The 223,058-nt window shown below is 43.7% G+C and overlaps 3 protein-coding genes and 2 long non-coding RNA genes across 8 annotated transcripts; 2 read left to right on the top strand and 3 right to left on the bottom strand.

Annotated features, from left to right (window-relative positions):
• The first annotated feature begins 5,994 nt into the window (after positions 1-5,994).
• TMEM211 (transmembrane protein 211) lies at positions 5,995-9,543 on the top strand. Its single transcript, XM_037816871.1, has 3 exons — positions 5,995-6,195; positions 7,117-7,255; positions 9,281-9,543. Exons 1-3 carry the CDS (start codon positions 5,995-5,997, stop codon positions 9,541-9,543), a joined length of 603 nt encoding a protein of 200 aa, XP_037672799.1.
• A 2,025-nt stretch (positions 9,544-11,568) lies between these two features.
• SGSM1 (small G protein signaling modulator 1) lies at positions 11,569-107,290 on the bottom strand. 4 transcript variants are annotated; one of them, XM_037817089.1, is made up of 27 exons: positions 107,193-107,218; positions 107,055-107,098; positions 88,130-88,261; positions 77,569-77,644; positions 74,844-75,006; positions 72,587-72,739; positions 68,932-68,999; positions 68,511-68,656; positions 68,259-68,390; positions 64,598-64,722; positions 58,944-59,011; positions 57,166-57,329; positions 56,873-57,005; positions 52,234-52,356; positions 50,246-50,384; positions 47,888-47,952; positions 45,317-45,462; positions 40,646-40,774; positions 37,490-37,672; positions 36,173-36,241; positions 34,140-34,727; positions 31,567-31,691; positions 29,475-29,557; positions 24,962-25,071; positions 17,327-17,423; positions 16,077-16,244; positions 13,809-13,897 (listed from the first exon to the last, which is right to left on the bottom strand). In XM_037817089.1, the coding sequence occupies exons 4-27, from the start codon at positions 77,630-77,632 to the stop codon at positions 13,809-13,811; spliced, it is 3,330 nt and encodes a 1,109-aa protein (XP_037673017.1). In that variant the 5' UTR covers positions 77,633-77,644; positions 88,130-88,261; positions 107,055-107,098; positions 107,193-107,218. The 4 variants fall into 4 exon arrangements, 3 of the variants coding, with proteins under 3 accessions (XP_037673016.1, XP_037673017.1, XP_037673018.1); XM_037817088.1 differs by lacking the exon at positions 88,130-88,261 and having other exon boundaries at positions 11,569-13,897; positions 107,193-107,289; XM_037817090.1 differs by lacking the exons at positions 52,234-52,356; positions 88,130-88,261 and having other exon boundaries at positions 107,193-107,289.
• Positions 107,291-111,628: 4,338 nt separating this feature from the next.
• On the top strand, positions 111,629-150,117 carry LOC119519530. Its single transcript, XR_005214039.1, has 3 exons — positions 111,629-111,753; positions 112,355-112,420; positions 150,039-150,117. It is a non-coding gene; the product is annotated as an uncharacterized LOC119519530 (long non-coding RNA).
• On the bottom strand, positions 132,443-132,700 carry LOC119519528 (COMM domain-containing protein 6-like). The gene has a single exon (XM_037817218.1). It carries the CDS (start codon positions 132,698-132,700, stop codon positions 132,443-132,445), a length of 258 nt encoding a protein of 85 aa, XP_037673146.1.
• A 4,906-nt stretch (positions 150,118-155,023) lies between the features above and the next one.
• Positions 155,024-159,340, bottom strand: LOC119519529. The gene is made up of 2 exons (XR_005214038.1): positions 159,022-159,340; positions 155,024-155,227 (listed from the first exon to the last, which is right to left on the bottom strand). It is a non-coding gene; the product is annotated as an uncharacterized LOC119519529 (long non-coding RNA).
• Between the last annotated feature and the right edge of the window lie 63,718 nt (positions 159,341-223,058).

Genomic DNA, 223,058 nt, shown 5'->3' with positions numbered 1-223,058 from the left:
GCTCAATAAGAGTTCATCACAAGACTTGCTGGAACTATGGAGAAAGAGGAGCTTTCTCTTCTCTAGGGTTGCTAAGCCTTAGGATGTCAGCTTGGAGCCACCAGGGGCAACATCATTAGAGATAATCTGCTTGAGAGTGAAGCCAACACAGCAGAAAATAGAACTGAGAGAGAGAGAGAGAGAGAGAGAGATCCTAAAGACATTGCTTTTGAACCTGGATCCAGCCGTGCCTGAAGCTGTGACCTGTGAAATGGATTTTCAGTTATGTGAGCCAATACAGCCCTCATTTCTACCTTAGCCAGTTTGAGTTGAGCGTCTATCACTTACAGCAAAAGACAATACAAGCACCTACTTTGTGCTAAGCCTCATGCTGGATGCTGGGGATAAAGACATTTAAGATACAAGGCCTGCCTTTGGGAAGTTCACAGATCTTCAGGCCCCAGAGAAATATATAACCCTGTTGCTTGGACTAGAACTACAAAGGCAGAAAGGTAGAGAGCACTGTGGCAAGAGTTCCAATACTTGGTGTTTAATAGCAGATAATTAATCCCTATTTGTGCCGTGCCCTAGCTAGGAAACACAATACCCTCACCCCATTGTGATCTGGGCTGGCTTTTCCCTCTCTGCCCAGCCCACCGAGCAGCCCAGAGTGAAAGGCTGTTGATTTAAGGAAGTAAGAAGAAAAAAACACCCACACTCACACACACACAACTCTCAGCCCAGCTTATCACACAAACCAGTTTTGTTCGCCAACCCGAATGTTTCCTTTAAAGAGAAGGAGAACTTCTGCAAGGTCACAAACTTACGTCCAAAGCTGGAGCCTGAGTACAGGAAGCCACATTGGAAGGGCTTGCCCTGAAGTGTGGTGAGTCTGGAGGGAAGAGTGATCTGAGCTAAGAAGGGTGGGTGGGAAGAAATTAGGGCATCCTCAAGCTTCGTCCAGAGACCACAATGTGCTTCTGGGGCTCCTTGAGCCCCCGAAACTATAAACAATATTGTGTGTGTTTGTGTGTGTGCCTGTGAACCCAAATGTTTCTGGGGAGAGTGCATCCATTATTTTTAATTATATTCTCAAAGGAATCCATCACCCTCAAAAGGTTAAATCCCGTGGGTGTAGGACATGGCCTTCCTCTTATAGATGGGTAGCTCTGAGGCTCAGAGCCTTTACATAATTTGCCCCAAGTCTCACAGCCAACTTGTAACAGAGCCTAGAACAGAATCCGAAATTCCACTTATCTGACCATGTGGCTGGAAGAATTAGACCAGGGATGCAAGTAAAATTCCTACCCTGTCCCGACTGGCTCATCTTCAGATCTCAGTCTGGACATCACTTCCTCCAGGGACACTTCTGTATACCCCCAGGCTGGATCAGGGGCCCCTCTTCTGTGCACCCCATCCCTCAGCATCACCTTGAGCTTTCCCCTGGCATGGCACTCTGCCCAGTACATGGAGGACACCACCTACGTATTTATTAATGGATGGGCTGGTGTCAATACACATCCCAAAGTTCACTTGTCCAACATTGCATTCAGCCACTGTTCCCTCCCCAACAAACCTGTTGCCCCTACAGCTTTTCCCATCGCAGACAAAGGCAGCTCCACCCTCCCAGGTGCCCAGGTCAAAAGCCCTGGAGGCATCCTTGACTGCTGTCTTTCTCTCCTACCCCAAGTCCAAATCATCAACTAGATTGTCAAAGAGATCCACAACCCAACCTCTTCCTGCCCCTCCACTGCTCACCAGGTCCAAGCCGCTGTCATCTCTCACCTGGATGACAGCCCACCCCCTTCATCCTCATCTCCACCCAGCAGCCAGTGTGACCTTTTCCAAATGTAGGACAGGTCACATCCATCCTCTGCTAAAGACCATCCACAGACTCCCCATCCCATTCAGAATTTCAAAACCAAAGATACTATCATTGTCTACAGGGCCTATTGCTCTCCTCCTTCTCCACTCCTCTCCAGTCACTCATTGCTTCCTCAGATGTGCCAGGCATACTGCCACCGTGACCTTTACTGCTGCCTTCTGTCTGCCTAAAATGTTCCTCCATGTATCCACATGGCTTCTGCCTCACCAACCAGTGTCTTTGTTCAAACATCACATCCTCATGAGGCCATTCCTGATCACCCCCCACTCACACAGTCTCCCTTCCCTGGTTCATTTTTCTCCACGGCATTTATTAACATCTGGCATGTTGTATATTGACTTGTTAATTTCACGACTGTCTCCTCCACTAGTTCCATGAGGATGGGGATGACTTTGTTTACCTTAATGCTAAATCCCTATCACCTAGAGCAGTTTCTGACACCTAGTAAGTGCTCAGTAAATATCTATTGGATGGATGGATGGATGGATGGGTGGATGGGTGGGTGGACCATATTGTTACCTGTTTGTCTGTCTGCCCACAAAACACTAAGATCCTTGAAGTTAGGGACTAGGTTCCCGTCACCACTGTATCACCAGGAGCAGGCACATAAAAGCTGAATGGATGCTCAACCCCTTCCAATTACAGATGAGGACATGAAAGATGAGGGAAAGGGAGAACTTGACTATGGGGCCACAGCAAGTTTCTAGGACCCAGGTCTAAACTCCTATATCCTAGTTCTCCTCCTGAGACTCTGCCGTGGCTGACTATGCCTTACCCCTGGGTAGCCCTGGGAAGTCGCTGGGGTATTTCACTTTTTTACTAAACCCTAATATCACTTTGGGCTTAGGGTCCGAAGTTGGGAGTCTGATTCCCTGAATGTGAGTTCCAGCTCTGCTGCACACTTCCTGGACCTCAGTTTTGCCACCTATAGAATGGGAATGAGGATAGCTGAGCCTGCCTCGTCAGGTGGCCATGAGAGTTACATGCAATGATGAGGCCCTGGAAGCATGTAGAAGGGGGCTTGAGCACTTAGAGCTCGAGAATGGTTGGCGCCATTGAAAGTTAAGTGGCCAGTGAGCAGAAGGAGAAAATACTCATTCCCTTTCAAGCTTCCCTTCGGTGGATTCCAGCTAGCTGGAGCCCGGCTGGATGTGGTTTCGGGTTCTAATGCCTCATTTAGGCTTCTGGGCACCTGGACTGTCGGCATGATTTTCCCAGGTGACACAGAGAGTATTATCTGTAGAACAAAATGCCTTTCAAGGTCAGAAAAGCCCGGAAAGCCTCCAGTGCGGCCAGGGAGAGGCAAAAAAACATGGGCCTCAGCTCTCTGCAGCTTCCTGGCTGGAATTACACCGCTCCAGCTCCTGCCAACCTTACCTGAAGGCTGATTTTGATGTGGGGGTGGTGGGGTGGTGGAGCAGATCTCCCTCCCCCAGGGGGCCCATGTCCCGTGTCTCGCTTGCTGGCCAGCAGCCTGCAGGGTTTTCCAGTCCTGGGAGTAAAAAGTCCAGGCAGTGTGACCCTGACCTACCTGTCCCAGCTTATCGCTGCCCCTCCCCCTGCAACACACACACAAGCATTTTATACCCTTGAACCTTCACATCATCCCCTCCTCCCCAGCACCCCAGGGCCTCTGGAATAGCTACTCTGGAGTTTATCAGATGAGGACTGTGGGATGCCCTCCTGCCTCAGACGGTCCCTGGAGGATATTCAGAGGGTACCTGGACAGGAGTCTTGAAATCACTGAATCATAGAGTGATAGGGTGATTTACTTTTCAGTTATCTTTCAGTCTTCTTTACATCAAAGAAAAAATCTTATTGGAGCTAACAGGTCCTAAAGACCTCTCAAGCACCTGTCAATCTCCCCTTTAAAAAAATACTGGAGCCCTGTACAGACAATAGTCGAATGAGAATTCTCGGATGTGGTTTGCTTTTTCTTGCCTTTGTTTTTGTGGTTTTGTTCTATTTTTGGGGCTAATGACCTAACGTCACATCTTACCTAAATAATAATAGAAGTGGTTGGTTGATGCGGGGGAGGCCGGAAGATGTTTGCTAATGACCTCACCCAGAGGTGAGGCCCAGCAGGGCAGAGCCTGCCCAAGGGCAGCCAGTGTCAGGAGTGGTTCTGGTGTCGGGAGTGGCTGTGCTGCCAACCAAGCCAAGGGCACATACACTGAGACCCAGGGCCGCTGCATTTCAACACTGGGTTTCATTTTGGGGATCTAAGCTCAGCTAACACTTAAACGTGGCAGGAATCCTGGGCTCGGAGGCAGCCCAGTCACTCTACCATTTGCAAGCGTGATCTGGGGCAAGTCACCCCATCTCTCTGGGCCTCAGTTTCTCCATCTGTAAAGAAGATTACAAATCCCATGGAGCAGGTTGTATTGGGTTCAGTAACTGAGCAGGGTGATGTAGAAACATCATCCTAGGCTTCCTCTCTGGTTATGTGACCTGGGGCAAGTCCCCTCATCTCTCTGGAAAATGCAGGGTGGAGGATGATGTGAAGGTACATGGGCTCCCTACCTTTAAGGACCCCAAAGATGGGCTCATTCCAGTCCTCCAGGCTTACAGTTGAAAAGTCGCTAAGTGTATTAATTGTGCAATGTGTATTAATTGCCCAGCCTAGGACATGTGTGTGGACAGCAGCGGCTGTTACTATTAGAACTCCTTCTATACTCCCCTGCATTGGCTTACTGGGTCACTTCAGGGCATTCTGAGACCCTCTCTGGGCCCCAGTCTTCCCATCTGGAAAGTGGGAGGAGGTTGAGATTAAGAGTCTAACGTTTGGACCTGTGGGTCCACAGGAACCTGCACACACTGTGAAGACTGTGGACTGAATGTTACAACCTTCCCCAAGAGGAGCTGGCATTTCTCACTCGCTCTGACCCAGCAAGCACATTCCAATGTCTATTTCCCAAATAAATTCTTGCATGGGTCCAGGCCCAGAGCTACTGGTGGTGGAGGGAAGAGAAGGCCCCCTGAATTTAAGATGTAAAATGTGGATGGTGCATTCCAGAGAGCACTTAGCAACAGTTAGGAGCAATGGAGTGGCAGATTCTGTCCCTGTCCTGCTCATTATCCCCTCGTCCTTCTCATGTCACCGCACGCCACTGGATCTCCACCCGCCAGCACCTGCATTTTGATTGCCTGTGGGTTTTCTCTTCTTTTTGGAGCCTGTGTTACATCCACATGTTGTGACCAACCAAGGGCAGGCAGGAATTGGGGTGTAAATACCCCAGCTCCCTCACACCTCAGGTAGAATTACTCGGAGGTGATGTTTTAGATTATCGTTCAGAGGTCCCTGGTGTGATAAAGGCCCAGTTGCCCCCGCTAGAGCCGGCTTCCTGACACACTCTTTGCCTTCTCTTCCCACCTCATTCCTCCTCTATCGGATCACCCGCCAAATAAATGACACCCTCGAATCCTCATTTAGGGAATCCAAACTAAGACAAACAGATTAGGTGTGCACAGAGCAACACAGATGGATCAGATCCTAAAAACATGATGCATAAGGTCCTGAGTAGGAGGCGGAACCCAATATATAAAATAATACCATTTATGTAAATGAAAAGTACACAAAATAGCAAGCAATAATGATTTTGCAAAAATATCCCCAAACAAAAAGATATACATTAATCAGTTAAAATGGTTACTGGTTTAGAGGAGTTAGATAATGTCAGGGTGGCTGCTAGAAACACAGCATCTGTAAGAATTAGAATAAGGTGCCCCTCTGGGTAGAAGCAGCCCCTTTTGGACTGCACATGGCTTGATGAGCTGAGAGAATGAATGAATGAACGAATGAAAGAACAAATAAAACATAAGAGGAGACTTGCATGGATTATGATCTGCCATGTGGAGGGTGGGGTAGGGAGTATTCTAAAATCTCTCCAAGTATCAACATTTGTTCGAAGCTTTGAGGATCTACTTCCAGAACTTGGAAGGCAAAGACCCCCTTCCCCAGTTATAAGCACCTCCCATTGCCTCCCCCAGTAACTGATGCCTCAGGCTCATCCTGGCTGAAGGGGAGCTGATAACATGGGGTCTGAACGCACCAGCCTGTTTCTCCACCTGCCCCAGCAGACTCCATCACTTATCTTGGTCATTGGCTCCTAGGTGACCGACATGCCCTGATGGTGGGCAGCGTGTGGGCAGCTCTCGGGCTCTCCCTTACCTGCATCTCAGCCCTCAGCCTCATCTCCCCTGCCTGGTTCCTGACTCCCATCTTCTCCTTTGGCATCCTCACCTATTGCTCCTGGCCTCAGGGCAACAGCTGGAACCAGAGTTGTGTGATCTTCAGGTCCCTGGATACTATTCCCGACTTTGCTTGGAAGGTGAGACCTGGGCTCCTCAATTCCTGGGCCCTTGGGGACATGGCCAAACCCACAAGGGCAGAGTTGCCAGCCCCTGTGAAGCGAGGTTCATAGTCTCACTGCCTGGTGTCTGCGTGCCTGTGAATCCACAGAGGTTCTTAAACCTGACAGCCCTTCAGAATCACCTGCGCAACTCTGCAAAAATGCTAAGTTCTGGGCCCTACCCCAAGCCTCTGACTCTGATGGAGTGGGGATGGGCCTGGCTATCTATCTTTCAGCAAAGGCCCAGGATGATTCTGAAGGCAGCTGCCAGCCCTTACAGCACCCTTTGTGCAAATTAGGAAAAGACGCTCCTTCTTCAGGACACTATACTGCCATCTGCTGGAAGAGTGTTACAATCAATATACAAATCTATGATGGCTACAAAATAAATGGCCGCCGTTAACATTATACAGTATACAACCTGCACACCCCTACTTGGCTGCCTCTAAGCAGAGCTTAGGTAAAAACCACAGCTAAGGTGTTGAAGCACTGTTATGGTGCATGTTACCAAAATCAACAACAGGGGAGCGGGTAAGGACTCCCAGTCGAGTCCTAAAGATTTCACAGCTATCAAAACTGATAATTACAATGGTGATGTAATAGCACCCACCAGGTATCCCTCCTGGTGAACTTGGCATCTGTGTAGCTGGTACTCAATAAAAGTAGGACATGGTGCTAGACCTGATCTTAATTCTGGCTCTACCACTTTGTGAGCTGTGCACCCTGAGGCAAATGACTCCAACTCCCTGGACCTCAGTGTCTTTATATGTAAAATGGGGATTATAACAGCAAAGACCTCATGGGGCTGACGTGAGGATCCAGTGGCTGATCAATAAGCAGAGGGAGCATTTGCCTGCCCCCTCCCTAGCCAGCACCCTCCCTTCTCTTTCTTCCTGGCAGGTCTCAGCGGCAATGCTCCTCGGAGGCTGGCTCCTGCAGGCCTTCAATGCAATTCTCCTCCTATCCTGGACCCTGTCCCCCAAAAGGCTTTGCTCAAGGAGGGGCAGTGGCCCAGCACCAGGGTTGCAGGCAGCAGCAGGTAAATCCACTGGCACATAGTGAGCACTGTGGACATATTTGTGGAATGAATGGATGAATGAATGAGTCTATGAGCAGGGCTTGGGTTTCTTGGTTAGAGCTCAGAGATGAAGCCTAGGATGATTAACTATTCTGGGTCTGGGGCAAGCCAGACATTGGGGAGAGGGCTGGTGGCATCTTTTAATGTCATCCTCTCTTGCTCTTAGCCCACCAAGTTCCAGCAATCTGTCCCCCTTTGTTTTACTCTCATTCATCCATTTTTGATCACCTTCACTGGGGCCACCAAGCACAGGTGGAAGGTGTGCACTGCAAAAGGATGCCCAGCTGAGAGATGAGAAGTTGCTGAAATCTAGTGCACGCTTTATGTAAGCTGAGAACCTGCAGGGCTGCATCTGCCCAGAAGGGGTGCCTTTCTTGAATTCATGCAAAGGCTCTAGATGGGGTGGCCCACCCTTGATTGCAGCCCTTGTGCAATTAATTCTCCATTATCCCTCATCTGGATTATAGCATTTAGCACCTCACACATCTGCCTGCTGCCACCTTTGCCCTAGAGTCTGTTCACCACACAGTGACCAAATGGGCCCTGTTAACATTGAAATCAGATCATGTCCCTCAGTTTCCCACGGTTTCCTATCACACAGTAAAATCCAAACTCCTTGCGGTGACCTATGAGGGCCCATCTGACCCAACCCATGTTCCCCCACCGACCGCAGCCCTTACCCCTCTCTGTGAGCCTCACTGTGCTCCAGTCATCCTGGCTTGCTTTCTGTTGCTCATATTCACCAAATTTGTCCCCTTTGCCTGGAATTCTCTTTCCCTAGATCTTCACAAGTCTTCCCCTGACCTCATTCAGGCCTCTGCTCAAATCTCACTGCCTCAGTGAGGCTTCCCATGACCTGGAGCAAAGAGAGCATCCCTCTCCTTGGATTTTCCACCACGTACCTTACTTTGTATTTTTTCATAGCACTTTCTTACTTACCTGAAATGGCTACCTCCTTACTTGATTACTGCCCATCTCTCTCCACTAGAATGTCCGTTCCATGAGGGCAAGGACATGTCTGTCTTGGTCACCACTGTGTCACCAGCTTAGCACAGTGCCTGTCACATAATAGATGTTTAATAAGTATTGCATCCATGGATGAAGAGATAGTCCTAGGTTTTCTGAGGGCCCAGGGGCAGGGAGAGTGTCATTCAGTTACAACTTAATGACACATCTGACTCAATGGGGATAAGTACAGGACTCTAGGAGAGAAAAATTCAGAAGTGCCTGACCCAGTGTGTGCAGGGTATTAAGGAAGGCTTCCTGGAAGAGGTATCACTTGAGGTGAGTCTTGAAGGATGAGTAGGAGTTAGTCAAGTATAGAAGGGCATTTCAGTGATGGGAACAGCAGGGGTAAAGGCACAGAGACAGAAAAGCAAAGCATGTGCAAACTGTAAGCAGACCAGTTTGAAGGGCAGCAAGTGAGGCTGGGGCCACCTGATTCCCCTGCACCTGGAGCACCTTAAGGGTGAGGAGGAGCCCTGTTCATCCCTGTATCATCAGTGCCCACCTCAGCAACTCTAACAATTTTGATGAGTGAATGAGTGGCTGGCTGGATAGTGGATAGATAAACTGATGGATGGATTAAAGGATATGTTGGTTGATGGATAGATGGACAGATGAGTGAATTGGTGGATGGATAGGGATATAGGGAAAATAGGTAGATTAGAATATGGTGAGGTGGATGAAGGGTGGGGTGGGTGGGTGGGTGTGGATAGGTAGCTAAGTGGATGGATGAAAAGATGGATGAGTGAATGGATAGGTGGGTGGAGGGATAGAAAGAATGGGTGGGTTGGAACATAGATGAAGCTGAGAAATGGATGCATAGATGGACAGAGGGGGAAAGGGTGGATGAGGGGGTGGGTGGACTGAAAGAGATGAACAGATGGATGGATGGAATGGAGGGTCAATGAGTGAATCCTCGGATGGAAGGTTAGTCCAGGGTCCCTTGGCTGACACACTGGATTTTTTTCCTGCTGTTTCCAGCCACTGCCAGTATTATGGGCCTGCTGGTTTTCCCGATCAGCCTGGCCTCCCCCTTTGCCAAGAAAGCCTGTGGAGATGCCTCTATGTACTACAGTGGGCAGTGCCAACTGGGCTGGGGCTACGTGACCGCCATCTTCAATGCAGTCCTGGCCAGCCTCCTGCTCATCATTGGATGGCCCCACACAACCAAGATCCAGGGGAAGACCATTCTCTTCTTCAGTAATACTGAGAGAATCATCCTTGTGCCAGAAATAAGGCCATAAATCTGCTCCCACCCCAGGAGGAAGCAAAAAGAGCCCACTCTAGAGTTGTCTGAAATCATCACGTACCCAGGTTCATATTCCACCTCAGCTGTTTCCTTGCTGTGTGACCTCAGGCAAGTCACTTCACCTTACTGGGCCTCAGTTTTCTCTTCTGTAAAATGGGGGTTGGAATAACACCTATATAAAGTTGTCATGAGAATTAACTTCATACTCTATGTAAATAAAACACTCAACATGGGTCTGGCACATAGTAGTACTCAGTAAATGTTAGATACTATTACAATAATCTCTACCTCACAGAACTATGTAAGAATTACATGTATTGATGAAAAGTACCTTCAAAAAGGATAAAATTGTGCTCCTCTGGAGTCTATCTGGATTCAATCTCTCTCAATCTGCTCAATGGCTTAAAAGCCAGAAGGACAGAGAACTGAGAGCCCTTTCCTGACTCAGCAGAATCAGAAGCAAACTGCAGAGTCAGCCTAGATGTTGCTCCTGCCAAGAACCGATGGCCCCTACTCCAGTTTTCCTCTGTCACACAGCCCAAGAGGGCTTGGAACTCACCCCTTCTTGAGGTCTCCCCCAGGTCGACACTGTCTAAAGCCATGTTCTTTTAGGTTCCAAAGACTCAGCAGAGAGTCTGAGCAAGACATCAGCAAGGTATCAGCAAGGCATCTGAGGAAGGTAGATGATGGGAACTAAGGGAATCTGGATTCCCAACTAGGAAATCATCCCCACTGACACTGAGGGGTCCCAGTGAAAGAGGGGGACCCAGGACTGAATCCAGATCCAAGGGAGGCATTATTATACCCATTTCACAGAAGTGAAAACTGAGGCTCAGAGAAATAAACCCATCTGCCCAAGGCCACACAGCCAGTAAGAGGCAGACCTGGGATCCTAACTCAGTGCTCCCCAAACATGTGGAGAGAAACATATGACATGATTTTAGTTGGTGTAGTGGAGAAGTCATTCCCCTCTCAATTCTCCTTTAAGCCTTCAAGAAAGTCTCATCTGGTGTAGCATGCCTTTAACGCTTCTCAAACTCTTGCTACATGGCTTTTAAACAGAGAGAAGGGCCTCAGGCTTAAAGCCTTTGGTAGGAGATAGTGTTTTTCTAAAATGTTTATATTTATTTTGAGAATTATTTTACAAATGATACTAGTTTCCATAAGTTTAAAATTTAAAAAGTGAATTGATTTAAAGAAAACTATTAAAGAAATAATAGAACAGGTGGTATGCAGAAATGGCCCAAATCATAGAGTTTGAGAGGTGCTGTCATAAAAGTTGGGGAGAAAACTCATGGCTTGATGGATCTAATGAGGAAAAGAAATATAAACTGTTTCCACCAACCGCCCCTGACCAGACCTCACCTCCCTTCCTTCTTAGCTCCTGGGAGAGAAGGGGAAGAGAACAAAGGGAGATGAAATAAGATGGCATAAAATGGTTGCTAACCATTCCAAAATGGGAAGGTTAGAACTTCCCAAACTCTTTACATGAGAAGTGTTTCTCAATTGCCCCATGGCCTCTCCCACAAGCCTCTTCTTGTAGCAAAGAACATTTAGACAAGGTGTGGGCCCACACTTTCTACCTGAATTATGCTGTTCTTATTCGGACTAAAGTGTGAAGGCCACCTGGCTGCTCCTGCCTCTCTCTTCTACGCACGTCCCATTTCCTTTTTACCTAGTTTTCCCCTTGACCAGAAGAGCCTCCCAGCTGAACCCAGCCCAAATTGACAACCCACAGAATTGTAGCTAAATGGATGGCTGTTTTAAGCCACGAAGTTTTGGGATGGTTTGTTATGCAGCATTATTTGTGGCAACAGCTAACTAATGCAGGGGGTTAAGAAGTGATTGACCCATCTTGAACTTTCATGGGCAAAGCCAGATATCTGTCACGAGAATCTGACTCTATTTGGGTATGAGTCACCAGGGCTAGGGGGAGGACACAATCTTTAGACGTAAACACTTCTTTCTTTCAAATAAAAGAAAAAAGATCTCCAAACAAAAAAGAACTCGGATTCACATATTTCTCTGTTTATATATATATTTTCTATATATGGTCACAACTCTTCATAAACATTTACAAGACATGTTTGGCAGCACTGGAAAAAGAGGGTACTCTGTAGACAGAACGACTCCCACGCATTAAAATTCCAAAATATACAAAGACACACACAATGTACAGAGACCTGAAGAAGCACAGTAAACTGAATAAATATTAGTTATTCCAAATCACAACCACAGATGCACTCTGGAACACCGAGAAAGAAGGCTGAGAAGATTTCTTGTGCTGTACTTTCTGACTAACTCTGTCAAAAAAATAAATAAGAATCAGAAGTCTAGGACCTGGGTCCTGCTAAAATAGTATCCTCTGTAGTGAACAGCTGAATGGCAAAATAAACTTTTATCTGGAGGGGACTTCTGCACATTTTCCCCCTGCTCTTGGGAAGCTGGGTGAAGAAATGCAACCCCTAACCCCTAGCACTGCTCTTTCTCCATCCTTCTTTGGAGGGGTGGGATAAGAGCTGGACGTTGGATGAGCAAAGGCTATCGAACCTTCAAGTCTCCCCTCAAGTGCTCTCTGTGAAGCCAAGACAGCCCAGGCCTCCTCCACCCTGCCCAACAGGCCCCTCTTGGGCAGAGGTCGGCAATTAAGATTCAGATGAAGGCCCTGTGGCCGAGGAAGGGAACCTTCTCTCCCTGTCCTGGCTTGCTCAGGGCGGGAGGACAACGAAACCCTTCTGCAAAATCTCCCAAGTGCTGTGTCAATCTCCTCCCAGCTCCCAAATCCTAAGTGTCATTCTCTGACTGCCCTAGCAGTGGCAGGATTCCTGGGAAGAGAATTCCCCTACGTCTCCCTGTATCCTGGATTCTGGTGCATTCTCAAAGATGGCTCAAGTGGAAGGACAGGTAGGCGAGGATAACTAGCTAATTTAGGGTCTGTTTGTGGATCAGCGATCTTGGTATGAAAATGCAAGTGGGTGGGGGTGGGGGTGGGGGGGCTGTTCCCAGACCTGGCCATGGCCCTGGCCCCAGCCAGCTTCATCAGCAGCTCTTTTTGAAGGAAAACACACGCCACACTCTACCCTGGCCGCCCTCCATCTTCTTTTCCCTTCTTTGTCCTGAGTGAGCAAGGGCACTTAGAAAACAGCCTGCCTCTCTGACCACAGGCCTTTCACCAACAGACACCTTGTAAGCCTCTGGGGTACAAGACCCAAAGTGTGGGATGGGGGACAAGGTCTTCCCTCCAGAAGAGGGGAGGGAGATGGGACTCTGCCCTGCCGGGGGTGGGGTGGGGGTGGTTCCAGGCAGAACCCAGAGTTGCTGGGGATGATCTCACGCCTACAGATACTTCTCGAGTTCTATCACCTTTGCAGGAAGATGACTTTCTTGAAAAGAAGAAAAGAAGTATCTCTTGGTGTCAGGGAGAAGAGAAAAAACTAGAGAATATAACAAAGGAATCTCAGACTCCAAGAAAAATTTGTGAAGGACGCCCATGTACACCTCTTCTAAATGGGGTGGGTGGGCACGGCTCGGACATAGGGTGGCTTAGGGATAAAGAAAGTGAAAGTGGAGAGGGACAGATATTTGTGGCCCCTCCTAGAGGCCAACAGTTCTCAACAGGGGTGATTTTGCCTCCCAGGGGACATGTGGTCGTCACAGCTCAGGAGCACGGTGGGAGAGGAGGGGTTGCTACTGGCATCTAGCAGGTGGAGCCCAGGGACGCTGCTCCACCACCTGCCGTACACAGGACAGCCCCCTACCACAAAGAATCATCCAGTGCCAAGGGTGGGAAATCCTGCTCTAAATCACCTTCCCGCATGCTCCGGAACATCTCCAAAGGCCCCATCCAGAGTAGGGAAGTGGCTCCCTGGACCTCTCCTACTCCAATTTTCCAAAAATACCCTCCCTAAGGCTCATCTGACAGTATGAAGGGATGGAGGAGAGAAGAGGAGGAGACCGTTCTGTAGACCACGAAGGAAGATGTTTCTTCCATCCACCAACAATCCCCACCGCCCGCCAGGGAGGAATCACAGACCCGGGCGATCTTTGGTCAAACAAGGAAACGTAAGGCTGAACTGAAGGGGCAACCCCTCGCCCCCACCTGCCCAGCGGCCCAAGTCGGGGTAGTCTCTCTTTGCACAGAAGTCCGAGCCCACGAGCAGACACCTGGACCTGGCTCCCGGGGAGGCCCTCCGGCCGGGAGGTGAGCAGGCGGAGGGCGGGCAGGTGGGGCCTTGGCCAACGCTACCCGGTGAGGCCCCGTCACTTGTTCTCAATCAGTGTCTGCACCTTGTACACGAGGTCCCGGGCCAGCTTCAGGACTTGCTTGGTGTTGTGTCGCTCGGCCATTTCTGAAAGAAGAAGGTGAAAACCTCCTGAGCCTCTTTCTGTGCCTGGCCTCAGGCACACCTCCAGCTCCGCCTGGGGCAGCTCCATGGTGGACTGGCTCTGGAAGCAGGCAGATGTGGGCGTGGTAGCCGGCTGCACTTGGGGAAGGCCTGCACCTCCAGACCGCAGCTTCCTCATCTGTAAAATGGGGATCCTAACACCACCGACCTCACAAGGTTACCATGAATATCAAATGAGATGCTGTTGGCACCCGGCGTGTGCTTTAAACATGTTAGTGCCTCCCACCCCTCTCCTACAAACAGGATGACGGGCAGCCTTTTAAGAAACCATAACCTGGTATACAGTTGATGCTTAAAGATATGAAAGGAAGGAAAGAGTAGAAGGAGGGAAAGGAGGAAGGAGGGAGGGAGGAGAAGGAAAGAAAGCAAAAATGATCATTTATATCAAGAGCTACCCAAAAATGATCAGACCTTTCAACATGAACAATCCTAAACATAGACATTTAGTTGAAGGAAAAGACACCGAGACCACGGTTCCCCAATTGTGTGCCGAGGTACCGCAGAGTGCTACAGGGAGCTCACACAAGTCCTGTGGGGTAATTATAATTTTTGAGGGGAACACGGTGATATTCCACATCCGTTAAATACCATGTAAACTGCTGACTCGAGTGAGTTCACAGTTTCAACCTTAAATCGCACTACATTCCTCTCAGCGGCATTCTATCCCTGCAAAGCTAGGTTTTCAGCAGTTGCTGTGATTAAAAGCAAGCACCATGTAAAACCACCATGGAAAAGGAAATGAGCATGATGGTGTGTGATTCCAAGGTTGGAGTAGTTCTGCAAGACCAACAGATGCACCCATCTCACTGGTGACCAACTATAGGTATTTAAGAATGAAATAAAAATACAATTTTCTTTAGATTTCTTTGTGTATTTTTTTTTTTCTTCTACAAATGGTCACTAAGTTGTTAGGGCATAAATACCTATTAAGTGGCTTCACCTAACTAATTAATAAACAGAACTTTTAACCTGGGGTGTCGTGAAAAAAATTAGAGACCCTAGGGGTGCTGTGAACTGAGAAAGTTTGGGACCTTCTGCACTAAGATATGAATTGTTTTGGACCCTGGATCACACCCACAAATTGGAAACAACCTAGTTAACAACAATAAAGGATTGTTCAGTAAATTTGGGACAGTCACTTGAGCTAAATTTTGCAGCTTTAAAAAACAGTCATACCTGAGATAGTTTCTGAAATATTAAGTGAAAAAAAAAAGATACAACTGGATACTGTGATGGTAACAGCATAAGAATACACATGAATGTGGAAAAGACTGGAAGGAAATAATTAAAAAAAAATGATCCCACTAAATGCAATGTAGTTTGGTGGATTAGAAACTGGAACAGAAAAAGGACATTAGTGAAAAAACAGGTGATAATCTGAATCAAGTCTGCAATTTTGTTAATTGTGATGTACCAATGTTAATTTCTTAGTTTTGACAAATGTGCCAGGATCGTGTGAAATGTCAACATTAGAGGGAGCTGAGTGAAAGGTTCGGGGAATTGTTTTTGCAACTTCTCGGCAGATCTTAAAGTCTTTCAAAATAAAAGCCTATTTTTTTAAAAAAAGCAAACTAATTATGTTTCAAGAGCAGCTTTTTTCTTCTATTTCCACCCCCCCAAACCTTCTTTACTTCTTTATTTTTAAATAGTGGTAAAAGTAGCAATAGCTTCTATTTATTGGGCCTCTCATGTTGGAGATTTAACCATGTTGTCTCATTTCATCATCAGACTTCCTATCTATTTTGTCCCTGAGAAAAATGAGGCCCAGAGACATGAAGGCACTTGCCCAAGGTCACACAGCTCCCCAGTTGCAGAGCTGAGATTAAAATCCACATTTGTCTGATCTCAAAGACCGTGCCTTTTTCATGTACTTCAACTACTCTCCTGCACCTGCTTTTCCTACCTACCTTGAACCTCTGAAGCAGACAGTTACCCCATTTCCCAGTGAGGAAACGGAAGTTTAGAGAGAGGACGGGATACACAGCTGGTCAGTGCCAGAGCCAGGGTTGGCTCCAAGCTGATTTCAACACCCATGGAGTGAGTCTCCATTCCTCCCTGAACCCCGAGAAGGGGCCTTCTGGAAGCCCACAACCCTTGGACAAGACCCCAGTTGTGTGGGTACCGTTAAAGAATTTGATAATGTCTGTGAAATCCATGTTGTTCTCCAAGATGATGTCGCGGTAGGCCTCCACGAGAGCCAGCGCGATGAACAGGACATAGTGGGAGGACGAGACGTGCTTGGCTGCCCAGATGGTCTCCCAGACCGAGAAGACGTCATCGTAGATGAGTTCTGCCAAGACACCAACAGGCACACGCACAGGGAGGGGGTCAGCGACAGAGCTCTCAACACTGCCATCCTCTGGGAAAATACCTGCCATGATCCCTGCCTCAGCTCCAGTGCAGCGGACAGAGCTCAGGTCAGAAGGCAGGAGACCTGGACTCGGTCACGTGACTATCAGAAGCCTCAGTTTTCCCCATCTGCAAAATGGGCTATACAAACCAGATGGCTTTTAAGTTCTTCCCAGCTCTGACGTTCTGAGCATAAGCAGGCTTGATTTACATGACCTCGTCTTGCCCTGCCCCTTAACCGTGCCCCCAGCCCTCCTGTCCCCTCCATCTCCATTAGCATCCATGGGGGTATCTCCCCTTCCCCTTTCTCCTGCACACAGGCAGCACCAGCTGTTGCCTAAAAAAGAGGCAGAAGAGGGCAGTGGTTAAGAGCAAGGCTTCTGGTGTCCAATAAACTTGGTTTGAATCCTGGCTCCATCACTTACTAGCACAGTGATCTTGGGCTAGTTACTTTCCCTCCATGAGCCTCTCTTTCCTCACCTCTAAGTGAGCTGATGCCAGTAGTAGTAAAACATGAAAGAGAGAATACACAGAAATGGCTCAGCACGGTGCCTGGCACTTAGTAAACACCTCCATACATGCTAGATGACGACGACGATGATGATGATGTTGATGATGATGAGCTGTGTTATACATCATTTCTGAGTCAGGTGTGAAACATGCACTAAATAACCTCTGCTCAGGGTTTGTAGCCCTTGGTCTTTGACAAAATGCATGACAGAGTGCAAGGGAAGTGGGGTTGGAGGAGACAGAGGAGGACTCAGATCCTGCTTTACCATTCCTAGCTTTGAATTCAAGTCTTCTGAATGTCAGTTTTCTCAACCATAAAATGGGGATTGTAACAACATGCACTGCATGGTGTCAGCACAAGATGAGGTAAGTGAGCTGACAGTTGGTACTCAAAAATTGGGCATTCCTCTGTCTTTGCTCCAACACCTCCCCAGCCTCATCTCGATGATATCTATTCCCAAGAGGCTTTGCTGCAAAGAATCCGGGAATAAGGCCCTATTTTGAAGTCTGTACCTCGTTTGAAATCCAGCAGGAACCAGCGGTAGCAGAAGTAGAAGTGAGTGTAGTCCCCATTCTGATGCATCAGCTCAAAGAGTTCTGAGTCCAGGATCTGTCAGAGGAAGGAAAGGTGGACATGACCTCTTGGGAAAAGGTCAGACCAGAGGGTCTGGCTGAGTAAATGATGGTATATCCCCAAACCAGTGCACCATGCAACCCTTAGCAGCCAGACGGAGTTCCAAGATGGAAAAGGACTTCAAGAGACATTTCTCCAAAGAAGATAAGCAAATGGCTAATAAGCACATGAAAAGATGCTCAACATCCTTCGCCATTACGGAAATGTAAATCAAACCAGGAGATACTACTTCACACACACACTGAGATTACTACTATTAAAAAAACAAAAAAAGGAAAATAACAAGTGTTGGTGAGGATGTGGACACACTGGAACCCTCCTGCACTGCTGGTGGGAATGTAAACAGGGCAGCCTCTGTGGAAAACTGGCGCTTCCTCAAAAAGTTTAACATAGAATTATCATATGGCTCAGAAAAATTCTCCTCCCAGGTATATACCCCAAAGAGTGGAAAACAGGTGTTCAAACAAAATGTATCTATGAATGTTCACAGCAGCTTTATTCTCAATAGCCAAAAGACAGAGACAACTCACGTTTTCATAAACAGATAAATGGATAAACAAAATGTGGTATGGACTTTTTTTAATTGAGATTGTTCACATACCATACAATTATCCAAAGATCCAAAGTGTACAATCAATTGCCTATGGTACCATCATACACATCCATCACCACAATTAATTTTTTTTCAATTTTTAGAACATTTTTATTACTCCAGAAAAGAAATAAAGACAAAAAAAAGGGAACTCAAATCCTCCCATATCCTTGACTACCCCCCCCCCATTACTGATTCACAGTTTTGGTATAGTAAATTTGTTACTGTTAATGAAAGAATGTTAAAATACTACTAACTGTAGTATATAGTTTGCAATAGGTACATATATTTTTTCCTATATACTCCTCTATTATTAACATCTAGTTACAGTGTCATACATTTATTTGTTCTAGTTCATAAGAGAGATTTCTAGTATTTGTACAGTTAATCATGGACATTATCCACAAGAGTCACAGTTTTACACATTCCCATCTTTTAACCTCCAACTTTCCTTCTGCTGATATACATGACTCTGAGCTTACCCTTTCCACCACCTTCACACACTTTTCAGCACTGTTAACTATTCTCACAACGTGCTACCATCGCCTCAGTCCGTTTCCAAATGTTTAAGTTCACCCTAGTTGACATTCTGCTCATAATAAGCAACCACTCCCCATTCTTTAGCCTCGTTCTATATCCTGGTAACTTATATTTCATGTCTATGAGTTTACATATTATAATTAGTTCATATCAGTGAGTCCCTGAAATATTTGTCCTCTTAGGTATCTGTCTTATTTTACTGAATATGGTGCCCTCAAGGTTTCTTCATCAACCCATTTTTTTTAAGATGGTTTTGTTCATACACCATACGTTCTGCCCTAAATAAACAATTGTTGGTTCCCTGTATAGTCACGTATTTATGTATTCAGCACCACTGCCACTATCCATATAAGGACATCTCCATTTCTTCCACAAAGAGAAAGAAGAGTCAAAGAAGGTAGAGGGACAAAAGAAAAAGAAAAAAGAAAGAGAGAGAGAAAAAAAGCATGACAGCTAGAAAGCAACAAGAGGAAAGATAGCATTAAATTAAAGTAGAATAAAGAGTCAGACAACATCACCAATGCCTGGAGTCCCAAACCCTTCCCCTATTCACCACTCCCCCTATATGCATTTAGCTTTGGTATATTGCCTTTGTTATATTAAAGGAAGCATAATACAATGTTTTTGTTAATTATAGTCTCTAGTTTGCATTGATTGTATTTCCCCCCCAATCCCACCCTATTTTTAACACCTTGCAATACTGACATTCATTTTTTCTACCTTATGCAAAAACATATTTGTACCTTTTATTACAATCGTTGAGCATCCTAGGTTTCATTGAATTATACAGTCCCAGTCTTTATCTTTTCGTCTTTCGTTCTGGTGTCCCACATGGTCCTAACCTTCCTCTTTCAACCATGTTCACAGTCATCTTTGTTCAGTGTACGTACACTGCTGTGCTAATATCTCCCAAAATTGTTTTCCAAACCTCTCAGTCCTGTCTTGTCTTTTCTGTCTGCAGTGCTTCCTTTAGTGTTTCCTGTAGAGCAGGTATCTTGTTCACAAACTGTCATTGTCTGCTTGTCAGAGAATATATTAAGCTCTCCCTCATACTTGAAGGACAGTTTTGCCGGATACAGGATTCTTGGTTGGTGGTTTTTCTCTTTCAGTATCTTAAATATATCACCCCACTTCCTTCTTGCCTCCATGGTTTCTATTAAGAAATCTGCACATAGTCTTATCAAGCTTCCTTTGTATGTGATGGATCACTTTTCTCTTGCTGCTTTCAGGATTGTCTCTTTATCTTTGACATTTGATAATCTGAATATTAAGTTGTGCAGTTTGAATGTATTATGTCCCCCAAAACGCCATTATCTTTGATATAATCTTGTGTGGGCAGACATATCAGTGTTCATTAGATTGTAATTCTTTGAGTGTTTCCATGGAGATGCGCCCCACCCAACTGTGGGAGATGACTCTGATTGGATAGTTTCCATGGAGGTGTGGTCCTGCCCATTCAGCATGGGCCTTGATGAGTTTACTGGAGCACTATATTAGCTCAGACAGAAGGAGTGAGCTGGCTACAGCCAAGGAGGACACTTTGAATAATGCACAGGAGCTCAAAGAGTAGCTGCAGATGAGAGAAAGTTTGAAGATGGCTGTTGAAAGCAGACTCTTGCTCTGGAGAAGTTAAGAGATGACAAACACCCCAAGAGCAACTAAGAGTGACATTTTTGAGGAACTGCAGCCTAGAGAGGGACATCCTAGGAGAAAGCCATTTTGAAACCAGAACTTTGGAGCAGACGCCAGCCATGTGCCTTCCCAGCTAACAGAGGTTTTCCGGACACCATTGGCCATCCTCCAGTGAAGGTACCCAATTGTTGATGTGTTACCCTGGACACTTTATGGCCTTAAGACTGCAACTGTGTAACCAAATAAATGCCCTTTTATAAAAGCCAATCCATCTCTGGTGTTTTGCATTCTGGCAGCATTAGCAAACTACATAAGTACCTTGGCGTAGGCCTATTCAGATCTGTTCTGTTTGGGGTACACTGTGCTTCCTGGATCCATAATTTTATGTCTTTCTTAAGAGATTGGAAATTTTCATTGATTATTTCCTCTACTATTGCTTCTGCCCCTTTTCCCTTCTCTTCTCCTTCTGGGACACAAATGATATGTACATTCCTGCATTTTGTTTTGTCCTTAAGTTCCTGGAGACGTTGCTCATGTTTTTCTATTCTTTTCTCTTTCTGTTCTTTCGTGTGTAGGCTTTCAGGTGCCTTGTTCTCCAGTTTCTGAGTGTTTTCTTCTGTCTCTTGAGACCTGCTGTTATATGTTTCCACTGTGTCTTTCATTTCTTGTGTTGTGCCTTTCATTTCCATAGATTCTGCCAGTTGTTTTTCTGAACTTTAGATTTCTACCTTATATACGCCCAGTGTTTTCATTATATGCTTCATCTCTTTTGCCATATCTTCCCTAAACTTTTTGAATTGGTTTAGTATTAGTTGTTTAAATTCCTGTATCTCAGTTGAAGTGTAAGTTTGTTCCTCTGACCATAACTTGGGCCATAACTTGGTTTTTCTTAGTGTAGTTGTAGTTTTCTGTTGTCTAGGCATCTGGTTTCCTTGGTTACCCCAATCAGGTTTTCCCAGACCAGAACAGGTTCAGGTCTTGGAAGGAGGGAATAGTATTCGGTTTCCCTGAGGGTGTCTTAGAAGATTGGTACATTCTGTGAGGACTCAAGTCACTGTGCTTTCCGCCCAGTAGGTGGCGCCAGTTAGCCTGTAGCTCCAGACTGGTGCATGGAGGTGTGGCCCATGGCTGTTCTCCCCCAGGCTCTGGGGTCTGGTTCTGAATGGAAAGTGGGTAGTAGAGCTGGGCCCCACCTCTTTCCTCTTAGAGAAGATACAACCTTTAAGGAGAGGTCATTAGCATTTGAATAGTATCTCTGCCTGTACTATCTCTACCCTTGTCTGGGTCAGAGCACTGGGAACTGAAAATGGCTGAGGCTTTCTCCATTGAGCTGAAAAAGGGACAGAAAGCCCCCTTCAGGGCCAGTTCACGGCCACCCTCCCGCTCTCCAACATCAGTTGTCACCAAAAGCCTCTGTCTGTTTGTTGGGGATACGTAGCTTGCATCAAGCAGTCCCCACTTGTTAATTAAAACCCCAGCTGGAGCTCAGCTGAGCTGTATTTACTTGCTCGGAGAAAGCTGCTCTCCAGCACTGTGAGGCTTTGCAGTTCTGGCCATGGGGAGAGGGGGCTCCCAGCTTGGATTTGCAGTTTTTACTTAGAAATTTTATGCTGCGATCTTGGGCATTCCTCCCAGTTCAGGTTGGTGTATGATAAGTGGATGGTCATGTTTGTCCCCCTGCAGTTATTCCAGATTATTTCCTAGTTGTTCCTGGTTGTTTATTAGTTGTTCCAGGGGGACTGACTAGCTTCCACTGCTCTCTATGCTGTCATCTTCTTCCACCCTGCTATATACTTTTGATGAAATATTATCAGGCTATAAAATAGAATGAAGTACTGATACATGGTACAATGTGGATGAGCCGTGCACACCTTACGCTAAGTGAATTAAGCCAGACATGAAAGAACAAACATTGTATGATTCCACTTATATGAAATATTTAGAATAAGGAAATTCATAGAGACAGAATATAGATGAGAGGTCTCTAGGCACTGGGGAGGGAGAATGGGGGAGTTATTGCTTAATGGGTACAGATTTTCGGTTTGAGGTGATGAAAAATGGTGGTGGTGGTAATGGATGGTGGTAATAGTAGCACAACATCAAAAATTTAATTAATGCAACCGAATTATACAGTTAAAAGAGTTAAATGACAATTTTTATGGTGTATACACACATATATATAACAACAATAAAAATAAATTTTAAAAAGTCAAATTTTATGATATGCACATTATTATCTCAATAGAGCTGTTATTTAAAAATAAACAGGTGGTGGAAGAATATCTACAGCTATTGGATATAAAAAGAAGGTTCAAAATAGTATGTAGAAAAAGCAGGAGGGAAAGGGTGTTCCTATGCCAGATAAGCCCTGAAATCCAGAAGAAACAGTCTCTCCCAGAACATCAACTGGTTGCACCCTCCTACCCCATAATGTCGACACCCCTTTTCAACATGAAGAAATTAGAATGGTCATTGCCCAAAGGTCCCTGAAGACTGAGAAAATGCTCAAATGAGAGGGAGGAGCTGTAACTGAGAAGTTAGGATTTAACAAATGATTATGGCTACTGAATCATCATATAGATATTTCTTTTTAGTTTCTAATGTGTATTAGAACAGCCAGAAAATACCTGAAATTGTGGAACTGTAACCCTTACCATACTTTGAAATTTGCTCTATAACTACCTGTATTTTGAAATTTATCACTTTTCTGTATATGTTATATTTAACAATAAAAAATGTTTAAAAAAGAGACAGTTGAACAAATTCAGCAAAAAAAAAGTGCTATTACCAAGAGCACTTCCCCAATAAATGACTTGTATGCAAAAAAAAAAAGGACGGAAAATATTATGTACAGTATGATCCTAATTAAGAAAAACTATATATACAGTGGGCGAAATATACAAACAAGCAATTCATGGAAGGAGTAATCCAAATGAACAAAAAAGAAGAGAAAAAAAAAAAAAGAAAGAAAAGATGTTCCATCTCACTGTTTGTCAAGTTAGGCAAAAGCCGTCTTTCACCAATCCTCTGGGTGCAGACATGGAGATGTGACTCACCCAATTGTGGGTGAGAACTTTGATCAGATTTTTCCCATGGAGATGTGACCCCACCCATTCAAGGTGGGTCTTAATTAGTTTACTGGCATCCTCTATGAGAGGATAAAAAAGGCAGAGACATTCTGAAGAGAGAGCAGAGATACTTACAGATAAAACACTCAGAGCCTACACAAATCCAGACATTTGGAGATGCTAAGCTAAGAGATGAAGCCCAGAGTTTGCCCAGGAGAAGCTAAGTGAGAACCCACAGATGCTTACGGAGAAAGCCACCGGAATCAGAAGCTGAAAACAACATAACCCAAGAGCAAAGGACCAGGAGATGCCAGCCACGTCCTTTCCAGTTGACAGAGTGTTCTGGACGGCCTTTTCCTCAGAGAAAGTATCTACCACTTGATGCCATAATTTGGACATTTGCATGGCCTTAGAACTGTAAATTTGTGAACTAATAAATCCCCATTATAAAAGCCAAAAAAAAAAAAAAGCTATCTTTCGTCAAGTGCTAAACACAATGGAGACTGAAAACATCCCTATCATTTTCATGGATTAATACATTTCTATCCTTGCACTTTACGGGGCAGGGGCCCTCATCTTTCTGGGGAGCAGAAATGCCAACCACCGTGGATGCTAAAGAGCCAGCCTTTATTAGGGCACTTTGCAAACTTGAATGTGTATCAGAATCACCTGGAAAGCTCCAAGACACAGTATTCCTGGGTCCAACCCCCAGAGATTCTGCTTCCTTGGGAACAGTGCTTGGTAATTTGCATTTCTAACAAGTTCCCAGGTGATGCCCTAGCTGATGCTGGTGATTCACTGACTACACTCTGAACAGCACTGGCAGGCACTGTGCTAAGCCCACCACGTGCATTAGTGTACTTCATCTCTACAATAACCTATGTGCTATTTTTACCCCATTTTCCAGATGATGAAGCTGAGGCTCAGAGAGATGAAGGCCTTTGTCTGGGTGTGCCAGTTTGGATGTATTATGTACCCCAAAATGTAATGTTCTTTAATGAAATCTTGTGGGGGCAGATGTATTAATGTTGATTAGGTTGGAATCTATTGATTGAGAGTTTCCATGGAGAATGACTCAAACTGTGGCCAAGACCTTTGATTAGATAATTTTCATGGAGGTGTTACCCCACCCATTCAGGGTGGGTCTTAACTTTAAGTCACTGGAGCCATACAAAAGAGCTGACAAACAGAAGGAACAGGGAGCAGCTGAGAGTGACATTTTGGGCTGCAGCTAAGAAGGGACAAAATGCCCCAGAGCAACATTTTGAAGAATGCACAGGAGCTGAGAGAAGAGCTGGAATACAACCCAGGATCAGCAGCCATGCACCTTTCCAGACAACAGAGGTTTTCCAGACACCATTGACCTTCCTTCAGTGAAGGTGTACTTGTTGACGCCTTAGCTTGGACACTTTTATGGCTTTAAGATTGCAATTTTTGTAATAAAATAAACCCCCTTTATGAAAGTCAATCAATTTCTGGTATTTTGCATAATGGGCAGCATTAGCAAACCGGAAAAGATTTGGGCAGCATTAGCAAACTGGAACACCGGAGTTACACAGCTAGTAAGCAGCAGAAAGACGTTCAAACCCAGACTGGCTCCAAATCACACGATTTTAAGCCAGTTAAGTGATACTTACTGTCTCCCAAAAAAGTCCAAAGCAGGACTAGACACTGGGCCATACCTGGATCAGCGACCTCATGTTGGCAAAGTGCGTGTCCATGGCGCCTCCGTGGGGAAAGTTCTGGTTCATTCTCTTCATGAGCTCTGTGAAGCAGCTGAAGGCAAGGGCCTCTAGGGGCAGAGCACAGGAGAGATGGTCAGCTTGCCACTGCCCAAGAAGCGGGCAGCTCCCAAAGTGATGGTCTAAGGCCCAGCTTGGTTCACTAAGTCCACATCGAATGAGAAAAATATGAACAATGGAGTGCCAAGTGTATTCCATTTCAAGGGACACTTTCCAAACTAATTATGTACTTCCTACCTTAGAAGCTGTTGAACCATCATTTCTTTTAGGGAACAATTGGTGATAGTCTCGTTTTTAAAGATCCCTACTTGGTACTATAAAAAGTTGACAGTTTCGTTGGTTCCAAACTTTTTTTTTTTTTTTTTTTAATTCTAACTGGTTCATAAAATTTTCAAGTTTGGGAACTTCTGTATTTGAGTAGCAACTGGCAAAGGTGGGAGGGTGTTTTCAGGCAACATACAAAGAAAGGGTCTAATAACTTGGGAAATGCTGCTTAGAATATCTGCTGCTTAAAAAGTCAATGCCTAAGGGCTCCCCTGGGGAGCTGGGGGAAAATGCTGAAGTGTCCACGACTTCCTCACCTGGATTGCTGCTGATGTTCTCACAAATATTGAAGGCTGACAGCTTGGTATGCCAAGCCCTCTATCCTGGGGCTTGCCCTCATGAAGCTTATTAATGCACAGGAAAGGCTAAACCTGCTTATAACTGTACCTATGAGTCTCCTCCTGAGTGCCTCTTTTTTGCTCAGATGTGGCCCTCTCTCTCTCTCTAGCTAGGCCAGCTCGGCAGGTGATCTCACTGCCCTCCCCTCTACGTGGGACCTGACTCCCAGGGGTGTAAATCTCCCTGGCAGCGCAGGATATGACTCCTGGGGATGAATCTGGACCCTGCATCGTGGGATTGAGAACATCTTCTTGATCAAAAGGGGGATGCAAAATGAAACAAAATCATGTTTCACTGGCTGAGAGATTTCAAATGGAGTCAAGAGGTCACTCTGGTGGACATTCTTACGCACTATATAGATAACACTTTTTAGGTTTTAATGCACTGGAATAGCTAGAAGTAAATACCTGAAACTATCAAACTCCAACCCAGTAGCCTTGACTCTTGAAGATGATGTGTAACAATGTAGCTTACAAGAGGTGACAGTGTGATTGTGAAAACCCTGTGGATCACACTCCCTTTATCCAGTGTATGGATGGATGAGTAGAAGAATGGGGACAAAAACTAAATGAAAAAATAGAGATGGGGGAATGATTTGGGAGTTCTTTACTTTTATTGTTTATTCTTATTCTTATCCTTTTTTATTCTTATTCTTATTCTTTCTGGTGTAAGGAAAATGTTCAAAAATAGACTGGGGTGATGAATGCACAATTACATGAAGATACTGTGAACACAGTTGATTGTACACCATGGATGATTGTATGGTATGTGACTGTATCTCAGTAAAACTGAATTTAAAAAAATAAAAAATTAAATGTTTAAAAAAAGGGAAAAAAAGTCAATGCATATACTATGAAAGTAAAGGTTCTGGGAAGTCCTGCAATAAAGAAACCTTTTTCATATTGTTTAATCCAGTGTTTCCAAGATTTACTTGCAAAAGGTACCTTTTTTCTCTTCACATCTATAAACTTTTGGGAGAGCTTTCCCAAGGCACAGTAGGATCCCATTTACTTCTTTAAAAAGTTGAGATACAATTCACATACCATAAAATTCATCCTTTTAAATTGTACAATTCAATGGTTTTATTATATTCACAGAGCTGTGCAAACATCACCACTATCTGATTCAGAACATTTTTATCAGCCCAAAAAGAAACTACAGAACTCCGTTCCTTTTTTATGGCCGAATAATATTCCACTGAATGTTTATACTACGTTTTGTTTGTCCATTCATCTGTTGATGGACACTTGGGTTACGACCATCTCTCGACAATTCTGATACATGTGACAATGTGGGTGAACCTTGAAGACATCATGATGAGTGAATTAAGCCAGACACAAAGGGACAAATATTAGATAATCTCACCGATATGAAATAATTAGAATAAGCAAATTCTTGGAGCCAGAAACTAGAATACAGGTTACCAGGAGCTGGGGTGGAGGTAGGGAATGGGGTGTTAATGCTTAATTGGTATAGAATTTCTCTTTGGGGTGAAGGAAAAATTTTGGTAATGGATGGTGGTGGTAGTAGCACAACATTATGAATGTAATTAACACCACTAAATTATATATTTGAATGTGATTAAAAGGGAAAATTTTAGGTTGTATATATGTTACTAGAATAAAAAGTTAAAAAAAAGCAGGACTATACAACACAATCTATAATGTAAACTACAGACTATAGTTAATAGTACAATTACAATAATATTCTCTCATCAATTGTAACAAAGGAACCACAATAAAGCAAGGTGTTAATAATAAGGGAGTATATGGGAGCTTTGTACTTTATTTAAAATTAAATTCAGTTTTATTAAAATATATTCACATACCATACAATAATCTGTTGGTGTACAATCAACTGTTCACAGTACCATCATATAGTTATGCATTCATCACCCAAATCCATTTTTGAACATTTTCCTTACATCAGAAGAATCAGAAAAAAAGAATAAAAAATAAAAGTAAAAAAGAACATCTAAATCATCCCCCCATCCCACCCTATTTTTCATTTAGTTTTTGACCCCATTCTTCCACTCATCCATCCACACACTGGATAAAAGGAGTGTGATCCACAAAGTTTTCACAATCACACTGTCACCCCTTGTAATCCACACTGTTATACAACCATCTTCAGGAGTCCAGACTACTGAGCTGCTGTTTGATAGTTTCAGGTATTTACTTCTAGCTATTCCAATACATTAAAACTTAAGAGGTGTTATTTGTATAGTACATAAGAATGTCCACCAGAGTGACCTTTTGACTCCTTTTGAAATCTCTCAGCCACTGAAACTATTTTGTTTCATTTCGCATTCCCCTTTTGGTCAAGAAGATGTTCTCAATCCCACGATGTGGGGTCCAGATTCATCCCTGGGAGTCATATCCCACATTGCCAGGGAGATTTACTCCCCTGGGAGTTGGATCCCACGTGAGGGGAGGGCAGTGAGTTCACCTGCTGAGGTGGCTTAGTTAGAGAGAGAGAGAGAGGGTCACATCTGAGCAACAAAGAGGAACTCAAGGGGAGACTCTTAGGCACAATTATATGCAAGTTTAGCTTCTCCTTTGCAGTAACGAGCTTCATGAGGGCAAGTCCCATGATAGGGGGCTCAGCATATCAAATTGCCAGTCCTAATGTTTGTGACAACATCAGCATCAGTCCAGGCAAGGAAGTCCAACACTTCTGCATTTTCCCCCAGGAGCTCTGTACTTTATGCATGATATTTCTATAAACTTATACTTCTCTAATTTAAAAACATACATAAAAAGAGAGAGAGAAAACTACATGCCCAATATTAATCGCTCCCCCTTCAACCCTCCTTTTAGCCTCTGGAAACTACTAGCCTACCTTCTGTCTCTATGGATTTGCCTTTTCTGGACATTTCACATTAATAGAATCATACACTACATAGTTGTAGTGTCTGGCTTCTTCCACTTAGCAGCTTTATATGGCTTAGTCATGCTGTAGAATGTATCAGTATTTCATTCCTTTTTATTGTCCAATAATATTCCATTGTATGCATATACCTCATTTTGTTTATCCATTCATCAGCTGATGGACATTTGGGTTGTTTTCAGATTGGGCTATTATAAATAACGCTTTTTTGAATATTCATGTACAAGTTTTGTGTGAATATATATATATATATAAATAATCATATATTTTTATTGTGGAATATAACATATATACATAGAAGTGATAACTTGCCAAGTGCAATTTAACAAGTAGAGAAAGAGCAAATTTCAAAGAATGTTATGGGTTACAGTTCCAGTTTCAATTATTTCCTTATTGTGAAATATAACATATATGCAAAAAGGCATATATGTTTTTATTTCTCTTGGGTATACACCTAGGAGTGGAAATGCTGGGAGATGCGGTAATTCTGTTTAACATTCTGAGGAACTGCCAGATTGTTTTACTAAGTGGCTATACCATTTTACAATCCCTCCAGCAATGCAGAAGGGTTCTACTTTCTTCACATCCTCTCCAACACTTGTTGTCTATCTTTTTAATTTCCGCCATCCTAGTGGGGGTGAAGTGGTCTCTCACTGTTGTTTTGATTTGCATTTTCCTAATGACTCATGATACTGAGCATCATTTCATGTGCTTATTGGTCATTTACTAATCTTCTATTCTGTTGAGAAATGTCTGTTCAAATTTTTTGCTTATTTTTAAATTGGGTTATTTATCTTCTTACGGTTGGGTTGTAAGAGTGCATTATAAATTTTGGATACAAGTCCTTTATCAGGTATACAATTTGCAAATATTTTCCCTAAGCCAGGGAGGGCACACTCACCGTCATCCAGGATGACCAACAGTGGGGCCAGGAGGTCACACATGCCTTGAACGTATCCGATCTCAATGTGCTGCCAGACGTAGCTACGAGAGACACGGGTGCCCAGTGATGTCCCCACAGCCTGCCTCTCCAACCCGCTTCTTTCCCTCTGCCCTGGCTTGGTCTCCTGACCCCTCACCTGGACCACTCCCTCATCCTCGTGCCTGCCTGCCCTTCCCCAGTCTCACACTTTTCAAACATTCTACATGCAGCCACCAGGAGGACCTTCCTAAAGTCCAACTCAAGGAGGACACCTGCCTGCCTGAACACCTTCCCCAGTTCCCCTCTGATAGGATGATGTCCAAACTCCTTTACTGGGGGTGCAGGCCATTCAGTTTCCTCCCAATCCATCTTTACAGCTTCACCCATTACTTCCTGCACCTTACCTGCTGCAGCCAAATAAATGTTTCTTTGCACCTCTGTGCTTTTGTCCTAGAAGTTCCCTCTGTCTGAAACTCCCATTGGCCTCTTAATAATAGCTAATATTTGCTAAGCATTTACTGTATACTTGACCACTATACATGCATTGCATCATTTAATTTTCAAAATAATCATAGGAAAGAGTTACTGTTATTGTCCCATTTCACAGATGAGGAGATGGAGGCACAGAGAGGCAAGCGGCATGCCCAAAGTCACACACCTAATAATAAATGGCAGCTGCAGGCTTTAAACCCAGAGGTCTCACTCCAGGGCATATGCTCTTAATCCCTATGCTACATGGTTTCTTCAGCTTTTCTAAATTTTGTCAAAGTCCATTGAGAAGGTCACCACCTCTGTGAGGCCTTCTGTGATTCCTACCTTTGCCATAATCAGGCAAAAGCTAGTCCATCTTTCCTTCTCCCCCAGTATTTTTTTACTCTACTAGGACATATTTTATATTACAGTTAATTATATTTGTATCTCCTAGACTAGATTTTTTGAGTGGCAGTGTGATTGCTTGAGAGACAGAATGGTTAAGAGCTTGAGCTTATTAAAAAGAATGAGTTAGAACAGGGGTTGGCAAACTTGTGCTGTAAAGATCCAGATAATAAATATTTTCATCTTTGTGGGCCATATGTTCTTTGTCATAACTACTCAACTCTGCAAAAGCAATCATAGCCAATATGCAAACAAATGGGCATGGCTGTGTTCTAATAAAACTTTATTTACAAAAATAGGCAGTGAGCTAGATTTGGCTCATGGGCCATAGTTTGTTGACTCATGAATTAGAGTGATATATCTTGGCATGGAAAGAAATCCAGGATATATTACTGAGTGAAAAAAGCAAGTTGCAGGAAAAGTTTACATATAATCCCACTTAAGTAAAAATTTTAGAAAATGTGTGCATTCATGCTATTAGATCACACAATATATTACATAATACACAGTCTATTAGATATTATATTATATATCATATATACATCTTTAGAAGATATACACCAAATTGTTATCAGTAGTTATTTCTCTGGGTTAGTGGAAATGATGGACAGAGATGAAAGGAGAAATTTCTCTTTATACCTTAAGAACTTCTGATTTCCTTCACTGATTTATGTTTTTCTCAAGAATGGGTTACTTTCGTATTTCAAGTAATGCCAAAAATATTTTAAAAATAAAAAATAAAAAATAGATCCAGATCTTGGCTTCAAGGAAAAAAAATACAGTTTTTAGAATCAGACAGTCATGGGTTTGAATTCCCATTCAGCCACTGCTCAGGCTGATGGACTTTGAATAATAAGCTACCTCTTTGAGTCTCCATTTCCTAATTTATAAAAGGGGATAATAACACTACTGACCTCACAGGGTTGCTGTGAGGATTAAGTGAGGTGATGATAGTAAAGGACTCAGGACAGGTATACAGTAAGTGCTTAATAAATGTTTTCTATTATTACTATCATTGTGGCTGTTATTTTATTGTCAGTGTGGGCTGGAATAAGATTCCAGGTGGGCCTGGTGCCATCTGCAGAGGCTGCATTTGTAGCTAGGTCTCCTAAAGCCCCCTCTCTGCCACCCCCACCCTCCCCCCATAGACCCCTCTCTGCTATCCCTGCCTCTCCACCCCCCCACCCCCAGCCACCAGCACATGATGTTGCGCAGCTTCTCCAGGTTGGCGGGCGTGAAGTACCAGTAGTTGCGGTCACACCTCTGCACGTCCTTCTCGATGCGGTGTAGGTTGACCGTGTAGAGGTCCAGCAGCTCTGGCTGTAGGCCCGCAGGAGGCCAGGAAAAGAACAATTACACCCCAACTTCCCAAAGAGGCTGTCTTCCAGAAATCCTCTCTCCTCCTCCTCCTCCTAACCCTCTCCTGTTCTCCCTGAAAAGAACGGCCTAAACCTAGCCCAGTTGGGCATGTGATTTTTTTTTTCTGGGAAAGCCTCTTTTACTTTGTATGGTAAAATTAGTCTTTTTTTTTTTCTTTCTCAGTTTTAAAAAACCAATCCTGTTAGGTAAGTATAATTATTATCCCCATTTTATAGATGAAGAAACAGACTCAAAGAGTTATAATTGAAGCTGCAAAGATTCTCTGCTGAAAAGTGAACAAGGAGAATATCCAATTCTGGCAATAAGTTGGATTTGATGCCCTGACCAACCAACCTGATGAAAGGGTTCAATGATCTAGCAAGAAAATCAGGAGCATTCAGAGGCCAAAAACTAGCCTAGAGAGGTGAGAAAATACCAAAACCAGATTTTGCCTTGATGGCAGCCATTAAATTGGGAAAATTTAAGCTTTGATTTAATGTTTTTTTGCTCCCCTTAAGTTGAGGAGTCTAACAAGAGACCTTTCCACATAAAGGTAGGACCCCAAAGAGCCAACCCTCAGTAAGGGAAAACTAGAAAAAAACCCACTGACATCCCAGGGTCTCAAAGACAATCGCTGGTGTTGAACAAATGTGCCAAATTAAGTAGAAAAGATATCTCCCTGGACTCATGCAGGTTTATAACCTGAATTCCCACTACCCGGGTGGCCTAAAAGATCAGACGATTCAGTTTAAAGTGATCTCAGATTGGTTACGCTCCAGGGTACTAGAGAGAAGCAAAATAAAATTCTCTCTAGCTTTCAGCGAGGCCTCAAAGTATCCAGCAGATAAAGTTTCAAGAAAGATGAGCTCATGTTCAAAAATCACAAAACACACTGAGAGAAAAAAGCACCAAGTGATAGCATAATCACCAGACAGCAGAAACGGACCTATGAGGGCTTTGGTTTCTAGAATTATCAGGAACAGAATACAAAATAAGTATGCTGAATTTTTTTAAGAAATAAAAGAAGAGAATTAAAAACAAGAGCCCGAGAGACACTCAAAGGATCAAGCAAATCATTTTATAGCAAATGTGATGAGAAACCAAATAAAACTTTAGAAAAGATACTGAAAATTTACAGACCTGAGATAGAAGAAGGAATGAAAAAGTTAAAAAAAAGTAGAAATTACTGAAGCATGTGTTCCACCTAAACAAGGGAATAAACCAAGAATGAGCAAGACATGGGATATAGAAAATAGGAGAGAAGCAAAAGGAGCCTCAAGATGACAGTGGGGGAAATCCCAGGATAACAGTTGTGAATTAGGTGCAATGGACTGGAGAAGGTCAGAAGTACTTGGAGAGAATTATTTAGAAAAACAACATGGGTAGAAAACCTGATGTGTCAATGTTTGAGAGGAGATTTAGAAAACTGGTGAAGAGTCTGAGGGGTGAACAAGTGATAAATATGTAAACTAAGAAAAAAAAAAAAGGCAAGAAAATAAAACCAAAAATCTAGGAAAAAAAAAATTTGTATAGGGAAGAAAAAGTGAACACAACTTACTCCATGGTTCATGTTATATCATCACAACAATGTAAACACTGACTAGCCATTTAACTAAAATTATTGTATACCTATGTTGGAAGGATGGGGTTGGGAAGGTTTCACTTGTGCAGTGAGGGCTTGGGGAGCAAGAGGGCTAAATCTCCACTTCCACAGTGGGGAGTCAATAGACAATGTCCAAAACTGAAAGAAATAAAAAGATAAAGAAGTAGCAATACAAGTTGGTTATTTAGAGATATAGAGGTAAACATCCAAGAATTCAAGCAGAATAGATATGATTGCCTCTGGGGAGGGTTAAATGGGGGGAAGTGAGGGGGAGAACGTCTGGTTTTCATAGCCAGCTTTGACTCTTTAAACTATGGACATGCACATCTTTCATAGAAATAAGTTCTTAAAAGCAAGTGCGTGTACAGTGGAGGCACAGAAAAGCCCTTCCCTTGGCTTGGATTTTTTGGCAAGAGAGCAAACTCAAATATTTAAATAATGTGGATCATCAAAGTTGCTACTGATTGAGTGTTCACTATGAGACTTTAACTCATTGAATTCTGAGAACAACTCAGGAAGGTAAGCACTAGATAGATGGGGGAACTGAGACTCAGAAATATTAACGAATTTGCCCATGCTAGGACTTGAACCCTGGACTGTCTGACTGCAAAGCCTATGTGCTTTATCTACGATATTTATTATCTGCTCTCCCAAATGAGTTTCTACAGTGAATTCTCCATGATGGGGAAATTCAATCTGAGGTCTTACCCCTGGGTGGTTCTGGATACCTTAGGTCTCTAGCCTGTCCCCATTCCCCCATAGCTGCAGGTAAGAAAAGCGAGTGGAGGAGAATCCTGGTGACTTACAGAATAGGTGACACCGCTGGAAGACACAGGGGAGGTCTCACTGTTGGCCGACGTGGTCACAGCAAGAGAAGCCAGGGCAGGGAAGAGACTTTCCATCTCGGGCTCCTCCGAGAGGTTGTCCTCACTGTCCACCTGGCTGCATTTCTCCACCTCACTGGCCCCCCAGCCCTCTAGCGCAGCAGCCTCTTTTTCGGGCAGGGCCACGTCCATGCTGCCAGGGATGGACATGAACTCGTCCATGCTCTCGTTGGCAAGATCGCTCTCCAGGCTATCCTGCACAGCCAGCTCCTCACGGGGAGCCTCGTCCCGGGAAGTGGTGGCCTCGCTGCTCTGCCCATCGTCCACACTGCTGTCCCTGGGTCGCAGCGCTGGCGGGGCGTTCCGCTGGGCGTCCATGACACTGTCTTCCGTGCTCAGGCTGGGCTCCGAGTGCTCCGAGAGGCCCGAGGAGAAGTTGTGGGAAGAAGGGTGGCCAGAGTCTGGGGAACAAGTACCGTTCACTAGGTTCCCATTGGGAATCTTGGGTTGTTTCCCCTCCAATCTGCCTTCAGTCTCCACTGGCTCCACCTCGTCCACAGACTCAAACACCTGAAGATAAGGTGCATAAAGACAGATGGACTAGGATGTCCATGGCAGCACTGCTTATTGCAGCAACCTAAATATCCATCAACAGGGGATTGGTTTAAATATGGACCATGCATGCAGTGGAACACAATACAATAAAAGAGTGAGGCAGGACAAAGTGTCATATCCACTTCATTTGTGAAAAGGATAAAAGTGATCTATATGTGGATTGTATACCATGGAAGATTGTATGGTGTGTGAATGTACTTCAATAAAACTGAATTAAAAAAAAAAAGTGATCTATATGCTTGTATATGTGATAGAATAATCCAGAAAGAAACAAGAACTTGCATCATGGTTCACTCTGAGGAGGAGGGACTAGGGAATTGGAAAGAGGGAAGAATAAACTTTTCATCACACAGGCTCTGAGCATGTGCAGTTATATTTTTTCAAGTAAAAATTGTGTTAATTAAGGAATCAGTTAAAATACACATATTATATCACACTATTGACTATCATGGAGCCATTTTCAAAAGTAGATTTGATATGAAATACTATGGAAAAATCTCCAGGATACATTTTAAAGATTTATTTATGGTCCTGTTTGTCCTGAGGCTATATCCCAACAAAAATAGACAACAAAAGACCATGCTTCAACATCACTTGAAATATTTCTTCTCTGTGTGGTTATGTCATGAACTCGATTTACTATTAGTTTCAGTGTGTTTCTGGTTTTTTAAAAATTTCTTTTTTGATTTAATTGCTTTAGATGATGTAAAAAAATTTACACAACCTAAAGGTCAAAACTAGAAAGCAAGATATATTCAGGGAAATGTAGATTTTTCCCTGCCCCTTTCCCCATAGGTAACATTTTAATTAGTTTTTGGTTTATCCTTCCATTGTTTTTTAAAATAGATGCAAATATATGCATATATTCATAGTTCTGCTTTTTACACAAAAGGTGACATACTATGCACAATTTTCTGCATTTTTTTTAAACATTGAGTGAAACTGAGTTAACATATCCATTCTTCCCATTGAATAAAAATGGAAAGTTGAACAATATATGTAGTGGCATTCATGCAGAAATTTTTACACTACCAAACATTGCTAAATATTTATTGTCTACATGTTACTTACATATCTCTGTGTATGTAAAGGCATACAGAAAGATCTGGAAGGATACACAGCAAACTAATAGCGGTGTCATTTCGAGGGAGGGCAGGCAGGGATCAGGCGTGATCAAAGCAGACTTTAGCTTTCTCTGCAATGCTTTCATTTTTTACAAGAAGAATAGATTCACATATTATTTGTGTAACTCAAAGATCTATTTTTAAAGCTAGACTGCTAAAACAAATAAACCAAAACATCACCTGCAGAAGGTGGCCCTCCAGTGCCTCATCCCAGGTAGGAGGGAGGGGGTGGAGGTAGAGGTGGGTAGGGAGGGGCGGGGCCTCTGGGAGTGTCACCTGGGTGCTGTTGCTGGAGTCGCTCTGCAGACGGATGTTCTGGCGTCCTGAACTGCAGCTCTGGGAGGACTGGGAGAAAAATGAGCAGGAGGATGAGTGGGTGAGGCTGCGTCGGCTCAGGGTCCCTGCCCTTAGCTCAGGATGGCCCGCTGGGCTGAGAGTCAGGAAGTCTGGTGATATCTTTGTCCTTGACTTGGGCAAATCCCCTCTCTGGGCCTCTGCTTCCTCTCTGGAACATGAAAGGATGGGAGCCTTTCATTGCTTCCTAGGATCTCCCCAAAAGCCACTGGGACCCCACCTCCCACCCCTGCAACTAGAGTACCCCACTTTTAACATCTGTGTACTGGAGACTTCCAGCTAGTAGTTCAGTTCAAATAAGAGTAACTAGGTAATTTAGAGGCCCAATGCTCCAGACCCTCCCTGTACACATGTTTTTGCTCTACAGCTTGGTAGTTCCTGCACTTGCTGACACTTGGCTTGGTCACATGACTTGGTTTGGCCAATGGGATACTAGCAAACTTGCCACAAGCAGAGGCTTGAAAAATGCTTGTTTGTTTCTGTTTTCTCTCTTTATCATCTGCCTTTACCATGAGAACATGCCCAGGTTAGCCTGCTGGAGGATGACACATGTAGAGTAGAGTTGAGCCAGTCACCCCAGACATGTGAGAGTCCAACCAAGATAAACAAACCACTTAGTTGATATGCTACTGCAGCAATCCAAGAGTGAGCCCCACTCAGCTGAGCTGACCCAGAGACTTGTGAGAAAACAATAATGTTTATTGTTGGCAGCCACTGACTTTTGGTAGTTGTTTGTTACGCAGTAATGCTGCGGCATTTCGTGACTGATATATCACTAGTGAAGAGAATTAACTTTGTTTCTGAACTCCTCCTTTGGCTGCTAAACTGGAGGCTCTGTGAGGGCAGACACATCTGCTTTGGTCATTGGAGCATGCCTGACACAGAGCACATTGTAGGAATCCAATAAACATTTGTGGAATAAACAGAAATCAGGCACTGTACTGTTGCATTTGATCTGAACACAAATCTCCTCCATATACATGATTATTCTGATTTTATAGATGAGGAAACTGAAGCCCAGAAGTAAAGTGCTGGCCCAAAGCCCCAGAGTTAGGAAACAGTGGAGCTGGAGTTTGAACCCGGGTCTGTCTGATCTAAAGTTACCTCCCACCCAAAGCTAGGGGTGCGACTCTGTCCCGTGGCCCCAGTCACCCAGCGCTCACCACTCCTACAATAGCCTGATGGGGCAGATCCCGGCCTTTGCTGCCCCCTTGCTCCCAGAGGCGAGCTGCCCATCACCTCATTGCTGATGGTGGAGTCACGGTGCATCATCCGGTGCAGGTGGCTGTCCAGGCTGGCCCCCGACGAGCACTTGGCCAGGGCGGCTGCGTGGGACTCCCGCTCCCTCTGCCGCACGATCGCCTCACAGCCCAACCACTCGGCCATGGTCTGCGCGTAGCAGGCGTGAATCTGCTCGTCCACCTGCCAGGGCAGATGCAAAGTCCTCTGGGGTTGACCAGACTCAGCCCAACCTGGAAGAAGGTGGCTGGGACCCAGTGCTCTGAACCCTGGCAATTCCCATCCAACATTCATGCAGTTAACGTCCAACATACATCAACTGAGCACCTATTGTGTGCCAGGCAGTAGCTACGGCTCTAGGCTCATAGTGAGAAAGGCTGCTTCTTTCTTTCCTTTTCCCCTTTCTTCCTACCTTCTTTTATGCAATCATTCATTCATACATTCATTCAACTATTTGTAGGCCAGTGCCCAGCACATGGTGATGCTCATTTACTGTTTGCCCAAGAACCCTCCAGCCACAGGGTCAAGTGCACCGGCCTCTGAGCTGGTACCGAGATGGCTTTACACAGCTCAAGGACACAGCTTCTCATGCCACTGAGCCACAGGGTGAGAAAGCTTCCGTTTTCAATTCTCTTTCAGCTTTTTCTGATTATACCAGGGATTAGGGCCAGTCTGGTGTTTCTGTGTCTTGAACACCTTAAGACTTTCTAATCTTCCTTTTAACAAAGACAGAGAGGGCCTCAGGCTCAGGGCATAGACAGGCCACAGTCTCTAGGTACAAGTGAATGACATCATTTTGTTTTATTCTATTTATTTTTTATAGTTTCCTTCTATTTATGGCAAGTCTGATTTTATATTTATGATAGGGATATAAAATATTTTAAAAAAATAAGTTATATAAATTTTAAAGTGAGTTCATTTAAAGGCAAATGCTGAATAAATAATTGTACAGGTGGTATATGGATATAGAGTGTAAATACCATCAGATTTGGAAAATAGTACAAATAAAAAATAAAAAATATCGCATTAATAATTTTTATATTTACTACATGTTGAAATGATATTTTTGATATATTGGGTTAAATTAAATATATTATTAAATCAATTTCACCTTGATGAAATGTCATAGAACTATACAAACATACAGATAAAAAAAATGAGTGTATACAGAAACTGGTGCAATCCAAGTGAGTCTGTGGTCTAGGTAGTTGTATTGTACCAATGTCAATTTCCTGGTATTGATAATGTACCAATGGTTAAAGATGTTACCACTGGGGAAAGCTAAGAAATGGGTATACAGGACCTCTTTGTACTATCTTTGCAACTTACTGTGCATCAATAATTATTTCAAAATAAAAAGTTTAAAACTACTTTTGCATCTGCTTTCTTTTAGTTTTTAAAATGTGAACTACTGAACCATTTAAAATTATACATATGCTATAATAATTAAGACAGTGTGGTATTGGCAGAAGGACAGATACAGAGACCAATGGTACAGAGTGGAGAACACAGAAACAGGCTCACACAATAGGCCCAACTGATTTTTGACAAAAGTACAAATGTAATTCAATGAAGGAAAGACAGTCTTTTCAATGAATGGTGCTGAAGTAACTGGACAACCATAGGTAAAAAAATGAATCTCAAGCTAAACTACACACCATATACAAAAATGAACTCAAAATGAACCACAGACTTAAATGTAAAATATAAAACTTTTGTAAACCTTAGAAGAAAATCATCAGGACTAGGCATACAGCTCTTAGACTTAACGTCAAAAACATGATCCATAAAAGGAAAAAAATGATAAATTGAAACTCATCAAAAGTATAACATTTTGCAAAAGATCCTGTTGAGAAGATGAAAAGACAAGCTACAGCCTGGGAGAAAATATTTGAAAATCATGTATCTGACAAAGGATCGGTATCTAGAATATATGAAGATTTCTCAAACTCAGTAGCAAAAGAAACCCAAACAACCCAATTAGAAAATGGACAAAAGACATGAACTGATATTTCACCAAAGAAGATACACAGATGACAAATAAGCACATGAAAAGACATTCAACATCATTAGCCATTAGGGAAATGCAAATTAAAACTACAATTAAATATCATTGATACCTATCAGAGCACTTATAAAAAAAACAGTGACAACACCAAATACTGATGAGGATGTAAAGAAACTGAATCACTCACACATTACTGGTGGGAATGGAAGGTGGTACAGCCACACACAAGTTTGGCAGTTTCATATAAAATTAAACATGCAACTGCCATACACCCCAGAAACTGCACTCTTGAGAAATGGAAACTTATGCTCATACAAAAACCCCTACATGATTGTTCATAGCAACTTTATTCATAATAACCAAAAACCTGGAAAACTGGTGAATGGTTAAACTAACTGGTACACCCATACCATGCAACACTATGCAGCCATCAAAAGGAATAAACTTGATACACAAAACTCAGAGAAATCTCCAAAGAATGATGCTCAGTGAAGAAAAGCAAATCTGGAAAAGGAATATACTGTATGATTCCATTTATATAACACTCTTGAAATGATAAAATTATAGAAATGGAGAACAGGTTAGTGGTTGCCAGGGGTTAGGATCAGTGTGAGGAGTGGGAGGGAGGGGGAGTGGTTATGAAAGGGAAACAGGAGGGTCCCTTTCGTGTTGCAAATGTTCTGTATCTTGACTGTGGTGATGGATACATGAACCTCCACATGTGATAAAACTGCACAGAACTAAATGCACACACAGGTGCGGCACACACACAAACAAGTACAAGTGAAACCAGGGCGTATATTATACCAATGTCAATATCCTGCTTGCGGCACTGTACTATAGTTTTGCAAGAACTTACTGTTGGAGGCAACTGGATAAAGGATATACAAGGTCTCACTGCATTATTTCTTACAACTGCATGTGAATCTACAATGATCTCAAAGTAAAAAGTTTAATTAAAAATATTATACATATATTACATATGCAGCTTGCATTGTATTTCTATTGGCCAGAGCTACCCTTGAGTTTACTGGTCCCCATATCCCCCTGCCCCACCTTGGTCCATCATGGGAACAGAGCGCCCCCAGCCCCATAGTGCCCGGCTCCTTTTGTTGCCAAAGACCCTTTTGCCAACAGGGTTAACCAACCTCCTTCCTGTCTGCTTCCGTCATCCCGAACTGGTAGTGGCCAAGAAGGAAGGGCCACACGGCCTTGCGGATCTCCGGCTGGATGCCCCCGTAGTAGATGAGGCGCAGCAGCTCCTGCTCCTCATAACTCTGCGGCAGAAGAGGGGAAATAAAGGGTTGGTCAACAGAAAACCAGTAGTCCCACTTTTTGGACTTAATCTTCAGAAATCCTGGCATGAATGAGCAAAGACATATGCACCCAAATATCCATAACAGCATCATGCCTAGGAGCAAAACTCGGCAACTGCCCACCTGTCCACTGATGGGGGAACGGGGCACCCCTAAATGGTACACCACACAGAGATTAAAAAGGATGGGAGGCGCATCTATCAAGACCAACACAAAAAGATGTTCAATGTATATTGTTAAGTGAATAAAGCAAAATGCAGAACATGGTGGTGACTTCTCAGAAAGCTAAATGTAGAATTACCAGATGACCTGGCAATTCCACTCCTAGGTATATGCCGAAAGAACAGAATGAATAGATACCTGAACACTAACTTTCATAGCAGCATTCACTATTCACAACAGCAAAAATCTGGGGACAACCAGATGTCCACTGACAGACGGACAAAATGAGGAACAAGTGGTATAAATATGTAACGGAATACTATTCAGCCACAGAAAGGAATGAAGGTCTAGATGCATGCTACCTCATGGAGGAACCTAGAACACATTATGCTAAGTGAAATACACCAGGCACAAAGGTATATTTGAGGTTACAAGGGCCCGGGGAGAAGGGAAAATGATGAGTTATTCTTAATGGGTACAGAGTTTCTGTTTGGGGTAATGAAAATATTTTGAAAATGGATGGTGGGGATGCCACAGCATTGTAAATGTTATTAATTATACAACTGAATTGTACAATTAAAAATGAATTATACACTCAAAAGTGGCTAAAACAGCAAAATTTGTTATACTGCTACTAACATAAAAATTTTTAAAAGGATGCAGAACATGTCCGCACTTTAGTAAAAAAAAAAAAAAAAGACAAAAGGCTAGCATACAATGAATTAAAATTTCTAAGGAATGTTCTGTAAATTTTGCATACTATGCTTATTTGGAAATATTATCTTGAAGTTATTCATCTTGTTACTGTGCTAAGAAAATTGTTCTAAAGCATATTGGCCCAAAATGAACATTTCCAGCTGTTACTTCATATATGAATAATCTGCACACACTAGGACGACTTTGGCAACTTTTTTACTGTATTGAAGAGTACATTTTCTCCACCTTCTTTTTTAAAGTTCATTTTCAGGCAAAGAGTTTGCAGTTGCAATTAGTCAAGCTGAGGAAACAGCATGTCCTAACTGTGTACGTGTTTTATGGGTTGAGAAACAGTACTGACAAATGCTGGAAGGCTACTCTGAAGGGATGTGGAGACCCGTTTCTTCTCACCTCTTTACTTCACATTCCAATATTAATCTCATATTTCAAATTTTTATGCTAATAATCGTAGGCATGTCCAACCACAATGGCAAATGAGCCATTCTTGCATCTCTGTTAGGAATACTGATTTGTATTATGTAGACAGCCTTGTCAAAGCTGTTTAAAAATCAGAGAATTATTTGTGGCAGAGATGTGAACTTTTCATCAAAAATCCATGTCCTCCTTCTCCACCTGGATTGTTGCTGATGTTCTCACAAATATTGAGGGCTGATGGTTTGGTATGCCGAGCCCTCTATCTTGGGGCTTGCCCTTAGGAAGCTTGTTACTGCAGAGGAGAGGCTAAGCCTGCTTGTGATTGTGCCTAAGAGTCTCCCCCAGAGTACCTCTTTGTTGCTCAGATGTGGCCCTCTCTCTCTAGCTAAGCCAACTTGGCAGTGAGCTCACTGCCCTCCCCTCTATGTGGGACCTGACTCCCAGTGGTGTAAATCTCCCTGGCAATGCAGGATATGACTCCTGGGGATAAGCCCAGACTCCTCATCATAGGATTGAGAACATCTTCTTGACCAAAAGGAAGAAGTGAAATGAAATAAAGTTTCACTGGCTGAGAGATTTCTAATGGAGTTGAGAGGTCACTCTGTGGGCATTCTTATGCACTATATAGATATCCCTTTTCAGGTTTTAGTGTATTGGAATAGCTAGAAGTAAATACCTGAGACTATCAAATGAAATGATTATATAACTATGTAGCTTACATGGGGTGACAGAGTGATTGTGAAAACCTTGCGGCTCATACTCCCATTATCCAGTGTATGGACTGACGAGTAGAAAAAGGGGGACAAAAACTAAATGAAAAATATGGTGGGATGGGGGGGATGATTTGGGTGTTCTTTTTTACTTTTATATTTTATTCCTATTTTTATGCTTTCTGGTATAAGGAAAATATTCAATAAGATTGGGGTGATGAATGCGCAACTACATGACGGTACTATGAACAGTTGATTTTACAGCAGGGATGACTGCATGGTATGTGAATATCTCAGTAAAACTGACTTTTAAAAAAATCCACGTCCTCTTCTCCCTGAGCCCACAGCTGGACTCCATTTCCCAGCCTGCCTTGCAGTTCAGCATGACCATGTGACTGAGTTCTGGCCAATGGGATGTGAGAAGGAGTGATGTGCACCTCTCTCTGTCTTCTGACTGGGGATAGCTGACCATAAGACCCCCAAGGATGGTAGGACCACAACACTGAATGAGCCTGGGCCCCTGAATCGCTGTGGGGAGCAGAGATACCCACTCACCAGGAACACCCACCCAAGACTGTTAAGTGAGCAAGAAATAAACCCTCATGGTGTCAAGCAACTGAACTCAATCCACCTTAATACAGCACTGCAACTAAGAAGGGTGAGACATGGCCAAACAAGTTGAGAAAGGGTTACAAAAGCATAGTATAAAAAATAGTCATTTTGACCAATTTATTGTTTCAACCAATTTGTCCTTAGATAGTGCCTCCTAATTGGAGAGAACATCAGAGTCACTGGAAGAGCTGTCTCAAAATTCAGATACTTGGATATCGCTCCCACAGATGTTAAATCAGTAAAGCTGGAATGGAAACTAGAAATATATAAATCTTTTAAATTCCTCTGGAAATGTGCACTCTCATCAACTGCAGGGGTTTATGAATGCTATGAGCTTTTGAGAAAGTAAGCTGGCAAATCTGTTAATTAAATGCACAGCAGTTAATTTTATTTCTAGGAATCTACCCTAGTAATGAAAGCATTAGTACAGAAAGGTATGCGCTATAAAGATGCTGACTATGGCATTGTCAGAAATAATTAAAGAAAAAAAAAAAAAACCTAGATGCAGATCAACAGGGTAAGATCTGAATCAATTATGGACCATCCATATCGGAGGTGCTGAGGTTCTAACATTCAATATCTCACCTAGAGACTTGAAAGTCCTTGAAATCTTAAGTGACAAAAGCAAGTCAGCCTCTTAAAATACCGATACAATATGACCTCATTAAAAAATAATCCCCATGTAGATATGTCTATGGATGGATTAGCATAGGAAGTGCATGGAAAGGTCCATACCAAAGTGATAATATTCATTAATTCAGAGGATTAGAACTAGAGGGGTGAAGCAGAGAGATGATAAATTTTAAACATTTTTATGTCATATACTTCTGCATTCTTTGAACGGTTACAATAGTTGGCCTTACTTCTGGAATTTAGAAAAACTATTTTTGGCAAGAAGAAAAACCATCCTTCTGCTTGTCCTGGCATGGGAATCAACTTGTATTTCCACCAAGTCCTCTGGGGTCCCCAGAATAACACAGGAATAGCACCTTCCTATCCATGAGTGGAAGCCAGCCCAGCCCTCCCCAGGGCCCCTGTGGAAAGGACCACAATAGACTGAGCCAATAGATTCCTCCAGTGTGGAGGAAACAGGCACCAACTCCTAATGCCCACTCTTGGCAGCATTTAAATCAGTGTTTCCCAAAGTGAATCCCGCTTTCCACCAGCCATGGAAGGTGGTCTTCCAACAGAGGTTTCTGAGGCCAAATAAATTTCAAGGAATGTCCCATATGTTCTCCTATGCTACCCCAATTTCTTGAGAGTGAAAAGCATATTGGCACAGCTAAGGTTCTGAGAAGGCCTGCAGAGCACAGAAAGCTGTTCCATCTTAAATTTCCCAAACTATTTGACCATCAACCTTTTTTCCAAAATAAACATTTACCTCCCAAGGACATTTGCATTCTAATAAGAAAATCTTAGAATGCACTCAAGGAATGACTATCTCCAGGTAAAATAGCTAATGGTAGAAACTCAGGTCCTGAGACAGAGAAGGGAGAAAGATATTTGAAGGGTGTCGGGGTTGGCTTGCTCCAATAGCCTCTGTCTTATTTAGCTGCTCTCACCATTCTAGGGTAGTTTCAATGGGCTGTAAATTCCTTCTGGCTTAGACTATTTCACAGCACCTTGTGCACGACTGAGCATTCAGCCGAAGCTTAATAAATGCTTACTGACTGATTTATCCTTTACTTCCTCCAGGCAAGCATATCTGTTTTCCACCCACTCCCGATCCCCACCCCAAGGAGCAGAAGAGAGCTATGGGTCTTGGAATTCTCAAGAAGAGGTGGGGGTCTTCAGTTTGTATATGCAGAACCCAAGAAGGCCACCTTGAGTCCCTACGAGCAGCCCCTGCCCCCAGCAGACCAAGCTAGCCCTCCCAGAGCAGACTTACCGTGCTGTCCTGAAGGTACTGCTCCCAGATCCTGGCCGTCAGCCCCTGGCCAGCATCGCAGGGTGAGTCTGGAGACACAATCATGTGATTGACCAGAGCTGACAAGTGTGTCCTCACAGTGGACAGGTGACGGCAGTAGGCAAGCCCTGCCAGAGGAGGGAGGGGAAGGGTCAGCAGCCACCATCCGACACCTCTCTGCTTGTCTCGTGGAGTGTCTAAGGTGTTCTGTCTTACTGCCCCACCCCACTCCAGTGGATACTGAGCACCCTCCTTTTCCAGACGAGGCAGCTGAGGCCAGAGAGGTGATGTCACTTGCTGCCTTGACCCTGGGGATGTAACAGCACCTTTTGCAGCCTCTCGGGGCACCTCCACCCTCCTCTGCTGGAAGACAAAATATTTAATTCATAGGCTGGAGGCAGAAAGGGGCAGGCAGGAGGGGAGCCAGAGACCCTGAAGGCTCACCGTGCCTCATACTACCCTCTGACCCCGAGAGGCCCTCGAATCCAAACAGAAAGAGTATAAGAGGTGGACGGTCCTCGTTAAAACTGCAGCTGGAAAAGGGAGTCAGTGGCCAGGGGAGATGCTGAGGGTGCCCAGTTTGCTTTCCAAGATGGCCCTGTACCCTTAAAGGAATGCCTGCCAGCCTCCACCCTTCACCTGCTTCACCCTGGGCACCTGGAGGGTGTCTGGCACAGGAAGCATGTAGCAAATGCCAGCTTGGGTTCTGTTTGCTCTGACCATGCCCTTTTCTTCAGGCACTCCCCACCATCTCATCCCCAACTCCTAGAAAGGACCTGGACCTTCTGGAGTCTTTTACTCCTACCAACAATGGGAGAATAGTAATAATAAGAAAAATAATAATAGCTGACACTTAAATAGTACATACTATGTGCCCGAGAGCTGTTCCCAGAGCTTATTAACTTAGCTCATTTAATTCTCACCACAATTCTACAAAGCAATTACTACTATTATCCCCATCTACAAGATGAGGAAACTGAGGCACAGACTAGTTATGTCACTTGCTTGAGTCATATCACTAGGAAGTGTGGGGGTGGATTTGAACCCAGGCCACCAGGCCCCAGAACCTGGGCTCTCAGCCACCATGTGCACAGCCTCAGGATTGAGTCACATTGTGCAATGACATCGTTTCAGACCCATCTTGACCAACTGCCCTTCTCCCAGGAAGACCTTCCATTTGGATTTAATCAATGCTTTCCAGATGTCTGCTCCATGCCAGGCCCTGCAATAGACTGTGGGGATGGGTGGTAATAGAACAGGCAAAATCCTTGCCCTGGTGGAGCTTATGCCTCTCTGCTTCTCCAGGCACTCGGGGATATGACTTGCAGGCCTTATCAGGACTTTTTTGGAATCCCTGAAAATGCACGTGTTTTGTCTCTCCCATCTAGGTTGTGAGATTGGTGAAATAAAAACTGCTAAAAATAAGTTTGGTAGAGTGGAAAAAAACAGAGCTTCTTCAGAATCTCAGCTCTGCCACTTAATAACTGTGTGGCCTTGAGCAAGTCACTGGACCTCTCTGTGTGAAGTTTCCTCATTTTAAAGGGGGATAATCAGAGTATCTGTATTATGAATTTAGTTTAGTTTAGTTCCTGGGGAGGGCTCAGGCCACCTTACTCTTCTGCTTTTGCCCACAGGAGAAGAGAACTGACATTAATTGAGCACCTACAACATGCAACACCAGTTTATATATGCTTCTCATATATAAATCCAGAAAATGATCCCTCCTGGGTGTGTGCAATGATGCTTAAACCAAGTCCCTTGCCCCCTGTGCCAGTTTGGATATATTATGTTCCCTAAGAAAAAGCCACCATCTTTTAATCCAGTCTTGTGGGATATTGGGATTAGGTTGTTTCCATGGAGATGTGACCCACCCAACTGTGAGTGGACACCTTTGGTTAGGGTGTGACCTCTGATTGAATGTTTCAATCAGGTGTGGCCCCACCCATTCAGCATGGGCCTTGATTGGTTCACTGGAGTCTTATAAAAGCTCACAAATAGAAGGACCTCAGAGCTGCAGCTAAGACAGACATTTTGGAAGATGGCCATTTGGAAAACTGACATTTTGGAGAACACCATTTTGAAACACAACCTGGCAGCAAGCAGACGCCAGCCATGTGCCTTCCCAGCTAATAGAGGTTTTCCAGATGCCAATGGCCTTTTTCCAGTGAAGGTACCCTATTGTTGATGCCTTACTTTGGACACTTTTATGGCCTTAAGACTGTAACTGTGTAACCAAATAAACCCCCTTTGTAAAAGCCAATCTAATTCTGTGTTTTGCATAACGGCAGCATTAGCAAACCGGAACACCCCCAAAGAATCTCACTGTTCACTGCCCTCTCTGGGAACTCAGGGATAAAATTTATCCCCAATATATAGATGAGGACATTGAGACTCAGAGAAGTTAACGTAACTTCACGGAAGCCAGGCATCTAGGAAGTAAAAGAGAAGTTTTAAAGTCCAGAGCTAGGCTCCTTCTTCTGAAGTTGCTGGCATCCAGTAAGCACTCAATAACCCTCCCCTGAGACCCTCATGGCAAAGAAGGCCAGTACATACATCCATAGAAGGCTCTGGAGAGGATCTGGTACTTCATGTTGTCACAGAGAAGCTTCAGAGGAGCTCTGGAGGTGGAGGCAGAGGGAAAAGGTTAGAATAGATTCCCACAGAGCCCAAATTTCATGGACAAGAACAAAACTCATCCCTAGAGGGCAAGTTAGAACCAGTCAGAGGGACTGACAAGGACTGTTAACTGTGTAGACATAATTTATCACTGCCCCTTCTACTATTGGCTCCTCAATATTTCTTTGGGGAATCACACCCTCCCCAGTTCTCTGTCCTTATTGTTTGGATAAGACTGACTCTACCCAGTTAGTGTATGACCTGCATTGGAGTAATGGTAACTGGGTCACAGATGGTCATGTGACCCAACCTGGGCCAATGAGAATCAGCCCTGGGAGGGAACTATTAGGAAACAGACACTCCTTTTTTTTTTTTTTTTTTCCCTTAAGTTTCTGAGGGGATGTAGAGCAGTGGATGCTAGGGGCCATTTTTGCAACTGCATGAGAAGAGCCTGCCTGAGGATGAAGCCACCCTAGAAGCAAGCAGAGCCAAGAGCCAGAGAGATGGAGATATTCTTGTTCTGAGCCTCTGGGTCCAGCCGTACCTGAAGCTACCATGCTGTGGATTCTCAGTTAGGTCAACAAATTTCCTTTTTTTTTTACTTAAACCAGTTTGAACTGGGCTGCTGTCACTTGCAGAAAGATCTCTATAGTGACCCAGCTGAGCCTAACTGAGCTAGACTGAGATTCAGAGTCTGCTGCTTGCCAAGTGGGTGACAACTCAAGAGCTTTCCCTTGTGTGGGGATCTTTGGGGCTTCTGTGGTTGTAAGAGGAGAGATGAGTTAAGGCCCGAGTGTGGCTGAAGGACACAAAGACCACTGAAGGGAACGCTGTGCATCCTCAAACAGAACAGAATGAAAGGGTCACATATTTAATCCCAGGGCATCCCAGTGGACACCCAGAAAAACTCAGAGATACTGTGGGAAGGATGACCCCCTCTGTGCCCCCAGGTTGTACTCAGATTACATAAGAGGAGCACCACATAGACAGCTGCCCCACAGTGGACCTGGCTCTCTGCAAGGTGGTGAGCTCCCTGTCACTACAGGCATGTATGCAGATGCTATGAGAGGGTTACTGGGTTAGAGCAGCCTTTATTTATGGTCCATGGACTCTAAGCACAAAAGTCACTTGGAGTTTCTCCAACACGTGGATTTCTGGGTCCCAAGTAGACTTACTCAGTCAGGACCTCTAGGGGAGGGGTTCAGTGATCAGTATGTTTTCTACCTCCCCCAGTTGATTCTGATGCACATGGAAGTTTGAGTATCTCTGGTTAGATCAGTGCTTCTCAAACTTCAGTGTACATGTATGATCTTGGGATCTGGTTAAATATAGATTCTGACTCACTAGGTCTGGGAGGAGTGACTGAGAATTTGCCCAGTTGATGCTGCTGATGCTGCTGGTAAGCCACACATTGAGGAGCCAGGGGTTAAATGACTTAAAAAAATCTGATTCCAGTCCCCACCTCCTACTTTTCTATGGCTGAAGCCTGGAACACCCACCAGGACAGAGACCCAGCAAGGAAGGAGGGAATCCATTCTCTCAGGCTGGGCCAGTGGGAAACAAGTCCACACTCATGAATTGGCTCACTGGTTCCAAAGAGACTAAAAGCTCTTGGCAAGGAGGGAGATGAGCCAGGGATCTAACTTTGAGTATTACCATGTGGCAGGTACCATGCGCTGGTCACTTTCTACTATTATTTGATTTGTTCCTTCCAATAGCCATATAAGTAGGAACACAATTCACCTATTCTGAAGCATGTGTGGTTGTCATTAAGAAATATTTCTGGTTTCTGTCTTCCATACACAAGGAAGGACAACATTTCCTGGCCCCTTGTGGGTGGGGTCAATGAATCATGAGTGGAATTGACATGTGTGTCTTTTGGGCAGGTGTATTTAATTATTGGTACAAGTCCCTCCAGAGCTACCTTCTCCTCTATCAACATAGCTGTCAACATTCAAGATGGTGGCTGCTCCAACAACCAGGCCCTTGAATGTTGAGAGAGCAGAGCCCCAGCTGATCCGTGGTAGACACACGCATACACAATAAATCAGTGTACTAAGCCACTGAGATTTTTAGGACTGTTTTTTACTGCAACATAACCTTGTTGATACTGACTGATACATGTAAGGAAGATACAACAGCTAGGACTGTACCAGGCCAGGATTTAATGTAAATCTAGATGATTCCATAGCCTATGTTCACTCCTCTGAATTCAGTGCAGAGCAAGAAACAGGCAGCCACAAAACTTTGCTAAATCTTCTGGTTTCTTCTATCCCCACCTCAAGCCCCTCATACCTCTCATGGTTGCAGCCACTGGTTGAGCCACCATCAGCTGAGCCACTTTGCGAGCAGGATGAGCAGGAGGATTTCCGGGGTCCGGGTTGCCACAGGGATGGCAGGTTGCTCACAGAGACATCCATCAGGTCCTGGGGGACTGTGGTGGGTAGAAAAAGGGACCAAGAAAGAGCCCTGGTTACAGCTGTGGTGGCCTCAGAAACCTCACCCCAAAGCAAGCAGCTGATCTCCAGGCGAGCACAGGAAAAGGCAAACACTGGGCATGTGACAGTAGGAAATAGTGACCCCAATCATTATCTGACCCAGGACCTTGAGCCCAACTGATCCAGTGAAAACCACCACCAAGATTTGATTTGGGGAGCTCAGAAGATGGGCAGAGCCAGTGACAGCTGACAAGCAAGATATGAAACGGAGAGAGACCAGAGCCAAGAAACAGGCCCAATCCCAGATCAGGAGGCTGAGCCTTGCCATGTTGTCATTTACTTGTTCTTGTAGGATACTGATGGGGGCTTCTGGGGGAAAGCTGAGGGTCTCAAGTCCCCAGAGACAGACCTCATGAGGAGCTCCTGGTGGTGAGATGGAAGGGAAGCTGTAGGGGTAGGACATACCAGGGCAATACACAGTGGAATCCCTGCTGATGAAAGAGGAGGGCACTTATGCTACCCATGGTCCAAACCATACAGCTGCTCCACAGGGGGGTCTCCAACAGGTTGGCAATGCCCCAGAATCATGTGCTATGGAGGGGCTTGTTAAAATGCCACATGCCCATTCCTCACCCCGGACCTGCTTAATGAAAACCTCCTGGAGATAGGACCCTTGAATCTGTATTTTAAAAACAATTTTGATATAGCGGTATGGTTGAGAACCAACGGGACACAACTGCTCTCCTAAGTCTTGGAGACTGCTGACTCCTGATCAAATGTTCTTGGGAAACAGTTTCTCTCATTCATTTATATTTTCCAGCTTCATGCAAACCTCAGTGTCCACAAAGCCACAGAGCAAATATACTGGGGACAAATGTATTGCAATTTCTACAGATAACTTCCTGACTTCTTGGCATTTCCAGAGCAGTGCAAAAATTTTAATTTCTCTAGGACACAGGTTGGCAAGCTTTTTCTGTATGGGGTCAAATAAATATTTTAAGCTTTGTAGGCCATTCAGTCTTTATCATAACTACTCAACTCTGCTATTGTAGTGCGAAAGTAGCCACAGACAAAACAAGCAAATGAGTATGGCTGTGTTCCAATAAAACTTTATTTATGGACACTGAAACATGAATTTTTTTATAATTTCCATGTCATGAAATATTACTCTTCCTTAATTTTTTTTCAATCACTTAAAAGTGGGAAAAGCATTCTTGGCTCGTGGGCTATACAGAAGGAGGCTGGATCAGACCCATGGGCCACAGCTCGCCAACCCATGCTCTAGGAAATCACTGCCATGCCTCTGCAAGGATAACTGGCCATAACCTGCATCGCCTCTCAGGCTCCACGGGGAGGGTGGGCTGTGGACTTGGCCCACTGGCTAACAGAGCTCAGTAGCTGACCTGCCTCGCCTCTATTCACTGATGGAGGGGGAAGCAGCCTACAGAGTGGGGTTCTTGGAGCCACCACAAGTGGCTTGTTTTAACACTCATCCCCAGGCAGACTCACCAATGAGCTCAACAAGAAAGACCAGTGGGCCCCTGTAAAACACGTTAGAGAAACATCCCTAAATGTTAGCAAATCTCAGGGAAGCACTGATGAGCTTAGCCCAGGGTAGCAAACATACCTTGACCTTAGCCACTCACACCCAGGCAGACATCATCAGTGGATCCCTGTGCTACTGAATTGACATAAAACTCCCAGCTGCCTCCTGCAGGGTAGAGGCTGGACAGCATTCGGGCATCAATTTGTCTCCTGCAAACATCTCCCTCGGGACCAAGACTCAAATGACAACATGGCGGAGGTGGCCGGCACCCAGCCCACAGTGGGGAGTCTGGACATTACTGGGGGGCTGCTGCTGCAAGCCTGGAGTGGCGAGAGTGGCGTCCCATCTGGCTCGTGCCCACCGACTCCCCCTGGCCACCACCAGCATGGACTGGCCTGCAGGAACCACCATCCAGGCCGGGCCTATGGAGACAGGGGGAGGGCTGCCCAAGGGGGTTGGAAACAATTTGAGACATAAAACAAAAAGAAAAGGTGAAATGGAAGGTCTCAGGTGGGCAAGACTCCAAGACAGCCCGGAGAGTCAATTCCTCGAGGTTTGAACACTTTCCCTGCCTGCTCCACTTGACTTCCAAGTGTGGTGTCTGATTAAAAGTATGAAGAATGCTGACGCATAAAGGGCCTACTCTGTGCTGGGTGCCGTGCTGGGCAGGGCATTGCCTTATTGTGCTAAACGACCCTGTAAGGGATGCATTTCTTTTCCCATTTTGTTAAAGAGGAAACTGAGGCTCAGAACAATGACACAACTTAATCACCCAAAGCTCCACCAGGTAGCCTATTTGACCAGAAGTTCCCCCTTTCATTCCACTAATAACAGCTCTCACTTACCGGGCACCTACATTATCACCTTTTATAGATTAGGAAACTGAGGCACAGAGATTTCAGAAATAAGCCAAAGGTCACCAAGCTAATAAGTGGTAGAGCTGGGATTCTAACCCAAAGGATCAGTTTCCTGAAATCCCACTCAACTTCTCCTGCTGTTTTCCCATTGACTGCTGCCCCTTCCCACCATCCTCTCTGGAGACCAGGGGTTCTCAGCCAGGTCAGTTTATGCCCCCAGGGGAAAGCTGGCAGTGTCTGGAGACACTTCTGGTTGCCACAACTGGGGGTGTTAGCAGGATGCTACTGGCGTCTAGTGGTAGAGGCCAAGGATGCTGTTCATTATCCTACAATGCACAGGATGGCTCCCCACACAAAGAATTATTCAGCCCCAAGTGTCAGTAGTGCCGAGGTTGGGAAACCCTGCAGTAGACCAGTGCTGTCCAATAGCGTGCCAGCGTAAGCCAGGCCTGGGGCTTAAAATTTTCTAGTAGCCATGTTAAGAAAGTAAAAAGAAAAAGTGAAATCAATATTAATAATATATTCTCTTTGACCCATGTATCCAAAATATTTTCAATTTAATATATGATCAATAAAAATTATCAATAGAATATTTCACATTCTGGGTTGTGTTTTTTTTTTTTTTTTCTATAAAAGTCATCAAAATCCAGTGTGTATTTGACACTTACAATGCAGTTCAACTTGGACTCACTACATTTCAAGTGCTCAATAGCCATGTGTGGCCTGTGGCTAATATTCTGGACAGCATAGATACAGACAGGCTCAGAGACAAAGGGAGCTGAAAAAGCGATTATCTGACTGTGAACCTGACTGTTTTAGAATTTGTCTTACCTTCCTCTTGTGCACAAGTGATAGGCAAAGGAGCAGCTGGTGACTGTGGGGGTTATAAAATACTGAAAAGGGACTGTAGAACCATCTGTGGTCACATCTTCCCTGCCACTTAAGGCAGGCCTCGGGAAACTTTTTATGTAAAGGGTCAGAGAGTAATTATTTTGGACTTTGCAGGCCATAGGTTCTCAGCTCTGCTGTTGTAGCACAAAAGCAGCCACGGATAATACACAAATGAATAAGCATGACTATGTTCCAATAAAACTTTATTTACAAAGCCAGGTAGGGGGCCACATTTGGCCCATAGTGTGTGGTTTGCCGACTTTCTGATTTAGGCAATACTCCGGAAAAGACTTCATGCCTAGATGAACACCATGACTGTTTTGGTTAACCCTGCAAAGCTCCAGCCCCTGAGAAAATCAGTCAAGCACAGGGCCACCATTTCCATGTGGGCTACATCTGACCTTGAGGATGAAGGGGGTGAAATCACAACGTCCAGCCTCCCAGTCAAAGTAATCTGCATGGAGTGGTGGATAGAGGCACAGGCTCCAGGGCCAGACTGCCTGTGTTCAAATCCCAGCCCTGCCAAGGAATTAGCCGTGTAACCCTGAACCAGTCACTTAGCCTTCCTGTGGCTCAGTTTCCTCCTCTGCAAAATGAGAGTAGTGATGACGATGACACCTACCTGGGGAGGATTTAATGAATGGAGACATGGGCAGCATGAAAAAGTGGGCCTGGAACCCAGCAGGTGCTCAGAATACAATACCTACCACGGCTCCCCAGGCATCTGCTGAGCATCAGAACCCACACTGGGTCCACACATCCTCACACTGAATGCTCAGCATATGATCCTGGCAGGGGGGTAATTTTATCCCCATTTTCCAGACAAGAAAAGGAGGCCCCGAGAGACGGAGACACTTGCCCATATTGCAAGTGGCAGAGCTGGGAATCTGAGGCTACAGTGGCTGTGCTCTTTCCTCTAACCTGGTGGTTTTCAACTGGACGGCAATTTTGCACACTTGGGGATATATGGAGCCATTTTTAGTTTTCATGACTGGAGGATGGGGGTGCCACTGGCATCAGTCGGTAGAGGCCAGGGGTGCTGCTCAACGTTCTACAATGCACCGGAGAGCCCCCAACCACAAAGAATTAATCTGTCTAAAATATCAATAGTGCCAGAGTTGAGAAATCCTACTGTAAATAAGCTGATTTAGTTGTGGTTTCCTCAAAGGCAGAGCCTGAGACAAGGATTCAAACATAAGTAGTTTATTTGGGACATGCTCCCAGGAATCAGCGGTATGGGGTTGAGGAAGTGAGACAGGGAAGGGAGTTAGTCACCAAGCAAGTTACCACTGTGGGCAATTGGGGCTCAATTCCCCTGGGGACCTCTGGGAGACTATGGAGAACACAGATTTCAGAGTTTTCCCACCAGAGGGGGCAAGGAGCTGGGCTATTTACACACCAACTCCCATCACTCATTGGCTGAGCAAGGCACTAATTCCCTGAGACTTCCAATCTCCCCATCCATAGGCAGAGAAACCTCTCAGGCAGAGATGCAGGGGTTGAGAGCTGGCAGTCGAAGGCCATGCACAGAATGAGAAATACTGAGGGCTGGGGGTGGGCACTGCTAGGATCTGCTCCACCAGCCCATTCTGCGCTACAGCAAGAGAACACGGATATTCCCCAAGTAAGAAAAACATCCAGCACCGAGCCTGGCTCCCAGCAGAAGTGTACAATTTATTCATTGGGTAAGAACCTGTGGAGCTTCCCGGGAAGGCAGTCACAGGGGATCTGGCCCTGTCTGATTAATCAGCTCTCGGAATGGGTGTCTTAATTAACATCAGTCTTCGTGGGCAGTGGGGAAGCCCAGGTCCCTTGGAAACTGAAAAGAAGCTGGCCCAGCATCCTGGGGGATTTCACAGTCATGAGCTGAGCCTCTTCAGCACTGAGGCCAGGAAAAGCCTTGGCATTGGACCAGGGCTGTGTGAGCCATGCCATCCCAGAGGGGCACGGGAGGGCTCCAGCCACAGACTCTGGGTGGAAACGGGCATGATGATGAGTCCTGCAAGACGCTTAAGTGATGCAGGAACATGAGGCTTTGCAATGAACTGGCCATGGAGGGATATCGTGGGTGCAAACACTGGCTAATCCAAGCAACATGAGAACTTAACACTGAGCCTGCCAGGACCCCAGACCCAATTCAGTGATGGATGGGAGCCAGGGGCCTTGGCAAAAAGTGCCTTTAAATGACCTGGCACAATCAGTCCAACCTTGCCTGGGAGGACGTCTGCTTTCAAAGGAGCCTCTCAGTGCCCAGAACGCTGCCCCTGAAGCAAAGGGAGGCTCAGAGCCAGTATCTGAGACGGTTTCTGAAGCGTCCATAAAATAAGTTTAATAGAAGCAAAGGGAGGCTCAGAGCCAATATCTGAGACGGCTTCTGAGGCGTCCATAAAATGAGTTTAATAGAAAGAACCTACAACTCAATATTGATTTAACAGACATCCATATGGTGCTTAATAAATGCCAAGCCCCCTTCCAAGCACTTTTCAAATATTAATTCATTTAATCCTCACGACAGCTCCACGATAATGATGCTCTTAATAGAAAGAGTTTCCATTTATTAAGCATCTGTTTCACGGAGGTTGCCATGTACACTGTTTGACATAGATTATCATCTCGTGTGTTGGTGCTTTGTTTCCCCTCCACTATTCTGGCTACCATGAATTGAGGGCCGGCTCTGTGTGAGGCTTTATTCTATGGGCTTTACATTTGATCATCCCTCCGTCTCACTGAATTCCTGAAACATTTTGTAATAACAAAAGCAGCTAGCAACTGAGTGTTCTAGATGCCTTATCTTATCTAATCCTCATGACACCCCCTTGAAGTACATGCTATGAACACCCCCATTTTAAAGATGAGGAAATCGACGTGCAGAGAGTGAAATGACTTGCCCAAGTTCCACCAGGATTCAGAACGGATTCCAGAACCCATGCCATTGCCACTACCCCATGCTATCTCTCACCCAGCAGTGTCTTTATTAGCTAAGTCGAGAGGGTTTATTTGTTCCCATCTTGTGTTCATGTGGGAAGGGGGTGGGAGCTGAAGTCACCAAGATCCTAACTTCCTGATTCCAGGTCTCCCTGCTGGCCCCAGAATCTAGACCTCTTGCCTTCTGCTTCCAAATGCTTGGAGTCATTGTCAAGATTAGCTGACAGGTGGGTGTCCCTGGGATCCAGGGAATAGGGCAGCTTACCAAATTCGGACTGCATGCCAGGGTAGATGATCCTGAACACGTAATCCGTGGCCTCGTCGTCTTCCTTGTCTGAAGACGTGGACTCGGCGGAACCCTGAGGGCTTCGCTTGCGTAGTTTGGGAAATACCTTGCCCTGAAAGAACGTGACCCAATGCACAGCCCCTGGGACACACCTGTCCCCCCAGCCTGCCCAGCGTGAGAGTCTGGGTGGGTATATGTAAGCCCACAGAGTTGTGTAGGTGTCCACTCCCCAGGGTGGAAACCCCCCACCCAGGCCCCCTGCAATCACCCACCTTCCCCCGCTGGGACCAGAGTGGTGGGTCCAGCTGGCCGTGAGGAAGCAGCCCGTTCTCCAGGCACGAGAGGAACTGCAGGAGGTGCCCGCCCTTGGGGAAGCGGAAGGGAGGCCTCTGGATCCCGTCCTGGCTGACCAACACCACCGTCCCGCCGCTGTCCACTGCCGCCGCGACCCGACCAGAGAAGACACAGTGGGAAGTCACTATAAGGCATGGGGATGCGACCCTCCCAGCAAACACTTCCCCCCACCCCCACCCAGGGATGCCAAACCAGACCCAGGGGTCCTGCTCCAAAGTTCTGGGAAAGGCCTGGGCAGATGGCCAGGGGCAGTTTTAAAAAATAAAATCAGTTTTATTGAGATATAGTCACATACTATACAATCATCCATGTTGTACAATCAACTGTTCATAGTACCATCATATAGCTGTGCATTCATCACCCCAATCTATTTTTGAACATTTTCCTTGCACCAGAAAGAATAAGAATAAAAAATAAAAGTAAAAAAGAACACCCAAATCACCCCCCCAATCCCACCCTATTTTTCATTTAGTTTTTGTCCCCATTTTTCTACTCATCCATCCATAAGCTAGATAAAGGGAGTGTGATCCACAAGGTTTTCACAATCACAGTAACCCCCTGAAATCTACATTGTTATATAATCATCTTCAGGAGTCCAAGCTACTGGGCTGGAGTTTGATAGTTTCAGGTCTTTACTTCTAGCTATTTCGATACATTAAAACCTAAGAGGTGTTATCTATATAGTGCATAAGAATGTCCACCAGAGTGACCTCTCGACTCCATTTGAAATCTCTCAGTCACTGAAACTTTATTTCATCTCATTTTGCATCCTCCTTTTGGTCAAGAAGATTCTGGACCCAGGGTCCACGATTCCGGGTCCAGATTCATCCAGGGGCAGTTTTAACCTCCCCAAAACCCTTTCTTCCCAACCAAGTTCCGTCTCTGACTGGGGAACTAAAGGACAAGGTCATAAGGAGTTTGGCTGGCTCCCTAAAGTCACCTGCAAAAAGATTCCCCAAACACCTTGTGCCCTTAAAGGACCCTCTGTGACCCTGTCATCCACAAACCGACCTCACGAGTTTTTGCATGGACGCTTTCAGTCCTACTTGTCTCACGGGAAGAAGTGATTCTAGCCAGCAAGTGTGGAACACTTGCCACAAATAAGATTTTTTAATTTTGCTTTCTAAAGCAGCGTGGCCCTCTGCTTGTGTTGAATGTACCTTCTCCGGACTTCAAAGGAGGACTCTAGCTATTGGTCCTGGATCTGCAAAGCCCTGGCTTTGGAATCACAAGAACTGGGTTCAAGTCCAGGCTTGATGCTTACAGACTGTGTGACTTGGCAGCAAACTGCTTCCTCTTCACCTCTAAACTGGAAAAGACCGTGTCCCTGTCCCTGGATTGTTGTGACAATTGTATAACTAGCATGTGAATTCTTAGAACTGTGCTGGGCAGATCGCAAGTGCTCAGTGATGTCAGCAAACTACTGCCATGGGTTTGATGCTGATGCTGAGCCCTTAACATACATCCTTTGATCCTTACACCAACCCCAGGTGTAGCAGGCTGTTATGATCCCCCATTTCACAGACGGGGAAACCAAGGCTCAGAAAGGTGAAGTCACTTGCCCGAGATCACACAGTAATATGGGATGCCCACCACAATGCCTCACAAGGTTAACGTAATGAATGGGTAGGGGTGGTGGGCAACCTGGGGCTCTGGCAGGAGCAGCTCAGGCCCCTGCACCCCTGGCAGAACCTACCTTGCTGGTGGCAATGCAGGTAAACAATCTCCTCCAGGCGGATGGTCATGGCGTAGTCCCAGTAGACACTGGAAAGGGAGGGATGGTTAGGTATGTAGGACGCAGCTCTCTGGACACCTAAGCCTGCCCACCTCACCATGGGGAAGGACCCAGGAGGCCAGCAGACAAAACCCATGGCCTCACCAGGGCCCACTTGTTCCCGATATAGTGACCCAGCCTGCCCAGTTCCTCTTCTTCTGGTCCCAGCACTGCAGTTTTCCTAGGGGATCCCCCGCTTCAACTCTCAGTCCTCGCAGCTGAGGTCAGACTGACCCTAGCCATATTCCATCCCAGGGTAGCAGGAGTGACCACCTGACCCAGGCCTGGCCAATCAGCACATTCTACTGCCCAGCCACAATGATTGGCTCAGGGATGGTCCCATGACCCAAGCAGAACCAATGAGATCCCATTATTGGGTTTATGTTAGAAAAGACTGGGAAAGAGATGCATCTTTCTGCTAGGATAGTAGTGGTGAGGATGACAGCAATCTGGAGATACAGGGGACCATGCAAGGGAAAGCCTGCCTGAGAATGGAATCAACACACAGGAAAGCAGAGCCAAGATATGGAAAGAGTTCAGTCCTTGTGACATCATTCAAGTCTGCAGATCCAGCCATGCCTGAAGCCAGTAAGTACTCCCAAAATTTTCAGTCAATATGAGCCAATGCTTAAGACAGCCTGAATTTGATTTTCTGTCATTGGCATCTAAGAGCATGACAAACTCAGACCCTAACCCATGTGTCCACGGGAAGGAGTCAGAATAGCCATTCAAGAGCCTTGACTCAAAGGTCCCAGCAGTGTGACTTGGAGGCTTCTCTAAAACTCAGTTTCCTTACCTGTAACATGGAGGTGATAATAACACCCACTTCACAGAGTTGTTGTGAGGATTAAATGGAAGCACATACAAGAAGAGCTCAGCTCAGAGCTGAGATGCAAAAAAGTACTTGGTAACTGGACCCTATGATTATTTACTTAAATATTTCCAGCTCTAGCTCAAAGCCCACCATGATCTTGAAACAAATGGTTTTTCCCATCAGGACATAAAAAGAGTTGGAGATCACAGTAACTTGGGCTTTGGGGCAGTCACAGGAATGAGCTGTACAGATCCCTTTTAGGAGATCTTGCTCCAAGGAGCCGAGTTTGCTGCAGGTGCCCCACCACTGTTAGTGCTGAGAACACACTTCCCTTGGGCTGCCCCCAGCCTTGGACGGAGCACATGGGGTGCTATCATGGGCCCATTCCTGTGGGACAAGGGACTCCTCTAATGGACAACTTTAGCTTGGTGCAGTGGGTTGAATAGTGGCCCCCCAAAAAGATATGTCCAAGTCCTAACCCCCAGAACCCACGAACATGACCTTACTTGGAAAAAGTCTTTGCAGATTTAATTAAGTTAAGGACCGAAATCCAGTAACTGGTGTCCTTATAAGAGAAAGGGAGGGGGAGATCCGAGACCCAAAGCACAGGGGGAGAAGGGCCTGTGAAGTCAGAGGCAGGGATTGGAGTGGTGCAGCCGCAAGCCAAGGAGCCTGGAGCCAGCTGGAAGAGGCAGGGAAGGATCCTCCCTTAGAGCCTTCAGAGGGGGCGCACCCCTGCCTACACCTTGATTTCGGACTCCTGGCCCCAGAAGTGTGAAAAGATAAATTTCTGTTGTTTTAAGGTGCCAAGTTCATGGTCATTTGTTACAGCAATCCTAGGAGACTCCCAATCGACCCAGCTAAAATGTTCTTAGACCTGTCCTGTATCCGAGACTCTTCCTGCCCAACCCTCCTTCCTTCACAGGTGTCAGACCCACGTCCCAGTCTGAAAGCTCTCCTGCCTACTCCTGCCCTTGCTTTTGTCCTTCACAGGTGCTTCCCTAACCAATCCCTTGCACGTCTGATCCTGCCTTGGCGTCTGCTTCTAGGAGGACCCAAACTGACACAGGCTTCAAGGTCAGACAGGGTTCAAATTACACTTCTGCCACCTACCGTGGACCAGCCCCCACCCCTCTCTGGGCCTTCGTTTCCCCAGCTGTGAAATGGGGCAGTTGGTACAGATATCCTCTAAGGGTTCTTCCTGCCAGGTCCAGAATCAGCCTCGCCAGGCTCCTTGGATGGTGAAAGCAAACAGGTGTTTTTGAACTAGCAGCCTTCTCCGAGCCCCTCATATTCTGAGTCTTGGCCAGGGGGACCCTACCTGGGCTCCTGCAGCTCCAGGTACCCATTACATTGTTTTTTCATCTCCTGTTTATTCCTTGGTCTCTTCAAGGGGTGCTGGCCACCTGGGGAAGGGGTTGTGTTTTGCTTACTGCTGTATGGTGCTCAGTGCTGTTCAGAGTGAATGGTCAATACCAGGCCCTGGGGAGCCCATGTACAAAAAACTGCATCCCCAGCCCCACCAGACACCAGCATGGAGGAAAGCTGTGGCTGGGGTCCTTTTGGATCCATGAAAATAACACCAAAAGCCCCCACAACTGAGTCCTCTCCACATGGTGTACTCCCTGCTGAAGGCTTTCCATGCATCTTCTCTTTAAATCCTCCCAGCATGCCTATTTGGAGATTCCATTACCAGACCCCCCATTTTACAGATGAAGAAATTGGGGCTCAGAGAGGTAAAGTCACTGGTTCAAGGTCACCCAGGTGGAAAATAGCAAGGGCTGAGATTTTGCTTTAGTGTCACATGTTCTGACAGCTTAATTGAAGTATAAATTACATACCATGAAATTCACCCATTGTGACCACACAATTTAATGAGTAAATTTAATTTAGTAACTTTATAGGCTTCTGCAACCCTCGTCACAACCCAGTTCTCGAAAATTTGTCACCCCCAAAAGATCTCTTGTGCCTGTGTACAGTCAACACTCTCTTCCCACTCTAACCCCTAGCAACCACTCGTCTGTTTTCTGATGTTATAGATTTGTCTATTGTGGATATTTCATTTAAACAGAATCATACAATACGTGGTCTTTTGAGTCTGGCTTCTTCCACTTAGCATAAGGTTCTCAAGGTGCATCCATGTAGTAGCATGTATCAGGACTTCACTCCTTTTTATGGCTGAATGGATTATTCCATTGTATGGCTAGAACACATTTTGATTCTCCCTTCATCAGTTCATGGACATTTAGGTGGTTTCAGTTTTTGACTATTATGAATAACGCTGCCATGAACAAGTTTTTGTGTGGACATGTTTTCATTTCTCTTGGGTAGATTCCTAGGAGAGGAATTTGGGTCATATGGCAAAGCTGCGCTATAAGACTCTGCCAGACTGGTTTGCAAAGTGGCTCTACCACCAGCAGTGTAAAGCTGCTCCACCTGGCAGTGCTGAGACTGGAACCAAGTCTAGCCTGATTTCAGAGCTCAAATTCTCACTGCTTTGGTGGTAATTCCTCTCTAATCCCTAGGAAACCCAACTAGGGATTCAGGATCATGGTGTGCAAGTGGGAGGGGTGGCTGGGAAAAGAACCTCTCTCCTCAGATAAGGACCTCCCCATTTCTATCTATGCTGCCTCAGTCCCCAAAGGGATGCTGGAGGCCCAGGGAACCCCGCACTCTGACCCCATATTTGGAACCTCTGCCTGTTTCTCTCCTGAGCTCTAAGTTCCAGGCAAGAATAGATGAGGGTTCAGAGCCCAGGACTGGGGAAGCCCCCAACCCCAGAAGCAGTGACCTTGGAGGTTCAGATACAGCTGGAACAAAATATTGAGGCACCTACTATGTGCCGATTCACAGAGGAAGAAATGACTCAGTGATTTTAGCTGGGGTGCAGGGTGAGGGGTGGGATGGTTGGCTTGGCAAAAAAGGTCCAGAGCCTTTCCCAAAACATTAGCATCAAAAGCATCCCCCACGCCCCCCTCACAACCCATCCCCCCAACCCTCTCCCACACAATCCTGGCCTTAAGCTCAAGCAATAAAAAAACAGGCTCCTTACACTGCTTAAAGCTTTGATGTTTGATGGAAGACACTTCAATGTTTGAATGTTGAAGGGTCCCTTGCAGACCCTCTGAGAACTCCTTCAGTTCTGGAGAGATCTGGTCCTCTTTACAAGGGGGAACTGAGGCCCAGATAAAGGGAATGATGTACCCCAGTCACCCAGCGAGGTGAGGGTAGAACAAGGACTGGACTCCATTTCAGAGATGTGTCTGTTACTTGCTCATTCATTGTCTCTTCCATTATAACGTAAGCTCCGAGAAGGGTTTTCCTCTCCTTTTATTCAACCACTATATCCCTATCATCTAGAAGAGTGCCTGACATATAGTAGGTGCTCAGTAAATATTTGCTGGTTGAATGAATGAATCCAGGTTCCCTGATATCCCTGCGTCATTTCACAAAGATTCACTGTGCACCTACTATGTGCAATGGCCTGTGGCAGGTGCCAAGGGTAAGACATGAGCAAGGCAGGATCCTACCTTCACAGAACCACGGTGAGTAAGCAAGCCTGCTGGTGTATAAGCAGGTGCAGGTTTATTACATGACTACAGTTTTGTAAGAGCTACAAAGGGGATTTGGGACTTGGGGTGATTTAACCCCAAATGGAAGTCAGGGGAGGCCTGACACCAAGCTTTAAGATGAATCAATGGAGGTGAGGCTCTAGGCCAAGAGTGTCTCCCCCGTGAGGGTCTCTGGTGCAGAAACTCCCGAGTTGGGCCAGAGGTGAACTATCTGACCCAGCCTGGGACTGACTGGACCTCCCCCTGACCCTCTAGGAGGACAGATGGCAACCTCCAAACAGGAAGTGACCAGTTCAGGGAACGAAATGAACCACACTGAGGCCTGTGTTCATTACATGGAGACTTTGAATGAAAACAGAACATGATAATGGTACCCTGCTTATGTATCTTGAAAAAGGTGCTTATTTTTTAAGGATACAAATTTAAAATATTTACAGATGAACTATTTGATGTTTGTATTGGTCTTCCAAATACCATGAGGCAAGAGAAGGGAGCTGCACTGATGGCTGTTAGGGCTGGGCAATGGGTACCCGAGTTCTATTTTCATTTTGAAAATTCTTTGTAATACTTTTTTTTAAAAAAGCAAAAAAGTGTAAAAGAAAAATAGAATGAGACAGATTCAGAGCAACAGAGACCACTGTTTCTCCTCCCGCCAGCTGCCAAGACCCTCCAGGTGAAGTCACTGGGATGGCCCCATCTCTGCAGTGGTTTCCCTCGGTTCTCCCTAAAGCAGAAGAACACTACTATCTGTTACTGTGTGACACGGAATCCCTTGTCCCACTGATCAGTAATGCACAGGGGGCCTATGTCTTCTGAGCACAACTCCAAAACCTTTCTGAGGGGTTTTTATAAATTACAGGATGCCCAGGAGCAGATGCCTCTCCTGCCTCCCTTTTTCACAGGGTGATGGGAAACGGCAGCAGTAGACTGGGGAGTATCTCTCTTTCTGGGTGGCATTTTGACCAGGGTGTTACCTAACTTCCACGCCCCAAGATTCTCCCAGCGGGTTTCTGGCTCCTCCTGAGTGCCTGAGCTACCCAGATGCAGGAAGGCTGGGCCAGGGGCCTTGGCAACCAGCTATAGTAGTAGGCAGGGGCAGGGCACAGGCCTGCTCTGCCCAAAGGGAACTGCCCCTGTGCCAAGGGCAGTGGAGGGACCCAGGGGACACCCGCTGGGGACACGCGTCCTACCTCTTCTCATAGTCCAGGTCTCCCACAGACCCGTTCATCAGCTGGTTGGGTGTCCACTTTAAGGTCATGACGTCAGCTGTCTGGTGCAGGGACAGGTACCCCGGCACAGCCTCCATGTCATCCCTCTGCAGAGAGAGAAGGGAACTCAAGGCTGACCACAGTGCCAGAGTCACAGTGGATGTGGGCCCTGAGCCACCTGGTTCAAGCATGTGTAACCAGAACCAGGAGGCTGGGCTATTCCTTTCAAGCCATGGCCACTTTCAACTTGGGAGACCTCCAAACCTCCTTCCAGGTAGCTACGTTGAGTAAAGCTATTTGGTGCCAACAGTCCAGGATGAGTTCCCCAGAGCCCAGCCAGGAAGACCATCCTGCCTCCAATGTTTCACACTCATCCCCCTCTCCTGGGGCTGAGGGGCCCTGCCATGGGGTGGGGGTGGGAGGCATTCTTCAGAACCGGGAAGGGAGCTCTGCCCACCTCAACTTCACCCTTCATCTGGCATCAGGTTGGCCAGTCTTAAGGGAGAAAGATTTGGCAGCTGAGTTCTGTGTCCCATGCCACAGACATTGCTCAGACACCTACTCCCCAAGTACCCCCACCCATACTCTCCACTCAGCAGCCTGGCTCTTCGCCTTCTAAGAATTTGCCTACAGGACTTCTCACTGACTTTATTTTATTTCAAGGGGAGGTGGCAGTGGTGGTATCACCAATCCTCCAAGACTTACAAATAGAAGAGGTACAAACTGGGGCAGCCTCTCCACCAAATCATCTCAACAGCAAGAGCAGACAGGCAACTAGCATTTATTGAGCACCTAGTGTATACCCTCACACACAATCTCAATTAAACCACACATGCTTATGACCCATGAGGAAGCACTATTGCACTGCAGTATCTCCCTGACTCTAAAATGGCCATTCTTTCCATATTTTAGTGTCTCTGAAATGGGGATGTGCCTTACAATCAGTGGCATCTGACAGCTGTGACACAGTTGTCATTGCCTGATCTTTTGCAAACTCGGTCAGAACTGCTCATACAGACGTCACTTCAATTGAGTTTTGTCTTTGGCGGTTCCTTCCCATGTGGAGTTTAAGTGCTACCTAAAATGTCTTCAAAAGATTAGGCTGTGATTCAGCTTTGGATTGGAAAGCTATTGCGAATGCAGAAAGGATGGGTAATCGGGGCAGTGGGGCGCAGATGTGATACTGGTGAAACAGACACATGATCACTGCAGGGATGCCCACAATCCCATGTTTTCTTGCAAAGCAACAACCAAGTGCTTTATGGGTCTTAAGAAGTTCCTAGAGATGAGTGGACACGGGCAAGAAGTGCTGCATCTCCTGTAGTCCTGACAGGGGCTGCCAAACTTTTTCTGTAAAAGACCAGATAGGGAATATTTTTGAGTTTGCGAGCCAGGCGGTCTCAGGAGCAGCTACTCAATTCTATCATTGCAGTGCAAAAGCAGCCGTAGACAATATATAAAAAAAGGAGCGTGACTGTGTTCCAATTACACTTTGTTTACAAAAACAGGTGGTAGCCCCCCAGGGGCCACAGTTGGCTGACCCCTTCTCTTGATCGAAAAGAAAGTGACAATGGGTAGAAAAATAAGGACATTGACGACTCTAAGTCAAAAAGTGATAGGGAAGAGTTGGACTCTGAAATGTGAAGAAGTTTTAGAAATATCGAATGCATTTCAGTTATATTTTCCCTTGTGTGAACTTATAAAAATGATGCATGATTAAAAACAAAACAAAACCAAAATTATGTCCAAATAAGTCTCTTTCCAAAAGTGTAAAATAAAAATGCCAAGGGTCAATAGAACATATATATAATTTAAGTAGCATGTTTTATTTCTTGATGGTTATGTTAAAAAATGGTGCATCCTCGGGACTTGCCTTTATGAAGCTCATTACCACAAAGGAGAGTCTAAAGTTGTATGTAATGGTGCCTAAGAGTCTCCCCCTGAGTACCTCTTTGTTGCTCAGATGTGGCCCTCTCTCTCTCTAACTGAGCCATCTCGACAGGTGAACTCGCTGCCCTCCCCCCTACGTGGGACCCGACTCCCAGGGGTGTAAATCTCCCTGGCAACGCAGAGTATGACTCCCGGGGATGAATGTGGACCTGGCATCGTGGGACTGAGAGTATCTTCTTGACCAAAAGGGGGATGCAAAATGAGACGAAATAGTTTCAGTGGCTGAGAGATTCCAAATGGAGTCGAGAGGTCACTCTGGTGGACATTCTTATGCACTATATAGATAACACCTCTTAGGTTTTAATGTATTGGAATAGCTAGAAGTAAATACCTGAAACTACCAAACTCCAACCCAGCAGTCTGGACTCCTGAAGACAATTATATAATAATGTAGATTACAAGGGGTGACAGTGTGATTGTGAAGACCTTGTGGATCACACCCCCTTTATCTAGTGTATGGATGAGTGGAGGAATGGGGATAAAAACTAAAGGACAAATGGGGTGGGATGGGGGGATGATTTGGGTGTTCTTTTTTCACTTTTATTTTTTATTCTTGTTCTGGCTCTTTCTGATGTAAGGAAAATGTTCAGAGATAGATTGTGATGAACGCATAACTATGTTATCATACTGTGGACAGTGGATTGTATATCATGGATGATTGTATGGTGTGTGAATGTATTTCAATAAAACTGAATTTAATAAAAAAAAAATGGTGCATCCTAAATTCAGCACATCTTACATTGGAGGAAACAGGGTTGTGTCCCCACTTAAATGAAGATCCTAAGGCTCAGAGAGGAGAAATGACTTGCTCAATGATCTCAACAGTGACCACAGAGCTGGAGTGGACAATGGCTCTCCCTTTGCTCCCTCCCAGCTAAGCCCAAACACCACACTGCCCTGACAGCAAGGGAGACTGCGCAGGAGGGAGGGGCTGCATGGGTTTCCATCACCACCCTTCCCCGGGGCCTGGTCTGAGTCATATAAGGTGATTAAATGGCACAGATGCCGATGTCACCTGCCTGAATTCAAATCCTAACTCTGCTGCTGACCTCACCTCTTAGGGCCTCTCTGTTATCTATAATAACAGTACTTACCCAAAAGGGCAGCTGTGAGGTTTAAATGAGTTAGTATAGGTAAAAGCACCTAGCACAGTGCCTGACAAATAGGAAATGCTCAATAAATGCTAGTCATAATGGTTTTCTTGACATCCCAACTATCTAACATATAGCAGGTACAATGTAAATGTTTGCTGAATGAGTGAGATCAAGAGTGGATGGATAGATAGATGGTTGGGTGAGCAGGTGGGTGGACAGATGGCCTGGCAAATAAATGGACAGATGTATGGATGTATGGAAAGATGGACAGATGGAGGAATGGATATGGGAGGCAGATGATGGATGGATGGATAGATAGATGGATGAATGGATGGATATAAATATAGGTAGGTGGATGGATGGATGATGAATAGATGGTTAGATATACAGATTGGAAGAGGGTTGATTGGTTGCCTGGCTGGAGATAGTGGCATATGTATGAATGAATGGATGGATGGATGGATGGGTGGATGGATGGGTAGATAGATAGATGGATGGATGGATGGATGAGCAATATGAGCCAGAGGGAACGCCTTCTCTATAACCTGCAGCCAGACCCCCAGTGGAAGATCCTGTCTGGGCCCAAGATCAACTCTCACCGGCTGAACCAAAACGTTGTTCTTGCCATAGAGCAGTGTGGCACGGGAGTTCTGGTGCAGAGATTCCACATAGTCACGGGCGGAGAGGGACGGCCGGTCGTCCATGCTGCCACTTGAATGCCTCTTCTGGATCTGGTAGTATGGGGGAGGGGGGTAGGAACAGAAGGCCTGGAGTGACCTTCAGGGCCCCTACCCCAAGTTCTGGGTCTTGGCCCCACCCCCTCCCAAGGTCCCACCATCCACCCTACTCACGCAGAGGGCCGGCCGCTTGGTGGGCGAGTCCTGCCGCAGGTGCGAGCTATGGATGCGATGCCTCTGGACAAGCTCATCAGCTGAGGGGTCAGTCCAGAAGTGATCTGCAGTCTTCATCTTGGTATATTCCAGGGCACAGGGCCCCACTGCGGAGCATATGGGGGCTGGGAATCAGGGGTCCTGAAAGTGCTGCCCTCCCATCTGCCACCTGAGGAGCTACCCATTTCACTTCCCATCTCCCTCCAGCCAGCTAGGACACCCCAGCTAGGAGAGACAGGAACAAGGTCCTGAGAACAAGAGGCAGTGAGCAGGTAAGTTTTGATGAGTGAGGCTGTACTGAAATGAGAGATGCCCCCAAGAGGTATGCCTGGGAGTTGAAAACAGAGACTCCAGATGAAGCTCAGCACACCGGACCACTTACCCAACAAAGATGCAAGGATGGGGCCATCCACAGGGTCCATGAGGAGAGCCTCCTTCTCATAGTATTTACTAGCGAGAGAGGAAAGAACATGCAGGTTTGGATGGCGGCCAGCAGAGGGCGCACAATGGGTTATGCCTAGTGGTTAAGGGCAGATGAAGTGGATCCAGTTCCCTGTCTTGGTCTCTGAGACTCAGCTGCCCCATCTGTAAAATGGGGATAGTAATAATATATCTCATAGAGCCGATGAAAGGACTTTTAAGAGATAGACAGACACACACTAGATAGAACGCAACTTAGCGTGGTGCCTGGCACCATTAATACATGGTCAAGACATAGCTCTAATGAGAAAACAGGAATAACACTTAGGAGGCTGCCTGGGCACAGCTGATTCTATCTACTTCGACTGCATTTCCATTTCAGATGTGAATTCACTTAGAGGCTCAGATGATGTCTGCCTTCCTAATATTACTGACGCAATAAAAAGCCGTTCAGCTGCACTGTGTACTGAAAGGCTGCGTTAATAGCCTTTCCTGCCTTGACATCTAATGTTGATGCTCAAAAATATCCCCTGACCTCCAGCTCTTCAAAATAACATTTGATGCCAACAACCCAATGTTCGCAATCAGTGTTTTTGTTCTGGTTTGGTCTGAGTTGTGGTGTACTGGATTCTAATTCCTTAAAAACTCATGTAATCTAGAAACTAACAGAATTTCGGGGGTGGAAAGGATCTTGTTCCTACCTCTCAGGGGACCTCAGGACCAGAGAGGGTAAGTGACTTGCTGGAGGCTACACAGCCGGCGTGTGCTGGGGCTGTACCGAGCTTGCTCAACTCTTCCCTTCGTACAGCAGATGGTGAAGGGCCCAGAATTTGGAGCCAGACAAGCCTCGGTGGGAGCCCAGCTTGGCCACTTCCTCCCTTGCTGAGTGTACCTGGGCAGGTGACTCCCTCTCTGGGCTTCAGTGTCCTCAGTTGTAAACTGGGGAGGTTGACCTGCCAGGTTGCTGGGAGGATTAAATGATGACATGCCAGTATAACAACAGCCCAGGGCCTGGAGAGGAAGGTGTGCCAGTTTGAAGCTGTTAAGGACCTCAGAAGAGCCACGATCTTTTAATCCAATATTGTGGGGTGGGACCTTTTAATTGAATAATTCCATGGAGATGTGACCCCCCCCCATTCAGCATAGGTCTTGATTAGTCCTTTAAGAGAGCTTACAGAGAGAAGGAGCTCAGAGAAGCTGAGAGAGACATCTGGAGACAAGCTAAGATATGTAATCCAGAGTTTGCCCCCAGGAGAAGCTAAGAGCCAACACAGACCCAAAAGCTTGGAGATGCAGACAGAAAGATGTTTGCAAAGCTAAGAGATGAAGCCCAGAGTTTGCCCTGGAGAAGCTAAGAGGGGACTCCCAGATGATTAGAGAGAGAAATGCCCTGGGAGAACAAGCAAGGATCACAGGAGCTGCGAGAGAGAAGCTAAGAGAGACAGAAGCCCAGAGACATTTTGGAGAAAGCTATTTTGAAACCAGAACTGGGAGCAAAGGACCAGCAAACGCCAGCCATGTGCCCTTCCAGCTGACAGAGGTGTTCCAGATGCCATCGGCCTTTCTTCAGTGAAGGTATCCTCTTGTTGATGCCTTAGTTTGGACAGTATTATGGCCTTAGAACTGTAAATTTGTCATTTAATAAATCCCCTTTATAAAAGCCAATCTGTTTCTGGTATTTTGTATAATGGTAGCTTTAGCAAACTGGAACAGAAGGACTCACTAAAGGGAGGCACTATCATTACAATTTTACCCGAAAGAAATCTATCAACTAGAGTGTTGGATAAGACAGAAATGACATGCCTTGGACATGCTCAGTATCAAGTCTATACATTTTGGCATCAACTCTGAAGATAATACTTTGAAACACCTTCCACTCAGCCCCACAGTTCCCATCCCCAAATCAACAGTGTTACATGATAACAAGCCTTGGGAATGCTGCCTTGAAGAAAAGCAGGTAGAGTTGGGAGGACAATGGAACTAGAAGGGGAGCACAAAGAAGTTTCTGTTGGATGATGAGTTTCTTTGGAACAGTTCTGCATCCTGATGGTGGAGTTGGTTATACAAAACTATACATGTGTTAAAATTCCCCAGAACTGTCTACCAAAAAAAAAGACAAAAAAAAAAAAAAAAAAAAAACCCACAAAAGATCACTTATAAAAATGGGTGAAATCCAAATAAAGTTTGCAGTTAAATTAATAGTACTGTACCAAAGTCAGCGTCCTGGCTTTGATCATTGTACAATCGTTACATCAGATGTTATCATTGAGAGAAGCTAGGGATACATGAAAACTCTCTGTACCAATTTTGCAACTTCTATGTGAGTCGAAAATTCAAAGAAAAGTTTTCTAAAAAAATAGCACTGCTGCTCAAATAAAAGAGTATTTCCTTTCTGACCAACTTATTTAGCAGGAAAACACAAGGTCACATGCTGAAGGCTACATAAGGGGAAAGAGGACAGAGGCACATTATAATTACTAGAAGATGAACAGGCACACCGGAGCCAGGATTTCTTGCAGTTCCTCAAACATGCCTTCTTGCCTTCCAGGCCTTTCACCTGCTGTTCTCTCCACCTGGAACACTCTTCTCCCCATCCCCTTCACCTGCACAATACCAAAAACCCTTCAAATTGAAGCTTCAAACACTCACATCTTCCAGGACACTTTCCCTCACCGCCAGGAGGGAATTAAACGGCACATACCCTTTGGAACACTTATCAAAAATATGGTATTTGCCTGTTTTCCCTGCCAGAATGTGAGTTAAGTGAGGGGGGGGATTTTGCTCTGTAATTTCATGCATATTTTCCTAGCAAATGGGTCAAAAATGAAAAGATAATAATAATACCCAGTGTGTGTGAAGATGTGAAACAGCCACTTTCCTACACTGAAACATGGAGAGACCATCTGCTGTTTCTTTCTTTCTCTTTCTCTCTCTCCCACCCATCTATCTCACCCCCCGCCCTTTCTTTTTGCCCTCTCCAAGGGCTGGGAAGGAGTTCTGGTTCTGAGGAATCTCAGATTCTAGGACCATCAGTGGCTACCCACTCTCTATGGGAAAATGTCTAAGCTCTTCAGCATGACAGACCAAACCACTGTATCCCCAGCATTTAGATTATTGCCTGGCACATAGTAGGTGCTCATTAAACATTTGTTGGATTAATGAATGGATTCCCAGGAGAATTCATGCTATAAAACCTATACTCCAGGCTTATCTGAGTTAGGGATAAAAATATAAAGTCTCACTACATATTTCCAGAATGTTGTGCCACTACCAAATCCCCTTCTCACCTCGTCTCTGGAGTGGCAGTAATCCCTATCCCATTTTCCAAAAGAGGCAAGAAACACTAACAGACTCTTAATTCACAGAAGAGGAAAAAACCCCAAGGCTCCCTATATGCCATCCTAAAAGACACTGCATTGATTTTAAACACCTGTCTCTTCCCCAGGTGCTAAGTTAGGCTAGTTCCAATGGACTTCATTTAATCACTTTCAAATGAAGTACAAATCACAAGGAGGAAGAAAACAAAAAACCAGAAAGCCGCTTTGGGCAAGAGGGTGCAATTCCCACAGCGGCCAGCAGGTGGAGGCAGAGCACACCCAGGTGTCCTTTCTTCCTACCTGCTGTTTTCCACAAGGTAATGAACAATTTTATCCAGGACTTTCTCAAACAAGGCTGTGCGGATCCACAGGTGCTTGATGGCAAGTGGGGACAGGTTAGGTAGCTTTGGCAGCTTCCGCACATTCTCCTGGAGGCCCTGGATTTGGTTCCGCCTTCAAGACAAGAAAAGTAGAGCAGAGAATTCACAAAAGAGGAAAACCAAAGGACCAATGTACAAATGGGAAAATGCTCAATCTCCCTAAGAAACAAAGGAATGGCAAATAAAATAATAATGAGAGCTCACATTGCTCCTAGCAAATGGGTAAGGTGATGACAAATAGTAATACCCAATGTGCATGGAGATGTGGCTACCAGATACTTATACGCTGCTGATAGACAAGCCAGATTCTCAGATCTCATTATAGTCCTCTCCCTTACCCTCTTCCTCCTACCCTCCCTCTGTCCCTTCCTCTCCCTCTCCCTTTCCATCTCTGTTGGCAAGGATTGCTGGCCAAAAGGAGTCTGAGATTATAGATCCTTCAGTGGCTCCCCACTGCCCTTGGGATAAAGTCCAAGCTCTTTAACATGACAGGCCAGGCACTCCAAGAGCTTGCCCTGTTCACCCCTGCTACTGCTCCCCTTACCACTACCCCCTTCTCCTACCACAATCCAGCCAGATGGAGACAGCTACAGCCCTGAGGCTGCCAGCATCTCATCTGAGCCTTTCTTCCTGCAGCATCTTCCTGGTTTCTCTCACTGCCCCACTTCCAGGCCAGTCCCTTCTCACTCCTTAGGCATCAGGGTGGACATCTCCTCCTACAGGAGGCCCCCTCAGCCTCCTGACTTCCTGCTCATGGTTCTGTATTCCCCTTCACACTGTGATCTCGAGGGCCTGGGACTAAGCAACTCACATACGTATTTAAAATAAAATATTTACTGAGTGTCTATCACATGGCAAGCATGGGTCCTCCTCATGGCTGTGTCCTCAGAGCCTAGCACAGTGCCTGTGCAATATGTTTATGAATGAGTGATTGTATGCATGAATGTTTGGCTCTCCCTTACCACCTGGCATGGGAGTCTCTAATTTCTTCAGTATGGGAGGCCCTTGAAAGTCCAGCCCTTTCAGACATTATCAGTAAACCCCTGGGAATTTAGCAGACAGATGGATCAGCAGGTGCCCTGAGGACCAGGTGGCTGGAGAGTCAGATTCCAAATGGGAGCTAACAGAGCCAAGCCCAGAGCTATGCCCACCATGCATTTTGGCCAGCAGGCCTGAGCAGACAGGGCCTGAAGGGCAAAAATAGGAGCTGCTTCTTTTCCAGTGAAGCTGGGTGATCACCCAGGGCAGAGATGGCAAACACATGGCACACTAGTCTTTCTCTCCCTTCCTCTGCCCACGACAGACATGGCTAATCAATCTGTGCACTCTTTCTCATGAAGCTGAATTGCAAATTCAGAACCCTTCACAACCCATTCCTCTGGGAAGCTGCTACCATCAACTGGAGGTAAAACCTATTAGCCAACCTGGAACAGGCTCCAGGATGGGGGGCTAGCTGTGCAGTTGGGACTCCAAAGGGGTGGCTGTGATGCAAGTTCTCATATGTGTTCTTACTCACCCATTGAACTTCCCCTAACATACCCAACCAGCCACCAAGATGAGCAAGTGAAGCTACCTCCCCCTTCAATGGTTGCATTCAGGGTGAGGTTAACCAGAGAGCTTAGTATCTGGTTCATGCAGACAGAAACCAAACTAGTTTTATGCGATTTTGGTCACATTCCATTCAGAACAGGGATTGGTAAACAATAAGAACTTATTCATTGAACCACTGCTTTTTGGGTATTTACCAGGTGCTAAAGCATGGCCCCAGACTCTGGGGACATAATGGAGAATAACACAGATGTAGCCTCTGCTCTCACGGAGTTCAGGGTCAAGTAGAGGAGAGAGATGACAATCAAGTAAACAATAAAAAAAAAAATGAATGAATAGATAATTACAGATGGTGACAACACGTAGGCAGGGAGCTGTACCCTACTTATCTAGGGGAAGGTCTATAGGACAAGGAGCCAGCTACAAAAGATCAGAGGAAGGGTGAGTTGGGCCTTGGGCAAAGGGGACAGCAGGTGCGAAGGCCCTAGGTGGGGAACAGCCTGGCCGGCTTGAGGGACAGACAGACCAGTGTAGCTTCAGCTTAGAGCCAGGGCCACCTGGAGCCTGGGGAGGAGTGTGGACGCCCTCGGGGGTTCTGCCCCAGCCCATGCCCTGGGCCCTGCACTCACGTGCTCTCAATCAGCTGCTCCAAGTCCTGGACCTTGCGGCTCAGCTCCTCGGCTGGTGGGAAACTCTTGCCCACCTTCATGAAGAGAGCCGCAATCTTGTTGCTGCGCAGAAATCCAGCCGCCCGTCGCCGCAGCCCATGCAGGATGCACGCCTCCACGGCCGCTGCAGGGACACAGTGGTCAGCAGGCCCTGGCCTGGCCACACTCCCCAGCACCCAGCCCGGCTTGGAGCTTCAGGTAGACAGAGGCGCCTCAGAGAGCTGGCGCCCCAGAATCATGAAAGTTATGATGGCAGCAGCACAGCAGAAAGTGCACAGCCTTTCCCCCCTCCACATCTTCCAAAGGGGACAGGAGAGCTCAGTGGTTAATCCATACACATTGCTCAAGGACACGCCATCTCCGTTCACTGTGGGCAATTATCTGCTCCCCACCAAGCCTCAGTTTCACAATAAATGGATGGAAAATACTTAGCACAGATCCTGGCCCATTCCAAGTGCTTTATGAATGTTAGCTCTTATCCCTGTCTAAGGGCAGGGAGAATGGACCATGAGACTGCCGGGTTTTATCTGGGTTAAAGAATCATCATCATTGTGGTGATTAGAGCAACAGGTGACATAGACTGATCTCATACAATCCTCACCACAGTCAGAGAAAAAAGGAAAACCATTCACATGGGCCAGGTGTGGACACTGAGGCTCAGACAGGTGAACTGACTTTCCCAGGGACACACGGCAAATAAGTGAGGAAGCCTGGGTTGAAACCCAGGTCTGAGCCCAAGGTATGCTCATAACACTTCTGCTTCCATGAAGTGCCTTTGTAGGGAATACTATGTCCTAACTTCCCCATTTCTGTGCTTTTCCTGGAGGTCCTGCCCAGCCCTGCTCAGAGCAAGAACCTGGGTTGTAGTCCAGGCTCTACCACTAACTTGCTGTGTGACCTCAGATAAATTGATTCCCCTCTCTGGGCCTCAGTGTTCCCTTCTGGGAAATGGCCCCATGCAGGCCATTTTGACTGCCCCCATCTTATTTCTAGTACTTTTAGCCTTCTACTAAGTATCTTCTTACCTTCTGTCTCACAGAGCAGACTGGGAGCATATGGTGGTACACAACAGATGCATAATCAATATTTATTGCTAATGTGAGTATATAAGAGCCCTTCTTTACTGGGCATCTGCTGGATGTCAATGGGAAGGTTTACCTTACCTAATCTTTGCAACAAAACTCATGAAGTGAGCTATCTAGTCTTCACCATTTCACAGATATGGAAATTGGCACTCCGAGGGTTAAAATCTTGACCAAGGGTGTCTTATGTGTAAGGAGAAATATGGTCACTTTACTGATAGCAGGTGAGAAGTTTGGGTTTAATTGTTTTTCTTTATCGTTTTTCTGTTTTGTTTGGTTTATTTATAGCAATTACCTGCCTTTGAATGAATGCCCACATATTGCCTGATCTACCCACAGATTTAAAATATGCTGGGTGAGGCTCTTAAGCATCTTAATTTCAACTTACATACATACTTTTCATCTGTCTATATTAAAATAAGTTAATTATTTATTCAGATTTTGTAAATATTGTTCCATTCTTTCTGATAATGGTTTATCAAAAACAATGGATAAAAGGAACCTCAAGGAGATTCTTGGGGCCTCATTTACTGTCAACAAATATCTTCCAGACACTTTGATCAGAGTTTGAGAATAATTATCACTTTCATCACTTGCCATTTCTCTGAGTTTTTATTTGGTAGGTATAATTAGCTAGTTCTGAAATGGACACACATATTATTTTATTTGCAAATAAAAATGTCCTGGAGAAAAGAAAAAGCTAGAAATAAAAAAATAAATAGACACACACAAATACATACATATAAGTAATATATAGGTGTGTGTATACATGTATACATACGTATATCTGATTTAAGTAAACATGTCCACCATGTTGGGGGAAAAAAAGATCTTGCCCAAGGTCCCCCAACGAGGAAGTGGCAGAGATGAGCATGACCGCAAGTCTATCTGCAAAGGGGTGAAGTTCCCTCAGTGGCCTCAATCAGACCACGAGAAGGGAATGTGCCCTTAGTTATGAGACATCCCAAATGTTAAATGAAAAGCTTTTCAGAGAGAAAGACTGAAACACTCCCACTTATGTGTACACAATGATTATGAGCTGAATCCTGACTTTAGGGACACACAAAACACGCGTCTCTAGCCATTGCGAAAGTACAGTGAGAACCTGACAATGAGGTTATTTCTGGAATCTTGTGAGCGTAACTGGTTCAAGGAGATGAGGTCTGAGTCATACTCTGAGCCTCAGGCCTGCCTTCCTTGCTGAGCCAGCTGGACATGATCCCTATTTTTAAATAAAGTCCCCAGTCGATCCTCCCCCTTTACCCTGACAACTATCTCAGGTAGAGAGGGTAAAGGACACTGACCCCAGTCCCCAGATGCACAGTCACTTGCAGCAGGCAGTGTGGGTCAGTATTAATTGAACTCACAGGGCAGGGGAGATGAAACCTCCAGCGTTAACCACAGTTACTGCTTCACAGGGGTGCAGAAGTCATTTTTAATTTCTCCTTGATACTTTTCTGGATTTTCAGATTCTCCAAAGGGAATCTGAAAATAACTACAGAGTTACAAAGAAAAAGCTAGGCAAGAAACACTGCTCAAAGGTGCCACTTCCCCAAGACAGCCCACAAAGAGGCCCCGTAATAAGACCACAGGCCACGACTCACCACAGAAGGAGAAGATGTGGCTGCTGTCTTCGTGGACAAACTTGCGTGTGACGGCCTCCTCCATGATCTGCTTCACCTGGAAGACAGAAGCAGCTGGAGAGGGAGAAGCAAAAGCCCCAGCCGGTTAGCTCCCCACAGCCTGTTCAGGTTGTTTGTGATGTTTCGGTGACTGATTTCCTTCCTCTCATGTCTTTTGTAGGTCTGAGGTCTGTGACAGCCACAAGCTTTCCATTTTAATTATTGTTTCAGGCTATTTGCATGGCTGGCTGCACACAGGTGCGGCACCTGGCACCACCTCCTTCCCTCTCCCAACTCCATCCTGTCCTCTACTGTAATTCCTTCAGGGCATGGGCCACTATCCCTGTTCTGTTTATTCATCTGTTGAAAGTCTGCCTCCCTCTTCTAGAGCGTAAGTTCCATGAGAGCAGGGATCTTGTCCGTCTAGTTCCCGGCTGTATCCGCGGAGCCTAGAACAGCACCGGCTGCAAAGCTGGTGTTCAGTAATGTGTTTTCTAAATGAAGGGATGAATGAATGGGTTAAACAGTGTGTCACAGAAGCAGGAGGATGCAGTATGAGAAATCGGCCTGGAGACCTGGGTTCAAATCCCTGCTCAGGCACTTAACAGATGTGTTTGTGATCTCATTTTGGGAAACTGAGGCTCAGTGAGGTGAAGCAACCCTCCCAGGGAGGTAGACTGGTCCAAATTGGAGCCAGAATTCCAGCCTGGGTCTGGGTGTTCTTTCCATCACACTTACTCGCTCAATAAATATTCCCTGAGGACAGGGGACACTGCCCTGACAGTTCAGCAAGTCTCTGCCTCCCGGAGTTGACCCTGGGTAACCTGAACACTCCCTGATCACCCTGGCTTCTGGCCCCTGCTCTTCCTAGAGTCACGGTGGGACTCTGGCAAAGCCCCATCCCTCTCCAGGCCTCAGCATCCCCAACTTGAGAGTGAGGAGGTCAGCAGAGATGATGCTATAGTCCGTTCCAGCTCTATATCAGCAGGACTCTAACATGGGGGTAAAGGGAGCTGGGTGCTGGAATCACCCCCAACCAGCCTCCTGCTCCCTTCCCCAATCCCGTTTGAAGATGGCCCCAGGAGCTCACGGTCCCTCTCCCTCTTCCTTCTGGTTGCCTCCAGGAGAGGAAGACAGAACCCAGAACATCCCTGGCCACATTCTCCGGAAAAAACACAGCAGTGCCTGCCCCAGAGCTGGCAAGCTGCCCCTGCCACACACAGCCAAGTCAGCACCCTGCCCGTGAACAGCTCCCAACCTCCCAGCAAGCCTCAAGCTGGGCTTTGCCAGTGGCATTTCTAAGCCTCAAAACGATCTGGTGAGGACAGTGGAACTTGTCCCTCTTCCTAGACGTGGAAATGGAGGCTTAGGGAGGCAAAATAGCCCACCCAAAGCTAGGAAGCAGCAGGATTCAGATTCGAATTTACAGCATCTTTTCCACTCTGACTCTCCAGCTGCCTTATTATCCCAGACCCTCTACCTACTAGCTGTGTTTCCTCAGGCAAATCACATCACCTCTCTGAGCTTGGTTTTCTTTTCAGTTAAAAGTAGTTGTAGGAATAGGACCTGCCTCAAAGGATTATGGTAGCACTGAACCAGGTAATGCACTTCACATGCTGAGCACAGGGTGTGACATACAGTGTGCCTCCAATAATGTTAGCTGCATGCAGTTTATCCACTCTACCTTAAAACTCACCTGGCCTCCTTCTGCTATTCTGGTTTTGGCTGAAATATCACCTGTTCAGCCAATTAACCACCACCCCCTGCCCCCCACCCCCAGGTTTCCATAGCAGCAGCTTTTGTAACACCCATTAGGCTTGTAATGATTTGGTTAGCACCTGTCTTCCCCGCCAGGCAAGCACTCTGGGCACCCCTAGCTATGGCCCCATCACATAGTAGGTGCTAGACAGGTTACTCAAGGAGTGAATGGCTTGAAGAGTCATGATCGACTTCAGCCTTTGGGAGAATATTTTGACTGCAAAACTGCTTTCTTGTCACCATAGTTGAGGGGTCACAGAACAGAGACATAATTACCCTATTAGCCCTGACTGTCAAGGAAGGAAACAGATTCATAGTCACAGAAAGTAGATTACAGGCTACCAGGGGCTGGAGTGGAGGGAGTGATTGAGGAGTTACTGCTTAATAGGACAGAGTTTCTGTTTGGGATGATGAAAGGTTTTGGTTATGGACGGTGAATGTAATCAATACCACTGAATTGTACATTTAAAAATGGTTAAGATGGCAAATTTTATGTTATATATATGTTAACACAATAAGAAAGAAGAAAAAAAGAACTAGCCCGATTAAGCTTGAAGGGGAAGCCCCACCAATGGCAGCCTGTAGAGGGTACAGCTTTGCCTGGAAGATGAGTTTGTAAGAAGGCTGAACACAGAAAACAACAACTGACAGTTGTATGGGGTGACTGTGTCACAGTTCGCAAAACTCTCCTGCCTCTCTTGTCTCAGGGAATCTTCTCAACAACTTCAGGATTACACTCTCCCTATAAGGAGAGGAAACTGAGACTCTGAAGGAGGACTGTTCGACAAGATGGCACAACTGGAAAGTTCCACTGGCAGGCCTGGCACCTAGGACTTCACACAGACCCCTTCAAAAGAGCAGGGGTCAGCAAACATTTTCTGCAAAGATCCAGAGAAGAAATATTTTGGGCTTTGAGAGTGGTCTCTGTTGCAACTACTCCACTCTGCCACGGTAGTGCAAAATCAGCCATAGGTGAGATGTAAGTGAATGGCTATGTGTTCCAATAAAACTTTATTTACAAAAACAAGCAGGGGGCCACATTTGTTCTGTGGGCTGTGGTTTGCTGACCCCTGAGCAAGAATGTTCAGCTCCTCCATGCTGGTCTAGTTCACAGTTCTGGCAGAGGAAGCTGTTCCTCCCTATCCCCTGAGCCATGGCCTGGGTTGGCTGCCGGGGTGGTCTACAGCTGAGTCCAGCTAGCAGGATCAGTGCTAATGTCGCTGAGCACCCCACGCACACAGCAGGCCTCAGCTCCTCCCAGCAGCTGGCCCCTTCTTAAGCAGGCTGCAGCCCTCCTGCCAACGCCCTCCTGTTCCTTGGTGGTGGCCATCTGCCTGTCGCTCTCCAGAAGCATCTGCCCACATCCTCCCCTGCAGTGAGCACAGTGGCCACTAGGTCACATCTGTTCTACCACAAAGGCAAGCTGTGAACTTCCTCAGGACATGTGTTACCCTCCCCCCCACAGCCCCCACACTCCTCCTCTTTCCGCCTTTCTCTCAGGGAAGAGGGCAGGGGAGCTGAGCCTTGGGAAGTTCTGACTGCTACCAATTAGAAGATGCAGTCAGGTGGCCCCTCCCTTTGAGGGTCTCAGTTTACCCTTCTTGTCTCAAAGACCAGCCAACTCCCACTTTCTAGGATGCCCTAACTGCCTCCCATTCCTTTCCTTTGCAGTTTCATCTTCTGCCCTTGGGAATCTGATCCTGCAAACTGTCACCTCCTCCAGCATCCTCCTCCTCCTCCTCCCCATTATCTTCACTCTCTGCCAGGAGCAGGTGAATGAATGAACTCATCCTAAGCTGTACCTGTCTTCACTCACCATACCCCTTGACTGCCTTGTGAGAGTAGGCTCTGTTTTATACCTACTTCTCAGGAGATCAGACTGAGAAACAGAGAGATTAAGTAACATGCACAAGGTTACATAGCTAGTGGGGGCAGAACGGGAATCTAAACCCATGCTCTTAACTGCTACACCTAAAGCATCAACCAATGGTTGTCTCTGTAAATAATAATAATACTCCTTATTTCTTATGTGCCAGGCACTGTCCTAAGCCAACATAACATGCCCTATGTAATCCTCCTAATATCCTTTCCAGGTAGCCACTGTCATCCACTTTACAGTCAAGAAAATTGCAAAGCTCAGAGTTGTCAGTTACAAGGTCACCGGTCTAAGGTTTACTCCAAGGGGAGCCTCTTTCCACTGCACCCTGCCTGATATCTAGGTCAGATGTGCTAACTCATCAAGCTCCAAACCCTTGAACCATCTTAAGACAGCTGAAGGCCTAGCCACAGGCAGGGCCCTCAAGCAGGGACTCCAGGAGTTCTCCCTCGTAAGGGCACCTACACTGATTTCAGGGTGAGGCGAATGATGTAATTAGTAGTTCTGCCCTTACCACTTTATCTGGAGGGTAAAAACATTGATACATTTATTCTTCATCTCAGTGTAAACAAGGATGGGGCCAGGGCTCTAGTTTCTATGTGTGCAGGAGAACCTAGCCAAGCAAAATTAAAATTCAGAGGTCAACTGATAGCAAAACGGTGGCCAGATGAATGTTCAGGGTCTGTGTGCTGATAACAAGAGGCCTTCTGGGTTTGGGGGGGTAGGGAAAGTTTTAGGGTACAGGGGCCATGAGACCTAGAGACGGGAAGGAGAGGGCACTGGGGGACATGAGAACATCTCTGATCCCTGCCTGGCTCTTTGGGCAGGTTCTGGTGATGTGGGAGACACTGCAATGTGCCGCCCAAACCCCCATTAGGACCAGAGGCTGCCCACTGCTGGGAAAGCTGCTGGAAGGTTCTCAGCTGTCAGTCCCTTAGGGGGCATGGGATTTCCTCAGCTGCCCAGAGCACCTCACCAAGCTCTCCCCCTTCCCAGGTGGCTCACATTCAGTGACTGATGCATGTGGGGCATAAAGGCCACTCACTGCAACTCAGGCAAGCTCTGAAGGGCCATCCCAGCTCCCCATGGAACTCCCCGCAGGGCTGGCTGAGGCTTCCACTGAGACCACATCACGGCCCAGTTTCTCCCTTGGCCCACTCCTGCCGGCTTCACTTTGCTTCCATGGGTGTTGATCTCAAGAGCAGCCCTAACAAACCTCCTGCCTGCTGACCTCTGTCTCAGAGTCTGCCCCCTACCAGGGACTGCTCAGCTGCAGAGCGGACGTGTCTAGGTAGCAGTCAACAAGGACAGGTGCCAACACCAGTGGCTCCAAGCTGGGCAGTGAGGTGGGAGGCCAGCCCCTATCATCCTGAATCCCCCACGCCCTCAGTCAGTCCCCAGGCACTGAGGGAGCAGCCACAGAGTGCACGGTGTGGACAGGGGTGGAGGCAGACAGCTCTGCCCTTGAGCAGCTTCTATCCAATGAGCCACAGGGTAGGATGAGATAAGAGAGGTACAGGGAAACTGCCAGGCAGTAGAGCAGGCTGCTCAAAGCCAGCTCCCCAGAACAGCAGCATCAGCCTCTCCTGGAAGCTGTTTAGAAATGCAAGTTCTCAGGCCCCATCCCGGATCAGAAATTCTGGGGACTTAACAAGCTGGCCCAGGTTACTCTGATGCACGCTCAAGTATGCGAACCATTGCAGTAGAGAATTTGGGGGCAAGGGAAGGAGAGGAGGGAGAGTGGAGGAGGAGAGGGAAGGGGGATTGGCAGGATATGAGACAAGGAGCTGTCCTGAAGTTCCTTGGGAAGGAAAGCACTTGGTGGCTGCAGCTCCTGTTCCGGGACCCTTGCCACGGAGCTGCCACCTCTTTTGGTCCTGGTAATCTCACTTCCTACCCCTTCCAGGCTGGGGGTGGTACGGCTCCTGGTTCCCCAGTGCTACCAGCCATGGGGTGCTGCACCCTCCCTGTGGTATCCGTGTATCTTGCCCCCCTGCCCTCATCAATAGCCCCTTTATTAAACTTGCCTTGATTTACTGAGTTTAGGGGAGCCACCTGATTCCCGCTGGTGTCCTGACTACACATACCTCATACATTGTCTCAAGTCCAAACTCTATAGAATAGAGAAGGTTCTCTGTTTACAGATGTGGATCCTGAAATTCAGGAAGGTTCAAGCCCTCTCCCCAGGTCACATACCTCAGAAGCTGCTGCAGATATCAACCCACAGCCTTCTGATTCCAAACCTCTTACCCTAAGAATGGGTAGACTAGCCCCACCCTTTCACAAATAGCATCTCATTTAATCCTCACCATGGCCTTGCAGGGTGATAGGTCCCCACTTTACAGAAGAGGAAACTGTGGCCCCGGGTGGGACATGAACTGGCCAAACTCACTCAGGAGGTGAGTGGCCACGCTGGGCTTTGAACTTTGAACACAGGTCTTTGTGGCTCTAAATTCACACCACAGCCATCGCCTCCATGCTATTCAAACCAGCTGTGATTCCTGGGCCACAGCTTAGAAGATCACACAGGCTGCAGTGAGCCAGAATGCCTTGCAGCTGCTGCCCCAGACACCTCCACCCAGGGTTCCCTGGGCTCTGCTGGCTTTCAGTGTGGATCAAGTCCAAGGCCGGGTCTGGGGACTTGAGATGTGGAGGGTGCCTGACCTGATTTTCCAAGTTTCCTTCTGGGCCTGCCTTGCCCTCTTCCCTTCCTGCCCACAGAGGGGATGGGTCTCTCTGGTGGCAGGAGCTGGTGGCCACCTCTTTCTCCCTGCAGGGCAACAAGGCCTCTTCTGCTAGGCTCTTGCTAATCACCAGTCTTTTTAATTTCCTCTCCTGGCCTCTCCTGTCAGCCTGTTATTAATTTCTGGGGAGGTGTTCTGGCTGATAGCTAGGACCTAGCAGAGGTGGGGAGGGGTCCTCCCTTGCTAGAGCCCCATCCCCAGGCTGAGAACTCTACCCTGGCTGCTGCATCCCCAACTCCAACACCCTGTCCACCCCAGAACCATTCTCAGTAGGTTGTTTCACACAGAAACTGGAGTCCAATTTGAACCAAATGGTTTCGTTATTACCCAGCCCAGAGTAAGAGTGAATATTTGAGCGCCTACTATGTGCAGGTGCTTTAAACAGATTACCTCATTTAATCCTCAAAAGAACATTATCCTCTCCATTTTAAAGATGAGTAAACTGAGGCTCAGAGAGTATATGCAATTTTCTCGTGGTCATACAGCCAGAAGGAGGCACAGCCAGGACTTGAAGCCTAGTCTGTCTGAGGGCCTGACCCAGAGTTCTGCCTCCAGCTCCACCCAGTATTGGGTCAGGCCGTCTGAAAAATGAGGGTGCTGAGAAACTGGTGAGAAGCAATTCCTCAGTTCCTTCCCACTTGGGGACCAAAGGGAATGCTGAACTGGGAGTCAGGAGACCTGCACTGCCTGGACCTGCTCTGCCAACCACACCCTGTGGGGACCTTTCGGGGGAGGGAGGACATCACAGTCAAAGCGGTACTCCCTCTCCAGCATCCATCTGCTGCACACTTCCAATATCTGCTTGCACACCTCCAGTGACAGGGAACTCATTCCTTTTGGAACCAGCATATTAGAAAGACAATAAGTCAGGAGGCAGCTGAGAGAGGCTAAAGAGCCTGGAATTTGGAGTCACTGACCTGGGGTCAAATCCCTGGACACTTGTTATACACAAGTGTCTTTGGACACGTTTTGCCATCTGTAAAATGAGGTTGATGATGGTAAGCGGCTCTGTCTCATCAAGGTAATATGAGTCCTGAAAGAGATTGTGGAGACAGTGCCCGCCACATAGTAGGGATTCTACAAGTGTGATGACACTGATGGTCCTCTTCACTGCCTGACACACAGTAGGTACTCATTAAATGTCAGTTAGGTGAATGGACAAATGCTAAGGAGCCTTTCAGCTCCATTCTACCCACCCTGAGCTTCCCACCCCATAGCCCAGGGCCTAGCAGGCCTCTGGGGTTGTCACCAGTCCTGCCCTCACCCCACCTCTGGCCCCACCCTGCAACCATTCAGAAACCAGCCTGCCCTCTCACCAGCCACCACTCCCTCCACCTGCAAATATTTAAACAGCATAAAAGGAGGATTGATCTCAGGAGGGAGTCAGGGCAGGCCAGGCACTAGTTCAAGGCACATAGGCAGGGAAATCCAGGCCACTCTGCAAAGCCGGAAGGGGAGCTTCTCAGGGCTCTCAGGCCTGCCCTTCCCTCTCCCCTCCTTGCACACGCCCATACCCAGGTACTCTCATGCAACCCACCTTGAGCCCCACCTTGCTCCCAGTCAACTCCCCACTCTTCCCTGCCTCCCCACTCAAATTTCCTGGGTCCACCTCTCTAAGCTACAGATGGCAATAACACCCCCCACTGTGCAGGGCGGTAGAAAAATAATGGAAAATATAGTCAGAGGGCTCCAAACAGGATGCAGCACAGTTGGTGCCAAACAAAAGCACTTTCTCAACGTGAATGAGAACAAGAGCTTGGAATCCACTAGGCCAAGCCCAGGTTCAAACTCCAGCTCTGCCCTGAGATGGGCAACCTTGGGCCTCAGTTTCCTCGTCTGTGAAACGGGGGTGCTGCCCACCTCCAAGGACTGTTGTGTGACGACTCCATGAGTGAAACACTCGTGATCCTCAAACCAGGGCTGGGCCCGCTGTGAGAGTGCTGGGTGAGCGGCCGCCCCAGACAGCCACACCTGCCCCCAATGCATACAGGAGTTGGTTCAAACGTGGCCTCCTGGGAGGGGCTCCCTCATACATGCCCCTCTTTACCCTTTACCCTGCTTTACAGTTTTCTTTAGGACTTACCACATCTGTGAGTTCATACCTTTAGTGTCTCTCTCTCCCAAGTAGACCACAAACCTGGGCACACAGCAGGAGTTCAATATATGCTTGGTGATTATATTAAAGTTACTAATAGCAGCAGCCAATACTGAGTGAGCCCTATTTCAGACAGTGCCCTAAGCCCCTTCTTGACTGACTTCCTTTGATTTGGGTTTAAGGCTGGGGTTGGCAATCTTTTTCTACAAGCAATCGGAGAGCAAATGTTTCAGGCTTCAGAGTAGGGTTGCCAGATAAAATCCGGGATACCCAGTTAATTCTGAACTTCAGATAAACAAAGAGTACTTTTTTTTTTAGTATAAATATGTCCCAAATATTGCAAAGGGCATACTTTTATAAAACTTTACTTGCTGTTTCTCTGGAATTCAAATTCAACTGGGTCTCCTGGATTGTTATTTGCAAAATCTGACAGCCCCACTTGCAAGGTCACAGACAGTCTCTGTTGCATGGCTTTTCTTTCCTTTTCATGTAGGACCCTTAAAATCTGTAAAAAGAATCCTTAGCTCAAGTGCCTTACAAAAAACAGGTTGGATTTGGCCCCCAGGCTGTGGTTTGCTGAGCCCTGGTTAAAGCACCTGCTCTCTGTCTTGACTCAGAGTGGCCTGTCCCCCCACTTCGGGTGGCTGACACCCAGCAGGAAGAGGGGTAGCGCAGGTGAGGTGAGTAACACTGCACCAGCACCCTGCTTAGGAGTGACGGAGGCTCCCAGGCACCCTGACTCTTACCTCTATTCGCGTGGAGAGGATGGTTAAATTAGAATGCCCATGCCCAAAGGGCCTGCAGGGTAGCTTTAAAAATAACCCTCGGCATGTGGGGCAAGTGAGGAAAAGAGGGGGTGACTCAAAGGCTCCTCAACTCCCACTGGGGAGAGGAGGGTGAGCAGAGGACAGCTTGGGCCTCCCTCACAGATGCCTCAGACCATCAGGACAAAATGCTGACACTTGAGCGACCCAGCCATCTGAAGCCCTGCCTTGGGGCGCTGGCCCTTGGACCCCAGGTAACCAAAGGCACTGTGTGCTCACCTCTTGTGCCTCTGCTCTCATGGTGCCTTCCACCAGCTGCCCCTCCCTGCATGCTCCAGCTGGCCAGCTGCCACTCAGGCTTCAGGCCTCTGCCAAGGACACGCCTCCTCCTGGGAGCCTCCCTGGGTTCTCCAGACCCCACCCTCCACCCGGGAGAAGTGTGCTGCTTCCAAGGTCTCTAACACCTGCCGTCCCAGCACTCAGCACATGAACCCTAGCCATTCATTCCCTCAGTATTTCTTCAGCATCTCCTGCATGTCAGGCACCAGGGAGAAAACACACATAGTCCCTGTCCTTACAGAGGTGATGTTCAGAAAGATGAAAAGACATGAACTAAATCACACAAATGAGCAAATAATTACCAAGTGAAGCCAGTTCAAAGAACATGGTTCCAGGAGAACAGATAGCAAAGAAACCTGAACTAACAGGGAGGGGGGTGGTGGTGGTCAGGGAGGGCTTCCCAGAGGAGGTGATGCCCCAGAGCTGAAATACAAGTAGAAACCAATGCTCTGGGCCTCGGCTTCTCCAAATCTGAAGCAGAGGGAAAAAGGTCTCCCCTGCCACTGCCCCCACAGAGCTGCCTTGGAGCGCAAAGGAATGAACAGATGTCTGGACAATGTGGCAGGGAAAAGCACTGTCTGGAAATAGCTGGCAACGTTGTATTTTTTTTTTTTTAAGTTGTTATGGGTGAGGCACGCAGGAGGTGAGAGTCGGGAGGGGCTGGAGCGGGGCTGGTGGGAGAACAACAGGAATATTTTGGGAAGCTCCAAAGCACAGATGCAAACAAACCCTGGTGGTGGGGCAAGGCAGGGGGGTGGGGGTGGGGGGAGATGACTTTGCCCAGCAGTGGTGAAAGTTTCCATCCTGTGGCCCAACCTCTCTTTCCTGCCAAATCCGACCCCTGCCCCTTCCTGCACCCCCAGCTCTGGTCACACATGCTATTCCTTCTCTGTGTCCCACGTGATTCCTGCTGCCTAGCCTTTGCTCATGACATCCCCTCCATCTGATGTCCCTGCCCATTCCTTACCTCCGTCTCCAGCTCTGGAAAAATCTCCCAATCCTCTAGGGCCAGTTCATTTGTCCTTCTCCTCAATCCCTCCTGAGCTCCCCACTGAGTTGATGTGGCTCCTCCTCTTCCAAGCTCCTAGAGTAAAGCCCACTGCAAAGGTCATAAGCATTGGGCTCCGAAAGCAGACTTCAGAATTCAAATTCCAGCTCCTCCATGCACTAACTGCATGCTCTTGAGCAAATCATATCCCTTCCCAGAGCCTCAGCTTTCCCATCAATATAATGGGTGGCAATAGCTTCTGCCTCAGGGGCATAAGATAACACATTTAAAACATTTTAAACACAATAGCTGCCACATAGTAATTGCTCTGTACATTGGTTTTAAGTCCTCAAAACCAGCACTTATTTATGAAGTGTTCACCGTGTGCTTGGCACAGTTCTTAGGGACATTATCTCATCTGGTCCTCATGGTAACTTGGTAAGGTGGGTACAATCACCCTCCCCATTTTACAGATGAGGAAACTGAGTCCCAGTGATGTCAAAGAACTTGCACAAGAGCACACTTGCCAATGGCAGGGTAGAGATTAAAACCCAAGACTGTCTGCTTTTTGCAGACCTGGCATACAGGAGGTTCATTCATTCATGCATTCAACAGAAGCCTAAGGGTGTTTCCCACATGCCAGACACTTCACACACCTGAGCCCAAAGATTCACAACAACCGTGCAATCTAGGTGTCACTGTTACTATTCCCATTTTCCCAACCAGGCAGCTGACCTGGGAGGGGCATAGATTACCCAGCCTGGGATGCAAATCCAGGTCTCCTTATGGGAGCCTCGGGTGGCCCTAGATAGGGACTTGAGAAGCTGGCTGTCCAGTGGCCAACGCTCCTGCTTATTCAGTTCACTGCAGCCAAGCGTCATAGTTGCAGCCGACTCTGCTCCCAGAGCCCTGTTCCAGCTGCTCCTGCCAGCTCCACCCCCACCCCTGGCCTCCTTCTTTCACGGCCCACCACTCCTGGCTCCCTCTCCCTGCACATGGTGATTCCCTAACTATGGTAACAAAAAGAAATGCCCTTTCCTCAATCCGCTGCTAATGGTGGATGCTGGCAGGGAGGGGGACCTTTCAGCAAGCATGTTAAGCACCTCCTTCTAAACCAGCTCCTCCCACCCTAACCTCCGATGGGCTCCGGGATCTTTGTAAAGCCATCCCTGCCACCTCCACCATCGGACTCTTGGGGTTCCAGGAGATGGGCACCCTCAGGCACACATAATCCCCCCCCCCCACGCCACCTTATCTGAAATGTCACTGGGTGGGACGTTCAAGTATCTGCCTTGGGAGCACCCAAAGGCCTCCTGCACCAGAGATGGGCTCTGGGGACCCACTGGGGGTCCCATGCACAGGGAGGGTCCACCCCCTCTGCAGAGGCCCTGGTGTAAAAACATGTTCCACATCCTTACATAAGTTTCCCTGGAGACCTCTGAGCGCTCTTGCAAAGCCAGTCTCACTCACCCCCATCTCTGTGTTAATCTGCTTCCCTGTCTGTCTTCGTGTCTTTGCATGCACATATCTTGTTCTTTCCATGTCTCTGTGTTTCTTTATCGCTCTCTCTCTCTGATATGCACATGCGCACACCCACACAGACACACACAGAGACACATTTCTACTGGCTCCCCACGGCTCTCAGAATAACATCGAACCTCTCTCCTCCCAGTCTACAAGGCCCAACACACCTACCCTGCCCACCCCACCCCACCCCCATCCACTGACCCATCTCCCTCTCTTCTCTTCTCTGCTCTCTACTCCCTTAGCTTTACACAGACTCTCCAAGCTCCTTCCTGCCTTAGCACCTTTGCTCCTGCTTTCCCTCTGCCATCTTCCATATCTTTGTCATTCAGCACCCAGCTCAAATGTCACCTCCTCAGGGAAGCCCACCCTGACTGCCCCAAGTAAACTGCCTCCACCCCACCCACCCCAGACTCTATCACTATTGTTTTCTTATCATTTGCTGATTCTTCCAATTTATGCATCTGCTTGCTTGTTTACTGCCTGTCTCTTTCCTTGAGACAGTCAGCTCCAGGAGGGCAGGGACCTCACCTGACTGGCTCACGGCTGCCACTTCAGCACCCAACACAGAGCCTGGCACACATCAGGAGCTCAGCAAATACTGGTCAACAGTTAAAAGCTTCCTTTCCTGGAATCTCCCTCTCACTGGCAGTTCCAGGACAGACTTGCCCCACCCCTCACACCCACACACTTCCACCCTGCCTGAGGCATCCACACAGCATGGATAATGACAGAAAACCCACAGAAGCCTGTCCTTCTACAGTTCCATGGGACGGCAGGTGGAGCACGGGTAGGGGACCTAAAATGATAAAGCCACAGCATGTCAGTCTTCACAACATTAGTCAAATCCTCTCTCCAGTTCCTCCACAACCAGCCCTAAATGAGGCTGCTCGGGCTTGCAGGAGAAGCAGATGCCTCCAACTTGGTGGCTGGTGGCCCGATACCAGCCAGCCTGGCCCCGGTTAATCATTTACTGAATTACTATAAATAGGCATCAGGCACTGTTCCCAAACAGTTTGAAAACCATTCAAGCTGCCTCCACCTGACAGGAGGGGTGTTCTGGGGCCGAGAGTGGGATTCCTACAAACAGGCCTCCCCTTGCAGCCCTGCACAGGTGCCTCAAACACCCCTAAGAAAAAGGCATCCCCGGGTCCTCATTCTGGAACATCCACCTGGGGGCATATCGGACAACACCCCATGTACAGCTGGTGGAGCTCTTAGCTGCCCCCCTCTCCCCAACCCTCGCAACCAGCCACCCTCCATCCTCCATTCCCAGACAAAAGGCCCACGTGTTTCACACTCACAGCCCACACCCTGGAGACCATCGGCTTTCTTCCAGGTGCTCTGCCTGCTGCTGTGTGGGTCTGGGCTCACCCAGAAATACACCCCATCTCTGCAGACCCACAGGCTTCCTGGATGAGGAGGATGCACAGGCTCTTGAGCAGGCCAATGGGGTTCGCAGCTGGTTGCTTAAAAACACACACAGAGTGAACCGAAGAATGGACTTAACCACTCCTTCCCTACCTTCCAAGAAGAGCAGTGGAATGTTGGGTCTAAGGGCTGCGTTCAAATCCCACCGCCCTTTCTGTGTGACCTTGGACAAGTCACTTTACTTTTCTATGCCTCAATTTGCTCATCTTTAAAATGGGTATAATAAATTGAACCTACCCCCTTCCCCCACCAGGTGGTTTTTGTTCTTTTGTGTGTGTTTGCAGGGGGCGGGGGGTGTTGTTTGGCTGTTTTAAAGATTAAGTATGCTAATGCATGTAAAGCATTTAGCACAATCCCTAGAACACAACAGAACTGTCTGGAAATGCTCTATACCTGTGGCGTCCAATACGGTATCACCAACCGCATGTGCTATTGAGCACTTGAAACATGGCTAGGAAAACTGAGGAACTGAATTTTTAATTTAATTTAATTTAATTTAATGTAAATAGACATAGGTGTCTGGTGGCTACTATATTGGACAGTGCAAATCTGGAACACAGCAGGTGCTCCTTTTATGCTAATCATGATTATTATTAAGCTTGTTGTTGTTGCTGTTGCTGTTGTTATTACTATCAAAAAACTCACTGGTTTAGAAATTAGCAGGCGCCAGTTCATTCCTGAGCATGCTGAGGACAGGAGATGATCATATTCATTTCTGTTTCTAGTATCTTGCAGGGTGATTCTGAACCACCTGGGCTATGGACTCCTTAAAGTTGCTGGTGAAAGCTGGGGATCTTCTCTCCCTAGAGCAAACACTCAGTGTTTATTCGATTTCAAGGGTTTGCATGCCCTATAGTAGGAATCTCTGAGCCAGCAACACTGGGCACACAGTAGGTCCTCAGGCAGCACTTGCTAAAATGGGATCATAGTCTGGCATGGAACTCAAGAGTGGACACTTTCACTGTTAGGGGCTGAGCTCCAAATGTAGGTGCCATCACCCCTAGCTTAAGCAAGTTTTATTAGGGTTTATCCAACTAGAAACGGATAGAGCTGGCTAACCTACCCTGTTCTTCTGCTTCTCAGCTGTGTGACCCTGGTCCAGTTTCTTAACCTCTCTGAGCTTCAACTTCCCATCAGTAAAGAAGGGTTTATATTTGTACCTACTACATAACATTGCTTTATGGATTGAATGAAATAAAGCAAAGCACTTAGAGCAGTGATTGATAAAGAGCAGCTGCTATAATCCTAATTTATTAACCAAGCATAATTTAATAAATATCAATAATTAAGGAGAAATTCATTCAATGCTCCAAGTATCACCAAGTCTCTTGAACTGGGTCTCAGTGTCTCATCTGATTTTTAAATGGGGACTTTACTCAGATGCACCTGTTGCCACAATTTGAATTGCTTCAAAATTTTGCAGGGAAAAAAAGCACAAAAATCCATTCATCTCTCATCTTCTTGTACCACTAAAAGAAAGATGAGTATCTTGCCTCCCACCCGAGTTTAGCTCTCTTAGCCACCTTGCTCAGGGGCACACGGCAGATAGGTAGCAGGGTCAGGAGGCCCCCGAGGGTCTCTGACCCTCCTTAGGCTGGGGATTATCTCAAGGGGGCCACTAGGCTCCCAGACCCAGACAAAGGACCCAGCTGCCCACCCAGGCTGGTATCGCAGCCAACTAAGGTTCAACCCTCCTGCCCAACTTCCACTTGAAGGCTCATTCCTTTGAAACCCCAGAAATATACCTTCTCATTTTATAGCACTGCCTGCCAGGAGGAGAGACTCCCAGGGCTGCACACTCCCAGCCCAGGACTTACCCAAGGAGGACAGGATCCCATACTGAGAGCATCTGCAATTTCAGATGGGACCAGAAAGGGCAGCAACATCTCCTTCAGCAACGGAGTCTATCTCCCAAGTGGGTGAGCCTGGCACCTCCATAAATACAGCTGAATGCCTGATGGTGATACAGTAACAGCACTGCTGCCCAGCAGGCGAAGCCCTCACTGTATGACACTGCAGGAAACTGAGGCCAGAGAGGTTCACGCAGACACAAAACGGCAGGACCACAAATGGGACCCAGGGTTGCTCAGTGCCAAAGTCTGGCCCTTTCCACCATTCCATACTCTCAGCATAGCTCAGAATCCCATGTGGGTTTTTGGTTTTTCACTCCAGAGTAATGCAGATCAAGGTCCTGGAGCCAGACCCCTGGGCTGTCCCACTTACCAGTTACTTGCCATCTCTGTGCCTTAATTCCTCATTTATCTACTTATTTCCTTTTTTATCTACTTCTTGGGGTATTGGGATAAGTGAATGAGGTCATCCATATAAAATGCTCAGTAAATGCTGTTTTAAAAAATCTTTATCCCATTAAAATAACTTTAGTTCAGCCCTTGTGTTCTTGAAGTCCTCCCCAAAGGACTTATCGATCAGCTCCTGGGTTTTAATACATCTTAAATACAGACTTGGCAAACTCAGAGTAAAGATGGGAGATTTGGCTCTTAGAAAGTAAGAGTTAGATCTAGCCAAGTCAAATGAGTTGAGGTGCTTAGAATCCTGCAGTCGCCCTACCTCTACTGAGAAAGCAGGAGAAGGAACTTGCCAGGGCCACACGGATTGTGAGGGGCAGAACTGAGTCTCCTTCGGTCTCCTTGCTTCCATCCTGATAGAAACGCCTTTTCCTACCTGCCAACCAGCAGCAAATGCGACCCCAGCTCCCTGAACACCTCATCAGGTTGCTGCAGGGGCAGACCCAGCCCAAATGCACAGGGACACAACTAAGCAAGAGAGCCAGGGTCCCTCTGCCACCTGTCAGAGAAGCCCATCAACATCAAAAGCTCCTGGAAGTTTCCAGGAGCTTCTAGCCAACACTCCCATTGTGGGTCCTTAGCCCTGTGCAGAGTAACCCCTATGCACATACTGAGGTACCTGTATACTGACCCAATCTAAAGGCAATCAGCTGGGTAATTATAAATGCAGGTACTATTGTAATGTATTCTTTGGTATGTAGTGCCATTTTTTTTTTTTAACTTCTTACAGGTTCTAAAATGCAAAGCATAAAAAGTAATGATAAATCTATGGTTTTGAATATATAATGTATAAAGATAAAATCTGTGACAAGTACAACGAAAAGGTGAGGGGACAGAGGGGTATGGGAACAGTGTATGAGTAGGATATCGAAGTTAAGTTGGTATCAAATCAAACACGATTGTTACATATTTTTGGTAACCACAAAAAAAGATATGAAAAATATATACCAAAATAAGTAATAAGGCATTCAAAATGCTACAATGCAAAAAATAAAATAAATATGAAAGTATTCATTAGCAGAAGAATTGAGGGGCAAAGAGGTATAAGACTTACAAAGATCAAATAGCAAAATGGAAGAATAAAGTCCTGCATTATCAGGAGTTACTTTAAATGCAAATGGATTAAATTCTCTAGTCAAAAGACACAGACTGGAAGAATGGATGATTTAAAAAAAGCATGACTGAACTATATGCTGTTTAAAAGAGACTCACTTTAAATTCAAAGATACAAGTAGGCTGAAAGTGAAAGGATGGGAAAAAAAATACATTATGCATATAGTAACCAAAAGAGAGCTGGGGTATCTATGCAAACATAGATAAAATAGACTTTAAGTCAAAAACTGTTACAAGGGACAAAGAAGGTCACTATATTCTGATAAAGGGATAAATTTAACAAGGATACAAAACAATTATAAATATATATGCACCTAACAGCAGAGATCACAAATATATGAAGCAAATATTGACATAATTGAAGGGAGAATAGATTGTTCTACATTAGTAGTGGGAGACTTCAATATATCACTTTCAATAACGGATAGGACATCTAGACAGAAGATCAATAAGGAAATGGAAGACTTTAATGATACTCAAACCAACTAGACTTAACAAACATAGATAGAACACTTCACCCAGCAGCAGCAGAATACACTTTCTTTTCTAGTGCACATGGATCATTCCCTGGGATAGACCTTATTTCAGGTCACAAAACAAATCTCGAAATTTCAAAAATATTGAAATCATACAATGTATACTTTTTGACTATGATGGAATGAAGCTAGAAATCAATAACACAGGGAGAACTGGAAAATTCACAAATAATGTGGAAAGTAAACAACACATTCTTAAACCACCGATGGTCAATGAAAAAATCACAAGAGAAATTAGGAAATACCTTGAGGTAAATAAAAATGAAAACACATTCCATTGCTGGGTATATACTCAGAGGAACTGAAACTTAAGACACAAACAGACATTTGTAAACCAATGTTTATTGCAGCATTATTCACAACTGCCAAGAGATGGAAATAGCCCAAATGTCCATCAAAGGACGAGTGGATAAACAAACTGTGGTATATACACATGATGGAATATTATGCAGCTGTAAGACAGAACAAAGACATGGATCATGTAATAATGTGGATGAACCTTGAGGACATTATGTTGAGTGAAGTTAGCCAGAAACAAAAGGACAGATTCTGTATGGTCTCACTAATATGAACAGACATTAATGAACAAACTTTGGGAGGTAAAAGCTGACAACACAGGTGACCAGGAGATAGAAAGAGGGCAGAGATCAGCCATTTGATGCTGAAGGACTACAGAATGTTTAGGATTGATTGCATAGATCCAGAAATAGATAGCATAATACTGTGTGATGGTAGCACGGTATTGTAAGTACACTGAACAAAGATGTCTGTGAGTAAAGCTGAAAGAGGTGGGATAGGAGAATGTATGACACCAGAGGTAAAGATAGATGATAAACACTGGGACTGTATAACGTGGCAAAAACTGGAGTGGCCAATGACTGTTACTAAATATACAAATATAAAAATGTTTTTGCATGTGGGAAAGCAAATGAATGTCAACCATGTAGAAATTTGAAAAAGGGATGGTATTCAGGAAAAAACATAATCAAAGCAAACTGGAGTTTATGGTCAACAGTAACATTGTAATATACCTCCATTAAATGTAACAAAGGCAATACGCCAATCCTAAATGTATATAAGAAGGGGATATAGGGGAGTAATATGGGATTCTTGGTAGTGGTGTTATTTGCTGTCCTTAGCAGTATATTGTATTGTATGACATGTTATTTTTCTTTTTATCATTTTTTCTTATTGCCAAAAAAAAAAAAAAAAAAAAAATTTTTCTTGTAGTAATCAGTATGTTCAAACGCTGATTGTGGTGATAAATGTACAACTTTATGATGATACCATGAACAACTGATTGTACACTGTGGATAAATGTATGGTATGTGAATATAACTCTATAAAATTGTAGGAAAATATATATATAGGAGTAAAAGTGTTGGAGAAAACATGGTGAGAGGGATGATGCCTCACCAATATGGACTAACTACAATGTGTAAACTCAGAATTGAATCTTAGAAGATAGCCTAACGTGGACACAATAATTGTAATAGTCCCTAGATTGTAAGCTCTTACAGCAGTTAACTCTATCCCTGAATTGTAAGGCCTGTCTCTAAACTTTGAGATGCTGATCCCCTAGCGTATGTTGTCACAAACATTGGGACTGGTGGTTTGATGTGCTCAGCCCTCGAGCATGGGACTTGCCCTTATGAAGCTCATTACCACAAAGGAGAGTCTAAACTTGTATGTAATGGTGCCTAAGAGTCTCCCCTTGAGTACCTCTTTGTTGCTCAGATGTGGTCCTCTCTCTCTCTAACTGAGCCATCTCGACAGGTGAACTCGCTGCCCTCCCCCCTACGTGGGACCCGACTCCCAGGGGTGTAAATCTCCCTGGCAATGCAGAGTATGACTCCCGGGGATGAATGTGGACCCAGCATCGTGGGACTGAGAGTATCTTCTTGACCAAAAGGGGGATGGAAAATGAGACGAAATGGTTTCAGTGGCTGAGAGATTCCAAATGGAGTCGAGAGGTCACTCTGGTGGACATTCTTATGCACTATATAGATAACACCTCTTAGGCTTTAATGTATTGCAATAGCTAGAAGTAAATACCTGAAACTACCAAACTCCAACCCAGCAGTCTGGACTCCTGAAGACAATTATATAATCATGTAGATTACAAGGGGTGACAGTGTGATTGTGAAGACCTTGTGGATCACACCCCGTTTATCTAGTATATGGATGAGTGGAGGAATGGGGATAAAAACTAAAGGACAAATGGGGTGGGATGGGGGGATGATGTGGGTTTTTTTTTTTCACTTTTATTTTTTATTCTTGTTCTGGTTCTTTCTGATGTAAGGAAAATGTTCAGAGATAGATTGTGGTGATGAATGCATAACTATGTTATCATACTGTGGACAGTGGATTGTATATCATGGATGATTGTATGGTGTGTGAATGTATTTCAACAAAACTGAATTTAATTAAAAAAAAAAATGAAAACACAACACACCAAAACAAAACTTATGGGATGCAGCAAAGGCAGTGCTGAGGGGGAAATTCATAGCCCTAAATGTTTACATTAAAAAAAGAAAGACCTCAAATCAGATACCTAACTTCACAAGTGGAGAATCTAGAAAAAGAAGATCAAACTAAACCCGAAGCAAGCAGAAGGAAGGAAATAGAGTAGAGCAGAGATAAATGAAATTGAGAATAAAAAACAATAGAGAGAATCAACAAAACCAAGAGTTGGTTCTTTGAAAATATAAAAAAATCACCAAACCTTTAACTAGAATGACAAAGAAAAAAAAGAGAGTACACAAATAACTAAAATCAGAAAGGAAAGAAGGGTCATTACTACCTATCTTACAGAAATAACAAGGATTATAAGAAGATATTATGAACAACTGTATGCCAACAAATTAGATAACCTTGAGGAAATGGATAAATTCCTAGAAACACACAAACTATGAACAGAAGAAACAGAAGAGCTCCATAAACCAGTATCAAGGAAAGACATTGAATCAGTAATCAAAAAACAGTCCAGCAAAGAAAAGCCCAGTACTGGATGGCTACACTGGTGAATTTTACCAAATATTCCAACAAGAATTAACACCAATCCCGCTCAAAATCTTCCAAAAAATCAAAGAGGAGGGAATACTTCCTAACTCTTTCTATGAGGCCAACATCACCCTAATATCAAAGCTAGATAAAGATACAATGAGAAAAGAAAATTACAGATCAAAATCCTTTATGAATACAGATGCAATAATCCTCCACAAAATATTAGCAAACCGAATCCAATAGCACGTTCAAAGAATTATATACCATGATCAAGTGGATTTATCCCAGGTATGCAAGGGTGAGTCAACCCAAGAAAATCAATTAATGTAATGCACCACATTAATAGATCAAAGGCAAAAAACCCCACACAATTATCTCAATCAACGCAGAAAAGGCATTTGACAAAATCCAGCACCACTTCTTGATAAAAATACTTAGAAAACGAGGAATAGAAGGAAACTTCCTCAACATGATGTAGGGCATATATGAAGTCCACAGCTAACATTATATTCAAAGGTGAAAGACCGAAAGCTTTTTCTCTAAAAACAGGAAGAAGACAAGGATGCCACTGTCACCACTGGTATTCGAAATAGTACTGGAAGTTCTAGCCAGAGCAATTAGGCAAGAAATAGAAATAAAAGACATCCAAATTGGAAGGGAATAAGTAAAACTTTCCCTATTCGCAGGTGACATGATCCTATGTTTATAAAATCCTGAAAAAAAAAATCCACAACAAAGGTACTAGAGCTAATAAACGAGTTCAGAAACGTGGTGGGGTACAAATCTGTAATGTTTCTATGCTCTAGTGATGAACAATCTGAAGAGGAAATCAAGGAAAAAATTCATTTACAATAGCAACTATAAGAATCAATTATCTAGGAATAAATTTAACCAAGGATGTAAAGGACTCATATACAGAAAACTACAAAACATTGCTAAAAGAAATACAAGAAGACCTAAATAAATAGAAGGCATTGCAAGTTCATGGACGAAAGACTAAATATTGTCAAGATTACAAATCTACTGAAAGTGGCTTACAGATTCAATACAATCCCAATCAAAATTTCAACAGCTTTCTTGGCAGAAATAGAAAAGCCAATTAACACATTTATATGGAAGGGGAAGGGGTCCTGAACAGCCAAAAAACATCTTGAAAAAGAACAAAGGTGGAGGACTCACACTTCCTGATCTTAAAACTTATTACAAAGCTAAGTAATCAGAAACAGCATAGTACTGGCGCAAGGACAGAAATATAGACCAATGGAATTTAACTGAGAGTTCAGAAATAAACACTCATATCTATGGCCAACTGAATTTTGACTATGGAGCCAAGTGAACTCATTGGGGAATGAAAAGTCTCTTGGGGAACTCATTGGGGAATGAATCGTCTTCAACACATAGTGCTGGGAAAATTCGATATTCATACACAAAAGAATGAAAGTGGACCCCTGCTTCACACTATATAAACTCAAAACTAAAATTAATTCAAAATATATCAAATAACTAAATATAAAAACCAGCATCATAAAAATCCTAGAAGTAAACATAAGGAAGTACCTTGAAGATCTTGTATTAGGCAACAGTTTCTTAAAAGAAACAACAGATAAACAGGACTCCATCAAAATGAAAAACTTTTGTGCATCAAAGGACTTCATCATGAAAGTAAAGAGACAATTTACAAAATGGGAGTAAATCTTTGTAAACCACATATTCGTAAGGATTTAATATCCTGAACATATAAAGAAATCCTACAACAAAACATTAAAAAAGAAAAACAACCCAATTCAAAAAATGGGTAAAGGACTTGAATAGACATATTTCTAAAGAAGAAATACAAATGGCCAAAAGGCAAATGCAAGAAATACAAATGGCTCAACATCACTAACCATCAGGGAAAAGCAAATCAAAACCACAGTGAGATGGCATTTCATACTCACCAGCATGGCTACTATTAAAATAAAAAGAGAAAAGAAGTCTTGGTAAAGACAAGGAGAAATAGGAACACTCATTCATTGTTGGCGGGAATGTAAATGGTGCAGCCGCTGTGAAAAACAGTTTGGCAGCTCTTCATAAATTTAAGTGTAGAATTACCGTATGACCCAGCAATCCCACTTCTAGGTATATACCCAAAAGAATTGAAAGCAGAGACTCGAACAGACATTTGCACACCAAATAATAATGGAATGTTATTCAGCCATAAGAAGCAATGAAGTTCTGATCATGCTGCAACATGGATGAAACCTGACAAATATTGTATGATCTTCCTGATATGAAATAATTGGTATAAGTAAATTACAGAGTTAGAAACTAGAATACAGGTTACTAGGGGCCAGGGTGGGGATAGGGCATGGGGAGTTAATGCTTAATTGGGACAGAGTTTCTGTTTGGGGTGATGGAAAAGTTTTGGCTAGCAGATGGTGGTGGTGGTAGCACAACACTGGAATGTAATCAACACCACTGAATCGTATGCTTGAATGTGGTTAAAAGGGGAAATTTTAGGTTGTTATATATATATATTACCAGAAAACATTTTTTAAAAAACCATAGGACTGTACAGCACAAACAGTAAACCCTAATGGAAACTATGGACTGTAGTTAATGGTATATTTATAATAAAAATGTTTCATCAATTGTAACAAAGTTACCAAATTAATGCAAATTGTTAATAATAGGGAAACTCCATGTATGAGGAGGGGTATATGAAGCTCTGCATTTTCTGCATGATTTTTCTGTAAACCTACAATTTCTCAAAAAATAAAAAAATAAAAAAAATAAATAAAGCTCCTGGAAGCCATGGTGCCAGAGGCCTGCAAGAAGCATTGAAACATATCGTGCAGATATGGCTGCATTATACATGAAGATTTCTGACGTCTCAAGCCTGCAAACATGACACATGCAAACCAATTTAAGTCTATCCTGGAAGCATCACAGAGCTCCAAAATAGACCCCCTTGGCATTCCTACACTTATTCAGTTGGCAAGCATATTTGGAACCCCTACTCGGCACAGGGGGTTGTGATTTCCGGCCCAAGAATCAAAAGCCCAGCAATGAGCAAGTAGAGGTTTACTCTCCTCCTTGATGATCTGGTGTCCTTACTTACCCTGTTTGGTCCCCTACAATTTATTGCTCAACCTGCAACCTGAACAGTCCTATTGCAACAGTAGTGAGTTCACCTTCCTCTGCTGCTCAGAACCTTCCATAGCTCCCATCTTACTCTGAGTACAAGCCAAATCCTTCCATGACCACAAGGGCCTGCCTGATCGGCCTCCTGTTCTTTCTGTGACCTCATCTTCTCCTCCTGTCTCCCTTTCCCTCTGCTCCAGCGTCACTGGCCTCCCTGCTGTTCCTTGTTCCTGACTCAAGGCATTTGCATATGCTGTTCCCGCTGCCAGCAACACCCTTCCCCCAGATGCCTCCCTCCCTTCCTTCAAGGCTCTGCTCAAATACAACCTCATCAGAGGACCCTGACTACCAGTCTGGCAGAACATCCCTTCTCAACCCTCTCTACCTTCTTTCCAGCTTTATTTTCCTCATAGCAACTTGTCACCTCTAACATACATTTATCGTTCATGTATCTGTCCCCTCATGGGACTGTACACTCTGTGAAAGCATGTGAGCAGGGATACTCCTTTACTCACTTCTCAATCTGCAGCTCCTAGAACAGAATCTGGCACATAGTAGATGCCCAATAAACATTTGTGGGAGGAAGTAGGGAGGAAAGGAAGGCAGGCGGGAAAGAAGTTTCTTTCTTTCAGAGAAGGGTCCTCCTGATGTACAGTTCCAGGCAAGGCCTTCCTCAGCTCATAAACCTTCTATAGCTCCCTGCTATCTGGTAGAGCAAGTCCAAATGCAGCAGCCTGGCATGTACAGCCCTGCACAAGCTGGGACGAATGGATCTCTCCTGCCTCATCCTCTTCCCTCCACATACCTGGCCCCAAGCTGTGTTTCCAGGAATTCAGGTAAAGCTCACAGCTCCCTACCACTGCCTACTGCTAGCCAGGATCACAAGCACACCCTTCACATACTGACAGAGTGGAGTTTGAATCCTGGCTTCTCCACGGACAGGCTGTATGAACTTAGGGCAGGTTGTTGCTTAACTACCCTGTTCCTTATCTACGAAGTGAAGGTGATAAATAATTCTACCTGAGGGCTATCATGAGGAGTGAAGGAGGTAATGCATGGGAAACACTCTGCACAGTGTCCAACATAGAGTCAACCTTCTTTAAATGGGGGGAATTACCAATATTATTATATGGTCCAATCTCTTTCCTCCTGCCCAAGCCCATTTCACAGATGAGTACTGGAGGTATTCTATGGAAGTCTGCACTAAATGACGTGGCTAAGGAGCCAAGACTTCATTCCACCATCCAACACTGTCCCTCTTAACAAAATCGTTAAAGAGAAGAGAGGGATAAATTGTTCAAGAACACAGGGTTCCCATCAGACTTGCCTAGAAAAGTGAAGGGCAGGGTAGGGGGCAGGGTCTGTAGTATCATATTAGAGCAGGCATTGCTCTGACAATATTGACATTCTGGACCAGAGATACCTTTGTTGAGGACACTATCCTGGACACTGTAGGATGCCTAACAGCATTCCTGACCTTTACCCACTGGACACCAGTAGCAAACCACCCCCACCCCCGGAGCCGGGGTAAGGTTGCCAGATTTAGCAACACATACTTATACTAAAAAATGATTTATTGTGTACCTGAAATTCAAAGTTAACTAGACAATCTGTATGTTATCTGACAGTCCTACCTGGGGGAGGGAGGGTGGACAAAAGAAACCCCCCCAACTCCCCCCCAGCCTTCTTAGCGTGCCCCATCGCCCTTTCCCACCCCGTTAACCCCCACCCAGAGGCTCTGTGCTCCCCCCACCCCAGCCTCTCCACCCAGCTCAGCAGCTGAGACCATTACACCACAATTACAGCCTTTACACCCCCTCCAGTTCAAAGAGCTAAATGCAGCTTCCTCTCCCGGCCCTGCCTCCTCTCCCTGCCCTTTCGGGGGGTCTCCTTCAGCCCACAAGCGCCGCTGCCTTCTCCCCTCCAATTAAGAGGCCTCCCAGGCACAGCCCAGAGGCAGGAAAACAAGGCGGTTAGTCACTTTGCTTCCATTATCAACTGGCATCACGTGGCCAGGTCCTTTAATGGCAGTCGTCATGGCAACAGGAAGCCAGTCCCTCCTTGCTGGCAGAACCAAAACAAAATTAAGGGGTGGCGGGCTGAAAAGGAAGGGGAGGGTGAAGAGAGCAAGGATGAAGCCAGGATGGAGCTGGCTGGATTTAACTGGAGGAAATCATGCTGAGGACACCCTGTCTCCAGCGTTCTCTTGGTGGCACTGGGGAGACAGAAAAAATAAGGTAAGATCCCCGACCTGGAGAAACTCATGCTAATGTGACAGACACTTTCACGTGTATTATCCTGCCAGGTGAATAATTTTTATCCCCAGTATGAATAAACTGAAACCCAGACACTTGTGAAGGTAAAGACATTTATCAAAGACGGTGCAAATTACTAAGCTCCATGTACTTCCTACCATATGTCCTCCTTGTTCGCTTTCCCTTGCATCAAGCATGGTCCTCCTCTCTCTCAGTGCCCCAGTCACTTCCACAGTCCCTCAAATCCTCCAATTCAGGGTGCTCCCTCTAGCCACAAAGCCTTTGCATATGTGGTTCCCTCTGCCAGGAATGGTTTTCCCGCCCTCTCCCTCGACCCCACGTGTTCATCTAAAAGATCTATTCATCCTTCGACATCTCCTTAAACATCACTTCCCCAAGAAGCTTTCCACGGTGCCGAGAGCCTCCCCTCAGGCCACTCCACACAGTCTGTAACTATACTTTTACCTCTCAGGGCAGCTGTCAGGGTCTGTCTTCCCCCAACAGAATGTCAGCTCCCGGAGGGCAGGAATGGAGCCTGACTTGTTCACTGCTGTATCCACACGACCCATCCGAGGGTCTGACCCCCAGATGACCCTCAGCAAGTAAGTGCATTGGGATTTGAACCCAGCTCCGGCCGAGCCCAAAGTCCCTTCTCAACCCTGCCTCAATGGTGTTGGGTCATCCTTGCTCCTCGAGTCAGCACTGGACATGGCCTCCAGCTCTACAGCCACCACTGCCCCCTTTGTGGCTGCGGTGACTTGGACTGAAGCTTCCAGAGCTACCTGGCTAATCTAGAGATGCTGACTGTTGAGGAGCCCCTTCCAGAAAGAAGGGAGGGAGGCGCCTGGGGGCCAGACAGGGACGCAGCTCCCTCACTGAACCCAGAGGGTGGGGAGGAGGAAGAGCTGACTGTAGGTTCTTATGCCAAGAGCTGCCCTTTGCCATTCCACTGGAAACCAGCTCTCTGACACCCCGGGAGATGCCCCCCTAAAGAGATGGGCAAAGGAAGGAAAGGAAGGGGAGGCCCACTTCTGGGAGCAAGGACTTGTTGCCACACCCTCAAGAGCACGATGCCAAGCAGGGGCTCAGAGATCTGCTCTCCTCTGCTGGCTTGAAACATCCCCTCCTCTCTCTGGGCTGCAGTTTTCTCATCTATACAATGGGAATTATACCATGCATACATCCAGGGTTGAGGTACTACTGCATAGATGTGGATGTCCCACTGGGTGTTTTGTGGTGTGGCGGGGGTGGGGGTGGGGGTGGGTGAGAGCTTGGCTCTGATGTCAGGCCGACCTGGGGGTGAGGTAAGTCCCAGCCTTGCCCCTTATTGGCTGTGTTCTGGGCAAGCTGCTTCCCCTCGGTGTCCCTGTCTGTAACCCCACCTGCCTCATAAGGTTCCCTGTGTGTACAGGGCATGGCACATAATATGATTTGCCCCCAAGAAATGTAGAATTTAGAAATAGCCTCAAATTGAGACTACGAATCCTGCTTCTGATTGTGGGTCCAGGTTTAAATAAGGGCTCAAGGCTGCTTGACCAATCATGCAGGGTTCTATCCCTGCTCTCTCAGGCATCAAACAGGAAGCCAACAGGTCCCCCTAACCTGGAACTGGCCTCAGCCCTGAGCCAGACAGAAAACTCAGTGGCCCAAGACTGGCCACTCCCAGGAGAGGGGAGGCAGGCCCAGCCCCTGGCCATGGAGACATGTCCCTCACAGCCTGCTCAGTAACTTAAACCAGACTAATTCGGATAGGACATCGAACGACATCTGAACCAATGCTTCTGTCTACAGATGAGAAACCGAGTCCTAGAGAGGAGGAGGAACTCGTTCAAGGCACTGAGGGAGCTGGGGGCAGAGCTGACCTGAGCAGGTACCAGGCTGACCCTCCCTTCTCCCTGCAGGTCCCTCCCCAACTGATCCCATAATTTCCTTACAAACAAAGGCACCCCAGGTGAAAACATCTGGGGAGCACATATTACATCTAGGTTTGGATGGAAGAAGAACGAAAAAAAGGTTCTTAACCTGAATGCTTTTGGGGGTCTATAACCCCCCCACCCCCCAAATAGTCATCCTAATGTTGTGGGTCAGTGGATTTTGTTGAAAAGACAGTCTAGACAGAACTTTCTTCAGGTCCCTGCAGGGGAGTCTACATGGGCCTAGGCTGAGAATTTCTGGGCCTTTCTGAGGGATCCAATGCATCCTGCACATCTCCTTATTCAGAGAGCTGATTCTTTAGACAAAATGGAATTCACTGCCCACAGAGATACAGGGGCAGCAACAGGTTCCAGCCTGGCAGCCACCTTGCAAGGGCCGAGGAATGAAGTGGCTGCCTGCTGCTGCGGGGCCAGGGCCTCCTTGGTGCTCAGGACTGCCCCTGGATGCCAACACCCGAACATATGCACCTGCATGTGCACATAAACACATGCTCACAAATGCACACATGCACAGCCTCACACACATACATATGCAAGCATGTACACACACACAAACACACATGTGCATGCACAGAGCCAGTCACCGGGACCAGGCCAGTCCCCAGGGTTCACAGGAGGCCTCTGTCTGAGGACTTACAAGGTATAGAGGTGATGTAGGTGTAGCAGCTATGGGGTCTCAGCCTCAGGGGTGTGGGATGACATGAAAGAGCGACACACACGTGAACACACATACATTCACATACTGGTGACAGCCTCCCTCATTCACAGACTCACATCACACAGATTTCATACTCACAAAAACACAGATCTTCACACAGGCACACACACACACACAAACAGATACACACACACAATACATAGAAATACACTTAGCTTCAGACATACAGACGTTTCCAGATACCAGATATGCATACTTACATCCACGTGTCCCCACCCACACAGGTGTGTGCGTGTGTGTATACACACACACACTCCAGACATCTAAACGTTTCCCCAGGCCCCCACCATCACAGATTCTTCCCCATGGAGGGTGGAGGGGCAGAGGGGCAGCTGAATCTGGTCTGATTCCTGTTGCCCTGCGTGGGGGGTGGGGGGAACCTGCCTGTCAGGGGAGCCCTAGCACATGCCCACAAGGGGAGCAGCCTGATGACCGGGGACACTCAGGGTGGGAGTCCCCTGGCTTCTGGGGTGGCTTCAAGGACTGAGAATTTGGGGGCTGGGGTAGGAAGAATTTATTTTCCTAAAGCAAACCTCTTCTTTCCTGAAGCCTGGCCCCTCTTTCACAGCCTCATCTAGCTCCCCGCCTCTGTACACTGCCCCACCCCTGGCAGCCCCCAGGGGACTTGTCATTTTGAAGACCCCTCCCCCACCGAGACCCACCCACCTTGTGGAAGGGTCCTACCCAGAGACACCCAGGTTCGCCCCACACCTGGAGGCCCTCACGCTGCCTCTGCCCCTGCACACAGCGTAAGAAACTACCCAAGGCCCCCACCCCAAACTTCACCTGCCTCCAGCCCCGCGTGAGGTAAATATCCACCCAGGTGAGCCCCACACCTGAGGCGGCCGCCCCCCTTCGCCGATGGACACCCCTCCCGCGGAGCCCCTTTTCCCCGCGTAGCTGCGACTGCCCGCTTCCCACTGGGGGACTCGACCTCCGCGCCCGCCCCGGCACCTACCTCCTTCTTGACGGTGCGTAGCAGCCTCTGCCGGGTCTCCAGCTCTGTGGGGCGACACGGGAGGGCGGCCGGTCAGCCGAGGGTGGCGGCCGGGCCCGGGGCTCCCCTCCCGCCGCCCCCACGCCGCGCGCCCCTTACCCGCGGGGGCCGAGGCCATGGCTCCGCGCGCTGCGTTCCGAGTCCCGGGCGGCGGCGGCGGCGGCGGCGGCTCCTCGCGCGGCTGCTGCAGCCGCGGCGGGGCGGGGCCGAGCGCCGAGTGACGGCCAAGGGCGCCAGACGTCAGGCCCCGCGGGCGGCCACCCACCCCCGCCCCCTCCGGCACGCGGCCGCGGGAGGCTTCTCCCCGCCCAGCAGGCTCCCAGACCCGCGCCCTCCACCCAAACCCCCACGTCCCACCCTGTCTACATCTTACCGGGAAGGAAAGCAGCATCTGTTGAACGCCTGCCATGGGCCAGGCTTTGGAAGAAACCTAGGGCCAGGGTGGGGGTCCTACTGACCCTCCCCCAGCTTCAGTTTTCTCATCTTTGAAATGGGTATATGTTTCCGTCATAGGTGTCATCTGAAACTTAAATGTGATATTGGACGTAAAGCCCTTAACACAGACCCAGGGCAAAAAAGAGAGCTGCAATCATAAATGATAGCTGCTGCAGCTATTATTATTATTATTATTATTATTATTATTATTATTATTAATGAAAGTCTTCCAAGGTATATTGGGTCTCCAGCCAGGAGGGGCCATGACTTAAGAGGCTCCCTCCCCCACATGCAGGTTATTTTTTTGGGGAAGGGGTCCTCCCAGGAGCCTGCTCACCCTCCCCCCAAAGAAGTCACCTGTCAGCCAGGGCAGTTGTGGACTGTATGGGGACCAAGGGTTGTTCCTTTAATAGATCTCCTCCCCACCCCCAAGTTCCTGACTGTTTACCCAGAATGCAACTCAGGTCAACAAATATTACAGAGCACCTACCACGCACCAGGTCACTCTGCTGGAGATACTGAAATGAGCAGGACAGACAAAAATCCCTGCCCTCATGGAGCTTAGGAGGTAGACAACATAATAAAGAGGCAAATGATATGGTATGTTGGAAGTTCTGGAAAAAAAATAAACCAGGCAAGGGTAAAGTGGAGGGCCTGAAAGGATGGGGTTTGTATTTTTGAAATAGGATGGTTGAAGGAGGGTCCACTAAGGAGTCATCATTTGAGCAAAGAACAAAAGGAGTGAGCCCTCGGAATTTCTAGGGGAAAAGCATCCCAGGCAACGGGTACAGTACATGCAAAGGCCCTGAGGTGGGAGGATGCCCACTGAGTGTGACAAACAGCAAGGAGGCCAGTGGGGCCAGAGTAGCGTGAGCTATGGCTACAATGGTGGGAGGTGGACCAGAGAGGAGGTGGGCCAAGGACCCATAAGGTCTAGAAGGCCACTGTTAGGATTTGCATCCTCCTTTCTAGAGTCTCCCCAGAATTCAACAACTCTTCAGAAGGACAGGAGGATAGCTCAGAGTATGCCCTTTCCTTGTAGCAGTGGATCCAGGGTCCACTCCTTCCCCTTGTCAGTGTCAGGGGTCTTTGGTCACAAACCACAGAAGCTGACTTTGGCTAACTTAGACAAATAAACTGAATAAACTGAAAGGAGACTGCACATTTCCAGAATCCATGGGAGGGTGAAAAACTGGGAAATGGGATGAAACCAAGGCAGCTCTGGAAGGCAAGAAGGGGGAGTGATAAGAAGACTCACCCGGCAAAGCCAGTGTGGTTACCACCGCTCTGGTGGAAGGAGCTCCCATCCAGATCCATCTGTTTAAGGTTCCAGTTTCAGGAAGGGAGCAACCCATTGGCCTGGCTTGGGACAAATGACTGTCCCTTGGCTGGGGGAGAGGAACCTCAATCACAGTCCCTCTACCCCATTATCTCCAGTGTGATAATTCTCCTGGGAGCCCAGAAATTGGGAAATGGTTGCTGTGCCAGTTTGAATATATTGTGTCCCCCAAATGCCATTATCTTTGATGTAATCTTGTGTGGGGAGACATTGTCAGTGTTGATTAGATTGTAATTCTTTGAGTGTTTCTTTGGAATGTGCCCCACCCAGCTGTGGGTGATGACTCTGACTGGATAATTTCCATGGAGGTGTTGCTCCGCCCATTTGGGGTGGATCTAAGTTGATCAGTGGAGCCATATAAATGAGCTGACATAACAGAAGAAACTCAGTGAAGCTGAGCGTGAACTTTTGAAGAGGAGCTACAGCCAAGAGAGACACTTTGAAGAAAGCACAGGAGCTGCAGATGAGAGACATTTTGAAGACAGCTGTTGAAAGCAGACTCTTGCTCCAGAGAAGCTAAGAGAGGACAAATACCCCAAGTGCAGCTGTGAGTGACATTTTTGAGGAACTGCAGCCTAGACAGGAACATCCTGGGAGAAAGCCATTTTGAAACCAGAACTTTGGAGCAGACCCCAGCCACGTGCCTTCCCAGCTAACAGAGGTTTTCCAGACACCATTGGCCATCCTCCAGTGAAGGTACCCAATTGTTGATGTGTCACCTTGGACACTTAATGGCCTTAAGACTGCAAGTGTGTAGCCAAATAAACCCTCCTTTATAAAAGCCAATCCATCTCTGGTGTTTTGCATTCCGGCACCATTAGCAAACTAGAACAGTTGTTTGGCAGCAAAATAATGTAATAATAATGATAACAATAACAACCATATATTGAGGACATACGATGTGCCAGGCACTATACTAAAGGCTTTGCTTCCATCACGTTATAGACTGCCCCCTACCCCCACCCCTGTGATTCCCATATCATAGACAAGGAAAGCTAAGCCCAGAGAGCGGAAGCGCCTTGCCCAAGTTCACAAAGCAAGTGAGCAGTAACCAGAAATATGACCCCAGGGTCCAAGTGATGGATCCAGTGGTTCTCTACTTTGAATGCACCCATGAGTTGACTGGGGTACTTTGGAAAAATAGAGTGCCTAGGCCTCACTTTAAGGAATCATTTGTCAAAACCCATGTTTTTTCTTTCTCTGCCAAGCACCAAGACTGACAAGCTGACCTGTGCTGGTCCTTTCCAGAAAACCTGGAGCTTTTCCCCCAAGATAAAGGACTTGAAGGTGTTCGACTCAACAGCAACAGGAAGGTGGGGCAGGGCTGGGATGGGTCCAGGGATTGTTCCCCTTGGGGGCCTGGCTCCCTCCAGCTGCATTTGGGCCACTGCTTTCCGGGGACACCATCACTCAGGGCAGTGAGGGAGGATGTGGACCCTTCCCTGGGGACAGAGCAGTAAAAGTTCCCTGGGCCCCAAATCTTTCCCCAGGGTCTGAGAATATCATGATCTGACTGCAAGGCTGACTGGCAGTGCAGCAGATGGAACTGGTGAGAGAAGCAGCTTCCTCCTGCAATGTCCCTTCAGCGCCCTCTAATGAGAAAGCTCAAAATCGTGCTCAGCGTAAAGGAGAAATGTTTTAAATTCCAGTCTAGACAAATATTGTATGATTCCATAAATGTATAACATATATATATAATAGGCAAAGTCACAAGGCAAAAAGTAGGTTAGAAGTTTCCAGGGAGTGGGGGGAGTGTGCTGGGGAGGGGGCAGGGGCTAGTGGAGAGTTACTGCTTACCATTTGGAGTTTCTGTTTGGGATGATGAAAATGTTTTGGAAATCAATAGTGGTGATGGTTGTACAACGTTGTGAACGTAATTAACAATACTGAATTGTACACTTACATGGTTAAAATGGAAAATTTCATGTTATAGATACTTTACCATAATAAAAAACAAGTTTAGTCTATTATGAAGGAGCAAGTGTTGAAGAAGGGATTTGGAGCTGAGAAGCATTACATTGAAAACTGGCACAATGCAAAACCTCACAATTCATTAATATAATCATGAAGATAATAATAATGGCAAAAATGTACTGAGCACTTAGCAATGTATGTGGCACTGTGGTAAGAACTTCCCACATATTAACTCACTTAATCCACCAAAGGAACCAACGAGGTCGTTTCCTCCTCTTACCTGCATTTTATAGTGGAGGCCGGGAGAACTTAAACAGCTACACCAAGGACATGGAGCTAGAAGGTAAGCAGAGGCTGGATTCAATCCGACGCACTCGTAACAAGCTTGCTATACCGAGATGCCCCGTCAGCAATGTGTCGTGGACCCTGTGCAGCAGATGCAGTTTGTTGCTTCCCAACTCCCATGGCCCACCCTGTCTCTCTAATAAAACTATGAATTTGTCTAGGTTACCCCCTCCTCACCTTGGCCGTGGCTGTAGCGGGGAGGAGCTTCCTTTGCATCCAGAGGGGTGGATCCTGATTGGTCTAAGCCAATCACGGCGGCGCTTTTCCCTTGCCAGTGCTTGGTTTAGACGTGAGCATGTGACCCAGTTCTGGCCAATGAAGCTGGAGTAGAAGTTCGTGGAGGTTTCTGGGAAAGGTCTTCTTACACCTACAGGGAGACCCGCGAGAGATACGTCGTCTTTTATTTTTCTGGTTATTGGCTCTTCCGGATGTGGTGCCATCGGCTGACCAGGAGGGAGGAGAGCCCGAGAGCTTGGCCAACACAGGAAGGAGGATAGAGCCATGAGTACCACAGAGTAGTGGAGCCAGAGCCAAGAGTCTCCCCACCTCCAGATTTCTTATTGTGGGAGATACGTTTCTTCAATGCAAAGTCAGTTGAGTAAGAGTTTTGTCTCTTATGCAGTTGTTGTAAGTAATAGTTTTATCTGTTTCCATGCACATGAATAGAGAAAAAAATTGACATCTTTCTCTCTTAAAAAATGAACATCTCTCTATGTCTGTATAAGTCTAGATTATTATTTTTCATATCTACAAAAGGATTTTATAAGTATGGTTGCTCCCTAACTTATACTGTCTTCTTTTATTGAATATTTGGATTGATTGGATTTTTTGTGAACATGAATAATTTTGTTCTTGGAGAACACCTTTAATTATTCCCTTATGATATAATACCCCAGGTTGTTACCAGGTTTGAAATTGTAGCAGGTTAAATTAGAGTAAATGGTGCTGCAGTAAAGCACTTTGTTGGCTAGTTTGGGGTTCAGGCACTGCTAATATAAAGACTCCCAATCCCCAAACTACACACCACGATCCAGTTACATCCATGGACATGCCAGGGGAGGATGGAGGTGTTTGGGAGGTGAGGGTCTGAAAGGGGTGGAGTAAAGAGGATGAAATGGCCAGTGACCGCTCCGTCCCTGGTAGAGTCTTTGGATTGGGTTTGAGTCCCAGTGGGTTTAAAGCAATGATAGAGCTGACAAAAGTCTTTATACCACTCTGTCCCAAATAGATTGCTGCTGGACCTGGGTAACAGAATGTCACAGAACTGGGGAGGATGTTCTTCTCACTGCATCAGGTAGGAATGCATTGGGTGCAAATAGTAGAAACCTGTCTAACAAATAAGAGTTTGTTGTAACCATCTAACAAGACAATGGTGGTATCAGAGGGCCATATTTGACTTTAGTGAGCCCCAACACCTTTGTTTTCAGTGGATGTTTCTTCCATAAATAAAATGAAAAATTATATTTATGATTGTATTGGCATAGATGAGTATATAACAATATGCATTAGTATTGTATTGTATATTGAAACATTTTATTTGACCTAAAAGTTCATTTTTTCTTATGATTTTTAAACAAATTAAAATATTTTCATGGGTGCCTGAAAGTGTTTCAAGCCACAAGCCTCCCCAGGCATTGATACATTGGCTAGCAGAGACCATTGGAGACCCAGGCCATCATCCTTGGTTTGTGGCTTAATGTCTCATGGCCTCAAGATGGCTGCCATAAATCCAGGCATTGCATCCAGTATCAGCACAGGAGAATAAGGATTCTGTCAGCTGCATCTGTTTATTTGATCCAAAAGGCAAAGACACTCCCAGAGGCCTCCTAATAGATTTCCCTTTAAATTTCATTAACCTTAACCTTAACGGATGCAGTTATACAGTTCATTTTAGCTGCAGAGGACACTGGGCAATTGAGTATCTGGCAAAGGGGAACAAGATCATCCTGAATACGTTTCCTCAATCAAGGTTCAGCAGCTGGATCTGAGCCACCTCTACATACAACCCAGGAGTGGGAATTTGGGGAGCAACCAGAGACCTCATGCCAGACCAGTATGAAATCCATTCATAGTGGTTTGGTGGGACTTTCCCTAGTGGAGACATCACTGGAGTCCCCAGGGGGAGTCAGAGCAGGGGAAAAGTCCACAGGGCAGACTCTGAGTGGTGAGTGTAGCCCAGAGATTGGTTTGTGAGCACACAAGAATCTCCTTTTCAGGGACTCCCAGGTATTAGGGCAGGGAGCTTTTCACAGGATGGAATGGAGACGCTATATGAGCAGGTGAAGAAAAGAACATCAGTGCTGGGTGAATGTTGTGCATGTAATTTCACAGGCTAGTGAGACCTGGTAATATCTACATCATGCTCACAGGACTTGTGGGCCCCAAGGTTGTGAAGCTGTGGGGCCCAGGAATGAAGGTAGAAGGCTTCAGGTAAGTTATAAGAAGAAAACTGATAGTGCCCTTTGATGGACAGCCCTAGTTGGAAGCAGGGAATCAGATGACCTGACCTTACCATAATGAATTTCCACCTGTGTAACTGAGGCCAAAAATTAAAATCTTGTCCCTTCCCATCAAAGTACAATAGCTGCTAAGTTCTACCTTGATCTACTTTATCTTCATTTAAACAAGGCTGGGTTTTGTTCTGACGTCTTCCAGATGCATTTCATTCATTCATTCATGCATTCATTCATTCAACAGGTCTTTAGTGGGTACCCACAATTTGCCTGACCTGGAGCATCTGATGTGGACATGTCATGTGAAGTTATTTTGCCCCTGGATCTCACATTTTAGCCAGGGGAGACATACAACAAACAAGTGATCCAATCAGCAAAATATCAGATTGTGATCAATGCTATGGATTATCTGAGCTGGGAGGCACGATAGTGGGTGACTATCGGGTGGGTCCTCTATGGATGTAACATTAGACCCGATAACTCCACAGATGATGAGTCATCCTCATGTCAGAGTTGTGGAAGAGTATTTGAAGTAACAGCAAAGCTGAGACATGAACGGTGCAAAGGAGGCAGACAGGCCAGGACTTGGAGGAAGAGAATTCCAGGCACATGGAAGAGCAGGTGCAAAGGCCCTGAGGTGGAGATGTGTATGGTTTAGATAACAAGAGAAAGGATGTGGTTGAGGATGAAGCACAGAGAGTGCTTAAGGCCCCCCCAGTCAATAACCTTCCAAAGGTAAATGGAAGAGAGTATTCATTTCCCTCTTTCCCTCTCATTCTATATTCTATTTCTCAGGAAGCCTTTTTTATTATTATGGTAATATTCGCATATCATAAAATTAAACATTTAAGCAATTAAAAGAGTACAGATCAGTGGCATTTAGATAATTCACAGTGCTATACAACCGTCACCACTATTAGTCCCATATCATTTTCATTGGCCCAATAAGGAACCCCATACTTGTTAAGCAGTACTTCCCAGTTCCCCCTCCCTGCAGCTCCTGGAAACCACTAATCTGTTTTCTGTCTCTATGAATTTGCCTGTTGTGCCAGTTTGGATGTATTATGTCCCCTAAAAAGCTATGTTCTTTAATGCAGTCTTGTGGGGGCAGATTTATTAGTCTTTCGATTAGGGTAGAAGGTTTTGATTGTTTCCATGGAGATGTGACTCACCCAACTATGGGTGATACTTTTGATTAGATTATTTCCATGGAGATGTGGCCCTGCCCCTTCAGAGTGAGTCTCAGGGTGGCCGACACAGCCCCAGATGCTTGTTGACCCTTGGAGATGCTTGGAGATGCAGACAGAAGGATGTTTGGAGATGCTAAGCTAAGAGATGAAGTCCAGAGTTTGTTCCAGAGAAGCTAAGAGAGGACCCCCAGAAGCTTAGAGAGAAATGCCCTGAGAGAAAGAAGCAAGGATGCACAGGAGTTGAGAGAGAGGAGCAAAGACAGAAGCCCAGAGACATTTTGGAGAAAGCCATTTTGAAACACAACCCAGGAGCAAAGGACCAGCAGATACCAGCCACATGCCTTTCCAGCTGACAGAGGTGTTGCGAACGCCATCAGTCTTCCTTCGGTGAAGGCACCCTTTTGTTGATGCCATAGCTTGGACAGTTTTATGGCCTTAGAACTGTAAATTTGTAACTTAATAAATCCTCTTTATAAAAGCCAATCCATTTCTGGTATTTTGCATAATGGCACCATTAGCAAATTGTAACAGATTTTGGTACCAGAAAAGTGGGGTGCTGCTGAGTTTGCAAATACCAACCATATTGAAATGGCTTTTGAAATGAATAAGGGGAAGATTCTGGAAAAATTGTGAGGACCTTGATAGAAAAGGTCTAGAATGCTTTGAAGAGACTGTTGGTACAAATATGGACTCTAAAGATACATCTCATGAGGCCTTACACAAAAATGATGAATGTGTCATTGCTAACTAGAAAGAAGGCAATCCTTGCTTTAAAATGGTGAGCATTTGGCAAAATTGAGTCCTGGGGTCGGATAGAAGGCAGAATTTGAAAGCAATGAGCTAGGTTACTTACCTGAAGAGATTTGATGGTTTTTTGATGAAGTTTGTCTTTTTGTTGTTTGGTTGTAAGATTTCTTTATATGTTCTGAATACCAGACTATCAGATATATGGCTTGCATACATTTTCTCCCACTCTGTAGACTGTCTTTTCACTTGTGTCCTTTCATGCACAAAAGTTTTTAATTTTGATGATGTCTGTTTATTTTTTATTTTATTTTTTATTTTGGTCTAGTATCCAAGAAATCATTGCCAAACCCAAGATTATGAAGAAAAACTCTTGTTTTCTTGTGAGAGTTTTATAGATTTAGCTTTTATATTAAGTTTTTGTTCATTTTGTGTTGAGTTTTCTATGTGATGTGAGTAGGGGTCCAACTTCATTCTTTTGTATGTGGATATCCAGTTGTCTCAGAACCATTTGTTGAAAAGACCATTCTTTCCCCATTGACTGGTGTTGGTGCCCTTGTCAAAATCATAGACGTAAGGGTTTATTTCCGGACTCTCCATTTCATTACCTTGGTCTATATATTCATCATTATGCCAGCACCACACTGTTTTGATTACTGTAGCTTTGAGGTAAGTTTTGAAATTGGAGAGTTGAGTTCTCCAACTTTGTTCCTTTTCAAGATTGTTTTGGCTGTTTGGGGTTTCTTGCAGTTTCATATGAATTTTAGACTATTAGTCAGAATCCTCCAGAGAAACAGAACTGACAGTATTATGAGATTTATTATAGGAATTGGCGCATGAGACTGTGGGGATTGGCAAGTCTGAGTTCTGTAGGGCAGGCCGCAAGTTGGGAACTCTGATGAAGATTTGATGAATTCTCCAGGAAAAGCTGGCTGGCTGAAGTAGAGATAGGAATTCTTTATTCCAATTGCTGAGATCAGCAGCTAGCTCTCCCTTTAAGGCCTTCTGATTGGATAAGAACTCTCTCGTTGCTGAAGAGCATCTCCTTTATTGATTGTAGATGTAATCAGCCATAGATATCATCAGCCTATAATCAGCCATAGATATAGTCAAATGAATAATGATTTAAACCCATGTAACCCTTCACAGTAATGTTCAGGCCAATGCTTGCTTGACTGTACAACTGAACACCATAACCTGGCCAAGTTGACACATGAACTCAACCATCACATAGCGTCAGACTTTACCACTGCTGCATAAAAAGGCCATTGGTATTTTGATAGAGTGCATTGAATCTGTAGATTGCTTTGGGAAGTACTGTGTTGCCATCTTAACAATATTAAGCCTCCAATCCATGAACATGTCCCAAAATTAAGAGGGTAGAAATGTTTGGGGCACTACCTGCTAGCAGTTCTGTATAGAGTGGAGCATTTGAGTATAGAAAATTGGGATTGGGGAGGGAAAGCTGAGACCCACCAAGGGAGGCAGAATCACAAGTGATTAAGAGCAAGTCTCTAGTCAGACACACACAAGCTTGAATTTCAGCTTTGTTGCTTACTAGCTGCCTGACCTTGGTCATTATCCTTGACCTACGTGAACTTCAGTTTCTTCATCTGTAAAATGGAGGTAGTGGTTATCAATTTAAACTTTTTGTGAGGATAAAATGGATCCAAGTGCTCTGTGCTGTGCCTGTGTGCCAGTTTAAATGTATTGTGTCCCCCAAATGCCATTATCTTTGTAGTTTTGTGGGGCAGAAGTTTTGGTGCTGGTTAGATTTGCTTGGAATGTGCCCCACCCAGCTGTGGGAGATGATTCTGATGAGATGTTCCCATGGAGGCATGGCCCCGCCCATTCAGGGTGGGCCTTGATCAGTGGAGCTATATAAATGAGCTGACTCAAAGAGAGGGAACTAACTGAGTGCAGCTGGGAGTGATGTTTTGAAGAGGAGCAAGCTTACTAGAGAGGAACATCCTGGGAGAAAGCTGTTTTGAGGCCGGAGCTTTGGAGCAGACACCAGCTGCCTTCCTAGCTAAACAGAGGTTTTCCGGACGTCATTGGCCATCCTCCGGTGAAGGTGCCCGGTTGCTGGTGTGTTACCTTGGACGTTTTGTGGCCTTAAGACTGTAACTGTGTAGCGAAATAAACCCCCATTTTATAAAAGCCTATCCGTCTCTGGTGTTTTGCATTCTGCAGCATTAGCAGACTAGAACAGATTTTGGTACAGAGAGAAATGGGGTGCTTTTGCTGCTGAGTTTGCAAATACCAAACATGTTGGAACGGCTTTTTAAATGGATAAGGGGAATATTCTGGAAGAATTGTGAGGAGCTTGATAGAAAAGGCCTAAACTGCTTTGAAGAGACTGTTTGTGGAAATATGGACTCTAAAGATACTTCTGATGAGGTCTTGAACAGAAACGATGAACATGTTGTGAACCGGAAGAAAGGTGATCCTTGTTTTAAAGTGGCAGAGAATTTGGCAAAATTGAGTCCTGGTGTCAGATGGAAGGAAGAATTTGAAAGCGACAACCTGGAATACTTAGCTGAGGAGATCTCCAGACTACGTGTGGAGGACATACCCTGGCTTCTCCTTGCAGCTTATAGTAAAATGCGAGCGGAGAGAGATAAACTTAGAACTGAATTCTTGGGTTCAAAGAAACCAGAAGCTGATGGCTTGGAAAATTACAGGCTTCCAGGGAGTGGAATCCCAGAAGCTACAGCCCAATGTGAGGATGTGACCAAACGTGGAGCCCAGCCTCCGTTTCAGTGCAAGCCAAGATTGGAGATGGAATTATCCAGAAGGGATTTGTGGAAAGTCCTATTGTCTGATGGTTTTGACCCCTGTGTGCTTCATGCAAAGCCAACAGAATTTTTGCGAGGTCTTTATAGACAGAGCCATTGCCAGTCTGGACTGGAGGAGACAGACAAGGAAAAAATTAAAGGAAAAATCTCTTCAAAGACAGAGCCATGGAGGTTGAGGTCTGGAGTCAGGAGGTCTTGGGCTGGGAGAGCAGAGCAGCCCACATGCATGGAAAGGGTGAGTTTGCCCTGGAGGTCGAGGGCGGGCTTTCCGCCTCAATGCTCTGAAAGAGTTTTGCCATCTGAGGTCCCAAAGAGGGTGGGGCACATTCCCAGGGAATTGGGGAGAGCCTGGCTGCCACCACACTGTTCTGAAGGGGTTGAGCGTGTGCCCTGGAGGTGGAAGGGAATCTGGGAGCTGCCCCGATGTTTGAGGAGGGTAGGGCCGAGAAGGTGGTCTCCCCAATGTCTGGATATGTTGGAGCACTCACCTAAAAGGAAAGGGCTGCTGAAAAGGCGCTTAAGAAGGGTTAGGCTCCCGCTCTCTCAAGCCCCACAGATGCAACATTGTTCTGTTAATGACTCTCAGACTTTGAAATCTAATGGAGTTTGTCCTGCAGGTTTTAGGACAAACTAAAACTGTTTTGCTCCTGTTAACCCTGTTTTCCTTACTGTTTCTCCTTATGGCAGTGGAAATGTTTATCCTATGAATGTCTTTCCTTTGTATATTGGGAGCACATGACTTGTTCTAAGTTCACAGATCCGCAGCTAAGGAAAAATTATGCCTTAGGACTGGCCGTGCCTATCATTGATTTTGATGGGATCTTGTACTTAACTTTTGTTACTGAAATGATTTAAGTTTTTGTGATATTGTGATGGAATGAATGCATTCTGTATTTGGAAAGATAATGTCATTTTGGGGTCCAGGGGGTGGAATGTGCCGGTTTAAATGTATTGTGTCCCCCAAATGCCATTATCTTTGTAGTTTTGTGGGGCAGAAGTTTTGGTGCTGGTTAGATTTGCTTGGAATGTGCCCCACCCAGCTGTGGGAGATGATTCTGATGAGATGTTCCCATGGAGGCATGGCCCCGCCCATTCAGGGTGGGCCTTGATCAGTGGAGCTGTATAAATGAGCTGACTCAAAGAGAGGGAACTAACTGAGTGCAGCTGGGAGTGATGTTTTGAAGAGGAGCAAGCTTGCTAGAGAGGAACGTCCTGGGAGAAAGCCGTTTTGAGGCCTGAGCTTTGGAGCAGACACCAGCTGCCTTCCTAGCTAAACAGAGGTTTTCCGGACGTCATTGGCCATCCTCCGGTGAAGGTGCCCGGTTGCTGGTGTGTTACCTTGGACGTTTTGTGGCCTTAAGACTGTAACTGTGTAGCGAAATAAACCCCTATTTTATAAAAGCCTATCCATCTCTGGTGTTTTGCATTCTGCAGCATTAGCAGACTAGAACAGCCTGGCACATAAAAATCCTCAAGAACTGATAATCCCCAATCTCCTAAAGTCAAAATCTGATTGGCTTAGCACAGTCAATGAGATGATTCTATCTTGGGTCAGCTGGCCATCCCTGGTCCAATCAGCTGCAGCTAGAGAGGTGAAGTTATTTTGGGTGGATGAGACCATAGAAAGGCTTGGAGAAGGCTAGCAGGATGATGAGATATATCTAAGGGAGAGGCTCAGAGAAGGTGAGAGAGAAAAGTGTTCCTTTCAGATGATGTATGAGAACTCCAGATGTCCCTGCTGAGGTTCTCCTGGTTCCTCTTCCACAACCGTTTGTTTCTGAAAATCAGTCCCTATCCTCTAATCTCAGTTTTCTCATCTATGAAATGGGGAAGGAGGTTAATTCTATTAGTCTGTTTATTTTTCAGGGATGCTGTGAGAATGAGAATTAAACGACATTGTGTTTTTGAAGACTCTTGGTGTAAATACCATATAAATGCATAGGATTATTGAGTTACTGAGGAATAGATAAAAACAATTTTTTTGAGCCACTGAGGGAGACCTTAGTCAAATCCCTTGGGTTTCAGTGAGTGGTGGGTCATTCAATTTAGGTTGACGTTTCGAGTACTCATTTAACAGTATCAGTTCACTGAAGCCCGGCCCAGTCTCCAGGACTCAGAATATGATTGGCTAAATCCAACCAATGGATGGAGTCTCTGTGGGTCAGGTGATCACCTTTGGTCCAATATTCTGTGGCCAGAAGGGAGATGTTCCCCTCCACCCACCCACCTAAAGGTCACACACCCTCTTGATCTCCATTTTCAGCTTCCACATGGGGCTGTAGGGTTCATTAAGAGTGTCCAGGCTTACTCCCAGGTCTGTGTCACTTTCAATTGGATGTCCAGGTAGTGGGTGGTTAGTGAAGGTATCTGGGTAGTCATGGCTGTTTGTTGTCATCAGAGCCTCCTGTTCTGACACTAACTAGAAAATTATTGCCCTATTGAGAATTTTAAAAATAAATGGTGGGAAAGGAAACTAAGATGGCAGCTAGCTGAGACAGGACGAAAAAACGCCTCCATGAAAAACACTAGCTAAAAACCCAGAAAGTGACCCAGAATACTGGTTACAGCGATGCGCCAGCTGGATGAGGTCTCCTAGCTCCAGAGGGGCCGTATACTTGGTGAAACCGGGAGTCTGCATTCTGAAACGAGTGAGTAAGCTGGCTGGAAGACCCGCAGCCATGCGGCAGTCTGGGGAAGCCAGGGTTCAGCGTTTGGAGACTGGCTGGCTCTTTAAAAAAAAAAAAAAAAAAAAAGGGAAAAACCCAGGAGTGGCTGCAGCAGCAATAGTGGGAACCACACAGTAAAACACAGCAAGAGGGGACTGGGCCAGCCTCTCGGTGTCTGGCAGGGAAGATAGCCCGCTACAGATACCTTGGGTCCAGGGGAACAGAGGGGAGAGCCAGAAGCATAAAGAAACCCCACGGCTAGCAGCTGGCCCCCTGGAGGGCTGGATAAACTCCTGCCTGGGGCCATGCCCACAGCCCAGAGCCCCGCCAGTTGTCCCGGAGCTGGGAAGGAGGAACTGTGCGAGGAGGAGGGGGTTACAATGCCCCGTTCGGCCATTTTTGCTCCAGGCTGAGAGTGCGCCGCTGCACGGCCCAGCGGCCCAGGGCTTCCCTTGAGGGATGGCGCGCACTGGTGATGTAGCACGGCATTCCCTCAGCTAAGCTCCTGGAGGATCGCGGCTGGGAGGGGAAACCCGCTCAGAGAACCCAGGGACGCTACCCCAAGTCTGGTGGTTTGTGGATCAGCGAGAGAGAGAGTCTGGCGCTGAACTGAAATGAAGGCTTAGACTCTTGTGGCGGCTTTGAATCTCCTGGAACCTGGGGGATTTGAACATTAAAACTGCCCTTCCTCCCTGGCCACCCGTACACATGCCCCACATTCAGGGCAGACGGCTCCAGCAACACACTCAAACTGAGTTCTCCAACTGAACCCGCAAGAATCATTTCCCCACACACTGCGGGAAGAAGGTTGAGAACTGACTTGAGGGATATAGGTGACTCACAGGCACCATCTGCTGGTTAGTTAGAGAAAGTGTATGTCACTAAATTGTGTTTCTGAAAAATTAGATCGACATCCTTTTTTTTTTTCACAACTTGAAAGAACCCTATCAAGCAAAACAAATGTCAAGAGGCCAAATACAGCAGAAAATCTTAATGCATATGATAAAACCAGACGATATGGAGAATGCAACTCCAAACACGCAAATCAAGATATTGGAAGAAACACAGTACCTTGCAAAATTAATCAAAGAACTACAATCGAGGAACAAAAACATGGCGAAGGATTTAAAGGACATCAAGAAGACCATGGCCCAGGATATAAGTGACATAAAAAAGACCCTAGAAGAGCATAAAGAAGACATTGCAAGAGTAAATAAAAAAATAGAAGATCTTATGGAAATAAAAGAAACTTGGCCAAATTAAAAAGACTATGGATATTCACAATACAAGACTAGAGGAAGCTGAACAACATCTCAGTGTCCTAGAAGTCCACAGAACAGAAAATGAAAGAACAAAAGAAAGAATGGAGAAAAAAGTCGAAAAAATCAAAATGGATCTCAGGGATACGATAGATGAAATAAAACATCCAAACGTAAGACTCATTGGTGTCCCAGAAAGGGAAGAGAAGGGTAAAGGTCTAGAAAGAGTATTCAAAGAAATTGTTGGGGAAAACTTCCCAAACCTTCTACACAATATAAATACACAAAGCATAAATGCCCAGCAAACTCCAAATAGAATAAATCCAAATAAACTCACTCTGAGACATATTCTGATCAGACTGTCAAATACGGAAGAGAAGGAGCAAGTTCTGAAAGCAGCAAGAGAAAAGCAATTCACCACATACAAAGGAAACAACATAAGTCTAGGTAGTGACTACTCAGCGGCCACCATGGAGGTGAGAAGGCAGTGGCATAACATATTTAAAATTCTGAGAGAGAAAAATTTCCAACCAAGAATACGTTATCCAGCAAAACTCTCCTTCAAATTTGAGGGAGAGCTTAAATTTTTCACAGACAAACAAATGCTGAGAGACTTTGCCAATAAAAGATCTGCCCTACTTCAGATTCTAAAGGGAGCCCTACCAACAGAGAGGCAAAGAAAGGAGAAAGAGATATAGAGAATTTTAATAGACATATATAGTACCTTACATCCCAAATCACCAGGACACTCATTTTTCTCTAGTGATCACAGATCTTTCTCCAGAAGGGATCATAAGCTGGGACATAAAACAAACCTCAAGAAATTAAAAAAAAAAAATTTGAATATACTCAAAGCACATTCTCCAACCACAATGGAATACAAATAGAAGTCGATAATTTTTGAACTGTAATTCCACTATTTACTTCCTACATGTATAAAATACACAAACTCTAAGGACAAATCAGTGGTTTTGAACTCAATGTAAAATATGTAACTTTAGACAACTTTATAAAGGTGGGGGAATGGAGGAGTATAGGAACATAGTTTATGTGTCCTATTGAAGTGAAGGTGGTATCAAAGAAAAACAAGATTGATATGGATTTAAGAGGTTAATTTTAAGCCCCACAGTAAACACAAAGGAATTATCAGAGAATGTAACCATAGAGATGAAAAGTAGAGTTTGGGTTAAGAGAAATGGGGAAAGGGGAAATGGGGAGTTAAGAAATGAGTGTAGGGTTGCTGTTTGAGGTGAAGAGAAATTTCTAGTAATGGATGGTGGGGAAGAGCATTACAACATTCTAAATGTGATTAATCCCACTAATGGAAGTCTAGGGAGGGAGTAGAATGGGAAGATTTAGGCTGTATATGTTTCCACAATGGAAAAAAAAAAAAAAAAAGACAGTCTAACTAGATGACAATTGAATGCTAAGGATGAACTTGGATGGGATTGGAGGATAGAGGACAGGTGGCTCAAAGGGACACAGTTGAGACATAAGGAAAAGGAAATATAGAATGTAAGCTTTGTATCATTGTTGACTCTCTTGTACTTCTTAGCTGACTAATAATATAATAATAATGGAATTGCATAAAAGAATGTTCTTGTTCATGGGAAGTGTATACGTGAATTATAGTGTATGTTCAAGGATGTGTGCAGCTAACTCTCATGTTCAGAAGACAGAGCAATAGATGATGGATGATAGGGAGGGAGGGAAAGAAATAGCGATGTGACAGCATGTTAAAGTTGGTGGATTGAGCTATCGGGGGAGGGGGGTCAGAGTATGATGGAATTCTGTGTATGGGGCTAGTATTGTTTTTGCAACTGTTCCTATAACTTTGAATTTATTTCAAAATAAAAAAAAATAAATGGTGGAATTAGCAGTAATTATCTGAGACAACGGAAATAGCCAAGACTGTCCTGGGCAGAGTGGGATATTTGGTCATTTTAGATGTACAGGGCCATGGAGTCATCCTCTGTCCTCCAGCTCACCCCAACCTCAGTAACAATGGGCCACACCTCTCCAAATAACCAGCCCTTGTATTTGAAACTATTCAGAGTCCTCACCTTTCACATGGGAAGAATATTAGTACCTAGTACAGGGGTACATCTTAGGGCTGTGATGAGATTAAATGATTTAACATACGTCAGGTCCCAGGAACAGTTTGCAAAGACACAGTTCAAGGATATTCATTGCAATAGCAAAATTCTGGAAGCACCCTAAATATCTGACAATGAGGCACTGGTTTTAGAAAGCAAGGAACTGCCGTGCATTGGATTATTTTACATCTCTTAAAATGATTGAGTAGATCTGGGATAACTGTATGTTCTAGGATATAACCATTTGTCTTGGATGCTCCTGGTTTATGTTTGTTGTCTTGGCTTAAGAAATATCACACAGGTTTTTTTGTTTGTTTGGTTGGTTGGTTTTTACAGTGAGGGTTTAATAGTTCACATATTTACAGTTCTAAGGCTGTGAAAATGTCCAAATGAAGGCAGCAAGACGTAGATACCTTTTGTGAGGAAAAGGCCGACAGCTTCCGGAACATCTGTTAGCTGGGAAGGCACGTGGCTGGTGTCTGCTGGTCCTTTTCTCTGAGGTTGCATTGCTTTCAGCTTCTGATTACACCAGCTTTCTCCTTACACATCTGTGGGTTCTCACTTAACCCCTCTGGGGCAAACTAAGCTTCATCTCTTAGCTTACCATCTCCAAACATCTGGGACTGTGTAGACTCTGGGCCTTTTCTAAGCATCTCTGAGCTCTCTTCAAAATCTCTCTGCCTTTTATCCTCTCATAGAGGATGCCAGTAAACTAATTAAGACCCACCTTAAATGGGCAGGGTCACTTCTTCCATGGATATAATCTAATCAAAAGTTCCCACCCACAATAAGTCTGCCCCCACAAAATTGGATTAAATGAACATGGTTTTTTCTAGGGTACACAATAGATTCAAACCAGCACATACATCAATCTAGTATTTGTCTTTGTTTATGGCCCATTTTTCCCCACATATAATTTTTCTTTTATTTTTCAATACATTGATGTTTTGTATTATAGTTTATGGGGTTACTGTCTGTGTTTAGAGGGTCTTCCCAAGCCTTAGATTACATAAATATTCCTTTAAAACTTCTAACGTTATTTTGTTTTTTGTGTTTAAGTCATTAATCCATCTGGAATTTACTTTAGAGTATATTTTGATTGCTAGTATTATTTATTAAATTTAACTTAAATTTAAATTTTCCCTCCCAACTGTAGTATCATCCTTGTCCCAAACATTACAACCTATTTCCAGGCCACTTATTCTATCCCCGTGACCTATTTGTTGATTCCTATGCCAATGCCATACAGTATTGATTGTTGTGGCTTTACAAAATATTTTAACAACTGGCTTATAAACTTAAATCAGTGGAGATCACCTAACACAATAACCTGTGTTACCAGGCTAACCCAGTTGTATATAGAACTTGGAATAAAACTTATCTTGCCATCTGTGCATGTATTTGAACTTTCTACAAATATTAATAGCAGAAACCACTTGAATATTAGGGTAATATAAGGCAGAAATGGTCAAACATAATCTGACTCCAAATGTCTGAAAGAAGCAGCCTCACTCTTCTTTCTGATTGTCTTTAAAAATAAATGAGGGCTGTTGGAAGCTGATGCAGACATTTTGGAGAGCGCCATTTTGAAATACAACCTGGGAGCAAGGAGACACCAGCCATGTGCATTCCCAGCTAACAGAGGTTTTCTGGACACCACTGGCCATCCTCCAGTGAAGAGTCAACTTCAGTGGCAGCAGTTCCCACAGTAATATCTGCCCTACAAAGAAGAGCAACCACAGAGCTCTTCAGAGTTACTCCTCCAGGAAAGTAGGCAGAAAGCCAGGAACTGCGTGGACTGGACACCACAGAGCAATCTGACTTTGGCCATACTTCATACAACACTCATGAAAACGTCGAACTGCTGAGATCAGCGAAATCTCCCAATACAGAAAGCTTCAAAGACTTGCAATTTGGGCAGGTCAACTCAAGTGCAGAACTAAGAGAGCTCTGAGACAAAAGGCAATAATCCAGTGGCTGAGAAAATTCAATAAACAACACAACTTCCCAAGAAAAGGGGGGTGTCCGCTCACAGCCATCATCCTGGTGGACAGGAAACACTCCTGCCCGTCACCAGCCCCATAGCCCAGAGCTGCCCCAGACAACCCAGGGTGATGGTAGTGCTTCAAATAACAGGCACACACCACAAAACTGGGTGTGGACATTAGCCTTCCCTGCAACCTCAGCTGATTGTCCCAGAGTTGGGAAGGTGGAGCAGTGTGAATTAACAAAGCCCCATTCAGCCATCATTTCAGCAGACTGGGAGCCTCCCTACACAGACCAGCAGCCCAGAACTGCCCTGGGGGGACGGCACTCACCTGCGACATAGCACAGTCATCCCTCAACAGAGGACCCGGGGTGCACAGGCTGGAAGAGGGGCCCACTTGCAAGTCTCAGGAGCCATACGCCAATACCAAGGACTTGTGGGTCATTGGCAGAGACAAACTGTGGCAGTACTGAACTGAAGGATTAGACTATTGCAGCAGCTTTAAAACTCTAGGATCACGATTGTTAGGGCCACCCCCCCTCCCTGACTGCCCAGAAACACGCCCCATATACAGGGCAGACAACACCAACTACACACGCAAGCTTGGTACACCAATTGGACCCCACAAGACTCACTCCCCCACTCACCAAAAAGGCTGAGCAGGGGAGAACTGGCTTGTGGAGAACAGGTGGCTCGTGGACGCCACCTGCTGGTTAGTCAGAGAAAGTGTACTCCACGAAGCTGTATATCTGATAAATTAGAGATAAGGACTTCAGTTGGTCTACAAATCCTAAAAGAACCCTATCAAGTTCAGCAAATGCCAAGAGGCCAAAAACAACAGAAAATTATAAAGCATATGAAAAAACTAGATGATATGGATAACCCAAGCCCAAGCACCCAAATCAAAAGATCCGAAGAGACACAGCACCTAGAGCAGCTACTCAAAGAACTAAAGATGAACAATGAGACCATAGTACGGGAGACAAAGGAAATCAAGAAGACCCTAGAAGAGCATAAAGAAGACATTGCAAGACTAAATAAAAAAAATGGATGATCTTATGGAAATTAAAGAAACTGTTGACCAAATTAAAAAGATTCTGGACACTCATAGTACAAGACTAGAGGAAGTTGAACAACGAATCAGTGACCTGGAAGATGACAGAATAGAAAATGAAAGCATAAAAGAAAGAATGGGGAAAAAAATTGAAAAAATCGAAATGGACCTCAGGGATATGATAGATAATATGAAACGTCCGAATATAAGACTCATTGGTGTCCCAGAAGGGGAAGAAAAGGGTAAAGGTCTAGGAAGAGTATTCAAAGAAATGGTTGCGGAAAACTTCCCAAATCTTCTAAACAACATAAATACACAAATCATAAATGCTCAGCGAACTCCAAATAGAATAAATCCAAATAAACCCACTCCAAGACATATACTGATCACACTGTCAAACACAGAAGAGAAGGAGCAAGTTCTGAAAGCAGCAAGAGAAAAGCAATTCACCACATACAAAGGAAACAGCATAAGACTAAGTAGTGACTACTCAGCAGCCACCATGGAGGCAAGAAGGCAGTGGCACGATATATTTAAAATTCTGAGTGAGAAAAATTTCCAGCCAAGAATACGTTATCCAGCAAAGCTCTCCTTCAAATTTGAGGGATAGAGAGGATAAATATCACCAAAAGTTGGTTCTTTGAGAAGATCAACAAGATTGACAAGCCCCTAGCTAGACTGACAAAATCAAAAAGAGAGAAGACCCATATAAACAAAATAATGAATGAAAAAGGTGACATAACTGCAGATCCTGAAAAAATTAAAAAAATTATAAGAGGATATTATGAACAACTGTATGGCAACAAACTGGATAATGTAGAAGAAATGGACAATTTCCTGGAAACATATGAACAACCTAGACTGACCAGAGAAGAAATAGAAGACCTCAACCAACCCATCACAAGCAAAGAGATCCAATCAGTCATCAAAAATCTTCCCACAAATAAATGCCCAGGGCCAGATGGCTTCACAGGGGAATTCTACCAAACTTTCCAGAAAGAACTGACACCAATCTTACTCAAACTCTTTCAAAACATTGAAGAAAATGGAACACTACCTAACTCATTTTATGAAGCTAACATCAATCTAATACCAAAACCAGGCAAAGATGCTACAAAAAAGGAAAACTACCGGCCAATCTCCCTAATGAATATAGATGCAAAAATCCTCAACAAAATACTTGCAAATCGAATCCAAAGACACATTAAAAAAATCATACACCATGACCAAGTGGGGTTCGTTCCAGGCCTGCAAGGATGGTTCAACATAAGAAAATCAATCAATGTATTACAACACATTAACAAGTCAAAAGGGAAAAATCAATTGATCATCTCAATAGATGCTGAAAAAGCATTTGACAAAATCCAACATCCGTTTTTGATAAAAACACTTCAAAAGGTAGGAATTGAAGGAAACTACCTCAACATGATAAAGAGCATATATGAAAAACTCACAGCCAGCATAGTACTCAATGGTGAGAGACTGAAAGCCTTCCCTCTAAGATCAGGAACAAGACAAGGATGCCCGCTGTCACCACTGTTATTCAACATTGTGCTGGAAGTGCTAGCCAGGGCAATCCGGCAAGACAAAGAAATAAAAGGCATCCAAATTGGAAAAGAAGAAGTAAAACTGTCATTGTTTGCAGATGATATGATCTTATATCTAGAAAACCCTGAGAAATCGACGATACAGCTACTAGAGCTAATAAACAAATTTAGCAAAGTAGCGGGATACAAGATTAATGCACATAAGTCAGTAATGTTTCTATATGCTAGAAATGAACAAACTGAAGAGACACTCAAGAAAAAGATACCATTTTCAATAGCAACTAAAAACATCAAGTACCTAGGAATCAACTTAACCAAAGATGTAAAAGACCTATACAAAGAAAACTACATAACTCTACTAAAAGAAATAGAAGGGGACCTTAAAAGATGGAAAAATAGTCCATGTTCATGGATGGGAAGGCTAAATGTCATTAAGATGTCAATTCTACCCAAACTCATCTACAGATTCAATGCAATCCCAATCAAAATTCCAACAACCTACTTTGCAGACTTGGAAAAGCTAGTTATCAAATTTATTTGGAAAGGGAAGATGCCTCGAATTGCTAAAGACACTCTAAGAAAGAAAAACGAAGTGAATGGACTTACACTCCCTGACTTTGAAGCTTATTATAAAGCTACAGTTGCCAAAACAGCATGGTACTGGCACAAAGATAGACATATAGATCAATGGAATCGAATTGAGAATTCAGAGATAGACCCTCAGATCTATGGCCGACTGATCTTTGATAAGGCCCCCAAAGTCACTGAACTGAGTCATAATGGTCTTTTCAACAAATGGGGCTGGGAGAGTTGGATATCCATATCCAAAAGAATGAAAGAGGACCCCTACCTCACCCCCTACACAAAAATTAACTCAAAATGGACCAAAGATCTCAATATAAAAGAAAGTACCATAAAACTCCTAGAAGATAATGTAGGAAAACATCTTCAAGACCTTGTATTAGGCGGCCACTTCCTAGACTTTACACCCAAAGCACAAGCAACAAAAGAGAAAATAGATAAATGGGAACTCCTCAAGCTTAGAAGTTTCTGCACCTCAAAGGAATTTCTCAAAAAAGGTAAAGAGGCAGCCAACTCAATGGGAAAAAATTTTTGGAAACCATGTATCTGACAAAAGACTGATATCTTGCATATACAAAGAAATCCGACAACTCAATGACAATAGTACAGACAGCCCAATTATAAAATGGGCAAAAGATATGAAAAGACAGTTCTCTGAAGAGGACATACAAATGGCCAAGAAACACATGAAAAAATGTTCAGCTTCACAAGCTATTAGAGAGATGCAAATTAAGACCACAATGAGATACCATCTAACACCGGTTAGAATGGCTGCCATTAAACAAACAGGAAACTACAAATGCTGGAGGGGATGTGGAGAAATTGGAACTCTTATTCATTGTTGGTGGGACTGTATAATGGTTCAGCCACTCTGGAAGTCAGTCTGGCAGTTCCTTAGAAAACTAGATATAGAGTTACCATTCGATCCAGCGATTGCACTTCTCGGTATATACCTGGAAGATCGGAAAGCAGTGACACGAACAGATATCTGCACGCCAATGTTCATAGCAGCATTATTCACAATTGCCAAGAGATGGAAACAACCCAAATGTCCTTCAACAGATGAGTGGATAAATAAAATGTGGTATATATACACGATGGAATACTATGCGGCAGTAAGAAGGAACGATGTCGTGAAACATATGACAACATGGATGAACCTTGAAGACATAATGCTGAGCGAAATAAGCCAGGCACAAAAAGAGAAATATTATATGCTACCACTGATGTGAACTTTGAAAAATGTAAAACAAACGGTTTATAATGTAGAATGTAGGGGAACTAGCAAGAGAGAGCAATTAAGGAAGGGGGAACAATAATCCAAGAAGAACAGATAAGCTATTTAACATTCTGGGGATGCCCAGCAATGACTATGTTCTGTTAATTTCTGATGGATATAGTAGGAACAAGTTCACAGAAATGTTGCTATATTATGTAACTTTCTTGGGGTAAAGTAGGAACATGTTGGAAGTAAAGCAGTTATCTTAGATTAGTTGTCTTTTTCTTACTCCCTTGTTATGGTCTCTTTGAAATGTTCTTTTATTGTATGTTTGTTTTCTTTTTAACTTTTTTTTCATACAGTTGATTTAAAAAAGAAGGGAAAGTTAAAAAAAAAAAAAAAAAGAAAAACAAGGAAAAAAAAAGATGTAGTGCCCCCTTGAGGAGTCTGTGGAGAATGCAAGGGTATTCGCCTACCCCACCTCCATGGTTGCTAACATGACCACAGACATAGGGGACTGGTAGTTTGATGGGTTGAGCCCTCTACCATAAGTTTTACCCTTGGGAAGACGGTTGCTGTAAAGGAGAGGCTAGGCCTCCCTATGGTTGTGCCTAAGAGCCTCCTCCCGAATGCCTCTTTGTTTCTCAGATGTGGCCCCCTCTCTCTGGCTAAGCCAACTTGAAAGGTGAAATCACTGCCCTCCCCCCTACGTGGGATCAGACACCCAGGGGAGTGAATCTCCCTGGCAACGTGGAATATGACTCCCGGGGAGGAATGTAGACCCGGCATTGTGGGACGGAGAACATCTTCTTGACCAAAAGGGGGATGTGAAAGGAAATGAAATAAGCTTCAGTGGCAGAGAGATTCCAAAAGGAGCCGAGAGGTCACTCTGGTGGGCACTCTTATGCACACTTTAGACAACCCTTTTCAGGTTCTAAAGAATTGGGGTAGCTGGTGGTGGATACCTGAAACTATCAAACTACAACCCAGAACCCATGAATCTCGAAGACAGTTGTATAAAAATGTAGCTTATTAGGGGTGACAATGGGATTGGGAAAGCCATAAGAACCACACTCCACTTTGTCTAGTTTATGGATGAATGAGTAGAAAAACAGGGGAAGGAAACAAACAGACGAAGGTACCCAGTGTTCTTTTTTACTTCAATTGCTCTTTTTCACTCTAATTATTATTCTTGTTATTTTTGTGTGTGTGCTAATGAAGGTGTCAGGGATTGATTTAGGTGATGAATGTACAACTATGTAATGGTATTGTAAACAATCAAAAGTACGATTTGTTTTGTATGACTGCGTGGTATGTGAATATATCTCAATAAAATGAAGATTAAAAAAAAATAAAAAAAGTAAATGAATGTTATAAAATTGAATTTGTAAAGCAAAGTTATCCAAATCAAATACTACTTCTTTCACTTATATATATGTTATGTATTGGAGTTTATATAAGATTTTGTTTATAAAATTGGTTCTATTACCAGTAAGTTTTTAAACTATTACTCCGATATATAATTTTAGCATATTCACAAATAGTATTATTAATTACCACTAATTCCTGTTTATCTGATTTATTGTTTTTTTTAAATGGAAAAACAAAAGTGCAAAATTCACTCAATAAATATCATTTGATAATTAGGCAGTTTTGCAGCAAAAAGTGAAGTCCACGATTTTAGAATGATTTTAGCAATTTATCAACAAAGCAATCAGTTTTTACACAGTTTCAATAATTGCTGCAATTTCCTTGAACTGTCTATAGAAACTCTGAAACTGTCGAATTGTCATTTCAAAGGACTTGTTCTTTGCTTGGCCTGAATGATCTGCCACTTTTAGCATGGCTGCAACATAAGGATATTTAAGAGATCTGCAACTGTCAGAACTCACAGCCATACCCAGTTTCCATTGAAATTCTATGAGCTGGTTGGTGACCTGAGACTCAGCATCTAGCAGCGGCTTGCTAGGCCCCTCCATGGGGGCCCAAGTCTCAGACAGCAGATTCAGACTGACCTATAACACAGTTTTAATCTCAAAAATATCCTGGTTTGGACTTGAGGCTATATTGTTATGCCTATTAGGTCTATATGTGTGGATATGGAATTGTCTCTAAGATAATTTAATTTAGTAATTGGATAACAATAACTTAAGAAAAGTATAAATGCCCCCAAATAGGATGTACGATCAGGCACTGGCAAATCCTTGTTTGTGAATGGCCTATCCTTGAAAGAAGGTGCAAGAAATTGATAAGTGGGTGTCTGGGAGAGGGTAAACTGAGGGACCAGCGGTTGGGATGGGTGGGAGACTAACTTTTAATTGTGAACCCTTTTCAACAGTGTGAATTATTTTTAACTGCTATGAATATGCATTACATTTTCACAAAATACAAAATAATGATAGTGATGATTATGATGATGATAATATTTAGTGATAAAAAGAAGTGAGCTATACAGCCACAAAAGGACATAGATGAATCTTAAATGCATATCACTAAGTTGAAGAAACCAGTCTGAAAAGGATGCATACTGTATGATTACAATTTTATGACATTATGGGAAAAGAAAAATATAGAGACAGATGAAGATTAGTGGTTGCCAGGTTTTCAGTGCAGGGTGATGGCACTATTCTGTATTATAGAGTAATTATGCATCAATGATGCTAAACATTTGTTAAAACCCACGAACTCTACACATGTTAAACCTTAATATGTGCAAATTAAAAAAAAAAGTCATTTAGGAGGTCAAGGAAATCCAAGGATGAAATGCAGAATGTGACAAAGTTGATGAAGTTGTTTCCCACAGGCGTATGGCTCAGCAGTTCTGGTGCTGCTGTACTTCTATATTGGAACTGAACAATGAAGACAATGTATGATAGATGGCAGAGCCAGTTTTCCCTGTTGTATTGAGTTATAAATAAGCAAGAGGGGAAGGATAGGATAATCCATGTGATAATGGACTAGAGTTGGAGACATCTGTATGAACTCATATTTAGCTTGATAAAGATACAGGTGGTTACATATGCAAATATTTATAGATAAGTTTATATATACAGATGAGTATACTCAAATATATTTCCTTGTACTGTCAGGTGAGAGGGCTTACAAGCAACAACATGCCAGTAGTAACAATCATACCTGCTGGACAGATATTAGTTTCCTATAATGCTTTCCAATAAAATGAACTGAAGAGATCTAGAGAACTGGCTGACACTTGAACTGAGGCAGAAAATATGCCAGATGAGCCTGGAGCATTTTGTAGTGCCAAAAAGAAAGAAAGTGCTCAAAGAAAAAAATAAAACCTCCACAATGATGGAAGGAAGACAGGGACGGACACAGGCACCAACTGAAAGAGCAGCCAAAGAGGGAACAATTTGAGCAATAAATAAAGTAGTATTTGATAATAAACCAATGTATAAAATAAATATCCATGAGTCCACACTGATATAAATAAATTATTGAATATATTAATAAGTCAGTGAGAAGAGACAAATCTCTCATGTAGAATTCCAAATAATTTATGTATATACGCCACCCTCAATGAGGTAGAGAGTAACTTCCCACTCCTTAAGCATGAGCTACTCATGGAGACTTTCTTGAAAAGAGTACAATATGGCAAGGAGGTGGAAAAGAGAAATTTTACAGTGAAGAAACCTGAGAAACATTACCCCAGCCAGGTTATCAAGGTCAACATCAACAGTGATAAGTCATGCATGGACCCTTGGTATTATGTGATAAAAGTGGCACTTTCCTTTGTGGTTTTCCTTCCCCAAACCCAAAATGTCAGTCTATTTCTGAGAAAAACATCAGACAAATTGTAGTAAGGGAACATTCTACAAAGCACCTGAGCAGTAACCCTCAAAACTATCAAGATCATCAAAAACAAGTAAAGTCTGAGTCACTGTCACAGTCAAAAGGAGTCTAAGGATCCATTCCTGTGTCCCCCAAAATTGAAAACAGGGACTCAGATACAATGTTCATATCATTATTCCAAATAGCCAAAAGATGGAAAGAACCCCAAAGATGAATGGATAAACAAAGTATGGTATATACATACAATGGAATATTGTTCAGCCATTAAAAGGAATGAAGTTCTGATACATGTGACAAAATGGATCAGCCCTGAAGATACCATGTTGAGTGAAATAAGCCAGACACAAAGGGACAGATCTTATATGAGCCCACTTACATGAAGTTTCTAAAATATGCAAACTTAAAAAGGACAGAAAGTAGATTACAGATTACCAGAGTGTAGGAATGGGGAAAAATGGGTCGTTATTGCTCAGCGTGTACAGAATTTCTGTTTAGGGTAATGAAAGATGTTGTGGTAATGGATGATGGTGATGGTAGCACAACTTTGTGAATGTAAATAATAGCACTGAATTGTACATTTGTAAGAGGTTTTATTTTTTAATTTTAAATAAAATTTAGTTTTAATTTTAATTTTAAATTTAATTTTTATTGGAAATTTTGAGTTTTGTATATGTTACCACAATATGTTTTTTTAAGGCATAAAATTATTAGGCTTAAAAAAAAGAAAAATTAATTTGGCCTCTACACTTGGGTGTAGATGAGACACGCATCGGCTTTTAAGCCTGTCCAACTTGGGTGGAATTGTAATTCTCACGGTGTCATATTTGCAGTGATTTAAACTAAAATCAGATTCCCTTATACCTAGATCCAGACATGTGCTTGTTGGGTGACTTCAGGTAAATTACTTGAGACCATTGTGTCTATCCTTCATCTGTAAAAGTGAGAATAATAGAAAGTACCTACATCATAATGCAGTTGTGAAAATTTCAGTCTTTTTTTATAGTTAAAATCAAATTTTAGCTCACCACTCCCACCCCACCCAATAATCCGCTTCCATCCCTATTCCTGAAAAGGGAACTGTGATGTACTCAGGAGGTTCTTCTGCTTTTTTAAAAGCAGGATGACAAGAACTCCTCTGGGATAGATCATCGTCCTAGACTTAATATGTTTCATTGACTACAGGGCAGAGGTGAGGTCCTGGGGTCTTGATGCCAGGTCCATATTCTCTAGGGACCCGTGATGCCTCAAAGCCTTAATAAAAAGCAAAAAGTTCAAAAAAGAAATTGCCACATTAAAAAGACTAAATGTCAATTGAGTTTTATTTGTGTGCACTAGGGATGATCCAGCCCATTTCATGACCAGCCCAACAGTCCAGATAGATAGTTTTTCATCTATCCTCCCCTTCCCTGGTCCAGTTCATCTCAGGTTCCCCTTCATCTGTCCCCTCCTACCTCTCTTTATCCTTGGCTCCTCCCCATCAATCTCTTCTATCCCCTAGGCCCACTTTATCATGGTATCACATCCCTTAAAATTATAACACATTTTTAAGATTTAGGAGTTGGCCTTCATACTCATCGATTGTGCTACACCCCCACCCACCCCATTAGCTGGGCCTTGGGAAGCTTTCCACAGTTAAGTCTCACTTTACCTGTCTCCACTTATATGAGTCAGTACTTTCCCTACACGTGATATACAGAGCACAGATACATGAGAAAATTATGTAAAATCGAAAGCAAGATTTTATTCATAAAATTTGTGAAAGAGACAAGGAATTCTGGAGGAAAATGGGGACGGGCAGGAGACACCCCTGGGCTGCCTTGGGCTCTTGCTGGCTCCATGTCTGGAGGGGACGGGCCAAGGCCTCCCTCTTCTATTGGAGTAATCTGAGTGCTGGGATCTGACAAGATGACAGCCTCAGAGCCCCAGCTTCGGGAACAAAACTGCAGGGAAGGCGGTGGAAATGGAAGCTTGTATCTCTGGGCCTCCAGCTGGCTCCAGGAGGGCAGAGATCAGGGGTTGATTTGCATTAACACCTTTAAACCAGGCAACCTAAGATCTAGCCTGGGGGAAAGTAGACATGTCGCCTTCTCCAGGGTGCAGCAACCTCAGGCCAGTATTCACCTCTTAAACCCTGAGATGGTGGAGACTGACTGGAGGGAAATGAACTGGCTGATGGCCCCACAGTACCATCTCCTGCAAAGCCCAGGGCTGGTGATGACAGAGCCTTAAAGGCAAGCCTGCTCCTTGCTGTGCCCCTGCCCAAGGCGAGATTGGTAGGAATAAAGGCTGGGATGGACGTGTGTGTAAATCCAGCATGGCTCTGAGTGGTGCTGGGCTCTCTGTGTGAAGTAAGGGAATCCTTTCCAGGGTGGGCCCCTGGGGCTCTGACTGCAGGTGGGGGCATTAGTGCCTCCAAACACAGGGTTACCCATAGGGGTGCTGGGTCCCATGATGGCCATAGGGTGCTCTGGCTGTCAGGGCCCTAGAGCTTCAGGCCCAAACTTCTCCCATAGCAGTTTGTGGTTCTGGGTGCCTCACTCCTTTCTGCTGTTACACTGAGTGCTTCAATGCTGGAGCTCAGATATGGGACTCATCTCTGCTCCCAAAGCTCCTACGTGCTGCTGAAACCCCTTACCTGGAGGGGGCTGTGATTGTGCTGCCAAATGTTGGGCAGTGCTGCCTCATGTTGGGAGTGACATTAGTCACAGTGCCAGCCAGCAGGTGGCAGCTGCAAAGCCAGAGGCAATGGATATGCCCGAGGAGAAAACAGCTGGAGTGGACCCAAAGGCAGGCTGCGGGCTGGCATGGGTGCCCATGATGGAAGTTTTGGGTAACAAACCCCCCAAAGCTGACTGTGTGGTGCTGCCCAGGGCTGGCTGGCCTGGAGTAGAGGTTGAGGTGGGAGCTGCTGGGTTTGCAAACTGGAAAGAGTGGTCAGAGCTGGTGGCTCCATGAGGTTGCCCATCAGGGGCCCCAAATAGGGGCTGGGAGATGGCTCCAGGGTTAAAGAGGAGTTTATAGGTCAGGGTGGGGCCGCAGAATCTGAGTGCAGGCAGGCCTGGGGTGCCTGTGGCTGAGGCAGTGCTGCCGCTAGGGAATGTCTGAAGGGTCTGGTCAGATGGGAAGAACTTGCCACGGAGCCAGTGGGAGGCCCCAAAAGCATATGGGTGAAATGGGGCATGGTGTTTATCAGGGTGTGCCAGTTTGGATGTGTCGTGTCCCCCAGAAAAAGCCATGTTCTTTGGTGCAATCTTGTGGGGACAGACATATTAGTCTTGATTAGGTTGGAACCTTTTGATTGAGTATTTCCACTCTGATTGAATTATTTCCTTGGAGGTGTGGTCCTGTCCATTCAGCGTGGATCTTGATTACTTGGGTTGTCCAGTTTACTGGAGTCCTTTAAAGAGCCACACAGGCCCAGATGCTTGCTGACGCTGGCACTTGGAGATGCTTGGAGATGCAGACAGAAGCATGTTAGCTAAGAGATGAAGCCCAGAGTTTGCTCTGGGATATGCTAAGACAAGACCCCCAGGCACTTAGAGAGAAACATCCTGGAAGAAAGAACCAAGAACGCACAGGAGTCGAGAGAGGAGCTAGAACGCAAGCTGGGATCAACAGATGCCAGCCACGTGCCTTCCCAGCTGACAGAGTTTTCGGGATACCATCAGCCTTTCTCCAGTGAAGGCATCCTCTTGTTGGTACCTTAGTTTGGACACTTTTATGGCCTTTGAGCTATAAATTTGTACTTTAATAAATCCCCTTTATAAAAGCCAATCCATTTCTGGTATTTTGCAAAATGGCAGCATTAGAAAATCAGAACAAAGGGTGACCCCACAGTCAGAAGCACATGTGCTGGTGGAGGGGCTGAAACTGGTGGCAGAATCAACCATTGGCAGGCCTGTGGAGGAGGGGCCTCAGGCTCAGTGGTGGGAGGGGGTCTGTAGAGAAGGAGATGGGGAGTCCACAGGCCTCGGCTTCGGTGACTGTGTTCCGTATGCGATGGGATACCGGGGGAGGGTGGAGGTACTGGGAGCAGTGGGGCAGACAGAACTGGCATCATCGGCTACAGCTGAACTGAGAGTCTGGATGCAGAGGTCCTCCCTCCCCATTCAGGGGGCTCCCTGAAATGGGCTTGAAAATGAAGGAGCGGGAAACCCTCAGCAGCAGTCGCAGGAGTGGACTCAGGGTTTGTCCTTTCACAGTCCACACTTGGAGTGCAGCCGGGAGCAGCAGTAGAAGGGTTCAGGGCCCGAGTACACCGGTCAGTCTGTTTGGTGTCTGATAATGGGGTGGCAGCAGGGCTCAGCAAGGTGAAAGGGGCTGAGGGCAGAGAGTGAGCAGAGGAGCCTGGAAGGGGCTGGGACAGTGAGGGGAGGACGGGGCCCACTGAGCAGCGTTTCTTCCAAGGCAAAGGACCCACAGAGGTAGCCACTGCAGCAGATCCCAGGACGGCCCTGGGCCTCGGGAGTTCTTCTTCCCACAGCTCCTCAGCTGTGGAGTAATGTTGGGGGCTGCAGGGGCAGCTGGCAGAGCAGCAGTCCCTGCAGCAGGCAGGGGGAAAGGACCCGGAGGCTGTGAGGTGTTGCAGTCTGGGGTGGCTTCAGTCTTATCCCCAAGTGCACTGTCGATGGTCCAGAGCGCTATTTCATTTTCTGCGACTAGACCTTCAGCAGTGACTCAATAACCTAGCTGGGGGGATGGGGGGGGTGGCATCAGAGGGTCCCCTCACCCATGTGGCAGCAGAAGAGCCTTGTGTTTAGGAGGCCCGGTACTGTCAAATGCGGGTGAACAATTCCTTGACTTCTGTTTCTGTCGTGAGGTCACATGGGAAGCCTTTTCCCTCCGGTTCTTCCTCTGGGCTACCATGGAGGCTGAAGTGTTATACAGATGGCCGTCCTCGTGCACCTTCTTTGTTGATCTCTGGGGCAGCCAGGAGAGAAATAGAGTTGGACCTACTCCCTCTGCAGCAGTGGAAAACCTCGAGTGGAACTATAAGAGCTCATGATGGCATTTCTTTTAGCACTATGAGCTCATATGAGAGGTCTGGGAGTTCTGGATGGAGGTGCTTTCTGAGCTTTTGCAGTGGAGGTTTGTCTTCAGAGGCCCAGGCCTGGGCAGGAGGGAGGAGAGGTCTCCATTGAACCCCAAGGAGCCTAAATGCAGGCTCTGCACTCCCAGTGCTATCAGGTACCCGTCTCTGATTGGCCTGCCTCTCCACGACTATGGGGTCCTCCTCCTGCAGAGCCGTCTCTTTTCTACCCTCTCCCATGGCCCTGAACACAATCCTGTCTGCACCCTGTCCTGGACCCACCTGGATACTGCTGGCTGCAGAAAGGTGGCTCCTCTCACCTGTATCCAACAGAGGGTCGGTTTGCCCACCACATCTGCTGAGGTGCGGTACACCTTGGAGTTATGAGCAGACAGAGCCAGCTTCTTCTGATTGAGAGGACTGCACACTGAGGAAAAGACCCCCATAAAGGAACACAGGGTCTGCAGGATGATGGGGTATCATCTCGGAGAGGCTCTGACAAACCGCTGGTGGAAAGTCATGGCAGAAGCACCTGGGTGGCCCTGGCCAGCCAAAGGAACAGGGAGAGTGTCGTGAGTGGGTGGGAGGTAGCGATGTCCTCCTAGCAGGTCCTCACCCGCTAGTGCGAGGGACAGTGCTAAGGGGCAAAGCTTTCCCAGGTAACTGCCCATAGGAGCAGATGCATAAGGCCAGGTCCTTGGATCAGACAGATGAGTGCTGAGCGTTCTCCTTTGTAAGCCGTCATTTGCAAGTGAATGGAGCATTGCTTGGCCGGTTGCTGGGAGCATCTGTGGAACACGTGAGCAAAGGATGGGCATGCGTGCGCGGAACTCAGGAGTTCTGGCGCGCGTGCGCAAGGAAGCACGGGGAAAGGAGCGGGCGCCGAGGAACCTTGAGTAAGTGCGTGAGCAAAGGCCTGGTCCTCTGGTGCTTCCGAATATCCTGCAGAGGGTCGAAGGTGTTTGGCATGAGGGAGATGAGTTTATTGGCAGGGAAGGGGCCTCCTTTCCCCCTGCCGGACCCCAGAGCCATCGGGGGAGTAGATGGGCGGGAGTCCCACCTGCTCGCAGGCCGGTTCCTGCCGAGGTGCAGGGCTCCGGGCTCCTGCCTGAGGCGATAGTTTTGCTGTCAGGCCTGGGAGGGCACTTGGCTGTTCCCCCAGATCCTGGAGTGGGGAGCGCCTCAGAACAGAAATGCTGTGCCCCCCCAGGTCCTGCCGTCGGGGTGGCGGCCGCGGGGCCGGGCCCGGCGGGCTGGGGGAGACGGACGGCCCGCGTGACGCAGCTGTCGCCTCCTAGGCCGCCAGCCAAGAGGAACCAGAAACTGGTACCTGAATGTTCTCAGCTGCTTTATTCACGTCTCCTAGTTACAGTACGATGGGGACTGTCCAATTTTTCTTGAGTTTAGAAATTTTAATTTTCCCTTTAGGAAATAAGACTATGCTAACCATTTCGCATTCGAGTAGAGCCAATGTTTTACCAATTCAAGTAAACTGTAGACGCCTTAGAGCCATGTGAATCATTCCACCCCAGTCCTTCTTCGAGTGACCTTCTGCCTTCCCTCCACAGGTATGTGTCCGCCTGCCCCGACTAGGGTATAACTTTTGCAAAAATTTTATAATTTTAAAAATATATTAAGCATTTTAATAGTTTAAAAATAAGTTCTTTCTTTATCCAGATAGTCACCATTTCAGGTCAGCGTCCTTTAGTCCCGAAGCTCAAAGCTTCCCTCCTGTATCATTTCCATTCAGCCTGAAGAAGGTCATTCAACAGCTTTAAAGAGCAGGTCGTCTGGTGATGAGTTCTCGTGTTTTTCTGCCCTCTCCTTCTGTCTTTGTTTTACCTTCAAACCTTAAGCAACTTTTGTTGCCTATAGTGTTCTCGGTGGATGGTTCTTTTCTTTCAGCACTTAAAAAATGCTGTTTCACTTTCTTCCTGTCTCTTTTTTTTTTTCCTCCGAGGAGAAATCACAGGCCTTGAAACTGTTATCCTCCCATTTTTCTCTGACTTTTCATGATTTTGTCTTCCTCTTCGTTTTTCAGTTGTTTAGCTTCGGTCATGGTGAGATTTTCTGGGCTTTGTGGATATGTGTTTCCAAATTTGGGTGGTGTTCAGTCACTGTTAACTCATGTTTATTCTGCACCAACCTCTTTCTACCCCCTTCAGTCTTCAGAATGAATGTTAAAGCTTTCAATATTCTGTCACAGATCAGTGAGACTGTTAGTTTGGACCAGTCTTTTTTTCTTCTGTCTGTGTGACTCTGAGTGTATTTTTTCTACTCATCTAACTTCCAGGTCACCAATTCTTTTCCTTAGTTGCCTCTGTTCTATTACTGAGTTATTTATTTTCTATATATTTCATGTTTAGATACAAAATTCCCATTTATATCTTTTAATTGCTGAGAAACAGAAACAATTAAAAGATATAAAGATATAAATGTTTCTCTTAGCTTTCTGTTTATTTCAAGAGGATGTACTTTTACCCCTTGAGAATAATTAGAATAATTGCTTGGTCTGATAATTTCTTCTGTGGTCAGTTTAGGACTATGTCTGTTGTTGATTGTGTTTCTCCTTGAGAAGAGGTCAGATTTTCCTTGTTCTTTGTATGTTATCTTGTGTAATTTTGAATGATATCCTGGTTAGTGTGCCTGTTATGTGGCAAAACTTATTCAAGATTGTTTTGGGTAGTCAGAGTCCTTTGTGTTTCCATATGAATCGGAGCATCCGCATTTCCATTTCTGCCAAAAAGGCTGCTGGGATTTTGATAGGTATTACATTGAAGTGGCTTTGGGTAATATTGACATATTAACAGTATTAAGTCTTCTTATCCATTAATAGTGGAAATCTTGCTGTTTATTTAGGTCTTCTTTAATTTGTTTCAGCAGTATTTTGTAATTTTCAGTGTACAGGTCCCTCTCTTTTTTGATTAAATTTATTCTGAGGTATTTTATTCTTTAAGATGCCATCATGAATTGAATTTTTTTTTAAATTTACATTTTGGACTCTGCTCACTGGTATATAGAAACACAACTGATTTTTGCATGTTTTTCTTGTATCCTTCAACTTTGCTGAGTTTGTTTATTAGCAATAGTAGTTTTTTTGGTGGGGGGTATTCTTTTGGGATTTTCAGTATGAAGACTATGTCATCTGTGAGTAAAGATAGATATACTTCTTCCTTTGCAATTTGTATGTCTTTTGTTTCTTTTCCTTGCCTACTTGCTCTGGCTGGAACTTCTGGTACAATTTTGAACAGCAGTGGTGTCATTGGGCATCCTTGTCATTCAGTCTTTCACCTTTGAGTGTAATGTTAGCTGTGGGTTTTTTGTATATGCGATTTATAGTGTTGTAGAAAGTACTTGTTATTTCTATTTTTCAAACTATTTTAATCAAGAAAATATTAGATTTAATACTAGTGTCAGATTTTGTAAAACGCCTTTTCTGTGTCATTTGAAATGATCGTGTGTTTTTTTTTTCAGTCTGTTAATGTGGTTTATCACATTGCTTGATACTTTTATGTTGAAGCACACTTACATTCCTGAGACAAATCACTGTTGATCCTGGTGAATAATCCTTTTATTATGCTGTTGGTTTCTGTTTCCTTGTGTTTCAGTGTAGATTTTTGCCTATCTATATTCATAAGGGTTATTAGTCTGTAGTTTTCTTTTCTTGTGATTTATCTAGCTTTGCTATCAGAGTAATTCTAACCTCATAGGATGATTTAGGAACAGTTCTTTCCTGTTTAATTTTCTGGAAGAGTTTGAGAAGGATTGGTGTTAATTCTTCCTTGAATGTTTGGTAGCATTCTCCATGAAGCTGTCTGGTCGTGGACCTTTCTTTGTTGGGAGGTTTTTGATTGCTGATTCAATCTGTTTGCTTTCAGTAAGTCTGTCAAAAGCTTCTATTCTTTTTGTAAAAATTCAATTTTATTGAAATATATACACACACCCTACAATCATCCAAAGTATACAGTCAGTTGTTCACAGTGTCACATATAGTTGTGCATTCATCACCACAATCAATTTTTGAACATTTTGTTTACTCCAAAAAAATAAAAATAAGAATAAAAATTAAAGTAATAAGGAACACCCAAAACATCCCATTCCCCCTTCCCCCCCATTACTCATTTTATTTTTGTCCCCAGTTTTCTACTCATCTGTCCATACACTGGATAAAGGGAGTGTGAGCCATAAGGTTTTCACAATCACAGAGTCATACCATGTAAGCTGTTTGGTTAGGCAATCATCATTGAGAATCAAGGCTATTGGGTTGTGGTTCAACAGTTTCAGGTTTTCCTTCTAGCTATTCCAATACACTAAAAACTAAAAAGGGATATCTACATTATGCATAAGATAACCTCCAGAATGACCTCTTGACTCCATTTGAAATTTCTCAGCCACTGAAACTTGATTTTTGTTTCATTTCTCTTCCCCCTTTCGATCAAGAAAGCTTTCTCAATCCCATGATGCCGGGTCCTGGCTCATCCCCAAGGGTCACGTCCTGCATTGCCAGGGAGATTTACATCCCTGGGCCTATTTCTTCTTGAATAGGTTTAGGTAAATAGTGTGTTTCTGGGTGTCATAACTGTCAAAACTTCTGTGTACTGCCTCAGCATCCATCTCACTTTTGCTAAGCCCTTTTGCCTCAACACTGAACCTGGGTCCAGTTAATGAAAGTCTTCCTAGCCTTGGGTCATAAATTACCCCACAGATCAAACCCACATACAAGGCCGCCACCCATACCACCATACCTCACTGAAAATCCGCAATGGGTTACATGTGATAAGCTAACCACCCTCACTGCACTTGGTACCCCCAGTCCCTTTACCTTTCCACACATATGCTTTAAACTAACCAGTCTTTGCCTCCTGCTGGGAATCTGCCAACCTCCACCCTTGGACCGAATGAGGATAAAAACCCCACAGGTACTTCTCATTCTGCTTGTGTATGCCCCATCCACTGGTTGAGCCACCCCAGCTCATCATGCTTCAAGTCCAACTTCATGGCACCCCTCCCTCCCTCATGCATTATGTTCTTGGTTTCTCATTTTGTTGCACTTGACCTCCACCCAGACTCAAATTTAAATGTCATCTTAACTAATTTCAAATAAGTGGTGCAGTGAGAAGAGTGCATTGGTCACAACCAGGGGAGTTAGGTGTAATGCCTTTTGGCTGCTCTTAGTTTATTGACTGGGTCTCTCAGGTCTGGGAAGTGTCCATGGCTTGGTGGACAAATGTTTGTGCTGCTTTGGACCACTGTCTGTTGCTCATGTCGGATGTTGTCAAAATTCCCTCTCCTAAACAGTGGCTCTCGCAAATCTAAGTGCTCCTTGGGACCTGCAGACTGCTAGCCCTAGTAAATCAAGAGGGGAAATCTTGGTTTCCAGTGCTTTCCAGAATGGGCACAAGTCAAATTGGCTAATATCCAAAGATCCCATTTGCTCCACAGATTTGGTGTATGGACAGGAGACAGGCAATCCCTACCTTGGTGCTGGGGCTGCAGGGGTAAAGGGCACATGGCAGTTAAGAGGCCTGGCCCTATAGTAATTGGGAGACTGCCGGGGAACAACCACTGTCTGTGTACCATGCACCTGAGGCCATTTATACCTACATGGGTTCCACTGTGCAAGAGGGGCACCTCTTTAGAGTATAACATGGCACCCCACAGGCAATGGTGTCCCTAGAGCCTGTGGTCCCTTTATGGCTGTTGCTCTCTCTGCTATGTGGCTCTTTTACCCCCGGCTCCATGGATTATTGTGGGACCAATCCCTGGCATGGTGACTAAAGGCTTATGGGCAAGCCAGACGGCCAAAGTATGGTGCTGGCTCCCCACTAAGACTACAGGTTATGTCTCAAAATTACCAAAGAAAAAAAAGTAAAATATCCATACAGTGTGCTCAGGCTTTGTTAAGCCCTGCTGCCTGTTAGCACATCAAGACCCTAATATTACACTCTGCCACCATCATGCTTGTGGAAAGAGACCCCAACCCAGATGAAGTCTATTGGGACACCCTAGAGAGGGGTGATTGCCTGATTCTGGTATGCACAGGGTTCCAAGGGGGAACCCAAGTTGAAAACCAAAATTCAAAATTATACTTGATTGGAGATTCAAACTATACTTGAAGATTTTGTTCAGGAGGGACAAGGAGAAAGGGGAAGATTGGTAAGTGAAAGTCTTAATATGGGGCCTGAATTGCCAGTCTCATCCCAGAAAATGAGGCAATTGCCTGGAATCACTAAAGACAACATGCCCCTCCCCTATTCACTTGGATATTTGTTTCATTAAAAAGAGAGAGAGAGAGAGAGAGACACCTGCCCATGGCTGGTGTTATTGCCCAGGCAGATGCCCACTGGCAAACAATTGATGAGGCCTGATTGTTACTTAGAAAGATTGGGATGATGCAGTGGGCATAGCATTTCTTTGAGCATCCAGACAAATGGACCCAGAGCCATCTCCAACCCTTAGGAGGCCCCTGTGCTGATTTGAATGTATTATGTCCCCCTAATCGCCATTATCTTTGATGTAATCTTGTGTGGGCAGACCTGTCAGTGTTAATTAGATTGTAATTCTCTGAGTGTTTCCATGGAGATGTGCCCCACCCAACTGTGGGTGATGACTCTGATGAGATAATTTCCATGGAGGCGGCCCCACCCATTCAGGGTGGGCCTTGATTACTGGAGCAGTATATAAATAAGCTCAGACAGAAGCTTGCTACAGCCAAGAGGGACACTTGGAAGAAAGCACAGGAGCTGCAGATGGGAGACAGTTGGAAGATGGCCATTGAAAGCAGACTCTTGCTTTGGAGAATCTAAGAGAAGACAAATACCCCAAGTGCAAGTAAGAGTGACATTTTTGAGGAACTGCAGCTTAGAGAGGAATGTCCTGGGAGAAAGCCGTTTTGAACCCAGAACTTTGGAGCAGATGCCAGCCACGTGCCTTCCCAGCTAACAGAGGTTTTCCGACACTATTGGCCATCCTCCAGTGAAGGTATCTGTGCCAGTTTGAATGTATTGTGTCCCCCAAACGCCATTATCTTTGATGTAGTCTTGTGGGGCAGACGTTTTGGTGCTGATTAGATTTGCTTGGAATGTGCCCCACCCAGCTGTGGGTGATGACTCTGATGAGATATTCCCATGGAGGCATGGCCCCACCTATTCAGGGTAGGCCTTGATCAGTGGAGCCATATAAATGAGCTGACTCAAAGAGAAGGAACTCATTGCAGCTGTGAGTGACGTTTTGAAGAGGAGCAAGCTTGCTAGAGAGGAAAGTCCTGGGAGAAAGCCATTTTGAAACCAGAACTTTGGAACAGATGCTAGCCATGTGCCTTCCCAGCTAACAGAAGTTTTCTGGGTGCCATTGACCATTCTCCAGTGAAGGTACCCGATTACTGACACTTTATGGCCTTAAGACTGTAACTGTGTAGCCAAATAAACCCCCTTTTTATAAAAGCCAATCCATCTCTGGTGTTTTGCATTCTGCAGCATTAGCAAACTACAACAGTATCCGATTGCTGATATGTTACCTTGGACACTTTATGGCCTTAAGACTGTAACTGTGTAACTAAACAAACCTCCTTTTATAAAAGCCAATCTATCTCTGGTGTTTTGCATTCTGGCAGCATTAGCAAACTAGGACAGATTTTGGTATCAGAGAAGTGGGGTCCTTTTGCTGCTGAGTTTGCAAATACCAAACATGTTGGAACGGTTTTTTAAATGGATAAGGAGAAGATTCTAGAAGAATTGTGAGGAGCTTCATGGAAAGGGGCTAAACTGCTTTGAAGAGACTGTTTGTGGAAATATGGACTCTAAAGACACTTCTGATGAGGCCTTGAAAAGCAGTGATGAATGTGTTGTTGTGAACTGGAAGAAAGGTGATCCTTGTTTTAAAGTGGCAGTGAATTTGGCAAAATTGACTCCTGGCGTTAGATGGAAGGCAGAATTTGAAAGTGACGATCTGGAATATTTAGCTAATGAGATCTCCAAGCAAAATATAGAAGTAGCCTGGCTTCTACTCACAGCTTATAGGAAAATGCGACAGGACAGAGATAAACTTAGAACTGAACTCTTGGATTCAAAGAAACCAGAAACTGATGGTTTGGAAAATTCCAGGCTTCCAGGGGGTGGATCCCCAGAAGCTATAGCCCAACATGAGGATTTAACCAAACAGGGAACTCAGCTGCCATTTCAGTACAAGCCAGGATTGGAGATGGAGTTATCCAGAAAGTATTTGTGGAAAGTCCTTTTGTCTGATGGCTTTGACCCTATGTGCTTCATGCGAAGCCAACAGAATTTTTGCGAGCTCTTTACAGACAGAGCCACTGCCACTTAGGACTGGAGGAGACAGACAAGGAACAAATTGAAGGAAAAATTTCTTCAAAGACAGAGCCATGGGGGTTGAGGTCTGGAGTCAAGAGATCTCAGGCTGGGAGAGTGGAGTGGCCCACACACATGGAAAGGGTGAGTTTGCCCCGGAGGTCAAGGATGGGTCTTCTGCCTGGATGCTCTGGAAGAGTTTTGCCACTCAGGACCCAAAGAGGGTGGAGCACATTCCCAGGGGAATGGGGAGAGCCTGGCTACCACCCCACTGTTCTGAAGGGGTTGAGCGTGTGCCCCGGAGATGGAAGGGAATCCGGGTGCTGCCCCGATGTTTGAGAAGGGTGGGGCCAAGAAGGTGGTCTCCCCAGTGTGTGGATATGTCGGAGAACTCACCCCAGCGTTTGGAGAGGAAAGGGCTGCCGAAAAGGTCCTTAGACTCCTGCTCTCTCAAGCCCCAAGGATGCAATGTCATTCTATAAATGACTCTCAGACTTTGAAATCTAATGGAGTTTGTCCTGCAGGTTTTAGGAGCCATTTTGGTCCTGTTAACCCTGTTTTCCTTTCAGTTTCTCCTTATGGCAGTGGGAATGTTTACCCTATGACTGTCCGTCCTTTGTATATTGGAAGTACATAACTTGTTCTAAATTTCACAGGTCCATGGCTAGAGGGGAATTACGCTTTTGGACAGACCATGCCTGTAACTGATTTTGATGGAATCTTGTACTTAACTGTTGTTACTAAAATGATTTGGTTCTGTGATATTGTTGTGGGATGAATGTATTTTGTATATGGAAAGATAATGTCATTTTGGGGTCCAGGGAGTGGAATGTGCTGGTTTGAATGTACTATGTCCCCCTAAATGCCATTATCTTTGATGTAATCTTGTGTGGGCAGACCTATCAGTGTTAATTAGATTGTAATTCTTTGAGTGTTTCCATGGAGATGTGCCCCACCCAACTGTGGGTGATGACTCTGATGAGATAATTTCCATGGAGGTGTGGCCCCACCCATTCAGGGTCGGCCTTGATTACTGGAGCAGTATATAAGCTCATACAGAAGGTTGCTACAGCCAAGAGGGACACTTGGAAGAAAGCACAGGAGCTGCAGATGGGAGACAGTTTGAAGACGGCCATTGAAAGCAGACTCTTGCTTTGGAGAATCTAAGAGAGGACAAATACCCCAAGTGCAAGTAAGAGTGACATTTTTGAGGAATTGCAGCCTAGAGAGGAACGTCCTGGGAGAAAGCCGTTTTGAACCCAGAACTTTGGAGCAGATGCCAGCCACGTGCCTTCCCAGCTAACAGAGGTTTTCCGGACACCATTGGCCATCCTCCAGTGAAGGTATCCGATTACTGATATGTTACCTTGGACACTTTATGGCCTTAAGACTGTAACTGTGTAACCAAATAAACCCCCGTTTATAAAAGCCAATCCATCTCTGGTGTTTTGCATTCTGGCAGTAATTAGCAAACTAGAACAGCCCCCTTTGACAATGAGTCATGGAAAGTTTTCTTACAGGGATCCTGTCCCTTCCCAAATTACTGGGGCAGCATTGCTCAACCATTGTAGCATGGCTCATCCTATCTGTGAGGCTGTGGACAGGGAGAAGTTATTGGTAGGATATGAAGGAGACTTACATCAGAATCACAGATCTGGCTTATCAGGCCTAGGTGGCCACCCTGTAGAGAGCCACAGGCTCCTCCTTCTGCATGTGAAGGGTCTAGTCCCCAGTCCCCATGGGATTGTGACTGTTGGGACAATTCTTATTAAACAGTTAATCCTACTGGGTGCGCCTTTTGGTCTTACTTTCCCACCACATGTATCTTTTGCAAAGACTATAGGTTTGCATTTTTTTTTTTTTAAATAATACAACATGGTTGTAACTGTATACAGGCAACTTTGTAATTTGTTTTTTTCATTCAATGTTAGATTACAAATATTTTCTTGTGCTAGTTTACAGCCTTGATAATTACCATTTTGAATAATTAAGTGGTACTTCATCTTTTTGGGGAATCAGGATTTACTAAATCACTTCCCAATTGTTTAGCATTGAAGTAGTTTATATTTTTTACTCTTTTGTATAATACTGAAATAAATACCTTTATGCATGTAGTGTTTTTCTTCTTTTGAATCCTTTTTTAAGGCATCATGTTTTTTGTTTAAATGACAGGTGAAAGAACTGAATTTGCTGGTATCTGAAAAGAAGTCAGCTCTAGCTCCAGTTATAAAATAACTTGACAACTGTGTCAGAAATGTCAAGTAAGTGATTTTGATTCTTGATACTTTTAGTATCCTATCTTGTTGCTCAGATGCAGTAGTTAGAATCCTGAATATTTTACTTGGAAAATTTATAGAAAAATTATTGTTGTATTGATGTGATTCTGCAAAAGAGTAAAAATGTGACCTGTCAAAGTTTTTGTTTAATTTATGCTACTTATTTAGTCATATTGCTGGGGGAGGGGAGGAGAAGACAGAGTTTAAGTTGAAATCTGCTGGTGCAGCCAGATGAGATTTTTGCTTTAAATAATATGCATGTCAGAGCTATAAATATGAAGTTGCATTCTTCTGTGGTTGGGTAAAAGCCAAGAGTTGGCCAATGTGTGGTGAAAAGTTAACTTTAGACTTATGAATTTGCTGGGGGGCTGACCAGAGGCAAACTATGGTAACTTATGATAAATGATAAAATACTATTACTTGGAAGCTAATTCTAACCACTGCTTTCAAGATAAACTATCAGAAAGTAAATATCCTCCAAAATTCCAGATCAGGTGGCCTTGGCCACTTGACATTAGTAGGTGTTATTTCATCACTCTCCGTGTAGTAATTTTAGTTTTGAATATGAGCTGTACCTTATGTGCCTGAGGATATAACTATAAAGCTTTCCATGAATTCCATCTGAGTCAGAGAAGCAAAGTGAAAAATCCCATGGGCTTTGAAATGAGATAGAAATCATCTCCTTTTTGTAGGAATGTTATGGGTCTGAGACAGGTATAGTGACTTAGCACATGGACAAGTAGGGTGTGAGAGAGTTGGGACTTGACTCTCCAGTATCTGTATCATCTTATTCCGTATCTCCTGCTTGTTACGTTACCCACCACTGCCATCATAACAGAAATGGAGGAGACAAGTCCCTGTTCCCTGGAGTTTACTCTCTGATAAGTGAGATGGGACAAACAGGTAAAGAAATTCAAGAAAAACAAGATAACCCAACTTAAGATCAAATATGGAAAAAAGATAATAAAAATTGTGTGTATAACAGATAAGGAAGGAGGAAGCAAATCAAGTGGTTGTCATGGAAAAATCTGTTTCAGAAAGGATGAGATTTTTGAGCTGAGTTTCCAGACTCAGGGCATTAAGAGTTGTTTTCACAGATGTATCTAATTCACTGGTTTTCTTCATGATTTTCATGAGTAAGCTAACTGCAGACAAAAAGGACCTGGATGTGTATTTCTAGTGATGATAAAATTTCTTCCTGTTTTTAAGCTGATAAAATCTGTTCTTGTAAATAGATTTTTTTATTAAATACACTTACATTTTAAGTGTTTTCAGTAATGAAAAAAATAGTATAGCATTAAAGACTTTGAAAAAGCCCACCTATAAAAAAATCCAGCCGTAAGTTTTTTGAGTATTTGGGTTGCAAGGAAGAGAGACTCACTCAGGCTGACTGAAATGAGGGTTTTTTTGAAAGGATTTTTAGGGCAGTAAAGGAAATGTACTACATGAAAACTCAAGGATCGTATAACCCAAGCTATAGTTTATCTGGGACAGGTACAGGTGCTCAAACCAGAGAGCATTTTGGTCCAGGGAAGCTTCAGGGGCCTCAGCTGCAGGAAGTGTGGATAATGATGAATATAATAGCAATAACATTTATTAAGTGCTTTCCATGTGCCAGGCACTACTGCATATAGTAATGCATCTGGGCCTCACCACAGCCCAATAAGGTAATTCGGTACAAGAGCCAGTTAGTGTGCGTGACTGTGCAGTGCCATCTGTCAATATTAGGGCCAATAAAGGGATTACGTGGCATAGATTTAGGAAAAGCATTACAACATGCCATGATTGGAAAGCACTTCAGCAGGGGAGAGTGACGGCAGGGAGACAGTCCGAGTAGAACAATGACAAAAATGGGCTGTGCAGCAGGCAGACCCTCAATGATCTTTGGCAAGTGATTTAATCTCCATGAGCCTCAGTTTCCTCATCTGTGAAACAGCCCCTTCTTCACTGGGTGGTTTTAGATTCTAAATGAAATAATACATAATTAGGCACTTTACAAGGGTGCATAATACATGGGGCTAAAAAATCAAAGCATTTATAATTATTTAAAGTAGTTTTAAATGAAATGATATTCTTGCCTTTCAACCAAATTGTTTTCTGTGTAAAACCTTACACCAGGTCTTAAATTCTACAAAGTCATTTATTGCAATAATGTTACTGAAACCAGAAATTCCTTTACATTTGATTTAATTAGATTTCTGTTTATGTGATGCGTGGCCTACTTCTCCCATTACAAAGAGGTAGAACTATCTTCCCACCATTCCAAAACAATGCAGCTCTTCAAACCTTTCCACGCTCATCATGTCAGAGGGGTGACTAAGCCATCTAAGTATTTTCATCTGTCTTCCGTCGTGTTGAAGATTCCACTGCCTCATTAACTTTAAGCTGTTTACAAATACAAACTGAAATTCTTATTTACTCTCTATTTCTTATGCTATTTGTTTTTAACTTGCTTAACACTTGAAACTACTTAGATACATTATCATATGGCTAAAGGGCAGGAATACTTAAAAATATGCTTCTTGACTTAATGGGCAACCCTCACATATTTAGAAAGTTTTATAGTAAAATGTTAATACACTTCCTTTCTATTGTATCTCCATGTTGTTATAAATTAGAATATTAACACACTGCTTGAAAATTTGAGCATAGAAACTCAAGATGTATAATGTATTTATCTTAATCTTTTATAATCCTCTAGAATTAGAATATCATCTTTAATGTTTTATGTGTTTTCTTAGATGTAGTTCCTTAGGTTTTATGTAATTAAAATTTTAAGAAGCTGAAATATTCATATATTAGAGAAGTTAGTTTCACTAAAATATTTGTCTTTCGATTAATTCAACTGTACAGAATTGTTTGTAGAAATTCTTTTCCTCTCTGCTCTCCTCACCCCTGCCACACACTCCCCCAAAGCAATCACTGTTAACAATTCCTTACATATTTTCCAGAAATTTTCTTTGGATTAATGACTTAAGAATTGTTTATTGAGTACCTGAAAATGGTTCTACACATCTTTATTTTACTCTCTCTCTTTAAAAATTCAACCCTAACTGATGTGCATGTGAAAACAACTGCTTCTTTTTGTTTGCATTTGCCTACCATGCTTTCTGCCCATCTTTTACTTTCGACCTTTGAAAAATTAAATGTGTCTCTTAAATAGATTTTGAATTGGATTTTGCTATGTGATACAAGCTGAAAGGTTTATTTAGCCCTTTTATATTTATTAATATGGAGACATATTTGGTCTTAGTGTTATCATTTTGTTTTGCTTTCTGAGTTTAGAGCCTACAAGAAATGTGCACTATGAGGTCTGTTTTCTGTGTTTGTGTATATGTTCTCTGGTTTATGACTTTGTTCTAGTGGTTATATTTTTAACTTTACTCCTAATCATCCATTTCTTTAGTGAGTATTAATCCCTACTGTGAGCAGTGATGAAATTAGTTTATTTCTTCTTCCTTCTCATTCCCCTCCCTTGCCTCTAGCACTTGATTTTAATTGATTGTATTTTCTTTTTGAATACTTTAAATATGCTTATAATGATGCTTATCTTGAGATGTTGGCAATGGCTCCTTCATTGTCTCCTCTTCTGACCAAGTGGGGAGTCCCTTGAGACAAACATCAGACATGGAAGGACAGTAAGTCTACCACACCGATGGCAACACCTGAGTGAATGATAGGCAGGTAGAACCTCACCTACCTGACCCCTCTCCCCTCACAAACACCACCTAATTCCTTGGCTCAATCTCCCTGCTCAGAACAGGTCTCTAAAGTATTCTTTTGCTCCTCAGATAAGTCAAGAATTTGATATCCTTGTCTCTGGCTCTGCATTTCTTGGAGTGATCTAAGCCTTGTGCCCCAATTGGAAAGCAAGTGCAGAACAAGGGCTTAGCTTAATTTTCTTAATTTTCATTACCCATAAATTGATGTAGGCCAAGGGTTCTGCTAGTGAGCTCTGTTTCATCCCAGAAATGAAATTTCTGCTCACACTCTCCCTTGGAGCTGAGGCCAAGCTGGACTAGAAGCCTAGCTCTTGGCTAGTGGTCTTCTCCCATGTAACACTCTCTACCATTCATAAAATCAGCCAAACTTTATTGGAATATTCTGGGAGAAATCACATTTACAGAGATGGGGAGGTCAGATGCATGAAGGGGTCTTGTATGACGTGGCTCTCGCCTTTTGTTAAGGAGAGATGCAGCTGTGAACAGGGTTCAGTGATCTTCACAAAGGACAGTCCATTCAGAGAGCAGCAGAATGTCCTCAGGGTACAGGAAGCCTGGAGTGCATTTTTCGTATACTAGAATGTTAGCCCATTTGTAGGAGACCAACATTTTAATGGTTGGAATCCACATAAATCTTAATAATGTACACGTTTTCACAATACTCAGTAATAGAATCATGGTATAATGTAGCTGGCAGGATGTTATGTGTACATAAATTTTTTAAAATCAGTAAACAAATCAGTTCATGCTTTCTCGAGGTAATTTCTAAAATCATGCTTGAAATGAAGTATGGACAACAGGTAATGATGATCCTTTGGACTGTGTGATAAACAGAAGTTACTTTGGGGGATTCCTGGTGTATATGCCTGATAATAGGAAAGCCATTTGATGGTCAAATTGTAGGTTCAGTTAAAACCCAATATTAAATATAAAACTTATTTCTAAAACTAAGACAAATTTATACAAAAACTAAAACATATTAAATTTATTCAAAAACTAAACATATTAAATTGGTTGATTGAGGAATGGGATATTAGCGGTTGGGCATGAGATGGCTCTGTATAGGAAAGCCATTTGATGGTCAAATTGTAGGTTCAGTTAAAACCCAATATTAAATATAAAACTTATTTCTAAAACTAAGACAAATTTATACAAAAACTAAGACATATTAAATTTATTCAAAAACTAAACATATTAAATTGGTTGATTGAGGAATGGGATATTAGCGGTTGGGCATGAGATGGCTCTGTTTCTTTCAGATTGTGTCTGATTTAGTCCTCCAACCACGATATGATCTCCAGATCCTTTGAGGCTCAGGCTGATGCCTTCAGGTTGCCATTTTTGCAGTTTTCAATGATAGGATCTGCAAGACAAACACAAGTTCTGGAATCACTAGGGAGGCACAGAGATGGTTGGAGGAGGAATCTCACTGGGGTGGGTTGCAGGACCCAGTAGGCACCTTGGACTCTGGAGAGGTGACCTTGGGCCCCTAACACACCCAAGAGTCAGATCCACACAGCCTTGAGGGCCCTTTGCTGCTCTCTGCTGAGGGGGTTGTCTTTTGACATAGACTGGCTGTAAATGCTGCTTGGCTGGGCTGCCTTGAGGTAACTTTCCCCTGAAGAGTGAAACTGATGCAGAGGAAAGGGGAGGGCTCTAGGAATCTGGGATGAAAGGCAGAATACCACATACTTGGGCTGTGTGATGAGCAGGAATTATGAAAGAACAGGGGTGGGAGTGGTGACCCTGCCCCTCCACCCCTACCTTCAGCACAGTCCACTCATAACACGTCCACATTAAAAATGGACAGCTTCCTGGGTCTCTTCCCTTTTCCTCTCTGATAATCATTTTTCTTTCTAAACCTACTATCAAATTTTTCCTGAGCCTTTAAATTTAAAAAATCATTAAGCTTGATAATAGAAAACAAATATATTCTTTACTATATTCAGAGGTATAAAGGTTGCAAAAGACGTCTCTTCCAAAAATATAATAAGAACAGTCATATTGATTTTAATTAATTTTGAAAGTAGGAAATCAATAAAAGGAACATAAGTAACTAATTATCCTACCCCCTTTTACTCATCCCCAGTGATGACTGCATTAAAATTTCCTTCAGGTCTTGTGTGTGTTTGCATTTTACATACAGATAGAAAGCTGGGCCAGGAGAGCTACCCTGGATAACTCAGAGAACACCCTGGAGTGCCTCTGTTCTTATTATGCATTAAATCATGTCCCTCACAAATATGTGTTCAAGTCCTAACTTCCAGTCCTATGGCTGTGAACTCATTTATAAATACAATTATCAAAGATCGTATTAATGAAGGTGAGGAAATTTGGACACAGGAGTAGGAGACAGAAGGAGATAGATGACCAGGTGACAGAGATGAAGATTGAGTTATGGATTGTTGGCAAGCTGCCAGCAGAGAAAGCATGATCCTGTCAGCACCTTGATTTTGGACTTATAGCCTCCCAAAGTGAGAGACAACTGAGTTGTTAATGCAACGAGTCAATAAATTTGTTAGAGCAGCCCTGGCAAGCTAAGATAGCCTTAACTTACCCTTTGCTCAGGAGAATCTAATTTGAGGCAGTCAGGGCCACTCCACACCCTTCATTTCTCTCAGTACTTGACTGATGAAACTCCCTGTTGATCTTAAGGGGATTGGGGGCAAGATTCAGGCATGCAGGACCGAGATATGGAAGAAATCCAAGGACACTCTTCACAAAGAATGCAATGTGAATGGCACTTGGTAGCCATAGAAACACTAGGGCCCTTTCCTCCAAAGTAAGGAGCCATTGCAGGGCATGGCCGCGCACGCTTAGGAGCTAATATGAAATGGGTTTCTGCTCCCTGGAGAGAGGATCTCAGGACGTCCTTCATGTGCCTGCTCTTGCTTTCACCATCCATTTCTTGTCCCTGCCTCCATGTTTATGCTCTTTTATGGCCACCCCAGTGAGCTCTTCAATAACACTGATTTTCCTAAAGTGCCAAAAAGAAAGTCAGGAATCAATGGAGTGCTTGTGAACTTGTGTCCCTTCCTATCTTCATGCTACCCACTCCACTCACATTTCTTCTTCCTCATTCGCCTTTATGTTAATGTATCTTTTCTTCCTAGTAAAATATTATATATACAAGGAGACACCTCCTCTTGAAACACTGTAGAGAGCTATAGAAAAGTGAACACATTTGCATGTTCAGAGCCACCATGTGTAGGAACACACCTGTGAGGGGGGATCCCAGCCCAGAAACCAACTACACAGGTGTCCCCTCTGCAGGGGTAGCCCAAGGTATTGGACTTCCAGCCCAGCATCCTGCCTGATCCATTCAGGGTTACACGAGAATATTCATTGGGTTCAGTAGATTTGGAAATCAGGATAATGCTAGAAAATAGGTGAGGAGGGTGGAGAAAGTTTTATAAATATTGTCAGTCACAATACCTCAACTTCCTTGATGAGACCATGACCTTCAGGGGACAAACATATAAAGAAGGAAAGATGAAATAGGGAAGAGGTACCAAGAGAAGCTTATAGATAAGAAACAGTGATTAAAAAGGATACAGATAAAAGAAATGCATTACATGGAAATTGTCATTCTCTGTATCGGAGTCTTCCGAATCCGTGAAGAAAGCCTCAGAGTGGACTAGGGCAATAACCGTGATGGGGTAACCTTGCAAAAGGAAGGAGGATAGTTATAGTTGAGGGGTGAACTCAAGCCCCTGTTGTTCATGTCAGGGTGTGATCTGATCCCAGGACACAATTCTGTCCTCAAAACTATACACCTTTCCCAGGGTCTTGATGACTTCACCTCTGCCCTGAGGAATCGAGGATCTCCAGGGTCCGTTTTTCAGCCCTCAGGTATCATTACTGTGACCAGGGAGAAATACCCACATCCTCCTTTACCTGGAAGATGGTAGACTGTTTCCATATTGTTCTGTGTGTGATGGAGCCTGTCTTCCCTCTTCCCTCCCTCAATACACCCTGCCCTATCTTTCCATCCTAAGTACTTCCCATTTCCTTTCTGCTTTTCCACCTCTACCATTCATTGTTCTCCAATATGAGATCATTAGAGGAACAATCAAGAGTATATTGCCTCCCTCTCCAACTAATTGATTGATCAATTGTCCAATCCATCCTTTCACAGGGAGCAACTGTCAGAGGCCTGGAGTTGAATCAGGTCTGTGTAGAATAGAGTGACCACCAACCCCTCAAATCAAGTGATAGTCCTGTGCTGGGTATGACCTTAGGTTCATGGAAGACACTTCGTCTTCACAACATCCCTGTAGATTTCCTAGTCATTTAAAGAGCATGAAAGTGAGGTTAGAGATAAGTAACTTGTCCAGATTCCTTTAATCTGCAAGTCAGACAATAAGTGTTTTAGAGGAGGTGTGACCACTTAAGTCAATGGAATCCTCTAGTGTTTTACTAAGCCTTGGAAGGACCTGGAGTGAAAAGCACCTGGACAGGACTGAGGAAAGAAAACAAGAAGAAGCATAGCTGGAGTTTTGGGACATGGACGAGCTTTCTGGCTGGAGCTGTGGGTTCTGAGATGAGAAGTGTCACCCTGGCCCTGCTTCCCAAAGGCTTTGTCCTGGGCATGGTCAGTTCCAGGAGGCCAGCACTGTGGAACTGTGAGCCAGTGTGTGAAGAGAGCTAGCAGCTCCTTCATACAGTTCCTCCAGAATCCCTGCCAGGCCGTGGAAGACAGCAAGAGATCAGTAGACACAAACGTCTGTCAAATGGAAGAAAATTCTAGTTGTATTCTTAATCTCAGGATTGGTATTTGAGTGATAAGTGGAGACTATTAGTTTGTTTGAGTATATGCTTCCCACCAGGAAAAGGAACATGTGCAGTAAGCCTAGAAAACCAAAGGTTTGAGCTTTGGTGGTGGTAGAGGCCTGAAAAGAGCAGAGCTTGTGGGAAAGATTATCTTAAATAGCAAAGGAAGAAAAGATTATTGCAAACACAAAATGCTCAAAACCCATGGTCCTAGTACCTCTATTATATAATTAGAATATGAAAAGAATAAAGCAGAGTTACAAATGTATTTCCTCTACTCTCTGATTTCTTACCCTTTTGCTCACTCTACAAGGGACCAGGTGTAGTACAATTGCTGCTGGCACCTCTTTCCCATTGGATCCGTCCTTGAGTACTGTCACCTACCTGGATTGTCTTCTTCTTCACTGCTTGAGTTGTATCGCTGATCTGCAAGCGAATCTTTAGGAACAGAGACATCCTCAAGAAAATTATTCCACGGAGTGGCACAGCCATCCCTCCCCTCCCCAGTCGAGGTTGCTGGCCACCCAAGATCGCTACACTCTTCCCAGGATTTCAGACCTTCCCTGAGCTCTGTGTAGTCAGAGGCTTTCAATAAGACATAGTAAACAGTTTTCAAATGAGAGCAGGTGAAGGAATCCCCTCTCAACTTCTCACTTCCCCATTTAGTTGGACCATCAAAGCACCTGCCTCCTTTCTTATCACTCTGAAATTCTGACTGTTGTGGGCATGCTCTGTGTTAGGTGAGTTCAGTGAACAGACCTAGTGCCACACCCTGAACAGCTGCCCAGGAGAGCATTTTGTGATGATGAAAATATTCTCTCTGTACTTTTCTGTACCCAAGCTACTAGCACAAAAGGCTATTGAGCTTTTGAAACTTGATACCACCAGAATGTGCTGCAGATGCCCTGGCTGTATAGTACTCAGTAATAAGGATTTAAATCACAGTATTTTCCAAACATTCAAACACATACACACTGAGAATAACATCACATACAATCACATATACACACTCCTTTCACATGTTCGTAAACCCACACCACCTAAACAGAACCCCACTACTCAAGAAGCATAACTCTCATTCTTACCTGGAATGTTGGTTTCCTTTACCACATCCCAATCTTCATTTGCACCTGGAAGCTGGAATTGGAGTGTGTGTGTGTGTGTGGAGGAGCCTCCCTAAACTAAAGCCACCAAGGAAGACCCACGTTTCTTATTTAGATTTTTCCTCAGTGAGTTGTTATCTTGAATACCTACCATTCTTGTTTATTCTTGGGGCCATCTGTAGTTACAGAAAAGAAAACACTGTAAGGGCCGGTGCTTGCTGTGTTAGCACCTGCAGATGGCTTTTGTCCTTTTGTTGATTTTAGAAAACCATTTGAGAATGAGGGTTGAAGTCAAGGAAATGCAAAGCAGATGAGGTGGCATCTGAGGAAAAGACATGAGCTTTTCCTGGATGATTTATCTCTTAACTTCAAGGGGAAAATATTGCTCCTAAGGAAAATGCCCCATATCATATAACTGATGCTGCCATTTGTAATTCCCTCTTTAATCACAGATCAATTAGTAACAGAATCCCATGGAACACTGTCCCCAACAAGGAAATTTTATATATCTTATAAAATGTACATGGTCAGATTTCCATATCTGAATTCTATTGAAAAGAAGTAAACCAAGAAAGCAACAGTTCTATCTCAGATAAAGAAAGGCAACCTTACCTTGGAATTTTCCGGGCCTCCTCTACTTCTTTGGAATGCAGTAGGTCCTCCAGCAGACCCTCATGAGGAGCTAGGAAGACACAGAGGAACAGTCAGTATATTGGGGGTGTTGCTCCTGGGTAACTCAGGGTGCTTTGCTTGATTTGGACAAGGTCAGAGTCATATGGAGATGGGTGGTTAAGAAACATAGAATGAACTGCTGCAGGATGGAAGGAGGATGGAAAAGTGGAGGAGCAGGAACAAATAGGGGGCAGTCCTTGGTGTTGTAGCTACAAACATCCCACAGCAACGTGAATTAGTCAGTCTAAGAACTCTAAGAAAATACATGCTATTTTTCAATGACAGATTATCACTCTTCCTGCCCATTTTGAAGCCCAACAAAAATGCCACTATCACCGTCACATGTTCTAAGGCCATCTTAGCCTCCATGTCTCTCCATATAGTGACACTGCATTTGTCATATGTTACATAGGATGTTGCCTTTGCTTGTACTTAGCATTTTATTTTCTTTCCCAAGTTTAATAAGGTAATTGTTTTAAAGACATATTTGTTAATAATCTTTTATTGTGGGGCTAAATTCAATTCTAGGTTAAACATTCTATTGTTTTTATTCACTAATCCTTTTTCATGAATATAATCAATTTTAGAAGATTTGAAGATACTGAAATAGTACCATTTAAAAATCGACCACTCTAAATCATGTAATATTTTTCTTTACGGTCTTCCTTTTCTATACTGTCTGGGTCTGTTCATTTAATGCATTGGTTGTCCATGTTTGTACTCTGCAGTCCACAGAGGGGAGCTCATTACTGAGGGGACATATGGGTGAAACTTGAAACAAGGTCAATGTGCATCAGGCCAATAACTTGAATGCTTATGGTCACTAGCCCTTGACTGTTGAGGTAGCAGGATTTGAAAATTTCTAGGGCTCATGGTGATGACATTATCAAATATTCTAAAATACCTCTCCATGCTTATCTATTTTTAGCCAAGAGTGGAAGACTTACTAAGGTAAACCTGGTTGTGCTACACGATACCTCACAATTCTCAGAATCTATGAGCTGACCACAAGAACATGGCTTTCTCTGTGCATTTAATACTATGTCAAGGCCACTGTCTGTGCTCTAGGAATATGTAACCCTCCTTCCATCATGAGCCCTCTGAGGCTACTTATAATAAAGATCAGGGATTGGGGTCTCTGCAGTTTGGATCCTTGCAGGAATGCAAACGAATTACCTGTCTCAATGATCCTGTGGCTAAGTGAGGAGTGTAGATAGTGGCTCAGGCTAGCAGCAGTGTAGCCACATTCATGGTTTCACAAATAGGCTCCTATACTTAGGAGTTTGAAATATTAGGCTAATCATCCCTGCACCCTAGTTTGTCCATCAAAGGTGTGGGGATAGTAAACACAACCCTTGGTATGGTAATATTGAATGATGAACAAGTACATATATGTAAAATATCTAGTGGTGATGGAATAATTTTTGAGAAGTTGACACTGGCAGTTGTGCTGTGAAGGTGGGAAATAGCTTCTGGGGAAACACACATACAGCCCTATACCCACCTTCACAGTCATACCATGTAGACTCACACATAGACACCTCCCAATCCCTTTACACACAATTTCTCACCACCTAAGAGAAACACAGCTACTTACAAGGACTGTAGGACATGGCCATTTTTCTTTTTACCGAGAACATAATCACATCCCCCTTCCTCATTCCTACCTGCAAGCTGGAATCAGGGTGCCTCTTCAGCCTTTGGCAAGTGCAAAGTCCCTGGTTTTTCAGTCATCTAGATTTTTTTCTCAACAAATGAGTGAGTCCGTAATACATACCTTTTCTCTTGCTTCTGACTCCACCTGCAATTAGAGAAAATACAACACCCTGAATGTCATACCATGTAGTGTTTGTGGAAGTCTTTTTGTTCTCGTGGTACCTTTAGAAAAGCAGATGGGAAACAGTGGTTGAGTTTATGGCCCCATAAATAATTGTAGCAGACACGTGAGAAGGCAGAAGGTTTTCCTGGATGATGCATCTATTTTGGTTGGAAATTAAAAACATTCTGAATCCAAGGAGAAAAACCTCCTGGTGAGGGGAAGGACCCATATCATACAATTGGCTCCCTGCTGCAGAGATCTGTTAGTAGTAGGGTCCCAATGAACACTCTCCCAAACAAGGAGATCATTGATATTGTCCGTAATTACATGGTCTGATTTTTATATCTGAAATCAATTGAAGAAAGAAAGAAAAACTATTCTTTTCTCCAAAAAAGGAGACCTTACCTTGGAATTAGAAGGGAATTCCTCATCTTCCCTGACCCTTGAGGGCTCCTCAGACAGGTCCTCATGTTTTCCTGGGAGGGCACCGAGTAGCTGAGTATATGGGGGTGCCACTCATTGGTTATTTAAGGAGCTTCACATGACTTTGGAAGGGGAAGAGAATAGGAGGCAGATGGATAATAAGCCTGGCATCATCTTTTGCTGGTCCGTCCTCCTTGGTGGAAAAGGATGGCGAAGGAGAGGAGCAGGCACCAAATGAGAAATAAGATTCTTTGGCTGTGTAGCTAAAAGCATCCGAATGCAAAGTGAAATACTAAATAAATGGTACTAAAATCAATGCTGTGATTCACTGACAGGGTCCCATCACTCCTCCCACCTGAAAAGAAGCTAGCTAATTTTCAGTGTCCTATTGAAATTTCCAAGATCATTTCAAACTCCAGGGAACGAAAGTGCTGCTATGTAGTGATTTTCCCTTTTATTGTAAGTAACCTTTCACTGGTAGATTGGATTTAATTCTAGGCAATTTATTCTTTTGTATTGAATTACTAAGATTTGTAATAAAAATGATAATATAGAAGTTTTCCTAATACTGATGCATTATAATTTAAATAACTGTGTTCACTGTATAATATTTTTCCTTATCTTCTTTTTCATTACCACATGTGTATTCATTGAGTGATATCACTATCCATGCTCACACTAACCAAAGTGGAACAGTTAAGTAGGATGGGGGCATGGATTGAGCATTGAGGCTGCTCAATCAAGAGGGATGCATGAGGGTGAACATTAGACTGATGACCAGGAGTGAATTTGAGAACTTACCGGTTACTGTCCCTTGATTGTGTAGATCAGATTTGACCATTTGTAAGGCTTGAACTGATAAAGTTATCATATAATTTAAAATGTATCCCTTATTCTTGTCTGCTTGGGCCATGTGCTTCGCTGTGACCAGAACGAGCAGAGGTTGACCAGCTTATCCTACTGATGTCTCACAATTCTCAGAACCTCTCCAGAAACAAGTGGGGATTTCTATGTGCTATTCATACTCATAAATATGTCTCTATATCTGGTAAATACACCTAATGCTGATTTGAGTTATGTGACTCCTGGGGGTACCAAGTATAGAAGAGCAGTGTTTAGGATCCCTGTAAGTTTGGGTTGTTCCTGGCACATTCATGGATAATGGAATTCCCTTGCATGGTCTCTGATGACCCATGGCTATGAAATAAGTGCAGTTCAGTAGTTCAGAGCATCAGCGCAGGGCCACATGCCTGGGTTCACATGTTGGATCTGCTACACAGGGTTGTGAAATCTTGGGTCACTAATCTGCAAACCTCTGAATCTCCATTTAAAGGATGGGGAGAGTAAACATAATCCCAAGATTGAGTGTGCCGAGAATTTTATGAGTTAATATATGCAATGAGTTCGGTGCTCATTGGATTATTTTTGATTAAGTCCACAATGGCAGTTGTTCAATCTAAGTTGAACAAACTTCTTGGGGGAAGTACACACAAACTCCCTTCTCCCCCCACTGTATTCACAATCACAGAACATAGACATACACAGAAAAGCCCCCTAACCCCTCTGCCGACAAATCCATGCCACCTGAAGGGAACAGAGCTCCTTTCAGGACTGTAGATCATGCCAATAGTCCTTACCCTGGAAAATCCCTTTCATGAACCACAACCCAAACCTCATTCCCACCAGGAGCTGAAGCAGGTGGCTCTTCAGGCAAATTTACTAACAATACCCTGGTTTTCGTTTCATCCAGATTTTCCCACACGTCAGTAATTCTAGATACATACCATTTTCATTTGTTCCTGATGCAAGCTAAAATCAGAGAAAACCCTGTGAGGATCAGATCATGCTGTGTCCTGTTTGAACAGGAATTTTCCTTGTTTGGCATGGTTAGAAAACAGATGGAAACAGTGGTGAAGTCAAATACCCTATAAGTAAGTGCAGCAGAGAAGTCTGGAAGTCTCAAGCTTTTCCTAGACATGTACCTCTAATCCCATTTTGTTTGATGAATATAAAATTCCTTATTCCAAGGGAAAAATTGCAGCTGAGGGAAGGACTCCCTACCATATAGTTTATAACCTGCTGCTATCATTTGTAGATGCCCTCTTGAATTGTAAATCAGTTGGAAAAAGTTCCCATTCAACACTTCTTGACCCAAGGAAAGTGTATGTATTATCTGTAATGTATATGAGTAGACATACTTACCTGAAATTGATTAAAAAACAAGGAAACCAAAATGCAACCTCTCAACCTTAGAGGAAATGCAGTCTCTCACCTTGTCTTTAAGTGGGGTCTCCTCATCCTCTTGGTCTCTTGGAAGTGCCACCATCAGCTGCTCCTGGGGAGCTAGGAGACACAAAGGAACTCTCAGCATGTTGGTGTGTTAGTTGTGAATTAGTCAGGGAATATTTTGACCTTGGACAGTATGCTAGAATGCATAGTGTTGGTGGTTTAACAAGCATAGTGTGAGCTGCTGCGTGACCGTGTTCCATGATGAAAAGAGGATGGCAAACAGTAGCAGAAAGAAATAAGAATCATAGACTTAGATTTGTAGCTAATAGTAACCTAATGCACCCAGTTATAGTCAGTCTATGAATGCTATTTAAGTACATTTTGATTCAGTGACAGGTCCCGTCACACCTCCTGCTTATTCAGCAGCTCACCTAAATTGCCAATATTTTCTTGACATCTTCCAGACCAATTCAACCTCCACTGATCCACATTTACTGACACTACATTTATCATATATTCTATAGCAATTTCCAGTTGATTAGAAGCAACCTTGTTGGTGGATTGGTTTCAATTGTAGGCAATACATTTTTGGCATTTATTCACTAATACTTTGTTGTAAAGATGATCAATCATAGAAGATTTGAAAACACAGAAATCTTACCACTTATAAATTATCACTTATTAATCATATATTTTCCTTCTAGTCTTCCTTTTCTATACCATGTGTGTGCATTCATTCAATTTTTGGTTGTCCTCATTGGCCCTCCACATTGGGACAATCATTCTGGAGGGATGCATAGGTTGAGTGCTGATGCTGTCTAACTCAGGTGTCTATGAGTGATTCAACAAGGGTGTTGGAAACCTGGTTAAAAACCAAGTGTTCTCTGAGTTATTTTCATTGATTCTGGAATGTGTCACTCAGAATCAGAGGAACTCTAGAGTTGATAGCGATGATGTTATCAAATGCCCTCTTTCCTGGTTGTTGACTAGGTTGTCCTACATGATGCCTCATGTTTCAGAATTTTGATCTGACTGGAAATATGTGTATGTCTATTTGCTTTTTACACTAATAAGTATGTCAAAGGGTGCATAATCACAAAGCTATCTAGCCTAGGAGTGAGATTACTGAAGCTACCTTATGATGATTGGCAGTTTTAGTCTCTGTAGGCATAGGTAATGCCTGGCACATACACAGATGCTGGAACTCCCTTGCACGGGGTCTAGTGATCACGTGGCTGAGTGATTAGGCATTGGCATTGTGGCTACAAGCCTGGGTTCATATTTAAGACCTTCCCCTTGGGAACAGGAGAGCTTGGGCCATTCAACTCTGCACCTCAGTATCTCCATTTGTATCATGGGGATAGTAAGCAAACTGTGATACAGCTGTGGTGAGGCTAGACCAACCTAAAGTACCTGAAATGTGCAGTGGCAATGGGGGTATATTTGAGAAAGTTGTCACTGGCAATTATTCAGTGTAAGTGGGACATATCTTCTGTGGAAATGCTCATGATCACCTCCACAAGCTCACGTACAAACTCACAGTCACACAAAAGAGACTCCCATGTAGACACCACTAACCCCCATGCACTGAAACCTGCACCACCTAGAAGAAACACAGCTGCTACCAAGGATTGTAGTAAGAATTACAGGATTCTTTAACTGAAAATTTTTCTTATGACCCCAGTCTTCATTCCCCCTGAAGCTGGAATTCGGCTGGCTCTCCAGGCTGAAGCTGGTAGTATGCCCCCTATTTTGTCTTGACTGTTTTTCCCACAGCAGTTGGATAAGCCCAGAATACCTACTGTTGTCTCTTGCTGTCAAGGTCACTGTCAATTGCAGAGAAGAAACCACAGTGACAATAAGTGCATGAAATAAGTGTTTGTCACGAAGTTTCAACTCTCTTGACCCTAACTCCCTGATCCCACATGACTGCTGTTCTTATGGAAAGAGAAGGGACACAGACACAGTCACAAAGGGTAAGGCCACGTGAAGGTAGAGGCAGAAACTGGTCTAATGTAGCCACGAGCCATGGGTCACCAAAGAGTGCAATCCTACCCCAGAAGCTAGGGAAAGTCAAAGGAGACGCTTCCCCTAGAGCCTTCGGAGAGTGCATGGACTTGTGACAACTTGATTTCAGTCCTCTACACTCCAGAACTGTAAGAAAATAAATTTTTTTTTCTCAGCCACCAAGATATTAGTCCTCTTTATGGCAGCTCTAGAATACCGATACCATGAAGGGCACTTTTGTTACAGTACAAATGTCCATCGCTGCTGATTCGCACAGATTTTTCAACGAATACATCAGTTATGTTGTTGATGCAGTTTGAAATTGATTATAAATGGTATGATATTACCTCCACTGCTTACCTAAGTGAAGGGAGTGTTTGAGCAGGTGTGGGAGGGAGCAGTTAATATTGTAATGCCCTAAACGGCCCCCAACTTGTTAGAAAAATATAGATCGAGAACAACATCAAAAAGTAGAAACCAGGTTCATGCTTCTGAATGCCATTTGACAAGTATATTTTTGCATTAGGATTAGGAAGCATGTTAAGAAAGTTGTTACCTAAGAGTCTCCCCCTGAGTACCTCTTTGTTGCTCAGATGTGGCCCTCTCTCTTTCTAACTGAGCCATCTCGACAGGTGAACTCGCTGCCCTCCCCCCTACGTGGGACCCGACTCCCAGGGGTGTAAATCTCCCTGGCAATGCAGAGTATGACTCCCGGGGATGAATGTGGACCCAGCATCGTGGGACTGAGAGTATCTTCTTGACCAAAAGGGGGATGCAAAATGAGACGGAATAGTTTCAGTGGCTGAGAGATTCCAAATGGAGTCGAGAGGTCACTCTGGTGGACATTCTTATGCACTATATAGATAACACCTCTTAGGCTTTGATGTATTGGAATATCTAGAAGTAAATACCTGAAACTACCAAACTCCAACCCAGCAGTCTGGACTCCTGAAGACAATTATATAATCATGTAGATTACAAGGGGTGACAGTGTGATTGTGAAGACCTTGTGGATCACACCCCCTTTAGCTAGTGTATGGATGAGTGGAGGAATGGGGATAAAAACTAAAGGACAAATGGGGTGGGATGGGGGGATGATTTGGGTGTTCTTTTTTCACTTTTATTTTTTATTCTTGTTCTGGTTCTTTCTGATGTAAGGAAAATGTTCAGAGATAGATTGTGGTGATGAACGCATAACTATGTTATACTGTGGACAGTGGATTGTATATCATGGATGATTGTATGGTGTGTGAATGTATTTCAATAAAACTGAATTTAATAAAAAAAAAAAAAGAAAAGAAAATTGTTACCATCCAATTGGAGAAGCAGCATTCTCAAAACTGTGTTATGATTACAGTGCACACTTCCCATTTTTGGAGAACTTTTGAAATGAACTAGAGAATAATCCTCCCTGCTGCCTTCTGTTTAGTTATGTAAGTGAAAACTACATGAGGAAATATGGGTAAAGCCCTTAGAAAAATGGTAGTGCAATGTCCTAAGTGAGCATTCAATTACTAATTCTGGAAGGATATGCCAAGACTTAGCAGTTGTTCTTTGAAAGGCAGAAACTGGAGGGCTGCAGAGAAGGGAAGGAAGATAAATCAGATTTCAATATACATTCTAGTGTACATTTTTCCATTTTCTGTAAGTGTGTTATTCTTTCTGCTATTATTATGCAAGAAAACTTATCTCCAAATTAGTGGCATACAACAGCCTATTGACTTTGCTCTTGTTTTCTGGGATTAGGCATCCAAATGTGGCAGAGTGGGGACAGTCATTACTTTTTGATGTTTAGGGTCTCGATGGAAAGATTCACTGGCTGGAGGTGACTTGACAGCCAGGAGTTGGAAACATCTGGGCTCACTTCACCCATGTCTGTGGATTGAAGCTGGATTTCAGCTGGAAGAACTACATGAGACCTCCCCATTTATTTGAAACATCAGTACCCCATTTATCGGTATCAAAGTCTATATTGGTTTCCAGTGGTTGCCATAATAAATTCCCACAAATTGGATGGCTTAAAATAATAGAAACTTACTCTGTCACCATTTTAGAGATGAGAAGTCCAAAAACCAATTGTTGGCAGCACCATGGTCTCTCTGAAGACTTCAGCTAGGAATCTTTCCTTAACTCTTTCAGTTACTGGTGGCTCCAGGAGCCCTGGGCTTGTGGCAGCACAACTGTAACCTCTACTTCCTTATCCCTGCTTCCTTCTTCACATGGCCATCTTCTCCCTACCTGCTTCCATCTTCACTCAGCCTTCTGCTCTCTGTATCTTTATCTCTTCTCTTCTTATGAGGCCAACAGTCGTGGTGGAATAGGACCCACCCTATTTCAGTATGAAGTCATGCTGTTCACATCTTCAAAGGCCCTATTTCCACATAACAGTCATTTTTGTAGATACCAAGCAGTATATCTTTTGGGGGTATACAATACAAATCTTGACATACTGTCATGGTGGGTACATGACAACATGCATTTGTCAAAACCCACAGAGCTGTGCATCACAAGGAGTGAGCCCTCATAAAAATTGATCAATACTGGCCCTTTAATTGTACACACATACCACACTAATGTGAGGGTTTAATAACTGAGAAAACAGTTCTGGGGAGGGAAGAGAAGGGCGGCAGGGGAACATAAGAGAATTTTCTACTATCTGTTCAATTTTTATATGAATCTAAAATTGCTCTACAATTAAAGTCTATTAATTTTCTTCAAAATCTGGCAGAACTCTTCGGGGATTTATCTATTTCAGTTAATGTTCAGCAATAGACTAATATCCAAACCTTAGGTTGAAATGTCTGTCATTAAATGTGAACCAAACTCGAGTTATAGATGTATCTTTAATTCTGTGGTTGTGGCACTGTTGATTAACTTAGTGAATTAAAATTTTCACACATGAGAAACAAAAGAATATGGCTTAGTCTTTTTAGGGATTTTCCTAATATGGGACACTGGTTAACTATAGTCGTTATTTTTGAAATGACATGATTGCATTTCCAACATACCTTCTGTGGAACAGTTGCCTCGGTTTTTTTGACGGTGCTCCCTCTTCCTTGGCCAGTTGGCAATTTCAATGTTATTGATTGACTAGGGGTGGCAGCCATGAGATTTTTTTGACAGAGGAACAATTTTTTTTATACTTGATGCAAGAACCTGGGAAAATCATTCACAAGAGAGAGCTCTTGTCTTATTTCTGGCAGATCGTAGAAATATTATTAATAATGTTTCCCAGTTGGAGCTTTGATCCCCTTATTTGCTAGCTGCCTGAGGAACCCACCTGAATCAAAGTCAGGCACCATGAAGAGTTTGTAGTTTTGTATTCACATAAAGCACTCAACACGCCTATGTGAGGGCAAATACCGTTATGTATATGGCATGATAGAGGAAGGCAGCACAGTACAGCGACTGAGAGCATGGGTGCTGGGGCCTGATGGACTGGGTTCAGAGCCCATCTAGAGGCCACATGAAGGTAATATCCTTCTGTCCTCAGTTTTCTGATCTGTCATATTAAAATTCTAATAAGGCCTATTTTAGTATTATGTTATGACACTAAAAATGATTAAATGAAGGTAAAGCCTTAAGAAAAATGGTTGAGTCATCTTAAGCACCCTATAATAGTTAATTATTAAAGGTCTTGAAAAGTAAGGAAGGAACTCTGTAGTGGTCGCCCCCTGAGAGTGTTCTTCATGGTCCAGACAGGGGAGGATGGACACTGACTTTCAGTCTCTATATGGATGTGATGCGTTAAAGCTCATGGAGAATATGCACGTGCTGTGACCTCACATCAGCCCTGTATGGTCACAACAGTGATGAGTGTGTGATATGGGGCAGGAAATGTAGCTGATTCCCTGGGTACAGAGACTGCTGCATACCTGAGACCTCTAGATCACTCCCTGGATCCCCGAACCAATATCTCCCCTCATTGCATTTCTGAAACCCTCCTGCCCCAAGGTTGCTGGAGGGAGAGTTGATGCCCTGTAGGAGGTGCCTAAGCCAAGATGTAAGGAATTACTGTCCAACTACAAAGTCAGAGGGAACAATCCCCATAAGGCTTTCTACAATTTAGATACCAGCCACAACATCAGGGGTCCCCACGACTACCTCAGTCTTGGTAATTTGCTAGAACAACTCACAGAATTCAGGGAAGCTCTATACTAATAATTACTGTTTTATTATAGCAAAAATACATAAATTAGAGCCAACAAAGCTGCACATAGAGTGGAGACTGGAAGGCTTCCAAACATGAAGCTCCCATCATCCCAGGTGTGTGTCTCCTTCCCAGCATTGAAGTAAAACTATATTCCAGGAGTATTGCTGACAGGGAAAGCTCCTCCCAGCTTGCTTTTATTGAGGCTTCATTACATAGGTATGATTGAATCATTGGCTGCATGCTTATATTTTCAAATCCTCTCCCTTTTACAGAGATGACCTCAAAAACTCAACCTCCAATCACATTTCCTGTAGGGCCATCACTGTTCATGAGGCAAGTCATTAGCATAATGATATAGGGACCTACCATGATTCTCCTCCTTAGTATCAATGACCAAATGTGGTCTTAAGACCCCGTCATAAATAGGAAAGACACACCTATCACTCAGGAAAGTCCAAGGATTTTCAAGTTACCTCCCAGGAACTGTGGACAAGAGGAAGCCAATTACTTTATTACAGGGAAGAGAAGGACTCAAATCCTCACCCAGTTTCTTCCTACCTGAAAGTTTATTCCCAGAGTAATTGTGGACATCCTTCTCAACAATTTCATACTCAGCTGCCTTGTTTGAGCCTTCCTGTGGTACAGTTAACCAACCCAAGTGACCAGTAGTCTGCTTGGCTCTCAGGCTGGCTCAGAATCTATTCCTAAACAACTGCCACATGAGGTCTCTGCAAAGAATGAGCATCACAGTCAGCTGATCAACCCTGGATGAGCAGTTAATGATCATCAACTGGTTAGTGGCCTACTGGGAAGGTGTTTCATGGTTTAAGGAATTAGGCTGCAATTTTTTCTGTGTCACTGATGGTCTGAAAAACTGATTCAGCAGCCTAGACTAAGGCTGGGCTGAGCGTGGGCAGTGGCTGGCCTGGCATTGAGAATGTCCTTTCTGCTCAAGTCTTTTCTACCCCAAATTCAGTCTCTGCTGTTCAACCTCCTCCTCCCTTGTTATGCCCTGCCATGGCAGGGGAGAGAATCTCTCCAAAGCCATGGCCTGGAGATGCAGCCCAGAATATCCTGAGCTCTCTCCATGCCCTCCATCCCGTTGGCACCAGTTGCTTATCCACTAAGGCTCTTTCCATCTAAATACTGTTCCAGGCTACACTCACTAGTCAGGGTCATCTCCTAAAATCCCACTTAAATCCCACCTTGACATTACCAGTTTCCTTCCTTTCTAAATCTCTTGATCCAGATTGCAAATGTTTTCTGTGTATTTCAGCATCTATGTCCAGAAGAATTTGGCCTGTAATTCTCTCCTGTCATGTCCTTTGCTGGGTTTTTTAAATCAAGATTCCTCTGATGTGATGAAAGTGGGTTCCCTCTATCTATCCCTGGAAATGTGTGTACAAGGTTTGCATTATTTCTGTCTAAAATAATAGGTAGAAATCAGAGGAAACCACTAGGGTTTGCATTTTCTTTTTTTGGGCAAATTTCATTTTTGTTTTTCTTGTGTTTAAATTGATGCCCACTTTACAGAGCTTGATGATTCCTTATAAATATAAACAAGTGTGTTGCTGACACCTGGATCAACATACAGAAAGTGTCCAGCCCCTGGCTGCCTCTTGTTTGTTGCTTTCCGTCAGGATCCCCCAGTACTTACCCTTAGTCTGACTGTTGTAAGAACCATAATTTAGATTTCTCTGATTTTTACATAATTTCAATGTAAGCAAACAGTATGGGCTTTTTTTGACTTTGGCTAGATATTATGTGTCCGGCGCTGCCCCGCTCGGTCCCCGGTTCCCGGCCGGCGAGGGGAAACAGGGAAGGAGAGAGAGAGATGCAGACTGCGCGAACTAACCTGGTCATGAATCACGACTCGAACCACACGGCAGTTGTGAAAGCAAGCCCTTTACTACAGCTAGATGAACATTCTGTGTTACTGGTTCCCACACGGGGCACGGCGCCTCGTGGGAGAGCAGCCTCGATGTGGCCGTCAGGCACGGCTCCTTGTGGGCTGTCTCACCCTACCCCGTCCGGGTAAGACCTTTTATACACAATTAACAACCAATAAGCTTCTAGGCTAGTATCGCGTATACAGGATTTCGATTGGTAGGAGCGGGTGGCGGATACATGCGTCACTATGCGGAAACAGGATGCAGGCGCCATCTTGGCTCACTCGATGGGCGGGGGTAACTCTAGAGCAGGCTGCAGCGCATACGCTAGGCCCGATTCGGGAGGCGGCTTTCCACAATTATGTCTGAATATTAATGAGGGTATCATCAATGTTAACATATGAATTGAAAGTTTAATTTGCATTGCCATGGGATTACCTAACATTGTAAGACTACAGCAAAATAAGTTTATCCCTTCTTTACTTTTGTATACTATATTGTTTCCAGGAGGGCTACGCAGAATGATGCTGCTGTGAATGAGTTTGCAGAAGACTTTTGGGGGACATAAGCATTTATGTCTTATTCAGGTCTCCTGGATACATGTGGGCAGGAGTGAGATTTCCAGGTCACAGGTACACGTAACTGTAATCGACACCGGAAAACTGTTTCCCAAAGTGGCTGAAACAGTGTCCACCCCATAGCATCATGGGAGAGTTCCCAAATTCATCCACATTCACACCCATCCCTGGTGTTGTGCATCCCTATAACCACGTCATTCAGTTAGGTGTAGGAGGTACCCACATCATACAAGAGTCACACATCATGTCACTAAATCTTTTGCAACCAACATTTTGTACAGGTGACACCATGTACAGTGGAACCTGTAGCATGGACGCATTCAGAAAGAGACACAAATCCTGTCTTTTAAGTCCTCTCTTTTATAGTCTTTGTATGAACTTTGTAGGTCATACCAAATTCAGAGAATGAGACTTTTAAAGCTAATGCATTAATTGCATTTGTAGGCTGGCAATATCAGAGATGAAAACAATGATCTGTTCTATGCATAAATTTTGCCATGGAACAATCTTGTGTTTAACACTACTAACAAACCACCACCAACAAAGAATAATCCTGATAAGCACTTCAAAATCTGATGAGGAACTTGCATGGATTTTTAGGTGAATATAGAGGATCCGTTAATGAGAAAAACTGAGAAAAAGAACCCTTCCATTTAAGATCAGTGTTTTATTTTACTCTTGGTGTCATGTTGCTTAACCAATTAAACACTTTAAAAGTCTGCTGTGTTACTATGGATAACACGTAAAGAAAATTTAAACAAATTTGCAATGAAAAACACAAAGAAAAAAGTGGATCATTATTGACAAATTTGATAATCAGAAAGATAGAGAGGCAAAGGAGAGGATCAAGAAAGAAATGAGAACAGATTCCTTGGCTTTCACATCCTGGCAACCTAGAGCGACATGAAATAGTCAGTCTACAAATTGGTACATACTAAAATGCTCACTATGATACAAGGACTGAATGTCTTCATTCCTTCTCCCCGTTTTGAAGCCCAGCCTAAGTGCCTGTATCTTCTTTACAGTTTCCTTGGCCATTTCACACTCCATGGATCCACATATTCTGCCTCTACTGTGGCGGCTGTGGGAGACCTCTAACCCAAGTACACAGAGGGTCACAGCCCCACACTGAACCAGGTATTGGTCAATGAAATGAAAGCACAGAAACTCCACAGTTTCAGTCCCGCCTGGTCAGATGCTTCTGGCTCCATGAGTTAAAGAGGTCGAATAAGTAACTGAAGAGACCATCTGCTGGGCAGGATGGAAAGTGCAGGGACAAAAATCAGGGCTTGTGAGAGCCTCTCCAAATGCTATCCCAGGTCTGCCAGAGCTGGTCTACCTCCCCTGCATAGGTACTCAGCCCCATTTTGGCTGGGAAATACTGATGATCCCACTGTCAAATGACTACCCTAATACAAACACAGAGAACAACTAAATCCTAGACAAGAGAGAGAAACCAACCTTCAAAATAGACCCATGAAGATAATCAGATGACCGGATACCAGCAAAAAATCTTAAGGCGTATTGAAACATGGGAAGATATGGTGCAAAGAAACAAATTAAAGGGTGGAGAAGATGCAGAATTTGGAACAACTAATCAAAGATGTTCAAACAAATCTTCCAAATCTGTTCAAAGTGAAAATAGAAAATATGCATAAGGAGATAAAGGATATTAAGACACTAGAAGAGCATAAAGAAGAATTTGAAAGAATACATTGAAAAATAAGAGACATTATGGAAATGAAAGATGCCGTAGATGAAATTAGGTATATGCTAGAGAACACACTACAGCAGATTTGAAGAGGCGGAAGCATCAGTTTGACAGCTAGAAGACAGAGTATTTGAATTTGAAAAGAAAAAGAAACAAATGGAGAATAATTTGAAAAGTTTGAACAGGGTCTCAGGGAAATGGTTGACAACACAAAGAGCATGAACGTATACATCTTGGGTGCCCCAAAAGGAGAAGAGAAGGGCAAAGGGCCAGGAAGAATAATGAAGAAAATAAGGCTGAAAATTTCCCAACTTTTATAAAAGAAATAAAAATGCAAATTCAACAAGTCAAACATATTCCAAACAGAATAAATCTGAATAGTCCAACTCTAAGACACATAGTAATCAGACTGTCGCATGTCAAAGAGAAGGACAGATTTCTGAAAGCCGGAAAGGAAAAGTGATTCACCACAAAGACAGACAAATAAGACTAAATGCTGATTTCTCATCAGACACCATGGAGGCGATAAGTCAGTGGTCTGATATATTTAAGATACTGAAAGAGAAAAATTACCAGAATACTTGATCCAGCAAAGCTGTCCTTCAAAAATGAGGGAGAATTTAAAATATTCACAGAAAACAGAAGCTGAGAGACTTTCTGAATAAGAGATCTGTCCTATAAGAAATACTAAAGGGAGTTCTGCCAGCTGAAAAGTGAAAAGGTGAGAGTGGCCTGGAAGAGGGTACAGAATTGAAGAGTATTAGTATGGGTAACAAAAAGGATAAAAAGAGGGGAAAAAATAGATTTGACAAAAGTGAAAGGATAAAATGATTGAAGAAAGTACTGCTTTTACAGTAATAATATTGAATATTAATGGGTTAAACTCCTCAATCCAAAGACACAGTTTGGCAGAATGGATTAAAAAAAATATGATCCATCTATATGCTGTTTACAAGAGACTCATCTTACACCCAAAGATACAAATAAGTTGAAAGGGAAAGGATAAAAAAGATATTCCATGCAAGCAGTGAATAAAATACATCTGCGATAGCTGTACTAACATCAGGCAAAGTAGACTTCAAATTCAAAAATGTCATAACAGACAAAAAAGGGACATTATATATTAATAAAAGGGGCAATTCACTAAGAAGAGATAACAATCATAAATATTTCTGCAACAAATCAAGGTTCCCCAAAGTAAATTAAGGAAACCCTGGCAAAACTGAAGGGTGTAATGGATGTCTCTACAATAATGGTGGGAGACTTCAACACACAACTCACTTCAATAGATAGAACATCTAAATAGAGGATCAATAAGAAAACAGAGAACTTAAATAATATGATGAAATGAACTACACCTAACAGACATATATAGAGCATTGCACCTGAAAATAGCTGATATATATTATTTTCAAGTGTTCATGAAACGTTCTCCAGGATAGACCATATGCTGGGGCACAAAACAGGTCTTAATAAATTTGAAAACATTGAAATTATACAAAGCATTTTCTCTGATCATAATGGAATGAAGCTGGAAATCAAGAACAACCAAAGAGCATTAATTTCACAAATATCTGAAGGTTAAACAGAACACTCTTAAAAAATCAGTGGGTCCAAGAAGAAATTGCAAGAAAACTCAATAAATATTTCGAGATGAATGAGAATGAGAATGAGAACACAGCAGATCAAAACTTATGGAATGTGACAAAGGCAGTGCTGTGAGGGAAGTTTATATCCCTAAACACCTCATTAAAAGGAAGAAAGAGCTAAAACCAAAGATCTAACTGAGCAATTGGAGAAACTAGTGAAAGAACAGCAAACTAATCCCAACGCAAACAGAAGGAAAGAAGTAACAAAGATTGGAGTGAAAATAAATGAAACGGAGAATAAAAATACATCTGAGAGTACTGATAAAACCGGAAGTTGTTTCATTGAGAATATCAATAGAATTGACAAACCTCTTAGCTAGACTGACAGAGAAGAAAAGAGAATATCAAATAAATAAAATCAGAAATGAGACGGGCGTCATTACCATGGACCCTGAAGAAACAAAAAAGATCATAAGAGGATACAATGAACAACTGTATGCCAACAAACTAGATAACATAGATGAAATGGACAACTTCCTAGAAACACACAAACAACCTTACACTTACTTGAGAAGAAATAGAAGATCTGAAGAAACAAATTACAAGTAAAGAGAGTGAATAAGTCATCAAAGACCTCCCAGGAAAGAAAAGCCCAGGAACAGGTGGCTTCAGAGGTGACTGTTAGAGAGCATTCTAAGAAAATTTAATACCATTCCTGCTCAAAACTCTTCCCAATAAATTGAACACTAGGTAGTGTTCAATTAGGTAACTCATTCTGTAACTCATTCTGTGAGGTCAAAATCACCCTAGAAAGGTACTATAAGAAAAGAAAGCTACAGACCAATCTCTCTATTGAATATAGAGGCAAAAATCCTCAACAGAATACTTGCAAATCGAATCCTACAGCACATTAAAAGAATTATACACCACGACCATGTGGGTTTTCTTCCAGGTACGAAAGGTGATTCAACAAAAGAAAATCAATCAATGTCATACCCCCAATAACAAATTTAAAGGGAAAAACCACATGACCATCTTGATTGACACTGAAAAGGCATTTGACCAAATCCAGCATCCTTTCTTGATAAACACACTTCAAAAGGTATGAATTGAAGGAAACTTCCTCAACATGATAAAGGACATATAGGAAAACCCCACAGCTAACATCATACTCAGTGGTGAGAGACTGAAAGCTTCCTCTCTATGATTGGGAACAACACAAGGATGCCCACTGTCGCCACTGTTATTCAACGTTGTGCTAGAAGTTCTAGGTAGAGCAGTTAGGCAAGAAAAAGAAATAAAGGGCATCCAGATCAGACAGGAAGAAGTAAAACTTTCAATATTTGCAGACAACATGATCCTATATTTAGAAAATCCCTCCCCCCAAAATTCACAACAAAGCTACTTGAGCTAATAAACCAGTTCAGCAAAGTGGTGGAATACAAGCTCAACAGGCAAAAATCAGTAGTGTTTCTAATGAGCTATTGGAGGAGTCAGTCAAGGAAAAATTCCGTTTACAATAGCACTTAAAAGAACAAAATATGTAGAGATAAATTTAACCAAGAAAAGCTCCTGTACTTTGAAAACTACAAAACATTGCTAAGAGAAATCAAAGACCTAAATAAATGGAAAGGCACTCCATGTTCATGGATTGGAAGGCGAAATGTCATTAAAATGTCAATTCGACCAAAATTGATCTACAGAGTCAATGCAGTACCAAACAAAATTCCAATAGACAACTTTGCAGAAAAGGAAAAGCTAAATATCAATTTTATTTGGAAGGGTAAGGGTCCCCGAATAGCCAAAAATTTCTTCAATAAGAAGAAGTTCGTAGGAAGGCACATGCTTCCTGACTTTAAGGCATATTATAAAGCCATAGTGGTTAAAACAGGATGGTATTGGCATAAAGACAGATATATTGATAAATGGAATCAAATTGAGAGGTCAGAAATAGACCCTCAGGTCTGTGGTCAGTTGATTTTTTTTTAATTTTTTAATTTTATTTTGACACAAATTCAAAGTTACAGGAACAGTTGCAAAAACAATACAAACCACATACATAGAACTCCAGAATACCATGACCACCCTCCCAATACCCTGATCCACCAACTTTAACATGCTGTCACACCGTCATTTCTTTCTTTCCCTCCTATCTATCATCCATCATCTATTGCTCTGTCTTCTGAACATATGAGAGCAAGCTGCACCCATCCTTGAACAAACACTATAATTCACATATCCAATTCCCATGAACAAGAACATTCTTTTATGCAATCCCATTAAGCGCAGCTAAGAAGTTCAAGAAATTCAATGTTGATACAAAGCTTACATTCTGTATTTCCTTTTTTTTTTTCTTATGTCCCAACTGTGTCCCTTTGAGCCTCCTGTCCTCCATCCTCAGATGCCATCCAGGATCATCCTTGGCATTCAATTGTCATCTATTTAGACTGTCTTTTTTTTTTTTTTTTTCAATTGTGGAAATATACATACAGCCTAAATCTTCGCATTCCACCCCCTCCCTAGCATTCCATTAGTGGGATTAATCACATTTAGAATGTTGTAATGCCATCACCTTCCCACCATCCATTACTAGAAATTTCCCTTCACCTCAAACAGCAACCCTACACTCGTTTCTTAACTCCCCATTGCCCCTCCCCCCACTTCTCATAACCCATACTCTACTTTTCATCTCTATGGTCATATTCTCTGATAATTTCTCTGAGTTTACTATGGAGCTTAAATTTAACCTCTTAAATCCATAACAATCTTGTTTTTCTGTGATACCAACTTAACTTCAATAGGACACGTAAACTATGTTCCTGTACTCCTCCATTCCCCCACCTTTATATAGTTCTTGTCAAAAATTACATATTTTACATTGAGTCCAAAACCGCTCATTTGTCATTAGAGTTTACGAATTTTATATCATGTAGAAAGTAAATAGTGGAGTTACAAATCAAAAATAATTGACTTCTATTTGTATTCCATTGTGATCAGAGAATGTGCTTTGAATATATTCAATTGTTTTTTTTTTCTTTTACATTTGTTGAGGTTTGTTTTATGCCTCAGCATATGCTCTATTCTGGAGAAAGATCTGTGATCACTAGAGAAAAATGTGTGTCCTGGTGATATGGGATGTAAGGTTCTATATATGTCTGTTAAAATTCTCTATATCTCTCTTTCCTTTCTTTGTTTCTCTGTTGGTAGGGCTCCCTTTAGTCTCTGAAGTAGGGCAGGTCTTTTATTGGCAAAATCTCTCAGCATTTGTTTGTCTGTGAAAAATTTAAGCTCTCCCTCAAATTTGAAGGAGAGTTTTGCTGGATAAAGTATTCTTGGTTGGAAATTTTTCTCTCTCAGAATTTTAAATACATCATGCTGTTGCCCTCTTGCCTCCATGGTGGCCACTGAGTAGTCACTACTTAGTCTTATGTTGTTTCCTTAGTATGTGGTGAATTGCTTTTCTCTTGCTGCTTTCAGAACTTGCTCGTTCTCTTCTGTATTTGGCAGTCTGATCAGAATATGTCTTGGAGTGGGTTTATTTGGATTTATTCTATTTGGAGTTCGCTGGACATTTATGCTTTGTGTATTTATATTGTGTTTCTATATTGTGAATTTTTCCCCAGCAATTTCTTTGAATACTCTTTCTAGACCTTTACCCTTCTCTTCCCCTTCTGGGACACCAGTGAGTCTTAAATTTGGATGTTTTATTTTATCTATCATATACCTGAGATCCATTTCGATTTTTTTCTCCATTCTTTATTTTTTTCTTTCATTTTCTGTTCTCTGGTCCTCTAGGACACTGAGTCTTTGTTCAGCTTCCTCTAATCTTGTATTATGAGTATCCATAGTCTTTTTAAGTTGGCCAACAGTTTCTTTAATTTCCATAAGATCTTCTATTTTTTTATTTACTCTTGCAATTTCTTCTTTATGCTCTTCTAGGGTCTTTTTTATGTCCTTTATATCCTGTGCCATGTTCTTCTTCATGTCCTTTATATCCTGTGCCATGCTCTCATTCTTTGAGTGTAGTTCTTTGATTAATTGCGCCAAGTACTGCGTCTCTTCTGATCGTTTGATTTGGGTGTTTGGGGTTTGGTTCTCCATATCATCTGGTTTTATCATATGCTTTAAGATTTTCTGTTGTTTTTGGCCTCTTGGCATTTGCTTTGATTGAGAGGGTTCTTTCAAGTTACGAAAAATACCAATCTAATTTTTCAAATCTACAACTTGGTGGCGTTCACTTTCTCTAACTAACCAGCAGATGGCATCTGTGAGTCACCTATTCCCTTCAAGTCAGTTCTCCTCAACTTTGTCTATGTGGTGTGTGGGGAAATGATTCTTGTGGGGTACAGTTGGTGCACTCAGTTTGGGTGTGTTGTTGGTGCTGTCCGCCCTGATTGTGGGGCGTGTGTCTGTGTGGTTCGGGAGGCAGGGGAGCTTTAATATTGAAACCTCCCAGGTGTTCCCGGAGATTCAAGGCTGTTGCAAGAGTCTAAGCCTTCATTTCAGTCTTGCCACATGTTTTCTCTGCCGCTGACCCACAAGTCCCCGGCATTGACGTAGGGTCCCTGGGTTTTCCAAGCGGGCCCCCCTTCTCAGTTGTAATCTTCCAGGATCTCTGCTGAGGGAAGGCTGTGCTACATGACAAGTGTGCGCCATCCCTCAAGGGAAGCCCTGGGCCACCAGGCCATGCAGGGGCGCTCTCAGCCTGATGCAAAAATGGCTGAATGGGGCGTCTCAACCCCCCCCTTTTCGCACAGCTCCGCGTTCCCAGCTCCAGGACAACTAGCTGTGGGTGCACCCAAGGCCACTGTCCGTGGCCGATATTGTGGCGTGTGCACAGTGCCGTGGGATAGACTCCCCATCAGACTGGGTTTCCTGGTGCAGCTCTGGGCTGTGGGTCCAACCCCGGGCAGGAGTGTCTCCAGCATGCCGAGGAGCTGGCTGCAAGGAATGCGTTTTTTTTCTCCTTTTGGCTCCCCTCTGCTCCCCTGGCCTTGAGGCAGTCAGCAGTGGGCTATCCTCCATGCCAGACACTGAGAGGTTGGCACAGCCCACTCCGGCCATGCTTTGCTGTTTTTTTGTTTGTTTGTTTGTTTTTTTAAAGAGCTAGTCCGTGTCCAAATGCCAACCCCCAGTTTCCCCACACTGCAGCGCGGCCGCGAGAATTTCAGCTGGCTTACTCACTCGTTTCAGAATGCAGACTCCTGGTTTCACCAAGTGCACAGTCCTTGTGGTTTTAACAGACCTTGTCCAGCTGGTGCTTTGCTGGAAGTGGTGTTATGGGTCACTTTCTGGTTTTTATCCAGTATTTTTCACGGAGGTGCTTTTTTGCCCTGTCTCACCTAGCTGCCATCTTAGGTTCTCTGGTCAATTGATTTTTTTTTTAATTTAATAAATTTTATTTTGAAATAAATTCAGTCTTACAGGAACAGTTGCAAAAACAGTACAAACCCCATACATAGAACTCCATCATACCCCAACCCCGATACCCTGGTCCATGACCTTTAAGATCCTGTCACATCACTGTCTCTTTATTTCCCTCCCTCCCTCCCTCCCTCCCTAACACCCATCATCTATTGCTCTGTCTTCTGAACATATGAGAGCAAGCTGCACATATCTTTGAACAAACACTATAATTCACATATACCTTTCCCATGGACAAGAACATTCTTAACATTCTTATATGCAATCTCATAAGCGCAGCTAAGAAGTTCAAGAAATTCAACATTGATATAAAGCTTGCATTCTATATTTCCTTTTTTTTTTTCTTGTGTCCCATCTGTGTCCCTTTGAGCCTCCTCTCCTCCATCCTCAGATCCCATCCAGGATCATCCTTGTCATTTAATTGTCATCTATTTAGATTGTCATTTTTTTTTCTTTTCCGATTGAGGAAACATATATAGCCTAAATCTTCGCATTCCACCCCCTCCCTAGCATTCCATTAGTGGGATTAATCACATTTAGAATGTTGCAATGCTATCACCTTCCCACCATCCATTTCTAGAAGTTTCCCTTGACCCCACTCTCATTTCTTAACTCCCCATTGCCCCTTCCCCCACTTCTCAGAACCCCTACTCTACTTTTCATCTTTATGGTCATATTCTGTGATACTTTCTTTGTGTTTACTGTGGGGCTTAAATTTAACATCTTAAATCTGTAACAATCTTGTTTTTCTGTGATACCAACTTAACTTCCATATGACACATAAACTATGTTCCTATACTTCATCATTCCCCCACCTTTATGTAGTTCTTGTCAAAAATTACATATTTTATATTGAGTCCAAAACCACTGATTTATCATTACAGTTCATGTATTTTAGATCCTGTAGGAAGTAAATCATGGAGTTATAAATCTACAGTACAGTAGTATTGGTATTTATACTTACCATGTGATCTTTACTGGAAATCTTTATTTCTTCACGTAGTTTCAGTCAATTGTTTAGTGTCCCTTCCTTTCAGCTTGCTCAACTCCCTTTAGCATTTCTTATAGGACTGATTACTGGTGATGAAGTCCCTCAGCTTTTGATTATCCAGGAATGTTTTCATCTCCCCCTCATTTTTATCCTCCAGGTGTTTGTGAATTCTCCAAGTCTCTGATGGTTATTGACTTCTATTTGTATTCCATTGTGGTCAGAGAAGGTGCTTTGAACAAATTCATTTTTTTTAAATTTTATTTTATTGAGGCTTGTTTTTATGTCCCAGCATACGGTCCATTCTGGAGAAAGATCCGTGATCACTAGAGAAGAATGTGTGTCCCGGTGACCTGGGATGTAATAGTCTATATGTGTCTGTTAAAATTCTCTCTCTCTCTCTCTCTCTCTCTCCTTTCTTTGTTTCTCTGTTGGTAGGGCTCCCTTTAGTCTCTGAAGTAGGGCAGGTCTTTTATTAGCAAACTCTCTCAGCATTTGTTTGTCTGTGAAAAATTTAAGCTCTCCCTCAAATTTGAAGGAGAGTTTTGCTGGATTAAAGTATTCTTGGTTGGAAATTTTTCTCTCTCAGAATTTTAAATATGTCATGCCTCTGCCTTCTCACCTCCATGGTGGCCACGAGTAGTCACTACTAAGTCTTATGTTGTTTCCTTTGTATGTGGTGAATTGCTTTTCTCTTGCTGCATTCAGAACTTGCTCCTTTTCTTCAGTATTTGACAGTCTGATCAGAATATGTCTTGGATTGGGTTTATTTAGATTTATTCTATTTGGAGTTTGCTGGGCATTTGTGCTTTGTGTATTTATATTGTGTAGAAGGTTTGGGAAGTTTTCCCCAACAATTTCTTTGAATACTCTTTCTAGACCTTTACCCTTCTCTTCCCCTTCTGGGACATCAATGAGTTTTAAATTTAGATGTTTTATTTTATCCATCATATCCCTTGGATCCATTTCGAGTTTTTCAATTTTTTCCCCATTCTTTCTTTTGTTCTTTCAGGAGGCTGAGTTGTTGTTCAACTTCCTCTAATCTTGTATTATGAGTATCCAGAGTCTTTTTAATTTGGCCTACAGTTTCTTTAATTTCCATAAGATCTTCTGTTTTTTTCTTTACTCTTGCAGTGTCTTCTTTATGCTCTTCTAGGGTCTTCTTTATGTCTTTTATATCCTGTGCCATGCTCTTTTTCATGTCCTTTATATCCCGTGCCAGGCTCTCATTGCCTGTCTGTAGGTCTTTGATTAATTGCACCAAGTACTGTGTGTCTTCTGATCGTTTGATTTAGGTTTTTGGGTTCAGGTTCTCCATATCGTCTGGTTTTATCATATGCTTTAAGATTTTCTGTTGTTTTTGGCCTCTTGGCATTTGCTTTACTTGATCTTTAATTTGTCAGAATTGCAGCTTGGTGGCGTGCACTTTCTCTAACCAGCAGATGGTGTCCATGAGTCACCTATTCCCCTCAAGTCAGTTCTCCCCAACTTCGTGGTGTGTGTGGATCTGATTCTTGTGGGGTCCAATTGGTACACTTAATTTGGGTGTGCTGTCGCTGCTGCCCGCCCTGAATGAGGGGCGTGTGTCTGAGCGGTTAGGGAGGAAGGGTAGCTCTAATAATCAAACCTCCCCGGTGTTCCCGGAGATTTAAGGCTGTTCTCTGCCGCTGACCCAAAAGTCCTTGGTATTGGCATAGGTTCCCTGGGATTTCTAAATGGTTCCCCCTTCCCTGCTGTGCTCTTCCAGGACCTCTGCTGAGGGAGGGAGCGCTGTGCCACGTCACAAGTGGGCACCGGCCTCCAAGGAAGCCCTGGGCCACCGGGCCTTGCAGGGGCATTCCCAGCCCGCTTCAAAGACGGTTGAATGGGACGCGTTAACTTCTACCTTTCAACACAGCTCTACCCTCCTAGCTCCGGGACAATCAGCCGTGGGTGTATTAAAGGCCACTGTCCACGGCTGATATTGTGGCATGTTGTGAGCTGTGCTGTGGGAAAGACTGCCTGTCACACTGGGTTTCTTGGCGCAGCTCTGTGCTGTGGGTTCGGCCCCGGGCAGGAGTGCCCCTGCCCACTGGGGAAATGGCTGCAAGTTGTGCGTTTTTTTTCTCCTTTTGGCTCCCCTTTGCTCCCTTGGGCCCGAGACAATCAGCAGTGGGTGTGGGAAGGGGTATCCTTCACGCCAGACACCGAGGCGTTAGCCCAGCCCACTCCCGTCGTATCTGCAGCTGCTCCTGGGCTTTTTTTTTTTTTTTAAAGAACTAGTCCATCTCCAAATGCCAACCCACCATTTCCCCACACCGCAGCATGGCCGAGGGACTTTCAGCCAACTCACTCACTCGTTTCAGAATGCAGACTCCTGGTTTCACCAAATGCACACTCCCTGTGGATTTAGCAGACCTTGTCTGGCTGGTGCCACTCTGGAAGTGGTGTTCTGGGTCACTTTCTGGTTTTTATGTAGTATTTTTCATGGAGGTGTTTCTTTGCCCTGTCTTACCTAGCTGCCATCTTAGGTTCTCTGGTCAATTGATTTTTGACAAGGCTCCCAAGCCCACTCAACTGGGACAGAATAGTCCCTTCAATAGATGGTATTGGGAGAACTAAATATCCATATGCAAAATATGAAAAAGTATCCCTGTCTCACACTCTATACAAAAATTCACTCAAAATGCATAAAAGACCTATATATAAGAACAGGTGCAATGAAACTCCTAGAAGATATTGTAGGGAAACATCTTCAAGATCTAGTGATAGGCAGTAGTTTCCTATACTGAAAGCACAAGCACTGAAAGAAAAAGTAGATAAATGGGACCCCCCTCAAAATTGAATAGTTCTGTGCTTCAAATGACTTGGTCAAAAGGGTGACTATACATGAATATATTACATTTTGCTTATGTAGGTATGTATCAGTTCATGAACATTTGGTTTTTTCTTCTCTTTGGCTCTTATGGATAACTCTCCTGTGACTATCCATGAACAAGGTTTTGCATGAACATTTATCTTGGGTAATGAGCAGGAATTGCTATCTCACATTACTGAGATGGTAACATGGTATACACTGTTGTGACTCTCTCTTTGCTTATACTTAGCAAAATATCTTGGTGTGGGCTCCATTATCAATACATGAAGGTCTGTCTCTTTCTTATTAATGTCTGTTTAGTATTCCATTTCTTACATGCATCATGATTAGTTTACAGTTGATTTCTGGAGGGTTCCCACCATTCCCTGATCAGAGTGGCTCCCTGTGCCTAAACTATTTGTGCAAACACTAAGGTTTATGATGAACAACTTATTTTGTTCTGGGAATTTAGAATTTATGTTCATGCTTGGCCAAGGGTGTCTGTATGAGCAGCTGCCTATAAAAACCCTGGGCAGTCAGTCTCTAATTTAAAGCTTCTTTGGTGGACAACATTTGAAACATCACATCTGCTTGCTTGGGGAATTTAGGGAACCTGTGTGACTCCGCTGGGGGTGGCCTCTTGGAAGCTCAGGACTGGTTTCCTCTGCCCTTCGCCCCATGTGTATTTTCCCTTTGTGGATTGTGCCTAGTTTCCTGTCACTGTAGCAAATAATAACTAGGAATAGGACTATATACAGAGTCCAGTGAATACTCCTAGAGGATCACAGAACCTTAAGACTGTTCTTGGGTTCCCCTGTCACAGACTAATACATAAGCAAAAAAAATCACTACAAACTGTCCGTGAATAAGTCCAGATATGGGAATTACACCTTAAGAAACTAAATAATGAAGATCATAATAAACCCAAAGAAAGCAAAACAAAGGAATTAAGGATTAGAGAGGAGATAAATAAAATAGAGAATATAAACACAATACAGAAAATGAATGACCAAAAGTTCTTTCTTTGAAAAGATCAACAAAGGTGATGAAATTTTAGCTATACTGACAGACAAAAAGAACAATAACTCAAATTACTAATCTCAAGAGTGAAAGAAAGGATATTAATACCAACTCTACCTACATAAAAAGGACAATATGGTATTGTTTGAACAGTTTTATGTCAACAAATTATGCTACATAGATGAAATGAGCAGACACAGCTTACCAAAAATGGCTCAAAAAGATGGAAAATATTAATAAGCCAATAACATGTAAGGAGACTGAAATAGCTAAAAACAACAACAGAAGTTTCCTGTATAGAAAGGCTTAGAACCAGACTGATTCTGATTCACTGGTAAATTCTGAGAAATATAGAATTAAAACCAAACTTTTTACAAATGCTTCTAAAACATGGAAAAGGGAAACATAGAGTGGAGCTCTATGAACTCGTTCCGGCTTAGAGGCATAGAGGAGTTCTGGATGGAGCAGCTTTCTGAGCTTTTGGAATGGAGGTTTCTCTTTAGAGGCCCAGGCCAGTACAGGAGGAGGAATAGGCCTCCACTGACCCCCAGGAACCTAAATACAGACTGTCCATACCCAGTGCCAGCAGAGCCATTCTCTTGTTGAGCTTACAGGTCCTCACGCTTCTGTGTCGGCTGGTGGGAGGGACAAATCTTGCCCAGGTAATTGCCCATGAGAAGCAGTTGTGTAGGACAGGTCTATGAAATACAAAGCCAGGTTTCAGGACAGTTGGGCCAAAGGCAAATCCCACACTGTTCGACATGTGCCTAAGATGCATCTTGGGAAAGTGTGAGCAGAGAATGTGTGGTAGGAACAGCATGCGCAAACACCTGCACGATGCAGGCATGTCAAATACTGCTGTTTACACCCTCGAACCCCCTGAGCTTCTGGACTTTTTAATGCTGGAAGAAGGTATTTGGCATGAGGAAGAGAGGGTCTTATTGGAGAAGCAGCCGCCGTTCCTCTGCTCTGGCCCCAGTGCCATAGGGGTCCACATGAGTCGGGTCCCCTGGGCAGGCAGGATGCAAGGTCATGAGGTAGGCGCTCAGGCTTCCCAGCTCTTACCCAAAGTAACAGCTGTGGGCTTAGTAACTGTGAGGCCCCCTGCCCTTTACCCTCAGGGATTGGGGAGAACCAAATAGATCTAAAGAGAAGGGGCCACTCAGATCCTGTGGTGGTGGGGGTGTGGGGGGCGGTGCGCAGGCTGGGAGAGATGACCCAGCAAGCCTACTCCTAAGTATTTAGCTGAAAGAAGTGAATATTTGGTTCCCACAAAACCCTGTATTGTTTTAGCTCTTATTCATATCTCCTACATGTAGGTTCCCACAAAACCCAGTGTTTTAGCTCTTATTCATATCTCCTACATATAGGATGATCCAGGTTATCCAGTTCTTAACTTTGTTTGGAATTATTTCTAATAGTTGCTGTGGGGATAATACATGCATACCAAACTTTTGAGACTCACTGGAGTTAATGTTTTACCGATTCAAATAAAATGTAGATGCCATATGGATCACTTAACCTTGCACATTTGGCTGTAGTTGTCATTTGTATTCTGTGTACTTGCGGAGTGCCTATCCGCCCAGACCATGGTATAACTTCTGCAAAACTTTTATAATTTTATAATTGTGCAAAATTCATTTATACACACAAATGTTTCACTATTGAGTAGGATTTTAGCTGTCAGTTTCTCATAAATGCCATTTATCATGTTGAGGATGTTTCCTTCTGTTTTTAATTTTTGAAGTATTTTTATCAGTAAGGGGTGCTGGATTTTATCAGATACCTTTTCTGCATCAGTTGAGATGATCATGTGTTTTTTACCTTTGTTCTGTTAATGTAGTTTATTAAATTCATTGATTTTCTTATGTTGAACTACCCTTGCATACCTGGAATAAATCCCACTTGATCATGGTGCATAATTCTTTTGATGTGTTGTTGGAGTCAGTTTGCTTGTATTATCCTGAGGATGTTTGCATCTGTATGCACAGGGATATTGCTCTGTAATTTTCTTTCCTTGTGGTACCTTTATGTGGCTTTATTATGAGGGTGATGCCCTGATGCATTCTTGTCACTAATGTATTATTTCCTCCACCAATATGCAAATAATTTCATATTCTTTTCTCTGGTTCTGCATATCTTGGGGTAATCAAGTGCTTCTGCCCACCATTTAGAAAGTAAAGACAAGTCCATAGCTTAAATCTATTAATTGTCATCAGTCCATCAAGTAGTTTAGATTAAGGGCTTTACCCATGAGCTCTCTTTAGGCCCAGAGATGTGAGGAATCTGCTCACAGTCAGACGTGGAACTGAGGCATAGCTGGACTAGAAGCCCAGCTCTTACCAGGTGCTCATCTGCCATGTCACACTTGCTGTCATACATGAATTCAGCCAACTTTACCGGAAGATTCTGTATAGAGCTGGAGAGGTCAGAAGCATGAAGGGGCCATGTATGATGCAGCTCTTGTCTTTTGTTAGAGATGCCACATGCAGGTGTTTAGGGTACAGCCATTGGCCTGGTTCAACTGATTCTACCAATGACAGTCCAAGCCCAGTGGGCAACACAATGTCCCCAGGGTACAGGAAACCTGGGAGTGCATTTCTGAAATCCCGGAATGTGAGCCCATTTGTAGGAGACCAACATTATTATGATTACAAGCCACATAATCCTTAATAGGATTCATAGCATAATGTGGCTGATATTTTTGTGTGTGGACTTAAACTTTAAAATACCAATAAAGAAATTAAAAGCATTTTTATAGAGATTATTTGCAAAGTAGTGCTTTTAAAAGTAGGATGGGCAATATTTAAGCACAATCCTTGGGGACCTGTGACATATATTAGTATTTGTGCCTGATAATAGCAAAGCTATTTACTGATATAGTTGTAGGTCCAGTTAGATGTGACCCTGCATGTACAGATTGGGGAATGTAAGGAACTAGAAATAAGTGACAATCTCTTAATAACTGAAAATATATTCCAATTGCTAACACCTAGTCCCTCTGAAAGTAGATAACTCTAAATCTAAATAAAATGAAAATGAGTAACTCTAAAATCAAATTACTCAAATAATGACGAAAAACATGGAAAATTCATAACTAAAATAAAAATAAGTTACTAAAATATACAATTTTAAGAAAACATACCTATAAATAAAGATATGTAAAAATAATTCAGAAAACAAATAATTTTTTCAAATCTAGAACTAATATTTTTAAAATTTATAAACATAAATTAAATATTTAATGTATTTTATATTTCTAAAACCTTTAAGGCTAAATGATTCTTAAAATATATAATGATTTAAAGGGTGTAACTATACATTTTGTTCCTTTCTAAGACTTGCCTTACAATAAGGAGAATAATCAGGTGGGAGAAAATCACAGCCATGAATCTCAGGAGGCAGGCTGCCATATTTTTGAACATTTCATAGAAACAACTGGAGAGATAGGTACATGATGTTGGAAAGCTTTCTTTGAATCACAGTGCTTTCTAAAAACTCAAGAGAACATACTTCATATAAAAATTAGCCATAGAAATATATTGATGTCAAATCCCATAGAAAGTTACTATGGGAAAAAGAAGGAAACTTACAGAATAACACAACTGCAAAACATGAAAGCACTTCATCTTGATGTATTCTATATATTGTGATACACTTTTCAAGCATAAGGTAAAGCCAGTAAGTAATGATAAAGATATGAAAGGACCTCAAAAATCAGAATTAGAAAACTCAAAAATGAAGGTAGAAAACTTTTGGAAGTTTTTCAGCAAAATTGAAAAATCACTTTAGAAATGAAATATAATCTAGAAGTACAGCGAGAGATAATGCAGTATGAAAAACGGAAGGTGAAAAAGAGGAAATCCTTAAAAGATTTGAGATAAAATTTATTTGAAATAAAGTTATGCAAAGATTTGAGAAGAATTTCAAAAGTAAAGTTCAGCATAGATCTCATATATGAATAATTTGAGTGTCTGAAAAAGCAAAGCAAAGCAATGACACAAACAAAATATAAAAATTAAAATTTAACTTTTGTCTGGACATGAAAGATGCTTTGAAACTTAGTATCAAAGAGAACACTGAGCATTGACTTAGAATGACTTATGTCCAGGCATATTCTAGTAAAGTTACTGGCTTTTAAAGAAAAGGTAAAATCCTTTGTGTATCTGGAGAAAGAGAGATAATGACATATAAGGAAACAAAATTAGAATCTCATCATCCTTTTATACAGTAATAACTTTTGCCAAAAGAAAATGGAGCAACATGTTTAGGTCATTCAATGAAAGAAATGGTGAGCCTTGAATTTTCTACCCAAACTGACTTTCAGGCCTAAAGACACTGACACTCAAGTCATCATGTGAGACCTTGGGAAATATTCTTTCCAAGATCCCTTCCAGAGAAATGAACAAACTTCAGACTACAGAATGCCTAGAAAGACACAGACATAAGTACAGATGGTAAGCACTAAATTTGCACTTACTTTACTCAACTAAGACTAAATGAGGTTTATAGGAGAGAGGATGTGATTGCTTTATAATAATTTATTAAGTTCTAACTTTGTTTGAGGTCTTTTTCTACATGTGTGCTTAATTTTATAGAAAAAATATTGTAGGAAATATCTAGTAGTAAATGAACATTGCTTAAGGCAAAATCACCAACAATAAATCTAAAATATAACTCTAAAATTAATGCTAAGTCTATGCTAATCGCAAATTAAATAACTGGTACTAAATCAGCTGGCTAGAGAGGAGCATTCTTTGGGTAGAAGTAAGGAGGCCCGTGTTCTTTGGTGTCACATCTGACTTAGGGCTCCCAACACTGTGCAAGCTCCAGACCCTCGGAGGCTCAAGCAGAGGCCTGCAGGTGACGACCTTCGCAGTTGTCAAGATCAGCATCTGCGACAGAAACGTAGGTGCTGGAGTCACCGGGGAGGTGGCACAGAGACTGATGATGTGGGGCTTGCACCGTGGATGTTCAAGACCCAGAAAATGCCTGAGTCTCTAGAGGGGTGACCTTGAACCCATGACGTCCCTCGGGTCAGATCCACCAGACACGGAGGCCTTTGCTCTCCTCTCCTGAGGACCTTGTCTGCGGGCCGAGAGTGTCTTTAAAAGTCCCGCGGAAGTGACTTAACCTGGGAGCTCAGCCAGGCAGCATTCAGGTGACTGGGTCCCTGGATAGTGAAACTGAGACGGAGGAAAGGACGAGGACCCCAGGACTCCAGGGTGGAAAGGCAGATTCCAGTGTACCTGGCGTGTGACGATCAGGAGGCCTGAATAAACCGGGTGGAAGCCATGACCTGCCCCCTCCAGCACTGTGCTCAGTACAGCTCAGCTACGAGCTCATCGCTTGAAAGACGCCGGGTTCCCAGAGTTCTCCCCGTGTTTCCTCTAATGACCATTTTTCTTTCCAACATCACCACCTAACCTTGCCTATGTCTTTAATTTTTAAAAAAATCATAATTCTGCATTAATAAAATCATAAAATTTATCGCTTTAGTATATTTGAACATGAAAATGTTGCAGGAGACACTGCTTTTTAAAATGAAATAAAACCAGTTATTTTATTTTATTGTGCTGTATTCCTCATCATTTAACCAGGAGATCTGAAGCAGGGGAGAGCAGGACCACCTATACTGTTCACCACACTCAGTGCTTAACTGGGGAAGGTCCCTGTTGACCTTAAGGGGATTGATTGGGAGGACAGGGTTGGGTCCTGCAGGGCTGTGATGTTGAACATTGGAGGATTTGATGCAGCCACCTTGGGGGCTTATATAGAATGGGATTTTGTTCCTTGGGGAAGAGGTCCTCAGGACATCCTTCACTTGCACTTATTTTTACCAGCTCATGCTTGTCTCTCTTTGCATGGTCACACCCAGTGCTCAACAGCAGCCAACTCAGTGCAGCCTTAGGCTTTGTTGGTTTTCCTGAAATGACAAAAAGAAACTTGGAGAAGCAATGGAGTACAAATAAGCTTTTGTCCCTTCCAGTCTTCATGCTATCAATTCCACACTCACATTTCCTCTTTCTCTTCCCCTTGTCTTCTTTTACTTCCTCAGTCCTTTCCCTTGAAGGCTGGACTGGAGAATGTGAGGGCAGAGACTCCTCCTGGAACATTCTTCACAGCTGAAAGAAAGAGAACAATCATGCATGTCTAGAACACCCCTGTGAGGGGAGAGCCCAGCCCAAACCCAAACTTAGCTGGTGTCCCCTCCACAGGGTGCGGCCCAGTGTCTCTGACACCAAGCCCAGCTCCCTGCATAGATATTTCATGTTTGCTCAAAATGATTCAGTAGAACTGACTGGTGTCCAAAAAACAGGATGATCCTAAGAAAATGGGTGAGGAGGGCTGCAGAGAGCTCTTACAGACATCAAAGTTCCAAAGACCTGAACAGTGTTCTTGAGATCAGATCCTTTAGATTGCGAATCAGAAAAGCGGAAAGAGAGAATGGGGAAGAACTAGGAAAGAACCCCCTTATGAATAAGAAATAAAGAGAATAAAATGGAAATCGAAAAAGGAATAAATTACATACACCGCACTGCTCTCTGTTTCCAAATCTTCAACATTTGCAAATTATGATTCAGGGTGGATTGGGGCAGTAACTGTGATGGGGCGACTTTGGGAAAGGAAAGGGGAGAGGCAGGGTAGTGGGGAAAACTTGAGCCCTTGCTGTTCGTGGCAGGATGTAACCTGACCTGGGACCCAATTCTATCTTCAGGGCCTCGATCGCTTCACCTGTGCCAAGAGGGAGTGGGTCTAAGATCTCTAGGGTCCCTTTTTTCAGCCCTAAATACTATAACTGTGACCAGGGAGGAATGCTTGGGTCATCCTGTTCCTCGAAGAAGGTGGTCACTGTCTCCATTACTTCCTGTGCATGACATTGGATCGGAAACTCCTGCCTTCCCTCGCTCATTACCTCCCTGCCTCTTTCTCTCTCATCATTACTGCCCATTTCCTTTCTCCTTGTCAACTTCCACCAGTCACATTGTTCTCCACAGAAGAGCATTGCAGGAACGATCAAGGGTATACTGCCACCCTCTCCCATCCCATTGGTAAGGTGATCAATTAAGCAGTCCATCCTACCAGGGGAGCACCTGTGTGGCCTGGGTGGTATGGGCTCATGTGGGAGAGATCCAAAACCAACCCTATGAATCAACGAACTATTCTCTGCCTGGTATGATGTTAGGTACTTAGGCAATATTTCCTCCTCAAAACAGCCCCATAGGTTTCTTAGCCCATTAGAGAGGATGATCACAAGAGTAGAGATAAATTAACTTGTCCAGATAGCCTTAGTCTGTAAGTGAGGTGACAGGGATTGTACAGCAGGCATGGCCACTTAAATAAATAGACTCTTCCAGGATTTGCAGCAAGCCTGGAAAGGACTGGAGGGAAGGGTGCCTGGGCATGCCTAAGGAAAGGTACCAGGGAGGGGTATGAGTGGAATATGGGGGACAGGGCTTAAGTGACTAGCTGGAGCATTTGGTTCTCAGAGGAGCAAGGACCCCCTGGCCCTACTGTCCAGAGGCTCTGACCTGGGCCTGGTTAGTTCCACGAGACCAGGTCAGCAGGAATGTGAGGGCCAATGTGTGAAGCAAGTCAGCAGCCCATTCATACATATTCTCTAGAAATCCTGCCAGGCAATGGAAGGCATCAAGGGGCACCTGGAGACAAATCTCTCTCAATTGGAGGAAAATACAGGTTTTATTCCTTGTCTCTGGATTTTAAATTTGGGTAAATAATGGAACCAAAGTGTTATCAAGCATATGCTTCCCACTGCAATTCTCCAGGACACAGGGCATATGCAGAAATCCCAGGAGAAATATTCATTACCTCATCCAACCCTGGGTGTGTCTTTAAACCAGGAATAAACAGCGAGGACAAAACATGAAGGTGCTGCTATAGGACCTGGAAGTACAGAGGGAGAGGCCCTAGTTCTCAGTCATCTCTTGGCACTCACTAGAAGAACTTTGTCTCCAGGTTTGGTGCATGCTTGTGAGAGATTGTGTCCCACTGATCCCCATGACAGGTCAGCACCAAACCCCATCTACTATCTCTCTTGCTTCTAAGAGATGCGAATCAAAGAAAACCAAAGGCTTTGATGTTTGGCAGACACAGGAAAGAGCAGGTCTTACAGGAAAGATAATCTTTCAACAGCATAGCAGAAAAGATACAAGCACAACACACTCAAAGCCTTAGACATAGTATGTCTTGCTATTATGTGAGGAAAATATGAAAACATGAAAATAACAAAACAGACATCCATATGTATTTATTTTGTCTTTCTGATTTCATACCTTTTTCCTCAGTCTCCAAAGCAGCAGGTATAGCCTGACTACTCCTGGGAACCATGCCCTATTGAATCCTACCTTGATGGGTCTTCGACATCATTGTTATGGAGTCATCCCTCGCTTCCATGTTTAGAAACACAAACTTCAGTGAGGAAGTTATTAGAGAGAGTGACACAACCATTCCTCGTTCTCCATTGTGTTCATGCTGGCTCACTCAAGATCACCAACTACTCTTTCCCCTGGGTTCTTAGACCTCCTCTGAGCTCTGTGGAGTCAGAAGCCTTCAACAGCAAACTGCAAGAGAGAAAGGAGTTGAAGGAATTCCCTTTCAACCTTCACTTCTCTATTTTCACTGAATCATTATAGCTCTCATCTCAGATCTTCTCAACCTGAAATTCCAGTTGTTATGGACACACTTTCAAGGAACAGGCCCTGTGCCAGGCTCAGAGCAGCTGATTAAGAGAGCATTCTGTGAGAATGGAAGTATCCTCTCTGAATTGTACCATTGTAGCTACTAGCACAAATGGCTATTAGGTACTTGAAATGGGACTGCAAATGGAACGTGATGCAACTCTCCTGCCCATGTGGTGCTCAGTAACAAAGGTTAAAATCATATTTGATGCCAAATTCATAGTTGAAGGTGAGCGTCTGTCACTGGCAATAGAGTGAAGAAACTGTGTAAGATTCAAAATCAAAGGCCTGTTCTCCAGTGACCAGTAACGCATTCTCTAGCAGTACAATTACACACAGTGAATTCAAAATCACAAGCCTCTCTTTTCATCAAAAAGACAGATATAGCTGCAATTTTTAATATCAAGACTGATCTAAATGCCATGAGGGGAAAGTAAGTGCTTAGTCAGAAATGAGATTTATTATTGAATGAAGTTGTTATCGATCCAGAATCAGAGATTCTGAAACACAGTTTTGTCCATAAATTCATAGAGATGGGAAATGGATTGCAGTTTACTAAGGGCTAGGTATGGGAGACAGGGAGATTTTACTTAATGGGTGTGGAGTTTCCGTCTGTGGTGATGAAAAATTTCCTGTTGTGGATGGTGGTGATGGTAATACAACATTGTGAGTGGAATTAAGACCACTCAGTTGTACACTTCAAAGTGGTTAAAATGGGAAATGTTAAGATGTATATATGTTGCCACAGTAAAAACTAAAAAAAAAAAAATCTCTGAGAATATTTCCTGTGTAGTGATGGAACTTTTAAAAAATTTCCAGGTGTGTTGAAGTATATGTGATATATAATAAGCAGGTCATATTTAAAGTGTAGAATTTAATTAATTTTCCCATGAAGTAATGAAGATGGGATGTTTTGCTCAGAAGATTGTTACTGGCAATTGTGCTCTTTTAGGGGGATATTAATTTAGGGAAACACTCAAACACACACACATTCACAATCACACAACATACACACCCCACATCCCTCAAGCACAGAAACAATCCTTCTAAAGGGAACAGAGTTGCTTATAAAGACTGTAGATCACGGTCATAGTTCTTTACCTGGAAAATCAAGTTTCCTTCAACCTACCCCAGTCCTCATTCCCATCAGGAGCTGGATCCGTGCCTTTCCAAAACAAATCTCCCAAGTAATTCATGGCTTTCCAATTATCTAGAATTTTCCTTAGCAAGTGTATGATTTTAAAATATGTATCATTTTTGCTTGCTCTTGGGACCACCTGCAATTAGAGAAAAGAAAACATTATAAGAATCAGATCCTGCTGTGTATGTTTGCTCGGGTGTTTTGCTCCACTGGTGTCTTAGAAAAGGAGACAGGAAATAAATAACACCAAAAGTTGGTTCCTTGAGAAGATCAACAAGATTGATAAGCCCCTAGCTAGACTGACAAAATCAAAAAGAGAGAAGACCCATATAAACAAAATAAAGAATGCAAAGGTGATGTTACTGTGGATCCCAAAGAAATTAAAAAAATTATAAGAGGATACTATGAACAACTGTATGCCAACAAACTGGATAATGTAGAGGAAATGTACAATTTCCTGGATAATATGAACAACCTAGACTGACCAAAGAAATAGAAGACCTCAACCAGCCAGTCACAAGCAAAGAGATCCAATCAGTCATCAAAAAGCTTCCCACAAATAAATGCTCAGGGCCTGATGGCTTCACAGGGGAATTCTACCAAACTTTCCAGAAAGAACTGACATCAATCTTACTTAAACTCTTTGAAAACATCGAAGAAAATGGAATACTACCTAACACATTTTATGAAGCTAACATCAATCTAATCTGAAAACCAGGCAAAGATGCTACAAAAAAAGGAAAACTGCAGGCCAATCTCCCTAATGAATATAGATACAAAAATTCTCAACAAAATGCTTGCAAATTGAATCCAAAGACGCATTAAAAAAGTCATACACCATGACCAAGTGGGGTTCATTCCAGGCATGCAAGGATGGTTCAACATAAGAAAATCAATGAATTACAACATGTTAACAAATCAAAAGAGAAAAATCCAATGATCATCTCAGTAGATGCTGAAAAAGCATTCGACAAAATCCAACATCCCTTTTTGATAAAAACACTTCAAAAGGTAGGAATTGAAGGAAACCTCCTCAATATGATAAAGGGCGTATATGAAAAACCCAGAGCCAGCATAGTACTCAATGGCGAGAGACTGAAAGCCTTCCCTCTGTGATCAGGAACGAGACAAGGATGCCCACTGTCACCACTGTTATTCAGCATTGTGCTAGAAGTGCTAGCCAGGGCAGTCCAGCAAGAGAAAGAAATAAAAGGCATCCAAATTGGAAAGGAAGAAGTAAAACTCTTATTATTTGCAGATGATATGATCTTATATCTGGAAAACCCTGAGAAATCGATGATACAGCTGCTAGAGCTAATAAACAAATTTAGCAAAGTAGCGGGATATAAGATTAATGCACAAAAGTCAGTAATGTTTCTATATGGTAGAAATGAACAAAGTGAAGAGACACTCAAGAAAAAGATACCATTTTCAATAGCAACTAAAAGAATCAAGTACCTAGGAATAAACTTAACCAAAGATGTAAAAGACCTGTACAAAGGAAACTACATAACTCTACAAAAAGAAATAGAAGGGGCCTTAAAACATGGAAAAATATTCTATGTTCATGGATAGGAAGGCTAAATGTCATTAAGGTGTCAATTCTACCCAAACTCATGTACAGATTCAATGCAATCCAAATCCAAATTTCAACAAACTACTTTGCAGACTTGGAAAAGCTAGTTATCAAATTTATTTGGAAAGGGAAGATGCCTTGAATTACTAAAAACACTCTAAAAAAGAAAAAGGAGGTGGAAGGACTTAGACTCCCTGACTTTGAAGCTTATTATAAAGCCACAGCAGTAAAAACAGCATGGTACTGGCACAAAGATAGACATATTGATAAATGGAATTGAATTGAGAATTCGGAGATAGATCCCTAGATCTACGGCCGACTGATCTTTGATAAGGCCCCCAAAGCCACTGAACTGGGACATTACAGACTTTTCAACAAATGGGGCTGCGAGAGTTGGATATCCATATACAAAAGAATGAAAGAGGACCCCTACCTCACACCCTACACAAAAATTAATTCAAAGTGGATCAAAGATCTCAATATAAAAGAAAGTACCATAAAACTCCTAGAAGATAATGTAGGGGAACATCTTCAAGACCTTGTATTAGGTGGCTACTTCCTAGACCTTACACCCAAAGCACAAGCTACAAAAGAAAAAATAGATAAATGGGAACTACTCAAGCTTAGAAGTTTCTGTACCTCAAAGGAATTTGTCAAAAAGGTGAAGAGGCAGCCAACTCAATGGGAAAAAAGTTTTGGAAACCATGTATCTGACAAAAGACTGATATCTTGCATATATAAAGAAATGCTACAACTCAATGACAATAGTAGACAGCCCAGTTATAAAATGGGCAAAAGATATGAAAAGACAGTTCTCTGAAGAGGAAATACAAATGGCCAAGAAACATGTGAAAAAATGTTCAGCTTCACTAGCTATTAGAGAGATGCAAATTAGGACCACAACAAGATACCATCTCACACCATTTAGAATGGCTGCCATTAAACAAACAGGAAACTACAAATGCTGGAGAGGATGTGGAGAAATTGGAACTCTTATTGAGAAATTGGAACTCTTATTCATTGTTGGTGGGACTGTGTAATGGTTCAGTCACTCTGGAAGTCAGTCTGGCAGTGTCTTAGAAAGCTAGATATAGAGTTACCCTTTGATCCAGCAATTGCACTTCTCGGTATATACCCGGAAGATCTGAAAGCAGTGACATGAACAGATATCTTCACGTCAGTGTTCATAGCAGCATTATTCACAATTGCCAAGAGATGGAAACAACCCAAATGTCCTTCAACAGATGAGTGAATAAATAAAATGTGGTATATACACACGATGGAATACTGTGCGGCAGTAAGAAGGAACAATGTCGTGAAACATACAACAACATGGATGAACCTTGAAGACATAATGCTGAGCGAAGTAAGCCAGGTACAAAAAGAGAAGTATTATATTTCAACTTGGCAGGTGAAATCCACTAATATGAACATTGAAAAATGTAAAATAAATGGTTTATAATGTAGAATGTTGGGGAACTAGTGATAGAGAACAATTAATGAAGGGGGAATGATAACGCAATAAGAAAAGATAAGCTATTGTGGGTAAATTTAACACTCTGGGTATGCCCAGGAATGACTACGGTTCGTTAATTTCTGGTGGGTGTGATAGGAACAAGTTCACAGAAATGTTGTTATATTAGGTTATTTTCTTGGGGTAGAGTAGGAACGTGTTGGAAGTAAAGTAGTTATTTTAGGTTAGTTGTCTTTTTCCTTACTCCCTTGTTATGGTTTGTTTGAAATGTTTTTTTATTGTATTTTTTTGACATAGTTAATTAAAAAAAAAAACAATGAAAAAAATATGCAGAGTCCCCCTGAGGAGCTGGTGGAGAATGCAGGGGTGTTGGGGTTCCCCACCTCGATGGTTGTTGATGTGGTCACAGACATAGGGGACTGGTGGTTTGATGGGCTGAGCCCTCTACCATGGGACTTGCCCTTAGGAAGACTGTTGCTGCAAAGGAGAGGCTAGGCCTGCCTATGATTGTGCCTAAGAGTCTCCTCCTGAATGCCTCTTTGTTGGTCAGATGTGGCCCTCTCTCTCTAGCTAAACCAACTTGGCAGGTGAAATCACTGCCCTTCCCCCACTACATGGGCTCTGACACCCAGGGGAGTAAATCTCCCTGGCAACGTGGAATATGACTCATGGGGAGGAATCTAGACCCAGCATCTTGGGATGGAGAACATCTTCTTGACCAAAAGGGGGATGTGAAAGGAAATGAAATAAGCTTCAGTGGCAGAGAGATTCCAAAAGGAGCCAAGAGGTCACTCTGATGGGCACTCTTACACACAATATAGACAACCCTTTTTAGGTTCTAATGAATTGGAATAGCTAGCAGTAAATACGTGAAACTATCAAACTACAGCCCAGAACTCTTGAATCTTGAAGATGATTGTATAAAAATTTAGCTTATGAGGGGTGACAATGTGATTGGGAAAGCCATATGGACCACACTCCCCTTTGTCCAGTATATGGATGGATGAGTAGAAAAATGGTGGTGGTGGGGAGGGACCCAGTGTTCTTTTTTACTTTAATTGTTCTTTTTCACTTTAATTTTTATTCTTATTATTTGTGTGTGTGTGGTAATGAAAATGTTCAAAAATTAATTTTGGTGATGAATGCACAACTGTATAATGGTACTGTGAACAACTGAATGTACGCTTTGTATGGCTGCATGGTATGTGAACATATCTCAATAAAATTGAATTAAAAAAAATGAAAAAAAAAGCTGGGAAATCATGATAGAGTCAGAGGCTCCAAGAACAGGTGTGATGGATCCCTGTAAAAATGCACATGGATTTCCTGGAGGATGTATCTCTCAAGTCCATTGTGGTTGGCAATTACAAAATTCTTCACCCCAGGAGGAAAATTGCTACTGAAGAAAGGCCCTCTACCCTATAGTCTATAACCTGATCCTGCATTTGTGAATGCCATCTTCAATCAGGAACTAGTTGGTAAGAAACTCCCAATGAACACAACCCCTACCATGGAAATTGTTTATGTGATCTATACTGTAAATGTCCAGATTCTCATATCCAAATTTGATTAGAAAGTCAGAAAGCAACAATTATACCTCAAGGAAAGGTGACCTTCTCTTGGCATTAGATGGGGCCACCTCATCCTGCCCTTTCCCTTGGAAGCTTCTCCATCGTATCCAACAGGGGTCCTAGGAGACATAGAGGAGCTGTCAGTACAGTGGAGGTGCTGCTTGTCAACTACACATGGAACTTCTCTTGACTTGAACGAAGGGATATAGTGTCTGAAGAAAGATAGTTAACAAGCATGGATGAGCTGCTGTGGGGCCATCTTCCTTGGTGGAAGGACAGTAAAGAGATGATCAGCAAAGAAGTAAGGCACTGCACCCTTGACTCTGTAGCTAAAGGCGCCATAAAGCAACATGAAATAGTCAGTCTACAAATGTTACTAAAATGCACACTCTGATTTAATGACCAAGTCCCAACATTCCTCCTGTCTTTGTTGAAGCTCAGCTAAACTGCCAGTGTCTTTTGACAGCTTCCAAATCCATTTGAACCTCTACAGACCCACATATGCTGCCACTGCATTTACCATCTGTTGTATAGGGCTTTGTACTTGGTGAAAATCAGTATTTTATTGGTGAATTGGATTCAATTCTAGGGGAGGGTTTTCTTGTATTTATTCACTAGTCCTTCACCAAAAAAAAAAAAAAAAAATCAATTCTAGAATATTTGGAAATACAGATACCTTACCACTTAAAAATAACCAGTATTAATCATACAATACTTTCCCTTTCTGTCCTCTTTTTCCATACCACTTGTGTGTACTCCTTGAGTGAGGTGGCTGTCTTTGCTTACCCCCACCATCCAATAGGGTTCAGTACCCAGGGGAGGAAGGGGTTGAGCACTGATGCTCTCTCACTCAGCTGGAAAGTAGAGTTGCTCCAAGTGTGTTGGACAGCAGTCCATAACCAGATGGTGCTTTGAGTTCCTGGTCACTGTCATTAGGGTGTGTTGCTCACAAGATCTGAGCATGTGTAGGGTTGCTACCAAACCCAATGGATGGCTCCCCAGTTCTCATCTGCTTTGGACTGTGTGCTGAGGAGTGATCCCAGCACCAATCAAGTTTCATTAGGTTTCTTCCTGGTGCCTCATAATTCTCAGCAACTGTGAATGGACCAGAAGCTTGTGGGCTTTCTCTGCTTGGCACAGTAATAACTACACCTGAATACCTTGGAGGTGTCCCCCAATTCAGCTTCTCTTGTAGTAGCATCAATGGCAGGACTCCAACTGAAAAACAGCCTATTTGACTTCATAGGAAAGAATTTATTTAGAACAAATGTTAAAGTATTTGAACATTTTCATACCCATCCTTGAAAGTATATAATGTCCCGTTTGTAGTTCTAACCTGAATTTCCTTTTTTCCATTTGGATTCTGAAAGCAAAGTTGCTGTTCCAGTCTAGCACAATGAGATAAGGTTGCTGGTATAAATGTATTTTTTAAAGTGTAAAAGTGGAAGAGAGCAATAAATACTACTTGATATATTATAAAAGTTAAATATGTAGCTGCATCGAAACTAATAAATTAAATAATACAAGTAAACATTTTATTTCCTTAAGTGCTTGTATACTGAGTAAATCCTCAACTGATTTTTATTCTCTTGCTGGGAAATATTTTTTTATTACTACATCATAAAAATTGACGTAAAAATTGGCTTAGATTTGTTGCCACTTGTATTGGAGCATATGTATATCTCGTGTGTGTGTGTGTGTGTGTGTGTGTGTGTGTGTGTGTGTGTATAATTGGAGCATCCTGTACATACTCTTTAGGACTTCTGTTTTTTTCCTTGCTACATTGCAGATATACTACCACACCAGTAAGTACTCTTAAGGTATAATGTTTATATTAAAAGTTATCAAATCTTGCCTTGTTTCTTTCCTTTTCTCTGTTGCTGTCTTTATAAACCGCATTTTATGAAAAGCCTTAACTCAGTCTCACAGGTCTAGACTCTAGCCCTGGCTTAGCTCTGCAGTTGCCCTCTCCAAACCATCCCAGGGTCCACCTTGGGCTGCCCCCACCTCCCCACAGGGCATCCCCTTTCCCTCTCAGTGTCCCTGTCCCTTCTTCAGGGAACCCTCCCTTACTGTCAGACAGGCAGCACCTGCCCCTCCCCTTTTCTCTCCTCCTGTCACTGCTTCCCCTCTAGGCTGGGAGCTCCAGGGGGCAGGGGCACATCTGTTTTGTTGACCACTGTGTGCACAGTGCCTGTTGCAGGGCCTGGCACCCAGCCAGGGCTCATTAAATGTTTGTTGAATGAATGCATGTGAATGATGAGGCCTGAGAAAGAAAAACAGCCCCTGACATTGGGAAACAGACCTGACGCTAACATACAGACTATGATGTTCTTCATCTGGACAAAATCTCACAGAACATCAACAGCTAACAAGGCTACTCTGAGACCATGACAAGGTAATCATGGTCTCTGTAGAGCCCACAGGAAGCCAAACATCTTTTCTCTTTCAGCTGAAATGAGCAGTTGCTATGGCTTTACCAATTACATACATCCACTTCTTATCTCCACTGCACAGTACAGTTAGAAGCCATGTGTATCCCAGAAGGTACCTTAGTCCTTCTGGGCCTCAGTTCCCTGTTCTGTGGTGTGGACATGTTATAGGGCCTACTTATTAGTGTTATGTTATGAGCCTACAAATGATTAAATAAAGGTAAACCTTTGAAAAAAGGCATGGCACTTCATACAGGCTCCAAAAGTTCAAATATTAAATGGCTAGAAGATTAAGCAGAAAACATGGTAGCGGTTGTCTCCAGAGAGGGTACTTGTGTGGCTCCAGGACAGGAGAGGATGGACGCTGACTCTCAGCCTTTACATGGGTGTTATGCTTTACAGCTTATAGAGAATATCTGTTGTCAAAATAGTTGAGGACACTGATGTTTTGAGAAGTTAGGTGATTGCCCAAAGTCAGAATGTTGATGTTAGATCTGTTACAGGAAATGTGGCTGGTTCTCTGGAGAGAGATAATCCTCAATAATAATATTTATTGCCTTAGACCCCTGGTACAAGACTTCCCCTCACCCCTTTTTGGGGATTGAATCATGCCCCCCCCCAGAAAGATATGTCCAAGTCCTAATTCCTAGTCCTCTGGGTGTAAATCCACTTGGAAATAGAACCTTTGGGGATGCTATTATCAGTTAAGGAGAGGCCCAACTGAATGAGGATGGATATTAATCCAATATGCCTGAAGTCCTTATAAGCAAGGAAATTTGATAGGGGAGGGGAAAGCAGAGGTTGAGAAGTCAGAGAGAGAGAAAGAGTGAGGGCAACAACAGAAGGATAGAGGATAGATTGCTGTGTGCTGGAGGATTGCTAAAGACCTTGGAGAAAGCTTGGCTTTGCTGACACCTTGACATTGGAATTCTGGCCTCCAAAACTGGGAAAAATGAACTTCTGTTACTTAAGCCAGCCAGTGTGTGGTATTTGTGGAAGCAGCCCAGACAAAACAATATAGTCCCTTTCCTTTCCTGAACCAAGCAGTGGGCCCAAATCCTGAGCCCAATTCATGCCTCTACATTTCAATCCCTGACCCAAAATACAATGCAGTTTCCCTCAAAGGAAGTGCCTCTGATGGACTCAGGGATGCCCCAACTTGTAGCTCTTGTGCCCCATCATCTTTACACTGTCAGTTGCTTCATGTGAGCCTGCCTGGGGCTCAGGTGACAGCCCCATGTGACCAGTGGTCTCTTGGGCTCCCATTGCTGACTCAGAACCTAGGAACATTCCAGACCAACTGCCATATAACAGCTCCACAACGAATTAGCTTCACCTTCAACTGACCAACCCTGGACTAGCAGTTGATGCTCATCATCTGGCCAAGTCACCTGTGGTGCTGAGGCTTGCCAATTTAATGATTGAAATCCCCAAGCCCCAAATTGTCTTCCTGACTAAAGACCTGCACACCTGCCTGGGCAGCCTGGACTGAGAGTGGGCAGTGGCTACAGGAGCACTGTGTGTGCACCTCCCCTTCTCAAGTCCTTCCTCGACCATATCGTGTCCGTTCTGGGGGATTTGGGAGTGAGGCCTTCTAGCTTTTATATGCAGTTCTCTGATCCCTGATTACATTGAGCACATTTTCATATCCTTGCTTATGCTGAACTTACTGCAAATACTCTGATTTATCGTTTGTGAAAAAGGGGACATGGTGGATTATTTGTCTCTTTCAGAGAGGTCCGAAACCTTTGAGATCCCCAGACTGCTCTCAATGTGATCCCAAATCCCCCAAGGGTGACACCCAACCCTGGTCTCAGAGATATTCTACAGCCCAGTTTCCCAGTCCCCATGTGACTTATAGGAGACTTGTGGCCCTCCGTTAAAGAGAATTACATCCCTATGTTAAAAAAAATAAAACCTTTATCCCTTAGAGCAACCCACAAATTCTTACATGCCTATGTTAGCCAGATCTCAACAAAACACTCCTTGTTGTATAAATTAACAATCCCAATCTCACAAGGGAGAAAGGTTTCACCGCCACAAATTTTCACAAGACTTTGCCCTCTTTTAGCAGAGATGGCAGGGGCAGGGTCATAGTCAATGAGGGCAATGCTAAATAGAAAGTAACTTGAAAAAGACACACTATGTAAAATGTGACAAAAAGACAAATTCCCTTCACTAATCTCACCACAGCCTTTGTAATTCAATTGCCCCATCCACTTCCTATGTATTCAGAAAACAAATTTGCAAATATACAAAGGCAGGAGTTACAATAAACTCTGTTGATGTGGGCTGGAATTGTTTGTGTTGGTGTGAATTCAGGTTTTAATTGAATTAGATAGACGTAGGTTTAACTATAAGGAGGGTGAAACAACTGGAAGACCGCATGGCACTGCAGTCTGAGATGGTCCCAGTCTTCGCCATCCCCAGTGCATCATTGATGCTCCAGAGCCTCGCTTCCTTTCTGAGTTTGTATCCTCAGCAGGGACCCCATCCCCTCCACAGCGGTGGGAAGTCTCAAGTGGAGGTACATTAGCTCGTAATGGCATTTCGGTTGTTCATGAGCTCAAAGGAGAGGACTGGGATTTCTGGATGGATCTGGTTTCTGGGCTTTTGGAATGGAGGTTTCTCTGGAAAGGCCGAATCCTGGGAAGGAAGGAGGAGAGGCCTCCACTGACCTTAGGGGCTTAAATGCGGACTGAACACCTGAATTCTCTGATTATCCTGACAGGTCCTTGTCCCCTTTTGTGAGGCTATAGAAAGGGCAAAGCTTGCCCACACAACTGCCCATGAGGACCAGATGTGTACAAAGCCAGGCCCCTAGCCAGCTTGGCCAGAGGCAAATCCTGCACTGTTTGACTTGTGCCTGGGATAAATCTTGGGAAAATTCAAGCCAGGGAATGAATGGGTGGAAAGAGTGTGAGTTAACACCTGAAGGATACAGGTGTGACAAAGGTGCTCCTTAGATTCCTGGACTCTCTGGCTTCTGAGATGCTTGAGGAAGGTGTTAGGCATGAAGGAGACATAGTGCCAGACTATGTGTGTTTCTTTTATGGAATAATACTAAGAAAAAATAGTATGACATAATATTGTTTAAATAATAAAATTCAACATTGTTAGGTTGGAGTTGTTCAGAAATCCACACAATGCAGTGAGTCATGGTTTAAGTATAGAGTTTAAGGTTTATTAGATGAAGAAAGCAGGTGGGAGCCAGCAAAAAGAAAGAAAGAAAATGGCTCCAGCTCTCTATCTGAGAGCAGCATTTTTTAAAGGAAAAACCCATGTTGGGATGGGAGGGTGTTGGGGGGAAAGGGTGCCTGCTGAGTGTGTCCTGTGCCTCAATTGGGTGAGTGCCTATCAATTTCTGGGCTGATAGGTTGCTAGGATTCTGAGCATTATTCTTCTTTGAAATGTAGCTGTGTTGCCTATCTAGGGAGAGCAGACCTTTCTGGTTGTTTATCTTATGGGCATATCTGATCTTGCCTTATCCGCCCCCTGGGGGTCGAGGCACCACCATGGCCGGAACAGCCTTTATCCTTTAGTTTATGGCACACCTGGTTTTTCTGAGATAAGCTGAGGGGTCCCTAGGTCATAAATTCCTTCTATATACTAGATTCTTTTTCTGGAATCTGACAAACATTAAACATAAAGCTTATTTCTAAAATCAAATCTAAATTGTTACAATTGAAAAATTAAACTGTTATGAAATTGGTTGATTAGGCAATGAGATATAAGGGGATGGGCATGAAGTGACTCTGTTTCTTTCAGATCTTGTCTGATTTCATCCTCTAACCACAGATTTCTCGGATGCTTTGAGGCTTAGACTGAGGCCTACAGCTTGTCATTGTTGCCATTTTCAGTGGTAGGATCTGCAAGACAAACACTGGTTCTGGAATCACTGGGGAGACACAGAGATGGATGAAGGAGGATGCTCACTGGGGTGGGTTGCAGGACCCAGTAGGCACCTTGGCTTCTGGAGAGGTGATCTGGAGACCCTGACATCCCTGAGAGTCAGATCCACAGGGCATTCAGGCCCCTTTCCTGTTCTCTGCTGAGGGTTTGGTCTTTTGGCATAGACTGGCTGTAAATGTTGCTTGGCAAGGCTGTTTTAAGATAACTGCTCCCTGAAGGTTACAACTGATCCAGAGGAAAGGGGAGGGCTCTAGGAGTCTGGGATGAAAGGCAGATGCCACATACTCAGGCTGTGTGATGAGCAGGAGTGTGAAGGAACAGGGGTGGAAGTGGTGACCCTGCCCCCCACAGAGCCCACTCATGACATCTCCACATAAAATGGTCAGCTTCCTGGGGCTCTTCCCTTTTCCTGTGTACTAATATTTTTTCTTTCTAAAGCCACTCCCAACCTTTGCCAGTGCCTTTAAATGAAAAAAAAAAATGATTAAGCTTGATAGTAAAAAATATTTTCTTTCTTTATTATGTTTCGAGGTATAACGGTTACAAAAGGCACCCCCTTTAAAAATATATTAAAAGCAGTTATATTTATTTTAATTGATTTTTAAATTAGAAAATAAATACAGGGAACGTAAGTAATCTGTAATGCTACCCCCTTTTACTCATCCCAAGTGAGCACTGCATTAAAATTTCCTTCAGGTGTTATGTTTGTTTGCATTTTACATACATAGTTGAATTCTAGACAACCTCAGCTTGGCAAAAGGTGCCATGAGGTCACCTGGGCTGTGGCCTGTGCTTCACAGAGGCAGGTGGTACCTAGGGCTGGGGAGCTCCTAATCAGGCCTCCTATGGGCCCACTGAGATAGAAAGCTGGGACAGGAGAGCTACCCGGCTTGCTTCAGAGAGCACCTGAAGCGCCTCTGTTCATATTAGGCATTGAATCATGTCCCTCACAAAGATATGTTGAAGTCCTAACCTCCAGTCCTATGGATGAACTCATTTATAAATAGGATTGTTGAAGATCCTATTAGTGAAGGTGAGGCCAACCTGAATCAGGGTGGCCCTTAATCCAGTATGATTAGAGTCCTTCTAAGCAGAGGAAATTTCGACACAGTCAGGAGTAGGAGACAGAAGGAGGCAGATGGCCAGGTGACGGAGGCAGAGATTGAGTTTTGGATTGTCAGCAAGCTGCCAGGAGAGAAAGCATGATCCTGTCAATTCCCTGATTTTGGACTTCTAGCCTCCCAAACTAAAACACAGTAAATCCTTGTTTTTACGCCGAGTCAGTGGTGTTTGTTAGAAGAGTTCTGGCAAGCTGAGATAGTCTAACTCACCCTTTGCCTAGGAGAACCTAATCTAAGGCAGGCAGGGCTGTCCCTCACCCTTCAGTCCTCTCAGTAATTAACTGATGAAACTCTGTGTTGACTATAAGGGGATTGGGGCAGGGGCAGGATGTGGAAGTTCAGTCCTGCAGGACTGAGATGTAGAAGAAATCCAAGGACCCACTTCCTGAAGAATGCAATGTGACTGGCACTTGGCAGCCATATTAGCACTCGAGCCCTTTCCTCAAACTGAAGACCATTGGAGGGCATGGTTGAGCAGGGTTAGGGGCTAATAGGAAATGGATTTCTGATCCCTGGATAGAGGTTCTCAGAACAGCCTTCACTTGTACTTCTTTTGACCATCCGTTTCTTGTCCCCGCCTCCATGTTCATGCTCAATGGTGATCACCCTAGTGAACAACTCAAGAACACTGATTTTCCTGAAGTGCCATAAAGAAAGTTAGGAAGCAATGGGGTGCATGTGAGCTCTGTTCCTCCTACCGCTGCACATTCACATTTCCTCTTCCACATTTTCCTCTATTTTGACATTTTGTTTTCTTTCTTGTAGAAGATTGTTTATGCAAGAAGACTCCTTCTCTTGAAACAGTGTATACAGCTGTAGGAAAGAGAACAAAATTGCATGTTCAGAGCCACCATATGTAGGAACACATCGGGGAGAGGAAAGCCCAGCCCAGACCACTACACAGGTGTCCTCTCTGCAGGGTGTGGCCCAAGGTATAGGACTTTCAGTCCACCTTCCTGCCTAATCCATTCAGTGGTACACGAGAATATTTGTTGTGTACAGTAGATTTGGAAATCAGGGCAATGCTAGAAAATAGGTGAGGTGGGTGGAGAAAGTTTTATAAACATTGTCGTTCCCATGACCTCAGCTTTCTTGATGAGACCATGACCTTCAGGGACAATCATATAAAGATGTAATGATGGAATAGGGAAGAAGTACAAAGAGAAGCTTACAGATCAGAAACAGTGATTAAAAAGGATACAGAAAAAGGAAATAAATTACATGGAAATTATTGTCATTTCTATCATAGTCTTCCAAATCCGTGAAGAATGCCTCTGAGTGGACGAGGGTAGTAACTGTGATGGGGTGGCCTTGCAAAAGGAAAGATAGAGTTGAGGGGAGAACTCAAGCCCCTGTTGTGCATGTCGGGTGTGATCTGATCCCAGGACACAATTCTGGCCTTATAACTATAGTCCTCTCCCAGGGTCTCAATCCCTTCACCTCTGCCATGAGGGGTCTAGGATCTCCAGGGTCCCTTTTCCAGCCCTCAGTACCATAAATGTGACCAGGGAGAGATGCTCATGTCTTCCTTTTCCTCTAAGATGGCAGACATTGTCTCCGTGTCTTTCTGTGTGTGACAGAGCCTTTCTACCCTCTTTCCCACGCTCCACACCACCTTGCCTCTTCTGCTGGTCCTAAGTACTGCCCATTACCTTTCTGCTTTTTAACCTCCACCAATCACATTGGTTCTCCAACATGAGATCATTAGAGGAACAATCAAGAGTATACTGCCTCCCTCTCCAGTTAATCCAATTATTAATTGATTGATCAGTTATCCAATCCATCGTTTCACAGGGAGCAACTTCAGAGGCCTGGAGTTGAATTGGGTCCTATGGAAGGGAGTGACCACCAACCCCATAAATCAAGTGATAGTCCTGTGCCGGGCAGACCTCAGGGTCATGGCAGACACTTCATCTTCACAGCATCCCTATAGTTTCCTAGTGCTTTAGAGAGCATGAACTTGAGATTAGAGATAAGTACCTTGCCCAGATTCCCTTAGCCTGCAAGTCAGAGAATAAGTTATTTTATAGGAGGTGTGATCACTTAAGTCAATGGAAACTTCCAATGTTTTATTAAGCCTTGGAAGGACCTGGAGAGAAAAGCACCTGGACAGGACTGAGGAAAGATAACAAGAGGGAGCATAGCTGGTATGTGGGGACGTGGAAGAGTTATCTGTCAGGAGCTGTGGATTCTGAGGAGAGATGTCACCCTCACCCTGCTGCCCAGAGGCTTTGTCCTGGGTTTGGTCAATTACAGGAGCCAGGACTGTGGGACTGTGTGGGCTGGTTTGTGAAGCAAGGCAGCAGCCCCTTCACAAAAGTCCTCTAGAAACTCTGCAGGCTGTGGAAAATACTGCAAGGCAAACCTCTCTCAAATGGAAGAAAATTCTGGTTTTATTCCTAGTCCCAGGATTGGTATTTGGGTGATGAATGGAGTATTAGTTTGTTCAGGTACATCCTTCCCACCAGGAACAGAAACATGTGCAGTAAGCCTAGAATCCAAAGTTTGAGCTTTGGCTGTGGTTGAGGCATGAAAAGAGCAGAGCTTTTGAGAAAGATTATCTTAAATAGCAAAGGAAGAAAAGATGATTACAAACACCAATTACTCAAAACTCATGGTCCTAATACCTCTATTATATAATTAGAATATGAAAAGAATAAAGCAGACCTGCAAATGTATTTCCTCTACTCTCTGATTTCTCACTGTTTTGCTCAATCTACAAAGGACCACTTGCTCCTGGAACCCCTTTCCCATTGGATCCTTCCTTGAGTACTGTTACTGCCTGGATTGCCTTCTTCCTCAGTGCTTGGGTCATACTGCCTATCTGCAAGCAAATCATTGGGAACAGAAACATCCTCAGGACAATTATTGCACAGTTGAGGCCTTTCTGGCCCGCCAAGATCACTGTGCTCTTTCCTGGGATCTCAGACCTTCCCGGGGCTCTGTGCAGTCAGAGGCCTTCAACAAGACATGGCAAACAGTTTGCAAATGAGAGCAGGTGAAGGAATCCCCTCTCAACTTCTCACTCCTCCATTTTGCAGGAGCATCAAAGCACTCGCCTCCTTTCTTATCACCCTGAAATTCTGACTGTTGTGGACACACCCTGTGTTAGATGAGTTCAGTGAACAGACCTAGTGCTAAAGCCTGAGCAGCTGGTTTTTGTGAGGATTAAATTGTTCTCTACGTTTTCTGTATCCTGCTAGTAGCACGAAAGGCTATTTAGTTAGCTTTTGAAAATTGGTATCACTAGAATGGGCTGCAGATGCCTTGGCTATGTAATACTCAGTAACAATAATTAAAATCACATTTTTTTCCAAGCATTCAGACACATGCACACTGAGAATAACCTCACACAGAATGATCTGTAGACACAAACCTCTCATAGATACCCAAACCCACTCATCCTATACAGACCCAGGTACTCAAGAAGCACAATTCTAGTTCCTACCTGGAATGTTGGTTCCTTCACCACATCCCAGTCCTCATTTGTGCCTGGAAGCTGAAATTGGAGTGTGTGTGACTGGAGGAGCCTCTCTAGACTAAAGCTGGTGAGGAAGGCCCACCTTTCTTATCATTTGTATTTTTCCTCAGTAATTTGTGAACCTGAATACCTACCATTGTGTTTACTCTTGGGGCCCCCTATAGTTACCGAAAAGAAAACACTGTAAGGACCAGAATTTGCTCTTTAGCACTTGCAGAAGGCTTTTGTCCTTTTATTGATTTTAGAAAATCTGTTGAGAATGAGGTCAAGCCAAGGAAATCCAAAGCAGATAAGATTGCAGTCACTGAATTTGTTGGTTGTCTGTGTTTGTACTCTCCAGTCACCACTGGGGGGAGCTCATTACTGAGTATATATAGGGGTGTCACACATTGATTATTTGGGGATTTTCACATGACTTTAGAAGGGGAAGAGAATAAAGAGGCAGATGGATAATAAGCTCGGAATCATCTTCTGCTGGTCCATCCTCCTTGGTTGAAAATGATGGTAAAGGAGAGGAGCAGGCACCAAATTAGAAGTGAGATTCTTTGGCTCTATAGCTAAAGGCATCCTAATGCAAAGTCAAATAATAAATGATACTGAAATGGATGCTGTATTTCACTGACAGGGTCCCATCACTCCTCCTGCTTATGTTGAAGCTAGGCTAATTGTCAGTGTCCTATTGAAATTTCTAAGATCATTTCAAACTCTATGGAACTGAAGTGCTACTGTGTAGTATTTTTCCCTTTATTATAAGCAACGTTTCATTGGAGTGGATTTAATTCTAGGCAAATTATTCCTTTGCATTGACTAAAATTTTTAATAAAAATAATTATACAGGTTTCCATAATACTGATGCACTACCATTTAAATAACTGTGTTCACTGTATAATATTTTTCCTTGTCTCCCCTTTCCTTATCACTTACATGTATTCATTGAGTGATATCACTGTCCTTGCTCACACTAACCAAAGTGGAACAGTTAAGTAGGATTGAGGCATGGATTGAGCATTGAGGTTCTAAGCCAGCTGTACAAGAGGGATGCATGAGGGTGGTGAACATTAGACTGATGACTAAGAGTGAATTTAAGAACTTACTGGTTACTGTCCCTTGATTGTGTAGCTCACAGATTTGACCATTCATAAGGCTTGAAGTGATGAAGCTATCATGTAGTTCAAAATACCTCCCTTTTTGTTGTCTGCTTGGGCCATTTGCTTAGCTGTGACCTGGTACTGGCAGAGGTTGACCAGCTTATCCTACTGATGCCTAACAACTCTCAGAACCTGTGAGCTTGCCAGAAGCAAGTGGGGATTTCTGTGTGCTATTCATACTCATAAGTATGTCTCTTTGTCTGGTAAAATGCGCTTAATGCTGATCTGAGTTATGTGACCCCTGACAGTACCAAATATAGAAGAGCAGTGTTTAGGATCCCTGTAATCTTGGGTTCTTCCTGGCATACACAATTCCCTTGCATGGTCTCTGATGACCCATGGCTGTGAAATAAGTGCAGTTCAGTAGTTCAGAGCATCAGTGCAGGGCTACATGCCTGGGTTTACATTTTGGATCTTCCATATAAGGCCTTGAGATCTCAGGTCACTTATCTCTGGACCTCTGAATCTCCATTTAAAGAACGGGGAAAGTAAACATAATCCCAGGATTGAGTGTGCCAAGGATTTTATGAGTACATATATGCAATGTGTTCAGTGCTCATTGGATTATTTTTGAGTAAGTCCACAATGGCAGTTGTTCAGTCTAAGTTGAACAAACCTCTTGTGGGAAGCAGATACACTAACTCCTCTCCCCCCACCACATTCACAATCATACCCCATAAATTCACACATAAACACCCCCTAACCTGTGTATCAATAAATACGTGCTACCTAAGGGGGAAAACAGCTCCTTTCAGGACTGTAGAGCAAGCCCATAGTCCTTCCCCTGTAAAATCCCGTATGTTAACCACACCCGCAAACATCATTCCCATCACCTTGTCATTACATGGAGTCTCCTCCTCCTCTTGGTCTCTTGAAAGTGCCACCATCAGCTGATTCTAGGGAGCTAGGAGGACACAAAGGAACTCTCAGCACATTGGTGTGTTATTCCTAAATTACTCAGGGAGTATTCTGGCCTTGGACAAGATGCTAGAGTGTGTAGAGTTGGTGGTTTAACAGGCATGGTGTGACCTGTTGAGTGGCCGTGGCCATGTTCCGTGATGAAAGCAAGATGGCTGTCCTGGCAAATTTACTGACAATACCCTGGTTTTCTTTTCATCCAGATTTTTCCACAAGTCAGGAATTCTAGATATTTACCATTTTCACTTGTTCTCAGTGCCTCCTGAAATTAAAGAAAACCCTGTGAGGATCAGATCATGCTGTCTCAGACTTGAACAGGAATTTTGGTTGCTTGCATGATTAGAAAAGCAGACGGAAACAGTGGGGAAGAAAAAGGCCCCATAAACAAGCATTGCAACACATCTGGAATTCACATGCTTTTCCTAGACATGTACCTCTGAAGTCAAGTTTTGTTGGTGATTATTAAACCCGTAATGCAAGGAAAACAACTGCAGTTCAGTGAAAGGCCCCCGACCATATATTTTATAACCTGCTGCTACCGTTTGTCAGTGCCATGTTGAGTCATGCATTATTTGGAAGAGGTTCCCACATAACACTCTCTGCCCCAAGGAAATTGTATATATATATATATATAATATACATGAGTAGATATCCTTACCTGAAATTCATTGAAAAAGAAAGAAACCAAAAAAAGGAACCTCCCTACCTTATACAAAGAACAGCCAGCTCACCTTGTCATTACATGGAGTCTCCTCCTCCTCTTGGTCTCTTGGAAGTGCCACCATCAGCTGATTCTAGGGAGCTAGGAGGACACAAAGGAACTCTCAGCACATTGGTGTGTTATTCCTAAATTACTCAGGGAGTATTCTGGCCTTGAACAAGATGCTAGAGTGTGTTGAGTTGGTGATTTAACAGGCATCGTGTGACCTGTTGAGTGGCCATGTTCCATGATGAAAGGAGGATGGCAAACAAGAGTAGCAGAAAAGAAACAAAAATCAAAGTCTTAGATTGATAGCTAATGGTAACCTCAAGCACCCGGCCATAGTCTGTCTACGAATGCTACTAAAATATACACTTTCATTCATTCCCAGGGTCCGATCACTCCTACTGCTTATTCAGTATCTCATCTAAATTGCCGGTATTTTCTTGGCATTTCTAGACCAATTCAACCTCTAGGGATCCAGATATACTGACAGTACATTTACCATATATTCTATAGGAATTTCCACTTGATTAGAAGAAATCTTTTTGGTGGACTATTTTCACTCTAGGCAATATATTTTTTGCATTTATTCACTAACATTTGGTTGTAAAGATAATCAATTATAGATTTGAAAATACTGAAATCTTAGCATTTAAAAATCATCACTTATTAATCATATAAGTTTCCTTCATTTTCCTTTTCTATACTACATTGTGTATTCATTGAATTATTGGTTGTTCATCTCTGGCCCTCAACAGTGGGATAGTCCTTATGGAGGGACACATAGGTTGAGTGCTGATACAACCGACCCCAGGTGTCTAGGAGTATTTCAACAAGGGTGTTGGACACCAGGTTGATAACCAAGTGTCATTTTAGTTCTTATTTGTCAATGGAGTGTGTCATTCATAGGATTTCATGATCTGTGGCATTCATGGCAATGATGTTATCAAATGCAAGAAATTACCTTCATGATGCCTGTCTGCTTTGTGCCAGCTGTGGAACTGTGCGTGCAGTCCTGGTTGTTGACCAGGTTGTCCTACATGATGCCTCACAGCTCAGAATTTTGATCTGATGGAAGCATGTGGGCTTTCTGTGTCCTTTGGCACTGATTACTATGCAAATTCTGCAGTATTCACACAGCCAACTGCCCTAGGCCGTGGGACCACTGAGGCTACTCTATGATGATGGGCAGTTTGGGTCTCTGTAGGCTCAGGGAGTTCCAGGCACATACACAGACGCTAGAACTCCCTCCTATGGTGTCTTTTGATTGCATGGCTGAGTGATAAGGCAGCAGCTTTGGGGCTACAAACCTGGGTTCACATTTAGGAGAGCTTGGGCTCTTTGTCTCTCATGTCAGTTTCTCTATCTTGGGGATAGTAAGCAAACCCCACATACAGCTGTGGTGATAAAACGTGCTATATGAAATGTACATGAAATATGCCATGGTAATAGGGTATTTGAGAAAGTTGTCACTAGCAGCTGTCCACTGTAAGTGGGATATATCGCCTTTGGAAATGGACACAGCTGCATCCACACACTCACAAACAAGCTTAGAATTACACCACAGAGACACACACATAGACTTCCCTAAGCCCCCACACACTCAAATGTGCACTACTGAAAAGGAACGCAGCTGCTACCAGGGACCATAGAAAGAGGACAGGGTTCTTTAACTGAAATTTTCTCTTATAACCCCAAACCTCATTCCTCCATGAAGCTGGAATCAGTCTGGCTCTCTAGACTGAAGCTTGTAGGAAGCCCATAGTTCATCTCGATTTCTTCCTAGAGCAATTACATGAGCCCAGAATACCTACTGTTTTCGCTTGCTTTCGAGGTCAACTAAAATTGCACAGAAGAAAACACAGTAAGAATAGAATAGAGCAGATAGGTCTGAATTAATAAAACTGAAATGTGTAAGAACAGTATAATTATGCAATTTAACAACTCAAAAGTGAAAAAGCACCTGAATATACATTTCTATAAATAAGATACCCAAGTGACCAATGAGCATATGAAAAGATGCTGGAGTTTTTAATTGATTAGGAAATGCACACCAAAATCACAGGCAGTTTCCACTTCACACTCATAGGAAGCCTCTAATGATAATAGTTTTTTATAAAACAGAATATAACAAATGTTGGCAAGGATTTGTCAAATTAGAACCCATCATAAGTTGCTGATAGGAATGAGAAAGAGCATAACCCCTGTGGAAAATATTTTGGCCATACCTCAAAAAGTTAATTATAGAATTAAAATATGGCACAGCACTTCCATTCCTAGGTATTTTCCCAAGAGAATTGTAAACATACATTCGAATAAAACCTTGTACAATAATGTTTTCATCATTATTATCCACAAGAGTTCTAATTGTGAATGATGCAAATGTCTATCAGTTGATGAATGATGTTCATGTGATGGTGGTGGTGTATTCATAGGATGGAATATTGTTCAGTCATAACAAGAAATAAAGTACAGATACAGGCTATGATTTGGATGAACCTTGAAAACATTATGTTAAGTGAAGGAAAACAGACACAATAGGCCTCATAATGTACAATTCTCTTTTTGGGATGTGTCTGGAATAGGCATAGCTACAGGGACAGAAAGTAGATTAGTGGTTGCCCAGGACTGGGGAAATGGAAGAATGTAGAGTGACTGCTTAATGGGTAAGGGGTTTCTTTTTGGGGTGATGAAAAATGTTCTGGAATTACATCATTGTGATGGTTGCACAGTATTGTAATATATTAAAGCCACTAAATCATGGATTTAAAAAATAGTTAAAATGGTCAGTCTTAGAGAATACAAAGAACTCATAGGAAACTTTTGTGGTTATGAATATATTCATTATCCTGACTGTGGTGGTAATTCAAGGTGATACCAATACATCCAAAGTTAGCAACTGTACAAATTAAATAGATGTAGCTAATTGTATGTCGTTTGCGTTAATAAAATGATATTGAAAATAGAAAGATTTAAAGGGGCAGTATCAGAAATATGTGGCATCTAGGGGAGAAAAGAGACAGAAGGAAGGAAGAAGCACCACATGGCAATTGCATGGTAAAGGGGCCAAGAAGGAAAAAGGAAACTTTTAGGGTACTACAAAACCAGGGATAATCACAAAATTGAAGGATTCACAATCCCTAGCATAGCACCAAAACTACCATGTATTCAACTAAAGAACAAAATAGTCTTGGATTTTACTATCTAACAAAACACCCTGAATAGCTTAAAGAAAACAAAACAAAACAAAACAAAACAAAAAAACAGCAGGCTGATGTCAACAGGCCCCCAGAAATTTTGAAAAAAATCAGGATGTGAAATTTCACACACATTAACCATAGAAATCCCACCCAGGAACAATAATAATCAGCAGGAAAAATCTGTAAGTTAAGGCCAAAAAGAGAATATAATATGCTGAAAAAAGTATTTAAGTATGGGAAAAATCACCTTGAGTCAGAAATTCAAATATTAAAAGAATAAATTGACAAAAAAGGGGGACGAGAGTGAAAAGACTGTAGACTGAACTTAGGAAAGTATGAAAACACTGACAAAACTGGTTCATAAATGAATAAGTTACAAGGGACACGAAGGATAATGGACTCAAATGAAAATTTAGTGAAGGATATGAAGAAAAAACAAAATAAACTGTAGATGAAATAGTACAAAGAAAAGAGGAAAGGAAGATCAAAGGAATTAAATATTAGAATGGAGATAAATAAAATAGAGAATAAAAACACAGTAAAGAAAACCAATGACCAAAAATTCTTTCTTTGAAAAGATCATCAAAGTTGACGAAATAGTAGCTAGACCTATGTAGACAAAAAGAACAAGAAGTTAATTACTAAACACAAGAGTGAAAGGGTATTATTACCAAATGCATACATAAAAAGGATTATAAGGTAAGAGTGTGTACAATTCTGTCAACAAATACTGTTACACAGATGAAATGAACAGACACAGCTTACCGACTTGGACACAAGAAGAAACAGAATTTGACAACCCATAAGTAAGGAGATTGGAATAGCTAAAACAAAAAGAAAAAAAGCTTCCTGTAAAGAAAGTCTCAGGATCAGATTGATTCTGATGCACTGGCACATTCTGACAAATAATAGATAAAAGGATTAAAACAAAACTTTTAAAAACTCTTCCAAAATATAGAAATGGAGGATCATTTCCCAGCATCTCATTATACTACCAAAACCAGCCAGAGATTTCAAATAAAATAACAGCTCAATATCCTTAAATAGAGATGCAAAAATATTCAATAAAATGGTACCAAATCAAATCCAGCAAAAACAGAAAAAAAGATTATATATTCTTATAAAAGGTATTTAATCCCAGGAATGCTAGGATGTTTACATAAATGAAATTCAATCAATGGAATCCTCCATACTAATACAATATATTGTAAGATGCATATGATCATCTCAAATAACTTAAATAAAAAGGAAGGAATAAAATTCAACACCCCTCCTTGATAAAACACTCAACAAACTAGGAATAGAAGGGAACTTCCTCAACCTGAAAAAAGGAATCAATGAAAATCCAAGAGCTAATATCAGATTTAATGGTGAAAGACTGAAAGCTTTAACCCTAAGAACAGAAAAAATACAAGGATATACATTCTGATCATTTCAGTGCAGAGTTATACTGGTGAATTTAAGCACAGCTAACAAGCAAGAAAAATAAATTTATCGTTCCATGTTGGAAGGGGAGAAGTAAAGCTATCTCAGTTTGTAGATGTCATGGAAACTTAGTTGATCCAAAATGTATACATGAATGTTCATAGCTACATTATTCCTGATAACTAAAATGTGGAACGAACCGAATTATCCACCAGCAGATGAATGGATTGACAAAATGTTGCATATCCATGCAATGAATATTAATCAGTCATAAGAAGGTGTTCCTGTTGTTAAAGTTGCCCTTATCCAAAACACCAGAAAAGGATTGGCTTTTATAAAAGGGGTTTATTTGGTTACAAAGTTACAGTCTTAAGGCCATAATGCACCCCAGGTAAGGCGTCAAAAATAGGGTACATTCATTGGAGGAAGGCCATTGGCATCTGGAAAACCTCTGTTAGCTGGGAAGGCACATGGCTGGCATCTGCTTGCTGCCAGGTTGCGTTTCACAATGGCGCTTTCCAAAATGTCAGCGTCAGCTTCCGATGGCCGTCTTCAAAATGATTCTCTTGGCTGCAGCTCTGAGGTCCTTCTGATTGTGAGCTCCTACATTTTTTAATTCAGTTTTATTGTATATATTCACAATAGAAATTCCAAGTGGCAGAGAGATTCCAAAAGGAGCCAAGAAGTCACTCTGGTGGGCACTCTTGTGCACAATATAGACAACCCTTTTTAGGTTCTAATGAATTGGGGTCGCTGGCGGTAGATACCTGAAACTATCAAACTACAACCCAGAACCCATGAATCTTGAAGACAATTATATAAAAATGTAGCTTATGAGGGGTGACAATGGGATTGGGAAAGCCATAAGGACCACACTCCCCTTTGTCTAGTTTATGGATGGATGAGTTGAAAAATGGGGGAAGGAAAAAAACAAACAAACAAAGGCACCCAGTGTTCTTTTTTACTTTAATTGCTCTTTTTCACTTTAATTATTATTATTGTTATTTTTGTGTGTGTGGTAATGAAGGTGTCAGGAATTGATTTCAGTGATGAATACACAACTATGTAATGGTACTGTGAATAATCGAATGTACGATTTGTTTTGTATGACTGCATGGTATGTGAATATATCTCAATAAAATGAATATTAAAAAAACTATATGATGAAACTGAAAAATTATTGTATGCTTTGGATGAGTGTATGCTATGTGAATATATTTCAATAAAATTACATTGAAATACATTTTTTTTTTTAAAAAAAGAACATAGGCTTTCCTGGGGTACATAAGAGATCCAAACGAACAAAAGTAGTAATAAACTTTTTCCATAAAAAGGTTATAGAGATTTAAACCATTTGCAGTAACACTGGACTTTCCTCCTATTCCTGCTTTATCCCTTTTACAAAAAAAAAAAAAAAAAAAAAAAAAAGATCCACTGGTAGCTGGCCTGGTGATGTGACTACTGAGGTTATCTTCTGACATGTCTGGGGACTCTGTAGGCTTGGAAAATTTCAGGCACTTGCACAGATGCTAGACTCCTAATGTGTGATGTCTAATATTCCATGGCTGAGTTGTAAGTGCAGGTCAGTTGTTCAGAGAATCAGTATTGGGCTCACATGATTGGGTACATATGTTGTATCTTCCACATAGAAGTACATGAGATTGGGGACATTCGTCTTTATGCCTCTATTTCTCCATGATGGTTGTATGAATGGTAAACAAACCCACCACATGTAGCTGCATTGAGGATTGGATAAGCTATTACATGTAAATTGTGCAGTGGTCAGATGGAACTATTTTCTTTGCATTGTTGACACAGGCAGTTGTCCTGTGGTAAATAAGACATGTGTCTAGTACACACAAGCACTTGCACACACACACATAATCACAATCACACCACATTGACCTACCCATTGACAACTCCCAGCTCAAGTTCATGCTAATCCACACCACCCAAGGAGAACCCAGCACCTTCCAGGGATTGTAGAAACAGGGACAGAATTTTTACCTTGTAATCAGTTTCTCTCACTACACTCCCCATTGTCAGTCCCACATGGAATCAGGAATCACTATGACTCTGCACACTAAAGCTAGCATGGAAGCCCCACCATATTCATTTAGATTTCTTTCCTCTGCCAGTGAGTGATTCCAGAATACGCACCTTTTCCTCTTCTTGCTGCCACCTGTAATGAAGGAAAAGGAAAACTGTGAGGATCAGATCATGCTGTGTACTCTTTGAACAGGCGTTTGCCCTCTAAGTTGCTCTAGAAAACTATATGGGAAAACCATGGTCAAGTCAAAGAACACAAAAGCAGGAGTAGAAGACACCTGTAGAAAAGGCAGGAGCTTTCCTAGAGGATTTTACTTTCAATTTCATTTTGGTGGCAGCCACTAAATTCTTAATCCAAAGAATAAAAGAATGCCACTTAGGAAAAGCATCTACCATACATTTTCCAGTCTGATGCTACCAATGCTGAAGGCCCTTCTGGAACCACTTTTCGGTTAGTCAGAGATTCCATAACCCCACTGACCCAAGTAGAGCATACATAAATTCTACAAGCTACATGATCAAATCTCAAGTTGGTTGAAAAAGAAACCAAGAAAGCAACATATTTATTTTAAAGAAAGGAACTTTACCTTGGTTTTAGATGGTTTCTCCTTATTTGCCTTGTCAGAAGGAATCTCCTCCAGTGGGTCCTCTGGAGTTGCTGGGAGACAAGGAGTAAGTGTCAGTACACTGGTGGAGCTGCTCATGAATTACTCAGGGAACTTTACTTGACTTGGACAAAAGGCCTCTTTTTATGGATGTTGTTGGTTATCAATCATGAATTGAGTTGCTCCTGGGCTATCCAGTTCATGAATTTTGTTACTCTTCTCATCTATGTGTATTACCTATTTTTCTGTGTGTGTAACTATCTATCTATGTACTTGGTTGTCTCTCAGTCCCTGTAAGTTCATTCACCTATTTTTCTGTCTCTGGCTATCTGTTGAAAGACGGGCTTCTCATTGAATAATTGAGGAAAAACTATTTTCCCTGTTAGGTGAAAGTATATATACTTATATCTGTAAAATGTGAATTTGGATAACCATCATGTATAAGGACATGTGTGTTTTGGTTTATACTTTGACTTTAAGGTGTTATCATTCTTAAGATGATTTGGGAAACTAGCCCCCAAATAT

This window comes from Choloepus didactylus, chromosome 23 (genome assembly GCF_015220235.1).
Source record: "Choloepus didactylus isolate mChoDid1 chromosome 23, mChoDid1.pri, whole genome shotgun sequence".
NCBI lineage: Eukaryota > Metazoa > Chordata > Mammalia > Pilosa > Megalonychidae > Choloepus > Choloepus didactylus.
Note: the sequence above shows the minus strand (reverse complement) of the source record. Positions and strands in the feature narration are given on the sequence as shown.

Bases quoted from the DNA above. Each gene is read 5' to 3' on its own strand.
- TMEM211 (XM_037816871.1), top strand. From the start codon at position 5,995: ATGGTGGGCAGCGTGTGGGCAGCTCTCGGGCTCTCCCTTACCTGCATC. The intron at 6,196-7,116 runs GTGAGACCTGGG...TCTTCCTGGCAG, and splicing joins TTCCCGACTTTGCTTGGAAG to GTCTCAGCGGCAATGCTCCT. The intron at 7,256-9,280 runs GTAAATCCACTG...TGCTGTTTCCAG, and splicing joins AGGGTTGCAGGCAGCAGCAG to CCACTGCCAGTATTATGGGC.
- SGSM1 (XM_037817088.1), bottom strand. The intron at 25,072-29,474 runs GTGAGTGTGCCC...CTCTGCCCCTAG, and splicing joins GTTGGTCATCCTGGATGACG to AGGCCCTTGCCTTCAGCTGC. The intron at 13,898-16,076 runs GTACCCACACAA...TTCTTCTTTCAG, and splicing joins CATTATCAAATTCTTTAACG to AAATGGCCGAGCGACACAAC.
- LOC119519528 (XM_037817218.1), bottom strand. From the start codon at position 132,700: ATGGAGGGGCCTAGCAAGCCGCTGCTAGATGCTGAGTCTCAGGTCACC.